This window comes from Rhinolophus hipposideros, assembly GCF_964194185.1.
Source record: "Rhinolophus hipposideros genome assembly, chromosome: 11".
NCBI lineage: Eukaryota > Metazoa > Chordata > Mammalia > Chiroptera > Rhinolophidae > Rhinolophus > Rhinolophus hipposideros.
In genome coordinates, this window is record NC_138057.1 from 8851010 (window position 1) to 9139367 (window position 288358).

Genomic DNA, 288358 nt, shown 5'->3' on the forward strand with positions numbered 1-288358 from the left:
TGCGCCCTCCACAACTAGATTGAAACTACTTGACTTGCAGCTGATGGATCCTGGAAAAACACATTAACAAAAAAAAAAGTAACACTGCAAATTCAAGTTTCCCCAACTGTAACCAAGGACTTGGCAGCTATCGCTCATTCAATCGTGTTTCTCCAAGACCGCGGATTGTATTTGGCGGTAAACTTTAAGTTTAACCCCTAATGTTTCTGGATTCTGAAAGAACCCAGGTAGGTGAGAACGTCAAGTCTAACATCTTGCTATCATCTATAAAAAGGAGAAAAGTGATAAATCGCAGAAAGGAGTGGGAGCGGTGTTTTATGGGAAATGTAGTCTTATATGGAACTGGCGGCCGCGCAGGACCCTGGGAACGGGTCTTCTGGCCTCTGTGGGCTCCTGTACAGCTCTAGTCCCGCCTCCCGGCTTCCGCCTGTCGTTGGTTATGCAGGGGGCACCTCTTGGACCCTGTTTTTCGCGCTGGCTGCGAGGATTTGTATCTAAAGTGAGAGCGACGGGGTGATGGGGAATCTGGACGACCTTGGGACAGGCATGAAGCGCCTGGGGGCTTGTGTCTGTGGAGGAGGGAACGGGAAATCCCGAGGATCCCCCAGGCGGGGTCTTCAGTGCAGAGCCCGCCGGGACCTGTTGGGGGGACCCGGCCCTTCGGGTTCCCGGGGCGCCGATGGGACTGAGCCCGGTCAGGAGCAGGTGCCCGGTGCGGGCCGGGGTGCGGGGACCTTGTGCGCGGCCCGCCATCCGCCGGACGGGAGAAAACCCGGGTTTAGCGGCAGGAGGGGAAAGCGCGTTTATAATGGGACCGTGAGAGCCAGACAGCGCGGGCGGTGAGTGTGCGTGAGAGACGCGCTCTGGGGCTGAGACGCCCGGGAAGAGTCCAGCTCTGTCACCTGTGGGCAGGGCCGACAGCAGGAACCTGCCTCAGAGTCCGGTTTCCCATCGGAAAACTGGCGTTCTGAGAGGTTCTCGCCTATGAAGCAAATGTCCAAGTCAGAAAATGACAAATTCAATTGTATTCAGAAGGCACTTCTTTCTATTCACTTGGGTGGCTTATGTAAACCTCACAACCACTTTATGAGGTCGGTATAACCATCCGATGGCTTTAGAAAAAAAAAAAAAAAGAAACCGAGGATCAGGTTCGTGGAGCGGTATGAGCAGGTGTGCTTTAAATCTCAGGATTCATCTAAATATCACATTTATCTGAAACCATCATTACACCCTTCATAGCACTTGACAGAGCGATCTGTCCCTAAATGTCCAGGGATAAAATAGAAAGTGAATGCGAATGGACTCAGCACTGACAAATGTATTCCAGAATTTCTGGTGTCTCATCAGAATCCTTAAGTCAGACAGAGAGAGGTTGGTAGCTCTTCCTGCACTGGCAGTTGTCTGTGGTTTAAGTCTGAAATTATATGCATTACAAGAGTGTCAGGTTTGTGGCCCTAAAGTGAATTTATTTCCCAGAGCTATGTCTGATTTTGGGAAACATTTATTTCAGAACAAAGCAGCTTTTGTAATGTAGGAATCAGGAGGGCTCCAGGAACAGGAAAGTTCCCTGGAAGAGAACAGCCCTGTTCTCACTCTCCTCACCAGAGCTTCAGAGCTGAGGCAAAAGAACGCAGGAAGCAACATGGCCTAAATTTGCAGGGTCAGAAGTTCTTGCCCCTCTGCTGAATTTGGAGATACTGCCACGTGCTGTAGCCACCACACTGGTGTGACAATGGAGGCTTTGAGAGAGGGTGAGCTGGTGTGGCCCAGGGGTATGTTTCCCAAGAAAGGCCACTTTGTGGGAGAGCTTGTGAGGGTGAGGTCTGGGGTAAGAGGCAGCCAGATTCCGGGTGGAAATTCTGTCCCCACTATTTCTCAGCGGCCCCCCTGCCTATTTTACTCACTCTTTACAGACACTGTGCTGCTCTCACACGTGCCCATGAGACATTATTGATTAATCCTGACCTCACAGAATCCCAAAAATGAGGACTCATGAAGGGTTTCTATAGTGATCTACTTCTGACTCTTTGAAAGCTTTAAAGAAATTGGACCACAGAGGTTCAGTGAGTTGTCAGGAGACACATAGTTTGTGACAGAGCCAGCAGGAAAACAAGTGCAATTCCGTTTCTCACAGGAAGTCACCAAAACTATCATGAAAATTGTGACCCAGTTAAAACTAAAATGAAAATTTCTTGCCTTGAAGCCCTCTGCATTACTTCTACTGGGCTTTCTGTGGATTTTCTCCTTGGAGATGTAAGCAGTGTTCATAGGAAAAGAGTTCAGGGATGCAGCCTGAGTATTTTATGTTAATTTCAATTAAAGAGCAATACCTTATCCTGTGTGTACTTTAACGTAATTGAGTTGTTTATGTTAATCATTCATAAAATTAACTAGGCTGTCATTTAACCATAGAAAATTTCAATCAATGAAAAGCTGTATGGTTTAGTCCACGTGACCACTTCCCATCTCATGTGGACACGTGGTACGGCCCTTGCACCGTCCCTCTTTGGCCTCCCAGCCGAACTTCCGCAGTTCTCTACACTCCCCAGAGCAGCAGAATGAATACATCTCAGGTGAGCATTTTGTTCATTTCCCACTTTGCATTGTGATGGCTTTAGGAGGCTCATAAGGGTCCATATATTCAGTTCAAAAGGAGAAATAGAAATACAGGGGGGAAGAAAAATATGCAGTTTCAGCATTAGCTCTGGTGTTTGATGTGCGATTTTGGTAGGTAACCTTTGATTCATATATTCCCTCTAATTGCCAGTTTGCTGAGATTTCAGTTTAGTTATGAATATACTATGATTTTATTAAGTACTTTTACTGTATCCATTAAAATACAGACGTAGCTTACTTTCTTTAATCTATAAATACTGTGAGTAGCAAAAGGAATTTTCTAATATTCATTGTCGATTTCCTGTATATACCCTACTTGCTGATGAGTTGGCTGGGATCTTTCTGCTTGTACTTATAAATAAGTATCTGTCTCACATTTAGGTGAGCCTACCATTTCCTTTTCCCGTGTTTCCATCTCATTTTGGTGTTACACTTATATTAGCCTCATGGAAAGAATGTGACTCTTTCATCTTTTTTTTCCCCTTTGTGTAATGTTTTCTTCCCCTGTATGTTATTTCATAAAAACTGCCTGTCTTACAGGGGATTGTTGTGTGAATACTTTGAGTACGAAATATGTTTTTATTTATTTATTTTTAAGATTTTTATTGGGGAAGGGAACAGGACTTCATTGGGGAACAGTGTGTACTTCCAGCACTTTTCCCAGTAAAGTTGTTGTCCTTTCGATCTTAGTTGTGGAGGGTGCAGCTGAGCTCCAGGTCTAGTTGCCAGTTGTTGATTGCAGGGGGCGCCTCCCACCATCCCTTGCAGGAGTGGAGGATGGAACTGGCAACCTTGTGGGTGAGAGCCTGCACTCCAATCAGCTGAGCCATCCGGGAGCTCCGCGGGCAGCTCAGCTCATGGTGCCCTGTTCAATCTTAGTTGCAGCGAATGGAGCCCACCATCCCTTGTGAGAGTCCAGGAATCGAACTGGCAGCCTTCCGCATTAGGAGCATGGAGCTCCAACCCCCTGAGCAACCAGGCCGGCCCCTCCAAATATATTTATTAAAGATCATTGTTCTCTCCTATGTTTTTCTCTAGCCATGTATCTTTCAAAGAGCAGAAGTGTTTAATCAATCAAGTTTTCAAATTTTTTAATCTGTTTCTTTTATTAGTTATGCTTTTTTGGTCATACGTAAAAAAATCTTCCTAAACCAAGGTCACAAAGATTTTCTCTCCTTTTTTGTAAGTTTTATAATTATACTCTGTGATCTTTTGCCTTAACTTTTATGATGCCAGGTATAGATCTAGATTACTTACCTTTGCTTATGCATGTTCAATATTTCAACATTACTTGAAAAGAATACCTTCTCCACTGAACTGATTTGGGACCTTTGTTGGAAATTATTTGATTTTATATTGTTTGTGTATCTGTTATTGAGTCAGTATTCTTTTCTGTTGATGTGTGTCAATCCTTTTGCTAATACTATACTGCCTTGATTACTGTTGCTTTAAAAGAAGTCTTGAAATCACTATTGTGCATCTTCCAACCTGGTTCTGTTTTCATTGTTGTATTGGATACAGTATATCCTTTACCTTTTCATAAGAGTTTTAGAATCGACCTTTCTATCTTTAAAACGTGCTCTGATTTTGTGCGTGATTGCAGTGACTCTATACGTCAATTTTAGACCTCCCTTTTATGTTCCAAAATCATGTAACCAGCACTGCAGTATTTAATTCCATCTCTTTATTGGTAGATATCTTGAGTACAACTGAAGAACATCCATCTCAACGTGACCCTCTGCCCATTCCCTTGCTTTTCTTCTAATCTCAGCTTATGGCTGAGTTAGAGAAACCAGTAGTTTTCTCTCCTGTGTGTCTTCTTTACTACTCACACAGAATATGTTACTTCCGACACTTCTGGTCACCAAATGTATGGGTTGTGTTTGCCCACCAAGGAGGTGTCTGCAACACCAGCCAGGCATCTTACAATTTAATTCATCTGACACCATCTCCCTGGAGATAACATGAGATCCCACAGGTAAAGGGCTCAGTTCTACAGCACTGCTCTCACCCTACTGCAGGTACCAACTGCAAGTCTCAGTTGTCACCTGCACTTCTGACCAATCAGCTATACATGTGAGGTTCCCCGGAACCCCTTCTTGGGATTGATTAATTTGCTAGAGCAGCTCACAAAACTCAGGAAAAGGCATTTACCGGTTTATTAAAGTACATGATATAGGATACAGGTGAACAGCCAGATGAAGAGATACATAGTATGAGCTCTGAGAGGGTCCTGAGCACAGCAGCTTCTGTTCCCATAGGGTTGGGCTGCATCCCTCTCCTGATACATGGCTGTTATACGTTCACCAACCTAGAGGCTCTCCATATGCGTACTTTTGGGACTTTTACATAGGATTCATCATATAGGCATGATCAATTATTAACTTTATTTTCAGCCTCTCCTCTCCAGAGAAGTGGGAGGCAGGGCTGAAAATTCTAAGTTTCTGATTATGGCTTGGTCTTTCTGGTGACCACTGCCCATCCTGGAGCCACCCACAGTCACCTCATTAAAACAAAAGATGCTCCAGGTGATCTTATCACCTGGGAATTTACAAGGGTTTTAGGAGCTGTGTGACACGAACCAGGAGCAGAGACCCATATATCGAGATGCTCCTCTGCTCAGGATGGGGTTACATCCTGATAAACCCTTGTAAGGTGAAAATACCATAAGTCAGAAATGGAGTTAGTACAGCTAACCTACCTAACTTCATAGCCTAGTCTCCCTGCGATGTTGCGACCTGCACAACACAAGCCGTGGGAAGGCGAGGGAGGCGGTGAGGGTTAAAGCATAAGAAAGACAGAGACAAATACAGTTAAATCACAGAGGACCAAGGGACTCGCAGCCTCAAGAGACTGGAGCCCCGAATCGGGTCACCGTGGGTATTTATTGATTTTTTACAATAGCAATCACATGATCAGGGGCAGGGTCTGCGAAACTCTTACACCACATGACAAACATTTTTCCAATTCCCATAATTGTCCCATAGCAACCGATGCACACCATCCCCAAGTGACCAAGGTGTGGTAAATACAATCCCTGGGGGAGCAAGTCTCACAAGGTGAAACTATCCCATGAGCCAAGCAGGAAGAGGGAGATCTTATCGCTCCAATGGGTCTTCACACTTGAGGGTGCAGGACAATAGTTGAGACATGCATCAGCAGCATCTCGGAAGGAATTAGAGGAGGGGCACAGCTACCTCCTAACTTTATTATATTAACTCATGGGGGTCCTAGGGGGGTTCCGTCTGGCTTAAGTCGTCCCTCCCTTGAGGAAACTTACTCGTCTTTGACTGCAGACCCTGCTTACAAGGACCAAACATGGAGACTTAGGATAGCATAAACTCAACCCCAATGAGGGACAATCCCGTAGGGTCGTCTTTCCCTAAGGAAAGACTGGAGGGGCCGGACGGCTAGGCTGCTGTGTGACTCCACCTCATGATGCTCGAAACACTTACATTAGCCTCCAGTTGGGCAAAATCATCTAACACAAAGCGGATTTTGTAATAAAGTGTTGAATATGTTATATAAATTAGGTGTATCACTCTCACAGCATCATAATGGTAAAAAATGTGTATGTCGAATCATTGGAAGTCAAGGCATGTGTATGTACTGTGTTTCCCTGAAAATAAGACCTAGCCAGACAATAAGCTCTAATGTGTCTTTTGGAGCAAAAATTAATATGAAACCTGGTTTTACATATGAGACCTGGTTTTATATTATAGTAAAATAAGTCCGGGTCTTATATTAATTTTTGCTGCAAAAGATGCATTAGAGCTGATTGTCCAGCTAGGTCTTATTTTCAGGGAAACAAGGTGTATTTTCCCTTACCTCAGAATGGCATTAGCATTTACCTCGTTGCTCATGCAGCTTCTCTAGGTACAGCTGTACAGAAATATAATGATCAAAATTTTGTTCCTTTGTCTTACAGGGATTCATTTCCCATTCTTCCCATTGATTTACCTTAATAAAAGTCATCACTTTCTTTTTAAAATTCAATTTATTGAAACTTTAAAAAACAAAAACAGTTCACCCATTTCTCCTACCCCTCATCATTCGCCTCTGGCAATCACCCATCTATTGTACGAGCTTAGGTGTTTTTTGTTTCTTTGTACTTGCCAGCAATATGAGGTTTGACAATTAAGTTCGTGAACTCATCCATTGCTGAATATCACTATGGTTACCTTTGAAATACTCTCCTTGGGAAGCTCTGCACTGATGCCAGGACCTAGTCCACCCTTCAAAGCAATTTTGGAACTCTTTTCTAGAATGGCGAGCAGAGCTGTTGTCATGTTACCCTTGATATCCTGAATGTCATCAAAATGTCTTTCTTTCAATATTTCCTTTGTCTTCCAGTAAAGAAAGATGTCACTGGAGGCCAGATCAGGTGAATTGGAAAAGTGTTCCAATACAGTTATTGGAGCTCAATACAGTGAGGCGCTAAAAATTCCCTCACAAACTGCCATGTGAGCTGGTGCATTGTCATAATGCAAGAGTCATGAATTGTTGGCGAAAAGTTCAGGTCATCTAACTTTATCACGCAGCCTTTTCAGTACTTCCAAGTAGTAAACTTGGTTAACCGTTTGTCCAGTTAGTACCAATTCATAATTAATCCCTCTGAATTCAAAAAAGGGTAGCAACATTGTTACAGCAATTCCCAACTGAATTGTCCGTCTTTGTCCTTCATTCAAGAGATAATCTGGTATTTGTCTGACTTATTCCACTTTGCATAATGCTGTCGAGGTCCTTAAATTGGTCTCCTCTATTTTCCCAAGTAAAACTTTCTTCACTCTTGCAGAGCATTGTGCCTGAAACACCAATCTGATGATGCGTACGACCTCCGGTGCTTACCTGTGTCTCTTTGTTGGTTCCCTGTTAGCCAAGCAGAGAACTCCCAACGGGTTGTAGGTACCGTAGAGAGTGCTCAGGACAGTCCACTAGGGCACAGGAAAAGATGACAGGATGCCTAGTTATAAAACTGTATCTAAAAAACATTCACTAAACTCATCAATAGTATATTAACTGACAGTCTGTGGTATATAATTTAGAAATAAATACAAATACATCCGGGCATGAGATTAATATTTGTTCCAATTATGTGAGTACACTCACACTGTAAGACAGTGATAGGCCATCATAGGCGTCCTTTATAAAATTTTCTTTTAAATTCTTAATAATTCGGATAGAAATTAGTTTGCAAAGGTATTTGCCATGTCACCTGTTTCTGAACCCTTGTGATTGACTAAGAAATGTTCTGTTACAGGCCTCAGTGTCCTTCAAGGACGTGACTGTGGAGTTCACCCAGGAGGAGTGGCAGCACCTGGGCCCTGCTCAGCGGGCCCTCTACAGAGATGTGATGCTGGAGATCTACAGCCACCTCGTCTCCGTAGGTGAGCAGACCTGACCACCTGATTCCCTCTGGAATGCAATTCTGTTTCCCTCTCTTTCTTAATATTGAAATTACTTTTATCAGGGTGTAATTAGCGTGAATTAAAAGTCAGCAGTGTTCAGTGTATAATTTGATTAGTTTTGGAAGTGTCTGTAGGTGATGCCAACCACCAAATTAATGATATAAAATATTTTTGTCAACCCAAAAAGTTTCCTTGTAGCGCTTTGCAGTCAGTTTTCCTCTCCCATCCCTCTCCCTGGTTCCTGTCAACCACTGATATACTTTCTGTTGCAATAGTTTTCCCTTCTAGAATTTTATGTACATCATGGAGTATTTACTCTTTTTTCTTGCTTCTTTTTCTTCGCTCTTTTAATTTTATTAAATTTACTGTGGTTACATTGCTTAATAAAATGATACGGGTTTCAAGTGTACAAGTGTATAATGCATCATTGGTTTATTGCATTGTGTGTTTACCACCCAAAGTAAAATCTTCTGTCACCACATATTTGACCTCCCCTTTACCCCTTTTTAACCCACCTTTCCTTCTGGTAACCATAGTGTGGTCTATCTGTCAGTTTTTGTTTGTTTGTCCTGTTCATTTTTGCTGTCACTTGTATATCCCGCATAAGACTGAAATCATATGGTTCTCGACTTTTTCATATAACTTACTTCGCTTAGCGTGATAATCTCAAGATTCATTCATGTTCACATATGGCAGTATTTCATCTTTTGTCATGGCTGAGTAATCCATTGTATATAGGTACTACCTCTTTTTTATCCAGTCTTCTACTGATGAACACTTTGGTTGTTTCCATGTCTTGGCCACTATGAATAATGCTGCAATGAACTTAAGGGTACATGTACCTTTACAGATGAGTGTTTTCAGATTTTTTGGGTAGATATTCAGAGGAGAGATTCCTGGGTCACATTGTAATTGTACTCTTAATTTTTTGAGGTACCTCCATACTGTTTTCCATAGTGGCTGTACCAGTTTATTTCCACCAGCAGTGTATGATCGTCCCCCCCCCCCACAACACAAACACAAGGTCTCCAACACTTTTTATCATTTGACTTATTGATAATAGCCATTCTCAGAGGTGTGAATTGTTATCTCATTGTGGTTTTCATTTGCATTTCCCTATTAGCTAGTGAAGTAGAGCTCAATTCATGCATTTGTTGGTCGTTTGTATGTCTTCTTGACAGGAGTGTCTGTTCTGGTCCTTTGCCTATATTTCTTTCAATTATTGGTTTTATTTGTTTGTCATTGAGTTATTTGAATTCTTTATATATTTTAGATATTGGCCCCTTATTAGAGATGTTATTTGTATATATCTTCTCCCATTTGGTTGATTGCCTCTGTTTTTTTGATGGTTTTCCTTTGCTCTGCAGAAGCTTTTTTGTTTGCTATAGTTAGATTCATTTATTTTTTCTTTTACTTCCCTTGCCTTTGAGTGAAATTCATAAAACCCTCTGTAAGCCCAAGTTCCGTAAGTATAGTACCCGTGTATTTTTCTATGTACTTTTTTGTTTCTGATGTTACATTTAGGTCTTTGATCCATTTTGAGTGAATCTTGGTATATGGCAACAAATAGCAATCTATTTTAATTCTTTTGCATGTGGCTTTCCAGTTCTCCCAGTACCATTTATTGAAAAAGCTTTCTTTACTTCTTTGTGTATTTTTGGCTCCTTTGTTGAAAATTATTTGCCCATATATATGTTTATTTCTAGACTGCCATTTCTGTTCCATTGGTTTGTGTATCTGTTTTTCTGCCAATACCAGGCTGTTTCAATTATTGTTTCTTTGTAATATAATTTGAAGTCGGGGTGTGATCTGTGTGGCTTTGTTCTTTTTTCTCAGAATCGCATTGGCTAATCAGTGTCTTTGGTGATTTCATACAAATCTGATGATTTTTTCGTTGTATTTTTTTAAAAAACGCCTTTGGGATTTTGGTGGAGATTACATTAAATTTGTATATTGCTCTGGGTAATACGGCCATTTTACTTCTGTTGATTTTTCCAATTCATGAACACAGAATTTCTTACCATTTTTTTGCTTCACTTAGCTTTTGAGATTCATGCATGCTTTTGTGTATCTCATCATTCTTTTTATTCCTAGGTAGTATTTCTTTCAATATGTATACCATAATTTGTCATCCTAATACCAGTTGTTAGACATGTAGGGTTATCCTTATTTATGCTGTTAGGAATAGAGCTGCAGTGTCCATTTAAGTACAAGTTTGGACATTTGTTTTCATTTCTCTTGTGTAAATATTCCAAAGGATGGTATTGTTGTTCTTATGGTCACTTTATAGGAACCTGCCCGATGTTTCCAAAGTGGCTGTGCCAGTGTACATGCCCGTTAGCAGTGTCTGATAGTTATGGTTGCTCTACATCATCACCAACATGTGGGATTGGAGGTCACTATGGTTTTTTGGTTTTATTTCTAATAAACAAACGTTGATTTCTCACAGTTGTGGAGGCTGGAAGTCCAGCATCATGACCCCAGAAGTCCATACTCCATGTCTGTTGGAGGCCCACTTCTGATTAATGGTGGGCCTCCCCACTATTAATTGTTAGAACTTTTTCATCTTCCCAATTGAAGCTACCCATTGCACCCTATCTCCCCATTTCTTCCTCCCCCTCTCTTAACTACTGTTCTTCTTTCTGTCTGTGAATTTGAGTACTCTAAGTACATATAAGTGGATTCATTCAGTATTTATTTCAAGTGCCTTATTTCACTTATCATAATGTCTTTAAGATTTCTATATCGAATAAGAGTGGTGAGAATAGACACTGTTTTCTCTGTCTTGTTCTCACTCTTAGAGGGAAAGATGAAGTCTTTCACTATTAAATATGATGTTAACCATATATATTTTAAAGATTTTTATAAAAATACAGCTATCGTACATTATATTAGTTTCAGGAGTCATGACAGTTATTGAACAATATCCACCTAACACTATACAGAGTTATCACCATGTTATTGATTATATTCCCTGTGCTACAGAAGTGCTCACCATGATCTGTCCAGCCACCATCTGACCCTGTGCCACGCTATCACAATATTATTGATCTTTTCCTCCCTTTAAAATTTTTCTATTAGAGTTGACATTCAATATTATTTTATATTAGTTTCAAGTATACCACATAGTGGTTAGACATTTATGTAATTTAGGAAGTAATCCCCCTGCCTAGTACTGCCTGGTACTACACATAGTTCTTACTGTATAATTTAATATAAATGCTATACTTTACATCCCCATGCCTATTTTGTAACTACTGGTTTGTATTTCTTTATCCCTTCCTCTTTTTTACCCTGCCCTTAATCCCCCTCCCATCTCTCACACACAGAGATCTAGTACCCATCTGACAACCATACTTAGTTATTACAATATTATTGTCTGTACTCTTTATCCTATATCCTACATCCCCATGACTACTGTGTAACAACCAATTTGTACTTGTTAATTCCTTCCCCTTTTCACCCACTCCCAACCCCTTCCATCTGGGAACCATTGACATGTTCTCTGTAGCTATGAGTTTCTTTCTGTTTCCTTTGTTTATTTTGATCTTTAGATTCCATTCATAAGTGAAATCCTGTGACACTTGTCTTTCACTGTCTGACATATAACACTCAGCACAGTACCCTCTAGGTCCATCCATGTTTTCGCAGATGGGAAGATTTCCTTCCTTTTTATAGCTAAATATTATTCCATTGTTTATGCTGTATTTCCCCCAAAATAAGACCTAACCGTAAAAGAAGCCCTAATGTGTCTTTTGGAGCAAAAATTAATATAACATCCTGTCTTATTTTCAGGGAAATACGGTATTAGATAGGGCTGCTGTGTCTCCTGTTTTTACCATGTTTCCCTCAAACTAAAACCTGGTTTAAAAAAAAAAAAAAAAAAAACCTGGTTTTATATTAATTTCTGCTCAAAAAGACTCATTAGGGCTTCTTTTCCGGTTAGGTCTTATTTTCGGGGAAACACGGTGTACCCGTTTTTCTTTATGCATTCATGCATTCAGAGACACCCAGCTGGCCTTCTTAGCTTGGCTTATGTAAATAATGCTGCAGTGAACATATGGAAGAGCGTGTCCCCTCGAAATAGCATTTGGGTTTATATGCATAAATGCAGAAGTGCGATTACTAGGTCCTTCTTTGTCTCCTGTTATAGTCTTTGTTTTAAAATCTATTTTGTGTGAGTATTGATACCCCAACTTTTTGTTTGTTTGTTTCCATTTCCATGAAATATCTTTTTCCATTTCTTTTAATCTATTTATGTCTTTCGATCTGAAGTGCATCTCTTTTAGGCAGCATATGTAGGGGTTTTTTTTCTTATCTATTCAACCCCCCCCCCAATTTTTTGATTGGAGCATTTAGTCCATTTACATAGAAAGTAATTCTTGATATGTATGTAGTTATTGCCATTTTACTATGCATGGTCGATTTTATTTTTTGTCTTAAAGTCCCTCTACGCTTCCGTGTAATACTGGTTTGGTGGTGATGAAATCCTTTTGCTTATTCTTGTCTGGGAAGCTCTTTATCTGTCCTTTGATTCTAAATGATATCTTCCCTAGTTAAGTAATCTTGGTTGTGGTTCCTTGATTTTCATCACTTTGAGTATTTTCTTCCAATCTGTTCTTGCCAGCGATGTTTCTGTGGAGAAATCAGCTGACAGTCTTATGGGGATTCCCTTGATGTAACTAACTGCTATTCTCTTGCTGCTTTTAAGATTCTCTCTCTGTCTTTAACTTGGCATTTTAATTATGATGTGTCTTGTAGTTAGCCTCTTTGGGTTCATCTTGTTTGGGACTCTCTGTGCTTCCTAATTTGCATATCTATTTTCTTCAGCAGGTTAGAGTAGTTTTTGTGATTATTTCTTCAAGTAGGTTTTCAATTCCTTTCTCTCTTCTCCTTCTGGTTCCCCTGTAATGTAAATGTTGCTTTGCTTGATGTTGTCCATGCGGACCCTTAAAGTCTCCTCAATTTTTTGGATTCTTTTTTCTTTTTGCTGTTCTAATTGAGAACAGAAAACTTATCTTCTACTTCACTGGCTCAATCCTCTGCTTTATCTAATCTGGTGATTCCCTTTAATGTAGTCTTCATTTCTCTTATTGTATTCTTTATTTTTGACTGGTTCTTTTTCATGTTTTGTGTTTCCAGCTTTATGTTTCTTATCTCATTGTGGAAGTTCTCCCTGAGGTCATGGAGCATTCTTATAAGCATTGTTTGGAACTCTGCGTCTGGTAGATTGGTAGTCTTTATTTTGTTCTTTTTCTGGAACTTTGTTCTGTTCCTGGAACTTTGTTCTGTTCTTTTATTTGGGACTTAGTTGTTTGTCTCCACATTTTGACTGCCTGTCTGTGTTTGTTTCTATGTACTAGGTAGGGATGCTATATCTCTGGGTCTTAGTAGAGTAGCCTTATGTAGTAGGTGTGCATTGGGGCTCAGTGCAGTTTTCTGGTCACTTGAGCCATGCACTCTGGGTGTGTCCCTAGTATGGGTTGTGTGTACACTCCTCTTATAGTGGAACCTTGATTGCTATTTGCACGTCAATAAGAGGGACTGACCCTTGGGCTCTTTGGTTTGAGGATTACAGTGGAGCAGTTGTGGTGCAGGGGCTGTCCCTACAGAATAGGATCTGCCTCAGCAGGGATCTGGTGTCTGCCTAATCTACTCCTTGGGTGTGTTGTTCTTCGAGGCATCTTGGTGATGCTTCAGCTCGTTTCAAAGCTGGCGACTGGGCATGCCACCCCAGGACCACCTTGGAGGAGACTCGCTATTGTCAAGTTCAGCCATAGCACATGCCACACCTGGGGCCACACCTGGCAGGAGTGATGAAGTTATCTGCAGATAGCTGCTGCCCGTACTGTGCTTGGAAATGCCTCGAGAGGCCAAGCTGCGAACCAAGGCCGGCTGCCTCTTGTGCCGGCGGCCTTCAGGCTCATCACCTAAAGGTACAGGATACGCTCAAGTCATACGCTGCTTGTCTAGGTTCTCCGAACCTTTGAGAGACCCTAGGAAAGTCTGCGCCACGAGCTAAGGCAGATGGTTTCTATGAAAAAGCCACTGGAAATGACTTGGATGTGTCTGAAGGTTGGGTGGGGCTGGTTCTCAAATCACGAGAGCATGGCGAACAAAGGGTAATAGCTAGCTTCATAGAGACTCAGATATGGTGGCAGCCTATATTTGCAAGCTGGGAAGGGGTGGGCTCAACAACGAAACAATGGCTTCTGCCAGTTCCTCCGTCCAGGAAAAAGCTGCCTCTCCAGCCCCCATCCCAGAACATACAACTGTCCCTGCCGCCTTCCGAGCTGCTGCCCCAGCATGGGAGCTCAGGGCCAGTGATTCTGTCTGTGAGTCCTAGAGGGCTCTTGAAGAGGAGCAGCTGGGACTCCAGTAACCCTCTACCTCAGCCAGTCACAGTTTTCTGGTTTTCACAACCAGAAATTATGGGGACTTTTCTCCCCGACACTGGAACCCTGGGATGGGATGTGACTGGGACCTCCAGGAGCCGAGATACTCCTCCCAATATTTAATGGTCACATGCGGGTGTGGGACCAGCCTGTTGTGCGTCTCTGCCCCTCCTACCAGCCTCTGTGTGTTCTTAGTTGTAGAGCTTCAGTTTAGTAAGATTTTAGGTGATTCTCAGTGATGCTTTTTTTCATAGTTTAGTTGTAATTTTGATGTGGTCACGAGGGAAGGCAAGCCCAGCCTATGCCTATTACTCCATCTTGACCAGAACCTATATGTTTTTTGTAAATGTTCTTTATCATGGTGAGGAATTTCAGAGGTCCTAGTTTTTTTAGATAATTTTATCGTGAATGGAGTTTATCGTCCTTCTTTCTGCTTATTTGGATTTCAGTTTGCTCTTCTTTTTTAATTTCGTGAGATAGAATCTCGGTGATTGACTTGAGAGTTTTCCCGTTTTTTTTTTTTTTTTAAGATTTTATTGGGGAAGGGGAACAGGACTTTATTGGGGAACAGTGTGTACTTTCAGGATTTTTTTCCCCCCCAAGTCAAGTTGTTGTCCTTTCAATCTTAGTTGTGGAGGGTACCGTTCAGCTTCAAGTTGTTGTCCTTTCAGTCTTAGTTGTGGAGGGTGCAGCTCAGCTCCAGGTCCAGTTAACGTTGATAGTTGCAGGGGGCGCAGCCCACCATCCCTTGTGGGAGTCGAACCGGCAACCTTGTGGTTGGGAGGACGCGCTCCAACCAACTGAGCCATCCGGGAGCTCAGCTGCAGCTCAGCTCAAGGTGCCGTGTTCAATCTTAGTTGCAGGGGGCAGAGCCCACTATCCCTTGCGGGACTCGAGGAGTTGAACAGGCAACCTTGTGGTTGAGAGCCCACCTGCCCATGTGGGAATCGAACTGGCAGCTTTCGGAGTTAGGAACACGGAACTCCAACCACCTGAGCCACCTGGCCTGCCCCCTATTTTCTAATATAAGGATTTAGTGGTATAAATTTTTATTTCAGCATTGTTTTAGAAGCCTCCTACATATTTTTATTTGATTTTATTCAGTGTATTTTTTTTCGTGAGACTTCCTCTTTGAAAGATTATTTAGAAATGTGTTGTTTAATTTCCAAATATTTGGAGATTTTTCTGTAACTTTCTGTAGATGATTTTTAGTTTGATTTTATTCTAGTCAGAGAACAGACTCTATTTCATTTCTATTAAACTTCCTTTTGTTTTTTTTTTAATGGCCCAGGATATTGCCTATTGGGGTATGTATTCTATATAGAGTTTTGAAAAGTATGTGTATTCTGCTGTTACTGTGTGGAGTTTTCTATAAATGTCTATGGCAGCATGTTGGTTGATGGTTTTATTAAGTTGTGTATCTCTGCTTTTTTTCTGTGTAGTTCTATCAGCTAGAAGGGGATGTTGAAGGGTCTGATTATAATTATGAATTTATCTATTTCTCTTTTTAGTTCTCTTAGTTTTTGCTTCATATGTTTAGAAGCTTTTTTGTTGTGATGTACATATTTCTTACTGATATGTCATTTTCGTGGAGTATTCCTTTAATCATTCTGTACTGTCCTTCTCTGTCTCTCTTAATATTCTTTTCTGTGCAGTCTCCTTTATCTGATACCGTGTTTCCCCGAAAATAAGACCTAGCCAGACATTCAGCTCTAATGCGTCTTTGGGAGCTAAAATTAAAATAAGACCTGGTCTTACTTTAATATAAGACTGGGTCTCATACAATACAATGTAATGTAATATGTATAATATAATACTGGGTCTTATATTAATTTTTACTCCAAAAGATGCATTAGAACTGATTGTCCGGGTAGGTTTTATTTCAGGGGAAACACAGTAGTAATATAAGACCCTCAGCTTTTTTTTTTTTTTAATGTTTACATGATATATCTTTTTTTGATCTATTTTAAACATCCCTACATTGTTACTTTTAAATGAGTTTCTTGTAGACAGTATATAGTCAGATTGTTTTTGCATTCATCTGACTGTGTTTTCAAAGTTGTCTTTAGATAACTTGCATTTGATGTAATTATTGATATGTTAGGGTTGCTGCTGCTGTTTATTATTTTCTTCTGTCTCTTTTTTTTTTCCTTCCTGTGGGTTCTTTGAAAATATTTGAGTTCCATTTTGATCTGCCTGTAGTGTTTTTGAGGTGTTTCTTGTATATAGTTCTTTATAGTGGTTTCCCTAGGAATTCCATTTTATATAAATCATCAGAGGATGCTAGTGTTCACATTTTATTAGTTTGAGTGAAGTGTACCTCCTTTCACCTTCCCTCATTTATAATACAGCTTGCTTAAATATTTTCTCTGTACATACTAAGAACTGTATCAGACAGTTATAATGTTGCTTCCACCATGAAAGTTTAGAAAACAGAAGGAATACCTATTGCATTGATAGTAGTCCTCTGTCACGTCCACAGCAACAAGAGTTGTGGGGAGTGAGGAGCATGGCGCAGGGTTAAGAAATACAGCAGCCAAGAATAGTGTGCAAACGGGGCCAAGGGGCTCCAGCCTCAAGCACTGAGCACCGAATAGGGCCACCACATAGCTTTTATTAGTTAGGTGAAGAAGTAAAGGAGATAAAGCTTGTCAATCTCAAGATCTGTGAATCCCATACATTATAATAGGAAACTGATTGAAACCAATCACCCTTGCCTGGAGGCAGCGGAAGTGTAAGTATCAGGATGTGTGTACCTCCCCAAGGGACAAAACCTTTATGCATATGAATAAATGGAAAGCACATCATTGAATCACTTCCCCTGCAGGTTGTGGGAAGGAATGCAGCCACAGAGGCAGAGACTCTCCTTAGCTGGTGGAAGGTGGGGGGCTGTGCCCACCTGTGTCCACCCCGCGAGTTCCCCAGATGGTCCCCAGCCACAGCTGTGTCTGGCTTGGGTGGCCCCGCCATGGGGCATCTTACCCGTCACTGACTAGCCAGCCATCTTTCTGGGGCCAAACAGGGAGACATAAGGTGTAAGCACAAAGGTAAAGCAAAGTCCCTGAAAGGATCTGTCTCAGACGCTCCTTTCTTTAGGGGCAAGTATGAGGAGACAGACAGGTAGGCTGTTGCATGGCAACAGTCCCCCCTCATCCATGGTTTTGCTTTCCATGGTTTCAGTTACCCAGGGTCAACCGAGGTTCTAAAATCATGCATACAAAAATTTGCAGAAATAAACAATTATAATAACAAGTTTTAACTTGTGTATTATTCTGAGTAGCATGATGAAATCTTGGCCTGTTCCACGTGGGACATAAGCCATCCTTTGTCCAGTGTCTCCATGCTGTCTATGCTACCGTTAGTCACTGAGTAGCCATCTCGGTTATGAGATCAACTGTCAGGGTATTAAATTTTTTTTGTTTGCAAGTAACCATTATTTGCAAGTAACCATTATTTCACTTCATAATAGCCCCAATGCCCAATCCTCGCAATTCAGATATGCCAAGAGAAGCTGTAAAGAACCTCCTTTAAATCAAAGGTAAACATTCTTGTCTTGAAGAAAAAGTCATATGCTGAAGTTGCTGTGATCTGCAATAAGAAAATCTCCTTTGTGATTGTGAAGGAGGAAAAAGTAATTTGTGCTAGTTTGCCTGGAGCAGGAGACCACATTCATATAACTTTAATTACAGTATATTGTTATAATTGTTCTATTTCATTGTTAGTTATTGTTGTTAATCTATTACTGTGCCTAATTTACAAATTAAACTTTATCATGGGTATGTATGTATAGGACGAAACATACTATGTACAGAGTTTGGTGCTGTCTGCAGTTCAGGCACCCACTGGGGGTTCCTGGAATGTATCTCCCACAGATAAGAGAGGACTGCTATGTCTACATTTTTATTTATCTCGTCTCTTGCTCTTTCTTTTTCTTGATAGTTTAAGATCCCTTAACATTTTCAATCTATAAAATAATTTTTGTAGCCATTCTTTTAGGGTAGTCCCGCTTGTGAAAAATTGTCTAAATTTTGCTTCACCTGAGAATGTCTTGATTTACACTTCATTCCTGAGGATATTTTCACTGCAAATCCAATTAGGGGTGAACAGTTTTTAGCACTTGAATATCGTGCCACTTTCATATACGCTCAGTGGTTTCTCGTGATATGTGACTGTTCCAGTTGTTCTTCCACTATAGTTAAGAATGCTGTTGTTTTGCTGCTTTCACAATTGTTTCCTTAGTTTTTAGATGTCTGACTATTTTGTTTCTTGGTATGAATTTATTTGGGCTTATTCCGTTTGAGGTTTCCATAGTAAATAGTCTGTCTACATTTTTGATGTCTATCTCTGACAGCTGACAAACCTCTCATGTCCTCTGCCCTCTCTGCTCCACACCTGGGCAAGATAATCATAAAGTCGGCCCCTTCCGTGCCTGGCATGAATGAGGCCGTTTAAACCACACAAATCCTGGCTTATTATAACTTGTTAGTTATACATAGCAACTCTCACTCTGGCTCCATTCTCTGATGCCACAATAAAATCCAGGACCACTTGCTCCTTCCTTCAAACTATTTTCAGACTGTGTTGCGTGCCTACCCGGCTGTCTCCCAATATGTGAATAATGAAGTTTTTCATATCCTCTGGATCACTAAGAAAACTCCTAAAACCTGGACATATAAAGAGAGAGTAAACAAAAAATCGAAACAGATGTCTCCAAAGAAAAACAGGGAAAAAATGGTGGACGGGGAGATAGTGTTGGTAGAGGCAGTGGCTACCACTTGCAGTGGCTGAGGAGGTAGCGCCTGCCTTCTGAAAACTGACAGGACACCAAGGGTACATTTTGTGCTTGAATCCAGGTCGGTGGGATGCGTGTGGACCTTCTCTTTAGCAGCCACTGGACGTGTTAGCCGTCCTGGCATGTCAGTTATGAAGCTCCATAAATCAAAAAGGCCAAGGTCTGATGATTGAAAAATACAAGCAGTCCCTGTGTGTTCCAGGTCTCCGTTCGTTTTCTCAGGGGATGTCACATCTGGCTCCCTGCTCCCCTGGTTGGCAGCTAGCCAATCTCAGCCGGAAGCCCTACTTCTGGAAAGGTGTGGCTCGGGACTCTGGTCATGGGGAGGGTGGCAAGGCTGCTAGGACCAGAGGAAACATCTCTAGGGCTGGGACGCCTCTCAGAAGACCCTGGAGTCAGTGTGGAGAGCAGGTGCAGGCCGGGAGGGACTTGGAGAAGCCTGTGGCTCTGTCAGCTGGCTAAAGAAACACTTGACCCGTGTTTCCAGACGGTGACGCTCAGTCTTTGGTAGTCAGAGTGTCAGAGGGGTGAAGGAGGAATTGTCCCTTCTTCCTCCCACAGTGCACAGGCAGCACTGTCCTGTGTAACCTACTGTTTGCTGTCAGGTTTCCCCGGATGGCGCTGAGCTGGGTGCATCTCAGCCCGAATTCCAAGGCCCTCTGGACGAGTCTGCCTGATGGTCCAGGCTTGTCTCCCGCAGCTGCTCCCTGTGAACATCCTAGCCAGGCACGGCCCTCTGTCTCCCATTCCCCCGCGTTTCAGACACTGGTAACGCTCTTTCCTTCATCCAGAGGTTGCCACCCCCATTTCACAGCCAGGTGCCTGGGGACTTTGTGGCCCCGGGACAGTTTTCCGCAGAGCTCATGTTCAGTGCTCAGAGTGTGGATTCCTTTGTTCGGGGATTTTTCCTAGCTCTCCACCCATTGTGTAGGGATTTTCCTCAGTGACCCACCATGACCCAGGAATTGTTCTACTTCTGAGATTTTCCCACAGTCCTCCCTTGACCAAGGTCTCCGGCTAGCAGTGCCCGGGCTCCACTGCACGATTGAGTCTGCTTAGCAGAGCTGGCAGAGCACAGGCAGGTGGGTTTGGGTGGAAATGGCTCCAGACTTTGGATGGACTCTGCCCTCCACCAGGTGCCCACTGCCTTGCTCTCTCCTTACGCTTGTCCTCCTGTACTTGGCTGATGGAGTTGAACGTTACTGCTCTTACTTGTATCCCAGTGAGGAGTGATGAGGAGCTGAGTGAAGGTCCCCAAACCACATATCTTATGGAAATGGGATTGTCTTCTGCCCTTTATGGTTTCTCATGAGTAATCTTTGAGGACCCTTTTCCTCTCCAATCTGGAAATAAAACTTCCTATCTGTGTGTGCTTTGGCGATTTTTCATTCTACATTTTTCTCGTAATTCCCCACCCCTGGATAGTATCCCCACTTGTGTCCACTAGTTTGTAACCATTCAGAGATTGAAGGGACTCTTTTGTAGATCTCCATCACTCTTTCTCACTGTAGCTATAAACGTGGAGGTTCATCAGAATTGAATGTTATTTGAGCTTGTGATTTAAGGTTTTAAGGAGATCTTTTTGTGCATCTGAAAATATTTTTGTTTTTCACCTTCCAAAGAAGGAGTCAAGTGAGTATCATTCCTGTGCCAGTCTTAAAACTGCACCTTCTTTCACATTTAGAATCATCAAAGCCCTTGCAGTGAACCCATTTCCTAAATTATTTTCCATTTACAGGGTATTGCTGTATAAAACCAGAAGTGATCTTGAAGTTGGAACAAGAAGATCTTTTGTTATTAGAGGACAAATTTCTAAATGGGAGTTATCCAGGTGAGTTTTGGAAAACAGGTAGAGAGTATCTCGTGAAAATTAAATCCAAAATGGAGTCAGTTAAACAAAGGGCACCTTTGGAAGTTTAGAAATGAGTGGATCCAAAAAAATGTGGGTATGGAAGGTATAACATAAGTGATACGAAGTAATTGTTTTCATTTTTTTCAATTAGGTAATACAGTATATATCATTTCTACCTCAGAAATCAATTCATATTTAACTAGTATAAAGTCAGGTATAGGGCTGGACTATAATATCAAGTAAAATTGAAGTTTAAGAGAAAATGGAGAGAAGTGATACATTAATTTGATCACCGGTTGGGTAGTTGGAAAAACTGTGTACTGTATAATTAATAAATAAATACGAATTATGGAAGATTTGTAAATGAGAAATGTAACTCCTCTAAATGTGCTTCTATAAATGCAAAAATGCAACCTTTCTCACTATTAGAGGAAAAACAGCATGATAATACAAAGAAAACAGACATATCACTGAAAAGGGTTTTTATTTAAAAAAATCAACATGTGAATATTAAGATGTAAATAGCATATAAAGTAAGAGACGTAACTGTCATATCAGTGTCATATCAATGGGTTAAAGTCACTTATTAATAGAAAATGGTATGAGATTATAAGAAAGAGATGTACCTGAAAATAATTTTGAATGTTTAAAATATGAAATGTGTAATATCCAGAGAATATACATAAAGTCATTCAGGCTGAATTTATGTAACTATTGCACAAGGTTTCGATTTAGATTAAGATTCGTACAGTAATAAAAGGACACTTTAAGAAAGCTAATGAAGATAATTAAAAAAGGAAATACAGAGGCTGCAGATACTTGTGTGCCAATTAGTTTATCATGAAAATTCATTAAAAACTGCAAGAGATACGAGGAGAAACAGCAAGCATTAGATATAATAGACCTATGTATACTCATCTGGTTTCATACAAAACATGATGGACAACAACTGAGATTCTAGAGCATGAGTTGGTAAATTATGTTCCTTGACCTAAATCCAGCTAGCTACTTGTTTTTGTAAATAATAGTTTTTTTTGGAACATAGTTATTTGTTTGTGTATTTGTAGTGGCTATTTTTGTGGTACAACAAAATGGCTGAATAGTTGTGCCTGAGATTATATGGCGTACAGTGACTGAAATATTCACCATCAGGTGCTGCGCATACAAAGTTTGATGACCCCTGCTCTAGATATTAAGCATATTTTTTTGATACGAGTGTAATACATATTGATAAGGGTTTTTTTAAGCTCTATACTCTGAACATATAGTGTAAACCTTCTCTGAAGTGTTAATAGAGTAACAAAACATAAATATATTTTGGGTTAGAAGCAAACTATTAAGTTTGCAATGGTAATTTAACATAATTTAATAACACTAGCAATTATAGACACTATGTGAGAAAAATACCCCATGTGTAAATTAAATATGCATATATATTTTTGAAAAATCTGTTACATGAAGGGGTACCTCAAAATTATTATTATAAAAGTATAAAATGTATGTATGAACCTGTGTCAAGAGGTCTGTAGGAACTCAACAAATTGCTGTATTAAACCTTACAGTTTATTATAGCAAAAAGATACAGATATAATCAGCAGAAGTAAAAGTCACAGAGGGTGGAATCCAAAACAGACTTCTTATTTTCTTCTCTCGATAGAGTTCTGTGGAAAGTGCTTAATTCTGCCAGCAGCGATGTATGGCAGCACAAATGAAGTATGGCAAGAAGAGAAATTTACCCGAGCTTTCGTGTACAAGTTTTTTACTGGGGGTCGGTCATGTAGGGCCTGAGCACCTAGGTGCTTGACCTCTTTACTCAGGGTGTAGCCCCTCCAGTTAGGCCCAAGGCCCCAACCATAAATCCCAGTGTGAGCCTGAACTGTCTGGTGTGGCCCCAGCCACCAGGTATGTAAACACACTCTTATCAGGCAGGACATTCCATGGGCTTACCAGTTATCCCGGAAGAGTTGGTCGGAGAACAATCATTTTGAAATATGCAGGATGAGAAAACCCCAAACCTGGTGAACTAAATCTTTCATGCATACATCTTTTGGGGAATGGGTATAGCATTGCTTAATGGAAAGTTTCAACAACAAGGAATTTTGAGAAGACTTAAGCAGAACAGAAGTTTTTTGTTTTTTTAAATATCACTTGAATAATTGGAAAGCTATAATGGTATAAATTAAGTAAAAGCCAAAACATGGTTCTTGGAATAAAAAGAATTAAATAAAATGCATAGAGTAGCTGTCCTATGTTGGAAAAAGGAAAGATTTTATAAGAAATCACAGAGCACAACGCACAGCTGTAGAAATACAGCTGCACAAATGTGGAAATTTTGAAAAACTTTGCGCAACACGAAATAAAACAAATAAAAGCATATATTAATATCATCTTCATAGAATGGAATACTACTTTAAAATTCTGAGTGCTCACCCATGTGGGTAAACATACTTGAAGAACAGGATGGCGTAGGATCTTTTCTAACATGCTAATGATATATTGTGAATCTGTTGTAACTGGTATGGAATACTACTGGCATGGGGTTAATTATAGACCTTTGAAACACAGTACAGAGCCCAGAAACAACTGCATGCTCTAATGACAACTGATTTATGAACAGGGTGATAGTGTAGAAAGCTGCAAAAGTCATTTATATGAAAACTGGCATTGTGCCCCAGTTTCCACCCTATGACAGAACTCAGTTTGGTGTGGATTTATACGAAAGGGATTTATGTGTATTTGTTTTGGTTTTCATGTTCTAACAGCTAGGAAGGGGCAGATAAATGAATTAGAGGTACTTGTTACATACATTCCTCATAAATGTGTTGTTTCTATGAAGAATTCAGATCTTGTCATCACTTTCTAACTATATGTCTTTTCACAACGCACTATTTATAGCAGCTCTCTTCTTCTCCAGCAGTCAGTCCATCTATACCTATCTTATATTTTTCCCCTAAGCACTCATCAGCTCTTCTTACTTCTGAACTCACATTTCAAAATCTCCACTTCTGTGTCCTATTTGAAAATTTCAGAGGCCTACTCCTCCCTCTCATACATCCTCTGCTTCCTGTGATGGTACTGATCATGATTCCCGAGCTGAGTCCCTCCTTGGATTTGATCCTCCTTTTGTCTGTGCTTCCCTGAGTGCTTGCTCACATGTCATTGGCCTGGGATAACGTTGTATCCCTAATACCTCAATCACAATAAGGAATAGGAATATGCATACAATGGATATTTGAGTGAATAAAGTTTGATTCCCAGTCTTTTTTTCCTCTGAATTTTTCTGTCTCTGAGCTCTGTCCTCTCTATCTGCTCTTCTTGTTCAGTAACTCCCTCCGTGCCTGTGTCATCCATCCCCATAATTCAACCCTTTTTATCTCATCCTGATGACCTCATCCCACCTTGAGGACAGCTATACTCAGTGTTAAATGGTGTCTTTAGTGTCAAAATGATAAAATGAAGACGAAATTTTTTCTCACAATTCAGAACTCCTTATTTTTCCACTTCTGGCATCGTTACTTTGTTCTACTCTCATAACACAAGCATGAAATCACTTGCAGTGCTGATTTCTCATCATGGTCATTCTCATACTGATCTTTCCACACTTTCTGACATTTTAGTTTTTCTTTGTACTCAGTCTTTTCATATTTTCACTGTCTTCATAACATTCCCCAAAACTAGAGTCTTGCTCTTTAATGCCTTGGTTATTGTTATTCCTAATTAGAGTTCATTTTACATAATGCATCAAATTCATCTTGTTCTCAATTCACAAAATAACGTATGGCTTGTAAGTGTAGGGTTTTATATATAACTTAATATATGAAATTTATTTTGTTATATTAGTGACTAGCCATTCTGAACCCCTGTTGCCTTATCAGATATGTTTATGTTGCCTACCTTGTTAGCAGACCTTATATGATCCAGTTTTCTAAGTGTCAGAAATCCTTGTGACATTCTTCCCTACCTCACACTCTCCATTATTGTATGCTTTTTGTATATAGGTCATTAAATTTATTAAATTTCTGATCATTCCTGGCCACAAGGGAAGGTCTCATTTTTTAAAATTTACTACACATTAAATTTACGCTAAGACTCCTACTAGTATTAAAGAATCATGGGATATACATTTTTTTTAAGACTTTTTTTTTTATGGGGGAAGGAATACAGGACTTTATTGGGGAACAGTGTGTACTTCCAGGTTTTTTTTCCAAGTCAAGTTGTTGTCCTTTCAATCTTAGTTGTGGAGGGTGCTGTTCAGCTTCAAGTTGTTGTCCTTTGAGTCCTTGTTGTGGAGGGCGCAGCTCAGCTCCAAGTCCAGTTGCCGTTGCTAGTTGCAGGGGGCGCAGCCCACCATCCTGTGTGGGAGTCCAACCGGCAAGCTTGTGGTTGAGAGGACGTGCTCCAACCAACTGAGCCATCCGGGAGCTCAGCGGCAGCTCAGCTCAAGGTGCCCTGTTCAATTTTAGTTGCAGGGGGCAGAGCCCACCATCCCTTGCTGGACTCGAGCAATAGAACAGGCAACCTTGTGGTTGAGAGCCCACTGTCCCATGTGGGAATCGAACCAGCAGCCTTCGGAGTTAGGAGCATGGAGCTCTAACTGCCTGAGCCACCTGGCCGGCGCCTATGGGATATATTTTAGCTTTCTTTAATTTCTCCTTTGTATAAATCTGCCAATCCACTTAATGGCTATTTTACAAGAAAATGAGACTCTGGGGACAGAGTCCCAGAGAGCAGTTTCCAGGCTCTCTGCGCCCCACGTGGGGAGGTGCTGGCTCAGGTAGTGAATGACCATCAACTGTGACTGGTTGGCCATCAGCTGTAACCAGTTAGCCAACTGGCTACTGATGTAACTGTCGGGCTGCCTTGATTGGTTGGTTGGTTGGCAGGCAGAGAAGTGAGTGGCGGACTCCGGATCCTGTGTTTACTGCTGCATGTGTCTAGCCCAGCCGCCAGAGATAATATAGTGGTATGACTCCATCTATGGCTCAGTGGGTGTTCCTTTTCAGCCTAGCCATATCCTGCATTCTTATGTGGGGAGCGAGACCGGAGGCCCCGCAGGCTGCCCCGCAGGACAGAGACTTTTCACATAGTCTATGCCAGATGAGATACAGTTCTTGAAAGAGCATTTTTCCCCTCCTGTAAATCCACTAAAAAGAATGGTGTCTGCCTAATCCGTTCTAACAGGTAATATAAATATTTTATAATTATATATGTATTAACTCCAAAGCCAGAGCAGACATATTTCATATTGATTCACTCTGAAATCACTATCCAATATGCTTATGCCCAAGTCAAGTTTCTGTCCCCCCATCAATTATATACAATTAACACATTAATTATTCAGATACATGTAATTAATTCTTGTTCTAATGGATCTTGTGTTGCCAACCAACCTCACGAAATTGTCTCCTTCCTGACTAAAAATATTCTGCAGGTACACCTTAATGACCTGAAAGTTTTCCAAATGATGTTAGCTCTAAATCATGTTTGTAAGTCTTTTCACTGAAATGTCAGCAGTTTGAAATAGTGCATCCTCTTTTTCTTGAGGGTTACAGATTGTCTTTTGTTGATGAGACGAACTCTAGCTCAGCTTATAGTAGAGCTTCCTGACAAGTATCAAGGTAGTAATTTCCTTTTTCCTCCTCTTTCTTCTAGCCCCCCCACTCCTCCCCCACTTCCCCTGCCCTGCACTCAGGTTCAAGCAGTTGTTTCTCAGTCTAGTTGTGTAAGACAAATGCTGGTATTATGAGCCATGTGCTGCCCCAGCTGAGGACGTCGGGCGCTGTCGTTGGTCGGCCGCTCACAGCAGCTCTCGCTGGCTGCCAGCCACTCAGGATGGCTGCGAACCACTCATGCTTTCTGCGGGACACTTACTCTGGCCAACGGACACTCATGGCAGCACACAGCAGCCCACGGCAGCTCCCGCCATCCTCCTGTTGCTCATCCGCCAGCTCCAGGGAGAGCTGTTGTTCATAATTTTAGCTGTAGAGGGCACAACTCACTGGACCTCGGTGTTAGGAGCATGGCGCTCCAACCACCTGAGCCTCCGGGCCAGCCCAATAATTTTGAAATAGGAAAAGTGTGCTGTGGGTTCATAATAAGAATAATGCAGTGACAAGAAAATGACTATTTCCTTGATAGGAAAAATATAATAAACCCACTTTTAAGGAACATTTTAGGAATAATATCTTTAAGGACATCAAATAAGCCTATTTTCAAAGAAGTCAGTGAATGTTACATTCGATTCATCAAAATGTATGAACAACGTTTTTTAAAGGGAAAGTGTTGACATAATAGTAATAGTTCTGAGTCATAGTTCACCAGTAATATACCCATTAGTATACAAGAACATCAAGTAAACAGATTCCATAAGTTTGGAGTAGGGCCTAGACAAATGTCATTTTATAAAACTCCATCAGTAAGTCTGTGTGTAACACATCCCCAGTTGAAAGGGACCTAAAAGGTACTAGAGGTGTAAATACAGAAGTAAGGTTTAGGCTTAGTAAACATTTAAGATAATAACTGAAATGATAATTGACAATACTATACTTTCGTTGCCAAAAATACTATACTTTCGTTGCATAGTACTGGTAGTACTATGCAAAGTACTACCAGTACTCTGAACAATACAGGAAAACTTGGTAGATGAGTTTAATGACCGTTTTGGTAAATATACTTTACATGTACAAACTTAATGTAATACAATGTGAACCTCTCGTTTGATTTTTCCGTCTTCCCATGGAATTCTTATGACAGTAATACATCAAACAAACCTGATGTAGCATGTTTATTACTTTTTATTTGAAATAAAATAGACTCCCAGTAATAGCAAAAATAACATAAAGATTTTGTGTCCCCTTTCACCACATTGCTCCAGGGGTGACGTCTTAGTAGCTGTTGTAAAGTATCAAAACCCAGAAATGAATATTGGCACATTACTGTCAATTAGGTGATTACTGACCTTCACTTTTTGCTATTCTTTTAACTTGCATTCATTCGCGTCTTTATGTGTGTTTGTACGTGAGTGCAAGTGTATAGCTCTATGTAGTTTTATCCCATGAGTAATTTTGTGTAAGTATGACCACAGTTAAGATACAGAAATGTTACATTAGCATAACAGAACTCTGCTTTTTTCTGTATTTATAATTCTGCATCGCCATACACCTACGTGTCATATATGTCTCCTTGACACCACTAATCTGCCCTTCATTACTATAGTTTTGTCATTTCAAGAAAGTTATATAAGTGGAATCCTACATAGCTTTTTGAGATTCACTTTGTTTTTTTTTTTAAATGAATGATAATACCAATAAGGTTTATCCAAATTGTTGCCAGTGATTAGTGACCCACTGAAGGATACTTGGGTTGTTTCTAATGTTTTCCTATTGTAAATAAAGCTGCTATGTATAGTTGTGTATAGGTTTTTGTGTGAACATAATACTCATTTCTTTGGGATAAAGAAAGGATTCAATTTTATGTTCATGTGGTATGTATCTGTTTAGTTTTATGAGAAATTGTCACTAATTTTCCTGACAGGCTATGCTATTTTTCATTTCTACCATCAGTGTATGAGAGATCTATTTTTTTTAACATCATCAGCATTTATTATCTCTATTTTTAGCAGTTTTAATTGCTGTGCAGATGTCTTATTGTGCTGTACTTTGTATTCCCTGATGGCTAATTATGTTGGATGACTTTTTATGGACTTATTTGCTACATGTATATCCTCCTTAGGGAAATATCTGTTCTGTCTTTTGCCCGTTTTATCTGTCAGTCTGTAGCCAGATTTTCATACTCTTAACAATGTCTTTCATTGTAGAAAGTCTTTCAATTTTTTTCCCAATTTTTTTATTTACTTCCAGGACTTTCTTTTTTTTAAAAGATTTTATTGGGGAAGGGGAACAGTGTGTATTTCCAGGCCTTTTTTTTTTTTTTCCCCAAGTCAAGTTGTTGTCCTTTTAATCTTAGTTGTGGAGGGCTCAGCTCCAGGTCCAGTTGCCATTGCTAGTTGCAGGGGGCACAGCCCACCAGTCCTTGCGGGAGTCAAATCGGCAACCTTGTGGTTGAGAGGACGCGCTCCAACCAACTGGGCCATTCGGGAGCTCAGCTCAATATACCATGTTCAATTTTAGTTGCAGGGGTCACTGCCCACCATCCCTTGCGGGAGTCGAGGAGTTGTGGTTGAGAGCCCACTGGCCCATGTGGGAATTGAACCGGCAGCTTTCGGAGTTAGGAGCATGGAGCTCTAACCGCCTGAGCCACCGGGCCGGCCCAACATTTTCAATTTTGATGGCATCCATTTTAATGCATTTCTAAAAATGGATGTTTTTTTCTTGTCTAAAAATTCCTTGTCTAGACCTATGTCTCCATATATTTTGCCTATTTTTCCTTTCAGATTTTGTAGTTTTATGCTTTACATCTCAAGCCATAGGTATAGGCCAACATTCATTATTTTGCCTGTGGTGGTCCAATTGTTGAGCAAAATTTCTTGTAAAGACTATTCTTGGATTGAATTGTTATAGCTATTGTGTCTTTTCCTTCTCACATAAAGTTGAGAACAAGCTTGGCTATAAATAGTCTTACAGATTTTGGTAGGACTTGCATTAAATCTATAGAATACTTTGGTAATTGATATCTTTCCTAGATTGAGTCTTCCAATTTATGACATAGTGCATTTCTCCATTTATTTAGAACTTCTTTGATTACTTTCATCAGTGTTTTGGGATTGTCAGCAATGCGGATCCTATAAGTGGAATTTTAGGTTTATGGTTAGGTAATGTTTTAATTTGAGTTGTAAATATTGAGGAAATCTAGAGAATGAGTATTGCAAATTGGAGGTACAGGGAAGTCAGAAAAGAATTTGTCTACCAGATAGTTTTTTGTTTTGTTTTGTTTTTAAGGTTTTTATTGGGGAAAGGGAACAGGACTTTATTGGGGAACAGTGTGTACTTCCATGATTTTTTCCAAGTCAAGTTGTTGTCCTTTCAATCTTTGTTGTGGAGAGTGCAGTTCAGCTCCAGGTCCAGTTGCCATTATTAGTTGCAGGGCACACAGCCCGCCATCCCTTGTGGGAGTGGAGGAGTAGAATTGGCAACCTTGTGATTGAGAAGACACGCTCCAACCAACTGAGCCATACAGGAGCTCAGCAACAGCTCAGCTCAAGGTGCCGTGTTCAATCTTAGTTGCAGGGGGTGCAGCCCACCATCCTTTGTGGGAGTTGAGTAGTCAAACCGGCAAACTTGTGGTTGAGAGCCCACGCTCGAACCTACTGAGCCATGTGGCACTGGCTCATATGTGAATCGAACTGGCAGTCTTTGGCGTTAGGAGCATGGAGCTCCAACCGCCTGAGCCACCGGGCCGGTCACCAGATAGTTTTTCTGAAAGGAACCATTGTAGAGGAAAATAGGCTGGACCAGACCATGGTAGAAAATACCGTGGGCCTGTAGATTTGTGGAATGATAATTTGAACACGTAAAGTAATACAGGTAATGTAAAACTGAAATTTCTAGAAGGATATCTCTTAATTCTTTCATCATTTTGGTGGTCAGGAGTGGGTAGTGGACTATGCATCATCTTAGCTGTTTAGCTAAGCGTAACGTGCCTGCATGGCATATGGGTAGCAACAGGGTAATAGTGAAATATACAAATATATATATATATATATGTATATGTATATACATATATATATATATATAATTTTTTTTTAATAATTTCACACAGGACTAAATAGCCTCTTGACACTTTTTTTTCAGATTTTTTTTTTATTTATTGGGGAAGGGGAACAGGACTTTATTGGGGAACAGTGTGTACTTCCAGGACTTTTTTTTCCAAGTTGTTGTCCTTTCAATCTTAGTTGTGGAGGGTGCCGTTCAGCTTCAAGTTGTTGTCCTTTCAGTCTTAGTTGTGGAGGGTGCAGCTCATCTCCAGGTCCAGTTGCCGTTGCTAGGTGCAGGGGTCGCAGCCCACCATCCCTTGCGGAAGTCGAACTGGCAACCTTGTGGTTGAGAGGACGTGTTCCAACCAAATGAGCCATCCTGGAGCTCAGCGGCAGCTCAGTTCAAGGTGCTGTGTTCAATCTTAGTTGCAAGGGGTGCTGCCCACCATCCCTTGCGGGACTCAAGGGATTGAACTGGCAACCTTGTGGTTGAGAGCCCACTGGCCCATGTGGGAATCGAACCGGCAGCCTTCGGATTTAGGAGCATGGAGTGCCTGAGCCACCGTGTCGGCCCCTAAATATTTTTTTAATGATAGGTAAACATAAGGGATATATTTAAAAATTATGGGAGTAGGTAGAAACGTGACCCTTAAGGTTCTCACAGTTGGTAGAAACCAGGTATATTGAAAAGTGTGTAGAAAGAGTTAAATATGGGACATAGTTGAAACTGGTTTTAAAAACATGAGTGACCATATTTAAAAGTGATAATTAAGATATTCTGGTCAAAAATTGTTTATTCTTGAACAACAGTAGTAAAAACCAAAGCACCATTACCAGACTAGAGCAATGCATCCCATCCCGGTAGAAAGATGGATTTTCCTCCTGTTACTTTTACACTTCCTCTTGGCGTTTGTGTTCCGAGGAATGATTGCCAGGAGAATCAGAGCTTGGGTTTTAGGATGATATCTTTAAATATGAGGAAATTTGTTCCATTGTAACTTATTTTGGTATTGATATGTTGAATGAAAAAAAGGAACCTCCAAGTGGAAGCATGTAGATTAATGAGTATCCTAACATTTTAATCTGCATTTGATAGTTTAAGAACCTAGATCCTGATAATCTCCTTAATCCAAACCCTTTCTCTGCTGGAACCCCAAAAACAATGACCGTAATTTTTTTATTTTTTTGGTTGTTGTTGAACTCATGACATTCTCTGATTTGTTTTGTCCACAGGACCAACTTTCTTAAAACCTTATGTTCCCAATTCATCGTTCCATTCCTTTACACCAAAGTTTGAAAATTGTATTTCAAAATGCCAATATACATACAATAGTCACCTCCAAGTTGTTTTCCATTTTTCCCCTTTCCCACAGCAAGCCTCCTACCTCTCCAGGAAAAAGAATATAGTTAATATGTACTTGAAATTACCACAGTGTTGAAAGACTTAGCAAGAAATCCAATTGTGAAATATATAGTACGGTAAATGTCTATACGGCTTTCTAAATTAAAAATATGCTAAATTTCATAAGGAATTTTTTAACTTTCTCATTTATAGAAGACTGCCAACTTGATCATTTAGAGAAGAGCCAGGAAAACCAAGTCAAGTATTTGTGTCAAATTTTATTCACCACCAACAGACCATTGACTACAGAGCAAGAGACAGTTTCAGGAAAACCATTTAATCTTGGCACGCTCATTGTTCCTTCAAGAAAAATACTCTCTACATGTGATAGTGTGCGGCCTACATACATGGATCTCTACACATTGGCTCCTCATAATGACTCAAAAAAGAAGACTGATGAATTTAATGCATCTCATTCCAATATTAGAAATGAGAGAACAAACATTGGAGAGAAATTTTTTGATTACAATCAAAATGTGCAAACTTTTAGTTGTGTGGAGGAATTTACTCTGGGGCAGTCTATTGAATGTAATGAACGTGGTAATGCTTTGCATGATAAGGCTGCCTTCATTACATGGAACAGTGCTTACAGAAAAGAGAGATCTTATTTTGAATTTGGAAGAAACCTATGTAATGAATTGGCCCTTGTTTCTCCAAGTATTAGCACAGAGACGAGTCACTGTGAATTTCATGAAGATAAATGTAATATAATTGGGGACAGTTTGCGGAGGGTTGCTCAACGTCACAGAACTGATACAAGAGAGAAAACTTTTAGTCAAAAAGCACAGTTCACAGACTATCAGAGAAGTCACACAGAAGTGCCACCCCTTGAGTGTGGGAAAAACTTCAACTCCAATTCAGTTATTAATGTACAACAGAGAACTAATACAATAGAGCTATCTTGTAATAATAAGACACATGAGGAAACGTTTAGTTCTGAGTCGGCCTTCGGTATAAAGCAGAGAACTCAGGGGACGGAACAACACTATGAGTGTAATGAATGTCAAAAGTCTTTCTGTATGAGGTCATCCCTCATTTTACATTACAGAAGTCACACAGGCGAGAAAATTTATGACTGCAACGAACGTGGAAAAGCTTTTTCCTGGAAAGAATCCCTAGTTGTACATCAGAAAACTCACACAGGAGAGAAACCATATCAATGTAACGAATGTGGTAAAACTTACGCCCGGAAGTCAAGACTTCGAAAACATCAGAGAACTCACACGGGGGAGAAACCCTATGAATGTACTGAATGTGGGAAAACTTTAACATACAACACAGACATTGCAGTACATCACAGAACTCACAGAGGTGAGAAACCCTATCAATGCAATGAATGTGGTAAAAGTTACACCAGGAAGTCAAGCCTTGGGAAACATCAGAGAACTCACACAGGTGAGAAACCGTATGAATGCACGAAATGTGGGAAAACTTTCATGCACAAAACAGTCCTTGTAGTACATCAGGTAACTCACACAGGGGAGAAACCATATCAATGTAATGAATGTGGGAAAAGTTATACCCACAAGTCAAGCCTTGGAAAACATCAGAGAACTCACACAGGTGAGAAACCCCATGAATGTAACGAATGTGGGAAAACATTCACACACAAAGCAGGACTTGCAGTACATCAGAGAACTCACACAGGAGAGAAACCCTATCAATGTAATGAATGTGGTAAAAGTTACACCAAGAAGTCAAGCCTTGGAGCACATCAGAGAATTCACATGGGAGAAACTGTATGAATGTAATGAGTGTAGAAAAGCTTTCATCATTCAGACAATGTCAGAAATGTCACACAGGAGAGAAACCCTGTAAATATAACGAATATGTAAAAACTCCTCTGGAAGTCGCATCTTTGAAAACATGAGAGCACTCACCAAAGGAGGGAAACCCTATGAAACGGAATGTGTGTATTTTCATGTCATACCTCAAAGGACAACAGAAAATTTATGCAGGGGAAAAACCTGTGGAAGTATGAATTGTGGGAAATATTTTCTTTGGAAATCAGCCGTCATGTCAGAGACTGCATACAGGGAGAAATGCTGCAAATGTAACTGATGCAGAAAAGGTTTTGTTTCCAACTAAACTCTCAAAATTGAACTTATGACACAATTCACACAGGGGAGTGTAGTGATTTATACACCTTCACAATGAGGCTCACATACAAAAACATCAGAAAACTCACAAAGGTGAAAAATTTTATGAAGGTGTCAATATGGGAAAATCTTAGAGTTGTCAGATGGAAAAAGCGAAGGGGAGGAAAAATAACTTTTTCTTGTACTCTGTTAGGTTCAATGGCTGGGATCCTGCAAATTGAAAACATTAACAGGAGAAAATGTTTTTTTTTTTTTTATGCATATGGAGAGCGTCAGAAAAATGAAATGAAAACTCCATGGAGCTGAACAGACCTGGAAGCTTATATGCAATTCAAACAAAAGGACAGTACATTTGCAAGCAAGTGTCCAGAGAAAGAAAAAAATGGTTGAGAGCTTATGCAGGTGCTAAGTTCTAGGAATGTAAATATTCGGGGAACCAATGGGAGAGGAGTGTTATTTCATTAAGATTTGTTTATGCAGATATTAGTTGGTATCATCTACGGGATACGAGTTGTCCCTTCTTGCTTATACCACAGAGGGGATGCAGAACACCTTTACGACGGGAGACTTGTGCCCTGACATTTGTCACGTGGAGGTGGAGTGAAAAGGTTTTCTGCCTACTGTTTTTCAGTTGCTTTCGCTGATAATAATCTTTTGGCATAATTTGGTGTGGCATATTTTGATTCCTTTGATCACACCAGGGAGAACTCACCTTATAACTATAGAAGTAGGGAAAATTTTCACTGGAAGTCAAACCGCAGAGAATATCAGAAAACTCACAGGGAATTTGACGTGATTGTATGAATGTGGAAGAACTTTCATCCAAACATCAAATCTTGCATTACCTAAGAGAACTCACACACATGCAAAACCCTGTAAATGTTATGGAAGTTGGAATTATTTCACCCAGAAGTCACACTTTGAGAACATCAGAGAACTCACAGGGGAGTCATCATAAAGATGATGAATGTAGTGGAAGTTACAAGTCAAGGTCAAGAAAAGGTTGCAGAAGTCAGAATAGGGACCACAATTTATTAAGCTGAAGAACATGGAGTTCCTCGGTAATCTCCTCCCTAGACATAAAAGAACTGTCTTAGTCCTTTCAGGCTAGTGGAACAAAATGCCATAGACTGGTTGGCTTAAATAACAAACATTGGTTTCCCACAGTTCTGGAAGGTGGCAGTCCCAAATCAAGGGGTTGGTAGATTTGGTGTCTGGTGAGGCTCCACTTTCTGGTTCTTAGACGGCTATTTTCTTGTGTGCTCGCATGGTGGAAGAGACAACTGCTCTCTTCGGAGCCTCTTTAATAAGGGCTCTGTCCTAATGACATCATCACCTTCAAAGCCCTCCACCTCCAAATCCCAGCATGTTGGGGATAAAATTTCAACAGATGAATTTGGGGAGATTGCAAACATTCAGTTATTAGCAAGTACTTATACTGGAAGGAAATCCTTGAAATATATATACACAGTGTTTCAGCCACTAAGGATAAGTTTACTCCTTTCTGGAGATCAGAGAATTCTCTGGGGGACAGCACATTGTGAAGGTAATGAATATAGGCACTCTTCTGCATGATCTCAACCATCAGCAAATTTCCCCTGTGGAGAAATACTGTGTAATGAAAATGTGTCAGGTTTCTGTCAAAGATTCAATCTCACAGAGTAGATAATTCACACAATGAAGAAAATGTGGAATGTGATAAATGTGTAATAACTTCAGGCAGAAGCCTCCCTTCTCAGTACAGGAGAAAATGCGTAGAGCTTGGAGACCTCATAGTATATCGACAAATGAAAGAAATCTTTTGAAGGTAATGGATTTGGGAAATACTGCCAGAAGGCAATCCACGATATAATATATATAGTCGCACAACAGCCTAGCCAACTGTCCCTCCATGTCTTTCCTTAAGGAAAGAAGAGTCTGAGATTGTGCCTTTCTGGGACTCTGTTCCATCCTTGTGTTTACACTTTATGTCCCTCTGTCTGATCCCCAAAAGATGGTTTGCAGCTAAAGACGGGTAAGATATCTCACGGGAGATACAACCTAAGCCAGGCGGAACCGAGTGGGGATCCCCAATAAGCTGCCTTAAACAAATATGGGAAAGGGCTTTGTCTCCCCTTCCTCCTGCATGGGAAAGTCTGTTGCCGGCTCTGACTTTCCCTAACAGCTGTCAGTTAGAAATATAGTGAGGAGAATGAATACCAGTTATCTCTAATATCTGAGAGGCTTGACTCTTGAGAAGATATTTACCTTAAGTAAGATATAATGGGACCTTGTACCTCGGCTGTTTATAGACTAAGATAAATTGGCTTGGGATATTTATGAGTCTCACAGACCGTGTCATAAAACACTGTTCCTCCTTTACATACTGGTCAATAAAAGCCTTCAGTCGGCTTTGTTCGGGGCTCCAGTCCTCTGAGACTGAGAGACCCCTGGCCTTCTGAGAGATTTAACAGCATTAAGTCTCTGTTTGTTTCTTTCTTAAAAACTTAACCCAAACCGCCCCTTCTCACCTCCTCACTGCCTGTGTTGCGCTGGACACGACAAATATATATAAATAATAAACCTAATAATAAAAGACCTGTCTCGTATACTACATGTTCACCAATAACCATTTCCTTTTATCATTAGGTCCATGACTAGTCTAAATTTCCCAGGCACTCTTTCATTCTAATGCAGTAATGTCATCAAATTTAAAGTAGTGGAATATGACTGTCAGTGGTAAAACAAGTCCCATGTAGAATTTTTCATCCGATAAATTCTCTGCTGTTCATTTTCCCTACAATGATGATGGAAGAATAGCACATGGAAGGAGTCAGGGTTCAAGAATTACTGTGTGGATGAGTTTCCTCCTCTAACAGTGTGACTTTTGCAAGGAAGAAAGAACTTGTTCTCTACTGAGCTGTTAAAAGCTTGGATCTGTCTTAAACTCACCTGTCTTAGACATCCCTTAGCTATCACAGACTATGACTATGACTGTGAGAAGTGATAAATGGGTATGTATCACAATAGTAACATGAAGGGATTCCTTGACAGTATTATGAATGTTCAGTAGCTGTTAACCATGGCTCTTCTGTGTTATGAATCATGTAAATAACATGATTTGTTAGATGTTTTCTTGTGATTATATTTAGGTTATGTACCTTTTCTAGCAATACAAAAGAAGTGTTGAGGATTTCTCCATACATCATACCAGGACACACATGCTGTTAATTGGTCCCATGCATAGCGATACTAAATTGGATTATTTGGTTAATGTGGTATCTTCCATGTGTCTTCACACAAAAGTCATTAAGTATCTCACAAGACACTCTCAGGCTATATACTTTGTATGTTGTAATCCTCAAGATTCACAAATTTTAGCATTCACTTCTGGTCATTTCCCAAATCAACTTTTACCATAATTGCAAACTCATGTTACGTTTCCCAGTATTCCTCCTGTCCTCATCATGGTATGAAACAGTTTTCCATTTTCCAGAATTTTTAATTTCTGTTTGCATGTACTCAGATTCTTGTTTAATACAGTAGGTTATAATTCTTAATTAGTGTTATCAGTTTATTTTGTTTTGATGGTCAAATCATCTGAGATAAAGCTGCTGTGCATTCAGATTGGCTCCTGTGTCCAATATTAATTTTTCGATACCTTTTTGCTTTTACCAAAGCATCCTTTTATTTGTGATTATGAGAATGTTTAATCTGCCATTGTTAAGGTTTTCATTATAGAGCAAATCCTTTATTCGTATTTTGGAAAATGTTAAGTGTTCCAAAATATTTAGAATATTATGCTCCCTTAAATAAAGATTTAACAATTCTGGTTGGAATAGCATTTCATTTCATCTCAGTCAGGTATCCACAAGGTAGAACTGACTTAACCAACTGGCTGAGATCCATTCCTGGGAAACCCAGAGGTAGAGTCCTAGTGACATAGAACCCAGGCCTTTCCCGTTTTACCTCTTTGCTGGCACGTGTCCAGAGGACGCTCCCCAACACCACTTCCTCCACTAGAGAATGTAATCTGAGCCCTAAACATGAATGTTCCTCTCTCCTGCCTGCCTTCTGGATCTGCACGGGAGACAATTAGGCCCTTTTATTATGAGCTTGATGCTTTGGTGGGCCTCTTTTTTTATAGGGTATTGATGAATTCTGGGTAGAGGTTTTGAGGAATTTGTTTGAGTCTTGATTGGGGGTAGTCTGTGGATCCTGTCGAGAGCAGTTGGAGATTTTGTCCAGAAGTGGGGTGCCCCAGGAGGCATCTACAGGGAACCCTGGTTGGTCAGTGTCTTTGAGGGACAGCCACATGGACACCTGAATAGTGGCAGTGACATGCCTGGCAGGGCATTCTAACAATGACACTGGGGTCTGTGGCCCAACACCGTGACTTGATGACAAATAGGAAACTGGGACGTGGTCACCATTGCTTCGCAGGATAAAACACATGCAAAGTACAGGAGCTCTTTAATCATTAAGCATAAGGAGAGTCAAGAAATAAACCTTGTACCCTGACTGGAGGTGTTGGGCAGTTCCTGTGAATTCCCTGTGGGAGTCTGTGAAAGCCCCTAGGAGACTGAGCAATATTCATCACAAAATGAGTTAAATCAGTTAATTTAACTTAAAAAAAGGGTGTGAAATTTTACCTGTCCCTTGGCTCAGGAACTTGTAAGCTTGCTGCTTTGACACACACACACATACAAACATACACACGTTTCTATGTATTATGCAACCTAAAGATAAGAGAGGAGCTGTGAGAAAATTGTCCAGTTGATTCCAACATTTCTTCTATCCCATCTCCTTGTCCCTCTTCCAATAAATATGGACACATGCATGGCCTTAAAGTTTTTATCGATGAATTATTGGGATAATTATTTGAATTGTGTGCAAAATCTATTTATAGACTATTAACCTAAAAGTAAAAGACCAAAGTGGGAGTCAACAAGCATTTATTTGAGATCCAAATGAATAGCTGTTAGTGAAGCACTGATTTAGGTAGAAACACGAGAGGGTTTCAATTAGGAGGAAAAGCAAGTTAGGAGGAAAAGCAAGGGGTATCAATGACAAAGGGAAGGGGAACAATTCCATGAATAGAAGGAAGGAATTTCCATATGTATTGAGAAGCCAACATTGTGATGCTAATTCTACAGCATATTTTTAATTTTCAGTCCATAATAATGCTAATTCTAAAGAATATTTTAAAATGTCAGCCAGTAGTCATCATATCTGCTTTCTTCATATGCTGAAATGATGCTTTAGGCCCAGTTGAAAGGTTCTTTTGCCCAGTTTTAACATTCCAAAGGTTTGAGGTGTCAGACGTGCAAGGAGCTTCCTCTGGGATTGCAACTCTGACTCCATTTTAAAGTGACTCCCTTCATGTTACTTTTTATACTTCTCCCCTTTGATTGACGTCTTTTCCTGAAACGCTTACTGATCGATCATAGGAAAGCAACACTGGTCACTTATTCAAAGCATCATTGTTCTCTCCTTGCCAGGAAGACCTCTTCCCAGTGTATCCTGTGCTACACAGAAGTGAACGCGGTTTTATTTTTCCTTGGGAGCCTTAGGCCACACCTGAGCAATTGGCCCAGAACACAGGAAGTCTTTACTCTTATGTTTCTTTAAGGGCAAATAATCTGTCTTTTCTTGAGGTTTTTCCTATGAAGTCTCAGAGGCCTCAGTGATTATCTCAAAACATTGCCCGACCATTGTCAGAGTGCTGTCTTTATAAGATTGAACTATACAAAACAAAGTTTTAGAGCAGGAAAAATTTATGTAATAAGAAAACAATAAGTCCAATTTGAAGAATAGACCTGATCTATGAGGCAATACCTGAGGGCAGTCAGTTGAAGGTACTAAAGAACCATGAAGTGTCAGTGCGTGCTGTATTTAATCTCTTGGCTTGTGCCCATATTTTATCTATTCGTGTCTCTTTCACCAGAGGTGTTTTATCGAAGTATAGGAGTGGGTCTACACTAGAGGAACCCCTACCTTGTTTAGCTAGATGATAAAGAGCAATTCTGCTGTCTAATATAAGTTATGCAAGGGGATTTATGCATTTTTCCTTGAGGGTAGTACGATGGTGTTAGCTCCAGCAATTCCCCTGTGGTTTTTGAGAAGTTTCTAATAATACATACAGTGCAATACCTTCCCAAGGAAAAAGTACTCTTCCACATCTCATACCATTGCTGGGCATTGATATGTGTGTCATCAGTTCCATGTTTTGCCCTGTAGTGTCAGTTTAAAGATGATGCCCCATGATGAGTTCTACCAGGGATGCCACAAAAAGGATACAAGGGGACACTTTGCTCAGCGTTGCTCAAGCAGTAGTTAACCGCAATCAGAAGTGGCATGACGTTGATGGAACCTCTTTGAGCACCTCTTGCAATTGCAGAACTCAAACACGAGTTGTATTCATCTTTTGTCAACGGTACATATTAAGCATTACAATTTTAATAGTTTTTTCCTTTCTTAAAATGTGTGTACCTTTTTTTGGTACCCTCTGTATTTCCATGCAGAAATTGAGGGGGAAAAGGAAAGGATAACATTTTAGTGAGTGTTTGACCTCTCGTTTGTGTGATAGGAAGGGACCAGAAAGTAAGTGATGAGTCAGAAAAAGAGCTAATGAGACCAAGTGTAGGAGCTAACAGGAATATTAACTGATGAGTCAGAAATATTAGCTGATGAGTCAGAAAAAGTTCATAAAAACGAGTCTTGGAGCTAGCAGAATAGGTTTAAAGATTAACCACTTAAGTTCTGATTTCTCATTAAACATTACCCTTGCGGACTGACCAACATTTGGACAATTTTTGGAGGAAACCAACTGTGACAATATTTTTCAGAAGGGGCCAGCCACAACTGTGAACAACTGCAAGATAACTGGCCTCTGCGTAGCATAAAAAAAAAAAGAATCAAAACCCCTACATTCCCTCACCTGGGGGCAGCCATCTCCTTTAGACACTGCCATGGGCATTCTCTCTCTACCCAACCTTCAATAAAATGTTCTTTGCTTTCCTGCTTTTCTGAGTCTTGTGAATCCTTTCACCTGCTGCAAACGACCAGGGGTTAATTCTACGCCAATACATTTTGGTGCCAAACCCAATAGTTGGACTCTACCCCTTTTCCCCCCACCTCCAGAGCCTCTGTCTGTTCCCCTCCCTTGAGGGTTGGAAATTGAAATTTCCCTGCCTGGTCTGTCTGGTGGAATCCCAAGTCCAACCTCTCTGATGGCTGGGGAATCCCATTGCCAGGCCTTGTGTGAGGCCACTTTCTATTTCTCGGGATCTCGACAAGTCTTGGCGACACTCAGTGGGTATGGGATGAATACATAAATTCCTCCAACGCGTTCACTACTGTATTAAGTTTTCCATGACAGAATAATCTGGTAGCAATCTACCACTAGGTCCCACCAGGCCCAAGACACCACAAGACCCACTCATCAGACATACACACAATTGAAAGGCACACAGACTCCCTTTCCTCTGGCCACTCTCTGTAGTTGTTTTTGCTTCCTCACTCCCCATTCTTGTTTTGCTTCTCTGGACCTTCATTGCCACCTCCATGGATCAACAACAGACCTCTGGTCGGTAGGTGATGTGCCTTGTGAAGACTGTGGTGTCCCAGGAATTCCACCAGCCAAGTCCACGACCCTCTACCCTAGGTGTTGCAGGGACGCTCTCACAACTAATGGTCATTTCTTTCTCCGGACTATGCAGTAAAAACTGATAATTCCATAACTCCTGAGTCAGACACTCCTTTGGAGGAACTTGGGGATGTCCCTAGTTCTCCTAGTCAGGCCATAATGAGACCACCATACCTAGCATCATGGGCGGCTCCTCCTCTGTCCCTCTTGTCTCCCCGCTTTGCTGTCTTCTCAAAAACTGGTATAAATTTGACCTCTTCTCTCAAAAAGAACAAAGAGCTTTTCTTTTGCAATACCGCCTGGCATCTATATAAACGAGACAATCAGGGGGTCTGGCCTATTAATGGCACTTAGACTATAATAGTCATGCAACTAGGTCTTTTCTGTAGGCGCCTTCACAAATGGTATCAGGCTCCATATGTCTAAGCCTTTATGGCCCTGAGCCAGTACCCAGACCTCCAGAAACAATGCCGCATGTGTCCTATGAAAATTCCTCATTCTCCACCTCCGGATATTTCAGACGATGCCTTTTTATCCCAGGTCCCTCCTCGAGCTCCTCGAAACTCACCTCCTACCCCTCCTACCTCTCCTTCCTTAAACCGCTCTACCCGCTCCACCTCTTGTCCAGCTCCCCCTCCCTATTCTGCCCCAGCTCCCAGTCCTGCAGGCACCACACATAGTGGAGCTCATTTTAACGCAGACTCCATGGCCCCCAGGAGGTCACAAACGGACAGGCCGGTACAATTTATGTTCATGGCCCCATTCCTATGGCACATCTAGTTCAGAGACAAAATTAGGGACCTATTCTGAAGACCCTTGTAAATTCATTAAAGAATTCCAGAGCCTAACCATAGCCTTTGATCTTACTTGGCAGGACATTATATCGTTTTAATCACCTGCTGCTCCTTAGAAAAAAGCTATATCTGGGCTCTATCCCTAAGATACGGAGACACAGAGGAGCTAGCTGCTGGGAATCTAGCATAACACAAGGTTGGACCCAAGGCTATTCCCAATCATAATCCCTATTCGAATTATCAAGCTGGCCAACAGGGCAGGATTAGAGCAGACCATATGGTCACCTGTCTTCTCGAGGGCATAAAAAATGCATTAAACCAGTTAAACCTGAGAAACTGAGGGAAATTATTCAAGGATTGGATGAAAACCTGGCCTTCTTTCAATCCTGCTTTGCTAACGCCCTCTGAAAATATACTAACCTAGATTCATCTAGCCGCGAGGGCTATTCTCGCCTTGCATTTTATTGGATAATCAGCTCTCTAGATAGACATCAGAAGGAAGCTTCAGAAATTAGAGCTGGGTCCACAGACTCTGCTCCCAGGTCTCTTAGGTACAGCCTTTCAGATCTTGAATAGGGATGAAGTGGAAAGGGAGCCTAGGGTATGGACGGACAAGAAAAAAGATCAGAGAAAGGCTCAATTAATGTCTGCTGCCCTTGCGAGCGCCCTGCCCTCACAGACTGAACCAGATTTGGGCCCATGAGGAGGGACCACACCGAAGACAGGCCCAAACACCTGCTACAACTGTCATCAGGAATGACACTGATGTCAGGCTGGGCCTCACCTAGCCAGGAGGGCCCCCTCAGGCCCTTGTCCACTTTGCAAAAAGGTAGGACACTGGAAGGACTGTACCCCCTCCCTTTGAGGAAGGAGGTGGTCTCAACTCCTAAAAGGCCAAAAGGGTGGCTCCTCCAACCAGCTGCCAATGTCTGTCATAAGGAACTATGAGCCAGACGACTGTCACCCCGACTGACGGGCCCCAGGACTCATCCTGGCTTCGCTGCTCAACATCACAGAGGCTGAGTCCAGGGTAACGCTTGCCATGGCAGATAAGAAGGTTATGTTCTTGATCCGGGAACCACATTCTCTGCTCTAATTCATGACCTCGGCCCTACACTTCCTTCCAGCCTCCTCCTAACAGGTATTGAAGGCGATGCCACCACAGGCAGACAGACCCTACCTTTACCTTGTTGCTTTGTGCCCCTTGCTTTAACACATAGCTTTCTAATTAGGCCCCACTGCCCCAAACCCTTTTAGGACGAGATATTATGCAGAAGCTACAAGCTCCCCTCCAAATCTCTCCTAACCCTGTTCTACTAGCTGCTCTGCAGCCTATTTTCCTTCTCAAGCATTTAACCCCGACCTCTGTAAGATCCTACCCTGGATCAAGAAAACAGGTCCACCCCATTGGCTGGGATCAGAAAACTCCCAGCTGAGCGTCTCATCTACGTGCAGTACAGATGACGCTGAGAGACCGTAGCTTTCTTCCCTGTTAGCCCAAAACCCAGTTAACAGGGAGGCTCTTCTCAGGACTCAGCCTATGATCAACAAGCTCCTCAGGCATGGGCTTTTAATTCCCTTCAATTCACCTCGCAATATGCTCATTTTACTGGTCAAAAGCCAGGTGGCCAAAACAGGCTAGTTTAAGATCTAAGGATTAAAAATGAGGCAGCAGGGTCCGGCGCGGTGGCTCAGGAGGTTGGAGCTCCGTACTCCTACTCGGAAGTCTGCCGTTTTGATTCCCACATGGGCCAGTGGGCTCTCAACCACAAGGTTGCAGGTTCAACTACTGGAGTCCCACGAGAAAGGATGGGCTCTGCCCCCTGAAACTAAGATTGAACACGGCACCTTGAGCTGAGCTGCCGCTGAGCTCCCGGATGACTCAGTTGGTTGGAGCGCGTCCTCTCAACCACAAGCTTGCCGGTTCGACTCGCACAAGGGATGGTGGGCTGCGCCCCCTGCAACTAGAAACGGCAACTGGACCTGGAGCTGAGCTGCGCCCTCCACAAGACTAAAAGGACAACAACTTGAAGCTGAACGGCACCCTCCACAACTAAGATTGAAGGACAACAGCTTGGAAAAAATCCGGGAAATACACACTGTTCCCCAATAAAGTCCTATTCCCCTTCCCCAATAAAATATTTTTAAAAAATGAGGCAGTAATTGCAACTCATCGTTTAGCCCCTAACCATTATACCTACTAGAACTAACCCCTCCAGAGACCGAATGGTTCACTGTACTGGATTTAACGGATGTCTTCTTTTGTATCCCACTAGATCCACAGTCTCAGGTTTTATTTGATTTCACCTTCATGGACCACCACTCTCAGGTCCACAGGCGACATATGTGGACTCTCCCACCACAGGGATTTCGAGACAGTCCTCACCCTGTTGGACAGGCTCTAAGTGGAGATGTTTGGGATCCTCCCTCCCCAGGGCTACTATCCTCCAATATGTTCATAACCTCTTTACTTGTAGCCTGGTGAAGGAAAGTTCAGATCGGGATAAAATAACAATTTTAAATTTTCTAACATAACGGGGATACCGAGTAGAGGCCACAAAGACTCAGATTTCCCAGCAGCAAGTCACTTACTCAGGATTTATTCTATCACCTGGGCAATGACAGACTAGCAATGAGAGGAAGGAATCCATCACCTCCCTGGAGCCCCCAACCACCAAGAGCCATTTTCTTAGGCATGGTTGGCTACTGCTGCATCTGGATTCCTCAGTTCAGGTCCTAGCAAAGCCTCTGTATGAGGCCCTTAAGGACCCGGAGCAAAAGCCCTTAGACTGGAATGCAGAGCTCGAGTGTACATTTTGTGCCCTTCACAGGCTCTAACTGAAGCCCCTGCCTTAGCTCTCCCAGATCTGCCCCAGCCCTTCTCACTCTGTATCTCTGAGAGGAAGGGAAGTGACCCAGGGCTCCTTGTGCAGAACCTAGTCTCAGATTCCAGGCCTCCTGCTTATCTCTCTAAGTCCTTAGACCCAGGTGCAAAAGGCTGATCCTTCCTCCTCAGAGCTCTTGCCGTTTAGCCACACTGTTAAAGCAGGCTCAGAAGTTCACCTTTAATCATCCACTAACTGTGTTTACGCCGCACCAGGCCATAGACATCCTTAACTGCAAGGCATCACACTGGCTGTCAAACAACAGGCTTGCCCAATACCAAACCTTGTATTTAGTCTCCCTGGACTTAACCATCAAGCCCTGCAATACCTTAAACCCCTCTGCCTTGTGCCAGATCCCTCTTCCCCGACCCAACACAAGAGCCTCAAAGTTCTGAACATTTCCCATGTGCTCTGGAGGATTTAGAAGATGCTCCCTTTTCAGACCCTTATGAAATCTGGTCTGAGTTGGGAGTTGCATGGTGTCCCAAGGACATACTGTTGTTTCTTCCACCAGCGTAATAGGGATGGTGGCTCACCCACCCATACTTCTCCTCAGAAGGACAAATTAATAGCATTAACCAGAGCCTTACTCCTAGGTAAAGACCTAAGAGTCATCATTTGTACCGACTCAAAGTACGTCCATCATGTCCTACGTGCTCATACCCCGTTTGGTAAGAGATGGGCTTTCTACCTCCCAGAATAGCCTCGTAAAGCACAAAGTAGAGACTTTACAGTAACTTGAGGCAGTCCAGGCACCTAGGAAAGTTGCTGTCATCCACTGTGAGGGCCACCAATCAGGGACAGATGAGACATCTCAGGAAAAAATCTTACTAACCCAATGGCTAAGTCGGTTGCTCTCAGTAGAGAGGGTATAATGTCAGAACAGGGCAGCTGGACACTCTTTTAAAGGCTCCTCAACCTAATTCCTTAGAGTTTCCTCACAGGCTCTGTTGTATTTTACCGATAAACCTACTTCCCAAACTGTGTATAGTCCTAAGGAAAAACAACAGGCAGCAGAGGGGCCGGGGGTAGTAGTACACGCTTAACCTACAGGGATGGTTTTCAGATCCCCAAGGAAAACTCCCCATTCCCCAAGCCTCTCAATGGACGCTTCTCTACAATTTACATCATTCTCCTCATCTAGGTGCTAAGGCCTTACCTGAGATTGTTCAGTGTCACTTCGTAGGGCACAATATCCTCTCCCACATTCAAAACATTTCTAAGATGTGCCCCATTTGCCTCAAGTCTAATCTAGAAGCACACCTTAGACCCGCTCCACTCTTAGAGCCGGTTCAAAGGAGACGACAGTACCCGGGGAGGATTGGCAAACAGACTTTCCTCATGTGCCTCCTTCAAACGATATCTATCATTACCTCACAGTTTTCGTTGATATCTTTTTGTGGTGGCTAGACGCCTTCCCTAGTGAGACTGAAAAGTCCTCAGAGGTCACCCAGTCCCTACTGCAGGAGATAATTCCTGTATTTGGCCTCCTTTGCTCTTTACAGAGTGATAACAGACTTTTTTTGTCTCTCAATTTACTCAGCAAGTCTGTGAAGCCCTTCAGATTACTTACCACCTACACTCACCCTGGGAGCCCCAGTCCAGGGTAAGGTGGAGAGAGCTACCCTGCTTGTCAAGAGACACCGCACTCAGCTCACCCAGGAGCTCCAGTCATCCTGGACCCAGCTTTTACCTCTAGCGCCCCTTACTCTCAGGATAAGTCCTTCCTTGGACAGTCACCTGAGCCTATTGGAACTTCTCTATGGGAGGCCTTTCTTATCAACAGACCTGCTGCCAGATCCTGAATTTAATGCTTTAGCCACATATGTCTCCTCTTTAGGCCAGGCCCTCAAAGAAATTCATTCTCATGCTAACACCCTTCTCCTAGCTCCGGAGTCTTCCATAATGTGATCTGAACATCCAAAAGTTAACCCAGGACACTGGGTCTTTCTTAAAATACTTCCCAACAGTATAAACTTCTTCCATCCCTCTGTCTGGGCCCATCACGTTCTCCTAACAAACTTACGGCGGTCAAACTCTTGAACAGCCTTCCTGGATACACCTGTATCTCGGATAAAGCTTGCTTCTGAGCCAGACTCCACCCAAGAAATGACAGCATCTGAAGGCACCGAGGACACCTATTCTTGTGAGCCAACAGAAGGACCTAAGCTTTTCTTTAAAAAGCAAGGAGATAAGCGATAATTAATCCTACTATTTTACGCCACCCGCTCTTCTGGCCTCTTATTCTCCGTCGGCTCCTTTCCATAGCTCTTAACCAGTGCATATGGGCTTGCTTCCCCCTGTTGTGTAAAACTATTTTTCTCAGTCTTAAGATAAACTTGTTCTGGCTTCTACTACTTCTGGCCCCTTAATAACTCCTCAAAGGTCACTAATACCAGGGGAAAATATTTTCAGTATGCCCCAAATAGCACTCCAGATCTTAAAATGGCCAATTCTACTACAACCCATAATCGTTGGATCATGTATATTTTCTCTTCCTCTGTGGCAACTTTTACTGGCTCATCCTCTGAAGTAGTAGTTTAATTTTCTGTACATGCGTATTTCCAGTTCCCTGGGGAAATTCATTATCTGCGGCGATTTGCGTATCACTGCTTGCCTGCCAGTTGGTCGGGAACATTCACTATTGGCTTTCTAGCGTGATATTCACTTAGCTGATGGAGGTAAGGGCCTCCCAGTCCCCGTAATGGTCGCTATGTTGGAAACACCCTGAGCCAAATGAGCGATCCGGCTCATTCCCCTTCTCGCTGGTTTGGTGATTGCAGCGGAGTTAAACTGAAACCGCCTGATACTGGTTGCAAAGCCGATCATGAGTTATCAGGGGAAACCACTGAAGGTTGAGGATGGCTAGCCACAGTCCTGTCACTTACAGGTCCGGATTATATTTACACTTCAAAGTAATTTGTGCACACTCAAGTTTCCCCAATTATAACCAATGTCTTTTTTGGTCAGCTCTTCCTTATTTAATGGGGATTTTTTTTCCAGGAACACACCTTGTATTGGTGGTAAACTTCAAGCTTAACCCCTAACGTTTTCGGTTTCTGATACAAACCCTGCAGAAGAGATGGTTATACCAACATTTTGACACCAAATTAAGAAGGTGAACCATTTCTAACTCAGGAAAAGGAGTGACAGCGGTGTTTTCTGGGAAATGTAGTCTCGTGTGGAATTGGCGGCCGCGCAGGGCCCTGGGAAGGGGTCTTCTGGCCTCTGTCGGCTCCTGTACAGCGCTAGTCCCGCCTCCCGGCTTCCGCACGGCCCTTGGTCACGCGGGCAGCGCCTGGTACAGCTGGTCTTCCGCGTGGGTTCGGGGGTTCGCAGGTAGAGCGCGGGGGTGGTGGGGAATCTGGGCACAGACCTGGAGACCAGCCTGAAGCGCGTGGGGCCTTGTGTCTGTGGAGGAGGGAACGGGAGGACCCGGGAACCCCCCAGGCGGGGTCTTCAGTGCAGAGCCCGCCGGGACCTGTTGGGGGGACCCGGCCCTTCGGGTTCCCGGGGCGCCGTTGGGACTGAGTCCGGTCAGGAGCAGGTGCCCGGTGCGGCCCGGGTGCGGGGACCTTGTGCGCGGCCCGCCAGCCGCCGGACGGGAGAAAACCCGGGTTTAGCGGCAGGAGGGGAAAGCGCGTTTATAATGGGCCCGTGAGAGCCAGACAGCGCGGGCGGTGAGTGTGCGTGAGAGACGCGCTCTGGGGCTGAGACGCCCGGGAAGAGTCCAGCTCTGTCACCATGAGGAAAACAACTGCAGTTCACTCTTTCACAGGGAAGTCAGCAAAAATATGTTATGGAAAGGACCATTTGAGAAAATATAATCCAGTTAAAACTGAAATGAAATATTCTTTCCTTCAGACCCTCTATACTCCTTTTACTGGGCTTTCGGAGGATTTTCTCCTTGGAGATGTAAACAGTGTTAATTGGAAAAAAGTTAAATGATGCAGCCTGAGTATTTTATTAATTATTAGTGAAAAAAATTTATTAAATATTAGTGAAAGAGCAGTGTCTTACCTTGTATGTACTTTAATGTAACTGAGTTGTTTATGTTGATCATTCAGGAAATCAACTACATTGTTTTTTATCCAGAGAGAAGTTGAGTCAATGAAAAGCTGTACGGTTTAGTCCACGTGTCCACTTCCCGTCTCAGGTGCACAGATGGTGCTAAGCCCCTGCACGGTCCTTCTTTGGCCTCCCAATCAAACCTCTCCAGTTCTCTACAGTCTCCCCAGAGCAGCAGAATGAACGCATCTCAGGTGAGCACTTTGTTCATTTTCCACTTTGCATTGTGATGGATTTATGAGGTTCATAAGTGTCCATATATTCAATGCAAAAGAGAAGTAGAAATAAAGCCAGTCTTGAGAGAAAATACAGTTTTAGCATTAGCTCTGACATTTGCAGTGGCTGTTGGTAGATAACCTTCGATTCGTATATTCCATGTAATTGCCGCTTTATTTAGATTTTAGTTTAGTCATGAATGTACTTTGAATTACATTAAATACTTTTCCTGTATCCATTAAAATAAAACTATAGCTTATTTCTTTTAAAGTACACAGATCGTGAGTTGCAAAATGAATTTTCTAATATTAATTCATGGTTGATTTCCTGTATACACCCTACTTGCCGATGAGTTGGTTGGGATATTTCTGCTTATACTTATAAATGAGTATCTGTATCACAGTTAAGTGAGCGTATCATTTCTTTTTCAAGTATTCCATCCAATTTTGGTGGTATGTTTATATTAGCCTCATTAAAAGAATGTGATTCTCATCCTTTTGTCTCTTTTGTGTAATGGTTTTCCCCCCTGTATTTTATTTCATGCAAATTGCATGTTGTTTGTAGGGAATTATTGTGTGAAGATTTTGAGTACCAAATACGTTTATTAAAGATCATAGATCTCGCCTATGTTTTTGTCTTACCATGTAGTTTTCAAAGAGCAGAAGTGTTTAATCAAGTTTCAAATATTTAGTCTTTTCCTTTTGTTAGTTATGCTTTTTTGGTCATATGTAAAAAAATCTTCCTAAGTCAAGGTCACAGTGATTTTTTTTGTCCTATTTTTATAAGTTTTATAATTACAGTTTGTGATCTTTAGCATTAACTTTTATGGTGCAAGGTATAGATCAAGATTATTTACTTTTGCTTATGCATGTTTGATATTCCAACAACATTTGCTGCAAAGAATATATATACCTTCTCCACGGAATTGCTTTGACACCTTTGGGGAATCATTTGATTTTATATTATTTGTGGTTCTGTTTCTCGAGTCATTATTCTCGTCTGTTGATGTGTGTCTGTCCTTTTGCTAATACTATACTTCCTTGATTACTGTTGCCTTCATATAAGTCTTGAAATTGGTATTGGGAATTTCCCAACCTTGTGCTTTTTCATAATTGTATTGGGTCGTGTAAATCCTTTACCTCTTCATGAAAGTTTTAGTGTATACCTTTGTATCTTCAAACTGTGCTCTAATTTTGTGTGTGGTTGTAGTGACTCTATACATCAATTTTAGACCTTCCTTTTATGTTCCAAAATCATGCAACCAACACCACAGTGTATAGTTCCATCTCTACGTTGGTAGATCTCTTAAGTGTAAATGAAGAATATCTGCCTCACTGTGACCCTCTGCCCATCCCCTTCCTGTAGTTCTTCTACCTCAGCTCATGGGTGATTTAGAGAAACCCTGGAGTCTTCCCTTCTGTTGTGTCCTTTGCTAGTCACACAGGATACATTACTTCTGACACTTCTGGTCACCAAGTGTGTGGGTTTTGTCCCCCCCCCCGAAGTAAGTGTCTGCAACACCAGCCAGACATCTTATAGTTTAGTTCATCAGACACCATCTGCCTGGAGATAGCATGAGGTCCCACAGGTAAAGGGCTCAGTTCTACAGCTCTGCTCCCACCTCACTGCACGTACCAACTGCATTTCCCAGTTGTAACCTGTGCTTCTGACCTTGGGTTTTACATCTGAGGTTCCCAGGACCCCCTCCTTGGGTTTGATTAATTTGCTAGAGCAGCTGACAGAACTGAGGGAAAGGCAATTATCAGTTTATTAAAGACATAGTATAGGATACATACCTATATGTATGAACAGCCAGATGAAGAGATACATAGGGGGAGTGACCTGAGCACAGCAGCGTCTGTCCCCATGGAATTGGGGTGCATGCCTCTCCTTATACATTACTGTTATGTTCACCAACCCAACGTAGAGGCTCTCTAGATATGTACTTTTGAGGTTTTTAGTGGATTACTCATCATATAGGCATGATCAATTCTTAACTTTATTTTGAGCCTCTCACTTCTCTCTATGGAAGTGGGAGGCAGGGCTGAAAAGTCCAAGCTTGCGATTATGGCCTGGTGTCTCTGGTGACCAGTGCCCATCCTGGAGGCCACCCACAGTCACCTCATTAAAACAAATGATGCTCCAGGTGCTCTTATCACTTAGGCACTTATAAGGGTGTTAGGATCCCTGTGGCAGGAACCAGGGGCAGAGACCCATATATGCAGATGATCATCTGCTTATTACGGGGTTACATCCTGATAAACCCACTGTATTTTGAAAGTACCGTAATTCAGAAATGGAGTTAGTACTAAAAAACCAAAGACAGTTTATCCATTTCTCTACCCCTCATCCTTCACCTCTGGCAATAACCAATCTGTTGTTGGTATGAACTTAGGTGTTTTTTTTGTTTCTTTGTAGTTTCCACTGATGCAAGGTCTGACAGTTAACGAACTCATTCTAGAAAAAGTGCTTCATACTTCATTGCTGAATACAGTAGTATCTCAGTTTTCAAACGTCACCGTAGACGAACATTTCGGTTTATGAATGCCGTAAATTTTATGGATCTATGGTATCATTAGCTAGTAAAATTGATGCTAAATTGCTGTTTTAGGGGTTGATTTAAAAAGTCTGGAATGGATTAATCCATCTTTTGTTTCTTTCTGTGGGCAAACCGTGCGGTGGTTTTCGATTGTTTCAGAACTCTCAAGGTCTTCTGGAACGAATTATGTTCGAAAACCCAGGTACCACTGTATCACTGCTTTTGAAGTACTCTCCTTCAGGAGCTATGCACCTATGCTAGCGCCTAGTCTACCCTCCAAAGCAATTTTGGAAATCTTTTTTGGAGTGGCTATCAGAGCTGTTTTCATACTACACTTGATGTCCTGAATATCATCAAAATGTCTTCCTTTCACTATTTCCTTTATGTTAGGTAAAGAAAGAAGTCCTTTGGGGTTCCACCAGGTGAGTTGGAGGGATTTCCAATACAATGATTTATTTACTGGATAAAAACTCCCTAACATTTAGTGCCCCGTGAGCTGGTGCATTGTTGTGATGGAAGAGCCATGAATTTTTGGAGGAAAGGTCAGATGATGGAATTGTTTTCACGCAGCCTTTTCAGCACTTCCAAAAAGTAAACTTGGTTAAGTGTTTGTCCAGGTGGTACAAATTCATAAGGCACAATCTCTCTGAATTCAAAAAAGGGTAGCAACATTGTTGTAACAATTCCCAAAATAATTGTCCACTCTTCTTTTCGAAAGATCATCTGGTATTTGTCTTTCTTATTTCACTTTGTATAACGCCCTCGAGCTCCTTAAATTGGTTTCCTCTATTTTCCTAAATAAAAATTTCTCCGCACTTGCGCAGCATTGTGTCTGATGGCCAAGTCACAAGATGCGTACGACCTCCAGGGCTTACCTGTATCGGTTTGTGTCTGTTGGTTTCCAGTCACCCCAGCGGAGAACTCCAAGAGGGTGTGTGTACCCTAGAGAGTGCTCAGGACAGTTCACTAGGGCACAGGAAAAGATGACAGGAAGCCTAGTTATAAAACTGTATCTAAAAGACAAGTCACTAAACTTTATCATTAGTATATTAACTGACAGTCTGTGGTATATAATTTAGAAATAAATATAAATCCATCCAGGCACGAGAATACTATTTGTTCTAATTATGTGAGCATCCTCGCAGTGCAACACAATGATAGGCCATCATAGGCGTCCTTTATAAAATTTTCTTCTAAATTCTTAACAATAATTCTGATAGAAATTAGTTTGCAAAGGTATTTGCCATGTCACCTGTTTCTGAACCCTTGTGATTGAGTAAGAAATATGCTGTTACAGGCCTCAGTGTCCTTCAAGGACGTGACTGTGGAGTTCACCCAGAAGGAGTGGCAGCTCCTGGGCCCTGCCCAGAGGGCCATCTACAGAGATGTGATGCTGGAGATCTACAGCCACCTCGTCTCCGTGGGTGAGCAGACCTGACCGCCTCACTTTCTCTGGAATGCAATTCTGTTTTCCTTCTCTCCTTCATATTGAAATTACTTATATTGGGGTGTAATTAACAGTAATTAAACGTCAGTAATGCTCAGTGTATAATTTGCTGAGTTTGAAAATGTTTATAGGTGAGTACTACCACCAAAATAATGATATAAAATACTTTTGTCACCCCAAAAACTTTCCTTGTAGACTCTTTGCGGTTACTTTTCTCTCCCCTCCTCGCCCTCTGTGAAGCACTGGTGTAGTTTCATCCCAATAGTTTTTCCTTTCTAGAATTTTATGTGCATCGTACATTATTTACACATTTTTCTTTCTTCTGTTAGTTGGCTCTTTCTTAAATTTTATTAAATTATTGACGTGACATTTTTTAATAAAGTGATATAAGTTTCAAGGGTACTGGTCTATGATGCATAATTGTATATTGGTTTGTGTGTTCACCACCCAAAGTCAAATCTTCTATCAGCAGATATTTGCCTCTTCATTGACACTTTTCCTTTTAGCCTTTCCCTCTGGTAAACATCATACTGTTATCTGTGAATGAGTTTTTGTCTGTTTGTCTTTGGTTATTGTTTTCAGTTTCTCTCCCATGTATGAGTGAAATCATATGGTTCTTGACTTTTTCCGTCTAACTTTTGTCGTGGCCAAGTAATCTGTTGCATGTAGGTACTAGGTCTTTATCCAATCAGCTATTGAAGGATGCTCTGTTTGTTTCAACGTCTTGACCACTGTGAATAATGCTGCAGTAAACATAAGGGTACATATATCTTTATGGATAAATGTTTTCAGATTTTTTTTGGGTAGACAGTGAGAAGAGAGATTGCTGAGTCACATGGTAATTGTATTCTTAATTTTTTGTGCGACCTCCATACTGTTTTCCATAGTGGCTGTTCCAATTTGCATTGCCACCAGCAGTGTATGAGGTTCCGTTTTGCCCCACAGCCTCTCCAACACTTTCGAAGACTTGTCTTGTTGATAATAGCCATTCACACAGGTGTGAGATGCTATCTCATTGCGGTTTTGATATGCATTTCCCTGTAGCTAGTAAAGTTGAGCATCTTTTCCATGTATCTGGTGGCCCTTTGTCTTCATGGAATGAGTGTCTGTTTCGGTTCTCTGCCCATTTGTTTTGGAGGGCGCAGTTCACAGTGACCCATGCGGGGATCGAACCAGCAACCTTGGTGTTATTAACACCGTCCCCTAACTAATTGAGCTAATTGGCCACACCATAATTGGATTGTTTGATTTTTGTCATTGTCGTTGAGTTATGTGAGTTCCTTATATATTTTGTATTTGGCCTCACTATGGTAGTCGTTGTTTGCAAATATCTCGTCTGATTCGGTTGGTTTCCTCTTTGTTTTAATGATGGTGTTTTTTGCTGTGCAAAAGCCTTTGAGTTTCACATAGCTTCATTCATTTATTTTTGCTTTTACTTCCCTTGCCTCTGAGATGAAACTTATAAAATCCTCTGTGAGACCAAGTTTCGTGAGTTTAATACCAATGGTTTGTTGCACGTATTTTATTTTTTAATGTCTTGTATTTAAGTCTGATCCATTTTGAGTGAGTTTCGGTGTACGGTGACAGATATTATAGCAATCTACTTTCCTTCTTTTGCATGTGGCTTTCCAATTTTCCCAGCACCATTTATCGAAGAGGCTTTCTTTGCTTAACGGTATGTTTTTGGCTCCTGTATTGAAAATTATTTGCCAGTATGTATGTGGGTTTATTTGTAGGCTCTCATTTCTGTTCCATTGGTCTGTGTGTCTGTTTTTCTGCCAATAACATGTGGTTTTGATTATTGTCTCTTTGTAGTATAATTTGAAGTCAGGAGATGTGACCCTGCAGCTTTGTCCTTTTATTTCAGGATTACGTGGCTAATCAGGATCTTTTGTGGTTCCATACAAATCTGATGATTTTTTTCTTCCTTTTCTTTGAAAAAATGCCATTGGGGTTTAAATGGAGATTGCATGAAGTCATCATATTGCCTTGGGTAATACGGCCATTTTAACGATGTTGATCTTCCAATCCATGGAAGAATTTCTCTCCAATTCTTTGTTTCACTTTTTGGCCATGCATGGAGGATTTTGTTTCTGGACGTCTATTAAAATGTTTAGCCCATTTTTGAAGACTGTTTCTTTTAAAGAGTTACATTGAATTGACAGAGTACTTTATATAATCTTTATACAAGACCATGATTAGAGAAATATTTTCTAAGTTTTCTGCCTATCTGTTGCTATTTCTTCTTAACAGTGTCTTGGAACAGCAGAATTTTTTGTTTTTTAAGATATCGTTTGTTTTTTTGATGTTTTTTTTATTGTTTGTTGTATTTCATGGGTTTTGTGTCTTTTTAAATATTTTTTTGCCTAATCCAAGGTCACTAAAATTTCCTCCCTTGTTTTCTTGAAGATGTGTTATAATTTTACATGTAGGACGTTGATTCACTGCCAGTGATTTTCTTTTATGTGCTGTGAAATAAGAGTTGTTGTTCTCTTTTCTACATCTGTGTCGAGTTATAGTCACACCATTTGCTGGAAGGATTATTAGTTTTCCATTGAGTTGGCTTTGGTTCTTTGTCGAAAACAAATTGACCACATGTCTGTAGTTCTGTACCTGGACTCTATTCTGTTTAATGGTTCTGTGAGTCTGAAACGCACCTTCTTGATTCTGTAACTGTCTGGAAACTTAACAAATAAGGAGGATTTAGTCCTCCAAATATGTTTCCATATTGAAAATTATTTTGATTATACATTCTTTGTCATTTCCATATAATTTTTAGAATTTGGAGTCAATTTCTTCAAGACTTTTGCTTGGAATTCTGGTTGATATAGTCTTGAGTCTTCAGAATGGTCCAGAAGGATTTACGTATTAATAACATGGATCTTCTGATACATTAAGTGATAGTGTATCTCTCCCTTTTATTTAGGTCTTTACCTTTTTAGTTTGCAATGAGTTGTAGCTCTGCGTATGTTTTACACATATTTTGTTAAATACGTTATATTAAGTTGATGATACTGTAAATGGCCTCTAATTTACAACTACAAATTCCAGTTGTTTTTTAGAAGTGTAGAGAAATCCAGTTGATTTATTTATATTCGTTGTTTTGTAACTATTATTCTTTTTGTAGCAGATCTTTTGGAGCTTCTCAAGGATGTTTTATATGAACAATTATATTATCTGAATAAAGATATGTTACTTCTTTATTTTTAAACTATACGCCTTTTTTCCCCCCTGTCACTGGCTAGGGTCTTCAATGTAACATTGAATACAAGTGGTGACAGAATATACTTATGTGTTGTTTCTAATCTTAGAGGTAAAGCATTCATTCTTCACCGTGACATAATTAACTGAATCAATTGTTAGTTTCTAAAACTGAACTTTATCAGTTTCAGGAAATTCTCTAACCTGTTGAAAGTTTTTTTTTTATTATTAAGATTTTGTTGGGGAAGGGGAACAGCAGTTTATTGGGGAACAGTGTGTATTTCCAGGACTTTTTTCCAAGTCGGTTGTTGTCCTTTCAATCTTAGTTGTGGTGGGTGCCGTTCAGCTTCAAGTTGTCCTTTCAGTCTTAGTTGTGGAGGGTGCAGCTAAGCTCCAGGGCCAGTTGCCAGTTGCTAGTTGCAGGGGGTGGAGCTCACCATCCCTTGTGGGAGTTGAGGAATTGAACTGGCAACTTTGTGGTTGAGAGCCCACTGGCCTATGTGGGAATCGAACTGGGAACCTTCGGAGTTAGGAGCATGGAGCTCTAACCGCAGGAGCCACCGGGCCAGCCACTAAAGGACATTTTTAGATGTAACGTCTCAAGACTTTTTGTCATGGTAATACTTATAAATTGAGTTCACTGATTTGTACTATTTTTACAAGAGATCGAATAGAACTGGTGGTGTTTCTTACTTAAATATGATGTGCACTATACGGTTTTTATAAGTTTTCTTTATCAAGAGGAGGAAATTCTCTGTCCTAGGTAAGTTAGAGAATTTTATCATGAATGGGCTTTAATTTACCTCTTTCTCTTTATTTGGGCTTCATTTTGTTCTTTTTCTAATTTTTTGAGATAGATGCTCGATTATTGACTTGAGAATTTTCCTGTTTTCTAATGTAAGCATTTAGTAGTATCAGTTTTTATCTCAGCACTGTTTTAGCTGCCTCCCACAAATTTTGATATGTCTTGTTTTCATTTCATTGTGTTCAGTGTATTTTTTTTAGTTTCTCTTGAGACTTCCTCTTTGAAAGACCTTAGAAATGTGTTGTTTAACTTCCAAATCTTTGGAGAGTTTTGTAAAACTTTCTGTAGCTGATTTTTACTTTGATTTCATGTGGTCATTTTTATTAAACTACTTTTTTGTTGTGGTTTTTTTAATGTCCCAGGATATTGGCTATCTTGGTACATGTTACGTAGAGTTTTGAAAAGTATGTGTATTATGCTGTTACTGCGTGGACTTTTCTATACATGTCTATTTGAGCATGTTGGTTGATGGTTTTGTTAAGTTGTGTATCTGCTTATTTTCTGTCTAGTTCTATCAGTAGCCGGAAGGGGATGTTGAAGGGTCTGATTATAATTATGGATTTATTGACTTCTCTTTTTAATTCTCTTGGTTTTTGCTTCATGTATCTTTAATCTCTGTTGTGGCTACATACATGTTTCATATTGACATGTCATTTTGGTGGATCGTTCCTTTAATCATTATATACTGTCCTTCTCCTTCTCTCTTAATATTCTTTTCTGGTCAGTTTCCTTTATCTGATAGAAATATAGACCCCCAGCCGCTTTTTTTTTAAATGTATGCACGGTATATCTTTTCATGGTGTGTTACGTTTAAACTTGCTTACATCATTACTTTGAAGTGAGTTTCTTGCAGCCAGTATATAGTCAGATTGTTTGTAAATCCATCTAATTGTGTTTTACAAGTTGTCTTTAGATCTTTTGCATTTGATGTAATTATAAATATGTTAGGGCTTAAGTCTACTGTTTATTATTTTCTTCTATTTCTTTTTTCCTTCCTGTGGGCTACTTCAGAATTTTACAGAATTCCATTTTGATCTGCCCAAAGTGGCTTTGAGGTTTTTGTATAGTTATTTTTAGTGCTTTCTCTACGAATTCCATTTTATATAACTTTTCACAGGCTGCTAGCATTCATATTTTATTAGTTTGAGTGAAGTGTACCTCCTTTTACCTTCCTTAATTTATAATGTAACTTTGTCAAACATTTTCTCTCCACATACTCATAATTATATTAGACAGTTATAATGCTGCTTCCACCATGAAAGAATTTAGAAAACGTAGAGAAGGAATACCTGTTGCATGTAGCGTAGTCCCCCCCATTCATGGTTTTGCTTTCCATGGTTTTAGTTACTTGCGGTCAACCGAGGTCTGCACAGTGTCAATGGAAAAATTCCAGAAACAAACAATAAGTTTTAACTTGTGCATTATTCTGAGGAAGTAGTGTGATGAAATCTTGGCTGTTCTGTGTGGGACATAAGTCATTCCTTTGTCCAGTGTCTCCACACAGTACGCTACTGTCACTTTGTAGCCGTCTCGGTTTTGAGTTCGACTGTTAGGGTGTTGCAGTGTTTGTGTTCGAATCATCCTTGTTTTACTTCATAATGGCCTAACGCGCAGGAGTAGTGGCTGACAATTCGGATATGCCAAAGAGAAGCCATAAAGTGGTACATTTAAGTGAAAAGGTAAACATTCTTGACTTCATAAGAAAAAGATAAAAATAACTCATGCTGAAATTTCTACGATGTACACAGTAAGAACAAATCTTCTATCTGTGATTTGCCTGCAGAGACAGACCACATTCACATAACTATTATTATAGTTTATTCTTACAATTGTTCTCTTTTATTATGTTATTGTTAGTATGTTTCTGTGCCTATTTTAAAAATTAAACTTTGTCATGCGTGTGTATGTATAGGAAGATCATACTATTTACAAGGTTTGGTGCTGTCTGCAGTTTCATGCACCCACTGGAGGTTCTTGAACCTATCTCCTACGGGTATGAGAGGACCTCTATACTTAATATTTTTTACTTGTTGTCTTGTTCACTCTTTTTCCCGATAGTTTAAGATCCCTAGACATTTAAAATCTATGAAATTATTTTTGTAGCTGTGCTTTTAGGGTAGTCCTGCTGGTGATCAATGTGTACGTTTTTCTTCATCTGAGAATGTCTTGATTGCACTTCATTCCTGATGGTATTTTCACTGCATTTTGAATTTTGGGTTAAGAGTTTTTAGCACTTGGATCATTGTGCCACTTTCGTATAGCCCTTGTGCTTTGTCATGAGATGGCACTGTTCCAATTGTTTTTCCCCTATATTTAAGGTTACTTTTGTTTTGCTGCTTTCACAGTTTTTTAAATTTTTCTTTAATTTTTCGATGTCTGACTGTTTTATGTCTGGGTGTGTCTTTATTGGGGCCAATTCTGTTTTGCATTTCCTTAGCAAATAGTTTGTGTGCATTTTTGATGTTTAGCTCTGATAGCTGGCAAGCCTCATGTCAGTTTCGCTGATCTTTTCAAAGAACCAACTGTGGTTACTTTGATTTTGTATTCTTTCTCTCATGAATTTCTAATCCAGTCTTCAGTGTTTGTTTCCTTTGCTTGCTTTAGGTTTAGTTTGTAGTTGTTTTTCCTTCGCATGAAGATGTAAGCGTTAGGTTGTGGATTTCAGATCTTCTTTCTTAATATACTTGACCTTGAACAACGTGAGTTTGAACTGCTCGGGTCCACTTATACACATATATTGTTTCTATAAATATACATTTGGCCCTGCACATCCCTGGGTTTTGCATTTACAGATTCAACCAAGTATAGATTGAAAACAGTATTTTGAGTCTGTGGTTCACAGTTCATGGATGCAGAGGGTAGACGGTATGCGTTGTTTTATGTTATTTTATATAAGGGACTTGAGCAGCTGTAGATGTTAGTGTCCAATGGATGGGATCATCCTGGAGCCAACCCCCCAAGTGTACGAGTTATAACTGAGTTTTCTAGGAGTCAGAATTTATATGTGGATTTTCACCTGCTCACGGGTCAACACCCCAACACCTGCATTGTTGAAGAGTCAACTATAAAGTTGTTTATAGCCATAAATTTCCTTTTAAAAACTGATTTTGCTTCATACTGCTACTTTGGTATGTTGTGCCTTCTCTTTCTGTCACCAGAAAGTATTTTCAATTTCCTTTGCAATTTCCTCTTCAATGCATTAGTTATTTAGGAGACTGGTGTTTAATTTTACATATTCGTGCATTGCCCAAATTTTTTTCCATTACTGGTTTCTGATTTCATTCTATTGGGCCAGTAAAGATACTTTGTATTATTTCTGTAGTTTTAAATTTATTGAAGTTTGTTTTGTGTCTAAAACCGTGGAGACTGTTTTATGTGCAGTTTAGAAGAATTTGACGTTTGCTCCTGTTATGTGAGGTGTGTTGTATATATATGTCTGTTAGGTTTAGTTGGCTGATACTTCTGTTCAAATCCTCTATTTTGTACCTAGCTGCTCTCTCCGTATTGAGTGTGACAGTGAAGTGTCCAACTATTACTGTTTAATAGTTTATGTTTCCTTTCACTTGCGACTTTTAACTTTATATATTTTGGGACTCAATTATTGGATGTGTATGTGTTTATAATTGTTACAATATCTTCATGATGGATTTACCCTTTTGCCATTATAAATATTAATGTCTTTTTATCTCTAATAACGTATTTTACAGTATATTTTCTTTCATATTACTATAGCTTTCATATGATAGCTGTTTGCATGGAATGTCTCTTGCTACCCTCTTATTTTCCACATCGTTGTATCATTGAATTTAATGTGTTTTTCCTTAGGCCACGTATAGTTGAATACAGTTGGAGCTTGTTTTTGTTCTTTTTTTTCCCTAATCAATCTGACAGTCTCTGCTTTTTGTCTGGATGGTTTAGTTTGCTCACATGTAATGGTATTTCTTATATGGTTGGATATTTCTACGCCATTTTGCATTTTGTTTTCTACATGTGTCATGTATTTTTCTCGTCTATTTCCCTATTCTTTTGTAGTACGTGAAGATTTTTTCATGTAACGTTTTAGTGTAATGATTTTATTCACAACATTTTTTGAGAGTCCATTTAATTAGTTATTCCTTTAGTGTTTACCATATACAGCTGCACTAACCAGATCTACATCAAGTTAACTTAATTTTAGAGATGTATAGACACGTTCCTCCTATGTTAGTTTCTTCTTCCTACGCCTACTTTTGTGTTATTGTTAGGGGTTATGTTTTGTTATATATGTTTTATGTTGTTAATTTTTGTTTCTCTTCATTTTTTATTGTGCATTTGTGTTATGATTTGGTATTATTTCCTTATTCTAGTATAGCTTGACTCCCTCCTACCTCTTTTATGGTTTTCTTGGAAAGATAAAAACACGTGTGTGTGTGTTAGAAACCCAACATTGGACACATGTACTCATTGTACACAATTACTTTTTAAATCAGTCAAGACAAGTTTCTTTATTGTATCTTGTCATGCGACTTTACTACCAGCAAACATCTCTCAATTTTTGTTTATCTGGATATATTTTCACTCGATGTTTACCTTAAAAGATCATTTTCCTGGATTCTTGGCTGATAGTCCTTTTCTTTGAGTAGTTAAGAGTATGTCATTACCCCACTACCTTGTGCCCTTTATGGTTGCTTATGAGGAATCCTACTGAGGATTCTTTGCCTCTCTATTCTGGAAACAGAAACTTCCCACTTCTGTGTTTCCCTAGGCGATTTTTCATTCTACTTTTTTATGGTAATTCCCCACCCCTAGGTAGTTTCCACACAAGTCACCACAAATTAGTATGCAATCAAATATTGAAAGGACCCTTCTGTAGATTTCCATAGCTCTTGCTCTCTGTCTCTCTCTCACTGTAGCTACTAAATATGAACCTTTATTAGAATTTAATGTTATTGAGGCTTGTGATTTAGGGGTTTAAGGAGATGTCCTTTGAGCAGCTGAAAATATTTCTGTCTTACACCTCCCCTTAGAAGTGGTCAAGTGAATATTGTTTCTGTGCCACTCTTAAAGCTGCATCTTCCTAAACATTTAGAATCATCAAAGTCCATGAAGTGACACCATCTTCTAAATTATTTCCCATTTACAGGGTATTGTTCTATAAAACCAGAAGTGATCTTCCAGTTGGAACAAGAAGACCCATTGTTAGTGGAGGACAAATTTCTAAATGGGAGTTATCCAGGTGAGTTTTAGAATACTGGTAGAAGGCATCCCTGGAAAACTAAATCCAAAATGGGATCAGTTCAACATTGGGCACCTTTGGAAGTTAAGATCCAAGTAGATTCAATAAAATGTGGGTATGGGTGATGTAAATTGAAAGGATACAGCGTTACCTATTTTTATCTTTTCCATTAGGCAACAGTGTATCATTTATACCTGAGAAATCAAAGAATGAGTTTTTATTTAACCAATAGAAAGTTAAATATAGAGGAAGATTATAATGCTAACTAAAATGGAATTTTAAAGCACGGCAAAAGAGAGAAGAGATACAAGGTCTTACAGTTAAGTTCACGAACTTGACACCATGTGCTTAAATTGGTAGCACTGTACAAACAGCTCACTAAGGTTTCATAATTTCGGTATATAAGTGCCTCACAACCGTATTTGTGTCGACGTGTGGTGGTGTCTTGCTGAGTGTCGTACATTGTTATTGTTGCATGTTTTTGTGCGCTGTTGCAAGAATGTGTGAGGGAGAATTAGAGCAATGAACAAACATTAAATTTCTTGTTAAAGTTGGCAAGAGGGGAAGTGAAATGAGAGACATGTTAGTCCAGGTTTATGGGGATAATACCAGGAAGAAAACAGCAGTGTACAAATGGATTCAATGCTTTTGTGAGAGGAGAGAACGCATTACTCATGAACAGAAGTCAGGTTGGCCAGACACAAGCAGAACTGATGAAAATATTGCAAAAATTTGTTGAATTGTGCGTCAAAATCGTTGGCTTACTGGGAGTAGCATATCAGACCAAGCAAACATTGATAGAGAAACAGTCAAGAAAATCTGAACTGAAAATCTTGGCATGAGCAAGGTGTGTGCAGAAATGGTGCTGAAGGAGTTCTTGCATCGCAACAGTGCACAAGCTGACACCGCACTGTCTCTGAGGGAGTTTTTAGCCAATAAACAAATAAAGGTATCAGAACGCCTTTCCTATTCACCTTATCTGTACACTGGTGACTTGTTTCTTTACCTGATGAAGGTGAAGGAAATATTGAAAGGAAGTCATTTTGTGACATTCAAGACATCAAGGATACTATGACAGCTTTGATGGCCATTCCAGAAAAAGAGTTCCAAAATTGCTTTGATGGGTAGACTAGGCTCTGGTGTCAGTGCATAGCTTCCGAAGGGGAGTACTTTGTAGGTCAGTAGTGATATTCAGCAATGAGGTATGTGGCAGTTTTTTAGGAGGTGTTCACGAACTTAATTGTCCGACCTTGCATATACACCACTTGGATTTCAAACAAGATACAGTGGACGACAACTAATTCTAGGTCAAGAGTTGGTAAGTTATGTTACTTGAGCTAAATGCAGCTAGCTATTTGTTGTTATAAATAACAAGTTTTTTGAATACATTGTTTGCGTATTGTTATGGCTGGTTTTGTGGTACAACAAAATGGCGGAATAGTTTGACTGATATGATGTGGCCTACAATGACTAAAACATTCACCATCGTGCCCTGTACATAAGTGTTGGTTGATCCCTGCTCTAGATATTAATAGCATATTTTATGACATGATAATATAAATTGATATGTGTTTTTTAAGCTCTGTACTCTGAAAATATAGTATAAGCTTTGTTTGAAGAGTCAGTGGATTAACACAGCATAATTGTATTGGGTTAGAAGAAAACATTAAGCCCCTAAAGCAACCTAATTTAGTAGAACTAGAAATTACAGACAGTATGAGAATAAAATACCCCATATTTAAATTAAAAATGCATAAAACTTTTGGAATATCTATTTGATCAAGGGATTATCAAAATTATAAAAGTATAAAATGTATTTGTGAACCTGTGTGTGGAGGGATCTGGTAACTCAGTAAAGGTGTTATATTAGAGTTTATTATAACAAAAGGTTACAGATAAAATTAGCAATGGGAAACGTCACACAGGGAAGAATCCAAGAGAGACTACATGCAAACTTATTTTCTTCTCCCGGTGTAGTTGTATAGAAAGTATTTAAGTCTCCCAGCAGTGATGTATGACAGCACACATGAAGTATTGTCACGCACAGAAATTTACCCGAGCTTTGGTGTCCAAGGTCGGTAATGTTGGGCCGGACCACCTGCATAATTGACCTCATTTATTCAGCATGTAGCCCGTCCGGGGAAGCTCAAGGCCCCAACCATAAATCCAGTGTTAGCTTGAAGTATTCATTTTGACCTAAGCCCCCGGCTATGTAAAGACACTATTATCAGGTAGGATGTTTAATGGGCTTACAAGTCATCACCCATGTCTTTGTCAGAGAGCAGTCGATTCTTTGGAATGTGCAGGTTGTGAAACACCAAACCTGCTGAGATTACCCTTTATTGTGCACAATTTTGGAGTATGGGTATAGCATCACTTAATGGAAAGTTCGAAGAACAAGGACTTTTGAGAAAACTTAAGCAAAACAGAAGTAGTTAATTTTGTTAAAATACATATATATATATAAACGGATTAATTGGAAATACAAAATAGTATAAATTAAATAAAAGCCGAAATATGGTTCTTGGAATGAAAAGAATAAATAAAATCCATGTAATAGTTATCCTGTGCTTGTAGTAGTGAGAACGCGTCATGTAAGAAGTTACAATGGAAATATACTTAGAAATACATCTGCATAAAATATGGAAATATTTGAAAATTTTTAAGCAATGTGAAATTTAATTAAATGGATGATATATCATGTTCTTAGATTGGGACAGTATAAAATTCTGAATTCTGACCCATGTTGTATAAACATACTTGAAGAATGAGATGGTGTTGGATTTTTCTAACAGGTACTAAAGATATATTGTAAATCTCTTGTAAGTAGCACGGAATGGTACTGGCATGGGATAATTACAGAGCTTTGAAACAGAGTAGAGTCCAGAAACAAATGCATGCTTTAATGACAACTGATTCGTGAACCGGATGACAGTGTAGAAAGCTGCAAAAGGCATTTATATGAAAAGAGGCATTGTGCCCCAGCTTTATACTCTACCACAAAACTCAATTTGCTGTGGGTTCGTACGGAAGGGATTTATGTGCATTTGTTTTGGTTTCCATGTTCTAAAAGCTGGGAAGGAACAGAGGAATGAGTGGGAGACACTTGCTATATACATTCCTCACAAATGTGTTGTTTCTATGAAGAATTCAGACCTTGTGATCATTTTCTGTATCTGTCCTTTCACGGCGCCCTATTTATAGCGGCTCTCTTTTCTCCAGCAGTCTGTCCATCTATGCCCTTGTTTCATTTTTTTCCTAAGCACTCATCAGCTCTTTTCACTTCTCAAATAATGTTTCAGAATCTCCACTTTTGTGTCCCATTTGAAAACTTCACAGGGCTATACTCCCTCCCATACATTGTCTGCTGCCTGTGATGGCACTAATCATGATTCCCGAGCTCACTCCCTCCTTGGATTTGATCCTACTTTTGTCTGTGCTTCCCTGAATGCTTATTCACATTTCGTTGTCGTGGTATAACTTTGTATCCTTAGTACCTCAATCACAATAAGGAATAGGAATAGGCATATAATGGATATTTGAGTGAATAAATGTTTCCTAGTCTCTTTCTCCTCCTAATTTGTCTCTGACCTCTGTCCTCTTTATGTGCTCTTCTTCTGTACAATAACTCCCACCATGCTTGTGACATCCATCCCTGTAATTCAGGCCTTGATATCTCATCCTGATGACCTCATTTAGGGCGGCTGAACCTCTTTGTTACGGTGTCTTTACTTCAAATATTACCAACTGAAGATGAAAATGGTCTCTCACAACGCAGACATCCTCATTTTCCACTTGCATAGTATTTTGTTGAATTTAAAACGTTTGATCCTAAGGTTTTCACAACTGGTAGATACCAGGTATGTTCAAAAAGTGTATGAAAAGCAGAGTTAAATTTGGGGAAGTGTTAAAACTGGTTTTACAACATGAGTGAGCATATTCAAAACGTAAAATTTAGGATTCCTGGTCAAAAAACATTTACTTTTGAACAACAGTAGTGAAATCTAAAGTACGAAATCCAGAATAGAGCAATGAATCCCATTGTGGTATAAAGGTACCTTTTCCTCCCGTCACTTTTACGCTTCTTGAGCATTTGTGTTCCTAAGAATGACACCCAGGAGAATCAGAGCTTGGGTTTTAGGATTATTTCTTTAAATATGAGGAAATTTGTTACATGATAAACTTATTTTGGATTTGATATGTAGAATGAGAAAGGGCAACGTCCAGATGGAACATGTGGACTGGTCAGTATCCTATCTTTTTAATCTGCATTTGGTAGTTTAAGAACCTGGATTTTGTGAAATACATTATGGGGCATATATCTATTTGACTTTTTACATTAAGAATGTTACATTTCATAAATAATGTTTTTAACTTTTTCATTTTCAGAAGACTGCCAACTTGATCTTTTTGAGAAGCGCCAGGAAAATCAAGACAAGTATTTATGTCAAGTTTCATTCACCACCAACAGAGCAGAGCAAGAGAAAATTTCAGGAAAACCACGTAATCTGGGCATAGAGATTGTTCCTTCAAGAAAAGTGATCTCTATATGTGACAGTGTAGGGCCTACATACTTGGATCTCTACCCGTTGGCTCTTCATAATGAGTCAGAAAAGAAGTATGATAACTGTAATGCATCTTATTCCTATACTAGAAATGAGAGAAGAGATACTGGAGAGAAATCTTTTCATTACTATCAAAATGTGCAAACTTCCAGTTATTTGCAGGAATTTTCTTTGGGGCAGTCTTTTGAATGTAATGAACATGGTATTGCTTTGCACGATAAACCTGTCTTCATTACACGGAATAGTGCATACGCAAAAGGGAAACGTTATTATAAATTTGGAAGAAAGCTATGTAATGAATCAGCCCTTGTTTCTCCCAGTATTCACACAGAGAAGAGTCCCTGTGAATTTCATGAAGATAAACATAATAAAATTGTGAACAGTTTCAGGAGAGTTGCTCAACTTCAGAGAACTGATAGAAGAGAGAAAACTTTTGGTCCAAAACCACAATTCAGCGAATATCAGAGAACTCACACTGGAGTGCAACCACTTGAGTGTGGGAAAAACTTCAACTACAATTCAGCCACTGATGTTCAAAAGAGGACTCACACGGTAGAGCTGCCTTGTGATAATAATACACAAAAGGAAACTTTCACTGCTCAGTCACCCATTGATACACAGCAGGCAACTCAAGTGATTGAAAAACAGTTTGAGTGTAATGAATGTCAAAAATCCTTTTCTAAGAGGTCAATCCTTATTTTACATCAAAGAAGTCACACAGGTGAAAAAATTCATGCATGTAATGAATGTGGGACAGCTTTCTCCCGGAAAGATACCCTAGTTGTACATCAGCGAACTCACAAAGGGGAGAAACCGTATAAATGTAATGAGCGTGGAAAAGCTGTCACCTCTTCTTCAGACCTCAGAAAACATCAGAGAACTCACACAGGGGGAAAAGGCTATCAATGTAATGAATGTGGGAAAACGTTCAGCCGGAATTCAGCTTTTCGAAAACATCAGAGAACTCACACAAGGGAGAAACCCTATCAATGTAATGAATGTGGGAAAAGTTTCAAGCACAAGATAAGTCTTGCAGAACATCATAGAACTCACTCAGGGGAGAAACCCTATGAATGCAATGAATGTGGTAAAATATTTACCTGGAAGTCAGGCCTTAGAAAACATCAGCAAAGTCACACAGGGGAGAATCCGTATAAATGTAATGAGTGTGGAAAAGCTGTCACCTGCTTGTCACGCCTCAGGGAACATCAAAGAACTCACACAGGGGAGAAACCCTATCAATGTAATGAATGTGGGAAAACTTTTAAGTACAGAACAGGTTTTGTAGCACATCAGAGAATTCACACAGGAGTGAAACCCTATAAATGTAATGAATGTGGTAAAACATTCACGCAGAAGTCAAATCTTCAAAGTCATCAGAAAAGTCACACAGGGGAGAAACCCTATCAATGTAATGAATGTGGGAAGTCTTTCTTCGGGAAATCTTATCTGAATGTACATCGGAGAACTCACACTGGGGAGAAGCGATATGAATGTACTGAATGTGGAAAAGCTTTTGCATACAAATCGCTGCTCACACAACATGGGAGAATTCACACAGGTGAGAAACCCTATGAATGCAAAGAATGTGAAAAAGCTTTCGTCTCCTTAGCACGTCTCAGAGAACATCAGAGAATTCACACAGGGGCAAAATCCTATCAATGTAATGAATGTGGTAAAACTTTCAAAAAGAAGTCAGATCTTGGAATACATCACAGAATTCACACGGGGGAGAAACCCTATCAATGTAACGAATGTGGTAAAACTTTCAGGCAGAAGTCAGGTCTTCGAATTCATCAACAAAATCACACAGGGGAGAAACCCTATCAATGTAATGAATGTGGTAAAAGTTTCAAAACCAAGTCAGATCTTGGAGTACATCACAGAATTCACACGGGGGAGAAACCCTATCAATGTAATGAATGTGGTAAAACTTTCAACCAGAAGTCACCTCTTCGAATACATCAGAGAACTCACTCGGGGGAGAAACCCTATCAATGTAATGAATGTCGTAAAACTTTCAAGCACAAGATAAGTCTTGCACTACATCATACAACTCACTCAGGGGAGAAACCCTATCAATGTAATGAATGTAGTAAAACTTTCAGCCGGAAGTCACATCTTAGTAGACATCAGAAGACTCACACAGGGGAGAAACCCTATCAATGTAATGAATGTGGAAAAGCTTTCATCTCCTTATCACGACTCAGAGAGCATCAGAGCACTCACGCAGAGGATAAACCCTATCGATGTAATGAATGTGGTAAAAGTTTTACTGTGAAGTCACACTTTGGAAAACATCAGCGAACTCACACAGGAGAGAAACCGTATAAATGTAATGAGTGTGGAAAAGGTTTCACCTGCATGTCATCCCTCAAAGAACATCAGAGAATTCACACAGGGGAAAAACCCTATCAATGTAATGAATGTGGTAAAAGTTTTACCCTGAAGTCATACCTTGGAAAACATCAGCGAACTCACACAGGAGAGAAACTGTATAAATGTAATGAGTGTGGAAAAGCTTTCACCTCGGCGACAAACCTCAGAAAACATAAGAGAACTCACACAGACGAAAAATCCTAGGAATGTACTGAATGTGGTCCCACTTTCAGACACAAAACAGACCTTGCAGTACATCAGAGAATACACACGGGATAAACCCTATCTATGTAATGAATGTGGTAAAACTTTCAACAAGAAGTCAGCTCTTGGAATAGATCAGCGAACTCACACAGGAGAAACCCTATTATATAGTGAATGTGGGAAAGCTTTGACATATATGACAGCCCTCAGAGAACATCAGAGAAGTCACACAGGGGAGAAACACTGTCAATGTAATGAATGTGGTAAAACTTTAAGCCAGAAGATAACTCTTGACAACGTAATAGGACTCACTCGGGAGAAACCCTATCAATGTAATGAATGGGGGAAAGCTTTGATCCATGTCAATCTCAGAGTACATCCGAGAACTCACACTGGGGAGAAACCCTATCAATGTAATGATTGTGGAACAACTTTCAGGCGGAGGCCAACACTTGGAAAACATCAGAGTACTCACAAGAGAGAAACCCTATGAATCTTGAAGAGTTTCATGTTCATGTCATATCTCAAAGGGCATGACATAATTCATGCAGGTAAAATACTCTGTGTATGAATTTTGGTAAATTTTTCCTTGGAAGTCACCATCATAATACATCAGAGCCTGCATGCATAGAAGAAATGCTACGAATGTAACGAATGTAGAAAAGCTGTTGTTTGCATGAATACACTTTCATCCTGTATATTCCTTGCTGTTCTTTCCGTTTATTGATGGGAGAGTAGCACATGGAAGGAGTCAGGGTTCAAGAATGACTGTGTGGAACTCTTTTCTTCTTTGAAAGTATGACTTTTGCTCATTTTTCATGTTTTGGTTGTTAAAGACATTTAAACATATTCCCTGACATTCTTTTAGGATCTTAGCATCTTTATCAGGGATGAAATACTGCAGTACAACCACCATAATATGCTAACAGGTTAGGAAAAACAATAGCCTAACTTACATGTGCGGGTCTATACTCTTAATGCCGAGAAGGGCACCTGAACTCTTGCATTCGTAAAATACAGAAGTTTGCATAACTATTAGCAAAACTTAGTTCTTACATTTCGTTTTCTTGAGTAAACAAAGACCTAATTAATCAATATAAAATGTAGAAATTTATTGATGATGCATATAACTTTGATTTTTAGGTAGAAAATTTTTTCAGAATATCAGTCTAACAAACTGTGTTATTTAGCAGCATCAGAAAACTTTATTTTTGTGCCAGTTTACTTTTGATTTATAAATTTTACTTAATCGCATTTAGCTAAACCGTTTAAAATTCTCTCAAGATTTTTTTCTCACAAACCTAAACTTCCTTACTTTGTCTCTTCTCACTCATTCATAAATAACCATGCTTAAGACAAACTACTTTCTTACACTTTCTCCAAAAGTGTATTCCCATGCCTTAAAACTTCCCTGAAGACTTTCATCATGTCTTTTCACATTAATTAGAATCCCAAACCTTCAGAGCTTTATACTGATAATTAAAGCAAGGAATTAGCATTTCCACTGGCAAATCCAGGAACATACTTTGCAATCTTCAAAAGCATAGGCTTTAGTAATGTACTAGACACATTCATTGACAGATATTAATCTGCCTTTTAGCTTTCCTGTGACAAGAAGCCAAAAATAGATGAACCCAGATCTATCTAATAAGCAACAGTTTATTTAGCATTTCATTATTTTGAAATACATAGAGATTCAATGATTTTTATAATTTAATTAGTTTTTTTCCCCCTTTCTTCTGTCTTCCCCGGCACTCTGGTTCAAGCTGTTGTTTGTCAGTCTAGTGTAGGACACAGATTCCTGGCCCATGCTGGTATTAGGAGCCTTGTGCTTCCCCCTGGCTGAGGCAGTCGGGTGTTAGTCATTAGTTGGCCTCTCACAACAGATCACAGTGGCACACAGCAGCTCACGCTTGCTGCGGGCCACTCTCACTGGCCACCGGCCGGTCATGGTGGCACACAGCAGCCTGCGGAAGCACACGGCAGCTCTCAGGCAGCTCACGCCAACCTCCGGCTGCTCACAAGCAGCCCAGCTCCAGGGAGAGCTGTTGTTCACAATCTTAGCTCTAGAAGGCACAGGTCTGTGGCCCATGTGGGAATTGAACACGTGACCTCCACGTTAGGGGCACGGCGATCCAACCACCTGAGCCACCAGGCTGACCCTTTATATTGTGTTTCTGCTTTTTTGTTTGTTTTTTCCCAGGATCAATCAGCCGAGTTAAGTATGGCATAGCGTTAAAACTAGTTTGAAGAAGATGAGTAAACATATTAAAAGGGTGGTACTTAGTATTTGGATGTCAAACGTTTACTTTTGAAACACCGTAATGAAAACCAAAGTACCAGAGCCAGAATGGAGCAATGAAAAAATACAGGTGGAAAGATGGCTTTTTCTCCAGTTACTTTTATACTTCCTCGTGGTCATTTGTGATCTGAAGAATGACAGCCAGGAGAATCGGAGCTTGGGTTTTAGGAGTATTTCTTTAAATATGAAGAAATTTGTTCCTTTATTTTGTATTGATATGTAGAATGAAAAAGGGGAACCTCCAAATGGGAGCATGTACACTTATGAACATCCTACCATTTTGATCTACTCTTTATGCTTTAAGAACCTAGATGCTGATAATCTTTTCCATCCAATCCCTTTCTCTGCTGGAACTCCTAAAATCCCTTAATAAATTTTTGTTGTTATTGAATTAATACTATTCTCTGACTTTATTTGTTTGCAAGACTCAAGTTTCTTGAAATCCTAATGTTCCCAATCCATCATTCCTATTTTTTAGCCCAAGTTTAAAAGTTGCATTTCAAAATGCCCAAGTACGTACGATATGCACCTCCAATTTCTTTTCCCCTTTTCTACTTACAGCAAGCCTCCTATATCCCAAGTAAATTGAGTATAATTAATATATACTTTGAATTAGTATAGTGTTGCAAGACATAGCAAGAAATGAAACTTAAAAATACAGTAGGGTATATGTGTGTAAGAGTTTTTGCATTAAATATGTGTTAAATTTCATAAGGGATTTTTAAAGTTTGACATTTATAGAAAACTGTCGACTTGATCTTTTACAGAAGAGCCACGAAAACCAAGTATTTATGTGCAGTTTTATTCACCACCAAGAGACCATAGACTAGGGAGCAAGAGAAAGTTTCAGGAAAACCATTTAATCTGGGCACAGACATTGTTCCTTCAAGAAAAACACTCTACATGTGACACTGTGTGGCCCATATGCTTTGGTTTCTACCCATTGGCTGTACATAATGACTCAAAAAAGGAGACTTATGAATTTAATGCCTCTCATTCCAATACTAGAAATGAGAGAAGAAACACTGGAGACAAGTCTTTAGAATACAATCACAATGTGCAATTTTTAATTATTAGTTGTTTGGATGAACTTACTTTGGGACAGTCTTGATTATGATGAACGTGGTAGTGCTTTGCATGATAACAGAAGAGTGCTCACACAAAAGAGATCTTATTATGAACTTTTAAGAAAACCATGTGATGAATCAGCGGTTGTTGTCTCTAAGTATTCACCCAGAGAAGACTCACTGAATTTCTTGAAGATAAATGTAATACAACTGAGAGCAATTTCAGTGGGGTTGCTGAACTTCAGAAAACTTACAGAAGAGCGAAAACGTGATCAAAAGACAGATTTCAGAGAACATTAGGGAACTTACACTGGAAGACAAATTCTTGAGTGTGAGAAAAACTTCAGCTGCAATTCAGGCATTAATGTGCAACAGAGAACTACACAAGAGAGCTATCTTGCGATAATAAGACATGTAACTATCAGTTCTCAGTCAGCCTACAGTATCCGAAAGAAAACTCACTGGAGGAAAAAACACTATGATTGGAATGCATGTCAAAAGTCCTTCTCTAGGAGGTCATTCCTCATTTTACCTCACAGAAGTCACACAGGTAAGAAAAAATTATGAATGTAGCACAGCTTTTTCCTGGACATTTTCCCTCGTACATCAGAAAATTCATGCAGGGGAGAAACCTGTCAATATAATCAATGTAGTAAAAGTTACTCCTTGAGGGCCGGCCCGGTGGCTCAGGCGGTTAAAGCTCCATGCTCCTAACTCCAAAGGCTGCCGGTTCGATTTCCACATGGGCCAGTCGGCTCTCAACCCCAAGATCGCCAGTTCAGTTCCTCGACTTCCACAAGGGATGGTGGGCAGCGCTTCCTGCAACTAAGATTGAACACGGCACCTTGAGCTGAGCTACCGCTGAGCTTCCAAATGGCTAAGTTGGTTCAGTTGGTTGGAATGCGTCCTTTCAACCACAAGGATTCCGATTCGACTCCCGCAATGCCCCTGCAAATAGGCTATGCCCCTGCAAATAGAAAACGGCAACTGGACCTGGAGCTGAGCTGCTCCCTCCACAACTAAGACTGAAAGGGCAACAACTTGAACCTAAAACGGTACCCTTCACAACAAAGATTGAAAGGACAACAACCTGACTTGGAAAAAGATCCTGGATAGACACACTATTCCCCAATAAAGTCCTGTTCCCCTTTTCCCAATAAAATCTTTTTTTAAAAAAAGTTGCTTTTTGAATTCAAGCCTTGCAGTACATCAGAGTACGCGCCCAAGGGAAAAACTCTATGAAAGTCATATGTTATATGGTAAAACTTCCACTGATAAGTCAAGCATTAGAGTACATCAAAGACCTCACAGAGGGCAGAAAGCTTATGTATGTAATGAGTGTGGAAAAGATTTCCCTTTAATATCACACCTCAGTCATCAGACAACTCACAGAGGAGAAAGTATGAATGTCGGAAAAGTTTTTTATAAATGGGTGTGGTAAAAGTTACATCGAGCAGTGAAGCCTTTCAGTATATCAGAGAACTTTTGCAGCAGAGAAAGCCTACGAATGTAATGAACGTGGGAAAGTTTTCACCTCTGTCTCCCGTCAGAGAACTAACACGGGACATACTCAGTGTACTGGAGGTGGGAAAACTTTCAGATGAGAAGCAGTCCTTGGAAAACATGAGAGAAGTCACACGGGAGAGTCCTATGACTCTAATGAATGTGTAAAAGCCTTCTCCATGTCACATGTCAGAAGATATCTGAGGACTCACACTGGGGAGAAACCCTACTATGGTAATGAATGTGGAAAGCTTTCACCTCCATTAAACACCTCAGAAGACAACCCACATAGGGGTGAAGCCCTACATATGTGCTGAATGTGGGAAAACTTGCAGCTGTAAATCAGGCCTTGCAAGTACATCAGAGAACTCACAGGAGATAAACCCTATCAATGTAATGAATGTCGAAACGCTCTCACTTCCATGTCACATGTGTCAGAGAGCATTGGAGAACCTACACGAGGGAGAAACGCTATCAATGTAATGAATGAGGGAAAACTTTCAATGACGAAGCAGTCCTTGGAAAACGAGAGAACCTACACTGTGAAGAAACCCTACAAATGTAATGAATGTGGAGAAGGTTTTACCTCTATGTCACACATCAGAGTACATTAGAGAACTCACAGAGGGGAGAAACTACAAATGTACTGAATGTAGAAAAGTTTTCACCTCCATGTAAAACCTCAGAGAACGTCAGAGAACTCACACAAGGAGAAACCATATGAATCTAATGAATGTGGAAAGGCTTTCACTTCCACATTACATGTCAGCCTCGCAGTGAATTTAGACGGGAGAAATCTTACAAAGGTACTTAATGTGGGGACTCTTTCGGCCATGAAGTAGTCTTTGTAAAACATCAGAGAACTTACACAGGTGAGAAGCAGTATGAATGTAACAATTGTAAACCTTACGTCGAGAAGTCAAGCGTTGGGTTCATGACAGAAATCACCAAAGGTAGAAGACCTACCAGTGTGATGAATGTGGCAAATCTTTTCAGGCAGAAGTCAAACCTTGGAAAACATCAGAGCACTCACCACAGAAGAGAAACCCTGTGAATCTGGAAGAGTTTCATTTTCACATCATACCTCACAGGACATCAGAGCATACACACGGGGGTAAACCCTGTGAATGTATGAAATTTGGGAAAATTTTTTTTTTTTGGAAATCAGTCCTCATAATAATACGTCAGAGACTGCATGCAGGGAAGAAATGCTAGCAATGTAACTAATGCAGAAAATCTTTATTTTGCAAATTTAAACATTGAATTTATGAGACAACTCACACAGGGGAGTGTAGTGATATACACAATTTCACCAATGACTCTCACTTATGAAAACATCAGAAAACTCACAAAGATGAAAAATCCTGTAAATTTGGTAATGTGGCAAAATGTTCAGAGTTTTCAGATATTAAAAGCCAAAGGGAGGAAAAATAACATTTTTTTGTATACTGTTAGGTTCTGTGACTGGAGCCCTGCAAATTGAAAGACATCAGTAACTGGTTTGTTTCATATGCATATGGACAGTCTCACATAAATGAAATGAAAACAAAAAAGAGGTGATCATATCTGGCGGCTTATATGCCATTTTAACAAAAGGGCAATACATTTGTAAAGAAGTGATCACAGGAATGTGGTTTAGAGTTTGTACAGATGGTATGTTGTGGAAAGGTAAGTAGACAAGGAAACCAATGGAAGATGAGTGGTATTTCATTAAGATTTGTTTATGCAGACATTAGTTGGTGCCGTCTCTAATAATAAGAATTGTCTCCTCTTGATTATACCCGAGAGAGAATGGGGAACACTTATGAAGGGAGATTTATACCCTGCCTTTCTGCAAATGGGGAGAGTTAAAAGGTTTTTCTATATCTATTGTTTTTCAGTTGCTTTCAGCTCAGAATAATCGTTTTGTTAAAGCGGCAGAATTTCAGGGTGGCATATTTTGATCTTATGGACTATACCCGGAAAAAGGCATATAAATGTGATAGAGGTAGGGAAAGTTTTCCCCAGAAGTCATACCTCAGAGAGCATCAGTAAACTCACAGTGAATTAAACCTGAATGTAATGAATATGGAAAAACTTTCATCCAGATATCAAATTCTGCATTACCGAAGAGAACTCACACAGATGAACAGCCCTATAAATCTTATCGATCTTGGATTGCTTTCAGCCATAAATCACACTTTTGAGAACATTAGCGACCTCGGGGAGATACCATAAAGATGAATGTATGGAAACTTATAAGTCAAGGTCAAGTAAAGAAGAACTTAAAGAGGCCAAAATTTATTAACGTAATGACAGTGGAAGTTCCTTAGGAAGCTCCTCCCTAAACATAAGAGAAGTGTCTTAGGCTATCATAACAAAAATACCATAGACTAGTTGTCTTAAGCAACAAACATTGATTTCTCCCATTTCTGGAAAGTGGAGCGTCCAAATGAAGGCTCAGGTACAGTTGGTGTCTGGTGAGGCGCGACTTCCTGGTTCGTACATGGCCATCTTCTAGTGTTGTGCTCACAAAGAGGAAGGGGAAAGGGAATTCATCGGGGCCTGTATAATAAGGGCACTGCCCTAACGACTTCATAACCTTCAAAGGTCTCCACATGCAAATCTCAGCAGCTTGGGATTAGATTTCAACAGATGAATTTGAGAGAATACAAACATTCACTCTGTGTCCTTCCAGAACTTACACTGGAAGGAAACCCTTGAAATGTATAGACAGTCTTTCAGCCACTAAGGGTAAGTTTCATCCTTAATGGATGTCAGAGAATTCTCTGGGGAAAGAAACATTGTGAAGGTAATGAATACAGGAAATATTCTGTATGAACTCAACCGTTAGCACTTTCACTGTGGAGAAATAATGACTGTAGTGAAAATGGGAAAGCTTTCTCATTGAATCTCAATGATTGAATCTCACAGAGTAGAGAATTCACACAATGAAGAAAATGTAGAATGTGATAAATGTGTCATAACATCAAGCAAAAGTCGTCCTTCTCAGTACAGGAGAAAATGCATAGAGTAGTAGAGACCGCATAGTATATCGACAGATAAACGACAGCTGATGAACGTAATTGATGGATTTGGGAAATTCTGCCAGAAGTCAATCCACAATAATATACCCCTATCCCATATATTGGTTCACCTATAACCATTTCCTTTTGTCCTTTGGCTCCCGAGTAGTCTAAATTTCCCAAGCACTCTTCTATCCTAAGGTGGTAATGTCAACCGATTTTCAGGTAGTGAAATATCACTGTCAATGCTAAAACAAGTCCCATGAAGACATTTTCATCCCATATATTGTCTGGTGTTCCTTTTACCTACAATGACGACGAGATCCCATGGAAGGAGTCAGGGTTCAAGAATTCCTGTGTGGACCAGTATCCTCCTCTGACAGTGTGACTTTTGCAAGGAAGAAAAAACTTGGTTTTAGATGACCTGTTACAGGTTTGGATCTATCTGTTACTGATCTGGCTTTGTTTCCTAATTCCATTTATAAACTTAAAAGGAAAAGAACAAAGTGAGAGGCAATGAGCCTTTATTTGATATCCAAACGAATAGCTATTTATGAAGCACTAATTTAGACAGAAACATAATAGGGTTGTGATTAGCAGGCAATTCGAGCGGTATTGATGAGAAAGGGAAGGGATACAATTCCATGAATAAAAGGCCGGAATTTCTATGTGTTCAGACAGACTAACTTAGTGATGCTAATTGTACAGAATATTTAAGAATTTCAACCAGTGGTCGTTATGTCTGCTTTTTTATTAGGGTGAAATGCTGCTTCATTCCCAGTGGAAAGGTTCTTTTGCCCAGTTTTAACATTCCAAACTTTTGAGGTGTAAGATGTGTAAGGTACTTCCTCTGGGATGGCAGCTCCGACTCCATTTTAAAAGGACTTTGTTTATGTTACGTTTTATATTTCTCCCCTTTGAGTGAGGTCTTTCCGTGAAATCCTCACTGATCAATCAAGGGAAAAGAACACTGATCACTTATTAAAAGGATCGTTGGTATGTCCTCACCAGGAAGACTCCTTCCCAGTATGTTCTGTCTTACGTAGAAGGGAATGTGGTTTTATTTTTTCTTAAGTGTCTTAAGCCACACTTGAGCAATTGTGGCGGAACACAAGAAGTGTTTACCATTATGTTTCTTTAAGGGCAAACGTCTATTGTTCCTTGAGGTTTTTCCTATGAAGTCTCAGAGGCCTTAGTGATCATCTCAAAACATTGAGCACTGTGGGGACAAAGCCCCCCAAAACAGTTTCCAGGCTCTCGGGCTCACATAGAAAGGTGCTGGCTTGGGTAGTAAATGGCCATCAACTGTGATCAGATGGCCAGCAGCTGTGGCTAGTTGGCCGTCAGCTGTAACCGTAAGCCATTGGCCACTAATATAACGGCTGTGGCTATGCTAGCAGAGAGAATGGGGGCTAGCAAGAAGATGATGGCTGACAATCGCGGACTGCTGTTAGGCAGATTATGTAGATCCTGATTCCTGTGTCTCCAGCCCAGCCGCAAGGGAGAATATATTGGTTTGACTCCCCTATCTATGGCTCCGTGGGTGTTCCTTTTTGGCCTTACCATGTCCTGCGTTCTTATGTGGGGAGCGGGACCAGAGACCCCGCCTGATACCCGGCACGACAAGCACCCATCGTTAGAGTGGTGTCTTTATAACACTGAGGTGTAGAAAAGAAAGTTTTAGAAAAGGAAAAAATCATCTACTAACGAGCAAAATGATAAGTCCAATTTAAAGAATACACCTGAACCATGAGGCAATACCTTAGGGCAGTCAGCTGAAGATGTTAAAGAACTGTGAGGTGTCAGTGGGTCTGTATTTTATCACTTGGCTCGTTCCCATATTTATCTAGTACCTGGTTTATTTCATCGGAGGTGTTCTATACAAGTATAACAGGAGCAAATCCTAACTTGTTTAGCCAGGTGGTGTGGATAAAAGAAACATCCAGCCTAAGAGAAAGCCTAGAAGAGTTTATTGGATGCAAACTGAAGACAATTGCCAGGAAGGAAAATTTCAACAAATTGAGAAAATGCTCTGCAAATAGCCTGTTTTTGGCTTATATTATATGTAGAATCAAAGCAGAAGGGTTATATGAAATGTGTTGTGTCATTGGAATTAACCCCTGGTCGTTCGCAGAAGGTGACAAGAATTAACAGTCTCATCCTGAAATGCGGAGAGTGAGGAAGTAACTATTCAAGAAAGGAAGCTGATGTGGGCTTTGCCTGGGCAGAGGACTGCACCTAACATTAGGTTAGCTTTTTCTTACGTAGGAAAGTGTAGGTCAATTTCCATATGGCAGGTGATACGAGTATAGACTGAGGTCATTTCCATTGGCATACGTTGGTTATATAACTAGTTTCTTTCTGCGCATGCTCTTACCCAGAATGCATACAGAAAAACCCACAGTGGGGCCCAGGCTTAATGTTCATTCCATTCTAATGGCACTATAATTAGGCTAGAGTACAACTAACGGGCAGGTTTTGGCAGTTTGTGCATGTGTCCGTTGTAATTTAGTAAGAAAGGTGCTGTTACGGGCCTCAGTGTCCTTCAAGGACGTGGCTGTGGAGTTCACCCAGGAGGAGTGGCAGCACCTGGGCCCTGCTCAGCGGGCCCTCTACAGAGATGTCATACTGGAGATCTACAGCCACCTCGTCTGCGTGGGTGAGCAGACCTGACCACCTGACTCCCTCCAGAATGCAATTCCGTTTCCCTCTCTGTTTCTTAACATTAAAATTACTTTTGTTGGGGTATAGTTAACAGAAATTAAGTCAGTAATGTTCATTGTATAATTTGATTAGTTTTGGAAGTGTCCCTATTTAATGCCCACCACCAAATTAATGATATGAAATATTTTTGTCACATCAAAAAGTTTCCTTGTAATGCTTTTCAGTCAGTTTTCTCTTCCCATCCTTTTACCTGGCTCCTGTCAACCAGTGATACACTTTCTCTTGCAATAGTTTTATCTTTCTAGAATTTTATGTACATCTTAGGGTATTTACTCTTTTTTTCTTGCGTCTTTTTCTTAGCTCTTCTAATTTATTAAATTGACTGTGCTTACATTGCTTTAAAAAATGATACAGGTTTCAATTGTACATGTCTATAATACATCCTTTGTACATTGATTTGTGTGTTCACCACCCAAAGTCAAATCTCCTCCTGTCACCATTTATTTGACCCCCGTTTATGCTTTTCTAACCCACCTTTCCCTCTGGTAACCACCATACTGTTGTTTATGAGCTTTTGTTTGTTTGTCTTGTTTGATTTTTGCTTTCAGTTTTATACACCATGTATGAGTGAAATCATTTGGTTCTCGACATTTTCTAACTTACTTTGCTTAGCATGAATTTTGGTGTATGGTGAAATATCACCATGTACTTTCATTCTTTTCACGTGGCTTTCCAGTTCTCCCAGCGCCATTTATTAAAGACGCTTTCTTTGCTCCTTTGTATGATGTTGTCGCCTTTGTTGAAAATTATTTGCCCACGTATGTGGGTTTATTTCTGGGCTCTCATTTCTGTTCCATTGGTCTGTGTGTCTGTTTTTCTGCCAATAACGTATTGTTTCGATTATCGTCTCTTTGTAGTATCATCTGAAGTCATTGGGTGTGATCCGTCTGGCTTTGTTTTTTTCCCTCAGGATTGCTTTGGCTAATCAGTCTCTTTGGTGGTTCCATACAACTCTGTTGATTTTTTTGTTGTAGTTCTTTAAAAAAATACCATTGAGATTTGGTGGAGATTGCATTAAATCCGTATATTGCTTTGGGTAATATGCCCATTGTATGTCTGTTGATTCTTCCAATTTATGAACAGAAAATTTCTTTCCATTTCTTTGTTTCATTTAGCTTTTGAGATTCATGTATGTTTTTGTGTATCTCACCATTCTTTTTATTCCTCAGTAGCATTTCTTTGAATGCGTATGCCACAATTTGTAATCCTTATACCACTTGATAGACACGTAGTGTTTCCCTTATTTGTGCTATTAGGAATAGAGCTGCGACGCCCATTTAAGTACCAGTTTTATTCAGACATTTGTTTTCATTTCTCTTGTGTAAATATTCCAAAGTATGATATTACTGTTCTTTGGTCACTTTATAGGAACCTGCCTAATGTTTCCAAAGTGTCTGTGCTGATTTGCATGCCCATTAGCAGTGTCTGATAGTTTTGGTTGCCCTATATTCTCACCAGCATGTGGGATTGGAGGTCACTATGCTTTTCTGTTTTTGTTTTTAATAAACAACAAATGTTGATTTCTCACAGTTGTGTAGGCTGGAAGTCTAGGATCATGGCCCCCGTAGACTCCATGTCTGCTGGAGACCCACTTCTGGGCTGCCAGGCTACCAGCTTCTCACTGTGTGCTGACAAGGTGGCTGTTACTTTGTTTTTTTAAGATTCGAGTGAATGTCTTGTAACTTACTGGTTTTAATTTGTATTTTCCTAATGACTAGTGAAGTTCAATATATTATATTTTCATGTACTTTTTGGCCATGCATATATTTGTTTGTTGAAGTCTGTTCCATTTTTTCAGATAATTTTTTTAAAGAGTTCCTTTGAATTGACAGTTCTTTATATAATCTAGATCCAAGACTATGATTTGATAAATATTTTGCTAAGTTTTCTGCCTATCTGTTGCTTGTTTTTTTTTCTTAACAGTGTCTTGGAAGAGCAGAAGTGTTTTAGTTTTTTTTTTTAATGTATCGTTGGCTTTTCTTTCATATTTCATGGTTTCTGTGTCTTTTTAAAGAAATTTTTGCCTAATCCAAGGTCACTAAAATTCCCTGCTGTGTTTTCTTGAAGAATTTTTGTGATTTTACGTGTAGGTTTCTGATTCACTGTCAGTGAATATTTTTATGTGCTGTGAAATAGGTGTTATGGTTCAATTTTCCATATGTGTCTAGTTATGTTGACAGAGTTTGCTGGAAGGATTAATATTTTTCCAGTGAACTGCCTTGGCTTCTTTGTCAAAAACAAATTGACCACATATCTGTAGTTCTATACTGGGACTCTATTCTGTTCAATCGTTGTTTATTATGTAACGCACCTTCTTTATTATGTATTTTTATGGAAATTTTTCAAGTAAGGATGATTTAGTTCTCCATAATATTTTTCGTTTGAAAATTGTTTTGATTGTTATGCATTCTTTGTCATTTCCAAGTAAGTTTTAGAATTTCTAGTCAATTTCTTTAAGACGTTTGCTTGCAATTCTGAGAATAGTCTTCACTCTTTAGAATGGCCTGAGAAGAGCTTATATCTTAATAATATTGAATCTTCTGATCCATTAAAGTGATAGTATATCTCTACCTTTTATTTAGGTCTTTACTTTTTTGTTGGCAATGATTTGTAGTTTTCAGTGTGTAAGTTTTACACATATTTTGCTAGGTGTATTTTATGAAATTGATGATGCTATAAATGGTATATAATTTACAAGTTCAATTTCCAATTGTTTGTTGCAAGTATATGGAAATCCAATAGATTTATTTACATTCATTGTGTTTTATAACTTTTTGATTCTTACTTATTCTAGCAGATCTTTTGGAGATTCCGAAAGATGTTTTATATGCCCAATTATATTACCCGTGAATAAAAGATGTGTTACTTCTTCACTTTTAAACTCTATGCCTTTCATTTCTTTTTGTTTTGTTACTGGCTGGGGCCACCAATATAACGTCGAATACAAGTGGTTAGGGAAGATATTCATGCCTTTTTTCTAAACATTGAGGGAAAGCATTCACAGTTCACCATGACATAATTAACTAAATTAATTGATTTTAAAGCTGCCCTTCATCCGTTTGAAGAAGTTGTCTAGTCTACTGAAAGGTTTTTTGTTTTTCTTCATTGATAATCATCATCATTGAATTTGTAAGGTGTTCTTTATTTATCGAGATAGTCCCATTGTTTTTTCTTTTTATTCAATTAGTTTTGTGAATTATGGTGATTTTTGAATGTTCAACCAACCTTGAATTCCTGGGGTGAACCCCAGTTGTTGATACTATATTATTGATTTGGTATTCCTGTATTTGGATCACTAACATTTTAAGAATTTTTACAGCTATATATTAAAAGGGTATTTGTAAATTAGCATCTCAAGGACTTGATATCATGGTAATACTTATAAAGTTAGTTCAACCCTTTCTAGTATTTACTAGATGACATTGCGTAGATTTTGGTATTATTTCTTCCTTAAATATTTAGTAGAATTTACCATTGAAGCATTATGCATTCATGTTGTCTTATCACTGAGGTATGCCTCCTCTACCACTGAATGTTCTGTCCCTGGAGTTTTCTTTCTGGGAAGGTTTACATTAAGAGTGAATAATTTTTATTGTTAGATATGATACAATTTGGGTTACTTATTCCTTTTTCTTTTTCATTTTGATAAAATATACATAACCTAAATTTACTATTGTACCTATTTTTATATAGAGTTCTGTAGCATTTAATATATCTAGTTCTTTAGTTTTTTTGGTTTATATACCACATATCAGTGAAATCATATGATTGTCTACTTTTTCTATCTGACTTATTTTGCTTAGCATTATAATCTCAGATCCATCCACGTTGTCACAAAAGGTCCTATTTCATGTTTTCTTACTGCCGAATAGTATTCCATTGTGTATATATACCGCAACTTCTTCATCCATTCGTCTATCGAAGGACATTTTGGTTGTTTCCTTGTCTTGGGCATCGTAAATAAAGCTACAACGAACATTGGAACACACTTGTCTTCATTTATAAATGTTATCTGATTTGGGGGTAAATACCAAGGAGAGGGATTGCTCGTTTATATGGTAATTCTATTCAGAATTATTTGACGAACCTCCACACTGCCTTCCATAGTGGCTGCACCAATCTGCATTCCCACGAACAGTATATGAGGGTTCCTTTTTCTCCACAGCCTCTCCAACACTTGTTACCATTGTCTTGATAGCCATTCTAACCGGGGTAAGGTGAAACCTCATTGTGGTTTTTATTTGCATTTCTCTGATGATTAGTGATGTTGAGCATTTTTTCATATGTCTATTTGCCATTTGTATGTCCTCTTTGGAGAAATGTCTCTTCAGGTCCTCTGTCCATTTTTCAATTGGGTTGGTTGTTTTCTTGTTGAGTTGTATGAGTTCCTTGTATATTTTGGATATTATGCTTTGTCGGAGGCACTGTTTGCAAAAATCTTCTCCCATTATGATGGTTACCTCTTTATTTTGTCGATGGTTTCTTTTGCTGTGCAGAAGCTTTTAACTTTGATGTAGTCCCATTCATTTATTTTAGCTTTTACTTCCCTTTCCTTTGGAGTCAAATTCATAAAATGCTTTTTGAACCCAAAGTCCATAAGTTTAGTACCTATGTTTTCTTTTATGCAGTTTATTGTTTCAGGTCTAATGCTTAAGTCTTTGATCCCTTTTGAATTAATTTTGGTTCAGGGTGACAGATAGCAGTCCAGTTTCATTTTTTTTTTTTTGCCTGTGGTTATCCAATTCTCCCAGCACCATTTATTGAAGAGGCTGTCTTTTCTCCACTGTATATTTTTTGCTCCATTGTCAAAAATTATCTGTCCATATTTATGTGGTTTTATTTCTGGGTTCCCAATTCTATTCCATTGGTCTGTGTGTCTGATTTTCTGCCAATACCATGCTGTTTTGATTATTGTTGCCCTGTAGTACAACCTAAAGTCAGAAAGTGTGATACCTCCAGTATTGTTCTTTTTTCTTAGGATTGCTTTGGCTATTCGGGGTCATTTGTGGTTCCAAACATATATGATGATTTTTTGTTCTATTTCTTTAAAAAATACCATTGGGATTTTGACGGCGATTGCATTAAATCTGTATATTGCTTTGAGTAATATGGTCGTTTTAACTATGTTGATCTTCCAATCCATGAGCACGGAATGTCTTTCCATTGCTTTGTGTCTTCTTCAATTTCTTTCAAAAATGTCTTATAGTTTTCAGTATACAAATCCTTCACATCCTTGGTTAGGTTTATTCCTAGGTATTTTATTCTTTTTGCTGCAATTGCAAAGGGACTTGTTTTTTGTATTTCTTTTTCTGAGATTTCATTGTTAGTATATAGGAATGCAATGGACTTTTGTACGTTGATTTTGTAGCCAGCAACTTTACTATGTTCGTTGATTGTTTCTAACAGCTTTTTGGTGGAGTCTTTAGGGTTTTCTATATATAGCATCATGTCATCTGCAAAGAGTGATAATTTAACTTCTTCATTCCCAATTTGGATGCCTTTTATTTCTTTGTCTTGCCTGATATCTCTGGCGAGGACTTCCAACACTATGTTGAAAAGCAGAGGTGATAGGGGACAGCCCTGTCGTGTTCCTGAACGTAGAGTAGAGCAAAGGGCTTCAGTTTTCCACCATTAATTATGAGATTAGCTGAGGGCTTGTCATATATGGCCTTTATTATGTTAAGGTATTTTCCTTCTATACCTATTTGATGAAGTGTTTTAATCATAAATGGATGTTGTATCTTGTCAAATGCTTTTCTGCATCAATTGATATAATCATGATTTTTGTCCTTTATTTTGTTTATGTGATGTATCACATTGATGGATTTGCAGATGTTGAACCATCCTTGTGCCCCGGGGATGAACCCCACTTGGTCATGATGAATAATCTTTTTAATGCATTGTTGTATTCGATTTGCTAAAATTTTGTTTAGGATTTTTGCATCAGTATTCATCAGAGATATAGATCTGTAGTTTTCTTTTTTTGTGTTGTCCTAACCAGGTTTTGTTATCAGGGTAATGTTGGCCTCATAAAATGAGTTAGAGAGTACTGACTCCTCTTCAATTTTTTTGGAAGAGTTTGAGCAAGATTGGTATTAGACCCTGTTTGAAGGTTTGGTAGAATTCATTAGTGAAGCCATCTGGTCCCGGATTTTTGGTTTTGGGAAGGTTTTGGATAACTGATTCAATTTATCTGCTGGTGATTGGTCTGTTTAGATTTTCCAGTTTTTCATGGTTCAGCCTAGGAAGGCTATATGTTTCTAAGAACTTGTCCATTTCTTCTAGGTTATTGAGTTTGGTGTCATATAGTCTTTCATAGTATTCTTGCATGGTCCTTTGTATTTCTGTGGTGTCCATGATAACTTGCCCTTTTTTATTTCTGATTTTGTTAATTAGTGTCTTCTCTCTTTTTATCTTAGTGAGTCTAGCCAAGGGTTTGTCGATTTTGTTAATCTTTTCAAAGAACCAGCTCTTTGTCACATTAATTTTTTCTATTGCCTTTTTGTTCTCTATTTCATTTAGTTCTGCTCTGGTTTTTGTTATTTCCTTTCTTCTGCTGACCTTGGATTTCACTTGTTCTTCTTTTTCTAGTTCTTTAAGGTGTAATGTGAGGTTATTTATTTCGGATTTTTCTTGTTTCTTGAGATAGGCCTGTAATGATATAAATTTCCCTCTTAAATCTGCTTTTGCTGCATCCCAAAAATTTTGGTAGGATGTATTTTCATTGTCATTTGTTTCTATGTATCTTTTGATTTCTCAACTAATTTCTTCTTTGACCTAGTTGTTCTTTAAAAGTATGTTTTTTAATCTCCAACTATTTGTGTACTTTCCCTGCTTTCTTTTTGCAGTTGATATCCAATTTCAAAGCCTTGTGATCAGAGAATACGCTTGGTATGATTTCAATCTTCTTCAATTTGCTGAGGCTGATTTTCTCTCCCAGTATATGGTCTATCCTTGAGAATGTTCCATGTACACTCGAAAAGAATGTATACTCTGATGTTTTAGGATGAAGTGCTCTATATATGTCAATTATGTCCATTTCATCTAATGTGTCATTTAGGGCTGCTATTTCGTTATATAGTTTCTGTTTGGATGATCTATCCATAGCTGTCAATGATGTATTTAAGTATCCTAGTACAATTGTGTTTTGGTCAATTTCTCCCTTTCGTTCTGTTAGTAATTGCTTGGTATATTTTGGTGCTCCCTGATTGGGGGCATAAATATCAATGACTGTTATGTCTTCTTGTTGTATAGTCCCCTTTACCATTATGAAATGTCCATCTTTGTCTCTTGTTATCTTTTTCACCCTGAAGTCTCTTTCATCTGATATCATTATGGCTACACCTGATTTTCTCTGTATACCATTTGCTTGGCGTGTCAGTTTCCACCCTTTCACGTTGAGTCTATGCTTGTCCTTGTAGCTAAGATGTGTCCCTTGGAGACAGTATATAGTTGGGTTTAGTTTTTTGATCCAATCTGCTACTCTGTGCCTTTTTATTGGTGACTTCAGTCCATTTACATTTAGGGTGATTACTGATACGTGAGGATTTCCTGTCATTCTATCTTTAGTTTTCTGGTAAAGCTGTGTCTCCATTGTTTCTTTGCCTTTTTGTTGTTGTCTATTATTTCTGTGTGGTGGTATTCTATGATGTTTCCCTTTGTTTCTTCTTTTATTACAGTATATATTTCAGTTCTGGTTTTTTTTTGAGTGGTTACCCTTAAGTTTATGTAAACGAAAGTTTCATATTTAGAGTATTCCATTTTCTTCAGCACGCTTACTTTCCCCATTTCCATATTCCGGTTCAGGCCTTTACTCTCCCCCTTTTTATGTTGCCACAAATTGTCCCTGTTGATGGTGGTCGAATAGCCTCCTTTAGTATTTCTTGTAGTGCATGTCGTGTATTAGAAAATTCCCTCAGCTTCTGTGTGTCTGAAAAGGTCTTTATTCCTCCTTCATATCTAAAGGATATCTTTGCTGCATATATTATTCTTGGCTCATAATTTCTCTCTTTCAATAGTTTGAATGTTTGGTTCTACTCCCTCCTGGCTTCTAGAGTTTCTGCTGAAAAATTTGATGATAATCTAATGGGCTTTCCTTTGTAGGTTACCGTCTTCTTTTCCCTGGCTGCCTGGAGGATTCTCTCTTTGGCGTTGATTTTAGACAGCTTCAATACAATGTGCCTTGGAGAAGGCCTGTTGGGATTGAGGTAATTAGGTGTTCTATTTGCTTCTTGGATTCCAGGATCCAGTTCTGTCCACAAGTTTGGGAAGTTCTCATCAACAATTTGTTTGAATATATTCTCTGTTCCCTTCTCTCTTTCTTCTCCTTCTGGTATGCCCATTATTCTTATATTGCTCTTTCTGATACACTCAGAAAGTTCTTGTAGATTTCTTTCATTTCTTGTGAGTCTCAAGTCTCTTCTTCCATCTGTGTAAATTCCAGGTTTCTATCTTCAATGTCACTGATTCTTTCCTCCATCTGGTCAACTCTATTACCTAAGCTGGTTATTTCATTCTTAATTTCTTCTATTGAGTTCTTAATCTCCAGAAATTCCATTGGGTTCTTTTTTAAAATTGCAATCTCTTTCGTAAAATGCTCATGGTGTTCTTTGATTGCGTTTCTGAGTTCATTAAATTGCCTTTCTGTGTTTTCTTGCATCTCGTCGAGTTTTTTCAGAACTGCAATCTTGAATTCTCTGTCATTTAAGTCACATATTTCCATATCTTTAAGTTCCTTTTCTGGAGACTTTTTTTCTGAGCTGTCTTGTTGCCTTGGTTATTCATGGCAATTACTGATTTATTATTTCTCTTCCTAGACATTTACAGGAGTGACTTCTTCAACAGGTTGATAGGAAGAGCTCTTTCTTTTGTTTTCCAGTACTTGTTTGTAGAATGTTTTATTTTCTCTCCGACTGCAGCCTTTTTTTCCTCTCTCACTCAGTAGTTCTATGTTTTCTCTGCAGTATTCCAGCTTCTCACACAATGGGGGGATTCCCTGGGAAATGGGCTTCTACTCTGTTAACAGTTCTCCTGGTTCAGGGCGTCACGTCCCTGGGGGTTGCAGAGAGCTTTTGAAGTTCCAAAGCTTTTCCTGCACCAGATTCAGAGCCCGTATGTTTCAGCAGTTCTGTTTACTCCTGCAGGGATCCGCCCAGATAGGTGGGGCCAGGGGCGGGTTGAGTTGTGAGAGGTGGTCCAGAGCAGTGGCAGCGACCACCACCACAGCTGGTTCTCCTTCCACAGCTCTCTCCCCTTTGCTGGAACTAGTTGGGGTGCGAATCTGTGTCTGCAGTCCACAGTTCTCAGAACAGCAAATATTCTGTTCTTTTGATCTGACACTGCTACTGTTCCGCTTCTAGCACCGGGTAGGAGGGGCCGGGCGAGCTCTGGGACGGTGGGGGGGGCAGCTAGTCTCAGTGCCTTAGGCTTCCGTTCTCTGCTCGGCAGTGAGTGCTTAAACCACCGTTTTCAGCCTTCTTCCCTCAGTCTTTTCTCTGAGGTCTCTGCCGTGAACGTTGGGTTCAGCCGTGTTATATGCTGCCCCTTCAGCCCTGTGGGCCATAAGTGGAGCCCTAGCAGCCCGAGTTCTGCAGCTGCATTAGTTCCGAACTTGGAGCAGCGAGCTTGGAGCCCTGAGCTAGGTCTGCATCCTCCGCCTGCGCTGCTCCGTCTCCGCACTTCTCCCTTCCCTCCTCCCCCCCCCCCGGGATTCTCCCACCTTTAGGTGAATTCAGTATTGGGCCTCTTCGTCTTGCCTGTCTGCTGTGCAGGGAGTCCTTTGTGGAGTTATTGTTGTTCAATTAGTTGTAATTTGCAGGGGAGATTTACAGAGGCTCACCCACGCCGCCATTTTGATGACTGGAAATCGATAGGGTTTGATTAGGAGGCAAAGCAAGTGGTACTGATGAGAAATGGAAGGGGAACAATTACATCAACTAAAAAAAAAGGAATTTCTCTATATTCGACAAACCAACACTGTGATTGTAATTCCAAAGGCGTATTTTTAATTTTCTCCCAGAATGATGGTAATTCTAAAGAAATTTTAGAATTCTAAAGAAATTCTAAAATTTCAGGCAGTAGTCATAATATCTGCTTTCCTGTTATGCTGAAATGTTGCTTTATGCCCAGTGCAAATGTTCTTTTGCCCAGTTTTAACATTCTAAAGGTTGAGAAGAAAGATGAGCAAGGTACTTCCTCTGGGATAGCAGCTCTGAGTCCACTTTACAGTAGCTCCTTTTATGTTTCTTTTTATATTTCTCCCCTTTCATTGAGGTCTTTCCTTGAAACCTTCACTGATCAATCATCGGAAAACAACACTGAACACGTATTAAAATCATCATTGGTCGCTCGTCGCAAGGATGATTTTTTCCCGGTATATTCTGTCCCACATAGAAGTGAAAGAGGGTTTATTTTTCCTTAGGAGCCTTAGGCCACACTTCAGCAATTACGTCAGAACACAGGAAGTCTTGACCATTATGTTTCTTTAAAGGCAAACATCTGTAGTTCCTTCAGGTTTTTCCTGTGAAGTCTCAGAGGCCTTAGTGATCATTTTAAAACATTGAGTGACCATTGTCAGAGTGGTGTCTATAACACTGAGCTGTGGAAAACAAAGTTTTATTACAGCAAAAATTCATATAGTAACAAGCAAAATGATAAGTCCAATTTGAAGAATAGACCTGATCCATGTGGCAATACCTGTGGGCAGTCAGTTGAAGATATTAAAGAACCATGAGATGTCAGTGGGCACTAAATTACTTGGCTTTGTGCCCGTATGTATTTTCATCTCTATATTCACCAGAGGTGTTTTATCCAAGTATAAGAGGAGGTATTAACACTACCTTTGTTTAGCTAGATGGTTAACAGCATTCTGCTGTCTGATATAAGCCACGCAAGGGAATTTATATGTGTTTCCTTGTTGGTTAGTAACTTGCTGGTACCTCCAGCAATTTCCCTAAGGTTTTCGATAAGTTCCTAATCATGTATTTAGTGCAATGGCTTCCCAAGGAAAAAGTATTCTTACACATCTCATACCATTGCTTGGCATTGATATGTGTGCCACCAGTTAGTTCCATATTTTGTCCGGCAAAGTCCATTTAAAGATGATGCCTTATGTTGAGTTCTACTGGGGGTGCCAAAAATATGTATACAAGTGCACACTTTTGTCAATGTTGCTCAAGCAGTAGTTCCCTGAAATCAAAGGTGTCAACGCTGATGGTAACCACTTTGAGCACCTCTTGTAATTGCAGAAGTCAAACGTGACTTGGATTCATCTTTTGTTATCGGTACATATTGAGTATTACAATTTTAATACAATTTTTTTCTTTCTTAAAGTGGGTATACATATTTTTTGGAACCCTCTGTATTCCACACAGAAATTAAGAGGGAAAAAGAAACAACATTTTATTGAGTGCTTTGCCTCTCATATTATCTGTGGGCTAGGAAGGAACTAAAAAGTAAGTGATGAGTCATAAAAAGAGCTAATGAGAAGTGTAGGAGCTAACAGGAATGTGCTTAAAGATTGACTGATGAGTCAGAAAAAGTGAGAATGAGTCTGGGAGCCACAATATGTTTAAAGATGAACTCCTTAAGCTCTCATTTCCTGGCTAACATTACTCTTGCGACTGACCAACACCTGGATAATTTTTGGAAGAAAGCAACTGTGACAATAGTTCTCCGAAGGGGCCATCCGCAACTGTAAGCAAATGCAAGATAACCAGCCCCTGTGCAAGCATAAGAAACATATAACATCCCTCTATTCCATCACCTGAGGGCCGTCATCTCCTTTAGACACTGCCATGGGCATTCTCTCTCTGCCCAACCTGCAATAAAACTTTCTTTGTTTTCCTACTTTTCTGAGTCTTGTGAATCCTTTCATCTTCTGCAAATGACCAGGGGATATTCTAGGCCAATGCATTTTGATGATGAACCCAGAAGTTGGACTCTACGTCCTTTTCCCCGCCTCCGGAGCCTCTCGCAAATCCCCTCCTCTGAGGGTTGGCAATGGACGTTTGCCCACCAGGGCTAGTCTCTGGTGGAATCATAAGTCCAACCTCTTTTATTTTGGGAATCCCTTCACCAGACCTGGTGTGACGCTCCTTTTCTATTTCTGAGGTAGGCAAGTCTCCTTGGCCACACTTAGTGGGTATGGGATGGACACCTAAATTCCTCCAGGGCGTTCACCACTTTGAGAAGTTTTCCGTGACAACAATCTGGTAGAGGTCCAGGACTGTATGACTAGTTCCCACCAGGGTCAAGACAAAGACCCACTCATTGGACATGCAAGTAAAGGCACACAGACTCCCTTTCCTCTAGCCACTCCCTGTAGATCTTTTCGGTGACTACCTCCCCATTCTTGTTTAGCTTCTGTGGTCCTTCATTGCCAACTCCGTGGGCCAACAGGCCTTTGGTGAGTAGGTGGTACTCCTGTGACAGCTGTGGGGCACCAGGAATTCCACCAGCCAGGTCCGCAACCCTCTCTCTACCTTAGGTGTGGCAGGGATGCCCTCACAACTAATGGTCATTTCTTTCTTTCTCTGTAGTATGCAGTAAAAAGTGTGGTAATTCCACAACTCCTAAGTCAGAGACTTCTTTGGAGAAACTTGGGGAACATCCCTCGATCTCCTCATACGATGAGACCACCTTGCCTAACACCATGGGCGGTTCCTCTTCTGTCCCTCCCCACCCCTTCCCCCCTTGGCTGTCTTCTCAAAAATTTGACCTCTCTCAAAAAGAGCAAAATACTTTTCTTTTGCAATGCCGTTTGGCCTCTACAAACTATATGATCAGTAGGTCAGGCCGACTAATGGCACTATGAACTATAATACCGTCATGCAACTAGATCTTTGTGTAGGCACATTCACAAGTGGTCTGAGGCTCCATATGTCCAAGCCTTTATGACCCTGAGCCAGAACCCAGACCTCCAGAAACAATGCCACATGTATCCTTGGAAATATCCTCATTCTCTCCCCTTGATGTTTCAAACTAAGACTTACCCTTTTTATCCCAGTTCTCTCCTAGACCTCAAAACCCACGTCCTACCTGTCCTACCGAACCTTCCTCAAACCCCTTTACCCCTTCCACCTCTTGTCCAGCTCCTCCTCCCTATTCTGCCCCAGCTCCCAGTCCTGCAGGCACCACACGTAGTGGAGCTCATTTTAAGGTGGACTCCATTTTGCCCCTCAGGAGGTCACAAAGAGGCCCGTACCATTTGGGTTCATGGCCCCATCCCAATGGCAGATCTAGTTCAGAGACAAAATTAGGGACCTATTCTGAAGACCCTTGTAAGTTCATTAAGGAATTCCAGGCCTAACCATAGCCTTTGATCTTACTTGGCAGGACATTACATTGGTTTAACCACCTGCTGCTCCTTAGGGGGGAAAAAAACTGTATTTGGGGTCTTTCCCAAAGATAAACAAGCTAGCTTCTTAGAATCTAGCATAATACAGAGTTGGGAACGAGGTTATTGCTAATCGTAATCCTGATTGGAAATATCAAGCTGGCCTATAGGGCAGGATTAGAGAAGACCATATGGTCACCTGTCTTAGCTAGGGCATTAAGAAAGGCATTATTAAAGCAGTTAACCATGAGAAAGTGACTGAAATTACTGAAGGACTGGATGAAAACTCAGTTATTTCAATCCAGCTTAGCTGCCGCCTTCCAAAAATATACTAACCTAGATCCATCTAGCCACAAGGGCTATTCTCACCTTGTATTTTATTGGACAATCAGCTCTCTAGACATCAGAAGGAAGCTTCAGAAATTAGAGCTGGGTCCACAGACTTCGCTCCCAGTCCTCTTAGGTACAGCCGTTCAGATCTTTAATAGGGGTGAAGTGGAAAGGGAGCCTAGGTTACAGAGGGACAGAAAAAAAGATCAGAGAAAGGCTCAATTAATGTCTCCTGCCCTTGCGAGTGCCCTGCCCTCATAGACTGAACCAGATTTGGGCCCACGAGATGGGACCGCACCGAAGACAGGCCCAAGCACCTGCTACAACTGTCATCAGGAATGACACTGAAGTCAGGCTGGGCCTCACCTAGCCAGGAGGGCCCCCTCAGGCCCTTGTCCACTTTGCAAAAACGTAGGACACTGGAAGGACTGTCCCCCCTCCCTTTGAGGAAGGAGGCTGTCTCGACTCCTAAAAGGCCAAAAGGGCCACTGTTCCAAACAGCTGTCAATGTCGGTCATTGTTGACTGTGAGCCAGACGACTGTCACCCCGACTGACGGGCCCCAGGACTCATCCTGGCTTCGCTGCTCAACATCACAGAGGCTGAGTCCAGGGTAACGCTTGCCATGGCAGATAAGAAGGTTATGTTCTTGATCCGGGAACCACATTCTCTGCTCTAATTCATGACCTCGGCCCTACACTTCCTTCCAGCCTCCTCCTAACAGGTATTGAAGGCGATCCCACCACAGGCAGACAGACCCTACCTTTACCTTGTTGCTTTGTGCCCCTTGCTTTAACACATAGCTTTCTAATTAGGCCCCACTGCCCCAAACCCTTTTAGGACGAGATATTATGCAGAAGCTACAAGCTCCCCTCCAAATCTCTCCTAACCCTGTTCTACTAGCTGCTCTGCAGCCTATTTTCCTTCTCAAGCATTTAACCCCGACCTCTGTAAGATCCTACCCTGGATCAAGAAAACAGGTCCACCCCATTGGCTGGGATCAGAAAACTCCCAGCTGAGCGTCTCATCTACGTGCAGTACAGATGACGCTGAGAGACCGTAGCTTTCTTCCCTGTTAGCCCAAAACCCAGTTAACAGGGAGGCTCTTCTCAGGACTCAGCCTATGATCAACAAGCTCCTCAGGCATGGGCTTTTAATTCCCTTCAATTCACCTCGCAATATGCTCATTTTACTGGTCAAAAGCCAGGTGGCCAAAACAGGCTAGTTTAAGATCTAAGGATTAAAAATGAGGCAGCAGGGTTCGGCGCGGTGGCTCAGGAGGTTGGAGCTCCGTACTCCTACTCGGAAGTCTGCCGTTTTGATTCCCACATGGGCCAGTGGGCTCTCAACCACAAGGTTGCAGGTTCAACTCCCGCAAGGGATGGTGGGCTGCGCCCCCTGCAACTAGCAACGGCAACTGGACCTGGAGGTGAGCTGCACCCTGCACAACTAAGACTGAAAGGACAACAACTTGAAGCTGAACAGCACCCTCCACAACTAAGATTGAAAGGACAACAACTTGGAAAAAATCCAGGAAATACACACTGTTCCCCAATAAAGTCCTGTTCCCCTTCCCCAATAAAATCTTTACAAAAAAACCCCACAAAAACCAGAAGTAATTGCAACTCATCGTTTAGCCCCTAACCATTATACCTACTAGAACTAACCCCTCCAGAGACCGAATGGTTCACTGTACTGGATTTAACGGATGTCTTCTTTTGTATCCCACTAGATCCACAGTCTCAGGTTTTATTTGATTTCACCTTCATGGACCACCACTCTCAGGTCCACAGGCGACATATGTGGACTCTCCCACCACAGGGATTTCGAGACAGTCCTCACCCTGTTGGACAGGCTCTAAGTGGAGATGTTTGGGATCCTCCCTCCCCAGGGCTACTATCCTCTAATATGTTCATAACCTCTTTACTTGTAGCCTGGTGAAGGAAAGTTCAGATCGGGATAAAATAACCAATTTAAATTTTCTAACATAACAGGGATACCGAGTAAAGGCCAGAAAGACTCAGATTTTCCAGCAGCAAGTAACTTACTCAGGATTTATTCTTTCACCTGGGCAATGACAGACTAGCAATGAGAGGAAGGAATCCATCACCTCCCTGGAGCCCCCAACCACCAAGAGCCATTTTCTTAGGCATGGTTGGCTACTGCCGCATCTGGATTCCTCAGTTCAGGTCCTAGCAAAGCCTCTGTATGAGGCCCTTAAGGACCCGGAGCAAGAGCCCTGACACTGGAATGCAGAGCTCGAGTGCACATTTTGTGCCCTTCACAGGCTCTAACTGAAGCCCCTGCCTTAGCTCTCCCAGATCTGCCCCAGCGCTTCTCACTCTGTATCTCTGAGAGGAAGGGAAGTGCCCCAGGGCGCCTTGTGCAGAACTAGGCTCAGATTCCAGGCCTCCTGCTTATCTCTCTAAGTCCTTAGACCCAGGTGCAAAAGGCTAATCCTTGTGCCTCAGAGTTGTGGCGGTTTAGCCTCACTATTAAAGCAGGCTCAGAAGCTCACCTTTAATCATCCACTAACTGTGTTTACGCCGCACCAGGCCATAGACATCCTTAACTGCAACGCATCACACTGGCTGTCAAACAACAGGCTGGCCCAATACCAAACCTTGTATTTAGTCTCCCTGGACTTAACCATCAAGCCCTGCAATACCTTAAACCCCTCTGCCTTGTGCCAGATCCCTCCTCCCCGACCCAACACAAGAGCCTCAAAGTTCTGAACATTTCCCATGTGCTCGGGAGGATTTAGAAGATGCTCCCTTTTCAGACCCTTATGAAATCTGGTCTGAGATGGGAGTTGGTGGTGTCCCAAGGACATGCCGTTGTTTCTTCCACCATCGTAATAGGGATGGGGGCTCACCCACCCATACTTCTCCACAGAAGGACAAATAAATAGCATTAACCAGAGACTTACTTCGAGGTAAAGACCTAAGAGTCATCATTTGTACCGACTCAAAGTACGTCCATCATGTCCTACGTGATCATACCCCATTTGGCAAGAGATGGGCTTTCTACCACCCAGAATAGCTCGTTAAGCACAAAGTAAAGATTTTACAGTAACTTGAGGCAGTCCAGTCCCTACTAATATTGCTCTCATCCACTATAAGGGCCACCAATCAGAGACAGATGAGACATCTCAGGAAAAAATCTTACTAACCCTATGACTAAGTTAGTTGCTCTTAGTAGAGAGGGTTATAATGTCAGAACAGGAGAGCCGGACACTCTTCTAGAGCCTCTTCAACCTAATTGCTTAGAGTTTCCTCCCAGGCTCTGTCCCTTTTTACCCGTAAACCTGATTCCCAACCTGTCTATACTCCTAAGGAAAAACAATAGGCAGAGGGGTTGGGGGTGTTTGTATACACCTATGCCTGCCGTGATATATAGTGGTTAGTACTCTGCGTTGTTTATATGCCTACCCCTCAGAGATGGTTTTCAGATCCCCAAGGAAAACTCCCTATTCCCCGATCCTCTCGATGGAAGCTTCTCTACACCTCAGATTGTTGAGTGCCACTTTGTAGGGCACAATATCCTGTCACACATCCAAAACATTTCTAAGACGTGCCCCATTTGCCTCAAGGTTAATCCAGAAACACACTTTAGGACCCCTCCGAACTTAGAGCAGGTTAAAAGCAGGTTGACACCTTTTGGTGGTGGCTAGAGGCCTTCCCTAGTGAGACTGAAAAGGTCTCAGAGGTTACCCAGTCCATACTGCAGGAGATAATTCCTGTATTTGACCTGCTTTGCTCCTTACTGAGCGATAATGGACCTATTTTTGTCTTCCAAATTACTCAGCAAGTCTGTGAAGCCCTTCAGATTACTTACCACCTACACTCTCCCTAGGAGCCCCAGTCCAGGGTAAGGTGGAGAGAGCTACCCTGCTTGTCAAGAGACACCTCACTCAGCTCACCCAGGAACTCCAGTCATCCTGGACCCAGCTTTTACCTCTAGCACCCCTTACTCTCAGGATAAATTCTTCCTTGGACAGTCACGTGAGCCTCTTGGAACTTCTCTATGGGAGGCCTTTCTTATCAACAGACCTGCTGCCAGATCCTGAATTTAATGCTTTAGCCACATATGTCTCCTCTTAGGCCAAGCCCTCAGAGAAATTCATTGTCATGTTAACACCCTTCTCCTAGCTCCGGAGTCTTCCATAATGTGATATGAACATCCAAAATTAACCCTGGACACTGGGTCTTTCTTAAAATACTTCCCAACAGTATAAATCTCTTCCATTCTTCTGGCTGGGCCCATCACGTTCTCCTAACAAACTTACCGCGGTCAAACTCCCTGGACACCCTTTCTGGACACACCTGTATCTCGGATAAAGCTTGCTTCTGACCCAGACTCCACCCAAGAAAAGACAGCATTGGAAGGCACCGAGGACACCTATTCTTGTGAGCCAACAGAAGGACTTAAGCTTCTCTTTAAAAAGCAAGCAGATAATCAATAATTAATCCTACTGTTTTACATGACTCGCTCTTCTGGCCTCTTATCCTTCATCGGCTCCTTTTCATAGCCCTTACCAGTGCATAAGGGCTTACTTCCCATTCCTGGCTAAAACTATTCTTCTCACTCTTAAGATAAACTTATTCTGGCTTCTACTACTTCTGGCCCCTTAATAACTCCTCAAAGGTCACTAATACCGGGGGAAAACATATTCACTATGCCCCAAATAGCACTCCCGATCTTGAAAAGGGCCAATTCTACCTCAACCCATCATCGTTGGATCATGTAGATTTTCTCCTCCCCAGGAGAGCTTATTCTGCATTAGCAACGGAATTGGTTCTGATGGAGGTGCCTCTCAGTTTGCATGTCACTCTGTCAACGGTCTCTTGACTCCAGCCAACCAGCTCTTACCCCAGGTACAACAGAGTTTCCCTGCTTCTGTCCAAAGTAGGGAAAAGCCTACCTGAAGACCCCTCTATACACAAACAGAATTAAGAGACTCTCCTCCTCTCTGTATTACTAGGAAGCCCTCTACATATTCTCATATCCCGGATAGTGAGAACCAAAATTACAGTATGACCTTCAGACTCCAATTCCTTTCTACATACTCCACATATCTAAAATGAGCCTTCAGGACCCCACCCCGATTTCCTAAACTTGGGACTTGTACAGTTACACCATTCACCACCTCAGGCTCTCAGTTCTGCAAGGGCAGACCCTAGGGTCCCTGCCCTCAAAGCTTCTGATTCCATCCTACAGACCACTCAGGACACTTGCAACCTTCTACCGCATACCTCACAAAATCGCAGGGGTTAATCATTGATCAGATCCCCCCTATATTATTCTGGGACCCGGATACATATAAGAGTAATATACCATACTTAGACCCCCTGAGGGCCACTCTATTAGCCTCCCAACATCATGCCATGGCCTCTGGGGCAACTTTTACTGGCTCATCCTCTGAAGTAGTAGTTTAATTTTCTGTACATGCGTATTTCCAGTTCCCTGGGGAAATTCATTATCTGCGGCGATTTGCGTATCACTGCTTGCCTGCCAGTTGGTTGGGAACATTCACTATTGGCTTTCTAGCGTGATATTCACTTAGCTGATGGAGGTAAGGGCCTCCCAGTCCCCGTAATGGTCGCTATGTTGGAAACACCCTGAGCCAAATGAGCGATCCGGCTCATTCCCCTTCTCGCTGGTTTGGTGATTGCAGCGGAGTTAAACTGAAACAGCCTGATACTGGTTGCAAAGCCGATCATGAGTTATCAGGGGAAACCACTGAAGGTTGAGGATGGCTAGCCACAGTCCTGTCACTTACAGGTCCGGATTAATTATATTTACACTTCAGAGGAATTTGTGCACATTCAAGTTTCCCCAATTATAACCAATGTCTTTTTTGGTCAGCTGTTGCTTATTTAATCGGGATTTTTTCGAGGATCACACCTTGTATTGACGCTAAACTTCAAGCTTAACCCCTAACGTTTTCGGTTTCTGATACAACCCTGCAGAACAGATGGTTATACCAACATTTTTACACCAAATTAAGAAGGGGAACCATTGCTAACTCAGGAATAGGAGTGAGAGCGGTGTTTTCTGGGAAATGTAGTCTCGTGTGGAACTGGCGGCCGCGCAGGGCCCTGGGAAGGGGTCTTCTGGCCTCTGTCGGCTCCTGTACAGCGCTAGTCCCGCCTCCCGACTTCCGCATGGCCCTTGGTCACGCGGGCAGCGCCTGGTACAGCTGGTCTTCCGCGTGGGCTCGGGGGTTCGCAGGTAGAGCGCGGGGGTGGTGGGGAATCAGGGCACAGACCTGGAGGCCAGCCTGAAGCGCGTGGGGGCCTTGTGTCTGTGGAGGAGGGAACGGGAGGACCCGGGAACCCCCCAGGCGGGGTCTTCAGTGCAGAGCCCGCCGGGACCTGTTGGGGGGACCCGGCCCTTCGGGTTCCCGGGGCGCCGATGGGACTGAGCCCGGTCAGGAGCAGGTGCCCGGTGCGGGCCGGGGTGCGGGGACCTTGTGCGCGGCCCGCCAGCCGCCGGACGGGAGAAAACCCGGGTTTAGCGGCAGGAGGGGAAAGCGCGTTTATAATGGGCCCGTGAGAGCCAGACAGCGCGGGCGGTGAGTGTGCGTGAGAGACGCGCTCTGGGGCTGAGACGCCCGGGAAGAGTCCAGCTCTGTCACCTGTGGGCAGGGCCGACAGAAGGAACCTGCGTCAGTCCGGTTTCTCATGGAAAAATAATTGCGTTTTGAGAGAGAAGTTCTCGCTTCTAAAGCAAATAGTCAACTGAGTAAATGGCAACGGCCATTATATTCGGGAGGTACTTAGGTCTTTCTCTTCGCTGGGTGCCTTTTGTAAACCTCACATCAATGCATGAGGTAGGCCTAACCATCCGCATTAGAATAAAAGAAAGCAACCGAGGCTGCGGCTGGTGGAGCGTATTGCTCAGCTCACAAGCTCGAATTAGGAGCAGATGTGCTTCAAATCTCAGGCTACATCTAACTGCCGCGCCTACCTAAAACCATCATCACACCTTTCACAGCACTTAGCAGAGTGACCTGCCCCTGCATACTTAGGGGTAAAACCGGAAGTGAACGTGAATGGACTCCCAGCGCTGTCAGTGCCTCCGGGATTTCTGGTGTCTCATCGGAATCCTTAGGTCAGACAGGGGCTCCTCGCTCCTCCTGCACTGGCAGGTTGTCTGTGTTTTTAGTCTGAAATCTTAGGCATTCCAAGAGGGTCAGGTTTGTGGCCCTAACGTGAATTTGTTTCCCAGAGCCAGGTCCCAGATTGTGGGAAGCACTTATTTTAGAACAAAGCAGCTCCTGTGATGTAGGAAGCGGGAGGGCTTCAGGAGCAGGAATGTTCCCTGGGAGAGAACAGCCCTGTTCTCACTCTCCTCACCGGAGCTTCAGAGCTGAGGCAAAAGAACACGGGAAACAACATGGCCTAAATGTGCATGGTCAGAAGTTCTTGATTCCTTTGGCCAGATTTGGAGATACTGTCATGTGCTGTGGCCACCACACTGGTGTGACAGTGGAGAATTTGGGTCAGCTTTGAGATAGGGGTGAGCTGGGGTGGTTCATGGGTGCGCTGCCCAGGGAAGGTCATTTTGTGGGAGACCTTGTGAGGGTGAGGTCTGGGGTAAGGGGCAGCCAGAGGCACGATGGAAATTCTGTCCCCAATGTTGCTCAGTGGCCCCCTGTATTTCACTCTTACCACACTGTGCTGCTCTCTCACGTGCCCATGTGACATTATTGACTTGTCCTGACCTCAGAGAATCCCAAAACGATGGTTGATGAGGGATTTCCATGGTGATCTACTTCTGACTCTTGAAAGCTTTAAAGAAATTGGACCAGAGAGTTTCAAGGGTCAGGCAGTTTGTGACAGAACCAGGAGGAAAACAACTATAGTTCACTCTCTCACAGGGAGGTCAACAAAAATATGTTATAAAAAGGGCCATTTGAGAAAATATAATCCAGTTAAAACTACAATAAAATATTGTTGCCTTCAAACCCTCTATACTCCTTTTACTGGGCTTTCTGAGGATTTTGTCCTTGGAGATGTAAGCAGTGGTAATTGGAAAAAACTTAAATGATGCAGCCTGAGTATTTTATGTAAATATTAGGGAAAGAGCAGTGCCTTATCCTGTATGTACTTTAATGTAACTGAGTTGTTTATGTTAATCGTTCAGGAAATCAAATACATTGTTTTTTATCCAGAGAGAAGTTGAGTCAATGAAAAGTTGTACGGTTTAGTCGACGTGTCCACTTCCCGTCTCATGTGCACAGATGGTGCTACCCCTGCACGTCCTTCCTTGGCCTCCCAGTCGAACCTCTCCAGTTCTCTACAGTCTCCCCAGAGCAGCAGAATGAACGCATCTCAGGTGAGCACTTTGTTCATTTTCCACTTTGCATTGTGATGGATTTATGAGGTTCATAAGTGTCCGTATATTCAATGCAAAAGAGAATTATAAATAAAGCCAGTCTTCAGAGAAAATACACAGTTTTAGCATTAGCTCTGATGTTTGCAGTGGCTCTTGGTAGATAACCTTTGATTCGTATATTCTATGTAATTGCCGCTTTGTTTAGATTTTAATTTAGTCATGAATTTACTTTGAATTATATGAAATACTTTTTGTGTATCCATTACAATATAGCTATAGCTTATTTCTTTTAAAGTATACAGATCGTGAGTAGCAAAATGAATTTTCTAATATTAATTCATGGCTGATTTCCTGTATACACCCTACTTGCTGATGAGTTGGTTGGGATATTTCTGCTTCTACTTATATATGAGTATCTGTATCACAGTTAAGTGAGCGTATCATTTCCTTTTCCCATGTTTCCATCCAATTTTGGTGTTATGCTTATATTAGTCTCATAAAAAGAATGTGACTCTCATCCTTTTGTCTCCTTTGTTGAATGTTTTTCTCCCAGTATTTTATTTCATGCAAATTGCATGTTGATTGCTTTGACACTTTTGTGGGGAATCATTTGATTTTATATTGTTTGTGGTTCTGTTTCTCGAGTCATTATTCTCTTCTGTTGATGTGTGTCTGTCCTTTTGCTAATACTATACTTCCTTGATTACTGTTGCCTTCATATAAGTCTTGAAATTGGTATTGTGAATTTCCCAAACTTGTGCTTTTTCATAATTGTATTGGATCGTGTAAATCCTTTACCTCTTCATGAAAGTTTTAGTGTATACCTTTGTATCTTCAAACTGTGCTCTAATTTTGTGTGTGGTTGTAGTGACTCTATACATCAATTTTAGACCTTCCTTTTATGTTCCAAAATCATGCAACCAACACCACAGTGTATAGTTCCATCTCTACGTTGGTAGATCTCTTAAGTGTAAATGAAGAATATCTGCCTCACTGTGACCCTCTGCCCATCCCCTTCCTGTAGTTCTTCTACCTCAGCTCATGGGTGATTTAGAGAAACCCAGCAGTTTTCCCTTCTGTATCTCCTTTGCTACTCACACAGGATACGTTACTTCTGACACTTCTGGTCACCAAGTGTGTGGGGTTTGTTCCCCCCCAAGTAAGTGTCTGCAACACCAGCCAGATGTCTTACAGTTTAATTCATCAGACACCATCTGCCTGGAGATAGCCTGAGATCCCACAGGTAAAGGGCTCAGTTCTACAGGACTGCTCCCACCTCACTGCACGTACCAACTGCATTTCCCAGTTGTAACCTGTGCTTCTGACCTTGGGTTTTACATCTGAGGTTCCCAGGACCCGCTCCGTGGGTTTGATTAATTTGCTAGAGCAGCTCACAGAACTGAGGGAAAGGCAATTATCGGTTTATTAAAGACACGGTATAGGATACATACCTATATGTATGAACAGCCAGATGAAGAGATACATAGGGGGAGTGTCCTGAGCACAGCAGCGTCTGTCCCCATGGAATTGGGGTGCATGCCTCTCCTTATACATTACTGTTATGTTCACCAACCCAACATAGAGGTTCTCCAAATATGTACTTTAGGGTTTTTATGGACTAGTCATCATTTGGCATGATCAATTCTTAACTTTATTTTGAGCCTCTCTCTTCTCCCTACGTAAATGGGAGGCAGGGCTGAAAAGTCCAAGCTTCCGATTATGGCCTAGTCTCTGTGGTGATTGTGCCCATCCTGGAGCCCACCCACAGTCACCTCATTAAAACAGACCATTCTCCAGGCGCTCTTATCACTTAGGCACTTACAAGGGTGTTAGGATCCCTGTGGCAGGAACCAGGGGCAGAGACCCATCTATGTAGATGATCATCTGCTTATTACGGGGTTACATCCTGATAAACCCACTGTAAGTTGAAAATACCCTAATTCAGAAATGGCGTTAGTACTAAAAAACCGAAAACAGTTCATCCATTTCTCTACCCCTCATGCTTTACTTCTGGTAATCACCAATCTGTTGTCAGTATGAACTTAGGTGTTTTTTTGTTTCTTTGTAGTTTCCACTGATGCAAGGTCTGACAGTTAACGAACTCATTCTAGAAAAAGTGCTTCATACTTCATTCCTGAATACAGTAGTATCTCAGTTTTCAAACGTCACCGTTGACGAACATTTCGGTTTATGAATGCTGTAAATTTTATGGATCTATGGTATCATTACCTAGTAAAATTGATGCTAAATTGCTGTTTTAGGGGTTGATTTAAAAAGTCTGGAATGGATTAATCCAGTTTTTATTACTTTCTGTGGGCAAACCGTGAGGCGGTTTTCGAACGTTTCAGAACTCTCAAGGTCTTCCGGAACGAATTATGTTCGAAAACCCAGGTACCACTGTATCACTGCCTTTGAAGTACTTCCCTTCAGGAGCTATGCACCTATGCCAGCACCTAGTCTACCCTTCAAAGCAATTTTGGAAATCTTTTTTGGAATGCCCATCAGAGCTGTTTTCATACTACACTTGATGTCCTGTGTGTCATCTAAATGTCTTCCTTTCACTATTTCCTTTATGTTAGGGTAAAGAAAGAAATCCTTGGGGGCCGGACCAGGTGAGTAGGAAGGGATTTCCTATACAATTATTTATTTAATGGCTAAAAACTCCCTCACACGCAGTTCCCTGTGAGTTGGTACATTGTTGTGATGCAAGAGCCATGAATTGTTGGAGGAAAGGTCAGATGATGGAATTGTTTTCACGCAGCCTTTTCAGCACTTCCAAATAGTAAACTTGGTTAAGTGTTTGTCCAGGTGGTACAAATTCATAAGGTACAATCTCTCTGAATTAAAAAAAGGGTAGCAACATTGTTGCAACAATTCCCTAAATAATTGTCCATCCTTCTTTTCGAAAGATGATCTGGTATTTGTCTTTCTTATTTTACTTTGCGTAACGCCCTCGAGGTTCTTTAATTGGTTTCCTCTATTTTCCTAAATAAAACTTTCTCCGCGCTTGTGCAGCATTGTGTCTGATGGCCAAGTCTCAAGTCTCATGATCCGTATGACCTCCAGGGCTTACCCGTAAAGGCTATATCTGGTCGTGTCTCGTTGGTCACTTGTTACCCCAGCAGAGAACTCCAAGAGGGTGTGTGTACCCTAGAGAGTGCTCAGGACAGTTCACTAGGGCACAGGAAAAGATGACAGGAAGCCTAGTTATAAAACTGTATCTAAAAGACAAGTCACTAAACTTTATCATTAGTATATTAACTGACAGTCTGTGGTATATAATTTAGAAATAAATACAAATACATCTGGGTACGAGAATATATTTGTTCCAATTATGTGAGCACCCTCAGAGTGTAAGACAATGATAGGCCATCATAGGCGTCCTTTATAAAATTTTCTTTTAAATTCTTAACAATAATTCTGATAGAAATTAGTTTGCAAAGGTATTTGCCATGTCACCTGTTTCTGAACCCTTGTGATTAGTAAGAAATTTGCTGTTACAGGCCTCAGTGTCCTTCAAGGATGTGACTGTAGAATTTACCCAGAAGGAGTGGCAGCACCTGGGCGCTGCTCAGCGGGCCCTCTACAGAGATGTCATGCTGGAGATCTACAGCCACCTCGTCTCCGTGGGTGAGCAGACCTGACCACCTAATTCTCTCTCTAATGCAATTCTGTTTTCCTTCTCTCCTTCATATTGAAATTACTTGTATTGGGGTGTAATTAACAGAAATTAAATGTCAGTAATGTTCAGTGTATAAAGTGCTGAGTTTGGAAATGTTTATAGGTGATTACTACCACCAAAATAATGATATAAAATACTTTTCTCACCCCAAAAACATCCCTTGTAGCTCTTTGCGGTTATTTTTCTCTCCCCTCCTCGCCCCCTGTGAAGCACTGGTGTATTTTCATCCCAATAGTTTTGCCTTTCTAGAATGTTATGTACATCGTACATTATTTACACATTTTTCTTTCTTCTTTTACTTGGCTCTTTCTTAAATTTTATTAAATTATTGATGTGACATTTTTAATAAAGTGATATAAGTTTCAAGGGTACTGGTCTATGATGCATAATTGTATATTGGTTTGTGTGTTCACCACCCAAAGTCAAATCTTCTATCAGCAGATATTTGCTTCTTCATTGACACTTTTCTTTCTAGCCTTTCCCTCTGGTAATCACCATACTGTTATCTGTGAATGAGTTTTTGTCTGTTTGTCTTTGGTTTTGTTTTCAGTTTCATAACCCACATATGAGTGAAATCATATGATTCTCGACTTTTTCCGTCTAACTTATGTCGTGGCCAAGTAATCTTTTGCATGTAGGTACTAGGTCTTTATCCAATCAGCTCTTGAAGGATCCTCTGTTTGTTTCAACGTCTTGACCACTGTGAATAATGCTGCAGTAAACATAAGGGTACATATATCTTTATGGGTAAATGTTTTCAGATTTTTTTGGGTAGACAGTGAGAAGAGAGATTGCTGAGTCACATGGTAATTCTATTCTTAATTTTTGTGCGACCTCCATACTGTTTCCCATAGTGGCTGTTCCTATTTGCATACCCACCAGGAGTGTATGAGAGTTCCTTTTTGCCCCACAGCCTCTCCAACACTTTCAAAGACTTGTCTTGTTGATAATAGCCATTCACACAGGTGTGAGATGCTATCTCATTGCGGTTTCGATTTGCATTTCCCTTTAGCTAGTAAAGTTGAGCATCTTTTCCATGTATCTGGTGGCCGTTTGTTTGTCTTCTTGGAATGAGTGTCTGTTTCGGTCCTCTGCCCATTTGTTTTGGAGGGCGCAGTTCACAGTGACCCATGCGGGGATCGAACCAGCAACCTTGGTGTTATTAACACCGTGCCCTAACTAATTGATCTAACCGGGCAGCCCATAATTGGATTGTTTGATTTTTGTCGTTGTCGTTGAGTTAGGTGAGTTCCTTATATATTTTGTATTTGGCCCCTCTATGATAGGCGTTGTTTGCAAATATCTTGTCTGATTTGGTTGGTTTCCTCTTTGTTTTATTGATGGTTTTTTTTTGCTGTGCAAAAGCTTTTGAGTTTGATACAGCCCCATTCATTTATTTTTGCTTTTACTTCCCTTGCCTCTGAGATGAAACTCATAAAATCCTCTGTGAGACCAGTTCCGTGAGTTTAATACCAATGATTTGTTCCATGTATTTTATTTTTTCATGTCTTGTATTTAGGTCTTTGATCCATTTTGAGTGAGTTTCGGTGTACGGTGACAGATATCGTAGTAATCTGCTTTCCTTCTTTTGCATGTGGCTTTCCAATTTTCCCAGCACCATTTATCGAAGAGACTTTCTTTGCTTAACGGTATGTTTTTGGCTCCTGTATTGAAAATTATTTGCCAGTATGTATGTGGGTTTATTTGTAGGCTCTCATTTCTGTTCCGTTGGTCTGTGTGTCTGTTTTTCTGCCAATAACATGTGGTTTTGATTATTGTCTCTTTGTAGTATAATTTGAAGTCAGGAGGTATGACCCTCCAGCTTTGTCCTTTTTTTTCAGGATTGTGTGGTTATTCAGGATCTTTTGTGGTTCCATACAAATCTGATGATTTTTTTCTTCCTTTTCTTTGAAAAAATGCCATTGGGGTTTTGATGGAGATTGCATGAAGTCATCATATTGCTTTGGGTAATATGGCCATTTTAACGATGTTGATCTTCCAATCCATGGAAGAATTTCTCTCCAATTCTTTATTTCACTTTTTGGCCATGCATGGAGGATTTTGTTTCTGGAAGTCTGTTCAAATATTTAGCCCATTTTTCAAGACTGTTTCTTTTAAAGACTTACATTGAATTGACAGAGTTCTTTATATAATCTTTACATAAGACCATGGTTAGAAAATATTTTGCTAAGTTTTCTGCATATCTGTTGATTTTTCTTCTTAACAGTGTCTTGGAGCAGCAGAATTTTTTGTTTTTTAAGATATCGTTTGTTTTTTTCATGTTTTTTTCATTGTTTGTTATATTTCATGGGTTTTGTGTCTTTTTGAATATTTTTTTACCTGATTCCAAGGTCACTAAAATTTCCTTCCTTGGTTTCTTGAAGATGTGTTATAATTTTACATATAGGACTTTGAGTCACTGCCAGTGATTTTCTTTTATGTGCTGTGAAATAAGAGTTGTGGTTCTCTTTTCTACATCTGTGTCGAGTTCTAGTCACACCATTTGCTGGAAGGTTTATTAGTTTTCCATTGAGTTGGCTTTGGTTCTTTGTCAAAAACAAATTGACCATATGTCTGTAGTTCTGTACCTGGACTCTATTCTGTTTAATGGTTCTATGAGTCTGAAACGCACCTTCTTGATTCTGTAACTGTCTGGAAAGTTAACAAATAAGGAGGATTTGGTCCTCCAAATATGTTTTCAATTTGATAATTATTTTGACTATACATTCTTTGTCATTTCCATATAATTTTTAGAATTTCAAGTCAATTTCTTCAAGACTTTTGCTTGGAATTCTGGTTGATATATTCTTGAGTCTTCAGAATGGTCCAGAAGGATTTATGTATTAATAATATGGATCTTCTGATACATTGAGTGATAGTGTATCTCTCCCTTTTATTTAGGTCTTTACCTTTTTTGTTTGCAATGAGTTGTAGCTCTGCGTATGTTTTACACATATTTTGTTAAATGTATTAAGTTGTATTAAGTTGATGGTAATGTAAACGGCCTCTAATTTACAACTACAAATTCCAGTTTGTCTGCTGTTTATCATTTTCTTCTACTTCTTTATTTTTTCTTCCTGTGGGCTACTTCAGAATTTTACAGAATTCCATTTTGATCTGCCCATAGTGTCTTTGAGGTTTTTGTGTAGTTCTTTTTAGTGCTTTCTCTACGAATTCCATATTATATAACTTACCACAGGCTGCTAGCTTTCATATTTTATGAGTTTGACTGAAGTGTACCTCCTTTTACCTTCCCTAATTTATAATGTAACTTTGTCAAACATTTTCTCTCCACATACTCATAACTATATCAGACAGTTATAATGATGCTTCCTCCATGAAAGAGTTTAGAAACGTAAGAGAAGGAATACCTGTTGCATATAGCGTAGTCCCCCCTCATCCATGGTTTTGCTTTCCATGGTTTTAGTTACTTGCGGTCAACCGAGGTCTGCACAGATCCAATGGAAAAATTCCAGAAACAAACTATAAGTTTTAACTTGTGCATTATTCTGAGTAAGTAGTGCGATGAAATAAATGTTGGCTGTTCTGTGTGGGACATAAATCATTCCTTTGTCCAGTGTATCCACACAGTACGCTACTGTCACTTTGTAGCCATCTCGGTTATGAGATCGACTGTCAGGGTGTTGCAGTGTTTGTGTTCGAGTCATCCTTGTTTTACTTCATAATGACCTAACGCGCAGGAGTAGTGGCTGACAATTCGGATATGCCAAGGACAAGCCGTAAAGTGCTTCGTTTAAGTGAAAAGGTAAACATTCTTGACCTCATAAGAAAAAAATAACTCATGCTGAAGTTGCTACGATGTATACAGTAAGAACAAATCTTCTATCTGTGATTTTGTCGAGGAGAAATTTGTGCTAGGTTGCCTGCAGAGAGAGACCACATTCACATAACTTTTATTATAGTTTATTCTTACAATTGTTCTCTTTTATTATGTTATTGTTAATATGTTTCTGTGCCTATTTTAAAAATTAAACTTTGTCATGCGTATGTATGTATAGGAAGATCATACTATTTACAGGGTTTGGTGCTGTCTGCAGTTTCAGGCACCCACTGGAGGTTCTTGAACCTATCTCCTATGGGTATGAGAGGACCTCTATACTTAATATTTTTTACTTGTTGTCTTGTTCACTTTTTTTCCTGATAGTTTAAGATCCCTAGACATTTAAATCTGTGAAAGAATTTTTGTAGCTATTCTTTTAGGTTAGTCTCGCTGGTAATAAATGTGTACATTTTTCTTCATCTGAGAATGTTTTGATTACACTTCATTCCTGATGGTATTTTCACTGCATTTTGAATTTTGGGTTAAGAGTTTTTAGCACTTGGATCATTGTGCCACTTTCCTATAGCCCTTGTGCTTTGTCATGAGATGGCACTGTTCCAATTGTTTTTCCCTATATTTAAGGTTACTTTTGCTTTGCTGCTTTCAAAATTTTTTTATTTTTCTTTAGTTTTTAGATGTGTGACTGTTTTATGTCTGGGTGTGTCTTTATTGGGGCTAATTTTGTTTGGAATTTCCTTAGCAAATAGTTTGTGTGCATTTTTGATGTCTAGCTATGATAGCTGGCAAGCCTCATGTCCTCCGTCCTGTCTCCACATCTGGGCGGGATAATCATGAAATCCGCCCCTTCCTAGCTTGGCTTAAATCAGTCCATTTAAACCATGCAAATCCTGGCTTATTATAACTTGTCAGTTATATTAAGTTGGTGCAAAAGTAATTGCAGTTTAAAAGGTTAACAATAATTGCAAAAACGGCAGTTACTTTGCACCAACGTAGTAAATAGCAACTCTCACTCTGGCTGCATCCTCTGACCGCAGTAAATCCAGGGCCACTAGTTCCTTCCTTCAAACTGTTTTCCTTCTGTCTTGGGTGCCTACCCTGCTTTCTCCTGATTGCCTCAATATGTGAGCAACAAACTTTTTTGTGTCCTGGTAAGCAGGTAATCACTACAAAACATCCCAATCTTGCATAGTTACAGAGGCAGGAAACAAAATGTTGGAAATGAAGTCTGCAAACTAACCCAGTTGGAAGTCCAAGATATACTAATATAAAAAAAAAAGTACCAACTTCCTTTTACGCCTCAAATACATATTGTTAATTAACATCTGCTGAGATATACAGATTGACAAATTGGCAAATATCCTGTCGTTAATCCATAGTGGAGATGAAATGACAGTTAACATGGGGATTCCTGTGACTTTTAACAGGATGCTTTCTGTAAGGGCAGGTGTATAGAGGACAAATAGTTATGCTTCACCAGAACCATTGGAATTATTGCCTTAACCAACCTCACTGTGTTCACACAGCACCCATTGTAGTGCATCATGGGCCTACTGCCCCAAGTAACGTAATGAAATTACATGTCTGACACTTACGCTTCATTAGCTTGATAAATGGAACTCAGTGAACCCACCCCTCAGTTATGCCATTGCACCCAGTCTTTGCACGCGAGATCTTAACCACATACAAGGCGTCGTTAAGACACTCCTTTGAAGTGCTTGATGTCATCGATGATAACCAAAGCACTTAATGTCACTTCTCAAAATACACAGCACTGGGTTCTTGAATAAAAATCTTTTACTTTCTTTACAATCTCATGCTGCAGTCCTCAGAGTGCCATATTAGCTCATGAATTCAAATCCAATTGAGGGGAACATGGCACCTCTCAGTCATCAAACATCAGATGTGAATTGTAATGAAGTCTGACTCCATTATTGATTTTTGACTTCTAACAGCCCTTTGAATTCTTTCTACATAAGATACTTTAATTTGTGAATCAATCTTCCCTCCTTTCCTTCTTTGCTTCCTTCCCCCCCTCCCTGCCTCCCTCCCTCCCTCCCTCCCTCCCTCCCTCCCTCCCTCCCTTCCTCCCTTCCTCCTTCCCTATCTGGATAACTTTTCTTTTTGTAGCATAATTGACCCAGCTAGAACCTCCAGTACAATAGTGAATAGAGTTGTTCAGAATGATCAGCCTGTCTTCTAATATTAGTGGGGAAGCTCCAGGTTCTGATCATGAACTGTGATGCTAGCTGTGGGGTTTTCTTAGATACTCGTTATCAGATGGAAGAAGTTCCATTCTGTTCCTAGTTTGTTCAGCACTTTTATCATGACAGAGTGTTGAGTTTTGTCATAATGCTTTTTCTGTCTATGAAGATGATCGTGTGGTTTGCAATCTATTGATACGGTGAATTACATTGCTGGATTTTTGGATGTTACACCCGCCTTGCATACTTGGGATAAGTCCCACTTGGTCATGGTGCATGATACATTGAATATGTGTCTAGATTCAGTTTGCTAGTATTTTGATGGGGAATTTTGCTTCTGTATTCATAAGAGGTATCGGTCTGTAGTTTTTTTGTGATGTCTTTATCTGGTTTTGGTGTCAAGGTAATGTTGGCCTCATTCAATGAGATAGGAAGTATTCCCTTTTCTGTCATTTGGAAGAGTTTGTAAAGAATTGGTATTATTGGTTCTTTATGTGTTTGGTAGAATTCAGCTGTAAATCATATGGGCATAGGCTTTTCTTTGCGGATAGTGTTTTGGGTACTGAGTCAGTCTCTTGTGATAATCCGTTCAGAGTTACTACTTCTTCTTGACTTAGTTTCTATAGTTTGTGTCTTTCCGGGAATTTGTCCCTTTTATTAAGTTGTTTAATATATTGCTATACATTTATTCCTAATATTCCTTTAAACTCATTTTTTATTTCTGTATAGTCAATAGCAATGTCATCTTCTTCATTTCTGATTTTAATAATTTGCATCTTCTCCCTTTATTCTCTGGTTAATCTAGGTAAAGATTTGTCAGTTTTGCTGATCTTTTCAAAGAACCAACTGTGGTTACTTTGATTTTGTATCCTTTCTTTCATGAATTTCTAATCCAGTCTTCAGTGTTTGTTTCCTTTGCTTGCTTTAGGTTTAGTTTGTAGTTGTTTTTCCTTTGCATGAAGATGTAAGCGTTAGGTTGTGGATTTCAGATCTTCTTTCTTAATATACTTGACCCGTGAACAACGTGAGTTTGAACTGCTCGGGTCCACTTATACACATATATTGTTTCTATAAATATACATTTGGCCCTGCACATCCCTGGGTTTTGCATTTACAGATTCAACCAAGTGTAGATTGAAAACAGTATTTTGAGTCTGTGGTTCGCAGTCCATGGATGCCGAGGGCAGACGGTATGCGTTGTTTCATGTTATTTTATATAAGGGACTTGAGCAGCTGTAGATGTTAGTGTCCATGGGATGGGATCATCCTGGAGCCAACCCTCCATGTGTACGAGTTATGACTGAGTTTTTCAGGAGTCAGAATTTATATGTGGATTTTCACCTGCTCACGGGTCGGCACCCCAACACCTGCATTGTTGAAGAGTCAACTATAGAGTTGTTTATAGCCATAAATTTCCCTTTAAAAACTGATTTTGCTTCATACTGCTAGTTTGGTATGTTGTGCCTTCTCTTTCTGTCACCAGAAAGTATTTTCAATTTCTTTTGCAATTTCCTCTTCAATGCATTAGTTATTTAGGATACTGGTGTTTAATTTTACATATTCGTGCATTGCTCAAATTTCTTTCCATTACTGATTTCTGATTTCATTCTATTGGGCCAGGAAAGATACTTTGTATTATTTCTGTAGTTTTAAATTTATTGAAGTTTGTTTTGTGCCTAAAACCATGGAGACTGTTTTATGTGCAGTTTAGAAGAATTTGAATTTTGCTCCTGTTATGTGAGGTGTGTTGTATATATATGTCTGTTAGGTTTAGTTGGCTGATACTTCTGTTCAAATCCTCTATTTTGTACCTAGCTGCTCTCTCCGTATTGAGCGTGACAGTGAAATGTCCATCTATTATGTTTCATAGTTTATGTTTCCTTTCACTTGCCACTTTTAACTTTATGTATTTTGGAGCTCAATTATTGGATGTGTATGTGTTTATAATTGTTACAATATCTTCATGATGGATTTTCCCTTTTGCCATTATAAATATTAATGTCTTTTTATCTCTAAGAACGTATTTTACAGTGTATTTTGTTTCATATTACTATAGCTTTCCTATGGTAGCTGTTTGCGTGGAATATCTCTTGCCACCTCTTATTTTCAACATCGTTGTATCATTGATTTAATGTGTTTTTCCTTAGACCGCATATAGTTGAATACAGTTGGAGGTTGTTTTTTCTCTTTTTTTTCCCTAATCAATCTGACAGTCTCTGCTTTTTGTCTGTATGGTTTAGTTTGCTCACATGTAATGGTATTTCTTATACGGTTGGATATTTGTACGCCATTTTGCATTTTGTTTTCTACATGTGTCTTGTATTTTTCTCGTCTATTTCTCTATTCTTTTGTAGTACGTGAAAATTTTTTCATGTAACATTTTATTGTAATGATTTTATTCACAACATTTTTTGAGAGTCCATTTAATTAGTTATTCCTTTAGTGTATACCATATACAGCTGCACTAACCAGATCTACATCAAGTTAACTTAATTTTAGAGATGTATAGACACGTTCCTCCTATGTTACTTTCTTCTTCCTACACCCTCTTTTGTGGTATTGTTAGGGGTTATGTTTTGTGATATATATTTTATGTTGTTAATTTTTGTTTCTCTTCATTTTTTATTGTGCATTTGTGTTATGATTCGGTATTATTTCCTTATTCTAGTATAGCTTGACTCCCTCCTACCTCTTTTATGGTTTTCTTGGAAAGATAAAAGCACGTGTGTGTGTGTTAGAAACCCAACATTGGACACGTGTACTCATTGTACACAATTACTTTTTAAATCAGTCAAGACAACTTTCTTTATTGTATCTTGTCATGCGAATTTACTAGCAGCAAACAACTCTCAATTTTTGTTCATCTGGAAATATTTTCACTCGATGTTTACCTTAAAAGATCATTTTCCTGGATTCTTGGCTGATAGTCCTTTCCTTTGAGTAGTTAAGAGTATATCATCACCCCACTACCTTGTGACCTTTATGGTTGCTGATGAGGAATCCTACTGAGGATTCTTTGCCTCTCTACTCTGGAAACAGAAACTTCCCACTTTTGTATGTGCCTTGGCGATTTTTCATTCTACTTTTTTATGGTAATTCCCCACCCCTAGGTAGTTTCCGCAGATGTGACCACAAATTAGTATCCAATCAAAGATTGAAAGGACCCTTCTGTAGATATCCATAGCTCTCTCTCTCTCTCTCTCTCTCACTGTAGCTACTAAATATGAACCTTTATTAGAATTTAATGTTATTGAGGCTTGTGATTTAGGGGTTTAAGGAGATGTCCTTTGAGCAGCTGAAAATATTTCTGTCTTACACCTCCCCTTAGAAGTGGTCAAGTGAATATTGTTTCTGTGCCACTCTTAAAGCTGCATCTTCCTAAGCATTTAGAATCATCAAAGCCCATAAAGTGAAACCATCTTCTAAATTATTTTCCGTTTACAGGGTATTGTTCTATAAAACCAGAAGTGATCTTCCAGTTGGAACAAGAAGACCCATTGTTAGTGGAGGACAAATTTCTAAATGGGAGTTATCCAGGTGAGTTTTAGAATACTGGTAGAAGGAATCCCTGGAAAACTAAATCCAAAATGGGATCAGTTCAACATTGGGCACCTTTGGAAGTTTAGATATGAGTAGATCCAATAAAATGTGGGTATGGAGGGTGTATATTTAAAGGATACAGCGTTACCTATTTTCATCTTTTGCATTAGGCAACACTGTATCATTTATACCTGAGAAATCAAAGAATGAGTTTTTATTTAACCAATAGAAGGTTAAATATAGAGGAAGATTATAATGCTAACTAAAATGGAATTTTAAAGCACGGCAAAAGAGAGAGAAGAGATACAAGGTCTTACAGTTAAGTTCACGAACTTGACACCATGTGCTTACATTGGTAGCACTGTACAAACAGCTCACTAAGGTTTCATAATTTCGGTATATCAGTGCCTCACAACCGTGTTTGTGTCGACGTGTGGTGGTGTCTTGCTGAGTGTCGTACATTGTTCTTGTTGCATGTTTTTGTGTGCTGTTGCAAGAATGTGTGAGGTAGAATTAGAGCAATGAACAAACATTAAATTTCTTGTTAAAGTTGGCAAGAGGGGAAGTGAAATGAGAGACATGTTAGTCCAGGTTAATGGGGGTAATACCAGGAGGAAAACAGCAGTGTACAAATGGATTCAACGTTTTTGTGAGAGGAGAGAACGCATTACTCATGAACAGAAGTCAGGTTGGCCAGTCACAAGCAGAACTGATGAAAATATTGCAAAAATTTGTTGAATTGTGCGTCAAAATTGTTGGCTTACTGGGAGTAGCATATCAGACCAAGCAAACATTGATAGAGAAACAGTCAAGAAAATCTGAACTGAAAATCTTGGCATGAGCTAGGTGTGTGCAGAAATGGTCCTGAAGGACCTCTTACATCGCAATAGTGCACAAGCTGACACCGCACTGTCTCTGAGGGAGTTTTTAGCCAATAAACAAATAAGGGTATCAGAACGCCTTTCCTACATTCACCTTATCTGTACACTGGTGACTTCTTTCTTTACCTGAAGATGAAGGAAATATTGAAAGGAAGACATTTTGATGACATTCAAGACATCAAGGGTACTATGACACCTTTGATGGCCATTCCAGAAAAAGAGTTCCAAAATTGCTTTGATGGGTAGACTAGGCTCTGGTGTCAGTGCATAGCTTCCGAAGGGGAGTACTTTGTAGGTCAGTAGTGATATTCAGCAATGAGGTATGTGGCAGTTTTTTAGGAGGTGTTCACGAACTTAATTGTCCGACCTTGCATATACACCACTTGGATTTCAAACAAGATACAGTGGACGACAACTAATTCTAGGTCAAGAGTTGGTAAGTTATGTTACTTGAGCTAAATGCAGCTAGCTATTTGTTGTTATAAATAACAAGTTTTTTGAATACATTGTTTGCGTATTGTTATGGCTGGTTTTGTGGTACAACAAAATGGCGGAATAGTTGTGACTGATATGATGTGGCCTACAATGACTAAAATAAATATTCACCATCGTGCCCTGTACATAAATGTTAGTTGATCCCTGCTCTAGATATTAATAGCATATTTTATGACATGATAATATAAATCGATATGTGTTTTTTAAGCTCTGTACTCTGAAAATATAGTATAAGTTTTCTCTGAAGAGTCAGTGGATTAACAAAGCATAATTGTATTGGGTTAGAAGAAAACATTAAGCTCGTAAAGCAACCTAATTTAATAGAACTAGAAATTACAGACAGTATGAGAATAAAATACCCCATATTTAAATTAAAAATGCATAAAACTTTTGGAATATCTATTTGATCAAGGGATTATCAAAATTATAAAAGTACAAAATGTATTTGTGAACCTGTGTGTGGAGGTCTCTGGTAACTCAGTAAAGGTGTTATATTAGAGTTTATTATAACAAAAGGTTACAGATAAAATTAGCAATGGGAAACGTCACCCAGGGCAGAATCCAAGAGAAACTGCATGCAAACTTATTTTCTTCTCCTGGTGGAGTTGTATGGAAAGTATTTAATTCTCCCAGCAGTGATGTATGACAGCACACATGAAGTATTGTCACGCACAGAAATTTACCCGAGCTTTGGTGTCCAAGGTCGGTCATGTTGGGCCGGACCACCTGCATAATTGACCTCATTTATTCAGCATGTAGCCCGTCCAGGGAAGCTCAAGGCCCCAACCATAAATCCAGTGTTAGCTTGAAGTATTCATTTTGACCTAAGCCCCCGGCTATGTAAAGACACTATTATCAGGTAGAATGTTCAATGGGCTTACAAGTCATCACCCATGACTTTGTCAGAGAGCAGTTGTTTCTTTGGAATGTGCAGGTTGTGAAACACCAAACCTGCTGAGATTACCCTTTAGTGTGCACAATTTTGGGGTATGGGTATAGCATCACTTAATGGAAACTTCAAAGAACAAGGAATTTTGAGAAAACTTAAGCAAAACAGAAGTAGTTAATTTTGTTAAAAAATATATGTATAAATGGATTAATTGGAAATACATAATAGTATAAATTAAATAAAAGCCGAAATATGGTTCTTGGAATGAAAAGAATAAATAAAATCCATGTAATAGTTATTCTGTGCTTGTAATAGTGAGAACGTATCATGTAAGAAGTTACAATGGAAATATACTTAGGAATACATCTGCACAAAATATGGAAATATTTGAAAATTTTTAAGCAACGTGAAATTGAATTAAATGGATGGTATATCATGTTCGTAGATTGGGACAGTATAAAATTCTGAATTTTGACCCATGTTGTATAAACATACTTGAAGAATGAGATGGTGTAGGATCTTTTCTAACAGGTACTAAAGATATATTGTAAATCTCTTGTAAGTAGCACAGAGTGGTACTGGCATGGGATAATTACAGAGCTTTGAAACAGAGTCGAGTCCAGTAACAAATGCATGCTCTAATGACAACTGATTCGTGAACCGGATGACAGTGTAGAAAGCTGCAAAAGGCATTTATATGAAAAGTGGCATTGTGCCCCAGCTTTATACCCTACCACAAAACTCAATTTGCTGTGGGTTCATACGGAAAGGATTTATGTGCATTTGTTTTGGTTTCCATGTTCTAAAAGCTGGGAAGGAACAGAGGAATGAGTGGGAGACACTTGCTATATACATTCCTCACAAATGTGTTGTTTCTATGAAGAATTCAGATCTTGTGATCACTTTCTAACTCTGTCCTTCAACGGCGCACTATTTACAGCGGCTCTCTTGTTCTCCAGCAGTCAGTCCATCTATGCCATTGTTTCTTTTTTTTCCTAAGCACTCATCAGCTCTTTTTACTTTTCAAATAATGTTTCAGAATCTCCACTTTTGTATCCCATTTGTAAACTTCACAGGCCTTTACTCCCTCCCATACATTGTCTGCTGCCTGTGATGGCACTAATCATGATTCCCGAGCTCACTCCCTCCTTGGATTTGATCCCACTTTTGTCTGTGCTTCCCTGAATGCTTATTCACATTTCATTGGCGTGGTATACCCTTGTATCCTTAGTACGTCAATCACAATAAGGAATAGGAATAGGCATATAATGGATATTTTAGTGAATAAATTTTGTTTCCTCGTCTCTTTCTCCTCCTAATTTGTCTCTGAGCTCTGTCTTCTCTGTCTGCTCTTCTGTACAGTAACTCCATCCATGCTTGTGACATCCATCCCTGTAATTCAGGCCTTCGTATCTCATCCTGATGACCTCGTTTAGGGCGGCTGTACCTCAGTGTTATGGTGTCTGTATTTCAAATATCACCAACTCAAGATGAAAATTTTTACTCACAACGCAGACATCCTTGTTTTCCACTTGCATAGTGTTTTGTTGAATTTGAAACATGTAATCCTAAGGTTCTCACAACTGGTAGATACCAGGTATGTTCAAAAATGTATGGAAAGCAGAGTTACATTTGGGGAAGTGTTAAAACTGCTTTTTATACCATGAGTGAGCATATTAAAAACGTAATACTTAGGATTGCTGGTCAAAAAACGTTTACTTTTTGAACAACAGTAGTGAAATCTAAAGTATAAAAGCCAGAATAGAGCAATGAATCCCATTCAGGTGGAAAGGTACCTTTTCCTCCCGTCACTTTTATGCTTCTTGGGCATTTGTGTTCTTAAGAATGACACCCAGGAGAATCAGAGCTTAGGTTTTTGGATTATTTCTTTAAATATGAGGAAATTTGTTACATTATAATCTTATTTTGGTTTTGATATGTAGAATGAGAAAGGGAAATGTCCAGATGAAACATATGGACTGATGAGTATCCTATCTATTTAATCTGCATTTGGTAGTTTAAGAACCTGGGTTTTGTGAAATACATAGTGGGGCATATATCAAGATGACTTTCTACATTACAAATGTTACATTTCATGAAGAATATTTTTAACTTTTTCATTTCCAGAAGACTGTCAACATGATCTCTTTGAGAAGAGCCAGGAAAACCAAGACAAGTATTTATGTCAAGTTTCATTCACCACCAACAGACCACTGACTGCATATCAAGAGAAAATGTCAGGAAAACCACGTAATCTGGGCACAGACATTGTTCCTTCAAGAAAAATGACCTCTATATGTGACAGTGTATGGGCTGCATACTTGGATCTCTACCCGTTGGCTATTAGTAATGAGTCAGAAAAGAAGATTGATAACTGTAATGCATCTCATTCCTATACTAGAAATGAGAGAAGAGATACTGTAGAGAAATCTTCTCATTACTATCAAAATGTGCAAACTTCCAGTTATATGCCGAAATTTTCTTTGGGGCAGTCTTTTGAATGTAATGAACATGGTATTGCTTTGCATGATAAACCTGTATTCATTACACGGAATAGTGCTTACGCAAAAGAGAGATCTTACTGTAAATTTGGAAGAAAGCTATGTAATGAATCAGCCCTTGTTTCTCCCAGTATTCACACAGAGAAGAGTCCCTGTGAATTTCATGAAGATAAATATAATAAAATTGTTAACAGATTCAGGAGGGTTGCTCAACTTCAGAAAACTGATAGAAGAGAGAAAACTTTTGGTCCAAAACCACAATTCAGCGAATATCAGAGAACTCACACTGGAGTGCAACCACTTGAGTGTGGGATAACTTTCAACTACAATTCAGCCACTAAGGTACAAAACAGGACTCATACGGTAGAGCTACCTTGTGATAATAATACACATAAGGAAACTTTCACTTCTCAGTCACCCATTGATATACAGCAGAGAACTCCAGTCAGTGAAAAACAGTTTGAGTGTAATGAATGTCAAAAATCCTTTTCTAAGAGGTCAATCCTTATTTTACATCGAAGAAGTCACACAGGTGAAAAAATTTATGCATGTAACGAATGTGGGACAGCTTTCTCCCAGAAATGTACCCTAGTTGTACATCAGCGAACTCACACAGGGGAGAAACCGTATAAATGTAATGAGTGTGGAAAAGCTGTCGCCTGCTCTTCACTCCTCAGAAAACATCAGAGAACTCACACAGGGGAAAAAGCCTATCAATGTAATGAATGTGGGAAAACTTTGAAGCGCAAAACAGGCCTTGTAGTACATCAGAGAATGCACACAGGGGAGAAACCCTATAAATGTAATGAATGTGGGAGAGCTTTCGCATCCTTATCACGACTCAGAGAACATCAGCGAATTCACAAAGGGTTGAAACCCTATCAATGTGCTGAATGTGGGAAGTCTTTCTTCAGTAAATCTAATCTGAATGCACATTGGAGAACTCACACTGGGGAGAAGCCCTATGAATGTGCTGAATGTGGAAAAGCTTTTGCATACAAAGAACAGGTTACACAACATCAGAGAACTCACACAGGAGAGAAACCCTATGAATGCAATGAATGTGAGAAAGCTTTCGTCTCCCTAAAAGGTCTCAGAAAACATCAGAGAACTCACACAGGGGAGAAACCCTATCAATGTAATGAATGTGGTAAAACTTTGAAGCACAAGATCAGTCTTGCACTACATCATAGAATTCACTCAGGGGAGAAACCCTATCAATGCAACGAATGTGGTAAAAGATATACCCAGAAGTCAAGCCTTGGAAAACATCAGCAAACTCACAAAGGTGAGAATGCGTATAAATGTAATGAGTGTGGAAAAGCTGTCACCTGCTTGTCAGTCCTCAGAGAACATGAGAGAACTCACACTGGGGAGAAACCCTATCAATGTAATGAATGTCATAAAGCTTTCAGCCAGAGGTCCGTTCTTCGAATACATGAGAGAACTCACACAGGAGAGAAACCCTATCAATGTAATGAATGTGGTAAAACTTTCAAGCACAAGATAAGTCTTGCACTACATCATAGAAGTCACTCAGGGGAGAAACCCTATCAGTGTAATGAATGTGGTAAAACTTTCATCCAGAAGTCAGATCTTCGCAAACATCAGAGAACCCACACCGGGGAGAAACCCTATCAATGTAATGAATGTGGTAAAACTTTCAGCCGGAGGTCAGTTCTTCGAATACATCAGAGAACTCACACAGGAGAGAAACCCTATCAATGTAATGAATGTGGTAAAACTTTTAAGCACAAGACAAGTCTTGAAATACACCATAGAACTCACTCAGGGGAGAAACCCTATCAATGTAATGAATGTAGTAAAACTTTTCGCTTGAAGTCACATATTGAAAGACATCGGCGTACTCACACAGGGGAGAAACCCTATCAATGTAGTGAATGTGGGATAGCTTTCTCCCGGAAATGTACCCTAATTGTACATCAGCGATCTCACACAGGGGGAAAAAAACCTATCAACGTAATGAATGTGGGAAAACTTTCAAGTAAAAACAGGACTTGTAGTACATTAGAGAATTCACACAGCGGAGAAATCCTGTCAATGTACTGAATGTGGGAAGTCTTTCTTCAGGAAATCTAATCTGAATGCACGTTGGAGAGCTCACACTGGGGAGAAGCCCTATGAATGTGCTGAATGTGGAAAAGCTCTTGCATACAAAGAAGAGGTTACACAATATCAGTGAACTCACACAGGAGAGAAACCCTATGAATGCAATGAATGTGAGAAAGCTTTCGTCTCCTTATCACGTCTCAGAAAACATCAGAAAACTCACAGGGGAGAAACCCTAGCAAGGTAATAAATGTTGTAAAACTTTCAGCCAGAAGTTAGCTCTTCAAATACGTTACAGACATCAGACAGGGGAGAAACCCTATCAATATAATGAATGTGGAAAGCTTTGAGATATATGACACCCCTCAGAGGACATCAGAGAAGTCAAATGGGAGAAACACTATCAATGTAATGAATGTGGTAAAACTTTCAGCCAGAAGATAAGTCTTGACAACATAATAGGACTCACTCAGGGGAGAGTAGCACATGGAAAGAGTCAGGGTTCAAGAATGACTGTATGGAACTGTTTCCTTCTCTGAAAGTACGACTTTTGCAAGGAAGAAAAATCTTGTTTTCTGCTGAGCTTTTATAGGTTTGGAAATGCTTGTTACTTTCCTGTCTTAGACATCCCGCAGCTATCACAAACTATGACTCTGTGAAGTGACAAATTGGTATGTATCAGAAGAGTCACATGGAGAAATCCCCTGACAGTATCCTGAATGATCAGTACCTATTAACGGTAGCTCTTCTGTATTGTTAATCATGTAAATGACATGATTTGTTTGATGTTTTCTTGTGGTTACATTTAGATCGTGTACCTTTTGTAGGAGTACAAAAGAAGTATTGAGATTATTCTCGGTACATCATAGCAGGACACACATACTTTTACTTGGTCCCACTAATGGTGACATGAAATTGGATTATTTGGTCAATGTGGTATCTTGGTATCTTCGATATTTCTTCACACAAAAAAGTCCTAAGTGTCTTGAGATACATTCAGGCGATACCTATGACTTTGTGTTCCTCAAGCTTTCACAAATTTTCGCATTTATTTCTGATCGTCACCCAAATCGATTTTTACCATAGTTGTAAAAGGGCTACTTTCCCCAGTATTCCTCCCAGTTATGTCCTCATCATGGTATGAAACAGTCTTCCTTTTTTCAGAATTCTATATTTATGTTTGTATAGACTCAAATTCTTGCTTCATGCAGTATGGTATAATCTTGAACGAGTGTTGTTAGTTTTGTTTTGTTTTGATGGTCAAATCATCTGAGATGAAACCAGTTTATGTTCATTCAGATTACCTCCTGTGTCCAATATTAATGTTTGTGATATCTTTTTGCTTTTACCAAACCATCCTTTTACTTGTTCTGATCATGAGAATGTTTAATCTGATTTTATAATTGTTTGCATTATAAAGCAAGTTCTTTATATTTTTGGGAAAACTGTTAATACTTTTCTAAAATATTTAGAATATTATACCTCCTTAAATGTATATTTAAAATTTCCGTTTGGAAATTTTATGAATACATTTCATCTCAGGTATCCACAAGGTAGGACTGACTTAACCAACTGACTGAGATTAATTCCTGGGAAACCCTGAGGCACAGTCCTAGTGGTATGGGACTCAGGTCTTTCTCTGTTTCCCTCTTTGCTGGCACATGTCCAGAGGATATTCCCCAAGAGCACTTCCTCCACAAGAGAATGTTATCTGAGCCTTAAACCTGAATGGTCCTGTCTCCTCCCTGCCTTATGGATCTGCACAAGAGATAATGAGGCCCTGAGCCTTAAAGTCTTTTTATTATGGCCTTGATGCCTTGGAGGGCCTCTTTATTTATAGGGTATTGATTGATTCTGGGGAGAGGTGTTGAGGAGTCTTTGAGTTTTAACGGTGGGTTGTCTTTGGATCCCACTGAGAGCAGTTGGAGATACTGCCCAGAAGGAGGTGCCCCGGGAGGCAGCTAGAGAGGCCCCTGGTTGGTAACAGTGTCTTTGAGGGAAAGCTGAATGGACACCTGCGTTTCGGCAGGGCTGTGCCTTGCAGTGTGTTCTAATGTAGTGCCACTGGGGTCTGTGTCCCAACACCGTGGGTTCATGTGAAATAGGAGACTGGGATGGGGCACCATTGCTCCTTAGGACAAAACACAAGCAAAGCACAAGGAACCCTGTAACTATCAAGCATGAGGACAGGAATGAACTAACCCTTGTACATCGACTGGAGGTGTTGGGAAGTCCTTGTGAATTCCATTTGGGAGTCTGTGAAAGCCCTTAGGAGACTGAGCAGTTTTCATCAGTGCAAATGACCTAAATCAGCTTATGACTTAAAAAGGGAATGAAATTCCATCCTGTCCCCTGGCTCAGAAATTCTGAAGCTTGCTGCTTTGACACACGTTTCTATACGTTATATAAACTAAAGGGAAGAGAGGAGTGGTGAGAAAATTGCCCAGTTGAATACAACATTTCTGCTTTCACCTCTTCTTGTGCATCTCCCAATAAAAACAAACACATGTAGGGCCTTAGACTTTTTGTTGATTAATGATTGGGATAATTCTTTGAATTTTTTATGAAATCTGTTTGTCTACTATTAACCTAAAAGTAAAAGACGAAAGTGAAAGTTAAGAAGCACTTATTTGAGATGCAAAAGAATAGCTATTTGTGAATCTCTGGTTTAGGTAGAAACATAGAAGGGTTTTGATTAGCAGGCAAGGCAAGGGGTATTGATGAGAAAGGGAAGGGGAACAATTCCATGAATACAAGGAAGGAATTTATGTGTAGAAAAGATAAAATAGTGATGCTCACGCTGAACACATTTTAAATTTTCCGCCCATAATGCTTCTAATTCTGAAGATTATTTAAAAATTTCCGCTGTAGTCATACTGTCTGCTTTCTTGTTATGCTCAAATGCTGCTTTAGGCCCAGTGCAAAGGTTCTTTTGCCCAGTTTTAACATTCCAAATGTCTGGGGAATAAAATGTGCAAGGTACTTCCTTTGGGATGGCAGCTCCCAGTCCATTTTAAAGTGGCTGTGTTTCTGTTACTTTTTATATTTCTCCCCTTTGAGGTCTTGCCTTGAAAGCCTCACTGATCAATCATGAGAAACACTGATCACATATTAAAAGCATTGTTGGTCTCTCTTCGCCAAGAAGACCTCTTCCCCTGTGTATTCTGTCACACCTAGAAGGGAACGTGGTTTTTATTTTTTCTTAGGAGCCTTAGACCATACTTGAGCAATTGCCGCAGAACACAGGATGTCTTTTCCATTATGTTTCTTTAAGAGCAAACATCTTCTGAAGTTTCTTGAGGTTTTTCCTATGAAGTCTCAGCGGCCTTAGTGATCACCTGAAAACATTGAGCGACCATCTTCAGAGTGGTGTCTTTATAACATTGAGCTATGCAAAATAAAGTTTTAGAGCAGCAAATATTCATGTAACAACAAGCAAAATAAGTCCAATTTCAAGAATAGACCTGAACCAGGAGGCAATACCTGAGGGCAGTCAGCTAAAGATACTAAAGAACTATGAGGTATCAGTGGGCGCTGTATTTAATCTCTTGACTGCGCCCATGTTTTATCTATTTCCTACTCTTTCACCAGAGATGTTTTATCCAAGTAAAACAGGAGTTATTATTAACACTAGAGCAACCCCTACCCTGTTTAGCTATATGGTGAAGAGCAATTCTGTTGTGTAATATAAATCGTGCAAGGGACTTTATAAGATTTTTTCCTTTTGGCTAGTAGTTGTGTTGTAGCTCAAGCAATTCCTCCAAAGGTTTTTGAGAAGTTCCTAATCGTGTTTTTATGTATTGCAATACACGGCAACGGGAAAAGTATTCTTCCAAATCTCATACCGTTGCTGTGCTTTGCCTACGTGTGCACCCAGGTCCACATTTTCACCTGCAAAGTCACTTTAATGATAGTATCCCCTGTTCAGTTCTATTTATAGGCAGAAATTAACGGGGAAAGAAAACCTTAACATTATAGTGAGTGCTTTGCCTCTCATTATTTGTCAGAATAGAAGGAAGTAAATAAAGTAAGGAGAGAAGGAAAAATCATGTTGATTATGCAGGACTGGCCCGGGTCTTGGGTTGAATCCAGAGGCCAACTGGGTCCAGGACTAGTGCTGCCTGCGCCGCGTAGCCGATAGACTGACGGAGGAGTTTGGTCATAGAATTAAGTCTTTTTTAATCATAGCACCAGTGGTCTGAGAAGACAGAGGAATAACACCTCTGCCTTAACCTTTTCACTCTGGCTGGGGTATTTAAGGGAATATCTGGGTGGTCTGCCAGAAGCTACGTGAAGGTTCCGGGGAGAGTTCGAGGAGCATTCCCTCTGGCAGTGTCATTCTCTGGTGGTGTCAAACCCAGGAACACCGATGGGAGTAGCCTGCAAAGAATGCTAGACCAGAGTGTGTGATCAATAAGCCTGTGGTATTTATCATAAGTTTCAGGGTAATTTTCTAAAACAGGGAAGTGGGTAGGAGTGGGGACATTTGGAGCTCAAGTGCTAGTGAGATGATCTATTGTTAAGCTATAGGTCAAGAATAGGTGAGGCTGGTGTCACGGACAGGGCTGTACTATGGGGGCGGAGGGAGGCAACCAGGCCGTGCTTCAATTATACCTCTTTTACTCATTTTATTTGTATAAAATTACTATGGTTGCAAGGGTGGGGGCATTGACTCTTCTCGGCTGCTTCCTGTTGTGAGTGGGCATCATCCCTGCCGATGGGCCCTAGAATTTCTTGCTAATTTATCATAGTGGGGAGAGCGCTGTTTATAGCATATCCAGCAGTCAGAGAGCTTATTGCACCTAGCTATTAGAACAATTTTATAACGATACTAGATTCTTATTTTCCCTAGAGGAGCCCGTGGCAGAGGACACCCAAAGACTTTTAATGGGTATCCCAGGGAGCGCACAAGTAGAGAGGCAATACTGAGCAACTCCAGTAGTTCTGTTTGAACAGTTGCTTAAGGTCTTCAGTTGGCTTAAAGGAACAGGAGTGACAGTCTTCCTTCTGGGGGTGTCTGTGGAGATTTAAATCACGTGGATACAACTTGTTACTCTCTGAAGTCCAATACCAGTTGGGCTGCTCGGGAAAGTGCAAAGGGTCCCTCCCATTTAGGAACTAACTGGTCTGTTAGAGAACCCTGCCACTCTAGGCTTCCAGTAGTACTCGTTGCCCTGGCTTTCTGGGGCGACGACTATATGCAGAGGAGTGGGATTTAGTAGATGCCATTCTCCTCAAATTCCAAAGTGCCGGCGGAACCTCTCCCCAGTTAACAACATAGGAAATAACAGAATTGAGGTGAAAATCCAAAGCAATGGGTAGCAATTAGAGCCAGGACTGAGAAATGTTTTGAGAAAACTTCCAGAGTTCATTTTAAGTGTCATTTGCTCGTTTTACATTTTGGCCAAGGTATAGGCCAGTGGTAAGGAACAAGCTTGAGTATGAGCCTAAATTTCATGCTTTGTTTATTTACACAAACAGGTTTCAGAAAAAAGAAGTCCAGAGTGAGCGGTCAAGACAATAAATGGCTCCCTTATCACTCAGGAAATTAACAGGCTTACCTGCCACATCAAGGGTCACCTGCAGTTCTCCCCTGTCATGAGAACAGCCTGTTTCTCCTGAGGGGCTCCATGACCCTCAGACCTCTCTCAGTCATAAGCATTTGTAGGGAAGGAGTTGGTCCCTGCTCCCTTCAGAACGGGACAGTCCATCCTCCAGTGTCCTTTTAGTTTGCATAGGGGCCATGGCTGTTTTGGAGGATTGGGACTTTCCTTACTCTAGTGATCGGGGGTTCCACATCCAACGCAGGCTCCTTTACCTGGTGTTCCTCTTCTGGTGCTGCCGGTATGTCCCTGGCCTTTGCTTCTCTACTAACAGCAGCCCCAAATCGCTTTGCTTTGGCCACATCTCCAGCCTCACTGTTCTTTTCTTTCCTCGTTTTTCGTGTCTCTGTTGTTAAAGACATTTAAACATATTCCCTGGCCTTCTTTTAGGATCTTCGCCTCTTTATCAGGGATGTAACAGTGTGGTAGAACCACCCTCACACGCTAACAGATTAGGGAAAACAATAGCCTAACTTAATTGCATAACTATTAGCAAAACTTACTTCTTAGGTTTAGTTTTCTTGAGTAACCATAGACCTAATTAATCAATATAAAACATAGAAATTTATTGATGATGCATATTTCTTTGATTTTTAGGCAGAAAACTTTTTCATAATATCAGTCTAACAAACTGTGTGTTATTTAGCAGCATCAGAAAACTTTAATTTTGTGCCAGTTTACTTTTGATGTATAAATTTTACTTACTTAATCGCATTTAGCTAAACCATATAAAATTCTCTGAACATTGTTTCTCACAAACCTACAACTTCCTTAGTTTGCCTCTTCTCACTTATTCATAAATAACCATCCCTAAGACAAACTGCTTTCTTACACTTCCTTCAAAAGTATATTCCATGCCTTATACCTTCCCTGAAGACTTTCATCATGTCTTTTCAAATTAATTGGAATCCATAACCTTCAGAGCTTTCTACTGACAATTAAAGCAAGCAATTAGCATTTCCACTGGCAAATTCAGGACCATATTTTGCAATCTTCAATAGCATGGGCTTTAGTAATAATATAATAGACATATTTATTGACAGATATTAATCTGCCTTTTAGCTTTCCTGAGACAAGAAGCCAAAGATAGATGAACCGAGAACTATCTAATTAGCAACAGTTTAGCATTGCATTATTTTGAAATACCTAGAGATTCAATAATGTTTATCATTTAACACAGCTTAGTAAAATTAAAATCTTAACGTTACCAACAGATGCTGAGATCTCATGTTCACGCATGCACACTACATAACTATTACTGAAAAGTTTTATCTATAACCTTATTTCAGTTAATGTATATATTTTTAAGATTTTTATTCTGGAAGAAGAACAGGACTTTATTGGGGAACAGTTCAGCTCCAGGTCCAGTTGCCATTGCTAATTGCAGGGGGCGCAGCCCACCATCCCTTGGCAACCTTGTGGTTGAGAGGACATTCTCCAACCAACTGAGCCATCTGGGAGCTCAGCGGCAGGTCACCTCAAGATGCTGTGTTCAGTCTTAGTGGCTTGGGGCACTGCCCACCGTCCCTGTGGGACTCGAGGAATCGAAATGGCAACCTTGTGATTGAGAGCCCGCCCTCCAGCAACCTGAGCCATCTGGGAGCTCAGGTCATGGTGCCGTGTTCAATCTTAGTTGCAGGGGGTAGAGCCCACCATCTCTTTCAGGACTCTAGGGGCTGAACAAGCAACCTTCTGGATGAGAGCCCGCTGGCCCATGTGGGAATCGAACTGACAACCTTCAGAGTTAGAAGCCCAGAGCTCTATCCACCTGAGCCACCGGGCTGGCCCTCAGTTAACATTTAATTGTTTTTTTCCCCCCTTTCTTCCATCTTCCCCGGCACTCTGGTTCAAGCCGTTGTTTGTCAGTCTAGTGTAGGACACAGATTCCTGGTCCATGCTGGTATTAGGAGCCTTGTGCTTCCCCCTGGCTGAGGCAGTCAGTCGTTAGTCGTTGGTTGGCCTCTCACAACATCACAGAGGCACACAGCAGCTCACGCTGGCTGCCGGGCACTCATGCTGGCCACTGGCCGCTCATGGCGGCATACAGCAGCCTGCGGCTACACATGGCAGCTCTCAGGCAACTCACGCCAACCTCCAGCTGCTCACAGCAGCCCAGCTCCAGGGAGAGCTGTTGTTCACAATCTTAGCTCTAGAGGGCACAGCTCTCTGGCCCATGTGTGAATTGAACCCACGACCTCCACGTTAGGAGCACGGTGATCCAACCGCCTGAGCCACTAGGCCGGCCCTTTATATTGTGTGTGTGCTTTTTTTGTTTGTTTTTTCCAGGATCAATCAGCTGAGCTAAGTATGGCAAAAAGTTAAAACTAATTTGAAGAACAGGAGTAAACATATTAAAATGGTGGTACTTAGTATTTGGAGGTCAAACGACATTTACTTTTGAAAAACCGTAATGAAAACCAAAGTACCAGAGCCATAATGGAGCAATGAAAAAATACAGGTGGAAAGATGGCTTTTTTTTCCAGTTTTACACTTCCTCTTGGTCATTTGTGATCTGAAGAATGACAGCCAGGAGACTCAGAGCTTGGGTTTTAGGAGTATTTCTTTAAATATGAAGAAATTTGTAGGATAGACCATATATTGGGACACAAAATCAGCCTCAGCAAATTTAAGAAGATTGAAATCATACCAAGCATATTCTCTGATCACAAAGCTTTGAAATTGGATATCAACTGCAAAAAGAAAGCAGGAAAAAACACAAATACATGGAGATTAAACAACATACTTTTAAAGAATGACTGGGTCAAAGAAGAAATTAGAGGAGAGCTCAAAAGATACATAGAAACAAATGACAATGAAAATACATCCTACCAAAATTTTTGGGATGCCGCGAAAGCAGTTTTAAGAGGGAAATTTATATCATTACTATCTCAAGAAACAAGAAAAATCCCAAATAAATAACCTCATGTTACACCTTAAAAAACTAGAAAAAGAAGAACAAGCGAAACCCAAGGCCAGCAGAAGAAAGGAAATAACAAAAATCAGAGCAGAACTAAATGAAATAGAGAACAGAAAGACAATAGAAAAAATTAATGCGACAAAGAGCTGGTTCTTTGAAAAGATTAACAAAATTGACAAACCCTTGGCTAGACTCACTAAGATAAAAAGAGACAACACTAATTAACAAAATCAGAAATGAAAAAGGGGAAGTTATCACGGACACCACAGAAATACAAAGGATTATCCAAGAATACTATGAAGGACTATATGCCACCAAATTTAATAACTTAGAAGAAATGGACAAGTTCTTAGAAACATATAGCCTTCCAAGGCTGAATCATGAAGAACTGGAAAATCTTAACAGGCCGATCACCAGTAACGAAATTGAATCAGTCATCAAAAACCTTTCCAAAATCAAAAGTCCTGGACCAGATGGCTTCACCAGTGAATTCTAGCAAACCTTCAAAGAGGATCTAATATCAATCCTGCTCAAGCTCTTCCAAAAAACTGAAGAAGAGTCAGTACTCCCTAACTCATTTTATGAGGCCAACATTACCCTGATACCAAAACCTGGTTAGGACAACACAAAAAAAGAAAACTACAGACCTATATCTCTGATAAATACAGATGCTAAAATCCTAAACAAAATTCTAGCAAATCGAATACAACAATGCATTAAAAAGATTATTCATCACGACCAAGTGGGGTTCATCCCCGGGGCACAAGGATGGTCAACATTCGCAAATCCATCAATGTGATACATCACATAAACAAAATAAAGGACAAAAATCATATGAATCTATCAATTCATGAGAAAGAGCATTTGATAAGATACAACACCCATTTATGATTAAAACACTTACTAAAATTGGTATAGAAGGAAAATACCTCAACATAATAAAGGCCATATACGACAAACCCTCAGCTAATCTCATAATTAATGGTGAAAAGCTGAAGCCCTTTGCTCTACTCTACGTTCAGGAACACGACAAGGTTGTCCCCTATCACCTCTGCTTTTCAACATAGTGTTGGAAGTCCTCGCCAGAGCTATCAGGCAAGAGAAAGAAATAAAAGGCATCCAAATTGGGAATGAAGTTAAATTGTCACTCTTTGCAGATGACATGATGCTATATATAGAGAACCCTAAAGACTCCACCAAAAAGCTATTAGAAACAATCAATGAATACAGTAAAGTTGCTGGCTACAAAATCAACGTACAAAAGTCCATTGCTTTCCTATATACCAACAATGAAATCTCATAAAAAGAGATAGAAAAAACAATTCCTTTTGCAATTGCAGCAAAAAGAATAAAATACCTAGGAATAAACTTAACCAAGGATGTGAATGATTTATATGCTGAAAACTATAAGACATTTTTGAAAGAAATTGAAGAAGACACAAAGAAATGGAAAGACATTCCGTGCTCATGGATTGGAAGAATCAACATAGTTAAAATGGCCATATTACCCAAAGCCGTATACAGATTTAATGCAATCCCCATTAAAATCCCAATGGCATTTTTTAAAGAAATAGAACAAAAAATCATCAGATTTGTTTGGAACCACAAAAGACCCTGAATAGCCAAAGCAATATTTAAAAAAAAGAACAATACTGGAGGTATCACACTCCCTGATTTTTGCTTGTACTACAGGGCTACAATAATCAAAACATCTTGGTATTGGCGGTAAAACAGACACATAGACCAATGGAATAGAATTGAGAACCCAGAAATAAAACCACATAAATATGGACAGATCATTTTTGACAAAGAAGCTAAAAACATACAATGGAGGAAAGACAGCCTCTTCAATAAATGGTGCTGGCAGAATTGGATAGCTACGTGCAAAAGAATGAAACTGGACTGCTATCTGTCACCATGTACCAAAATTAATTCAAAATGGATCAAAGACTTAAGCATAAGACCTGACACAATAAACTGCATTGAAGAAAACATAGGTACTAAACTTATGGACCTTGGGTTCAAAGAGCATTTTATGAATTTGACTCCAAAGGCAATGGAAGTAAAAACTAAAATAAACAAATGGGATTATATGAAACTGAAAAGCTTCTGCACAGCAAAAGAAACTATTGACAAAATAATGAGGCAACCAACTGAATGGAAGAAGATTTTTGCAAACAGTGCCTCTGATAAGGGTCTAATATCCAAAATATACAAGGAACTCATGAAACTCAACAACAACAAAAAACAAACAACCCAATTGAAAAATGGACAGAGGACCTGAAGAGACATTTCTCCAAAGAGGATATACAAATGGCAAATAGACATATGAAAAAATGCTCAACATCGCTAATCATCAGAGAAATGCAAATGAAAACCACAATGAGATATCACCTCACCCCAGTCAGAATGGCTTTCATCAATCAGACAAATAGTAACAAGTGTTGGAGAGGCTGTGGAGAAAAAGGAACCCTCATACACTGTTGGTGGGAATGCAGACTGGTGCAGCCGTTATGGAAAGCAGTGTGGAGGTTTCTCAAGAAATTACGAATAGAATTACCATATGACCCAGCAATCGCTCTCCTGGGTATCTACCAAAAAAATCTGAAAGCATTCCTCTGTAGAGACACGTGTACTCCAATGTTCATTGCAGCTTTGTTTACGGTGGCCAAGACATGGAAACAACCAAAATGTCCTTCAATAGACGAATGGATAAAGAAGTTGTGGTATATATACACAATGGAATACTATTCCGCATTAAGGAAAGATGATATAGGAGCATTTGTGACACCATGGATGGATCTTCAGAGTGTAATGCTAAGTGAAATAAGTCAGCAGACAAAGCAGAGAACCCTATGATTTCACTGATATGTGGTATATAAACCAAAAAGAACAAGACAAACAAATGAGAAAGAAAAACTCATAGACACAGACAATAATTTAGTGGTTACCAGAGGGTAAGGGGGTGGGGGCTGGGTGATGAGGGTAAAGGGGATCAAATATATGGTGATGGAAGGAGAACTGACTCTGGGTGGTGAACACACAATGGGATTTATGTATGATGTAATACAGAATTGTATACCTGAAATCTATGTAAATTTACTAACAATTGTCACCCCAATAAATTTAATAAAAAAAAAAAGAAATTTGTTCCTTTATTTTGTATTGATGTGTAGAATGAAAAAGGGGAACCTCCAAATGGGAGCATGTAGCTTATGAGTATCCTACCATTTTGATCTACTCTTTATCATTTAAGAACCTAGATGCTGATAATCTTTTCCATCCAATCTCTTTCTCTGCTGGAACCCATAAAATCCCTCAATAAATTTTTTTCGTTGTTATTGAATTAATACTATTCTCTGACTTTATTTGTTTCCAGGACTCAAGTTTCTTGAAACCTTAATGTTCCCAATCCATCATTCCTTTCCTTTATGCCCAAGTTTAAAAGTTGTATTTCAAAATGCCCAAGTACGTATGATATGCACCTCCAATTTCTTTTCCCCTTTTCTACTTACAGCAAGCCTCGTATATCCCAAGTAAAGTGAGTATAGTTAATATATGCTTTGAATTAGTACAGTGTTGTGAGAAATAGCAGGAAATGAAACTTAAAAATATAGTGGGGCATACATCTATAAGAGTTTTTGCATTAAATATGTGTTAAATTTCATAAGGGATTTTTAAATTTTCACATTTATAGAAAACTGCCGACTTGATCTTTTAGAGAAGAGCCACGAAAACCAAGTATTTATGTCCAGTTTTATTCACCACCAAGAGACCATAAACTAGGGAGTAAGAGAAAGTTTCAGGAAGACCATTTAATCTGGGCACAGACATTGTTCCTTGAAGAAAAACACTCTGCATGTGACACTGTGTGGCCCACATACATTGGTTTCTACCCATTGGCTCTACATAATGACTCAAAAAAGGAGACTTACGAATTTAATGCCTCTCATTCCAATACTAGAAATGAGAGAAACACTGGAGAGAAGTCTTTGGAATACAATCAAAATGTGCAGTTTTTCATTAATAGTTGTGTGGACGAACTTATTTTGGGACAGTCTTGATTATGACGAACGTGGTAGTGCTTTGCATGATAACAGAAGAGTGCTTACACAAAAGAGATCTCATTATGAACTTGGAAGAAAACCATGTGATGAATCAGCGGTTGTTTGTAAGTATTCACACGGAGACGACTGACTGTATTTCATGAAGATAAATGTAATACAACTGGGAGCAATTTCATGAGGGTTGCTGAACTTCAGAGAACTGACAGAAGAGAGAAAACGTGATCAAAAGGCAGATTTCAGAGAATATTAGGAAACACAGTGGAGGGCAAATTCTTGAGTATGGGAAAAACTTCAGCTGCAATTCAGGCATTAATGTGCAACAGAGACCTATACAATAGAGCTACCTTGCAGTAATGAGACATGTAACTAAACGTTCAGCTCTCAGTCAGCCTACAGTATCCAAAAGAAAACTCACTGGAGGAAAAAACACTATGATTGGAATGCATGTCAAAAGTCCTCTAGGAGGTCATCCTTCATTTTACCTCACAGAAGTCACAGAGGTAAGAAAAAATTATGAATGTAGCACAGCTTTTTCCTTGAAATTTTCCCTCGTTATACATCAGAAAGTTCATACAGGGGAGAAATCTATCAATATAATGAATATAGTAAAGTTACTCCTTGAGGGCCGGCCCGGTGGCTCAGGCGGTTAGAGCTCCATGCACCTAACTTCGAAGGCTTCCCTTTCGATTTCCACATGGGCCAATGGGCTCTCAATCCCAATGTTGCCAGTTCAATTCCTCGACTTCCACAAGGGATGGTGGGCAGCACCCCCTGCAAGTAAGATTGAACACTGGCACCTTGTGCTGAGCTGCTGCTGAGCTCCCAAATGGCTCAGTTGGTTGGAATGCGTCCTTTCAACCACAAGGATGCCGGTTTGACTCCCGCAAGGGATGGTGGGCTATGCCCCTGCAACTAGAAAACGGCAACTGGTCCTGGAGCTGAGCTGCTCCCTCCACAACTAATTCTGAATGGACAACAACTTGAAGCTAAAACCGTACCCTCCACAACTAAGATTGAAAGGACAACAACTTGACTTGGAAAAAAAAATCCTGGAAATACACCCTGTTTCCCAATAAAGTCCTGTTCACCTTCTCCCAATAAAATCTTTAAAAAAAAAAAGTTGCTTTTTGAATTCAAGCCTTGCAGTGCATCAGAGAATGTGCACAGGGGGAAAACGCTATGAAAGTCATGAATATGGTAAAACTTACACTGAGAAGTCAAGCATTAGAGTACATCAAAGAACTCACACAGGGCAGAAAGCTTATGAATGTAATGAGTGTGGAAAAGATTTCCCTTGCATGTCACACCTCAGACATCAGAAAACTCACAGAGGAGAAACTATGAATGTCGGAAAAGTTTTTTATAAATGGGTGTGGTAAAACTTACATAGAGAAGTGCAGCCTTTCACTATATCAGAGAACTTTCGCAGGGGATAAAGCCTACGAATGTAATGAACGTGGGAAAGTTTTTACCTCTATGTCTCACATCAGAGAACTCACATGGGACAAACTCTATCAGTGTACTGAAGGTAGTAAAACTTTCAGATGCAAAGCAGTCCTTGGAAAACTTGAGAGAAGTCACACGGGAGAATCCTATGACTCTAATGAATGTGTAAAAGCCTTCTCCATGTCACACGTCAGAAGACATCAGAGGACTCACACAGGGGAGAAACCCTACAAAGGTAATGAACGTGGAAAGCTTTCACCTCCATGTCACTTCTCAGAAAACATCAGAGAACCCACACAGGGGCGAGGCCCTAAAAATGTGCTGAATGTGGGAAAACTTTCAGCTGTAAATCAGGCCTTACAAGTACATCAGAGAACTCACAGGAGATAAACCCTATCAATGTAATGAATGTTGAAAAGCTCTCACTTGCATGTCACATGTCAGAGAGCATTGGAGAACCTACACCAGGGAGTAACGTTATGAATGTAATGAATGAGGGAAAACGTTCAACCACAAAGCAGTCCTTGGAAAACATGAGAGAACTTACACTGTGAAGAAACCCTACGAATGTAATGAATGTGGAGAAAGTTTCACCTCTATTTCACACATCAGAGTACATTGGAGAACTCACAGAGGGGAGAAACCCTACAAATGTACTGAATGTAGAAAAGCTTTCACCTCCATGTAACACCTTAGAAAACGTCAGAGAACTCACACGAGGAGAAACCCTTTCTGATTTAGAGAAAGCAGCTCCCTCTCTTCTCCGCCACCTGAAGTCACGTGGCTGGGCAGTGAATGAAGAAGAGGTCCAAGGCCCTGGCTTATCCGTCAAGTTTTTGGGTGTTGTGTGGTCGGCTAAGACAAAGGTTATACCCGAGGCGATTATTGATAAGATACAAGCCTTTCCCCGGCCGACCAAGGTCTTCCAACTGCAGACATATTTGGGTCTGCTAGGATATTGGCGGGTGTTTGTACCCCACATGGCACAAATGGCAAGGCTGTTGTACAACATGATTAAAAAGGGGGCCTCATGGGATTGGACAGAGGCTATAGAGCAAGGCTTCGTTGCCACGAAACGGGCAGTGCAGCAGGCACAGGCTCTGCAAGTAGTGGACCCTGGCCGCCCATTTGAACTTGATGTTCACATAACCCAAGAGGGGTACGGATGGGGCCTCTGGCAAAGTCAGGAGCGTCTCCAGTTGCCAGTGGGATTTTGGTCCCAATTATGGAAAGGAGCGGAGGTCCGCTACTCTCTGATAGAGAAACAGCTGGCCGTTGTGTACGCAGCCTTAGTGGCCACAGAAGCCATCACAGGAACAGCACGGGTAGTGGTTCGAACAACCTATTCTGTCAAGGGGTGGGTGCGTACGTGGACCCAGGGACCAAAAACGGGGGTGGCACAGACCACCACCCTCGCCAAGTGGGGTGCTTCCTTGGAGCAATGTAGTACCCTTAGCTCAAGCCCTTTGAGCACAGAGCTACAACAGGTCTTGGGGCCTGTGGAGCTTGTAGCCCAGGCTGAGCCAAGCGCTCTGCCTAGAGGGGAGGACTTGGAGCCCTCGACCTACAAAGTACCTGAGGATGCCTGGTTTACTGATGGTTCTAGCCGAGGGGCTGCAGCTGTTTGGACGGCTATTGGTGTGCAGCCCAAAACATACACCATTTGGTTTGATACTGGGCTGGGCCAGCGTAGCCAATGGGCTGAATTACGGGCTGTGTGGATGGTAATCAGCCATGAGCCTGCGCCCCTAGTTATTTGTACTGATAGCTGGGCGGTGTTTCAGGGCCTAACGTTGTGGCTCCCTACACAGAAACACCAAAACTGGTTGGTAGGACACCGTCCACTGTGGGGTCAAGCCATGTGGCAGGAACTCTGGGACCTAGGGCAGAGAAAGGAGGTGACCCTAATGCATGTCACAGGTCACTCCCCTCTAGTGTCCTCAGGTAATGATGAAGCAGATGCCCTAGCACGGGTCCGATGGTTAGAACGGGCTCCTGCCACTGATGTGGCCCATTGGCTGCACAGGAAATTGCAGGACGCTGGAAGCCGAAACATGTGGCAGGTGAGCAGACGCTGGGGTCTGCCTTTGAAATGGCAGGAGATAGCAGATGCCTGCTATGACTATGCCGTCTGTGCCCAGGACAGTCCCCAAAGGCGCAGGCTTCCCTGGGAGACACAGTAGATAACGCGAGGGAAGGTGCTCCTCACTCGCTGGATTACATTGGACCCCTGCCTAAGGCCCGCAATGAGATATACGCATTTACAGCAGTGGACACTGCTACGGGGTTGATGTTTGCTTGGCCGTGTCCGGCTGCGGGTCAGTGGCATACAGTCGTCGCTCTTACACGGCTGTGCGCCCTCTATGGGCGCCCCCAAGTCATTGAAAGTGACAGGGCTACCCATTTTACGGGGCAAGAAGTGCAGCGCTGCCAGGATGGACGGGCAATGGTTGTTTCAAGCTCCGTATAACCCACAAGCAGCTGGCATGATTGAACGTTATAATGGCCTTTTGAAGCAAGGTCTCTGGGTGTCAAAACACCCTCCCACGATGCATGACTGGGCCTTGCGTCTATGGGATGTCCTGAGAGTCCTGAATGAGAGACCACGGAAGGGAGGGCTCGCACCAGTAGAAGCTCTGCTACATCGAACGGCCGCTCCCATTCAATTACAGGTTACCACCAGTGAGATTCTGTTAAAGCCAGGCTACGGCAGAAATGGAAACATTTTGCTGCCAGCACCCACATGCTTGAAAGCAGGGGAACGGCAGCAATGGACTTGGCCCTGGCAGGTCAAAAGCCCCCACTGTCGATGGTTGGGCCTGATAGCCCCATGGGGGGGTGGTTTGACTCATGATTTGCAAGTGACGCCAGTGGTGGTGGCTGAGTGGCCACCGCAAGTGACTGTAGTATACGGAGGTCCCGATACCGGGATGATTTTGCAGGGAACCTATGTGCTCTCACTATGGCCTATTATGGGGTCCCCTGTACTGTTACATGTTGAAACTATGCAAGGAACCCCAAGCACTGCCATAAAGGTCTGGTACCACAAACCGGGAAAGGTGCCAGTGGCAGCGACCCTCCTTTCCCAGGACAAAAAGCTAGCATGTATCCTCCCAGATGGAAGGGATTTGCCATTATTGGTTCCTAAGACTACCGTTTCTTTTCGTCCATAGGTGTCAATAGTCTAATATGGCACAGGGACCCTTGCGGAAGACGCTTGTGTAGATTATGAGGCGAGAACTTGTAGGGGTGGAGTGTGGGGACAGAGCCCCAGAAAGCAGTTTCCAGGCTCTCAGCATGTGGAGAGGTGCTGGCTCAGATAGTGGATGGCCGTCAGCTGTGGCTGGTTGGCCATCAGCTGTAGCCATTAAGCCATTGGTCACTGATAATAACTGCCGCGACTATGGAGGGGAGCCGAGGAGAGTGAAGGAGGAGACTGAAGGAGAGTAAGGAGAGTCGAGGAGTGTTGGTCGGTTGGCAGCAAAGCAGACAGCAGGTTGCACGTCGTATAAACCCAGCCTCCAGTGAGACCATAGTGGTATGACTTCCCTACCTATGGCTCCGTGGGTGTTCCTTTTTGGCCTCACCATGTCCTGCGTACTTATGTGGGGAGCGGGAGCAGAGACCCCGCAGGCCGCCCCACCGGACACCCCACACGACAGTCAGTCTTCTGTAGTTGCTTCAGGCTGGATAGGGGCATAGAGAGGTCCCTACCCGTGAGACTGCCGGTCAGGGATGGTGGAATGACTGGGCACTGAAAATCCAGGCAGCCTCGTCTGTGGACTTGACTAAGTTAGCGGCTTTGGGCTGGAAGTTAAAGTTCTGATCCAGGGGCTGAAGGTGGTTACAGAGTCGCTCTCAGGGATGGGTTGGAAAACTTGCTCACGAGCCATCTGCTGTTTAATAGACTCGATTCTGGAAGAGAACGTGACAAGAAGGTTAAAAAGGCAAGGTCCAAATAGGTGTAGCCCAAGGATAATGAGAAGAGGAACCAGTAAAGATGAGAGAAGGTGCTCTATGTAAGATGCCAAAGAGTGAGAAGGTAATCCCAGCAGGATGTAAGTAAAGAGGAAAACTAGAGCTCTTAAGATAAAGGTAATAAAGAGCAGCTCCAGGAGTCTTGGGTTAGTAGTAGTTATCAGTACTGGGAGAGTGACTTGTCTGTTTGAAGAGGAGCTTAAGGTTTTCAGTTGGCTCACAGGAACAGAAGGAATAGTCTTTTTTTCTGGGAGAGAACAGTGGAGACTTAAATGAAAAAGGTTTGATTCTAAGGAAAGAGGATTCAGCCATTATCTTTCTGCAGCCTGACAGTAGTTGGCGTCCTTGGGAGAACTGTAAAGGGTCCCTTCCATTTAGGAGTTAACTGGGCTGTTAGAGACCCCTCCCCCTGTAGGCTTTTAACAGTACTTGATCCCAACTTTACAACTCTACCACTTTAGGGAGCTGTAATGTGTAGAGGAGCCAGCCTGGGGGAGGTGCCAGTCCCTGTATTTTGAGTGTCTGCTGGATTTTTTCCCAAGTTGATAATATAGGAAATAATAGAATTGAGGCCAGACTCCAAAGCAATGGGCAGCAATTAGACCCAGGGCTTAGAGGTCTCCTGACAAAATTCTCAGAGTCCTTTTAAAGTCTGATTTGTCCGTTTTACATTTCCTCTAGGGTATAGAACAAGGTAAGGAATGGGCTGAGTAAAATGAGCCTTAATCTAGGGGCCTTTTATCTTTACAACCGAGTAGGTTTTCGAGGAAATAAAAAGGTCCAGAGTGAGTGGTCAAGAGAGTAAATGGCTTCTATATTAATCAGGAAATTAACACGCTTACCTGCCACGTCAAGGGTCACCCGCAATTCCACCCCTGAGATGAGAACAGCTTGGGAGTCTCTGGAAACTTCAGGCTCAACAGTGATCACAGTCATTTCTGGTGAGGGAGTTGGTCCCCACTCCCTTCAGAGCAGGGGCAGTCTCTCTTGCAGCAGAGCCCTTTAGTTTGCACTGGGGGCACGGGCTGCTTTGGAGGATTAGGACACTCCTTACTTCTTAGATCACGTGACCCTGAGAGGTATTTGAGTTAGTTTTTATTATCTTAATTAAAATAAGCACTTAGTCTCTTATTTTGAAGCCAATCAAACATTACAAACTGGTAATACCATGCAGAGGCAACAACTTTACAATATATAAAACACAGTTAAGTGCAGATATGAAAGACATATATATAAACAGAACCACCAGTAATTGCAGAGGACCCAAGATCTTATACTTGTCCTTATAACTTCAAAGATGCTGTAACAAGGGGGAGGGGCCTGGCTGCCTGGCTTAAAAGTGCCTCTTGTTACTTCGGTTACCTCATCTTCAAGGGGAGGCTGCAGCAGCCCTTTGTTTACATTTCAGGTCATCTCCAAGATCCTGAAAGTTACTGCGAGTTAGAAAAACTTTTAAGACTTACTTTTGCCAAGTTTCTGAATATGGAGTTGGTGTACAAAACAATTTTAACTTCAAAGATAGTATACCAATTTAAAAGATCCATTGAGAGGCTACCTTTCCTTAGAGTTTAGAATGTATATGGGCCAATAAAACATCATTGGCTTCTAATTGTAAGTTGACCCGTTTGCTAATACAGGACCTAGAGGGCTCTCAGAAGGTATAGATACAGAGCTCCCCATCAGCTTGGTGTCTAAGACAAAAATAGAAAAGGAAAAGAAAAAGAGAAAAGACAGACCAGAGGCAAATAAAACAGTAAGTTACATAAACCAGAGTACTTACAGAACCAAATCCTCCTGAAATGAGGAGCTGGGGTTCAAAAACCCGGTCTCTGACCAGCCCAGTGCTGAAGATTTGTCCGAGACAAGAGGCCCAGATTGGCACAAAGCCCAGATGGCATACAAGCCCAGAATAGGTGCCTAAGAGAGGCTCCAATGACAGAAACAAGGGAGTAGAAGTTCCCAGCTTGCAGAATAGAGGGGCCATCTTCTATGGCTGCGGGGGCAGTGGTTTGTGATAGTTGGGCCAGGAAATCGAGGGCGTCCCTCGGAGTTTTTTCTAGTTCCTGAGGGGTCTCTATCTGGAGTTACAGAATTCGTGCACAGTAACGCATACGTCAGAGAATTTGAGACTGACCAGTAGCTATGACTGCGTCCTCCCAGCTGCTATGGCCATGGGTCATGGATTCGGGGTTGTGGACCCAGTCCATGGAATTGCCAGCACCCACGGACGTCCCCAGGCATATCCACCGACAGACTGACATTGGTGGTGCCTCAGGGGAGGATCAGATTTAAAGAAATAGTAAAGGAAACAAGGAGCGAGAAGAGTGGAGGGTTTTACACCCTTCTGTGAGAGGCTCCTGAGGGAGAGAGAAGGCAGAGTCATGCTCCTGGGTTTCAGCATCAAGTGTTGTGTCACTGGACTTAACCCCTGGTGGTTCACAAAAGGTGAAAAGAATTCACAGCCTGAAATGAGGAGAGCAAGGAAGTATGCTCTTACCCATAATGCATACAGAAAAACCAACAGGGGTAGAAGCCTTAATGTTCATTCCATTCTTTTTTTAAAAATTAATTTTATTTATTTATTTACTTTTTGGTTATTGGGGTGACAATTGTTAGTAAAATTACATAGATTTCAGGTGTACAATTCTGTATTACACAAATCCCATTGTGTGTTCACCACCCAGAGTCAGTTCTCCTTCCATCACCATATATTTGATCCCCCTTACCCTCATCTCCCTCCCCCCACCCCCCTTGCCCTCTGGTAACCACTAAAGTATTGTCTGTGTTTATGAGTTTTTGTTTCTCATTTGTTTGGAGTTACAGAATTGCAGAAACAGTGCAGGAATTGTTCTTTTGTTGTTTTTGGTTTATATAACACATATCAGTGAAATCATGTGGTTCTCTGCTTTTTCTGTGTGTCTTATTTCGCTTAGCATGATACTCTCAAGATCCATCCATGTTGTCACAAATGTTCCTATATCATCTTTCCTTAACGCCGAATAGTATTCCATTGTGTATATGTACCACAACTTCTTTATCCATTCATCTATCGAAGGACATTTTGGTTGTTTCCATGTCTTGGCCACCGTAAACAAAGCTGCAATGAACATTGGAGCACATGTGTCTTTATGTATAAATGTTTTCAAATTTTGGGGGTAGATACCCAGGAGAGGGATTGCTGGGTCATATGATAAGTCTATTCATAACTTTTTGAGGAACCTCCACACTGCCTTCCATAGCGGCTGCACCAGTCTGCATTCCCACCAACAGTGTATGAGAGTTCCTTTTTCTCCACAGCCTCTCCAACACTTGTTATTATTTGTCTTCTTGATGATAGCCATTCTGACTGGGGTGAGGTGATATCTCATTGTGGTTTTTATTTGCATTTCTTTGATGATTAGTGATGTTGAGCATTTTTTCATGTGTCTGTTTGCCATTTATATGTCCTCTTTGGAGAAATGTCTCTTCACCACCTGCCTTTTTTATGGTTTTTGGGAAATGTAAAAATACATCTGTGTGTGTTAACATTGCATGCATGTACTCATTATTTTCTACAGTTCCTTGAATCAAGAGAACTTTCTTTAGTGTGTCTTGTAAGTTGGGTCTACTAGCAATAAAACATCTGTCAATTTTAGTTCATCTGGTAATATTTTTATTTGGCCTTTAAGGTTGAAAAATCACTTCCCTGGATTCTTGGCCGAGAATCCTTTTCTTTGAGTAGTTAGATATATAACCCCACTGTCTTCTGTCCTTTATGGTTGCTGATGAGGAATCTTACTGAGGATTTTTTGCCTCTCCACTCTGGAAACACAAACTTCCTAGTTATGTTGGTGCTTTGGTGATTTTTCATTCTACTTTTTTCTGATAATTCCCTACCCATAGGTAGTTCCTTTATGTATGTCCACAAATTAGGGACCCTTTTGTAGATCTCCATGGCTCTCTTTCTCACTGTAGCTAATAAACGTGGACCTTTATTAGAATTTAATGTTATTTAGGTTTGTGATTTAGGGGTTTAAGGAGATCTCTTTGGAGCATCTGAAAAATAGGTTTGTTTTCCACCTCCCCAAAGAACGGGTCAAGTGAGTATCGTTTTTGTGCCAATTTTAAAGCTGCACCTTCCTTCACGTTCAGAATCATGAAAGCCCATGCAGTGAACCCATGTCCTAAATTATTTTCCTTTTACAGGGTATTGCTCGATAGAACCTGAAGTGATCTTCAAGTTGGAACAAGAAGACCGATTGATAGTAGAGGATAAATTTGTAAATGGGAGTTATCCAGGTGAGTTTTAGAATACTGGTAAAGGGTATCCCTTGAAAATTCAATCCAAAATGGGATCAGTTAAACAGTGGTCACCTGTGGAAGTTTAGAAATGAGTACATCCAATAAAATGTGGGTATGGAGGGTACAATGTTATTGTTTTCATTTTTTCTTCTTTTCAGTTAGGCAACACAGTATATCATTTACACCTGAGAAATCAAACAATCAACTTATGTTTAACCAGTATAAAGTCAAGTATAGAAGAACATTGTAATAGCAACTAAAATGGAAGTTTAACGCAAGGTAAAACAGAGAGAAGTAATATGCTAATTTGATCAGTGGTTGTGTAGTAAAAAATAGGTACTTCCCAATTAATAAATAATTAACAATTATGGAAGATTTATAAATGAGAAATGCGACTACTATAAATGTGCTAGTATATGAGCAAAAATACAACCTTTTTTATTACTAGAAGGAAAACACCATTATTAATACAAAGAGAACAGACCTATCACTGAAGAGGGTTTTTATTTAAAAAAAAAACAACATGTGACTATTAACATGTAAATAGTGTATCATAAAATAAGATAAATTTAATTGTCATATCAGTGTCAGTGGGTTAAAGTCACTTTAGAAAATGGTATGAGATTATAAGAAAGACATACCTAAAAATCATTTTGAATGTTTAAAATATGAGATGCTTAATATTCAGACAATATGCATAAAATCATTCAGGCTTAATTCATATAACTATTGGACAAGGTTTTGATTCACATTAAGATTCATTCAGTATTTAAAAGGACCCTTTAGTAAAGCTAAAGAAGATAATTTAAAAAGGAGATGCAGAGGCTGCAGATACCTGTGTGCCAATTAAATTATCATGAAAATGCATTAAAAACTGCAAGAGATACAAGGAGAAACCGCCAGCATTACACATACTAGACCTATATATACTACTCTGATTTCATGCAAGCTATGGTGGACAACAGGTGAGATTTTAGAACAGGAGTTGGTAAATTATGTTCCTTGAGCTAAATCCAGCTAGCTACATGTTTTTAAAATAACAGTATTTTTGGAACATAGTCATCTGTTTGCATATTAGTTATGGATGCTTTTGTGGTACAACAAAATGGCTGAATAGTTGTGAGTGAGATCACATGGCCTGCAATGACTAAAATATTCACCATCAGACACTGTGCATAAAAAATTTGTTGACCCCTGCTCTAGATATTAATAGCATATTTTATGACAGGCCAATGTATTGATATGTCTTTTTTCAGCTCTGTCCTCTGAAAATATAGTATAAACTTTCTCTGAAGTGTCAATGGCATGTAACACAACATAAATATATTTTGAGTTAAAAGAAAACTTCATTAAGTTTGCATAGTTATTGTAACATAATTCAATAAACCTAGAAATTATTGACAGTATGAGAAAAAATACCCCAACTGTAAATTAAAAATACATATTTAGTTTTGAAAAATGTATTTGATCAAAGGGTACATCAGAATTATAAAAGTATAAAATGTATTTATGAACCTGTGTCCGGAGGTCTGTAGGAACTCAGTAAAACTGCTATATGAAAGCCTAGAGTTTATTACAGCCACAGGGTATAAATAACATCAGCAAAGGTGAAAATCACAGAGGGCAGAATCCAGCAGAGACTCGATGAAAACTTCTTATTCTCCCAGTGGAGTTGTATGGCAAGTGTTTAATTCTGCCAGCAGCGATGTATGACAGCATACATGAAATATTGCCAAGCAGAGAAATTTACCTGCACTTTGGTGTCCAAGATTTTTATTGGATTCGGTCGTGTAGTGCCGTAGCACCTGTGTGACTGACCTTATTTACTCCGGGTGTAGCTTCTCCAGTGAGGCCCAAGGCCCCAACCATAAATCGCAGTGTGAGCCTGAACTGTCTGGTGTGGCCCCAGCCCCAGGTATGTAAAGACACTCTCATTGGGCAGGATGTTGCATGGGCTTACAATTTATCCCCCAAGAGTTGGTCAGAGGACAGTAATTTCTTTGTAATGTGCAGGATTCTTGTGGAATGTGCAAACGGACTGAGTTAAGCCTTCACTGCACACAACGTTTGGTGTATGGGTATAGAATTGCTTAATGGAAAGTTAGAAGAACAAAGAATTTTGAGAAGACTTAAGTAAATCAGAAGTTATTACTTTAAATAAATCAATATATGTAATTTGTATATATATACATATATATATAATTGTAAAGCTATAATGGAATAAATTAAATGCAGTACAAACCATCGTTCGTGGAATAAAAAGTTTTAAATAAAATGCATACAGTAGCTGTCCTATGCTGGAAAAGGAGAGAAAGCATTGTATAAGAATTTACAATGCAAGTATACTTAGAAATACAGCTGCACAAATATCGAAATTTTGAAAAACTGAGCAACGTGAAATAAAACTGAAGTAAATGAATATATCATGGTCATAGGTTAGAATACTACTTTAAAATTCTACTTCTCGTCCATGTGTATAAACATAATTGAAGAACAGGATGGTGTAGGATCTTTTCTAACAGGTACTAAAGATATATTGTAAATCTGTTGTAACTGGTACAGAATGGTACTGGTATAGGAATAATTGTAGACCTTTGAAACAAATTACAGAACCCAGAAAGAACTGTGCGCTACAATGACAACTGATTTATGAACAGGGTGACAGGGCAGAAAGCTGCAAAAGCCATTTATATGAAAATTGGCATCGTGCCCCAACTTTATACCCGACCACAAAACTGAGTTTGAGGTGGATTTATAGAGAAAGGATTTATGTGCATTTGTCTTGGGTTCCATGTTCTAACCGCTAGGAAGGGACAGAGTAATGAGTGGGAGGTACTTGCTACATACATTCCTCACAAATGTGTTGTTTCTATGAAGAATTCAGATCTTGTCATCACTTTCTATGTCCTTCAAGGACGCCCTATTTATAGCAGCTCTCTTCTTCTCCAGCAGTCAGTCCATCTGTGCCCTTATTTTATTTTCTTTTAAGGACTCATCAGCTGCTCTTACTTCTGACATTATATTTCAAAATCTCCACCTATGTGTCCTATTTGAAAATTTCAGAGCCCTACTCCTCCCTCCCACACGTTTTCTGCTTCCTGTGATCCTACTAATCATGATTCCCGAGCTCATACCCTCCTTGGATTTGATCCTACTGTTGTCTGTGCTTCCCTGAGTGCTTGCTCACGTGTCGTTGACCTGATATAATGTTGTATCCCCAGTACCTCAATCACAATAAGGAATAGGAATAGGCATACAGTGGGTATTTGTGAGTGAATAAAGTTTGATTCCCAGTGTCTTTCTCCTCCTAATTTGTCTGTCTCTGAGCTCTTCTTCCTGTACAGTAACTCCCTCTATGCCTGTGTCTTCCATTCCGGTAATTTCAGCCATTTTGCCTCATCCTGATGACCTCATCCCACCTGTAGGGCCGCTGTACCTCAGTGTTATGGTTATGGTGTCTTTATTCTCAAAATGACAAAATGAAGATGAAGTTTTTCTCTCACAACTCAGAAACTCTAATTTTTCCACTTCAGCACAGTTATTTTGTTCTACTCCCTACTCATAACACAAGCATGAAATCACTTGCAATGCTGATTGCTCGTCTCGGTCATCCTCATACTGATCTTTCCACACTTTCTGACATTTTAGTTTTTCTTTGTACTCAGTCTTTTCATGTCCTCACTGTCTAATAACTTTCCCCAAAACTAGAGTCTTGCTCTTTAATGCCTTCGTTATTTTTGTTATTAATTAGAGCTCATTTTTACATAATGCATCCAATTCTAGTTGTTCTGGACGCTTAATAAACGTAGGGTTTACATGTAACTTAGTGTATGAAATTTAAATTACTGTTATATTAGTGACTGTCCAATGTGAACTTCTGTTGCATCATCAGATGTATTTATGTTGCCTACTTTGTTGCCAGAGCTTATCTGATCCAGTCTCCTAAGTGTCACCAATCCGTGTGACATTCTTCCCTACATCACACTTTCCATCATTGTATGCTTCTTCTATATAGGTTCTTAAATTCATTAAATTTCTTAGTATGCCTGGCCACAGGGAAGGGCTCTTATATTTTTTGAATTACTACACATTAAGTTTTGGCTAAGATTCCTACTTCTGCTAAATAATCATGGGATATTTTAGCCTACTTTGTAAATCCTTTTTGTAAATCTCCCAAGTCTTTTTTGTAAATCTCCCAAACCTGGCTATTTCACATGAAAATGTGACTTTTCACATACTCTGTGGCAGATACCATACAGTTCTTCAAAGAGCACTTTTCACCTCCTGGAAATCCTCTAAAAAAATGGACTCTGCTTTATTCGTCTATATTCAGATCTGTAATACAAATAAATACTCTATAATTACATTGAGTATTACCTCCAAAGCCAGGTAGAGGAGAGGTATTTCATATTGATTCACTCTGAAAGCGCTATCCCAAATGCCAATACCTAAGGCAAGTTTCTGTCCACACATCAATTATGTATAATTAGCATGTAATTAATTATTCAGTTACATGTAATTAATTCTTGTTCTGCTGAATCTTGAGTTGCTAGTCTCATGAGATTGTCTGGTCCTTGACTAAAAATATTCTGACACTGCACCTTAATGACCTGAAAGTTTTCTAAATGATGTTAGCTCAAAAGCATGTTTGTAAGAATCTTTTCATTGAAGTGTGAGCAGTTAGTTAATAATAGTTAATACACCCTCTTTTCCTGAGGTTTACAGATTTTTCGTTTTTGATGATACCAACTCTGGCCCAGCTTATAGCAGAGCTTTCAGGCAAGCATCAGAGTTAAAAAAAAAAATCACATGTAGATGTCAGAATTATGATGGTTGTGGTTTGTAATTGTAAGTAATCATTTTCAAATAGGAAAAGTCTTCTGTAGGTTCATAATAAGAATAATGTAGTGGTAAGAAAATTATTGTTTCCTTGATAGGAAAAATATAATAACCCCACTTGTAAAGAAAAGTTTTAGGCATAATTTCTTTAAGGATATCAAATAAGCCTATTTTGAAAGAAGTCAGTGAGTGTTACATTGAATTCGTCAAAATGCATTAATATTTTTAGAGAAAGTTGTTGATATTATAATAAGAATCCTGAGTCATAGTTTACCAATAATATACCCATTAATATACAAGAACATCAAATAAACGGATTCCGTAAGTTTGGAGTAGAGTCTAGAGAAGTATCATTTAATAAAACTCCATCAGTTAAGTCTGTAATACATCCCCAGTTGAAAATGACTGATCTAAAAGATACTAGAGGTTTAAATACTGAAGTAGGGTTTAGGCTAAGTAAACATTTAAGATAATAATTGACAATACTATACTTGTAAATATTATGCAAAGTACTACCAGTACTCTGATAAATAAAGGAAAACTTGGTAGATGACTTTTATGACTGTTTTGGTAATATTCTTTACATGTACGAATTTAATGTAAGGACAAGTGAACATCTCTTCTGATTTTTTCATCTTCCTTTGGAATTCTTATAAAAGTAATACATCAAATACACCTTATTTAGCATTTCCTAAACTTTTTATTTGACATAAAATGGACTCACAGGAAGTAGCAAAAAAAACACGAAGATTTTATGTCCCCTTTCACCAAGTTTCTCCAATGGAGACATCTCAGTAGGTGCAGTAGAGTATCAAAATCCAGAAATTGGTATTGGTACATTACCGTTAATTAGGTTACTACTGATCTTTTTCTCTTTTTACTGTTCTTTTAACTTGCATTCCTTTGTGTCTTTGTGTGTGTGTGCATGCTCATGTAAGAGTATACCTCTATGCAGTTTTATCCCATAAACAGGTTTGTGTAAGTACCACCACAGTTAAGATACAGAACTACTACACTAGCATAACAGAACTCTGTGCTACTTTCTGTGTTTATACTTCTCTATCCTTATTCCCCTAGGGGTTGTTTGTATCCCTTGGCCACCTCTAATCTTCCCTTCATTTCTATAATTTTGTCATTTCAAGAAAGTTATATAAATGCAATCATATATCATATAACCTTTTAAGATTCACCTTTTTTTTTTTTTACCAGTCATGGTGCTGTTGAGGTTTATCCAAATTGTTGCCTGTGTCAGTGATTATTCACCCACTGAAGTGTACTTGGGTTGTTTCTGGTATTTTCCAATTGTAAATACAGCTGCGATATATATTTGTGTATATGTGTTTTTTTTTAACATAATTTTCATTTTGCTGGGATAAAGTATGTACATGTTTAGTTTTATTAGAAATTGCCACTAATTTTCCATAGAGGCTGTTTTATTTTACATTTCTACCATTAGTGTATGAGAGATCCATTTTCTTTTGCAGCATTATTAGCATTTTATTTTATTTTATCAGTTAATTTGTTATTATCTCTATAGTTTTTTTGTTGTTCTAATTTTGAGGCCGGTGCCTTGTTATGCTTCAGTTTGCATTTACGGATGGCTAATAATGTTGGATAACTTTTCACATACTTATATGCTATATATGTATCAATTTTACGTATACCTGTTCCGTCTTTTGCCTGTTTTATCTTCCAGACTGTAGCCACTCTTTTCATACTCCTAACCATGTCTTTCGTTGCACAAACATTTTCATCCAATTAAATGCATCTTAAAAAATGGATTGTTTTCTTTTTATGTCTAAAAACTCCTCACCAAGCCCTTGGTCTCCAAATTTTTCTCTTCTTTTTCCTTTCTAAAATTTAATACTTTTATGATTTATAAATCCATGATACATCCTGTATTAATATTTGTGCATAATGGTATAGGCCGAAATTCATTATTTTTCCTATGGTGGTCCAGTTGTTCAACACCATTTGTTGAAAAGACTGTTGGTTCATTGAATTGTTTTTCAACCTTTGTCAAAAATCGTTCGGCTGTGCTTGTGCTGGTCAGATTTTTGGTTCTCTTTTCTGTTTCATTGATCTATATTTTTATTTCTCTTGATTTCTATAGATACTTAATAAGTCCTAACATAAGGTAAACTTTATTTTTCTTTAACAAATTGTTATAGCTATTGTGGTGTCTCTGCCTTTTCCTATAAAGTTGAGAACAAGTTTGTCTATAAACAAACTTGCTGGGATTTCCGTAGGACTTGCCTTAAATCTATAGAATAACTCAGTAATTGATATCTTTACTAGATTGAGTCTTTCAGTTAATGACATAGCACATTTCTCTACTTATTTAGTTGTTCTTTGATTTCATTCATCAGTGTTTGTGATTTTCTTTATCAGATCCTGTTAGTTGCTTTTTAGGTTTACCCTTAGGAAATATTTTAAGTTTAGTTTGTAAATAATTTTGCTTAAAGGGTATCTAGAGTATGAGTATTGCAAAAGTGGAAGTACAGGGAAGTCAGGAAAGAATGTGAGTACCAGATTGTTTTTTCCAAATGAACCATTGGAGAGAGAGGAAAGTAGCCTGGATTATACTATGGTAGAAAATACCATGGACTTGTGCATTGGTGGAATGATATTAATAGTTTAAACGCATGAAGTATATACAGGTAATGTGAAACTTTATTTTCTAGAAAGATATCTCTTAAGTCTTTAATCTTTTTGGGGGCGGGGGGGTTGGGTGCTATGCATCATCTGAGGTGATTAGCAAAAGCCTGACATGCTTGCATGGAGTATGGTTCGGACTAGAATAATAGTCAGATGTATACAATATTTTTTTTATGATAGCTAAATATAAGCGATATTTCCAAAATATAATGGAGCAGTTTGAAACGTGATCCTTAAGGTTCTCACAGTCAGTAGCAATCAGATATGTTGAAAAGTGTATAGAAAACAGAGTTACATAAGGGAAAGCATTAAAACTGGTTTTAAGAACATGAGTGAGCATATTGAAAAGGTGATACTCAGGATTTTCTGGTCAATAAACATTTACTTTTAAACCACAGTAATAAAAACCAAAGTACCAGATCCAGAATACAGTAACGAATCCCATCCAGGTGGAAAGGTGTTATTCCTCCAGTCACTTTTACACTTCCTCTTGTGCATTTGTGTTCTGAAGAATGACAGCAGAATCAGAACTTGGGTTTTAGGACTGTGTCTTTAAACATGAGGAAATGTGTTCCATTATAAACATATTGTGGTATTGATATGTAGACTGAGAAAGCGGAACCACCGAATGGAAGCATATAGACTGATGAGTATCCTACCATTTTGATCTGCATTTGATAGTTTAAGAACCTAGATCCTGATAATCTCCTTAATCCAAACCCTTTCTCTGTTGGAACCCCTAAACCCTTAAGCATGATTTTTTTTATTTGTATTTTTGTTGATGTTGAATTCAAAACGTTCTCTGATTTTGTCCCCAGGACCCAACTTTCTTAAAACTATTATGTTCCCAATTCATCGTTTCATTCCTTTATGCCCAAGTTTGAAAATTATATTTTAAAATGCCAAAATACATACGATGTTCACCTCAAAGTATTTTTCCCTTTTTCTACTTAGGATAACAAGCCTCCTGCCTCCCAAGTAAAGTGAGTATAGTTAATATATACTTGGAAATACTACAGTGTTGGAAGACTTGATCAATAAATAAAAATGTTAAACATATAGTAGGGCATAGGTCTGTAAGACTTTTATATTAAAAATATGTTAAATTTCATAGGGAATTTTTTAACTTTCTCTTTTTTTAGAAGACTACCGACGTGATCTTTTAGAGAATAGCCAGGTAAACCAAGAGAAGTATTTATGTCAAGTTTTATTCACCACCAACAGACCAGTGACTACACAGCAAGAGAAAGTTTCAGGAAAACTGTTTAATCTGGGCACAGACATTTTTCCAAGAAAAATAATCTCTACATGTGACACAGTGTGGCCTGCATACTTTTGCCTCTACCCATTGGCTCCACATAATGACTCAAAAAAGAAGACTGATGAATTTAACGCATCTCATTCCAATACTAGAAATGAGAGAACAAACACTGGAGAGAAGTCTTCCCAAATTTTTATTAATAGTTGTGAGTACGAACTTACTTTGGGGCAGTCTTTTGATTATCACGAACGTGGTAGTACTTTGCATGATAAGACTGCCTCCATTACATGGAAGAGTTTTTACACAAAAGAGAGTGTTTTATCATAAATTTGGAAGAAACTTATGTGATGAATCAGTCCTTGTCGTCTCTCCAAGTATTCACACAGAGAAGAGTCAGAGTGGATTTCCTGAAGATCAATGTAATAAAAGTGAGTACAATTTCAGAATGGTTGCTAAACTTCAGAGAACTGATAGAAGAGAGAAAACGTTTGCTCAAAATGCTCATTTTGAAGAATATCAGAGAAATCACACAGGAGAGCCACCCCTTGAGTGTGGGAAAAACTTGAGCTACAATTTACCCATTAACATGCAACAGAGAACTCACACCATTGAGCTGTCTTGTGATCATAAGACACGTGAGCAAAGTTTCAGTTCTAAGGCAGCCTTCACTGTACAGCAGAGAATTCATGTGAGGAAAAAACACTCTTAGTGTAATGAATGTCAAAAATCTTTCTTTAGGAGGTCATCATTCATTTTACATCAAAGAAGTCACACAGATAAGAAAATTTGTGAATGTCATGAATATGGGACAGGTTTTCTCTGGAAATTATCCCTCATTGTACATCAGAGAACTCACACAGGGGAGAAACCCTATCAATGTAATGAATGTGGTAAAAGTTATGCCTGGAAGTCAAGCCTTGGAAAACATCACAGAACTCACTCAGGGGAGAAACCCTATAAATGTAATGAATGTGGGAAAACTTTCCTCTGGAAGCAAGTCCTGAATATACATTGGAGAACTCATACAGTAGAGAAGCACTATGAATGTGTTGAATGTGGGAGAACTTTCACGTGCAAAAAAGAGCTTGCACAACATCAGAAGACTCACACGGGGGAGAAACTCTATAAATGTAATGAATGTAGTAAAACTTTCAACAAGAAGTCAAATCTTGGAAAACATCAGAGAACTCACACAGGGGAGAAAGGCTATCAATGTAATGAATGTGGAAAAGCATTCACCTCCACGTCAAACCTCAGAGGACATCAGCACACTCACACGGGAGAAACCCTATCCATGTAATGAATGTGGTAAGACTTTCAGCCAGAAAACAAATCTTGGAAAACATCAGAGAACTCACACAGGGGAGAAACCATATCAATGTAATGAATGTGGGAAAGCTTTCACCTCCGTGTGATACCTCAAAGAACATTGGAGAAGTCACACAGGGGAGAAACCTTATCAATGTAATGAATGTGAGAAAGCTGTCACCTCCATGTCATACCACAGAGAACATCAGAGAACTCAAACGGGAGAAACCGTATCAATGTAATGAATGTGGAAAAACTTTCACCCAGAAGTCAAACCTTGGAAAACATCAGAGTACTCACCACAGCAGAGAAACCCTATGAATCTGGAAGAGTTTCGTTTTCACGTCATATCCCAAGGATATCAGAGTTCATACAGGGGGAAAATAATATGCATGTATGAAATGTGAGGAAATTTTTTTTGGAAGTCCGTCCTTATAATTTGTCAGGACTGCATTCTGGGAGGAAACGCTATGAATGTAACTAATGCAGAACAGCTTTCGTTTGCAATTTAACTCTCAAAATTCAACTTATGAGACAATTCATACAGGGGAGTGCAGCTATTTACACAATTTCAGCAATGAGACTCACCTGTGAAAACATCAAGAAACTCACAAAGGTGAAAAATCCTATAAAGATGGTAATGTGAAAAAATCTTAAGAGAGTTGTCAGATGTAAAAAGCCAAGGGGAGGAAAAATAACTTTTTCTTGTACTCCGTTAGGTTCCGTGGCTGGAGCCCTGCAAATTGACAGGCATTTACAGGAGAAAAAGATTTATTTCATATACATATGGAGAGCGTCACATAAATGAAATGAAAACTCCATTGAGGTGATAAGTCCTGTCAGCTTATATGACATTTTAACAGAAGGACAATACATTTGCAAAGAAGTGTCCACACAAGGGAAAAGTGTTTAGAACTTACACAGGTGGTAAGTTGTGGGAAGGTAAGTAGACGGGGAAACCAATGGAATATAAGTGTTATTTCATGAAGATTTGTTTATGCACATATTAGTTGGTGCCATCTCCAATGATACGAGTTGTCTGCTCTTGTTTATACAATAGACGGCATGGGGAACACATTTATAAAGGGAGATTTATGTCCTGCCTTTCGGCACTTGGGTGCAGGTTATGAAAAGATTTTTCTGTGTCTACTGTTTTTTAGTTGCCTTCAGCTGAAGATCATCCTTTTGCCAAAATGGCATAATTTGGGGTGGCATATTTTGATCAGCTTGTTCGCACCAGGGAGAAACCTTATCAATGTGATAGACGTAGAGAAGATTTCCACCAGAATTCAAACCTCAGAGAGCATCAGAAAACTCACAGGGAGTTAAACATGAATGTAATGATTGTGGAAAAACTTTCGTCCAGACATCAGATCTTGCATTACCTCACAGAACTCCCACACATGGAAAACTGTGTAAAAGGTTGTGGAACTTGAAATGCTTTCAGCCAGAAATCACAATTTGAGAACATCAGAGAAGTCACAGGGGAGAAAACCTAATGATGAAGACTTAGGGAAAATTACAAGTCAGGGTTAAGAAAATATTGCAGAACTCAGAGAAGGGGCCACAATTTATTAAGCTGATGAACATGGAAGTTCCTCAGGAAGCAACTCACTAAACAGAAGAGAACTGCGTTAGTCCATTCAGGCTATTATAACAAATAAACTGATTGGCTTAAATAAAAAACATTGGTTTCCCACAGTTCTGGAAAGTGGCAGTCCCAAATCAAGGTGTTGGTCGATTTGGTGTCTGGTGAGGATCTACTTCTTGGTTTGTAGATAGCCATTTTCTTGCGGTGTCTTAACATGTGCGAAGGAGCAAGGGAACTCTTTGGGTCCTTTTCATCACCTTCAAAGGCCTGCACCTCCAAACCCCAGCACCTTGGGGATAAGATTTCAACAGATGAATTTTGGGAGGACACAAACATTCAGTCTGTCGCAAGAACTTACTCTGGAAGGAAAACCTTGAAATCTATAGACAGTATTTTAGCCACTAGGGATAAGTTTAGTCCTTACTGGACATCAGAGAATTCTCTGGGGAAAGAAACATTGTGAAGGTAATGAATAAAGGAAATATTCTCTATGAACTCAACCATCAACGAACTTAACTATAGAGAATTACTGACTGTGTAATGAAAATATGAAAGCTTTCTGTCAAAGATTGAATCTCACAGAGTAGAGAATTCACACAATGAAAAAACTGTAGAATGTAATAAATATGTGATAACTTCAGGCAGAAGATTCCCTTCTCAGTACAGGAGAAAATTCATAGAGCAGTAGAGACCTCATAGTATATCGAGCAGATGAAAGATATCTTATGAAGTTAATGCGCTTGGGAAATCCTGCCAGAAGTCAATCCACAATATAATATATATAAATAAAAAACGTAATAAAACGAGACCCCTATCCCTCATACTACATGTTCACCGATAACCATTTTCTTTAGTTCTTAGGCCCAGGACTGGTCTACATTTCCCACGCACTCTTTCATCCTAATGCAGTAAAGAAAGTCACCAAATTTTAGGTAGTGAAATATGACTGTCAGTGGTAAAACAAGTCCCATGAAGACATGTCCATCCTATACATTCTCTGCTGTTCCTTCTCCTTCAGTGATGATGGAAGAGGAGCTCATGGAAGGAGTCAGGGTTCGAGAATTACTCCGTGGAACAGTTTTCTCCTCTGACAGTGTGACTTTTGCAAGGGAGAAAAAACTTGTTCTCTGCTGAGCTCTTACAGGTTTGGATCTGTCTGTTACCGACCTGTCTTAGACATCCCTCAGCTCTCACAGAGCTATGACTGTGACCTCTGCGAAAAGTGACAACTGGGTATGTATCAGAAGAGTGATGTGGAGGGAACCCCTGACAATACCCTGAATGATCAGTACCTCTAAACCAGAGATCTTCTCTATTGTTAATCATGTAAATACAAGGATTTGTTTCATGTTTTTTTAGGATTACATTTAGCTTGTGTACTTTCTGTAGCCATACAAAAGAGTTATTGAGGATTTCTCCATACATCATACCAGGATGCATACTGTTAATTGGTCCCATGAATAGCGATACTAAATTGGATCATTTGGTTAATGTGGAATCTTTCGTGTGTCTTTGGGAAAAAGTCATTAAGTATTTTTATGAGCTATATTCAGGCTATATACCTCACTATGTCGCTGTAATCCTTCATTTTCTCAAATGTTAGCATTTATTTCTGGTCATTGCCCAAATCAGTTTTTACCATAGTTGCAAAATCATGCTACTTTTCCCAGTATTCCTCCTGTCCGCATCATGGTATGAAACAGTTTTCCTTTTTCCAGAATTTTAAATTTATGTTTGTGTAGACTCAGATTTTTGTTTAAAGCAGTAGGTTATGATCCTGAAGTAGTGTTACTAGTTTTATTTTGTTTTGATGGTCAAATCATCTGAGATAAAACCAGCTGATGTTCATTCAGATTGGCTTCTGTGTCCAATATTAATTTTCTGATACCTTTTTCCTTTTATGAAACCATCTTTTTACTCGTTCTGATCATGAGATTGTTTAAACTGCCATTGTAATAGTTTCATTATGGAGCAAATCCTTTATTCATATTTTGTAAAATGTTAAGTGCCAAATTATTAGAATATTACACCACCTTAAATAAATATTTAAAACTATTGGTTGGAATAGCATTTCATTTTATCTCAGTCAGGTCCACAAGGTACAACCAACATAACCAACTAGCTGAGATATGTTCCTGGGAGATCCAGAGGCACAGTCCTAGTGATAAAGAGGCCTTTCCCTCTTTATCTCTTTATGGGTCCAGAGGACACACACTACCCAACACCACTTCCTCCACTAGAGAATGTTATCTGAGCCCTAAACATGAATGGTCCTTTCTCCTCCCTGCCAAATGGATCTGTACAGGAGATAATGAAGCCCTGAGCCTTATAATCTTTTATTATGGGCTTGATTCCTTGGAGTTCCTCTTTATTTATGGGTGTTCATGAATTCTGGGGAGAGGTTTTGAGGAATCTGTTTGAGTGTTGGCGGTGGGTAGTTTGTGGATCCTATCGAGAGCAGTTGGAGAATTGCCCAGAAGCAGGGTGTCCTGGGAGGCAGCTAGAGAGCCCCATGGTTGATAATAGTGTCTTCAAGGGAAAGTCGCCTGGACACCTGCGTTGTGGCAGGGCCGTGCCGGGCAGGGCATTCTAACATAGTGACACTGGGGTCTGCGTCCCAACAATGTGGTTTGATGAGATATGGGAAATGTGGACTTGGACTGCATTGCTTCTCAGGACAAAATACAAGCAAAGCACAAGGAGCTCTTTAATCGTAAAGAGTGAGGAGAGACAAGAACTAAGCCTTGTACCCTGACTGGAGTTGTTGGGCAGTCCCTGTGAATTCCCTGTGGGACTCTCAAAGTCCCTAGGTGACAGAGCAATTTTCATCAGTGAAAATGAGTTAATGAGTTTAAAACAGTATGAAATTCCATCCTGTTCCTTGGTTCAGAAATTCTGAAGGTTGCTGCTTTGACACACACACACGTTTCTATATATTATGTAAACTAAAGGGTATAGCGGTAAACCATGAGAAAATTGCTGTTTATTCCTCCACTATTTCTTCTCTGCCCTCCCCTTTTGGCTCTGCCAATAAAAACAGACACATGCAGGGCCTTAGAGTTTTTATTGATGAATTATTGGGATAATTATTTGAATTGTTTACAAATACATTTATAAACATTGAACCTAATAGTAAGTGACCAAAATGAAAGGCAACAGGCATTTATTTGAGATCCAAAAGAATAGCTATTTGTGAAGCACTGATTGAGGCAGAAACACGATAGGGTTTCAATTAGGAGACAAGGCAAGGGGTATTGATGAGAAAGGAAAGAGGAACAATTACATGAATAGAAGGAACAAATTTCTATATGTGCAGACAAGATAACTTAGTGATGCTATTTCTAAAGCATTTTTTTTATTTTCTGCCCATAGTGGTGCTAGTTCTAAAGAATATTTTAAAATTTCAACCCAGTAGTCATAATGCCTCTTTTCTTGTCATGCTGAAATGCTGCTTTAGGTCCAGTGTAAAGGTTCTTTTGCCCAGTTTTAACATTCCAAAGGTCTGAGGAGTAATATGAGCAAGGTACTTCCTCTGGGAGAGCAGCTCTGACTCCATTTTAATGTGGTTCCGTTTATATTACTTTTTGTATTTCTCCCCTTTTGTTGAGGTCATTCCTTGAAAACCGCACAATCAGTCATGGGAAAACAATTCTGATCACTTATTAAAAGCATTGTTGTTCTCTCATTGCCAGGAAGACTCCTTCCCAGTATGTTATGTCACACATAGAAGGGAAAGTGGTTTTCTTTTTCTTATGAGCCTTAGTCCACACTTGAGCAATTGCTCCAGAACACAGGAAGTCTTTACCATTGTTTCTTTAAGGAGAAACATCTTCTGTAGGTTCTTGAGGTTTTTCCCATGAAGTCTCAGGCCTTAGTGATCACTCAAAACACTGAGCACCCATTGTCAGAGTGTGTCTTTATAACATTGACCTATGTAAAACAAAGTTTTAGAAGAGCAAAAAATCCAGGCAGAAATGAAGGAGGAAAAGGAAACCATAACATTTTGAGTGCTTGGCCTTTCATATTATTTGAAGATAGGAAGGAACTAAAGTAAGGAAAGAAGGAAAAATGGTTTTGATTATAAAGGCCTTGTCTGGGTCTTGGGTAAGCTGTCTATACAAATGTCATCTGTTTCACTTCCTAGTAATTTAAAATTTCAAATCTTTGTTGATCAGTCCAGTTAGATGCAGTCCAGTTAGAGCTTTCTTTAAATGGGAAACATGAATCCAAGAGTCAATACCATTAAATTTGGCCACACACAAATTAGTTAAAAGTACCTGATACAGTCCTTTTCATCTTGGTTATAAAAGAAGTGTTTAAAGGTGTCTTTTTTTACTATTCATAATCATCCGTAAATTTTGGGGGTTAATTTCTCTGTCTTTTTTAATGAATTGGAGACCAAAGCAGATAAATCTAAGTACATTGGTTGACCTGGTAAAGCTCTTTGGAACCCTGTAAAAAAAAAGTACCAGGCTGATTTTTCCAAGGAAGCTTCTATAAGTCAACCTTTTTCCTTAAAGTTGTCTGGTTATATCTGGGAAAGCTAACATGACATTTCAGTCAAACACTGGGAATATTGTCAGTGTTTCCAATTGTTATAAGGAGAGCAGATTCTTATTGGACTTATGTAAATAGTTGCATGGTCATGGAAATAGGAATACTCACTAAAAATGTCTAAATTTTGGAGGGATCAGGTAGAGAGGAAAAGGTAAATGTTTCAACAAATGTTTCTGACAAAATTACGATTTATCAAATTACCGTAGGTCATAGGTAGCTTAGGAGAAAATTTTTTCTTCTATTTGGAAAAGTTAAAAAACTAGTATCTTCAAATAAAAAAATCATAATAAAAATTGTAATCATCCCCATCAATTCATTCAGCCCCATGTTATTAATCCTTGATCTGGATCTTTTTGTTAGCAGTTTTATGAATCCAGTTTTCCCACAGAGTTCTGCAAAATTTCACGAAGTTTAACACTGTTGTGAGAAAGTTTATAAAACTTTGTATTGCAGTATAAGTATTAGAGACCTCTCCTTGAATCTCTCTGAAGATGAGACATCTTTGCAGAAACACTTTTGTAAAAGTATCAGAGTAAAACAATAAGTGACAAAAGACTTAAAAATGACCATGGTTAAATGTTGTAAAGATTTTGTAGAGTATCTGATGGACACGTGTCCCATTTGGGAGACCACCTCAGGGAACATGCAGATGCTTGATCAATGTACTGTACACCTGAAGCTGAACAATAATGAATGCCAACTATAATTTATATATATAATGTGATATATATATATATAATATATATAATGTGATGGCTTGGTGCGATGTTGGAGAGATAAGGGATGGGGGTATGGGGGGAGGGGGGGTCCACAGTGTGAGGGATATAAATGATGAACGTCTAAGTATTACCTTGTCTTGTGCACCTGAAACTAATTTAAAAAATGACCATGGTTAAAGAATGGATGAGAGTTCATGTATACACACATATAAATGATGCAATTGACTTATCCATTAAAATCTTAGCCTGGCCACACATAAAATTCCTTTTTCAAGATCCCTTTTCCAGAAATCTTCTGCAACTTTCATAAACCTTATTAAGCTTTCATATACTTTTCAGCTATTGTCCTGTATTTCCCTTTTTATTTTAAAACAGTCGTTTTACTTTAGGACAAAATTACTTCCTTTGTTTTCCTTTATCAGCTCTCTCTCTCTCTCTCTCTCTCTCTCTCTCTCTCTCTCTCTCTCTCTCTCGTCCTTTATATCTTTCTTTATCCAGAAACCACATTCTATTTTCCTTCAGCAAAAGTGCATCTTTTAAAAAGTATCTTTTATTATTTTATTCCCTGAAAGAAAACAATATTGAAATTAGGCCAATTAATAACCCTACAATGGCTTCTAAGTGTTCATGTGAAAGGAAGAGTTGCACATCTGTCTCTTTAAATCAGAAATTACAAAGGCTTAAGCTTAGTAAGGAAGGCATGTCAAAAGCTGAGATAAGCCAAAAACTAGGCCTCTTGCACCAAACAGCCAAGTTATGAATGTAAAGGAAAAGTTATTTTTTATTTCTGCCTCAAAATTATTTTTTTAATTTTTTTAATTTATTGGGTGACATTTGTTAGTAAAATTACATAGATTTCAGGTGTACAATTATGTATTACATCATCTATAAATCCCATTGTGTGTTCACCACCCAGAATCAGTTCTCATTCCATCACCATATATTTGGTCGGAAAAGTTATTGAGGGAAGTTAAAAGTGCCACTCCAATGAACACGCAAATATTAAATTGAAATAGTCTTATTGGTGACATGGAGAAATTTTTAGTGGTCTGAATAGGAGGTCAAACCAGCCATGACATTCCCGTGAGCCACAATTTAACGCAGAGCAAGGTCTTAAATCTTCAATTCCATGAAGGCTGAAAGGTGAGGAAGAAAAGTCTGAAGCTGGCAGAGGTTGGTTCATGAGGTTTAAGGAAAGAAGTCATCTCCATAACGTCAAAGTGCTATATGAAATAACAAATGCTAATGGAAAAGCTGCAGCAGGTTATCCAAAAGATCTAGGTAAGATAATTAATGAAAGTGGCTACACTAAACCATAGGTTTTCAGTGTGGATGAAACAGTCTTCTTATATTGTAAGAAAATGCCATCTAGGACTTTCGTAGCTAGAGAAGAGAGGTCAATGCCTGAGTTAAAAGCTTTAAAGGACAGGCTGACTCTCCTTATTAGGTGCTAATACAGCTGGTGACTTTAAGATGAAACCAATGCTCATTTACCATTCTGAAAATCTTAGGGCCCTTAAAAATTATGCTACATCTACTCTGCCTGTGCTCTATAAATGGAACAAAGCCTGGATGACAGCACATCTGTTTATAACACGTGACACCTGCTCAGAAAAGATTCCTTTCAAAAAATTACTGCTCATTGACAATGCACTTGGTCACCCAAGCGCTCTGATGGAGATGTACAATGAGATTAATGTTTACATGCCTGCTAACACATCATCATTCAGCCCAGGGATTAAGGAGTGATGCTGATTTTCAAGTCTTGTTTAAGAAACATATTTCATAAGGTTATAGCTGCCATAAATAGTGATTCCTCTGAAGTATCTGGAGAAATTTAATTGAAGACATTCTAGAAAAGATTCACCATTCTAGGTGCCATTTAAGAACATTCATAATTCATGGGAATGGGTCCAATTATCAACATTAACAGGAGTTAGGAAGAAGTTGATTCCAACCTTGGATGACTTTGAGGGGTTTAAGACTTGAGTGGAGGCAGTAACTGCATATGTGGTGGAAATAGCAAGGTGACTAGAATTAGAAGTGGAGCCTGAAGATGTGACTGACATTTCTGCAATCTGATAATAAAACTTCAGCGGATTAGGAGTTGCTTCTTAAGGATGAGCAATAAGAATGATTTTTTACAATGGAAACTACTCCTAGTGAAGATACTGTGAAGATTGTTGAAATGACCACAAAGGATTTAGAATATTACATAACTTAGTATGTTATGTTAGCAGTAGCAGGGTTTGAGAGGATTGGTTTGTATTTTAAAATAAGTTCTAGTGTGGGTAAAATGCTATCAAGCTGCAATAGAATACAGAGAAATCATTCGTGAAAGAAGAGTCAGTAAATACAACAGAATTTGTCTTATTATAGGCAATTGCCACAGCCACACCAACCTTCAGTGACCACTACCTTTATTTTTAAATTTTTTGACACAATGCTATTGCACACTTGGTAGACTATAGTTTAGTGTAAACATAACTTTTATATACACTGGGAAACCCCAAATTTTGTGTGACTCACTTTGTCACGATTTGCTTTATTGCAGTGGTTTAGAACCAAACCCGCAATATCTGAGGTATGCCGGTACTAGTTTCAGATGTACAATATAATGATTTGATATAGGTGCATCTTGTAAAGTCACCCCAATAAGTCTAACATTCCTTACTACACATAGTTACAATGTTTTTCTTTTGGTGAGAATTTTTAAAATCTCTTAGCAACTTTCAAATATACGATACAGGATTATTAACTATAGACTATACAATTTTTACACTTATTTCTAAATTTTTATTTTTTGATCCCCTTCACCTGTTTCTTCCCGCCCCCCCACCACCTCTGGCAATTACCAATTTCTTCTCTGTATCTATGATCTTGGTATGTATGTATGTATGTATTTGTTCAGTTTTAGATTTCACATGTAAGAAAGATTATACAGTATTTCTCTTTCTATATCTAACTTGTTTCAGTTAGCATAATACCCTATAGGTCCATCAATGTCACAAATGGCAAGATTTCATTCTTTTTATTGGTGAATAATATTTCATTTTATATATATACCACAATTTCTTTATCCATTTGCCCATCAGTGGACACTTAGGTTATTTTCATATCTTTGCTACTGTAAATACACTGCAGTGATCATGGGGTTGCAGACATCTCTTTAAATTAGTGTTTTCAAATTCTTTGGGGAAAATGCCAAAAATGGAATTGGTGGATCATAGAGTAATTCTATTTTTCATTTTTTTGGTAGCCTCCATAGTGGCTGCATCAATTTACATTCCCACTGACAGTACACAAGGGTCCCCTTTTATCTGCATCCTTGCCAATACTTGCTATTTTTTTCTTTTTGGTAATAGCCTTTTTAACAGGAGTAAAGTGACATCACATTGTGCTTTTGATTTGCATTTCCCTGATGATTAGTGATGTTGATGATTTTTTTCACGTCCCTATTGGCCATTTGTGTGTTATTTTTGGAAATATGTCTATTCAGATATTTTGCCCTTGTTTAATCAATTTTTTTTGTTTTTTGTTTTGCTGTTGAGTGTGTTAGATCTTTATATATTGAAGATTTTAGTCCCTAATCAGATGTATGGTTTGCAAATATTTCCCCCCATTTAATAGGTTGCCTTTTCATTTTGTTGATGGTTTTCTTTGCTGTGCAGAGCCTTTTAGTTTGATGTAGTCCCATTTGTTTATTTTTGCTTTTGGTGTTAGATGAAAAAAATCATCGTCAAGACCTATGTCAAGGGACTGCCTATGTTTTCTTCCAGGAACTTTCTGGTTTCAGGTCTTTAGTTCAAATCTTTCATCCATTTTGAGTTCACTTTTGTTTATGGTGTAACATAGAGCTTGAATTAACTTATTTATTTATTTATTTATTTTCCTTTTTTTTGCATATAGCTGTCCAGTTCTTCCAACACCACTTAATAAGGAGATTATCCTTCCCTCAGTGTGTATTCTTGGCTCCTTTGTCATAAATTAATTGACCATATATGTATGAGTTATTTTGGGGATGTTTATTCTGTTTCATTGATCTATATGTTTATGTTTATTCCTATACAATACGTTTAAAATTACTAGAGTTTTATAATATAGTTTTAAGTCAGGGAGCATGATGCCTGCAGATTTTTCTGAAACAGGGAACTGGGTGGAACAGAGGACATTGGGAGCTCAAGGCATAGGGGGATGACCTACTTTTAAGCTATAGGTCAAGGCAAGGTGAGGCTTCTACTATGGGGGTGGAATGCCAACCAAGCCCTGCTTAAGGGTTAGCTGTCCATAACAGATGTCATCTGTTTTACTTCCTAATAATTTAAAATTTCAAGTCCTTTTTGGTCGAGCAGTCCAGCTAAATGCAACAGCTGTCTTTAAATGGGAAACATGAATACAAGTCATCTCCATTAAGCTTTACCACACACAGATTAGTTAAGTACCTGATTAGTTAAGAGTACAGTCTTTTTCATATTGTTTGTAAAGAGTCTTTTTCAAGGTGTCCTTTGCACTATACATAATCATCTGTAAATGTTGGTGGTTAAATTCTTTATGGTATATGAATTTTATCACAGTTTTTAAAAATGAAGCCTTAAAAAATACCTGAGATTTCTGTCAATGGAGAGTCACTGGTACCACTCTGGCCATCACCAAAAACAAGTGTTATAAAACTTGACGTAATAGGAGGCAACTGATTTCAGCCATTGTAAATTTCAGAGCAGTGATACTTGAGAAAGAGAAATACACATTTTAAACCTTCAGTGCCCTAGCTCTTTGCTTTGCAGGTATTTTCCTGATTTCCATAGAGTTGGAGCTTGAGGGGGAAGTGGTCTTGCTGAACTAATGACATAAGTGGAAATTTGTTGAAAAGATACTTAATACAAGGAAGCTCGTGTGTGTGTGTGTGTGTGTGTGTGTGTGTGTGTGTGTGTGGTATGGAGGAGAAGGGAATGGCAGAGGTCTGCTTCAGATTCAAAGCGATTCCTTGGCCGATAGCTGGGTTGAATGCATACAGGCCAAGCCTCCGTGATACCTACCATCGTTTGTGTGTGTTGTTGGACTGAGCTAAATTATGATATCAGATGTCATGCCCTGATGTAAGATGTAAGCAGTTTTGGTGAGGGCGAGCACTTCTTTATAAGGTGCCAAGGGGGTTATAGTTATACATTTATATTTGTAAAAACCTATGTTTCCGTGAAGAACTAGTAATATAGAAATATTTAAATATTGAAATTTACTTATTTTATGTGAGGGCTGTGGGTATGGCCCTATTATGTCCCAGGGCCTGCCTGGTTTCCCTAAGGAGGTGACTGAAGGTTCTCTGGCCCACTGGTCCGAACACCAGCTCAGGCATATTCTACCTCTCACTTTCCCTTTTTTCCGGACCTGTATTGTTGCAGTAAAATTGTTCAATGGTTTAGCAAGATTTATGTACTTTTTTTAAAGTAAGAATTCATGATTTTTAAAAAATTTTATTGGGTAATATTGAGGAAAAGTATGTTTCTCCAGGGCCCATCAGCTCCACGTTGTTGTCCTTCAATCTAGTTGTGGAGGGTGCAGTCCAGCTCCAAGTCCAGTTGCTGTTTTAAGTTTTTAAGTTGCAGAGGGGGGCAGCCCACCATCCCATGCAGGAATAGAACCAGCAACCCTGCTGCCGAGAGCCCACACTCTAACCAACTGGGCCTTCGGGCCGCCCCAACAACAGCTGTGTATTAATGTGTGAGAGATACTGCTTTGTCTTTTAGTGCTTCTCTAATCAATATTTCTGTCCCAAATATATTTTCAATGGCTCTTTTTGATTAAAACATAAAAAAAAAATGTCAAAGAGAGAAAACACGTTGACCAAACATTTTGAGATAAGAATCTGAATTTTGGCAAAGAAACGTGGTGTTTCGAAAACTGGCATTTATTCAAGTTCTCTTTAATGTCAGGAGTAAAGCTTTATGCTGTGTTCTCATAGATTGCACTAACTTCTGGAGGATTCCATTCTTTTTCTTCTTCCAGTGTGTAAGGTCCAATTTAAAAATCTATCAGTCATAAGAAATAATTGATGCTATAAATAATGCATATTTACCAAAAATATGCTTGTCATGCAGGGTGTCATGTGGGGTCTCTGGTCCTGCTCCCCACATGAGAACACAGGATATTATGAGGCCAAAAAGGAACACCAATGGGTCCATAGATAGGGGAGTCATACCACTATATTCTCGTTTGTGGCTGGGTTGGAACCAGCGAGAGAACAATGGTGCAGAGAACAGTGTACGGCGCTGGCCAGAATACCCAGAGGGGTAATGGAACATTTTATACCTGTAAAAGCTCAGGTTCGGGAGGCCCATGAGGAGCGACACCACAAATGGAAGGCGCAGTCTGCCTGGGAGACTCAAGCCTCCACATGGCACACCACCCTCCTGGCCATGGAAGGCGTCGACTTCCTTTTGGTGATCTGCTGCTGCTGTAGGCTCCGAGGATTGTGAACGTCTTACACCGAGGCCACCATCCACTCAGACACCTGAAGTGGCGAGCGAGATTCTGGACAGGTAGAAATGGCATCTGACTCTGGACAGGAGGACAGATGGCCCCCACACCGTGTGTGGTGCCCGTTGGCCACTGTTCTCAGGAGTTGGACCCCCGAGGAGGGGTGGGAGGACATGGATGGCTCTCCCGCCAGCGTAGAGCGGACCCTGCAGGTTCTAGCTGAGCAGTTGCCGGAGGAGGCGAAAGCTACAGCCGGCCGCGTGGGCTGGATGTTCCTGACGGCCTTGAGTCTCAACATGGAAGATACGCTTAATGAAATAGCTCAGGTGCCGGACCAGGTGTCCAGGTTGGAAGCGCTAGAAGCTCGGGTCTGCCTGTTAGAAGAGGGGCCCCATGGTGGAGACTCTGAGGCAGAGGAGGAGAAAGCGAGTAGAGACAATGTAGCTCCCAACCCCAAAGCCCGGCCAATCTTGAAGCAAAAGATAAAACGTGAGCAACCTTTGGGCCCCAGGGGCGTTGCTGCCGGCAACCCAGCTGAGACTGAGTTCACGACCTACACCCCTTACACTCCCACTGAGTTGCAGGAGCTGGGGAGGCGGTCCCGACAGCACCCTGGAGAGCCAGTCTCGGCTTGGCTACTGTTTATGGGATGAGGGGGCAGACAATGCTCTCTGCTCTCCAGGCAATGGAGATGGAAAAGCTAGCCTTTGTGACAGTGCATCCGTCCCTGTGACAAAGGTTACAGAACTGCCATAGATTGGCCCACGACCGGGGCAACGACTCTCTAATGGAGTGGCTCACTGCTGTGATACGCACAGTATGGGAACAGACTGGCGAGGTGCCAGACACTGTGAGTGCATGGCAGTCATATGCGGAACTTACTCAAATCATCTGTGAAATGGGTATGAGACATGCTATTTTCAACCCTAATATGCAGGGGCCGGATGATGAGTGTTTTACAACCAGCATGAGAGATCTGGTTTTGGATACTGCACCTGCGAGTGCTTTTGGATCCTTGGTTGCCATTCTTACGCCCTGTGTGGGGCGACGGATCCATGAAGTTACCATTGCCATGGCCAAGGAGATGTTGAAAGCTGGCGGCAAAGGAAGTTAAGACAGGAGGTCAGAGCAGTCAAGACCTGGAAGCCCAAATCAAAAGTAAAGGGGCGGGGTCGCGGGCCTCAGAGAGTAACACGCTTACAGATGTGTCGTGATCTCGAGGCAGCAGGGGTCGATCGGAAGAAAATAGACCGACAACCCATTGCACTCTTGTTGGAACTTTGGAAATACTTGCATCTGGAACAGCAATTCCGGCGAAGCCTAAAGGAAGAGTCCGAGAAAGCAAGACCCGTGTCCCTCAAGGACTTCTTGCGGCAGCTTGAGGCCGACTCCTTTCAGCTTGATTAGGGGTGGGGCCAAGGTACCCGATCAGAGGAGACAAGCGGGGACCGGAGGCCCCACATGGAACTGTCCATACATTGGTCCCCTTCTAATGTGCAGAGGGTTTTGGCCCTAGTTGACACTGGCACAGACTGCAGTCTTGTTTATGGGAACCCAGAACTGTTCCCCGGACCAGCAATCTGCATTGATGGCTATGGGGGAAATACTGTGACTGTAAGATCTGTTTCCTTACCACTGGGTATAGGAAGGCTTCCCCCTCGTACCTACAAGGTGTATGTCTCCCCCATTCTGGAATATATCCTATTAGTGGACTCAGTTTACAGGCATCGGTGGGAGAGTTCCATCTCAGGATCCGGGTGGTGAAAGCGGTGACACGTGGGCATGCTCACCATCCTCCTCAAGTGTTGCCACAGCCCTGGCGCGTGGTTACAGTGCGACAGTACCACCTGCCAGGAGGACAGGAGGAGATTGGTCGTACAATATTGGAATTGGAGAAGGCACATATTGTGAGGCCGACGCACAGTCCTTTTAACTCCCCAGTATGGCCTGTCAAGAAGCCAGTTGGGACCTGGCGAATGACTGTGGACTATAGGGAGTTAATAAGGTGATGCCACCTTTGCACGCTGCCGTGCCTTCAATACACGATTTGATGGATGGTCTGACTGTCTGCCTGGTGACATATCACTATGTAGTGGACTTGACCAATGCTTTTTTCTCCATTGACATTGCACCCGTGTGTCAAGAGCAGTTTGCTTTTACTTGGAACGGGCGGCAGTGAACTTTTCAAGTCCTTCCGCAAAAATACTTGCAGAGCCCCACTATCTGCCATGGGCTTGTAGCCCAGGATTTGGCACAGTGGGGTCACCCGTCCTCTGTGGCCTTGTTTCATTATGTTGATGATATTTTACTAACATCTGATTCTCTTTCAGATTTAGAGCAAGCAGCTCCCTCTCTTCTCTGCCACTGAAGTCACGTGGCTGGGCAGTGAATGAGGAAATGGTCCAAGGCCCTGGCTTATCCGTCAAGTTTTTGGGTGTTGTGTGGTCGGGTAAGACAAAGGTCATACCTGAGGCGATTATTGACAAAATACAGCCTTTTCCCGGCCGACCAAGGTCTCCCAGCAGCAGATGTATTTGGGTCTGCTGGGATATTGGCAGGTGTTTATACCCCATTTAGCACAAATGGCAAGGCCCTTATATAACATGATAAAAAAGGGGGCCTCATGGGATTGGACAGAGGCTATAGTGCAAGCCTTTGTTGCCATGAAACGGGTAGTGCAACAGGCACAGGCTCTGCAAGTAGTGGTCCCTGGTCGCCCATTTGAACTTAATGTTCACGTCCGGTTGGGGCCTCTGGCAATGGCAGGAGCATCTCCGGTTGCCAGTGGGATTTTGGTCCCAACTGTGGAAAGGAGCGGAAGTCCGCTACTCTCTAATAGAGAAACAGCTGGCTGCTGTGTACGCAACCCTAGTGGCCACAGAAGCCATCACAGGAACGGCACGGGTGTTGGTTCGAACAACCTATGCTGTCCAGGAGTGAGTCCGTACGTGGACTTAGGGACCCAAAATGTGGGTGGCACAGACTGTAGTCACACAACAGCCTAGCCAACTGTTCCTTCATGTCTTTCCTTAAGGAAAGAAGAGTCTGTGAGATTGTGCCTTTCTGGGACTCTCTTCCATCCTTGTGTTTACATCTTATGTCTCTCTGTCTGGTCCCCAAAAATGGTTTGCAGCCAAAGATGGGTAAGATATCTCATGGGAGATACAACCTAAGCCAGGCGGAACCGAGTGGGGACCCATAATGAGCTACCTTAAAAGAATACGGGAAGGGGCCTTGCCTCCCCTTCCCCCTGCCTGGGAAAGTCTGTTGCCGGCTCTGGCTTTTCCCTTGCACCTGTTTGTGAGAGAAGTCATAAGGACAACAAAGATCAGTTCTCTCCACTTATCTCTACAGAGCTGTTACAATATGAGAGACTTGTCCCTAAAAAGATACATACCTTAGGTAAGACATCGTGGGACCTTGTGCTTCGGCTCCAGTCGGCTTTATTCGGGGCTCCAGTCCTCTGAGACTGAGAGACCCCTGGCCTTCTGAGAGATTTAACAGCATTAAGTCTCTGTTTGTTTCTTTCTTAAAAACTTAACCCAAACTGCCTTTTCTCGCCTCCTCACTGCCCTTGTTGTGTGGGACGCGACAACAGACCACCATCCTCGCCAAGTGGGGTGCTTCCTTGGAGCAATGTAGTACCCTTAGTTCAACCCCTTTTAGCACAGAACTACGACAGATCTTGGGGCCTGTGGAGCTTGTAGCCCAGGCTGAGCCAAACGCTCTGCCCAAGGCGGAGGACTTGGAGCCCTCGCCCTACAAAGAAGGACATCCTCCAGTACCTGAGGATGCCTGGTTTACTGATGGTTCTAGCCGAGGAGCTGCAGCCGTTTGAATGGCTATTGGTGTGCAGCCCCAAAGAGATACCATTTGGTTTGATACTGGGATGGGCCAGAGTAGCCAGTGGGCTGAGCTACGAGCTGTGTAGATGATAATCAGTCACGAGCCCAGACCCCTAGTTATTTGTACTGACAGCTGGGCGGTGTTCCAAGGCCTAACGTTGTGGCTCCCCATGTGGAGACACCAAAACTTGTTGGTAGGATGCCGTCCACTGTGCGGTCAATCCATGTGGCAGGACCTCTGGGACCTAGGGCAGAGAAAGGTGGTGACCCTAGTGCATGTCACAGGTCACTCCCCCTTAGTGTCCCCAGGTAATGATGAAGCACATGCCCTAGCACAGGTTCGATGGTTATAACAGGCTCCTGCCACTGATGTGGCCCATTGGCTGCATAGGAAATTGCAGCACGCTGGAAGCTAAACCATGTGGCAGGTGAGCAAACGCTGGGGTCTGCCTTTGAAATGGCAGGAGTAGCAGATGCCTGCTATGATTGTGCCGTCTGTGCCCAGGGCAGCCCCCAAAGGCGGAGGCTCCCCTGGGAGACACATCAAATTACACGAGGGAGGGTTCCCCTCACTCGTTGGCAAATGGATTACATTGGACCCCTGCCTAAGGCCCGCAATACGATGTATGCGTTCATAGCAGTAGACACTGCTACAGGGTTGATGTTTGCTAGGCCGTGTCCGGCTGCAGATCAGCAGCATACAGTCGTCGCTCTTACATGGCTGTGTGCCCACTATGGGCGCCCCCAAGTCATTGAAAGTGACAGGGGTACCCATTTTACGGGGCAAGAAGTGCAGCACTGGGCTGCCAGGATGGATGTACAATGCTTGTTTCATACCCCATATAACCCACAAGCAGCTGGCATGATTGAACGCTACAACGGCCTTTTGAAGCAAGGTCTCCGGTGTCAAAACACCATCACACGATGTGTGACTGGGCCTCGCGTCCATGGGACGTCTTGAGAATCCTGAATGAGAGACCACAGAAAGGAGGGCCTGCACCAGTAGAAGCTGTGTTGCACCAGAGGGCCGGTCCCATTCAGTTAAAGGTTCCCACAAGTGAGATTCTGTTAAAGCTAGGCTACGGCAGAAATGGAAACATTTTGCTGCCAGCACTCACATGCTTGAAAGCACGGGAAAGGCAGCAATGGACTTGGCCCTGGTGGGTCAAAAGCCCCCACTGTCGATGGTTGGGCCTGATAGCCCCATGGGGGGCAGGTTTGACTCATGATTTGCAAGTGACGCCAGGGGTGGTGGCAGAGTGGCCACCACAAGTGACTGTAGTATACGGAGGTCCCGATACTGGGATGATTATGCGGGGCACCTATGTGCTCTCCCTATGGCCTATTATGGGGTCCCTGTTCTGTTACATGTTGCAACTACGAAGCGACCCAAAGCACTGCCGTAAAGGTCTGGTACCATAAACCGGGAAAGGTGCCAGTGGCAGCGACCCTCCTTTCCCAGGACAAAAAGCTAGCATGTATCCTCCCAGATGGAAGGGATTTGCCATTGTTGGTTCCTAAGGCTATTTCTTTCCATCTGTAGGTGCCTGTAGGTTAATATGGCACAAGGCCCCTCGCGGAAGATGCCTGTCACGTAGATTGTGAGGCGAGACCCCGTAGGGGTGGAGTGTGGGTACAGAGCCAGGAGTGCAGTTTCCAGGCTCTTAGCCTCACATGAAAAGGTGCTGGCTCAGGTAGTAAATGGCCATCAACTGTGATTGGGTGGCCATCAGCTGTGGCTAGTTGGCCGTCAGCTTTAACCAGTGAGCCATTGGCCACTAATATAACTGCCGTGGATACGCTAGTAGAAAATGGGGGCTAGCAAGAAGATGGTGGCTGAGCTAAAAAGTGCAGATTGCAGTTAGCATGGCAGATTGCAGTTAGCAAGTGAGGTTGGTTGGCACAGAGAAGTGGGTGGCAGGATGCAGATAGTGTGGCTCTTGCTTCCTGTGTCTCCAGCCTAGCCGCCAGTGAGAATATAGTGATATGACTCCCCTATGTATGGCTCCGTGGGTGTTCCTTTTTACCCACAACATGCCCTGCGTTCTTATGGGGGTAGCGGGACCAGAGACCCCCATGACACCCTGAATTACATGTTGCCGTGCTCCAATTTTAATTATTTTATTCCCACCTCACAGCCTTATTCCTAAGAGATATCTCTGTGAACTTCCAAATCTCATGGCAGCTGTGAATTTGAAAGGTATACTCATGGAGGTAGTATCCATATTCTCCTCCCTCCTTTTTCACTTTGTATTGTAAAATTTTCAAGCCACACAGAAAACCACATAATACGCATTTATCTACACCCATTTCCTGTATGTAAAAAAACTAATAATTTTGCCATATTTGCTTTGTCTGATTGATTTTCCTGAAAAATTTCTAAATAAATTTACAAAAATATCATCTTAGCCCGCAGCTAATCTCATAATTAATGGTGAAAAACTGAAGCCCTTTGCTCTACGTTCAGGAACATGACAGGGCTGTCCCCTATCACCTCTGCTTTTCAACATAGTGTTGGAAGTCCTTGCCAGAGCCATCAGGAAAGAGAAAGAAATAAAAGGCGTCCAAATTGGGAATGAAGAAGTTAAAATATCACTCTTTGCAGATGACATGATACTATATATAGAAAACCCTAAAGACTCCACCAAAAAGCTGTTAGAAACAATCAACGAATACAGTAAAGTTGCTGGCTACAAAATCAACGTACAAAAGTCCATTGCATTCCTATATACTAACAATGAAATCTCACAAAAAGAAATACAAAAAACAATTCCCTTTGCAATTGCAGCAAAAAGAATAAAATACCTAGGAATAAATTTAACCAAGGATGTGAAGGATTTATATGCTGAAAACTATAAGACATTTTTGAAAGAAATTGAAGATGACACAAAGAAATGGAAAGACATTCCGTGCTCATGGCTTGGAAGAATCAACATAGTTAAAATGGCCATATTACCCAAAGCAATATACAGATTTAATGCAATCCCCATTAAAATCCCAATGGCATTTTTAAAAGAAATAGAACAAAAAATCATCAGATTTGTTTGGAACCACAAAAGACCCCGAATAACCAAAGCCATCTTAAGAAAAAAGAACAGTGCTGGAGGTATCACACTGCCTGACTTTAGCTTGTACTACAGGGCTACAATAATCAAAACAGCATGGTATTGGCGGAAAAACAGACACATAGACCAATGGAATAGAATTGAGAACCCAGAAATAAAACCACATAAATATGGACAGATAATTTTTGACAAAGAAGCTAAAAACATACAATGGAGAAAAGACAGCCTCTTCAACAAATGGTGCTGGGAGAATTGGATAGCCATGTGCAAAAGAATGAAACTGGACTGTTATTTGTCACCATGTACCAACATTAATTCAAAATGGATCAAAGACTTAAGCATAAGACCTGACACAATAAACTGCATAGAAGAAAACGTAGGTACTAAACTTATGGACCTTGGGTTCAAAGAGCATTTTATGAATTTGACTCCAAAGGCAATGGAAGTAAAAGCTAAAATAAACAAATGGGACTATATGAAACTTAAAAGTTTCTGCACAGCAAAAGAAACCATCGACAAAATAAAGAGGCAACCGACTGAATGGGAGAAGATTTTTGCAAACAGTGCCTCCGATAAGGGTCTAATATCCAAAATATACAAGGAACTCATGAAACTCAACAACAAAAAAACAAACAACCCAGTTGAAAAATGGGCAGAGGACCTGAAGAGACATTTCTCTAAAGAGGACTTACAAATGGCAAATAGACATATGAAAAAATGCTCAACATCACTAATCATCAGAGAAATGCAAATAAAAACCACAATGAGATATCACCTCACCCCAGTCAGAATGGCTATCATCAACAAGACAAATAGCAACAAGTGTTGGAGAGGCTGTGGAGAAAAAGGAACCCTCATACACTGTTGGTGGGAATGCAGACTGGTGCAGCCGCTATGGAAGGCAGTGTGGCGGTTCCTCAAAAAATTACGAATAGAATTACCATATGACCCAGCAATCCCTCTCCTGGGTATCTACCCAAAGAATCTGAAATCATTTATACATAAAGACACGTGTGCTCCAATGTTCATTGCAGCTTTGTTTACGGTGGCCAAGACATGGAAACAACCAAAATGTCCTTCGATAGATGAATGGATGAAGAAGTTGTGGTATATATACACAATGGAATACTATTCAGCGTTAAGGAAAGATGATATAGGAACATTTGTGACAACATGGATGGATCTTGAGAATATAATGCTAAGCGAAATAAGTCAGACAGAAAAAGCAGAGAACCCTATGATTTCACTGATATGTGGTATATAAACCAAAAACAAGACAAACAAACGAGAAACAAAAACTCATAGACACAGACAATAATTTAGTGGTTACCAGAGGGTAAGGGGGGTGGGGGGAGGGAGATGAGGGTAAGGGGGATCAAATATATGGTGATGGAAGGAGAACTGACTCTGGGTGGTGAACACACAATGAGATTTATTGATGATCTAATACGGAATTGTTCACCTGAAATTATGTAATTTCATTAACAATTGTCAACCCAATAAATAAATTAAAAAATATATATCATCTTAATCGTAAATACTTTAATTATGAGAGCCTTTTTAAAACCAGTATGTTTTCGTCTGTTATTTCACTATTATTTTTACATTAAACAATAACCCTGTGCATATCCAGCTTTCCCCAATTGTAACCAATGCCTTTGGCAGGTGTTGCTTATTGAATTGGGTGCTTTTTTTTGTTCTGTTTTTTTCTTTTTCGGAAACGACGCTTTGTATGTGGCGGCAAACTTCAAATTTAACCCTTAACGTTTGGGCATCCTGAGATTACCTGGGGCAAGAGAGAAGGTCAAGGGCAACATCTTAACAGCCAGGTAAAGAAGCGGAAAGGTTGCTAAATCGCGAAAATAAGCGGCAGCGGTGTTGTATGGGAAATGTAGTCTTCTGTGGAACTGGCGGCCGCGCAGGACCCTGGGAAGGGTCTGCTGCGCTCCCCCCCCCCCCCCCCCCGCTCCCGTACACCCCTAGTCCCGCCTCCCTGCTTCTCCTTGGTCTTTGGTCGCTTGGAGAACAACACCTCGTGGACCTCGCCAAACCGCGGACGCGGAGGATTCGCATCTGAAGTGAGAGCGCGGGGTGGTGGGGAATCTGGGCACAGACCTGGAGACCAGCCTGAAGCGCGTGGGGCCTTGTGTCTGTGGAGGAGGGAACGGGAGGACCCGGGAACCCCCCAGGCGGGGTCTTCAGTGCAGAGCCCGCCGGGACCTGTTGGGGGGACCCGGCCCTTCGGGTTCCCGGGGCGCCGATGGGACTGAGTCCGGTCAGGAGCAGGTGCCCGGTGCGGGCCGGGGTGCGGGGACCTTGTGCGCGGCCCGCCAGCCGCCGGACGGGAGAAAACCCGGGATTAGCGGCAGGAGGGGAAAGCGCGTTTATAATGGGACCGTGAGAGCCAGACAGCGCGGGCGGTGAGTGTGCGTGAGAGACGCGCTCTGGGGCTGAGACGCCCGGGAAGAGTCCAGCTCTGTCACCTGTGGGCAGGGCCGACAGCAGGAACCTGCGTCAGTCCGGTTTCTCATGGAAAAATAATTGCGTTTTGAGAGGTTCTCGCCTATGAAGCAAATAGCCAACTGAGTAAATTACAACTGCCATTGTGTTCAGAAAACACTTAGGTTTTGCCTGTTCACTGGGTGGCTTATGTAAACCTCACATCCAGTATATGAGGTAGGCGTAACCATCCGCATTAAAATACAAGAAAACTATTGAGGCTCAGGTTGGTGGAGCGATATGCTCTGGTCACAACCTTGCGGTGAGGGAGCTCCGACTTAGGAGCAAGTGTGCTCTAAATGTCAGGATTCATCTAAATATCACACCTACCTAAAACCATCATTACATCCTTCACAGCACTTGACATCCACGAATCAAATTGGAAGTGAATGTGAACGTGAATGGACTCCCAGCACTGTCAGATGTATTTTGGAATTTCTGGTGTCTCAGAATCCTTAGGTCAGACAGAGGCTCCTAGCTTTTCCTGCACTGGCAGGTTGTCTGTGTTTTACGTCTGAAATTATAGGAGTTCCAAAAGTTTAAGATTTGTGACCCTAAAGAGAATTGTTTCCCAGAGCCAGGTCCCAGAGTTTGGGAAACATTTATTTAGAACAAAGCAGCTCCTGTGATGTAGGAATCGGGAGGGCTTCAGGAACAGGAATGTTCTCACTCTCCTCACCAGAGCTTCAGAGCTGAGCCAAAACAACACAGGAAGCAGCAGGGCCTAAATTTGCAGTTGGAAGTTTTTAACCCTCTGCCTGGATTTGGAGATACTGCCACGGTACTGTAGCCACCACACTGGTGTGACAGTGGAGGATTTGGGTCAGCTTTGAGTTGGGGGTGAGCTGGGGTGGCCCAGGAGTATACTGCCCAAGGAAGGTCATTTTGTGGGAGAGTTTGTGAGGATGAGGTCTGGGGTAAGTGGCAACCAGACACCAGGTGGAAATTGTTTTTCCGCTATTGCTCAATGTTCCCCTGCTCCTGTCTCTTCTCTCTTTACAACATTCTCCTGCTCTCACACGTGTCCATGTGACATTATTGACTTATCCTGACCTCACAGAATCCCAAAACGATGGATCCTGAAGAGTTTCCTCGGCTGTGTGCTTCTGACTCTTGAAAGCTTTAAAGAAATCGGACCAGAGAGGTTCAGTGACTTGCCAAGGAAAACGCAGTTTGTGACAGAGCCAGGAGGAAAACAAGTGCAGTTCAGTTTCTCACAGGAAGTCACCAAAACCATCTTATGAAAAGGACCTTTTAAGAAACTGTAGCCCAGTTAAAACTAAAATGAAACTTTCTTGCCTTCAAACCCTCCATACTCCTTTTACTGGACTTTCTGTAGGTTTTCTCCTTAGAGAAATAAGCATATATCACTTTATATCTCCTTAGAGATGTAAGCAGTGTAAATAGGAAAAGAGTTCACTGATGCAGCCTGAGTACTTTATGTTAATTTCAGTTAAAGAGCAATACCTTATCCTGTATGTCCTTTAATGTAACTAAGTTGTTTATGTGAATCATTCAGAAAATTAACTACATTGTTCTTTAACCAGAGAGAAGTTGAGTCAATGAAAAGCTGTGTGGTTTTGTCCATGTGACCATTTCCCGTCTCATGTGGACAGGTGGTGCCGCCCCTGCACGGTCCTTCCTTGGCCTCCCAGTTCTCTACAGTCTCCCCAGAGCAGCAGAATGAACACATCTCAGGTGAGCACTTTGTTCATTTCCCACTTTGCACTGTGTTGGATTTATGAGGCCCATAAGGGTAGTATATTCAATGCAAAAGGAGAACTAGAAATAAAACCAGTTGAGGGAAAATATACACAGTGTCAGCATTAGCTCTGGTGTTTGGGGTGGGGTCTTGGTAAGTAACCTTTGATTTGTATATTCCCTCTAATTGCCAGTTTGCAGAGATTTCACTTTAGTCATGACTGTACGTCAAATTGTATTAAGTACTTTTTCTGTATCCATTAAAATACAGACAGAACTTATTCCCTTTAATCTATAAATATTGTGAGTAGCTAAATGAAGTTTCTAATGTTAATTCATGGTTGATTTCCTGTATGCACCTTACTTGCTGATGAGTTGCTGGGATCTTTCTGCTTGCACTTATAAAGAAGTATCTGTATCACATTTAGGTGAGCTTATCATTTCCTTTTTCCGCGTTTCCGTCTAATTTTGGTGTTAGGCTGATATTTCTTTCATAAAAACAAGTGACTTTCATTCTTTTTTTTTTTTTCCTTCATGTAATTCTTTCGTGTAATTCCTTCATGTAATTTCCCTGTATTTTATTTCATAAAAGTTGTTCACAGGGGATTGTTGTGTGAATATTTTGAGTACCAAGTATGTTTATTCAAGATCATAGTTCTCCTATGTTTTTCTCTAACCATGTATCTTTCAAAGAGCAGAATTGTTCACTCAATCAAGATTTCAGATTTTTTTAGACTTTTATTAGTTATGCTTTTTTGGTCATATGTAAAACACTCTTCTAAACCAATGTTACAATGATTTTTCTGTCTTGTTATTGTAAGTTTTATAATTACAGACTATGATCTTTGGCGTTAACTTTTATGATGCAAGGTATAGATCAAGATTATTTACTTTTAGTTATGCATGTTTGGTAATACCAACAACATTTGTCGAAAAGAATATACCTTCTCCACTGAATTGCTTTGGCACCTTTGTTGGGAATCATTTGATGTTATGTTATTTGTGGTTCTGTTTTTCAAGTCAGTCTTCTGTTCTGTTGATATGTGTCAATCTTTTTGCTATTACTTCACTGGCCCGATTACGGTTGCTTTAAACTAAGTCTTGAAATCAGTATTGTGAATCTCTCAACCTTGTTCTGTTTTCATAATTGTATTGGATAGTGTAAATCCTTTACCTCTTCCTAAAAGTTTTAGAATCTACCTTTTTATATTCAAAATATGCTCTAATTTTGTGTGTGATTCCAATGACTCTATATGTCAATTTTAGAGCTTCCTTTTATGTTCCAAAATCATATAACCAACACTGCAGTGTATAATTCCATCTCCTTGTTGGTAGGTATCTTGAGTGCAAATGAAGAACATCTGTCTCAACATGAACCTCTACCCGTTCCCTTGCTTTTGTTTTACTAATCTCAGTATATGGCTGAGTTAGAGAAACCTAGTTGTCGTCCCTCCTGTATGTCTCCTTTGCTGCTCAGACAGAATATGTTACTTCTGACACTTCTGGTCACCAAATGTGTGGGTTCTGTTCTCCTACCAAGTAAGTGTGTGCAACACCAGTTGGCATTTTACAATTTAATTGATCTGATACTATGTACATGGAGATAGCATCAGATCCCACAGGGAAAGGGCTCAGTTATGCAGGACTGCTCCCACTCCACTGCAGGTACCAACTGCCAGTCCCAGTTGTCACCTGTGCTTGTGACCCATCAGCTATAAATGTGAGGTTCCCACAGCCCACTCCTTGGGTTTGATTAATTTGCTAGAGCAACTCACAGCACTCAGGGGAGTCATTTACTGGGTTATTGAAGGACACGGTATAGGATACAGGTGAACAGCCAGATAAAGAGATACATGAGGTGAGGTCTGGGCGGGTCCTGAGCACAGCAGCGTCTGTCCCCATAGTGTTGGGCTGCATCCCGCTCCTGATACACGGCTGTTATGTTCACCAACCCAGAGGCTCTCCAAATGCATACTTTTGGGATTTTTGGAGGAGTCATCGTGTAGTCATGATCACTTACTAACTTTATTTTCATCCTCTCTCTCCCCTCCAGAGAAGTGGGAGGCAGGGCTGAAAATTCCAAGCTTCCGATTATGGCTTGGTCTTTCTGGTGACCAGTGCCCATCCTGGAGCCCACCCACAGTCACCTCATTAAAGCAAATGATGCTCCTGGTGCTCTTATCACTTAGGAATTTACAAGGGTTTTAGGAGCTCTGTGCCGGGAACCAGGGGCGGAGACCCATATATCCATATGCTCCTCTGCTTAGGACGGGGTTACATCCTTATAAACCCTCTGTGAGGTGAAAATACCATAAGTCAGAAATGGAGTTAGTACCCCTAACCTACCGACCATCATAGCTTAGCCTAGTCTCCCTTTATCGTGCTCAGAACACTTAAATTGTTCTCCAGTTGGGCAAAAATCATCGGAAACACAGCCGATAGAGTAATAAAGTGTTGAATATCTCATGTAATTTGTTAGGTGTAATTTCACAGTATCATAAGGGTAAAAATTGTAAGTCGCATCATCGGAACTGGGGCATCTGTATACATATTTTCCCTTGTTTCACAGTGTCATCAGCATTTACCCAGCTGCTCATGTGGCTTCTCTAGGTACAGCTGTGAAGAAATATAATGATCAAAATTTTATTCCTTTCTCTTTAAGGGATCTATTTCCCATTCTTCCTCCCCATTGATTTACCTTAATAAACGTCATTTTTCTCTCTTTTTAATTTTCAAGTTATGTAAATTACAAAAACAAAAGAAACACAGTTCACCCATTTCTCCTACCCATCATCCTTCGCCTCTGTCAACCACTAATCTATTGTCACTATGACCTCACGTGTTTTTTGTTTCTTTGTACGCTCCACATCTACGAGGTCTGACAATTAAGTTTGCGAACTCAACCTAAAAAATGTGCTACATACGTCATTGTTGAATATTACTATGGTCCCCTTCGAAGTACTCTCCATCAGAAACTATGCACCAACACCAGTACCTAGTCCACCCTTCAAAGCAATTTTGGAAGTCTTTTTCTGGAATGGTCATCATCCCAGGCACCCTAATCAGAGGTGTCATCATGTTACCCTTGATGTCCTGAATGTCATCCAAATGTCTTCCTTTCAATATTTCCTTTATCATCCGGTAAAGAAAGAAGTTATTGGGGGCCAGATCAGGTGAGTAGGGAGGGTGTTCCAATACAGTTATTTGTTTACTGTCAAAAAACTCCCTCACAGACAGTGCTGTGTGAGCTGGTGCATTGTCGTGATGCAACAGCCATGAATTGTTGGCAAAGAGTTCAGGTCGTCTAACTTTTTTACGCAGCCTTTTCAGCACTTCCAAATAGTACACTTGGTTAACTGTTTGTCCAGTTGGTACAAATTCGTAATGAATAATCCCTCTGATATCAAATAAGGTTAGCGACATCGTTGCCAAAATTTGTGAACTTAATTGTCCGTCCTTCGTTCGAGAGATCATCTAGTATTTGACTTAATTTCACTTTGCATAATGTCCTCACGGTCCTTAAATTGGTGTCTTCTGTTTTGCTAAGTAAAACTTTCTCCCCTTTTGCACAGCATTGCGTCTAAAAGCCAAATCTGAGGGTGCGTACAACCTCCAGTGCTTACCTGTGTCTTTTTGTTGGTTCCCTGTTACCCCAGCAGAGAACTCGACGGGGGGGGGTGTGTACCCTAGGGAGTGCTCAGGACAGTCCACTAGGGCACAGGAAAAGATGACAGGACGTCTGGTTATAAAACTGGATCTAAAACACAAGTCACTAAGCTTTATCATTAGTATATTAACTGACAGTCTATAGTATATAATTTAGAAATAAATACAAATATATCAGGGCATGAGACTAATCTTTGTACCAATTATGTGAGTACCCTTACAGTGTAAGACAATGATACGCCATCATAGGGTTCTGTTATAAAAGTTGTTTTAAGTTTTCAACAGTAATTCTGATAAAAATTAGTTTGGTAAGGTATTTACCATGTCACCTGTTTCTGAACCCTTGTGATTGAGTAAGAAATATGCTGTTACAGGCCTCAGTGTCCTTCAAGGACGTGACTGTGGAGTTCACCCAGGAGGAGTGGCAGCACCTGGGCCCTGCTCACCGGACCCTCTACAGAGATGTCATGCTGGAGGTCTACAGCCACCTCGTCTCCGTGGGTGAGCAGTCCTGACCACCTGACTCCCTCTGGAATGCAATTCCGTTTTCCCTCTCTCCCTCTTAATATTGAAATTACTTTTATTGGGGTGTAATTAACAGAAATTAAAAGTCAGTAATGTTCATTGTATAATTTGAGTAGTTTTGGAAATGTCTATAGGAGATTACCACCACCAAAATGATTATATAAAATATTTTTGTCACCCCTAAAAGTTTTCTGGTAGCTTTTCGCAGTCATTTTTCTCCTTCAATCCCTTTCCCTGGTTCCTGTCAGCCACTGATGTACTTTCTGTTGCAATAGTTTTCCCTTCTAGAATTTTATGTACATAACAGAGTATTTACTTTTTTCTTGATTCTTTTTCTTACCTCTTTTAATTTTATTAAATTTACTGTGGTTATGTTGGTTAATAACATGATATAGGTTTCAAGTGTACACGTCTATAAGGCATCATTTGTATATTGCATTGTGTGTTCACCACCAAAGTCAAATCCCATCACCACATACTTGACTCCCCTTTACCCTTTTCTTTTCTTTTCTTTTTTAATTAAAGTGTATTGGGGTGACAAGTGTTAGTAAAGTTACATAAATTTCAGGTATATAATTCTGTATTACAGCATCTATAAATCACATTGTGTATTCACCAGCCAGAGTCAGTTCTCCTTCCATCACCACATATTTGATCCCCTTTACCCTCATCTACCACCCCGCTCCCCCCTGACTCTCTTATAACCACTAAACTATTGTCTGTTTCTATGAGGTTTTGTTTCTCATTTTCTTCTCTAGTTCTTTAGTTGTTTTTGGTTTATGTACCACATATCAGTGAAATCATATGGTTCCTTACGTTTTCTGACTTATTTTGCTTAGCATTATAATCTCAGATCCACCCACGTTGTCATAAAAGGTCCTATTTCATCTTTTCTTACTGCCGAATAGTATTCCATTGTGTATATATACCACAACTTCTTCATCCATTCATCCATCGAAGGACATTTTGGTTGTTTCCTTGTCTTGGGCACCGTAAATAAAGCTACAAAGAACATTGGAACACACTTGTCTTCATGTATAAATGTTATCAGATTTTGGGGTAAATACCAAGGAGAGGGATTGCTTGTTTATATGGTAATTCTATTCATAATTTTTTGACAAACCTCCACACTGCCTTCCATAGCGGCTGCACCAGTCTGCATTCCCACCAACAGTATATGTGGGTTCCTTTTTCTCCACAGCCTCTCCAACACTTGTTACTATTTGTCTTGATAGCCATTCTAACCGGGGTGAGATGAAACCTCATTGTGGTTTTTATTTACATTTGTCTGATGATTAGTGATGTTGAGCAGTTTTTCATATGTCTATTGGCAATTTGTATGTCCTCTTTACAGAAATGTCTCTTCAGGTCCTCTGTCCATTTTTCAATTGGGTTGTTTGTTTTCTTGTTGAGTTGTATGAGTTCCTTGTATATTTTGGATATTACGCTTTGTCGGAGGCACTGTTTGCAAAAATCTTCTCCCATTATGATCGTTACCTCTTTACTTTGTCGATGGTTTGTTTTGCTGTGCAGAAGCTTTTCAGTTTCATATAATCCCATTTGTTTATTTTAGTTTTTACTTCCATTGCCTTTGGAGTCAAATTCATAAACTGCTCTTTGAACCCAAGGTCTATAAGTTTAGTATCTATGTTTTCTTCAATGCAGTTTGTGTCAGGTCTTATACTTAAGTCTTTGATCCATTTTGAATTAATTTTGGTACATGGTGACAGATAGCAGTCCAGTTTCATTCTTTTGCACGTGGCTGTCCAATTCTGCCAGCACCATTTATTGAAGATGCTGTCTTTCCTCCATTGTATGTTTTTAGCTTCTTTGTCAAAAATGATCTGTCCATATTTATGTGGTTTTATTTCTGGGTTCTCAATTCTATTCCATTGGTCTATGTGTCTGTTTTTCTGCCAGTATCATGCTGTTTTGATTATTGTAGCCCTGTAGTACAAGCAAAAGTCAGGGAGTGATACCTCCAATATTGCTCTTTTTTTAAAATATTGCTTTGTCTATTTGGGTTTTTTTATGGTTCCAAACAAATCTGATGATTTTTTTGTTCTATTTCTATAAAAGAATGCCATTGGGATTTTGATGGGGATTGCATTTTATTTGTTTGGGTAATATGGCCATTTTAACTATGTTGATTCTTCTAATCCATGAGCACGGAATGTCTTTCCGTTTTTTTGTGTCTTCTTCAATTTCTTTCAAAAATGTCTTATAGTTTTCCTCATATAGGACCTTCACATCCTTGGTTAAGTTTATTCCTAGGTATTTTATTCTTTTTGCTGCAATTGCAAAGGGACTTGTTTTTTGTATTTCTTTTTCTGAGATTTCATTGTTAGTATATAGGAATGCAATGGACTTTTGTACGTTGATTTTGTAGCCAGCAACTTTACTGTATTCATTGATTATTTCTAATAGCTTTTTGGTGGAGTCTTTATGGTTTTCTATATATAGCATCATGTCATCTACAAAGAGTGACAGTTTACCTTTTTCATTCCCAATTTGGATGCCTTTTTTTTCTTTCTCTTGCCTGATTGCTCTGGCAAGGACTTCCAACACTATGTTGAAAAGCAGAGGTGATGCTATGGAGATTGTTAAAATGTCTTTTTGCACTGTGCGCCCAAAGTGTGGCTCTGTGTTACTGCTAGAACCATAAAAATTCAAAAAATTTAAGGTAAACATAGCTTTGGCTAATTGTACCTGCGGAGGATCCTTGTCTCCCCCTTTTTGTTTTTGTAATTTTTTTTTTTTAAGAGTACAATTAGCACGTTCTACAATGGCTTGTCATTGGGGATTATAAGGAATCCCACTAGTATGATTAATATTCCACTGTTCACAGAATTTTGTAAACTTATTACTAGTATAAGTAGGGCCATTATCTGTCTTAATGGCCTTAGGAAGTCCCATATAGAAAAGCAAATAAGCAAATGTCTACAAGAATGTCCAGCGGTCTCACCACTCTGAGCGGTGGCTGTGAGGAAACCCGAAAATGTATCAATTGTGACATGAACAAATGAGAATCGTCCAAATGAAGGAACATGGGTTGCATCCATTTGCCAAATAGCATTAGGAACTAAACCTCGGGGATTAACGCCTTCTGGGCGTTCTTGAGGAGCATTAAGAATCTGAGAAGTAGGGCAGGTTTGAATTATATGTTTAGCTTGTTTGTAGATGATAGAGAAAGGAGCCCGAAGGCCAGCAGCATTGGGATGGGTTAAAGAATGAAACTTGGTTGCCTCGGTAACTAACACATTAGAAACCAATGAATCTGCAAGAGCATTGCCACCTGTGAATGGTCCTGGTAAGGGAGTGTGAGCACAGATATGAGTAATATAAAATGGATGTTGTCGGTTTCTGACAACTTGTTGGAGTTGATTAAAAAGAACTGGAGGGACGGGTTTGGGTTATTAGACAAAAGTGCCGTCTCAATGTTCTGTACTGTATGCACAACATAAGCTGAATCAGAAACAATATTTAATGGTTCACTATGATCTTGTAAGGCAGTTAAAACTGCAACGAGCTCTGCTCTTTGTGCAGAGGTGCAATTAGTCTGAATGACTCGTTGATGTACCTCACTAACAATTACAGCGTTGCCATTACTAGATCCATCAGAAAAAATTGTTTTTTCTTTTGAAATTGGAACTGAACTTAATCTCTTAGGAAGAATACAGCTAGTTTTTAACAGAAATTGGAATAGTTTATTTTTTGGATAATTATTATCAATTACTCCAAAATATCCACAAATAGCAACTTGCCAAATTTTAGAATGAGTATTTAAATGTATGATTTGTTGTTTTTTAAATGGAACTACTATCTTACTAGCTTCGATTCCGTTTAAATGAAGAACTCTGGTGCGAGCTCGTGAAACAAGCTCTGAAAATTATTCTAAGTATGTTGGAAGGGACTTGACAAAATTATTAGGCAAAAACAACCACTCCACTAGGTCACTTTGTTGGACAATGACCGCTATAGGTGAATGAGAAGTGGGAAAAATTAAAATCTGTAAAGGCTGTAATGGATCTATGCGCTGAATCTGGGCTTCCTGAATTTTCTTTTCTACTAATTCTAACTCTTGACAGGCTTGAGGAGTCAAGAGTATGGATGCTGTCTAATTGAGAAGAACCCTGCAAGAGACCAAACAAATTACTGAGCGCATAGGTTGGGATTCCCAGAGTGGGACGCAGCCAATTAATTTCTCCCAACAACTTTTGCAAATCATTTAAGATGGAAATCTGATCTCTCCTAATTTGTACCTTTTGAGGTCTAATTGTCTGTCTATCCAGAATAGCTCCAAGATATTTTATAGGAGTTGTGGTTTGAATTTTATCAGGAGCAGTACAAAGTCCTGCCAATTCAAGTTGTTCTTGTAATAATTTAAAACAGTCAGCTAAAACTTCTGGAGAGGATGCGGCACAAAGAATATCATCCATATAATGAATGATATAACAGTTTTGAAATTTTTCTCTAACTGGAGAAACAACTCTAGTCACATAAAATTGACAAATTGTGGGACTATTTAGCATGCCCTGTGGAAGTACCTTCCACTGATATCTTTTAACTGGCTCTTTATTATTTAAAGAGGGTACTGAAAACGCAAATCTAGGGCAATCTATAGGATGCAAAGGAATTGAATAAAAACAATCTTGTAAATCTATAACTACTAATGGCCATTTTTTTGGAATCAAAGATGATTGAGGTGGACCAATTAAAGGCTCAATTAAAGAATTAACTACTCGCAAATCTGTGAGCATTCTCCATTTTCCTGATCTCTTTTTCATAACAAACACAGGGGAATTCCACGACTGGTGGAAGATTCTATATGATCTTGTTTTAATTGAATGTGTACCCACTCTGTTAACGCCTCTAATTTCTCTTTAGAAAGGGGCCACTGTTCAATCCTGTGAGGTTTATCACTAATCCATTTAAGAGCTAAAGGAGTTTTTAGCTCCGCAACAGCGGCCAGTAACAAAAACACTGTTGGTCTTGTGAATGAAATCCTAATCCTTCCTGTCCCACCTGTAATACAGGTTGGAGGGGCTGGGTAATGCCTTGATTAAATTTACCCAAACCTTGTCCTGACTGATATCCCATTTGTTTCATCATTTTTTGACTTTGTGGACTATATTGTCCAGGGGAATTATAATCTCAGCTCTCCATTGGGAAAGTAAATCTCTACCCCACAGACTGAAAGGAATATCAGCAATATAAGGTTGTAAAAATCCTTTTTGTCCTTCTGGCCCAAGGCAAGGGAGGATATGGGTGCTTTGAAGCAATTTTTTAACCTCACCTATTCCAACAACATTAATATTAGCTTGTTGGGCAGGCCAATTGGCTAGCCAGTCCTGGGAACAAATTATGGAGATATCAGCACCAGTATCCAAAAGTCCCAAGAATTTTCTATTCTGAAATTTAACATGGCACATTGGGTGAATATTAGAAATTTTTTCTGCTAGGAAAGTACCTGCAGAGCCGGTACTTCCAAATCCTCCAATTCTTTTTTGAGTCCCTCGCAAATTGGGTGGAATATAAGGAATTAAAAGAAGCTGAGCAACTCTCCCTTTTTTGCTGACCAAGGAACTGAGGAGGACATAACAATCTGGATTTCTCCTTTAAAATCTGGGTCTGTCATTCCAGTGTGGACTGTAACTCCTTTTGATGTTAAACTTGAATGACCAAGGAGAACTCCACTGTATTTTTAAGAATTGGTCCATGGGCCTATGCCTGTGGGCACTGTTAGGGTCCGGAGTCAACCCCTCCTCAAGTGAACAGAAGTCACACGATAATGCAAGTCACACAGCGAGGTTTATTTCCAGCTAGCTGGGGTCCGAGTATCTGCCCGACGCAGCGGGTTTCAACAAGGACCCCAAACACTTAAAACCCAGGGTTTATATAGCATCTTCAAGGCACACAGCAATTAACTACAGGACTTACACAGCTTTAAGGAGTATATGATAAACTGCAGGACTTACACAGCTTCAAAGAGTGTAAGATAAGCTACAGGGCCGCTTGCCTCCTCGCTGTCACTGCCCACATCTTGGAATTTACAGTCAGGTTGTGTTTACACTAGGTTGTGTTTCAAGCCAGGGGCCGTTAACTCTGACCTTAAGATAGCAGTTTTCAGGCTAACAGTCTCTTACAGGCACATGGAGAGGTGTTTCTCCTGGAAGGAATAAAATATCCTGAGCAGTACAAACATCAACTGCAGCATTCTTCAGTTGCAGAGGTTAATTGCTCAACTGATAACTTTGAGGAGGTGACACTGACTGATAATTCTGTGGCACCTCCGGGTTGACAAATATTCCTGGTTGAGGGACCGGCTGACTCACAAATGCCCCGGTTATTGTCTGGGCCTGGGGCTGGCCCTGCTTTCCATTTCCCTGAAGCGGAGTTCCATCTTTATGATATTTAGATCTACATGTTGATTTTTTTTTTGACAGCGTGGACACATCCCGGGCTGTCTAGCACCTTGGGGAGGAGCAGGCTGTTGTGGTTGAGAATTATTTTTATTTTTGACTTTACAATTCTTTTTAGTATGTCCTATCTTTCCACAAGTATGACAAGTGCCAGAAAATTTATCTTTCTTTTGAAAGGCACCGGTAATAGCATTAGCTAACAGTGCTGCTTTATGATCTTCTGTCCCTACTTCTTGGCATAAGTGTAAATAGCCTATGGCATCTGTTTTTCCTTTTTGAGCTCCAATAACTCTCTGACAATCTTTATTAGCATTTTTAAAGGCGATAATCTGTAAAATAACATCAGCGGCCACAGGATTGGTTATCTGTTTATTAATAGCTTCCTGTAGGTGCACCAAGAAATCAGCATAAGGTTCTTGAGGTCCTTGAAGGATCTTTTGAAAGGAGGAATGGGTTTTGCCCTCTACCTCAATCTTTTCCCATGCTGTCAGGCAAATTTGCTTTAATTGTCCAATAGCCAGTTCTTCCATATCTAGCTGATCACGAGTTGCAGCCCAAATTCTTTTTCCCAATAATTGATCAGCGGTAATATTTATATTACGAATCTGATTTTGTCTTTCTAAATTTTCTGCACCTTCAGTCCACCAGGTTTTAAACTGGAGGAATTGGGAAGAGCTGAGACACGTCTTTGCTAAAGCATTCCAATCAGCTGGGATCATTCTATTACCATCGGCAATGCCTTTAAGGAGGCCAGCGGTATAGGGAGAAGTAGTCCCAAACTGCAACACTGCCTATTTTAGTTCTTTGAGTAATTTGAAAGGAAACGGTTCATAGACTGCCTCATGAATCCCCTCAGGATGATCAGCATTAGGTGCTTCAACCTGCCTGAAAATTACAGGACAATTAAGAGTATCCATATCTCCCTTTAACTTAGCCTGATGTATGCCTTGTTCCATGGCTGACAATTTTAAACTGAATTGTTTGACTGTTATCTGAGGAGGTTCCTTTTTAAAAGGATTATTAAGACTAAAAGAAATTTTTGGAGGATTCCATATTTGGTCTCCGCAAGTCGGCGGTGGAGGCCAGTGAATTGGAGGAAGGGGAGGAAATTCCTCCTTGAAACACTCCTCTAAAGCAGCATAAAGATTTCTAGGAATAATTGTGGAAATTGACTCACATCTCTCGTCCTCATCTAATTCCTTTTTACCCTTTTGGGAGAATCTTTACTGCCTTCTCTATCTTCCTTTTCTTCTTCTGAATCTGTTTGGAGCACTTCCAAAACTGACTGGACCTGTTCAAACGTCTCCCAGATTGAACCGGGAAAGGATGTCCCATTGGCATATGAATCACAGAGATCCTGGCCAATCGCATCCCATTTTTCTAAATCTAATGTTCCTAGGTTAGGAAACCAGGAACAGTGAGTCTCAATGACTTTAAGAAGTTCTTCTAACCTTTTTTCTGAGGATTTATGTTTCCCCTTTTTAAGGAGCTGCTTAGCAGGCATATATAAGGTCTACACTTGCTTTCTGAATTACCCATGTTAGTTAAGGAGCAGGAAAGAAAAGGAAGGACTTTCACTCAATGTCCACTTTCAGATGCTCAGCCGGCCGTTCCCCTCGCGGGAACTTAGCACCCGTCTTGGCAAAGGCGCAACTGTATAAACCCCAGTCTGGGATGGGGAGTCCCCCAAGTCGACGTTATGCCTTATGACGTGGTGATGAGCCCACTCAAGTCCCATAGCCACAAAGACCGTGGGACTATAAGCATACACACACAGTCACACTATTTCACATGAAAGTGTTAGTAATTTAGTTCTCTATTGACTTCTCTGAATTACCTTGGTTTAATTCTCCAAGTCCAAAAACTACCTCCTTACCCCAGGTAGCTGTCGTGACTGATGCTCAGAGACCTTCAGCCGTATCTGCAGATCCTACGACTCAGTCGTTCTTCTCTCCTCGAGCCCCATGTTGGGCGCCAGGTGTTGCAACCTGCACAACACAAGCCGTGGGAAGATGAGGGAGGTGGCGAGGGTGAAACTATAATAAAGAGACAGAGACTCATATACAGTTAATCACAGAGGACCAAGGGACTCAAGAGACTGGAGCCCCGAATCGGGTCACTGACAGTATTTATTGATTACAAACAATGAACATCACATGATTAGAGGCAGTGTCTGTTAAACTCTTACACCATTAAAAAAAAAATGATTTCAATACCCAATTATTTGTCCCAAAGCAGCCGAAGCATATCGTCCCAAGATGACTAAGGTGCGGTGTGCACCACCCTGGGGGGGAGAGTCTCTTGCGGTGAAACTGTCCCATGAGCTGAGCAGAAAGAGGTTGATCTTATCGCTCTAATGGGCCTCTCTCACAATAAGGTGAGAGGGAGTAGCATTGGCAAGCGGCAGCTTCCCACAAGAACAAGAGGAAGGAGGGGCAAGGCTCCCTCCTATTATTTCTTATAACAGCTCATTGGGGTCTCAACGGGGTCCCGTCTGGCTTGAGTTGTCCCTCCTGCGAGGAATCTTACTCGTCGTTGACCGCAAACCCTTCTCTTGAAGACCAAATGGAGAGACTCAGGATATTATAAACTCAATCCCAGAGAGGCAAAGTCCCAAAAATTCTTCTTTTCTTAGGAAAAAGTTGGGGGTGACAAACGGCTAGGCTGCTGTGTGACCACAAGGGAGTACTGTCTCTTCATCAATATTTTAGAAGATTTTGAGCAAGACAGGTATTAGATCCTCTTCGAAGGTTTGGAAGAGTTCACTAATGAAGCCATCTGGTCCTGGACTTTTGCTTTTGGGAAGGTTTTGGATGACTGATTCAATTTCCTTACTGGTGATCGGTCTATTTAAGTTTTCCAGTTCTTCATGATTCAGCGTAGGAAGGCTCTATGTTTCTAAGAATTTGTCCATTTCTTCTAGGTTATTGAATTTGGTGGTATATAGTCCTCATTGTATTCTTGGATGATCCTTTATATTTCTGTGACATCTGTGATAACTTCCCCTCTTTCATTTCTGATTTTGTTTACTAGTGTCTTTTCTCTTTTTATCTTTGTGAGTCTAGCCAAGAGTTTGTCAATTTAGTTAATCTTTTCAAAGAACCAGCTCATTGTCACATTAATTTTTTCTATTGTCTTTTTGTTCTCTATTTCATTTAGTTCTGCTCTGATTTTTGTTATTTCCTTTCTTCTGCTGAGCTTGGGTTTCATTTGTCTTCTTTTTCTAGTTCTTTAAGCTCTAACATGAGGTTATTTATTTGAGATTTTTCTTGTTTCTTGAGATAGGCCTGTAATGATATAAATTTCCCTGTTAAGACTGCTTTCACTTCATCCCAGAAATTTTTGTGGGATTTATTTTCATTCTCATTTGTTTCTATGTTTCTTCTGATCTCTCCTCTTATTTCTTCTTTGACCCAGTCGTTCTTTAAAAGTATGTTGTTTAATCTCCATGTATTTGTTGTTTTTCCTGCTTTTTCTGCAGTTCATATCCAATTTCAAAGCCTTGTGATCAGAGAATAGACTTGATATGATTTCAATCTTCTTAAATTTGCTGAGGTTAGTTTTATGTCCCAATATATGGTCCATCCTTGAGAATGTTCCATGTACACTATAAAAAAATGTATAGTCTGATGTTCTAGGATGAAGTGTTCTATACGTATCAATTATGTCCATTTTATCTAATGTGTGTCATTTAGTGCTGCTATTTATTTATTTTCTATTTGGATGATCTATCCATAGCTGTCAATGACGTATTTGGGGCCCCTACTATAATTGTATTTTGGTCAGTTTCTCCCTTTAGTTCTGTTAGTAGTTGCTTGATATATTTTGATGCTCCCTGATTGGGGACATAAATATTGATGACTGTTATATCTTCTTATTGTATAGTCCCTTTTATCATTGTGAAATATCCATCTTTGTCTCTTGTACCTTTTTTAACCTGTAGTCTGTTTCATCTGATATCAGTATAGCTATACCTGATTTTCTCTGAATCCCTTTGCTTGGATTGTCAATTTCCACCCTTTCACTTTCAGTCTGTATTTGTCCTTGTGGTTGAGATGTGTCGTTTGGAGGCGGCATACAGTTAGGTTTAGTTTTTTGATCCATTCTGCTACCCCTTGCCTTTTTATTGATGAGTTCAGTCCATTTACATTTAGGATAATTATTGATATGTGATGATTTCATATCATTCTGTCTTTGGTTTTCTGGTAGGACGCTGTCTTCATTGTTTCTTTGCCTTTTTGTTGCTGTTATTTCAGTGTGGTGATATTCTATGATTTTCCCCTCTGGTTTTTTCTCATATATATATTATATATTTCAGTTCTGGATTTTTTTTGAGTGGATACCATTAAGTTTATGTAAAAGAAAGTTTTGTATTTGGAGTATTTCATTTTCTTCACCATGCTTGCTTTCTCCATTCCTGTATTCTTGTTCGGGCCTGTACTCTCTCCCCTTTTATGTTTTTGTTGTCACAAATTATCCCTAGTTATCCTGTGAGTTGGTTTCTGTGCTGCAGTAGCAAGTCGTCTTTTTCCTCTTTTTTTATAAAAGTGTTTTTTTTTTTCTTCTGTACCCTGTATGTTATGTTTAAGGGTGTAGTGTCCTATTTGCTTTACCGGTTTCTATTTCCTGCTTCAGTCTGTCTGTTTGTAATTCTTATCATGGTTTTGTACTCTTCTGCTTTTTTGTTTCAGGTCAAATAGCCTCTAGCATTTCTTTTAGTGCAGGTCGTATGTTAGAAAATTGCCTCAGCTTCTATACATATGAAAGGCCTTTATTCCTCCTTCATATCTAAAGCATATTTTTGCTGGATATGTTATACTTGGCTCATAATTTCTCTTTCAGTAGTTTGAATATTTTAGTCTGCTCCTTCCTGACTTGTAGAGTTTCTGCTGAAAAATTTGATGATAATCTAATGGGGTTTCCTTTGTAGGTTACCGTCTTCTTTTCCCTGGCTGCCTTGAGGAGTCTTTGTTGTTAATTTTTGATAGATTCAATACAATGTGCCTTAGAGAAGGCCTGGTGGGGTTGAGGTAATTAGGTGTTCTGTTTGCTTCTTGGATTTGAGGATCCAGTTCTTTCCACAAGTTTTGAAAATTCTCGTTGACTACTTGTTTGAGTGCACTCTCTGTTCCCTTCGCCCTTTCTTCTCCTTCTGGTATGCCAATTATTCTTGTAGAATTATTCAGTTCTTGTAGAATTGTTTCATTTCTTTTAACTCTCAACTCTCTCTCTTCTTCCATCTCTGTCATTTCCAAATTTCTATCTTCAATGTGACTGATTCTTTTCTTCATTTGGTCAGCTCTGTTACCTAAGCTGGTATTTCAATTTTCATTTCTTCTGTTTACTTCTTAATCTCCAGAAATTCTATTTGGTTCTTTTTTTAAATTTCAATCTCTTTGGTAAACTGTTCATTTTGTTTTTTGATTGTGTTTCTGAGTTCATTAAAATGCCTCTCAGTGTTTTCTTGTATCTCACTGAGTTTTTTAAGAACTGCAATCTTGAATTCTCTTGTCATTTAAGTCACATATTTCCATGTACTTAAGTTCATTTTCTGGAAACTTCATTTTCTTTCTGACCTGTTTTGTTACCTTGGTTATTCATGACAATTAATGAATTAATATTTCTCTTCCTACACATCTACAGGAGTAGGTTCTGCAGCAGGTTGATAGGAAGAGGTCTTTCTTTTGCTTTCCAGTAGCTGTTGTTGGAATGTTTTATTTTTCTCTCCGATTGCAGCCTTTTATTCTCTCTCATGCTGTTCTGGCTTCTTACACAATGGGGGGATTCTTTGGAAGGTGGGCGTCTACTCTGAGCAGGTCACCTTGGTCTCAGGGTACTGCCTCTCTTGGGGCATGTAGAGAGCTTCTGAAGTTTCAAAGCTCTTCCTGCGCAGCCGCTCTATTTACCCCTGCAGGGATCCACCCAGATAATTGGAGTCAGGGGCGGGTGGGTTGTGACAGGTGGTCCAGAGCAATGTCTGCTACCACCAGCAGAGTCCATCCTGCACCTAAGACTCTGTCTCCTTTGCCGAAACCAGTTGGTCCATGAGTCCATGACTGCAGGCTGCACTTCTCAAATCTGCAAATATTCTGTTCTTTTGATCTGACAGTGCTACCGTTCCATTTCTAGCACTGGGAAGGTGGGGGTGGGGCGAGCTCTGGGAGGATGGGAAGGAGTCAGCTAGTCTCCTTCCATTCTCTGATTGGCAGTGAGGGCTTAAACCGCTTTTTCACCCTTCTTCCCTGACTGTTTGCTCTGAGATCTCTGCTGTGAGGGTGGGGTTCAGCTGTGTTACACACTGATCCCTTAGACAGGACTGTGGGCCATAAGGGAAGCACTAGCAATCTTAATTCTTCCCTCTCCCGTGACTGTGGTACCTCCGGAGCTCGGAGTTCCAGTCTGCATATGTCCTGTGGCCTGTGCTCAGCCCACGTCTCCGACTTACCCCTTCCTATCTCTCCCACTAGCCCAATTTGCCCACCTTTAGATGCTTTCAATTGCACATCTCTTCGTTTTGCCTGTCTGCTGCTCAGTGAGTCCTTTGTGGAATTATAGTTGTTTAATTTGTTGTAAATTACTGGGGAGATTTCAGGAGGCTCACCTGACTTTATCTTCCGTAATCTCCTTTATCCAAACTCTTTCTCTGCTGGAACCTCTAAAAACCCTTACGCATGATTTTTTTTTTTTATGTTTGCTATTGAATTTATACCATTCTCTGATTTTTTTCAGTTCCCAGGACCCAACTTTCTTAAAACCTTTGGTTCCCAATTCATTGTTCTTTTCCTTTATGACCAAGTTTGTAAGTTATATTTTAAAATGCCAAAGTACACATGATATTCAACTCCAGTTTATTTTCCCTTTTTCCACTTACAGCAAGCTTCCTGCCACCCAAAGAAAGTGAGTATAGTTAACATATACTTGGAATTACTACAGTGTTCGAAGACTTAGCAAGAAATAAAGCTGTTAAATGTATAGTAGGGCAAATGTCTGTAAGACTTTTGGCATAAAAAATGTGTTAAATTTGATAAGCATTTTTTAAATTTCTCATGTTTAGAAGACTGGCGACTTGATCATTTAGAGAAGACCCAAGAAAACCAAGACAAACATTTATGTCAAGTTTTATTCACCACCAACCAACCATTGACTAATGAACAAGAGAAAGTTTCAGGAAAACTGTTTAATCTGGGCAGACACATTGTTCCTTCAAGAAAAATGTTATCTGCAGATGACACTATAGGGCCTACATACTTGGATTTCTACCAATTGGCTCCTCATAATTACTCAAGAAAGATGACTAATGAGTTTAATGCATCTCACTCCAATACTAGAAATGAGAGAAGAAATACTGGAGAGAAGTCTTTTGATTACAATCAAAATTTGCAAACTTTTAGTGGTGTGGAGGAACTTATTTTGGGGCAGTCTTTTGAATGTAACGAATGTGGTAATACTTTGCATGATAAGACTGCCTTCATTACATGGAACAGTGCTTACACAAAAGAAGCATCTTATTATAAATTTGGAAGGAAACTATGTGATAAATCTTCTCTTGTCTCTGTGAGTTTTCACACAGAGAAGAGTCACTGTGAATTTTATGAAGATAAATGTAATAAAATTGGGAACAATTTTGGGAGGATTGCTCAACTTCAGAGAACTGATACAAGAGAGAAAACTTTTGATCAAAAAGCACATTTCAGAAAATATCAGAGAAGTCACACAAGAATACAACCCCTTGAGTGTGGGAAAAACTTGAGCCACAATTCACCCATTAACATACAACAGAGAACTAACAAATTAGAGCTATCTTGCGATAATAAGACATGTAACGAAACTTTCGGTTCTCAGTCAGCCTTCAGTATACAGAGGACACCTCATGGGAGGGAACAACACTATGAGTATAATGAATGTCAAGAATCCTTCTCAAAGAGGTCATCCGTCATTTTGCATCGAAGAAGTCACATAGGTAAGAAAATTTATGAATGTAATGAATGTGGGACAGCTTTTTCCTGGAAATTATCCCTAGTTGTCCATCAGAGAACTCACACAGGAGAGAAACCCTATCAATGTAATGAATGTGGAAAACCTTTCAGGCAGAAGTCAAATCTTACAAATCATCAGAGAATTCACACAGGGGAGAAACCCTATCAATGTAATGAATGTGGTAAAACTTACACCGATAAGTCAAGCCTTGGAAAACATCAGAGAATTCACACAGGGGAAAAACCTTATGAATGTAACGAGTGTGGAAAAGCTTTCACCACCATGTCACACCTCAGACAGCATCAGAGAACTCACACAGGGGACAAACCCTATAAGTGTAATGAATGTGGAAGAGCTTTCACCTGCGTGTCACACCTGAGAAGACATCAGAGAACTCACATGGGAGAGAAACCCTACGAATGTAATGAATGTGGGAAAGCTTTCATCTCCTTATCACAGCTCAGAGAACATCAGAGAATTCACAAAGGGTTAAAACCTTATCAATGTAATGAATGTGGGAAGACGTTCCTCTGGAAGTCAGATTTGAATATGCATTGGAGAACTCACACTGGGGAGAAGCCCTATGAATGTGGGGAATGTGGGCGAGCATTTGTATACAAACAACAGCTTACACAACATCAGAAGGCTCACACTGGTGAGAAACACTATAAATGTAATGAATGTGGTAAAACTTTCATCCAGAAATCACATCTTGGAAAACATCAGAGAACTCACACAGGGGAGAAACCCTATCAATGTAATGAATGTGGGAAAGCTTTGGCTTCCATGTCAAACCTCAAAGGACACCAGAGAACTCACACAGGGGAGAAAACCTATCAATGTAACTTATGTGGGAAAGCTTTCACCTCCATGTCAAACCTGAAAGGACATCAGAGAACTCACACAGGGGAGAAACCATATCAATGTAATGAATGTGGTAAAAGTTACACCCAGAAGTCAAGCCTTGGAAAACATCAGAGAACTCACTCAGGGGAGAAACCCTATCAATGTAATGAATGTGGTAAAACTTACACCGATAAGTCAAGCCTTGGAGTACATCAGAGAATTCACACTGGGGAAAAACCCTATGAATGCACTGAATGCGGAAAAACTTTCAGCCAGAGATCATGCCTTAGAAATCATGAGAGAATTCACACAGGAGAGAAACCCTATGAATGTACTGAATGTGGAAAAACTTTCAGCCAGCGGTCGTGCCTTAAAAATCATGAGAGAATTCACACGGGGGAGAAACCCTATCAATGCAATGAATGTGGGAAAAGTTTCAGCCAGAAGTCACATCTTGGAAAACATCTGAGCATTCACCACAGGACAGAAACTCTATGAATCTGAAAGAGTTTATTTTCATGTCATACCTCAAAGGACATCAGAGAATTCATGAAGGTGAAAAACTCTGTGAATGTATAAAATGTGGGAAATTTTTTCTTTGGAAATCAGCCTTCGTGATACATCAGCGACAGGGAGAAATGCTACAAAGGAACTGATGCAAAAAAGGTTTTGTTTTCAACTTAACTCTCAAAATTGAACTTATGAAAGAATTCACACAGGTGAGTGTAGTGATTTATACACTCTCTACAATGAGTCTCACCTATGAAAACATCAGAAAACTCACAAAGGTGAAAAATCCTATAAAGATGGTAATGTAGGAAAATCTTCATAGAGTTGTTAGAGGTTAAAAGCCAAGGGGAGGAAAAGAATCTTTTTCTTATGCTCTATTATTCTTAGTATGGAATAACAGTTTGGAGAACTGCAGATTGAAAGATTGAAAGACATTAACAGGAGAAAATGGTTTATTTCATATGCTTTTGGAGATCCTCACATAAATGAAATGAAAACTCCAAAGACGTGATCAGACCTGGAGGCTTATATGCCATTTCAACAAAAGGACAAAACATTTGTGAAGAAGTGACCGAAGAATTAGGGTTTAGAGCTTCTATAGTTGTAAGTTTTGGAAAGGTCAATATACGAGGAAACCAATGGAAGATAAATGTTATTTCATTAAGATTTGTTTATGCAGATATTAGTTGGTGCCATCTACAATGACAGGAGTTGTGTACTCTTCCTTATACCAAAGAGGATGAGGAACACCTTTAAGAAGGAGGATTTATACCCTACTGTCACGTCCCGCACAACAAGGGCAGTGAGGGTGCGAGAAGGGGCGGTTTGGGTTAAGTTTTTAAGAAAGAAACAAACGGAGACTTAATGCAGTTCAATCTCTCAGATGGGCAGGGGTCTCTCAGTCTCAGAGGACTGGAGCCCAGAATAAGGCCGACTGAAGGTTTTTATTGATAGGTATACAAATACAAGAAAGTAACATTGTTTCTTACACGGTCTGTAAGACTCATACATCATAGCAGAAAAATGTTTATTCCAATCACCCTTTGTCTGTAAACAGCCGAAGCACAAGGTCCCATGATGTTTTACTTAAGGTATGTACCTTCTCAGGGTCAAGTCTCTCATATTGTAACAACTCCGTTGAGATAAGTGGAGAGAACTGATCTTTGTTGTCCTCATGACTTCTCTCACAAATAGGTGCAAGGGAAAAGCCAGAGCCGGCAACAGACTTTTCCAGGCAGCGGGTAGGGGAGGCAAGGCCCTTTCCCATACAAATCTAAGGCAGCTCACTGGGGGTCCCCACTCAGTTCCGCCTGGCTTAGGTTGTATCTCCCGTGAGATATCTTACCCGTCTTTGGCTGCAAACCATCTTTTGGGAACCAGACAGAGAGACATAAGGTGTAAACACAAGAATGGAACAGAGTCCCAGAAAGGCACAGTCTCACAGACTCTTCTTTCCTTAAGGAAAGACACGGGGGGACAGTTGGCTAGGCTATTGTGTGACTGACTGCACCCAACCTTTCGGCAGATGGGGAGAGACTGAAAAGGTTTTTCTGTGTACTGTTTTTCAGTTGCTTTCACTCAAAATACTTCTTTTGCCAAAGTGGCATAATTTGGCTTGCATGTTTTGATCTTATTGATCACATCAGGGCGTAAGCTCATAAATGTGATAGAAGTAAGGAAGGTTTCCACCAGAAGTCAAACCTCAGAGAACATCAGAAAACTCACAGAAAATTTGACATGATTGTAACCAATATGGAAAAACTTTCATCCAGACATCAAATCTTGCATTATATCAGAGAACTCACACAAATGAAACATCCCTGAAAATGTTACGGAACTTGGAATGCTTTCCGCCAGAAAGCATACTTTTAAGAACATCAGAGAACTCACAGGGGATAAAATGTAAAGATGAATGTAGGGAAAGTTACAAGTCGGTCAGAAGAGATTGCAGAACTTAAAGAAGAGGCTAAAATTTATTAAGCTGATGAACGTGGAAATTCCTCAGGAAGCTCCTCACCAAATATAAGAGAACTGTCTTAGGCTGTTATACAAAATACCATAGAGTGGTTAGCTTAAATAACAAACATTGATTTCTCACCTTTCTGGAAAGTGGAGAGTCCAAGAACAAGGCGCTGGCAGATTTTGTGTCTAGTGTGGATCCACTTCTTGGTGCGTATATGGCCATATTCTTGCAGTTTCCTCACATGGAGGAAGGGGCAAGGGAACTCTTCTGGGCCTCTTTAATAAAGACTCTGCCCTAATGACTTCATCACCTTCAAAGGCCTGTACCTCCAAATCCCAGCACCTTTGGGATTAGATTTCAACACATGAATTTGGGGAGGACATAACATTATTAGCAAGTACTTACACTGGAAGAAAACCCTCAAAGTGTATATATATAGACAGTCTTTCAACCGCTAGGGAAAGGTTTAGTCCTTTCGGGACATCAGACAATTCTCTGGGGAAAAAAACTTTGTGAAGATAATGAATATAAGAAATATTCTGTATGCATTCAACCGTCTGCAATCTTCCACTATGGATAAATACTGACTGTTTAATGAAAATGTGGAAGCTTTCTGTCAAAGATTGAATCTCACTGAATAGAGAATTCGCACAATGAAGAAAGTGTAGAATGTGATAAATGTGTGGCAACTTCAATCAAAAACCACCCTTCTCAGGACAGGAGAAAATGTGTAGCGCAATAGAGACCTCATAGGATATTAAGTAGATGAAAGAAATCTTACAAAGGTAATGGATTTGGGAAATCCTGCCAACTCAGTCCACAATATAATATATGTAAATAATAAATCTAATAAAAAAATATGACCCCTATGCCATATACTGCGTGGTCACCAATAACCATTTACTGTTGTCCTTAGGCCCATGACTAGTCTAAATTTCCAAATCACTCTTTCATCTTAATGTGGTAGTGTCACCAAATTTTAGGTAGTGGAATATGACTGTCAGTGGTAAAACGAGTTTTATGAAGACGTTTTCATTCTATATATTTCTCTGCTGTGCGTTTTCCCTACAACAATGGGGAAGAGTAGCACATGGAAGGAGTCAGGGTTCAAGAAATGTGTGGTACAGTTTCCTCTGACTGTGACTTTTGCAAGGAAGAAAAAACTTTTTCTCTGCTGAGCTGTAACAGTTTGTATCTGCCTGTGTTAGACATCCCTCAGCTATGAAAAGCTGTGATTGTGACCTCTGTGAAAAGTAACAAGTGGATATGTGTCAGAAGAGTCACGTGAAGGGAACCCCTGACAACATCCTAATCTTCTCTATTATTAATCATGTAAATAACAGGCTTTGTTTGAAGTTTCATTTGTTTGATGATTACATTTATATTGTGTACCTTTTGTAGCAATACAAAAGTAGTGTTGAGGATTTTTCAGTACATCATACCAGGATACACATACTGTTAACAGGTCTCATGAATAAGCAATACTAAATTGGATTATTTGGTTACTCTGGTATCTTCCATGTTTCTTCACAAAAAAGTCATTAAGTATCTTAAGATACATTCAGGCTATACTGTGTGTGTTATCATAATTCTCAAGCTTTTAACAATTTTAGCATTTATTTCTGGTCATTGCCCAAATCAACTTTTACCATATTTGCAAAATCATGCTACTTTTCCCATTTTGCCTCCTATCCTTATCGTGGTATGAAACAGTTCCTTTTTCCAGAATTTTTAATTAGTGTTTGTATAAATTGAGATTCTTTCTTCACGAATGTGTTCTACTCCTTAACTATTGTTATTAGTTTTGTTTTGATGGTCAAATCATGAGATAAAGCCAAGACATGTTCATTCAGATTGGCTCCTGTGTTCAATATTAATGTTTCTGATGCCTTTTTGCTTTACCAAACCACCTTTACCAAGCCTACTTGTTCTGATCATGGTAATATTTAATCTGCCATTGTAATGTTTTACATTATGAGCAAGTTCTTTATTCACATACTTTTTGTAACATGTTAAGTGTTTGCAGAAATATTTAGAATTTTATGTCCCCTTCAATAAAGATTTTAAAATTTTGCTTAGGGCTGAGATTCATTCCTGAGAAATCTAGATGCAGAGTCCTAGTGATGTGGGACCCAGGTCTTTCCTGCTTTCCCTCTTTGCTGGCACATGTCCAGAGGACGCTCCCCACACCACTTCATCCACTGGAGAATGTTATCTGAGCCCTAAACACGAATGGTCCCCTCTCCTCCCTGCCTTATGGATCTGTTCAGGAGATAATGAGGCCCTGAGCCTTATAATCTTTCATTATCGGCTTGATTCCTTGAAGATCCTCTTTATTTAGGGGGAATTGATTCATTCTGGGGAGAGGTTTGGAGGAATCTGTTTGAGTCTTATTGGGGGTTACTGTTTGGATCCTGTCGAGAGCAGTTGGAGATTTTGCCCAGAAGTGCCCCGTGAAGCAGCTAGAAAGACCCCGGTTGGTAAAAGTGTTTTGAGGGAAACCTGCACGGACACCTGCGTTGTGGCAGGGCTGTGCCGGGCTGGGCATTCTAACGTAGTGCCACTGGGGTCTGTGTCCCAACAATGTGGGTTGATTAAGAAATGGGAAACACGGACATGGGCACCATTTCTTCTCAGAACAAAACACAACCAAATCACAAGGAGCTCTTTTTAACCATAAAGCAGAAGTAGAGACAAGAACTAAGGCTTGTACACTGACTGGAGGTGTTGGGCAGTCCCTGTGAATTATATGTCAGAGTCTGTGAAAGCCTCTAGGAGACTGAGCAATTTTTATCAGTGAAAATGAGTTAAATCAATTAATGTGTTAAAAAGGGTGTGATACTCCATCCTGTCTTTTGGCTGAGAAATTCGGAAGCTTGCTGCTTTGACACACACACACACACACACACACACACACACACACAGCACATTTCTATATATTATATAAACCATAGGGGAGGGGGGAGCTGTGAGAAAATTGCCCAGTTGATTCGTCTCCAACATTTCTGCTCTCTCCTCCCCTTGTGCCTGTCCCAATAAAAAACAGACACATGCAGGGCCTTAGAGGTTTTGTTGATAAATTATTGGGATAATTCTTTGAATTGTTTACAAAATCCATTTATAAACTATTAACCTAAAAGTAGAAGACCAACGTGAGGGGCAACAAGCATTTATTTGATATCCAAACGAATGGCTATTGGTGAAGCACTGATTCAGGCAGAAACACTACAGGGTTTCAATTAGGAGGCATGGCCAGGGGCATTTATGAGAAAGGGAAGGGGAACAATTACGTGAATAGAAACAAGGAATTTCCATATGTGTTGACAAGGTAAAATTGTGATGCTAATTCTAAAACATTTTTAATTTTCAGCCCATACTGATGCTATTTCTAAAGAATATTTAAAATTCCAGCCACTAGTTATACTGTCTGCTTTCTGGTTATGCTGAAATGCTGCTTTAGGCCCATTTGAATGGTTCTTTTGCCCAGTTTTAACATTCCAAAGGTTTGTAGAGTAAGATGTGCAAGGAACTTCCTCTGGGATGGCAGCTCTGACTCCATTGTAAAGTGGCTGCATTTATATTACTTTTTGTGTTTCTCCCCTTGGATTGAGGTCTTTTCTTGAAAGCCTCACTGATCAATCGTGGGAAAGCAACACTTATCACTTATTAAAAGCATCGTTGCTCTCTTGCCGCCAAGAAGACTCATTCCCAGTATATTCTGTCCCACATAGAAGGGAGCATGATTTAGGAGCCTTAGGCCCCATTTGAGCAATTGCACCAGAACACAGGAAGTCGTTACTATTATGTTTCTTTAAGGACAAACATCTTCTGTTGTTCCTTGAGGTTTTTTTTATGAAGTCTCAGCGGCGTTAGTGATCATCTCAAAACGTTGAGCGACCATTGTCAGAGTGATGTCTTGATAACATTGACCTATGCAAAACAAAGTTTTAGAGCAGCAAATATTCATGTAATAAGCAAAATGATAAGTCCAGTTTGTAGAATAGACCTGAACCAGGAGTCAATACCTGAGGGCAGCCAGCTGAAGGTATTCAAGAACCATGGAGGTGTCAGTGTGCCCTGTATTTAATCACTTGGCTTGTGCCCATATTTTATCGAGTTCCATCTCTACTTCACCAGAGATGTTTTATCCAAGTATAAGAGGAGTTCCTAACACTAGAGCAACCTTTGCGCTGTTTAGCTGGATTGTCAAGAGCAATTCTGCTGTCTAATATAAGTTGTGCAAAGGAATTTATGGATTTTTCCTTATTGGCTAGTACTTTGGTGGTTGCAACAGCACTTCCCCTAAGGTTTTTGAGAAGTACCTAATCATGTATTTAGTGTAATACCTCCCCAAGAAACTGCAGCTCTAAAGACACAGGGAGATATAGAACACCGAGGAGTCCTTTGCTCATCACGCAGAACAGCGGGGAGACTTGTGGAGGAATTACCTGAAGGACAATATACTAAACACTCGAACCACCTGTGGAGCACATGCAGAGGAGAAGAACGAAGTGGTCCAAGTCAAATATAAAGGACACATACTACATAAGATAACCCAGCAAGAACTAAGAGCTCTAGGGTATCTGCCTAATACATCAAAGCAAACACAGAGAGTCAGTCAGAATGGGGAGACAAAGAAACATGTCCCAAACAAAAGAACAGAAGAAACCTCCACAACTGGAACCAAATGAAGCAGAGGTAACCAACCTGTCAGAGACAGACTTCAGAACACTGGTGATAAGAATGTTTAAAGAGCTTAGAGAAGACATAAAGAAGGATATAGAAATCATAAAGAACAACCAGTTAGAACTAAAAAAGGATGTAGAAATCTTAACGAACAACCAGCTAGAACTAAAGAACACAATTACCGAAATTAAGAACTCACTTGAAAGAATGACCAGCAGGTTAGATGAAGTACAGGATCGAATCAGCGACTTAGAATACAAGTTAGCAGAGATCACTCAAACTGAACAACAGAAAGAAAAAAGAATAAAAAAAAATGAAGATGGGTTAAGAGACCTCTGGGATAACATCAAGCTCAACAACATGCGCATCATAGGAATACCAGAAGGCGAAGAGAGGCAGCAAGGGATTGAGAACATATTTGAGGTAATAATGTCCGAAAACTTCCCTAACCTGATGAAGGAAACCAACATACAAGCCCAGGAAGTGCAGAGAGTTCCAACCAGGATAAACCCAAACAGGCCCACCCCAAGACACATTATAGTTAAAATGGCAAAGCTTAAAGACAAAGAGAGAATCTTAAAAGCAGCAAGAGAAAGGCAGAAGGTTACATACAAGGGAACTCCCATAAGACTATCAAATGACTTTTCTACAGAAACATTGAAGGCCAGGAGGGAGTGACAGGAGATACTCAAAGTGATGGAACACAAAGGCCTACAACCTAGATTGCTTTATCAAGGCTATCATTTAAAGTTGATGGAGAGATAAAGAGCTTCCCAGAAAAGGGCAAACTGAAAGAATTTATTACAACCAAGCCAGCATTGGCCAGCATTGGCCAGCAAGAAATACTAAAAGGACTTCTGTAAATAGAAGAAAGATGAAAACAATTTACTACAAATTTAAAAATGGCAATAACTATGTACCTATCAATAATCACTTTAAATGTAAATGGATTAAATGCTCCAATCAAGAGACATAGGGTGGCCGAGTGGATAAGGAAGCAAGACCCTTGTATATGCTGTATACAGGAGACTCATTTCAGATCAAAAGACACACACAGGCTGAAAGTGAAGGGTTGGAGTGACATATTTCATGCAAATGGAAGTGAAAAAAAAGCTGGAGTTGCAATATTTATATCTGACAAAATAGACTTTAAAATGAAGAATGTATTAAAAGACAAAGATGGGCACTATATAATAATAAAGGGATCAATCCGACAAGAGGACATAACCCTAGTAAACATCTATGCACCTAACATAGGAGCACCTAAATATATAAAACAGGTACTGATGGACATAAAGACAGAGATCAACAGCAACACTATCATAGTAGGGGACTTCAACACACCTCTGACAATAAGGGACAGGTCCTCCAGACAGAAAATCAATATGGAAGCAACAGCCTTAAATGATACTTTGGAGCATTTGGATTTAATTGATATTTTCAGAGCATTTCACCCCAATGCTGCAGAATACACGTTCTTCTCAAGTGCACATGGAACATTTTCCAAGATAGATCATATGTTAGGACACAAAACAAGCCTTGATAAATTTAAGAAAATTGAAATCATACCAATTGTCTTCTCTGACCACAGTGCTATGAAATTAGAAATGAACTACAGGAAAAAAAAAAAACAGGAAGACACACCAATTCATGGAGGCTGAATAACATGTTACTAAATAATGAATGGGTCAAGCAGCAGATCAAAGAAGAAATCAAAAGATATCTTGAGACAAATGACAATGAGAACACGACAACCCAAAATCTATGGGATGCTGCGAAAGCAGTCCTAAGAGGGAAGTTCATAGCACTGCAGGCCTACCTAAAGAAGCAAGAAACATCACTAATTGACAGTTTATCTTCACACTTAAAGGATCTGGAAAAAGAACAGCAAAATAAGCCCAAAGGGAGCACAAGGAAGGAGATAATAAGGATCAGAGCAGAAATAAATGAAATAGAAACCAGAAAAACAATACAAAAGATCAATAAATCCAAGAGTTGGTTCTTAGAGAAGATAAACAAAATTTACAAACCTTTAGCCAGACTCATTAAAAAAAGGAGAGAGAGGACCCAAATTAATAAAATCAGAAATGAAAGAGGAGAAGTGACAACAGACACCACAGAAATACAAAAAATTTTAAGAAATTACTATGAGCAACTATATGCCAACAAATTTGACAATCTGGAAGAAATGGACAATTTTCTAGAGGCACACAACCTTCCAAGGCTAACTCAAGAAGAAACAGAAAGCCTGAACAGTCTGATTACCACCAGGGAAATTGAATCAGTCATCAATAATCTCCCAACAAACAAAAGCCCTGGACCAGATGGCTTTACAGGTGAATTTTTCAAAACGTTCAAAAAAGAATTATCACCTATTCTCCTCAAGCTCTTCCAAAAAATCCAGAAGGAAGGAAGACTCCCAAACACTTTTTTACGAAGCCGCTACCACCCTGATCCCAAAAGCAGACAAAGACACCACAAAAAAAGAAAACTACAGGCCGATATCTCTAATGAACATAGATGCAAAAATTCTCAACAAAATATTAGCGAACAGAATTCAGCAATACATTAAAAAGATCATACACCATGATCAAGTGGGATTCATCCCTGGTATGCAGGGGTGGTTCAACATCCACAAATCAATTAATGTGATACACCACAGTAACAAAATGAAAAATAAAAATCACATGATCATATCAATAGATGCAGAAAAAGCATTTGATAAAATACAGCAACCTTTTATGATAAAAACCCTTAAGAAAGTGGGAATAGAGGGATCATATCTTAACATAATGAAGGCCATATATGACAAACCCACATCTAACATCATACTCAATGGGGAAATCTAAAACCATTCCCCCTAAGATCAGGAACAAGACAAGGTTGCCCACTTTCTCCACTTCTATTCAACATAGTGCTGGAAGTTCTAGCCACAGCAATCAGACAAGAGAAAGAAAAGGCATCCAAATTGGTAAGGAGGAAGTAAACTTATCACTATATGCAGATGATATGATACTATATATATAGAGAACGCTAAAGACTCCACCAAGAAACTATTAGAACTGATAGATGAATTTAGTAAAGTAGCAGGATATAAAATTAATATTCGGAAATCAGTTGCATTTGTATACACCAATGATAAAATATCAGAAGGAGAAATTAAAAAAACAATTCCATTTACAATTGCTCCAAAGACTATAAAATATCTGGGAATAAATCTAAACAAAGATGTAAAAGATTTGTACTCAGAAAATTATACGACACTGAAGAAAGAAATGAAAGAATACATAAATAGATGGAAACACATTCCATGTTCATGGATAGGAAGAATTAATATAGTTAAAATGTCCATACTGCCTAAGGCAATATACATATTCAACGCAATTCCTATAAAACTACCAACGACGTTTTTCACAGAAATAGAACATATAATCCTAAAATTTATATGGGAACATAAAAGACCCCAGATAGCCTCAGCAATCTTGAGAAATAAGAACAAAGTGGGAGGTATAACGATACCTGATTTCAAACTATACTACAAGGTTACAGTAATCAAAACAGCATGGTACTGGCATAAAAATAGACACATAGATCAATGGAACAGAATAGAGAGTCCAGAAGTAAATCCATGTCTATATGCCCATCTAATCTATGACAATGGAAGCAAGAATGTACGATGGGGTAAAGACAGTCTGTTCAATAAGTGCTGTTGGGAAACCTGGACAGACACATGCAAGAAAATGAAGCTGGACCACCTCCTTACACCATATAGAAAAATAAATTCAAAATGGCTTAAAGACAAATGTAAGATCTGAAACCATAAAATATCTAGAAGAAAATATAGGAAGAAACTTCATGGACATTACCTGGAGTAAGATTTTTCAGTGATATATCCCCTCACGCGAGGGAAGTAAGAGCAAAAATAAACATGTGGGATTACATCAAACTAAAAAGTTTTTTCACTGCAAAGGAAACCATCAATAAAACAAAAAGGGATCCTACTGAATGGGAAAAGATATTTGCCAATGATATATCTGATAAGGGATTAATATCACAAATCTATAAAAAACTTAACTCCAAAAGAACAAACAACCCAATTAAAAAATGGGTAGAGGAGTTGAGGAGACATTTTTCTAAAAAGGACATCCAGAAGGCAAGAAGACATAGGAAGAAATGCTCAACCTCAATAACCATCAGAGAAATGCAAATAAAAACCACAACGAGATACCACCTCACTCCAGTCAAAATGGCTATCATCAATAAATCAACAAACAACAAATGCTGGCGCAGATGTGGAGAAAAGGGAACGCTAGTGCACTGTTGATGGGATTGCAGATTAGTGCAGCCACTATGGAAAACAGTATGGAGGTATCTCAGGAATCTGAAAATGGAACTACCCTATGATCCAGTAATTCCACTCCTAGGCATCTACCCGGAGAAATCCAAAACTCCAATTCAAAAATCAGTATGCACTCCTATGTTTATTGCAGCACTTTACACAATAGCCAAGATATGGAAACAACCGAAATGCCCATCGGTAGATGACTGGATTAAGAAGCTGTGGTACATTTATACAATGGAGTATTACGCAGCCATAAAGAAGAAAGAAATCTTTTCATTTGCAACAACATGGATGGATCTAGAGAACATTATGTTAAGTGAAATAAGTCAGAAAGAGAAAGACAAGTACCATATCATCTCACTTATATGCGGAATCTAAAGAAAAGAATATGTGAATGAACTAATCAGAAACAGTTTTGGGGACAGAAAGAAAAAACCGAGAGTTGTTAGATGGGCGGGGGTGAAAGTTGTTAGATGGGATAAAGGGAAAGGTGAAGGTATTAGGAAGCAGCTGGTAACCACAAGATGGCCTCAGGGTTTTTTGAAAATTAATTTGGGGAACTTATTCAATAATGTTGTAAAGATTTTGTTGGGTATCCGATGGACATGCATTTTATTTGGGAGACCACCTCAGAGATACTGTGGATGCCTGATCATGGCATTGTACACCAGAAGCTAAACATTAATGAATGCCAACTATAATTTTATATATATAATGTGATGGCTCGGTGTGAGGTCGGAGGGATAGTGGATGGGGGGAGGAGGGTTCACAGTGTGAGGGATATAAATGATGAACGTCTAAGTATTACCTTGTCTTGTACACCTGAAACTAATAAAAAAAATAAAATAAAAATAAAATAAAATGCCGAAATATGTACGATAGTCACCTCCAAGTTCTTTCCCCTTTTTCACCTTACAGCAAGCATCTTGCCTCCCAAGGAAAAAGAATATAGTTTACATATACTTGGATTTACTACAATGTTGGCACAGTTAGCAAGAAATAAAAATGTGAAATATGTAGTAGGGCATATGTGTGTGGGACTTTTTATATTAAAAGTGTGTTAAATTTCATGAGGAATTTTTTAACTTTCTCTTTTTTAGAAGACTGCCAACTTGATCTTTTAGAAAGGGGCCAGGAAAACCAAGACAAGTATTTATGTGAAGTTTTATTTACTACCAACAGACCACTGACTACAGAGCAAGAGAAAGTTTTAAGAAAACCATTTGTCTAGGCACTGACATTGTTCCTTCAAGAAAAATACTCTCGACGTGTGTAATGATGAGCAGGGAAAAGAAAGAGGAAGGACACGCTAGAGAGGTATTAATTGATTTATTTAGCAATATTTAATTTATTTAGCAATATGCAATAGCAAAAGACAAAGGCAATTAATGAAATGTGTTAATGACAGAAAGTAAAGGCAGTTAAGACTAAACTATATACATTGATAACAATGTCATGTCAAAGGAGTATACATACAGGTTGAAGAGATCCCAACATGTGTTTACTATTGATAAAATATTACTTGGTCAAATACACAAATAACATCAATAAGGAGTATCTAAAAACAGTATCAAATTTTATAGGATAGCAACTATTAAAGTGGATGCTAAAATCTCACCAAACTGTGGGGAAACAATAGTGGAAAGGTCAGGAATCAAAACCTTCGCAGGTCCACAGCTGGAAAGCTGAGGTGTCTCCTGATGCTGCAAGCTGCATACAAGTTTCCAAAATGCTAACAGGTTCCCAAGAATGCTGTTGCTGTTGCTGTTGTTGTTATTGTTGCTGGAAGCTAAGGCATCTCCTGATGGTACAAGCTGCAAGCTGCATACAGGTTTCTAAAATGCTAACAAGTTCTTAAGAAGGCTAATCATGGGGAACAACACTGGGGAGGTTGGAAACCAGCCAGATCTTACTAGGTCAGTGGCTGGCAGTCAGGGCGTCTCCTGGTGTTGTAAGCTGCATGTTGCTTACAGTTTCCAAAATGTTAGAATGATGAAGGATCATCAGTGATAAATGATGAAATTAACAAATGCACTGCCAACTGAGGTCTGTCTTATATATTTTTTCAGATGTACCTTAGAGCCAAGCTCCTTGTTCCTGCCTCCCCCTCAGGGAATGGTCAGTTCTGGTCAGTTCTGGGAGGGTTCAGCAGTTACTGTGATAAGAATATTGCTTATCCGGCTGAAGGGCCAGTTTATTCGGACAAACGATACCTACTGTTCTCACCTGGGACCATGGGTCCAAGGTCTTCCAAAGCCTGGCAACATGCCTGTCACGTCATTCTGATATAACTTAGTTACTTTTCCACTTCATCTGCTGATGTGGGCCAAACAGACAGAAAGCAACATTATCCCATATCTCTCCTGCCAGGAATCAGATGAGGGAGAAATTCTCTTAACCCTAAGCTGACCATCACCCCACATGCAGTCTCTCATGTCAGGGAACAAAGGGACAAAAAGCTAATCAAAAGCTAACCAATTCCTCACATGTAGTCTCTTATGTAAGGCAACTCCACATGTGGGGGAACAAAGGAACTAAAACCTAACAGACAAAAGCTAAACATCACCTCACATGCAGTCTCTAACGTAAGGAAACCAAAAGCCAACCGAGAGTTAAACAGGAAGCCAACTTCCAACCTCAACTGAGGGAATAATCTCACAGGCAGTATTTCACATGAGGAAACCAAAAGCCAACCTTAATCTGACCAACCACCTCACATGGTGGAGTAACATTGCCCCACATGAGGGAAACAGACAGCCAAAAAAGCTAACATAAGCCAATGAAGGCGAATTTTCCTAACATCTTCCCTATGGCACGTTACATTGTGCGGCCTACATACTTTGGTCTTTACCCATTGACTCCTCATAATGACGAAAAAAGAAGACTGATGAGTTTAGTGCATCTCATTCCAATACTAGAAATGAGAGAACAAACACTGGAGGGAAGTCTTTTGATTCCAATCAAAATGTGCAAAATTTTAATTCTGCGAAGGAACTTACTTTGGGGCAGTCTTTTGAATGTAATGAACATAGTAATGCTTTGCTTGATAAGGATGCCTTCATTACACAGAACAGTGCTTATACAAAAGGAAGATTTTATTATGAATTTCGAAGAAACCTATGTGATGTATCAGCCTTTGTTATCTAAGTATTCACACACAGAGAAGAGTCACTGTGAATTTCATGAACATAAATGTAATAAAATTCGGAATCACTTCAGGAGGATTGCTCAACTTCAGAAAACTGATACAAGAAAGAAAATTTTTGGTCAAAATCTCAGTTCCGAGAATATTGGAGAACTCACACAGGACGGCAAACCCTTGAGTATGGGGAAAACTTCAGCTATAATTCAGCCATAAACATACAACACAGAATTCACACAATAGAGCTATTTTGTGACAATAAGACATGTGAGGAAAGTTTCACTTCTCCTTCAGCATTCGGTATACAGCAGAGAACTCACAGGAAGGAAAAACACTGTGAATGTAATGAATGTCAAAAATCCTTCTGTAGGAGGTCATCCCTCATTTTACATCAAAGAAGTCACACAGGTAAGAAAATTTATGAATAATCAATGTGGGACAGCTTTTTCCTAGCAATTATTCCTAGTTGTACCTCAGAGAACTCACACTGCAAACAAACCCTATCAATGTAATGAATGTGGTAAAAGTTATGCCCAGAAGTCAAGCCTGGGAAAACATCAGAGAGCTCACACAAGGGAGAAACCCTATGAATGTAGTTAATGTGGTAAAACCTACTCCGAGAATTCAAGCCTTGAAGTACATCAGAGTTCACACAGGGAGAAACTATATGAATGCACTGAGTGTGGGAAAGCTTTCACCTCCATGTCACACCTCAGAGTACATCAGAGATCTCACACAGTAGAGAAACTCTATGAATGTAATGAATGTCAGAGAGCTTTCATCTCCTTATCACACCTCAGAGAACATCAAAGAATTCACAAAGGGTTGGAACCCTATCAATGTAATGAATGTAGGAAGACTCCTCTGGAAGTCAGATCTGAATATACGCTGGAGAACACACACAGGGGAGAAGCCCTGTGAATGTGTTGAATGTGGGAGATTTTTCACGTACAAACAACAGCTTACACAACATCAGAAGACTCACTCAAGTTAGAAACTCTATAAATGTAATGAATATGGTAAAACTTTCAGCCAGAAGTCACATCTTGTAAAACATTGGAGGACCCACACAAGGGACAAACCCTATCAATGTGGAATGTGGAAAAGCTTTCATCTCCAGTCATACCTCAGAGAATATCAGAGAACACACAGGGGAGAAACTCTATCAATGTATTGAATGTGGAAAACTTTCAGGCAGAAGTCAAACTTTGGGAAACATCACAGTACTCACCATAGGAAAGAAACCCTATGAATCTGGAGAGTTTTACGTTCATGTCATATCTCAGGGGATATGAGAGAATTTACAGAGCGAAAAATCTGTATGAATATATGAAATTTTGCGAAATTTTTCTTTGGAAATCCATCCTCGTAACACATCAGACTGCATACAGGGTAGAAATGCTATGAAGATAACTAATGCAGAAAAGCTTTTGTTTGCATCTTAACTCAAAATTGAACTCATAAGACAAATCACACAGGGGAGTGATTTGCACACTTTCACCAATGACTCTCACCTATGAAGACATCAGAAAACTCACAAACATGAAAAATCTTATAAAGGTGGCAATGTGGGGAAATCATCAAGAATTGTCAGATGTAAAAAGCCATGGGCAGAAAAAAATGCATAAGGGGCAAAGGAACTATTTGGCTTCTCTTTCATAAGCGCTCTGCCCTAATGGCTTCATCACCTCAAAAGGCCTCCAACTCCAAATCCCAGCACCTTGGGGATAAGATTTCAACAGAAGAATTTTGGGAGGACACAGACATTTAGTCTAGTAAAAACTTATATTTGCAGGAAATGCTTGAAATGTATATAGACAGTCCTTCAGCCACTAAGGATAAGTTTAGTCCTTTTGGGACATCAGAGAATTCTCTGGGGAAAGAAACATTGTGAAAGTAATGAATATAGCAAATATTCTGTATGAACTCAACCATCAGCAAACTTCAACTGTGGAGAAATTCTGATTGTGTAATAAAAATGGGAAAGCTTTCTGTCAAAGACTGAATCTCACTGAGTAGAGAATTCACGTAATGAAGAAAATGTAGAATGTAATAAACGTGTGATAACTTCAGCCAAAAGCCATCCTTCTTAGTACAGGAGAAAATGCATAGAGCAATAGCGACTTCATAGTATATCGACCAGATGAAAGAAATCTTATGAAGATAATGGATTTGGGAAATCCTGTCAGAAGTCCATCCACAATTAATATATATAAATAATAAATCTAATGAATAGATCCCCATATCCCATATACTGCATGGTCACCAATAACCATTTACTGTTGTCCTTAGGCCCACGACTAGTCTAAATTTCCCAATCGCTCTTTCTTCTGAATGCAGTAATGTCATCAAATTCTATTTAGTGGAATGTGACTATCAGTGGTAAAACAAGTCCTATAAAGACATTTTCATCTTATATATTCTCTGCTGTTCCTTTTCCCTACAATGATGATGGAAAAGTAGCACATGAAAGGAGTCAGGGTTCAAGAATTACTGTGTGGAACACTTTCTTCCTGTTACTTTTTCTCCTGTGACTTTTGCAAGGAAGAAAAAACTTGTTCTCTGCTGAGCTGTTATAGGTTTGGAGCTACCTGTTACTGGCCTGTCTTAGACATCCCTCAGCTCTCACAAGCTATGACTGACCTCTGTGAAAAGTGACAAGTGGATATGTATCAGAAGAGTCACATGGAGGGAACTCCTGACAATATCCTGAATGATCAGTAGCTATAAACCAGAGCTCTTCTCTATTATTAATCATGTAAATAACAGGATTTGTCTCATGTTTTCTTATGATTACATGTAGCTTGTGAACCTTTTGTAGCGACACAAAGAAATATTGAGGATTTCTCGGTACATCATAATAGGACACACATACTGTTAAAAGGTCTGATGAACTGTGATATTAAATTGGATTATTTGGTTAATGTGTTACCTTCCCTGTTTGTTTGTTTGTTTGTTTTTAATTGGGGAATATTGGGAAACAGTGTGTTTTTCCAGAACCCATCAGCTCCATGTCAAGTCGTTTTCAATCTAGTTGTGTGGGGCGCAGTTCAGCTCCAAGTCAAGTCATTGGATTTCAGTCTAGTTGTGGAGGGCACAGCTCACTGGCCCATGTGGAACTCAAACCAGCGACCTTGTTGTTATGAGCACTGTGCTCTAACCACTGAGGCCACGGGCCACCCACCGGCTGCTCAGCTCCAAGCTCAAGCCATTGTTTCTCACTGGTGCATGTGGGAATTGAACCGGCAACCTTAGTATTATGAGCACTGTGCTCATAATACTAAGTGCTCATCCAGTGAACCAACCAGCCACCCCCTTCCATGTTTTTTTACAAAAAAGTCATTAAGTATCTTGAGTAGATACATTCAGATTATACCTATGTTGTTGTATTCCTCAAGCTTTCACAAATTTCAACATTTATTTCTTATCAATGCCCAAATCAATTTTTACCATAGTTACAATATCATGTTATTTTTCCCATTGTTACTCCTGTCCTCATCATGGTATGAAATAATTTTCCTTTTTCCAGAATTTTAAATTTATGTTTATGTAGACTCAGATTCTTTCTTCATTCAGTAGGTTATAATCCTTAACTAGCATTATTATTTTCATTTTGTTTTGATGGTCAAATCATCTGAGATAAAGCCAGCTGCTGTTCATTCAGATTGGCTCCTGGGTCCAATATTAATGTTACTGATATCTTTTTGCTATCATCAAACCATCCTTTTACTATTCTGATCATGATGATGTTTAATCTGCCCTTGTAACGGTTTGCACTACAGAGCAAGTTCTTAATTCATATTTTTAAGAAAATGTTAAGTCTTTGCTAAAATATTTAGAATATTACACCACCTTAAATAAAGATTTAAAATTTCTGGTTGGAATAGCATTTCACTTCATCTCAGTCAGGTATCCGCAAGGTAGAACTGACTTAACCAACTGGCTGAGATTCATTCCTGGGAAACCCAGAGGCAGAGTCCTAGTGATGTAGGACCCAGGCCTTTCCCGCTTCCCCTCTTTGCTGGCACATGTCCAGAGGACGCCCCCCACACCACTTCATCCACAAGAGAATGTAATCTAAGCCCTAAACATGAATGGCCCTCTCTCCTCCCAGCCCTATGGATCTGTGCAGGAGATTATGAGGCCTTGAGCCTTATAATCTTCATTATGAACTTGATGCCTTGGAGGCCCTTTTATTTTATAGGGTATTGATTAGTATGGGAAAGAGGTTTTGAGGAGTTTGTTTGAGTCTTGATGAGGGGTACTCTGTGGATCCTGTTGAGAGCAGTTGGAGATTTTGCCCAGAAGCAGGTGCCCTGGGAGGCAGTTAGGAAGCTCTCTGGTTGGTAACAGTGTCTTTGCGGGAAAGCCGCATGTGGACCCCTGCATTGTGGCAGGGCTGTGCCGGGCTGGGCATTCTAACGTAGTGACACTGGGGCCTGTATCCCAACACCCTGGGTTGATGAGAAATGGGAACTGATACGTGGGCACCATTATTTCTCAGGACAGAACACAACCAAAACAAGGAGCTCTTTCATCATAAAGCACAAGGAGAGGCAAGAACTAAGCCTTGTGTCCTGACTGGAGGTTTTGGGAAGTCCTTGTGAATTCAAATTGCAACTCTGTGAAAGCCCCTAGGAAGCTGAGCAATTTTCATCAGTGAAAATGAGTCAAATCAGCTAATGAGTTAAAATGGGTGTGAAATCCCATCCTATCCCTTGGCTCAGAAATTTGGAAGCCTGCTGCTTTACACACATACAACATGTTTACATATATTATATATAAAATATAGGGAAGAGAGGAGCCATGAGGAAAATTTCCCAGTTTATTTGTTTCCAACATTTCTGCTCTCCCATCCCCTTGTGCCTGTCCCAATAAAAAACAGACACATGCAGGGCCTTAGAGTTTTTTATTGATGAATTATTGGGATTATTTTTTGAATTGTTTACAAAATCCATTTATTAACTATTAACTTAAATGTAAAAGACCAAAGTGAGAGGCAATGAGCATTTATTTGATATCCAAATGAATAGCTATTTGTGAAGCACTGTTTCAGGCAGACATGTGATAGGGTTACGATTATGATGCAAGGCAAAGTTCATTGATGAGAAAGGGAAGGGGAAAAATTACATGAACAGAAGGAAGGAATTTCTATATATGCAAACAAGGTAACAGTGATGCTATTTCTAAAGCATGTTTTTCATTTTCAGCCCATAGTCTTGCTAATTTTAAAGAATATTTTAAAATGTCAGCCAATAGTCATAATATCTGCTTTCTGGTTATGCTGAAATGCTGCTTTAGGCCCAGTGCAAAGGTCCTTTTATTCAGTTTTAACATTCCAAACGTTTGAGGAGTAAGATGTGCAAGGTACTTCCTCTGGCATGGCAGCTCTGACTCCATTTTAAAGTGACTCCATTTATGTTACTTTTCATATTTCTCCTCCTTTATTGAGGTGTTTCCTTGAAAGCATGAAGTATCAATCATCGGAAAGCAACACTGATCACTTATTAAAAGCATTGTTGGTCTCTTGTCAGGAAGACTCCTTTCCAGTATGTTATGTCCCAGAAGGGAATGGGGTTTTATTTTTCTTTAGGAGCCTTATTCCACACTTGAGCAATTGCCCCAGAACACAGGAAGTCTTTACTATCATGTTTCTTTAAGGACAAACATCTTCTGTAGTTTCTTCAGGTTTTTCTTGTGAAGTCTCAGAGGACTTAATGATCATTTCAAAACATCGAGCGACCATTTTCAGAGTGGTGTCTTTATAACATTGAGCTGTGGAAAACAAAGTTTTAGAACAGCAAAAAATAATATATTAACAAGCAAAATGGTAAGTCCAGTTTGAAGAATAGACCTGAACCAGGAGGCAACACCTGAGGGCAGTCAGCTAAAGATATTAAAGAACCAGGAAGTGTCAGTGTGCCCTGTATTTAATCAGTTGGTTTGTGCCCATATTTTATCTACTTCCACTTCTATTTCACCGGAAGTGTTTTATCCAAGCATAACAGGAGGTATTAACACTAGAGCAAATCCTGTCTTGTTTAGCCAGATTGTGTCTACTAAAAAACATCCAGCCTAAGAGAAAGCCTGGAAGAGTTTATTGGAGCCAAACTCACTACAGTTGCTTGTGAAGAAAAATCTCAACACATTGAGAAAATGCTCTGCAAAACAGCAGTTTGCAGCTTATTTTATACATAGAATCAAAAGAGAAGGGTTGCGTGAAATCCATACATAGGTGGTAGATGAAGAGGGTGGGAGAAAGCGAAGGTTGAAATCTCTGGGCTTGGATTAAAGCAAATTGGAGAGACAGGTACTTGTTCTAATAGGTGGATACATGAGAGTTAATACTTCACTTTTTATAGCACATACAGATGGTAATCGGGAGAAGAGTAACACAGTGAGATTCTGTAGTTTCCTGGTCTGGGAAAGAAAAGGGATTACTCTGACATTCCAAGGGCATTTTATCTTAGATGCAAAAAGACAATAGATAGGCTCACTTAAGGTAAAGCTTCACCTTTGTCAAGGAAGATACAGACTAAAGATGTGACTTCCTGCCATGGCCCATCTTAGTTAGGAATTGTTCATGTCCATGCCATTCTTTGTGGTTATTTTCAGTCTCTTGAGATTGTCAGGTTTAACATGGGGCCCCTTTTCCGTCCACAGTGATCAATAGCCATTCTGTTCTCCAATATAAGTCACACAAGGGAATTTATAGATATTTCCTTGTTGGCTAGTACTTTGGTTGTAGCTCCAGCAATTCCTGTAAGATTTTTGATAAATTCCTAATCATGTATTTATTGCAATACCTGCCCAAGGAAAAAGTATTCTTCCAAATCTCATAAAATTGCTGAGCATGACTATGTATGTAACCAGTTCCATGTCTTTACCTGCCAAGTCAGTTTAAAGATGAAGCCCCCTGTTGAGTTATATTTCCAGGCAGAAATTAAGGGGGAAAATAAAGCAATAACATTATAGTGAGTGCTTGACCTCATATTATTTGTGAAATAGGAAGGAACTAAAGGAAGGAAAGAAGGAAAAATTGTCTTGATTTTATAGGCGTGGTCCGGGTCTTAGGTTAGGTGTCCATAACAGATGTCATCTCTTTTACTTCCTAGTAATTTAAAATTTCAAATCTTTGTTGTTGAGCATTCCAGTTAGATGCATGAGATTTCCTTAAATGGGAAACATGAATCCAAGAGTCAATACAATTACATTTGTCCACGCACAGATTAGTTAAGAGTACCTGATATGGTGCTTTTCATCTTGATTGGCAAAGGGTCTGTTTGAAGGTGACTTTTTCACTATACATTGTTTTCTGCAAATTTTGGTGGTTAATTTCTTTATGTTATGTATATTTTATCACAGTTTTTTAAAATGCAGCTTTAAAACATACCTGAGATCTCACCTCTGCCAACGGACAGTAACTGGTACCAGTGTGGCCATCTAGTGCTATAAAAATTGACATAATAGGAGGCAAAGGATTTAAGGCATTGAAAATTTCAGAGTAATGATACTTGAGAAATGCACACTTTTAGGCCCTCAGTCCCCTACCTCTTTGCTTTGAAGATATTTTTTTGATTTACACAGAGGTGGAACCCAAGTGAAGGTAGCAGTCTTACTAAAATTAAGAAGTAACTGGAAATTTGTGGGAAAAGATACTTAATACAAGATAGCTTGTGTGTGTGTGTGTGTGTGTGTGTGTGTGTGTGTGTGTGTGTGTATACAGAGCCCCAGAGAGCAGTTTCCAGGCTCTCGGCCTCACATAGAAAAATGCTGGCTCAGGTAGTAAATGGCCATCAACTGTGATTAGATAGCCATCAGCTGTGGCTAGTTGGCCGTCAGCTGTAACCAGTGAGCCATTGGGCACTAATATAACGGCCATGGCTACACTAGCAGAAAAATGGGGGCTAGCAAGAAGATGGTGGCTGGCAAGCGCGGATTAGTTAGCACGGTGGATTGCAGCTAGCGAGAAGAGTCGAAAAGAGTGGAGTATAGTCGAGGAGAGTTGGTCAGTTGGCAGCAAAGCGACAGCAGGTCGCACGACATGTAAACCCAGCCTCCAGTGAGACCATAGTGGTATGACTTCCCTACCTATGGCTCCGTGGGTGTTCCTTTTTGGCTTCACCATATCCTGCGTTCTTATGTGGGGAGCAGGAGCTGAGACCCCGCAAGACGCCGCGCACAGCGAGCAGGGTATGGCGCCGGCCAAAGCTCTCCGAGGGATGGTGGAGCAGTTTATATGTATAAAAGCTCAGTCTCCTAAACAGGATACGGTGCTGGCCAAAACCTACCGAAGCATGATGGAGCGGTTTGTGCATGTGAGAGCCCAGCTTCCGGAGGCCCATGAGGAGCAACACCGGGAATGGGAGGCGAGGTCTGCCTGGGAGACTCAAGCCTCCAGCTGGCACACCACCCTCTTGGCCATGGATGGCGTTGCCTTCATTTTGGTGATCTGTTGCGGCCTTAGGCTCTGGGGGTTGTGTACATATTCCACAGAGGACTCAACCCACTCAGATACCAGGCACGGTGACCAAGATTCCGACCAGGTAGGAATGGAGTCTGACTCTGGGCAGGAGGACGTGTGGCCCCCACACAGTGTGTGGTGTCCGGTGGCCACTGTTCTCAGGAGTTGGACCCCCAAGGAGGAGTGGGAGGGCACGGATGGCTCTCCGGCCAGCATGGAAAGGGCCCTGCAGGCTCTGGCTGAGTGGTTGCCCAAGGAGGCGAAGGCTACAGCCAGCCGCGTGGGCTGGATGTTCCTCACAGCCTTGAGTCTCAACAGGGAAAATGCGCCTAATAAAATAGCTCAGGTGCCGGACCAGATGTCCAGGTTGGAGGTGCTGGAAGCTCGGGTCCGCCTGTTAGAAGAGGGGCACCACAGTGGAGACTCTGAGGCAGCGGCAGAGAAAGCGAGTGGAGACAATGTAGCTCCCAACCCCCAAGACCAGCCAATCTTGAAGCAAAAGGTAAACCGTGAGCAACCTTTGGGCCCCAGGGGTGTTGTTGCTGGCAACCCAGCTGTGACTGAGTTCACAACCTACACCCCTTACACTCCCACTGAGTTGCAGGAGCTGGGGAGGCGGTACAGACAGAGCCCCGGAGAGCCAGTCTCGGCTTGGCTATTATGTTTATGGGATAAGGGAGCAGACAACATTCTCTGCTCCCCAGGCGAGATGGAAAAGCTAGCCTTTCTGACAGTGCATCCATCCCTGCGACAAAGGTTACAGAACTGCCATAGGTTGGCCCACGACCAGGGCAACCACTCTCTAATGAAGTGGCTCACTGCTGTGGTACGCACAGTATGGGGACAGGCTGGTGAGCTGCCAGACACTGTGAGTCAATGGCAGTCATATACGGAACTTACGCAAATTATCTGTGAAATGGGTAAGAGATATGCTATTTTCAACCTTAACATGCAGGGGCCAAATGATGAGCTTTTTACAGCCAGCATGAGAGATCTGGTTTTGGATACTGCACCTGCGAGTGCTTTTGGATCCTTGGTTGCTATTCTTACACCTTATGTAGGGCGATGGATCCATGAAGTTACAACTGCCATGGCCACCCTAGGGGATGTTGAAAGCTGGAGGCAAAGGAAGGTAAGACAGGAGGTCCGCGCAGTTGAGACCTGGAAGCCCAAACCAAAGGTAAAGGAGCGAGGTCGCGACATCAGAGAGTAACGCCACAGATGTGGCGTGATCTCTTGGCAACAGGGCTCAATCGGGAGAAAATAGACCAAAAACCCAATGCACTCCTGCTGGAACTTTGGAAACAGTTGCGTCCGGAACAACAATTCTGGAAAAGCCTAAAGGAGAAGTTTGGGAAAGCACGACCCCGTGTCCCTCCAGGACTTCATGCTGCTGCTTGAGGCCGACTCCTCTCAGCTTGATTAGGGGTTGGGCCAAGCTACCTGGTCAGAGGGGATGAGCAGGGACCAGAGGCCCCACATGGAACTATCCATACATTGGTCCCCTTCTAATGTGCAGAGGGTTTTGGCCCTAGTTGACACTGGTGCAGACTGCAGTCTTGTTTATGGGAACCCAGAACTGTTCCCTGGACCAGCAATCTGCATTGAGGGCTACGGGGGAAAGACTGCAACTGTGAAAGCCGTTTTCTTACCACTAGATATAGGAAAGCTTCCCCCTCATACCTACAAGGTTTATGTCTCCCCGTTCCGGAGTATATTCTAGGGGTGGATGTGCTACATGGCCTCAGCTTACAGACGTCGGTAGGAGAGTTCTGTCTCCGGATCCGGGTGGTGAAAGCGGTGACACGCGGGCATGCTCACCACCCTCCTCAAGTGTTGCCACAGCCCTGGCGCGTGGTTACAGTGCGACAGTACTGTACCGCCTACCAGGAGGGCAGGAGGAGATTGGTCGCACAATATTGGAATAGGAGAAGGCACATATTGTGAGGCCATCGCACAGTCCCTTTAACTCCCCAGTATGGCCTGTCAAGAAGCCAGATGGGACCTGGCGAATGACTGTGGACTATAGGGAGTTAATAAGGTGATGCCATCCTTGCACGCTGCAGTGCCTTCAATACATGATTTAATGGATCATCTGACTATCTGCCTGGTGACATATCATTATGTAGTGGACTTGGCCAATGCTTTTTTCTCCATTGACATTGCACCCGAGTGTCAAGAGCAGTTTGCTTTTACTTGGGATGGGCGGCAGTGGATTTTTCAAGTCCTTCCGTAAGGAGACTTGCACAGCCCCACTATCTGCCACGGGCTCGTGGCCCAGGATTTGGCACAGTGGGATGGCCCATCCTCTGTGGCCTTGTTTCATTATGCTGATGATATTCTATTAACATCAGATTCTCTTTCTGATTTAGAGCAAGCAGCTCCCTCTCTTCTCCGCCACCTGAAGTCACGCGGCTGGGCAGTGAATGAGGAAAAGGTACAAGGCCCTAGCTTATCCGTCAAGTTTTTAGGTGTTGTGTGGTCGGGTAAGACAAAGGTTATACCCGAGGCGATTATTGATAAGATACAAGCCTTTTTCCGGCCGACCAAGGTCTCCCAACTCCAGACATATTTGGGTCTGCTGGGATATTGGCAGGCGTTTGTACCCCATTTAGCACAAATGGCAAGGCCCTTGTACAATATGATAAAAAAGGGGGCCTCATGGGATTGGACAGAGGCTATAGAGCAAGCCTTCGTTGCCACGAAACGGGCAGTGCAGTAGGCACAGTCTCTGCAAGTAGTGGACCCTGGCCGCCCATTTGAACTTGATGTTCACGTAACCCAAGAGGGGTACGGATGGGGCCTCTGGCAACGGCAGGAGCATCTCCGGTTGCCGGTGGGATTTTGGTCCCAATTATGGAAAGGAACGGAGGTCCGTTACTCTCTGATAGAGAAACAGCTGGCCTCTGTGTATGCAGCCCTAGTGGCCACAGAAGCCATTACAGGAATGGCATGGGTGTTGGTTCGAACAACCTATCCTGTCCAGGGGTGGGTCTGTACGTGGACCCAGGGACCCAAAACGGGGGTGGCACAGACCACCCTCGCCAAGTGGGGTGCCTACTTGGAGCAACATAGCACCCTTAGCTCAAGCCCTTTGAGCACAGAGCTACAACAGGTCCTGGGGCCTGTGGAGCTTGTAGCCCAGGCTGAGCCAAGCGCTCTGCCTAGAGGGGAGGACTCGGAGCCCTCGCCCTATAAAGAAGAACATCCTCCAGTACCTGAGGATGCCTGGTTTACTGATGGTTCTAGCCAAGGGGCTGCAGCTGTTTGGACGGCTATTGGTGTGCAGCCCAAAACAGACACCATTTGGTTTGATACTGGGATGGGCCAGAGTAGCCAATGGGCTAAATTACGGGCTGTGTGGATGGTAATCAGCCGTGAGCCTGCGCCCCTAGTTATTTGTACTGACAGCTGGGCGGTCTTCCGGGGCCTAACGTTGTGGCTCCCTACATGGAAAAACCAAAACTAGTTGGTAGGACACCATCCACTGTGGGGTCAAGCCATGTGGCAGGACCTCTGGGACCTAGGGCAGAGAAAGGAGGTAACCCTAATGCATGTCACAGGTCACTCCCCCTTAGTGTCCCCAGGTAATGATGAAGCAGATGCCCTAGCACAGTTCCAATGGTTAGAACGGGCTCTTGCCACTCATGTGGCCCATTGGCTGCACAGGAAATTGCAGCACGCTGGAATCCGAACCATGTGGCAGGTGAGCAGACGCTGGGGTCTGCCTTTGAAATGGCAGGAGATAGCAGATGCCTGCTATTACTGTGCTGTCTGTGCCCAGGACAGTCCCCAAAGGCGGAGGCTTCCCTGGGAGGCACAGCAGATAACACGAGGGAGTGTGCTCTTCACTCGCTGGCAAGTGGACCCCTGTCTAAGACCCGCAATGCGATATATGCATTTACAGCAGTGGACACTGTAGTGGGGCTGATGTTTGCTTGGCCGTGTCTGGCTGCGGATCAGCGACATACAGTGGTCGCTCTTACACGGCTGTGTGCCCTTTGTGGGTGCCCCCAAGTCATGAAAGTGACAGGGTTACCCATTTTACGGGACAAGAAGTGCAGCGCTGGGCTGCCAGGATGGACGTGCAATGGTTGTTTCATGCTCCATATAACCCACAAGCAGCTGGCATGATTGAACGCTATAATGGCCTTTTGAAGCAAGGTCTCCAGGTGTCAAAACACCCTCCCACGATGCGTGACTGGGCCTTGCGTCCATGGGACGTCCTGAGCGTCCTGAATGAGAAACCACGGAAGGGAGGGCTGGCACCAGTAGAAGCTCTGCTACATCGAATGGCCGCTCCCATTCAATTACAAGTTACCACCAGTGAGATTCTGTTAAAGCCAGGCTATGGCAGAAATGGAAACATTTTGCTGCCAGCACCCACGTGCTTGAAAGCACGGGAAAGGCAACAATGAACGTGGCCCTGGTGGGTCAAAAGCCCCTACTGTCTTTGGTTGGGCCTGATAGCCCCCTGGGGGGCAGGTTTGACTCATGATTTGCAAGTGATGCCAGGGGTTGTGGCTGAGTGGCCACCGCAAGTGACTGTAGTATATGGAGGTCCCGATACCGGGATGATGTTGCAGGGAACCTATGTGCTCTCACTATGGCCTATTATGGGGTCCCCTGTTCTGTTACATGTTGAAACTACGCAAGGGACCCCAAGCACTGCCGTAAAGGTCTGGTACCACAAACCGGGAAAGGTGCCAGTGGCAGCCACCCTTCTTTTCCAGGACAAAAAGCTAGCATGTATCCTTCCAGATGGAAGGGATTTGCCATTGTTGGTTCCTAAGACTACCGTTTCTGTTCCGTAGGTGCCTGTAGGTTAATATGGCACAGGGACCTTGGCGTAAGACGCTTGTCGCGGAGATTATGAGGTGAGAACCTGTAGGGGTGGAGTGTGGGGACACAGCCCGAGAGAGCAGTTTCCAGGCTCTCGGCCTCATGTGGAGAGGTGCTGGCTCGGGTAGTAGATGGCCGTCAGCTGTGGCTGGTTGGCCGTCAGCCAAATGTAACCATTGAGCTATTGGCCACTGATATAACTGCCGCGGCTTCGGAGGAGAGTGAAGGGGGGTCAAGGAGAGTTGGTCGGTTGGCAGCAAAGCGGACAGCAGGTCGCACGTGGAGTAAACCCAGCCTCCAGTGAGACTATAGTGGTATGACTTCCTACCTATGACTCCGTGGGTGTTCCTTTTTGGCCTAGCCATATCCTGCGTTCTTATGTGGGGAGCGGGAGAAGAGACCCCGCAGGAGACCCCGCACGACAAATGGTTTAGCAACAGCTATATATTAATATGTGACAGGCACTTCTCTGTCTTTCAAGGCTTCTGTGATTATTGTTATTTTTGTCCTAATGACGTTTTGAATAGTTCTTTTAGGTAAAAGTTAAAAAATATGTCAAAGAGAGAAAAACTGAAAATATTTTGAGAATCAAATCTGAATTTTGGCAAGGAATCTTTAGCATTCTCATGTAGAAAACGGGCATTTATTCAAGTTATCTTTAATGTCAGGAGTAAAGCTTTATGCTGTGTTCTCATAGATTGAATTAATCTTGATGATTCTATTCTTTTTCTTCTCCCAGTGTGTAAGATCCAATATAAAAACATATCAGTCATAAGAAAAAATTGATGCTATAAAATATTTACCGAAAACATGTTCATTAGACGTAATATAGTAACAAGAGTTTCTACAATATTATGACCATAGACCTATTTGGTAATAGAACAAGATGGTCATATTGGGTTTAAATAGGATCATCTGTGGGATGTGAACCACTTGCACGATAACTGTTCTTATACTGGGTTGTGTATATTTTCCTGTATTACTTACGCAATTTTGAACGGTTATTTGCCTTTTTATCTTCCCTGACGTTAGCCATTCTGCTTATAGATGCTATCCTTTTATTAATATATATCAAAGATAAGCAAAATTGAACACAAACTGGGGAGAACACATTTTAATTGGTAATATACAACTGCAACAGGGAAAGGGGTCTTGGGTGAACTAAACTCCACTTCGATTTGTACAGAGGTGAGTGGGAATTTAAAAGGTAAAATGAGGAAAGGTAAAATGAGGAAAGTACTTCGGGCAGGTACTTTAAGGGGGCTTAATGTCATCCTAAGGATGAGTCCTTGAGGTGTTACAAACTGTATTTTGTTTAAATATTCCTACGCCAAAGTTGATAGTCCTATTAGAGAAGCAGGCTTAGAGAATCCTAGCTAGAGTTTGGTGAAGGAGACAAAAATCTTTTTGCTTTCGTATTGCTGTGCTCCATTTTTAATTATTTTATTCCCATGTCACAGCCTTATTTCTAAGAGCTATCTCACGGACCTTAAACTCCCATGGCAGCTTTCAATATAAATGTACGTTCACTCATGTAGGTAGTACCCATATTCTCCTCCCTCCTTTTTCACTCTGTATTGCAAAATTTTCAAGCATTGAGAAAACCATAGAATGTGCATTTATCTCCACCCATATCATGTATGTAAAATCTTACAATTTTGCCATGTTTTTTTTTGTCTAATTGATTTTCCTGAATATTTGTGAAATAAGTTTACAAACATATAATTTCAATCGTTAAATGCTTCATTATGCATGCCTTTATAAACCACTGTTTTCCTCTGTTATTTGAATATTATTTTTACACTTAAGGGGCACCCACTGCACATTCAAGTTTCCCCATTTGTAACCAATGTCTTTAACAGCTGTTGTTTATTCAATCGGGATTTTTTCCCACGACCAAGCATTGTATTGGGCGGTAAACTTCAAGTTTAACCCATAATGTTTGCGAATTGTGAGACAACTGTAGCAAGAGAAACGGTAAAGGCCAACATTTTACAACCATCTAAAAAAGTGGAAACGTTGCTAAATTGAGAAAGGAGCAGGAGCGGTGTTTTGTGGGAAATGTAGTCTTACATGGCTGGTCGCGAAGCAACCTGGGAACGGGTCTTCTGGCCTCTGTCGGCTTCTGTACAGCTCTAGTCCCGCCTCCCGGCTTCCGTTGGGTCCTTGGTCACGCGGAGAGCACCTCGTGGACCTCGTCTTCCGCGCGGGCTCCGAGGATTAGAATCTAAAGTGAGACCGCGGGGTGATGGGGAATCAGGGCACAGACCTGGAGACCAGCCTGAAGCGCGTGGGGCCTTGTGTCTGTGGAGGAGGGAACGGGAGGACCCGGGAACCCCCCAGGCGGGGTCTTCAGTGCAGAGCCCGCCGGGACCTGTTGGGGGGACCCGGCCCTTCGGGTTCCCGGGGCGCCGATGGGACTGAGCCCGGTCAGGAGCAGGTGCCCGGTGCGGGCCGGGGTGCGGGGGCCTTGTGCGCGGCCCGCCAGCCGCCGGACGGGAGAAAACCCGGGTTTAGCGGCAGGAGGGGAAAGCGCGTTTATAATGGGACCGTGAGAGCCAGACAGCGCGGGCGGTGAGTGTGCGTGAGAGACGCGCTCTGGGGCTGAGACGCCCGGGAAGAGTCCAGCTCTGTCACCTGTGGGCAGGGCCGACAGCAGGAACCTGCGTCAATCCGGTTTCTCATGGAAAAATAATTGCGTTTTGAGAGCGAAGTTCTCGCTTATAAAGCAAATAGTCAACTGAGTAAATGGCAACGGCCATTATATTCGGGAGGTACTTAGGTCTTTCTCTTCGCTGGGTGCCTTTTGTAAACCTCACATCAATGCATGAGGTAGGCCTAACCATCCGCATTAGAATAAAAGAAAGCAACCGAGGCTGCGGCTGGTGGAGCGTATTGCTCAGCTCACAAGCTCGAATTAGGAGCAGATGTGCTTCAAATCTCAGGCTACATCTAACTGCCGCGCCTACCTAAAACCATCATCACACCTTTCACAGCACTTAGCAGAGTGACCTGCCCCTGCATACTTAGGGGTAAAACCGGAAGTGAACGTGAATGGACTCCCAGCGCTGTCAGTGCCTCCGGGATTTCTGGTGTCTCATCGGAATCCTTAGGTCAGACAGGGGCTCCTCGCTCCTCCTGCACTGGCAGGTTGTCTGTGTTTTTAGTCTGAAATCTTAGGCATTCCAAGAGGGTCAGGTTTGTGGCCCTAACGTGAATGTGTTTCCCAGAGCCAGGTCCCAGATTGTGGGAAGCACTTATTTTAGAACAAAGCAGCTCCTGTGATGTAGGAAGCGGGAGGGCTTCAGGAGCAGGAATGTTCCCTGGGAGAGAACAGCCCTGTTCTCACTCTCCTCACCAGAGCTTCAGAGCTGAGGCAAAAGAACACGGGAAACAACATGGCCTAAATGTGCATGGTCAGAAGTTCTTGATTCCTTTGGCCAGATTTGGAGATATTGTCATGTGCTGTGGCCACCACACTGGTGTGACAGTGGAGAATTTGGGTCAGCTTTGAGAGAGGGGTGAGCTGGGGTGGTTCATGGGTGCGCTGCCCAGGGAAGGTCATTTTGTGGGAGACCTTGTGAGGGTGAGGTCTGGGGTAAGGGGCAACCAGAGGCACGATGGAAATTCTGTCCCCAATGTTGCTCAATGGCCTCCTGTATTTCACTCTTTACAACATTGGTGCTGCTCTCACACGTGCCCATGTGACATTATTGACTTGTCCTGACCTCAGAGAATCCCAAAACGATGGTTGATGAGGGATTTCCATGGTGATCTACTTCTGACTCTTGAAAGCTTTAAAGAAATTGGACCACAGAGGTTCAGTGACTTGCCAAGGAAAACGCAGTTTGTGACAGAGCCAGAAGAAAAACAAGTGCCGTTCAGTTTCTCACAGGAAGTCACCCAAATTACCTTACCGAAAGGACATTTTGAGAAGCTGTGACCCAGTTAATACAAATGAAAAATCTTTCCTTCAAGCCCTCCGTATTCCTTTACTGGGCTTACTGTGTATTTTCTCTTTGGAGATGTAAGCAATGTTAATAGGAAAAGAGTTCAGTGATGCAGCCTGAGTATTTCATGTTAATATTAGTGAAAAAGCAATGCCTTATCCTGTATGTACTTTAATGTAACTAAGTTGTTAATCATTCAGAAAATTAATTAGGCTGTCATTTAACCATCGTAAACTTCAGTCAATGAAAAGCTGTGTGGTTTAGTCCACGTGACCACTTCCCGTCTCCTGTGGACAGGTGGTGCCGCCCCTGCACGGTCCTTCCTTGGCCTCCCAGCCGAACCTCCCCAGTTCTCTACACTCTTCCCAGAGCAGCAGAATGAACACACCTCAGGTGAGCTCTTTGTTCATTTCCATTGTGATGGATTTATGAGTTTTATAAGGGCACATATATTCAATGCAAAAGGAGTAGTAGATGTATATAGTTGGGTTTTTTGTTTATTTTTTTAAGGAGGGCGCAGCTCACAGTGTACCACGCAGGGATTGAACTGGCATCCTTGGTGCTACCAGCACCACGCTCTATCTAACCAACTGAGCTAACCGGCCACCCCGGAGACGTAAAAATAAAGCCAGCCTTGAGGGAAAATATACAGTTTCAGCATTAGCTGTGATGTTTGTTGTGGGCTCTTGGTAAATAACCTTTGATACGTATATTCCCTCAAACTGCCTGTTTGCTGAGATTTCAGTTTAATCATGAATGTACTTTGAATTATTTTAAGTATTTTTTCTGTATCAGCTAAAATAAAGGCATAGCTTATTTCCTTTAATCTGTAAATATTGTGAGTAGTAAAATGATTTTTTTAATATTAATTCATCGGTGATTTACTGTTACACCCTACTTGCTGATGAGTTGGCTGGGATCTTTCTGCTTGTACTTATAATAAGTATTTTTATCACAGTAGGTGAGCCTATCATTTCTTTTTCCTGTGTTTCCATCCAATTGTGATGATATGCTTATATTTAGCCTCATCAAAAGAATGTAACACTTTCAACCTTTTTTTTTTTTTATTCCTTTGTGTAATGTTCTTTGCCCTGTATTTGATTTGATAAAGATTGCCTGTTGTTTGTGGGGGTTTGTTGTGTGAAGATTTTGAGTACCAAATTCGTGTATAAAAGATTATAGGTCTGTACTATATTTTTCTCTCACCACGTATCTTTCAAAGAGTAGAAGTGTTTAATCAATCAAGTTTTCAAAATTTTTAAACGTTCCTTTGATTAGTTATCCTTTTTTGGTCATATGTAAGAAATCTTCCTAAACCAAGGTCTTCAAGATTTTCTCTCCTGTGTTTGTAAGTTTTATAATTGCAGTCTTTTCAGTTAACTTTTTCAGTACTAGGTATATATCAGGATTATTTATTTTTGCTTGTGCGTGTTTAATATTCCAACAACATTTGTTGAAAACGTATACCTTCTCCACTGAATTACTTTAGCACCCTTGTGGGAATGATTTGATTTTATATTATTTGTGGTTCTGTTTCTTAAGTCACTATTCTCTTCTGTTGATGTGTGTCAATCCTTTTGCTAATACTATACTACTGTCTTGATTACTGTTGCTTTAAAATGAGTCTTGAAATCAGTATTATGAACCTCCCATCCTTGTTCTGTTTTCATAATTGTATTGGATGATGTAAATCCTTTCTCTCTTCCTAAAAGTTTTAGAATATACCTTTCTATGTTTAAAATATGCTGTGATTTTGTGTGTGATTGCAGTGGTTCTATACATCAATTTTAGACCTCCATTTAATATTCCAAAATCATGTAACCAGCACTGCAGTGTATAATTCCATCTCTGTGTTGATAGATACCTTGAGTGCAAATGGAGAACATTTGCCTCACTGACCTTTTGCCCATTCTCTAACTTTTGTTCTTCTAATCTTAGTGTATGGCTGAGTTAGAGAAAACCCTGTCATCTTCCCTCCTTTATGTCTCCTTTACTACTCACATGGAATATTTTACTTCTGACACTTCTGATCACCAAATGTGTGCGTTCTGTTCCCCCACCAAGTAAATTTCTGCAACAGCAGCCTTGCGTCTTATAATTTAATTCATCTGACACCATCTACCTGGAGGTAGCATGAGATCCCACAGGTAAAGGGCTCAGTTCTACAGGACTGCTCCCACCTCACTGCACGTACCAACTGCAAGTCCCAGTTGTCGCCTTTGCTTCTGACCTGTGGGCTATAGATCTGAGGTTCCCATGACCTCCTCCTTGGATTTGATTAATTTGCTAGAGCAGTTCACAGAACTCAGGGAAAGGTATATACCCGTTTATTAAAGGACATGATGAAGGATACAGGTGAACAGCCAGATGAAGAGATATATTGTGTGAGCTCCTGTACTCATAGAGTTTGGGTACAACCCTCTCCTGATACATGGCTGTTAGGTTCACCAACCTAGAAGCTTTCCAAATGCACACTCTTCGGGGTTTTTATGGAGGAATCATCATGTAGTCCTGATCACTTACTAACTTTATTTTCAGCCTCTCCTTTCTACCGAAATGGGAGGCAGTGCTGAAAATTGCAAACTTGCAATTATGACTTGATCTCTCTGGTGACCAGTGCTGATCCTGGAGCCCACCCAGGACCATCTCATGAAAACCAAAGATGCTCCAGGTTCTCTTATCACTTAGGAATCTACAAGGGTTTTAGGTGCTCTCTGCTTGTAACCAGGGGCAGAGACCGGTGTATCCAGATGCTCCTCTGCTTATGACATGGTTACATCCTGATAAACCCATTGTAACTGGAAAATACCATAAGTCAGAAATGGAGTTAGTACAGCTAACCTACCAACCAGCATAGCTTAGCCTAGTCTCCCTTCATCAGCTTAGAACACTTAAATTAGCCACCAGTTCAGCAAAATCCTCTAGCACAAAGCCGATTTTATAACGGAGTGTTGAATATCTCATGTAATTATTATGTGATTCACTTTCACAGCATAATCAAGGTAAAATGTAATTCTATCCATTGGAACTCAGGGCATCTGTATATATATTTTAGCTTTTTCTGAATGTCGTCAATCTTTAACCACTTGCTCATGCGGCTTCTCTGGGTACACCTGTACAAAACATAATGAAAATTTCGTTACTTCTTATAGAGATCAATTTCAAATTTTTCTTCCCCATTTATTTCTCTTAATAAACATCAGTTCTGTCTTTCTTTTAAATTGAACTTATTTAAGCAAGAACCAAACCAAAACAAAACAAAAAACAGTTCACCCATTTCTTTCACCCCTCATCTTTCGCCCCTGGCAACCACCAGTCTGTTGTCAGTATGAGCTTAGGGTTGTTTTTTCCTTTGTACTTTCCACATATATTAGAGAGCATATGATATTTGTCTCACTTTTTCCACTTTGCATAATGTTGTCGAGGTCCTTAAATTTATCTCTGTTTTCCTAAGTGAAATCAAAACCGCAAACTTTCTCCACTCTTACAAGGAGCATTGCGTCTGAAAACAAATCTGATGATGCCTATGATCTCCAGTGCTTACCTGAGTCTCTTTGTTGGTTCCCTGTTACCCCAGCAGAGAACTCCACGGGGGTGTGTGTACCCTAGAGAGTGCTCAGGACAGTCCACTAGGGCACAGGAAAAGATGACAGGACGCCTGGTTATACAACTGTATCTAAAACATAAGTCACTAAGCCTTATCATTACTATATTAACTGACAGTCTGTGGTATATAATTTAGAAATAAATACAAATACATCAGGGCATGAGATTAATATTTGTACCAATTATGTGAGTACCCTCACAGTGTAAGACAATGACAGGCCATAGTAGGCATCCATTATGAAATTTTATTTTAAAATTTGAATAGTAAATCTGATAGAAATTAGTTTGCAAAGGTATTTGCCATGTCAGCTGTTTCTGAACCCTTGTGACTGAGTAAGAAATATGCTGTTACAGGCCTCAGTGTCCTTCAAGGACGTGACTGTGGAGTTCACCCAGGAGGAGTGGCAGCACCTGGGCCCTGCTCAGAGGGCCCTCTACAGAGATGTCATGCTGGAGATCTACAGCCACCTCGTCTCCGTGGGTGAGCAGACCCGACCACCTCACTCCCTCTGGAATGCAATTCTGTTTTTCTTTTCCTCTCCTTAATATTCAAATAACTTTGTTGGGGTGTGTAATTAACAGAAAGTAAAGTCAGTAATTTTCAGTGTATAATTTGATGAATTTTTAAAATATCTAGGTGATCACCACCACCAAAATAATGACATAAAATACTTCTGTCACCGCAAAAATTTTCCTTAATAGCTGTTTGCCATCATTTTTCTCCTACCGTCCCTCACTGGCCACTATCATCCTATGATGTTTCTGTTATAATAGTTTTGCTTTTCTAGAATTGCATATACATCACACAGTGCTCACCCTTCTCCCTTGCTTATATTCCTTAGCTTTTTAAAAAATTGTATTCAATTTATTGAGTTGACATTGGTTAATGAAATTATATGTTTCAGTTTTACAAGTCTATAGTTGATCATTGGTACCGTATTTTGCCCTGTATAATGCGCAATTTTTTGCCCAAATTTGTGTGGGAAAAATAAAGATGCTTATTATATACGGGTAGTACTAATTCTGTATCTATATGACAGTTTTTAATTCTCTTTTTTTGCTTATGAGTTAAAAGCATAACTCTACAAATCAATAACGATATCCGTATGCAAAATAATACCGTGGAATACAATATTTGGTTTTGTTGCACTTAAGACGAACTTGCACCAATAATGAGTTCTTGGCGATGCACAAATGTCGTAAATTTGCTAGTGGTACATAAAATTTTGTATCTTGTATCTGTTCTTCTGTTTTGTAATTATTTGTTACATAAAATTTCTTGTACCATAATATATTAATAAATAAATGCTAAAATTCCTTTAAGAACAAACAAGGACATAAATGTAAACAAATAAATATTTGAATTAAATCAAAACAGGAATTTTTTTTTTCCCCCTAAAAGTTTGGATCAAAAATGTAGGTATATATTATACACGGCAAAATCTGGTATATTGCAGTGTTTTCACCACCCAAAGTGAAATCTCCTTTCATCACTTTATATTTGATTCCCCTTTACCCTTTTCTAGCCTATCTTTCCCTCCAGTAACCACTTTACTGTTGTTTATGACTATTTGTTTGTGTTGTTTGTTTTTTTTGCTTTCAGTTTTATCCCACATCTGAGTGAAATCATATGGGTCTTGATTTTTTCCATCTAACTTACTTCACTTAGCATGATAATCTCAAAATCCATCCATGTTGTCACAAATGGCAAAAAAGATTTCATATTTTGCCATTGCCAACTAATCCATTGTATATAGGTACTACCTCTTCTTTATCCAATCATCTATCGAAGGCCACTGGTTGTTTCTGTGTGTTGGCCATTGTGAATAATGGTGTAATGAACATAAAGGTACATATATCTTTACAGACAAATGTTTTCAGATTTTTGGGGTAGATACTCAGAAGAGAGATTGCTGGGTCACATGATAATTTTATTCTTAATTTTTTTTAGGTACCTCCATGCTGTTTTCCATACTGGCTATACCAGTTTACATTTTCACCAGCAGTGTATGAGGCTTCCTTCCCCCCCCACAACCTCTCCAACACTTATTACTTGTTGATAATAGCCATTCTCACAGGTGTGAGGTGGTATCATTGTGGTTTTGACTTGCATTTCCTAAAAGCTAGTGACCTTGAGCATATTTTTACGTATCTGTAGGCCCTTTGTGTGTTCAGAGTTTCTATTCAGATCTTCTGTCCATTTTTAATTGAATTGTTTGGTTTTTGTTGTTCAGTTATATGAGTTCTTTATATATTTTGGATATTGTCCCCTTATCCGACTTGTTGTGTACAAACATTATCTCCCATTCCCTTGGTTGTCTCTTTGTTTGGTTGATGGTTTCTTTTGTTGTTCAAAATCTTTTTAGTTTGATAAAGTCCCATTCATTTATTTTTGCTTTTACTTCGTTTGCTTTTGAGATAAAATTTAAAAAATCCTCTCCAACAGCAATGTTTTTTTCTGTGTCCTTTATTGTTTCAGGTCTTATGTTTATGTCTTTGATCCCTTTTGACTGAATATTGGTATATGGTGACAAACAATAATCTAGTTTCATTCTTTTACACATGGCTTTCCAATTTTCCCAGCACCATTTATTGAAGAAGCTCTCTTTCCTCCATTGTATGTTTTTGGCTCCTTTGTTGAAAATTATTTGCCAATATATATGTGGGTTTATTTGTGGGTTGTCATTTCTGTTCCATTGGTCTGTGTGTCTGTTTTTCTGCCCAACACCATGCTGTTTTGATAATTTCCTATTTGTAGAATAATTTGAAGTCAGGGAATGTGATCCCTCCACCTTGTTCTTTTTTCTCAGCTTTGCTTTGGTTAACCCCAGGGTCTTTAGTTGTTTCATGCAAATCTCATGATTTTTTTGGTTCTGTTTCTTTTTTTAAAAATGCCATTGGTATTTTGATGGAGATTGCATTAAATCTGTATATTTCTTTGGGTAATATGGCCATTTTAACTCTGTTGATTCTTCCAGTCCATGACCACAGAATTTCTTTCTATTTTTTGGTTTCACTTAGCTTTTCAGATTCATGCATGCTTTTGTGTATCTCACCATTCTTTTTATTCCTAGGTAGTATTTCTTTGCATGTGTATACCACAATTTGTCATCCATGTACCAGTTGATAGACACATAGGTTTTTACTTATTTGTGCTGTTAGGAATAGAGCTGCAGTATCCATTTAAGTACAAGTTTTGTTCAGACATTTGTTTTCATTACTCTTGTGTAAATATTCAGAGGTATGGTATTGTTGTTCTTATGGTCACTTTATAGGAACTTGCCCAGTGCTTCCAAAGTGGCTGTGCCGGTTTTCATGCCCATTAGCAGTGTCTGATAGTTATCATTGCTGTACATCCTCACCTACATGTGGGGTTGGAGGCCATTATGGTCTTTTATTTTTGTATTTAATAAACAACAAACATTTATTTCTCACAGTGTGGAGGCTGGAAGTCCAGGATCATGGCCCTAGTAGAATCGATGTCTGGTGGAGACCCACTTCTGGGTTGCAGTCTGCCAGCTTCTCACTGTGTGCTCACATGGTGGCCGTTACTTTGTTGTGTGTTGTTTTTAAGATTCTAGTGGGTATCTTTGTATCTTACTGGATTTTATTTGTATTTTTATGAAGACTAATAAAGTTGATTATCTTTTTTTTTAAGATTTTTTTTTTATTGAGGAAGGGGAACAGGACTTTATTGGAGTACAGTGTGTACTTCCAGGACTCTCTCCAAGTCAAGTTGTTGTCCCTTCAATCCCAGTTGTGGAGGGTGCCGTTCAGCTTCAAGTTGTTGTCCCTTCAGTCTGAGCTGTGGAGAGCACAGCTCAGCTCCAGGTGCAGTTGCCATTGCTAGTTGCAGGGGGCGCAGCCCACTATCTCTTGCGGGAGTCAAACCGGCAACCTTGTGGTTGAGAGGATGTGCTCCAACCAACTGAACCATCTGGGAGCTCAGCAGCAGCTCAGCTCAAGGTGCCATGTTCAATCTTAGTTTCAGGAGGCGCTGTTCACCATCCCTTGCGGGACTCAAGGAATTGAACTGCCAACCTGAGAGCCCGTGCTCCAACCAACTGAGCCATCTGGGAGGCAGCTCACCTCAAGGTGCCGTGTTCAATCTTAGTTGAAGGGGGCCGAGCCCACCATCTCTTGTGGGATTCGAGGAGTTGAACTGGCAACTTTGTGGTTGAGAGCCCACTGGCCCATGTGGGAATCAAAGCGGCAGCTTTTGGAGTTAGGTGCACGGAGCTCCAACTGCCTGAGCCACCGGGCCAGCCCCTGAAGTTGATCATCTTTTCAAGTACTTTTTGGCCATGCACATTTTGTTTCTTGAAGTCTGTTCAAAATTAGCCCCTTTTTTAAGGTAGTGTGTTTTTTTTAAATAGTTATATTGAGTTGAAAGATTTCTGTGTATAATCTCAATACAAGACTATTATGAGATAAATATTTTGCTAAGTTTTCTGCCTATCTGGTGCTTGTCTTATTTTCTTAACAGTGTCTCGTAAGAACACAATTTTTTCTTTTCTTAATTTATTGTTGGTTTTTCCTATATATTTCATAGTTTTTGTGTCTTTTAAAAGAAATTTTTGCCTAATCAAAGGTCACTAAAATTTTGGATGTAAGCCTGTGATTCACTGGCAGTGAATTTTTTTATATGCTGTGAAATAAGGGTTGTGTTTCACTTTTTCCTGTGAAACACAGGAAAAACTAGACACCTGTGTCTAGTTATATTGACACCATTTATTGGAAGGGTTATTATTTTTCCATTGAACTGCCTTGACATCTTTGTCAAAAACAAATTGACCATATATCAGTAGTTCTGTACTTGGATTCTATTCTGTTTAATGGTTCTGTGTGTCTGTAATGCATCTTTTTTATTATGTGGCTTTGTGGAAAGTTATCAAATAAAGAGGATTTAATTCTCCAAATATGTTTTTTATTGGAAAACTATTTTGATTATTGTGCATTCTTTGTCATTTCCATATAATTTTTAGAATTTCTAATCAATTTCTTTACGAATTTTGCTTGGAATTCTGGTTGAGATAGAATGATCTGGGAAGGATTTACATCTTGATAATATTGAATCTCTGATCCATTAAAGTGATAGTATTTCTCTGCCTTTTATTTTATATTTATTTATGTTTTATTATTATTGGGGAACAGTGTGTTTTTCCAGGACCCATTAGTTCCAAGTCAAGTTGTTGTTTCATTGTTGTTGTGTAGGTCACAGCTCACTGGCCAACGTGGGAATCAAACCGGCCACGTTGGTGTTATGAGCACTGCGCTCTAACCAACCGAGCCACCCGGCCGCTCCTAATTGTAGGATTCTAAAGCTGCCCTTTATCCATTTCAAAAAGTTCTCTAGTCTGCTGAAAGATTTTTTGTTTCTTTGTTTGTTTTTTATTGATAGTGATCATTGTTGAATTTGTCAGATGCTCTTTAAGTATTGAGATAGTCACATGGTGTTTCTTTTTTATTCAATTAATACTGTCAAGTACATTGAGTTTTGAATATTCAACTAAACTTGAATTCCTAGGGTGAACCCCAGTTGTTCATACTATGTTATATTTTTCATATTCCTGGATTTGGTTCACTAACATTTTAAGGATTTTTGCACCTCTATATTTCAATGCTATATGTAGATGTAATGTTTCAGTTAGTTCATATCATGGTAATACTTATACAGTGAGTTCAACTGTTTCCAGTATTTCCTAGAAGAGATTGAATAGAATTGATATTGTTTATTCCTTAAATATTTAGTAAAATTCACCACTGAAGCATTATGTAGTCAATTTCTCTACTACAGAGCTATACTCCGTCTACCACTGAAGTATTCTGAATCTAGACTTTTCTTTGTGGAAAGGATTTCATTAAGCGAGTTTTTTTTTTTTTTATTAGCTATAATAAAATTAGGGTTACTTCTTTTTTTTTCTTTTTTTTTTGTTGTGGTATAGTATATAATATAAATGTACCGTTACAACAATTTTAAGTACGTATAGAGTTTTGTAACGTTTAGTATACTCACAGTGTTGTGCAACGATCACAACCATTTCTCTCCAGAACTTTTTCATCTTCCCAACTGAGGATACCCTTTGCACACTCACTCCCCATATTGCCTCCCCCGAAGCTCTATTCACCACTGTTCTACTTTCTGTCTCTCTGAATTTAACTACTCTAGGTAAATATAGTGGATTCATTCACTATTTATTTTGCTGTGTCTGGTTTATTTCACTTAGCATAATGTCTTTAAGACTTCTATGTTAAATAACAGTGGTGAGGTTAGAGATTGTTATTTCTGCCTTGTTCTCACTCTTAGGGGGAAAGCGTGCAGTCTGTCACTATTAAATATGATGTTGACTATATGATTTTTATAAATGTACTTTATCAAGTTGAGAAAATTCTCTTTTCCTAGTTTTCTCATTGAATTATATCATGAATGGGATTTGGTTTCCTTCTTTCTGCTTATTTGGGCTTCATTTTGTTCTTTTTCTAATTTCTTGAGTTGGAATTTTGATTGACTTGAGAGTTTTCCTGCTTTCTAATGTAAGGATTTAGTGGTATAATTTTTCATCTCAGCACTGTTTTAGCTGTATGCCCCAAATTTTGATTTGTCAGTTTCATTTCATTTTGTTTACTGTATTTTTGTTATTTCCTTTGAGACTTCCTCCTTGATAGAGTATTTAGAAATGTGTTGTTTAATTTCTAAGTCTTTGGAGATTTTACTGTAACTTTCTGTAACTCGTTTTCAGTTTCATTTGGTTGTGGTCAAAGAATACCCTTTATTTCATTTCTATTAAACTTTTTTCTTTCTAATAGCCCAGGATGTTGGCTCTATTTATACGTGTTCTGTAGAGTTTTGAAAAGTATGTGTATTCTGCTCTTACTGGCTGGCATTTTCTATAAATGTCTATGAGAGCATGTTGGTTGATGGTTTTGTTAAGTAGTGTATCTGCTTATTTTCTGTCTAGTTCTATCAGTTGATATAGATGGGGTTTTTGAAGGGTCTGACTATAATTATGGATTTAATCTATTTCTCTTTAATTCTGTTAGTTTTTGCTTCATATGTTTAGAAGCTCTCTTGTTGTGATGTACAAGTTTCTTATTGACATGTCATTTTTGTGGATTGTTCCTTTAATCATTATGTACTGTCCTTCTCTGTCTCGCTTCATATTCTTTGCTGTGCAGTCTCCTTTATCTGACGGTAATATAGCCCCTTAACTTTTCTTAAATTTTATTTTAATGTTTGCATGGTATACCTTTTTCTAGTCCATTACTTTTAAACTTTCCTACATCATTCCTTTCAGGTGAGTTTCTTGTAGACAGCATATAATCAGTTTGTTTATAAATACATCTGACTGTCTTTTAATGTTGTCTTTAGGTCACTTGCATTTGATGGAATTATTGATATGTTAGGGTTAAGTCTGCTGTTTATTATATTTTTCTGTTTCCTTTTTTTTCTTTGCTGTGCGTTACTTTAAAATTTTTTAGAGTTCCATTTTGATCTGCCTATGGTGTTTTTCAAGTGTTCCTTTATATATTTTTGCATGCTTTCTCTAGGAATTCCATTTTACATAAATCATGGCAGGCTGCTAGTGTTCACATTTTATTAGTTTGAGTAAAGTATACCTCCTTTCACCATCCTTCATTTATAATGTAACTTTTTCAAATATTTTCTCCCCGCATACTAATAACTATATCAGTCTAAATGTTGCTTCTACCATAAACCAGTTTTGAAAACATAAGACAAGGAATACCTGTTGACTATACAGTAGTCACCCCCATATCCATGGTTTTGCTCTCCATGGTGTCACTTACCAAGGTCCGAAAAGATTAAATTGAAAATTCCTGAAATAAAGAATTCATTATTTTTAAATTGTGCATCATCCTCAATAGCATGATGAAATCTAGACTGTTTCACGTGGGACATAAGTCATTCTTTTGTCCAGTGTCTCCACACTGTATATGCTACCGTCAGTCACTTAGTAGCCATCTCGGTTCTGAGACCGACTGTCAGGGTGTTGCAGTGCTTCTGTTCAAGTAACTGTTATTTTACTTCATAATGACCCCTAAGCACGACAGTAGTAGTGCTGGCAATTCGGATATGTCACAGAGAATCTGTAAAGTGCTTCCTTTCAGTGGAAAGGTAAATGTACTTAATGAGAAAAAAAAATTTATGCTGAAGTTACTCTACAGTAAGATCTACAGTAAGAAAAAATCTTCTATCTGTGAAATTGTGGAGGAAGAAAAGGAAATTTGTGCTAGTTTGCTTGGAGAGACCACATTCTCATTACTTTAATTACAGTATATTGTTATAGTTCTATTTTATTATTAGATATTGTTGTTAATCTGTTTCTGTGCCTAATTTATAAATGAAACTATATCATGGGTATGTATGTATAGGAAGAACATAGTACATACAGAGTTTGGTACTGTCCGCAGTTTCAGGCATCCTCTGGGGGTTGCTTGAATGTATCTCCCACGGATAAGAGGGGACTATGATACCTATATTTTTTACCCCTTTTCTTGTGCTTTTTTTCCCCCTGATAGTTCAGGAACGTAAATATTTACAATCTATCTATTCAATTTTTGTATCCATTCTTGTAGTCTTGCTGGTGACAAATTGTCCAAATTTTGCTTCATCTGAGAATGTCTTGATTTACACTTTATTCCTGAGAATATTTTCACTACATATTGAATTTTGGGTAAACCGTTTCTTGCACTTGAATAATTGTGCCACTTTCTTACAGCCTTTATGGTTTCTTGTGAGATATCACTGTTGTTCCAATTGTTTCCCCCTATAGGTAAGGTTCCTTTGTTTTGCTGCTTTCACAAGTTTGTTTGTTTTTTTTTTTTCCCTTCGTTTTCAGATGTCTGACTCTTTTGTGTCTGGGTGTAGATTTATTTGTTCTTCTTTGTTGGTGTTTCCTCATTAAATAGTCTGTCTACATTTTTGATGTCTAGCTCTGACAGCTGATAAGCCTCACGTCCTCAGTCCTCTGTGCTCCACATCTGGGGAAGATAATCATAAAGTCTACTCCTTTCTTGCTTTGGCATCAATGAGGCCATTCAAACCTCACAATGTGGTCACACAGCACCCATTGTAGTGCATCATGGGCCTATTGACCCAAGAAAGGTAATGAAATTACATGTCTGACACTTACGCTTCATTAGCTTGACAAATAGAATTCAGTGAACCCACCCCTCAGTTATGCCATTGCACACAGTCTTTGCAGGTGAGATCTTAACCACATCCAACTTACTCAGGAGCACAGATAGAATTATTACATTGATGACATGCTCCTCTGAGGAGATGCATTTGACACAGTCCTTCAGGACATATAGATACTCAAAAAAGAGCTCACAAAAAGGAAGGGGCCATTGTTCCACCCTTAGTACAAAGCCCCACCACCTCAGTTAAATTCCTGGGAATTATTTGGTCAGTTGAGGGACTGCTCTATTCCTGATTCATAAAACAGCTCTTGGCACACTCTCCACGCCCTCAATGTTATAACTACCTTTAGTGGGGTATTTTTGTGTTTTTTGAGGTTCTGATGACAACATATTTCCTTTAAGAAATTTTATAATGTAGTCATAAATCATCCACTTTCAGTGGTGTTTCCTACGACCAAACATTCTAGAATCTGTCTAAACTGTAATGAAATAGGCACTCCTGTCTCTGAGAGACTCTCACTGTAGAGGCTTTAGCAACCTCTTCTCATGCCTGTTGGACTTTCTGGACAACCCATGCTTCCCATAAAATGCCCATGAGCTTCTGATGCAGGAAAGTGCCTCTGTTACCGTGTTACATGCCATCAGAGTAGCATTTGTGCACTGCACACTTCCTTTTCCTGGAAATAGATACTCAAATAGGTACTGAGTCTGTGACACTCAGTACCCAGCTGCACAGTGTGCCGTGTGTCCTAGAAGCAGTGTCCCTCAACCTCGGATGGCCAGTGAGACCTCCTGGCTGAAGCGGAAGTGGTATTTACAGGATAGATACACACATGACCTCTGGCTCATCCCACCTGCAGGAGGAACTGGCCTGGCCTGACCTCAGTCGTTGCTAGATGGCGCGGTGCTGGAGGAGGTCATCCTTATTCCAGACCCCTTGACACCCCCCAGGGAACTTCTTGAGATGAACTGAATGAACAGCAGAAGGAGTTCCTCAATTTTGCAGATGGCAGTGCCACTGTGTCACATAATGGAACTCCCTGGAAGGCTGTTTCTTTTCCTTCTTTCACTGGGAATTCTATGATAAAGATTGGACTCAAGGCAGTACAGTTGGCCAAAGTTCAAGCACTCATCTTGGCATTGGAGGATGCACACTGCCCTGTATCAGTCCCATCTGCACCATTTTAAAGACATTTGGGCCATTGCCAATGAACTGGCTGTCTGGTTCAACCAATGACAACCACAATTCCTTGTCCAGGTTAGCTGCCTTTGAGGGGAAAGAGCTCTGGACATCTTGCCTCACCGATACCCAAACGTATAAATCAAGGTTACACATGAGCCTGGCCATACTAAAGCCATGATACAGGTGTCATGAAGACACTCCTTTGAAATGCTAGATGTCATCAATGATGACCAAAGTACTTTGTGCAAGAGCCCAGTGCTGTGTATTTTGAAAAGTGACAAACAACTTTCACTTTCTTTACAACCTCAGGCTGCAGTCCTCACAGGGTGCCATATTAGCTCATGAGTTCTAATCCAATTAAGGGGAACATAGCACCTTTCACTCTTCAAATATAAGAGGTGAATAGTAATCGAGTCTGATTCGATTGTTGATGTCTGACGTCTACCATCCCTCCTTAGAATTCTTGCTATTTTCACGTGTGAATATTATTTTATTTCTTTGTTTCTAATCTTGATAACTTTTGTTTTTGTTGCCTAATTGACCCAGCTGGAACCTGTAGTACAATAGAGAATACAAGTGCTGAGAGTGAACGTCCTGTCTTCTAGTGGGGAATATTAGTGGGGAAGCTCCAGCATCTGGTCATGAACTGTGATGCTTCTGTGGGGTTTTCTTAGATACCCGTTATCAGGTTGAGGAAGTTCCATTCTGTTCCTAGTTTGTTGAGTGTTTTTATCATGAAAGAGTGTTGTTTTTTATCATAATGCTTTTTTTGTGTCTATGAGGATGATCGCGTGGTTCTTAAACTTCTGTTGATGTGGTGAATTACACTGATGGAGTTTTGGATGTTACCCAACCTTTCATAGTTGGGATAAATCCCAATTGGTCAAGCCGTATAATACAGTTAGTATGTTTCCAGATTCAGTTTGCTAGCATTTTGATGGGGATTTTTGCATCTGTATTCATAAAAGGTATTGGTCTTTAGTTCCTTGTGATGTGTTTATCCAGTTTTGGTATCCATGTAATCCTGGCCTTACTCAATGGGACAGGAAGTATTCTCTTTTCTATTATTTGGAAGAGTTTGTGAAGAATTGGTATTATTGTTTCTTTAAATGTTTGGTAGAATTTAACCATAAAGCCATGTGGGCACAGTCCTTTCTCTGTGGGTAGTGTTTTGGTTACTGATTCAGCCTCTTGTTCTAAATCTATTCAGACTTTCTATTTCTTCTTGAGTTAGTTTCTATGGTTTGTGTCTTTCCAGGAATTTGTCCCTTTTATCTGAGTTATATACTACCATACAGTTGTTCATAATATTCCTTTATAATCCTCTTTTATTTCTGTATCGTCAATAGTAATGTCATCTCTTTCATTTCTGATTTTAATAATTTGAGTCTTCTCTCTTTATTCTCTGGTTAAGCTAACTAAAGATTTGTCAGTTGATTTTCTATTCTTTGTTTCATGAATTTCTAACCAATATTTATTGTTTGTTTCCTGTGCTTGCTTTGGGTTTTGTTTGCTCTTGTTTTTCCTTTACATGAAGATGGAAGTGTTAGGTTGTTGATTTGAGATCTTCTTTCTTAATACACTTGACCCTTGAACAACATGAGTTTGAACTGCACAGGTCCACTGATGCATGGATTTTGTTTCAATAAATATACAGTCTGGCCTGCACATCCCTGGGTTTTGCATTTGCAGAGTCAACCAACTGTGGATTGAAAACTGTGTTTCCAATATCTGATTGTGAATCCATGGATGTGGAGGGCCAACTATATGCATTTTTTCATATTATATAAGGTCCTTGAGCAGCTGTGGATTTTAGTATCCGTGGCATAGAGTCATCCTGAAACCATCCCACACTCCACCCGCGGACACCTAGTGATGACCGTGTTTTTGGGGAGTCAAAAGTTATCTGTGGATTTTGAACTATGCGCTGGTTGGGGCCCCAAGCCCTGCATTGTCCAATGGTCAACTGTATATTTGGTCATATCTGTAAATTTTCCTCTAAACACTTGCTTCATCCCATAAGTTTTGGTATATTATGCCTTCACTTTTTGTCATTATAAAGTACATTCAGTTTCTGTTGTAATTTTCTCTTTGATCCATGAGTTACTGAGGATACTGGTATTCAATTTTTACATTGAATTACTGAAATTTCTTTCTATTCCTGATTTCATTCCTTTGGGGACAGAAAATACACGGTATTATTTCTATACTTTTAAATTTATTGTTTGTTTTGTGGTCTAATAAATGACATGTCGTGGAGACTGTTTTATGTACCTTTCCGTAAAATGTGAATTGTGCTCCTTTTGTGTAGAGTGTGCTGTATATATGTCTTTTAGGGTTAGTTGGCTCATAGTTCTGTTGAAATCCTCTATTTCGTACCTAGTAGTTAGTCTCTCCATTATTGTAAGTATGACAGTGTGTATCGATAAGTATTATCGATTGCTGTGCACAGACTTATTTTCAAGGCCTGATACGCAAGACACACCACCACAAGCCGGGATGAAGGGGTTAAAGAGTTTTATTACAAAGTGAAAGTAAGTAAGACAAGACAGAGATTAGAGGAATATATTATCATACCACTAACAAGCAAGGAGGCAATTCATCATACCACCAGGGCCCGGTCAATTAGAGTCGTAGAAACAGCAACAGCCTTTCATCAGCAGGGCAAAATCCAAATCGAGTAAAGTTATCAGCACGGGCAAAACATCATGTGCAGAAACAGCACCGGTAAAAAATCAACACGGGCAAAACATCATGCGCAGAAACAGCACCGGTAAAAAATCAACACGGGCAAAACATCATGCGCAGAAACAGCACCGGTAAAAAATCAACACGGGCAAAACATCATGCGCAGAAACAGCACCGGCCCTTCATCAGCACGAGCGAAACACCTTACAGCAGCCCAGGCGGCCGGGGAACAACTGTTGCTGTTGCTCCTCCGCCTTCTGGGGTTTTGAGGACTTCACTAACAACAGCAGCAAGGAGCAATAAGCATACGTGTTAACAACACAAGGAACTGGTTTCGGATCTGGCTAGGAGCCGGGACCAGTCCTTGGTAGGAGATTAGATGTATCAGAGCTCGGCCCACCTGTGGCAAGGCGAAGGCCAGACTCCACATCCTGTAAATATTTTCTTGGTCCTTGGGAGGGTAGCCAATCCTTCCAAGGCCAAGCACGTATCCCAGCCACTCTGAGAGTTTACATCCCCAAATGTTCCCAGGCAGACCTTCATATATTCTATTCCTTACACAGTGAAGTCTCCAACCATTATTTTTTGTCTATTTTTCCTTTTACTTCCTTTAAGTTCACGTATTTTTGGCTCAATTGTTGGTTGTGTATGTTTATTATTGTTATAATGTCTTCTTAATGGATTTACCCTTTTGTCTTTATAAATACGTCTTTTTATCGCTAATAACATTTTTTAACTTAAAAATGTATTTTGTTTGATATTAGTATAGCTTTCCTATGGTTTCTGTCTGCATGAAATGTCTTTTTCCACCCTTTTATTTTCAACATCTTTGTATCTTTGAATTTAATGTGTATTTCTTTAGAGAGCATGTAGTTGGATGTAGTTGAATCTTGATTTCTTTTTTTTAATCTTGTTTGAAAATCTCTGCTTTTTGTCTGGATTGTTTAGTTCTTTTACATTTAATGTTAATATTTATATACTTGCATATTTGTCTGCCATTTTGCATTTTGTTTTTTATATGTGTCATGTATTTTTCTGTTTCTCAACTACTGGTTTGTAGTATGTGAATATTTTGTGATGTAACATTTTAGTTTCTTTAATGATTTTTTTACAACATTTTTTAGAGTTTATTTCCTTAGTTGTTCCTTTAGAGTTTACCATATACACCTGCACTGACCAGAATCTATATCAAGTTCATCTTAACTTAATTTTAGAGATGTATCGACAGGTTACTCCTATGTATGTTGATTCTTCCTACCCGTCCCCCTGCACACCCCACCTCTGCTTGTGGTATTGTTATATGTTAATTTTTGGTAAGTTATATATGTTAATATATTATTAATTTTCGTTTGTCTTCATTTCTTACTGTGCATTTGAGTTACTATTTGTTCTTATTTCCTTAGTCTAGTATAGCTTGACTCCCACCTAACTTTTTTATGGTTTTATTGGGAAATGTAAAAATACACGTGTGTGTTAACATTACACACGTGTACTCGTTATTTTCTACAGTTTCTTTTTAAATCAGCCAAAAGAACTTTCTTTAGTGTATCTTGTCAGGTGGGTCTACTTGCAATAAACATCTATCAATTTTTGTTCATCTGGAAATATTTTTATTTGGCCTTTATCATTTCCTTGGATTCTTCCCTGATAGTTCTTTTCTTTGAGTAGTTAGAGTATATCACCCACTGCCTTCTGCCCTTTATGGTGTCTGAGGAGGAATCTTACTGAGGGTTTTTTGCCTCTCTACTTTGGAAACACAGACTTCCTAGTTATGTTTGTGCTTTGGTGATTTTTCATTGTACTTTTTTTTCTGGTAAATCTCTACCCCTAGGTTGTTTCTTTATATGTGTCCACAAATTAGGGACTCTTTTGTTGATCTCCATAACTCTCTTTCTCACTGTAGCTAATAAACATGGACCTTCATTAGAATTGGGTTTATAATTTAGAGGTTTAAGGAGATCTCTTTGGAGCATCTGAAAATATGTTTGTTTTTCACCTCCCCAAAGAAGGGGTCAAGTGAGTATCATTTTTGTGCCACTTTTAAAGCTGCACCTTACTTCACATTCAGAATCAACAAAGCCCATGCCATGAACCTATGTCCTAAATTGTTTTCCACTTACAGGTTATTGCTCAATAGAACCAGAAGTGATCTTCAAGTTGCAACAAGAAGACCGAGTGTTAGTAGAGGACACATTTCTAAATGGCAGTTATGCAGGTGAGTTTTAGAAGGTATCCCTTGAAAATTCAATCCAAAATAGGATCAGTTAAACAGTGAGCACCTTTGGAAGTTTAGAAATGAGTATATCCAATAAAATGTGGGTAATGGGCACCTTTGGAAGTTTAGAAATGAGTATATCCAATAAAATGTCTGTATGGAGGGTGTAACATAAGGGATATAATGTAATTGTTTTCATTTTTTCTTCTTTTCAATTAGGCAATACAGTATATCATTTATACCTGAGAAATCAAATAATCAACTTATATTTAACAGTATAAAGTCAAGTATAGAAGACCATTATAATAGCAACTAAAATGAAAGTTTAAAGCAAGAGAAAACAGAGAGAAGTAATACGCTAATTTGATCATTGGTAGTGTAGTTGGAAAAACTAGGTACTGCCTAATTAATAAATAATTAAGAATTATGGAAAATTTATAAATGAGAAATGTAACTACTATAAATGTGCTACTATACATGGCAAAAATACAACCTTTCTCATTAATAGGAGGAAAACACCATTATTAATATAAGGAGAACATACCTATCACTGAAGAGGTCTTTCATTTTTAAACAACGTGAATATTAACATGTAAATAGCATATCATAAAGATAGATGTGTCATGTCAGTGTCAATGGGTTAAAGTCACTTTAGAAAATGGTATGAGATTATAAGAAAAACATGTAAAATAATTTTGAATGTTTAAAATACGAAATGCTTAATATTCAGACAATATACATAAAATCATTCAGGCTTAATTCATACAACTATTGGACAAAGTTTTGATTCACATTAAGATTCATACAGTATTTCAAAGATTCCTTTAATAAAGCTAAAGAAGATAATTTAAAAAGGAGATGCAGAGGCTGCAGATACTTGTTTACCAATTAAATTATCATGAAAGTGGATTAAAAACTGCAAGAGATACAAAGAGAAACAGCCAGCATTAGATATAACGGACTTATGTATACTACTCTGATTTCATACAAGCTATAATGAACAACAACTGAGATTCTAGAACACGAGTTGGTAAATTACGTTCCTTGAGCTAAATTCAGTTAGCTACATGTTTTTGAAATAACAATTTTTTTAGTCATTTGTTTGCATATTAATTATGGCTGGTTTTGTGGTACAGCAAAATGGCTGAATAGTTTGAGATCGTATGTCCTGTAATGACTAAAATATTCACTATCAGACTCTGTGCATAAAAATTTGTTGACCCCTGCTCTAGATACTAATAGCATATTTTATGATAAGCCAATATATTGGTACGTGTGTTTTTCAGCTCTGTACTCTGAAAATATAAACTTTCTCTGAAGATTCAATTATGTAACAAAACATAAATATATTTTGAGTCAAAAGAAAACTTCAATAAATAAGTTTGCATAGTTAATGTAACATAATTCAGTAAACCTAGAAATTATATAAGAAAAAATACCCCACTTGAAAATTAAGAATACATACATAGTTTTGAAAAATGCATTTGATCAAAGGGTATATCAAAATTATAAAAGTATAAAATGTATTTAAGATCCTGTGTCCAGAGGTCTGTAGGAACACAGTAAAGCTGCTGTATTTAAAAGAAGCCTAGTTTATTATAGCCACAGGGTATAGATAAAAACAGCAAAGGTAAAAGTCTGGGTCGGCAGAATCCAACAGAGATTCAATGCAAACTTCTTGTTTTCTTCTGGAGTTGTGTGGAAAATGCTTAATTCTGCCAGCAGCGATGTATGACAGCATACATGAAGTATTCTCAAGCAGACATTTACCCAAGCTTTGGTGTCCAAGGTTCTTAATAGGGCTCAGTCATGTAGGGCCAGAATACCTGCGTGACTGACCTTATTTACTCTCGGTGTAGCCTCTCCAGCGAGGCCCAAGGCCCCAACCATAAATCCCAGTGTGAGTCTGAACTGTCTGGTGTGGCCCCACCCCCAAGTGTGTAAAGACACTGCCATCGGGCAGGATGTTGCATGGGCTTACAATTTATCCCCCAAGAGTTGGTCAGAGGACAGTAATTTCTTTGGAATGTGCAGGATTCTTGTGGAATGTGCAAACGGACTGAGTTAAGCCTTCACTGCACACGTTTGGTATATGGGTATAGAATTGCTTAATGGAAAGTTGGAAGAACAAAGAATTTTGAGAAGACTTAAGTAAATCAGAAGTTATTACTTTAAATAAATAAATATATGTAGTTCATATATATATATATATATATATATAAATGTATAGCTATAATGGAATAAATTAAATGCAGTACAAACCATGGTTCATGGAATAAAAAGTTTTAAATAAAATGCATACAGTAGCTGTCCTATGCTGGATAAAGGAGAGAAAGCATTGTATAAGAATTTACAATGCAAGTATACTTAGAAATACAGCTGCACAAATATGGAAATTTTGAAAAACTGAGCAATGGGAAATAAAACTGAAGTGAATGGCTATATCATGTTCATAGATTGGATACTACAAAATTCTACTTTTCACCCATGTGTATAAACATACTTGAAGAGTAGGATAGTGTGGGATCTTTCTAACTAGTACTAAAGATACATTGTAAATCTGTTGTAACTGGTACAGAATGGTACTGGCATAGGAATAATTGTAGACCTTTGAAACAGAGCACAGAGCCCAGAAACAACTGTGTGCTATAATGACAACTGACATATGAACAGGGTGACAATGCAGAAAGCTCCAAAGCCATGTATTTGAAAACTGGCATTGTGCCCCAGCTTTTTACCCTACCACAAAACTCAATTTGTGGTGGATTTATATGAAAGGGATTTATGCATATTTGCTTTGGTTTCCATGTTCTAACCGCTAGGAAGGGACAGAGTAATGAGTGGGAGGTGCTTGCTTCGTTCCTCATAAATGTGTTGTTTCTATGAAGAATTCAGATCTTGTCATCACTTTCTATGTCCTTCCAGAACACCCTATTTATAGCAGCTCTCTTCTTCTCCAGCAGTCAGTCCATCTATACCCATCTTTTATTTCCCCCCTAAGCACTCATCAGCTCCCCTTCTGAAATCATATTTAAAAATCTCCACTTATGTGTCCTATTTGAAAATTTCAGAGCCCTACTCCTCCCTCCCACACGTTTTCTGCTTCCTGTGATCCTACTAATCATGATTCCCGAGCTCAGACCCTCCTTGGATTTGATCCTACTGTTGTCTGTGCTTCTCTGAGTGCTTGCTCACATGTCGTTGGCCTGATATAATGTTGTATCCCTAGTTCCTCAATCACAATAAGGAATAGGAATAGGCATACAGTGGGTATTTGTGAGTGAATAAAGTTTGATTCCCAGTCTCTTTCTCCTCCTAATTTGTCTGTCTCTGAGCTCTTCTTCCTGTACAGTAACTCCTTCTTTGCCTGTGTCATCCATTCCTGTAATTTCAGCCATTTTGCCTCATCCTGATGACCTCATCCCACCTGTAGGGCCGCTGTACCTCAGTGTTATGGTTATGGTGTCTTTATTCTCAAAATGACAAAATGAAGATGAAGTTTTTCTCTCACAACTCAGAAACTCTAATATTTCCACTTTTTGCACAGATATTTTGTTCTACTACCTACTCTCATAACACAACCATGAAATCACTTGCAATGCTGATTGCTCATCTCGGTCATCTTCATACTGATCTTTCCACACTTTCTGACATTTTAGTTTTTCTTTGTACTCAGTCTTTTCATATTCTCACTGTCTAATAACATTCCCCAAAACTAGACGCTTGCTCTTTAATGCCTTCGTTATTTTTATTATTAATTAGAGCTCATTTTTACATAATGCATCCAATTCAAGTTGTTCTGGATTCACAAAATAACGTACGCTTTATAAATGTAGGGTTTACATGTAACTTAGTATATGAAATTTAAATTACTGTTATATTAGTGACTGTCCAGTGTGAACCGTATTGCCTCATCAGATGTATTTATGTTGCCTAACTTGTTGCCAGAGCTTATCTGATCCAGTCTCCTAAATGTCACCAATCCATGTGACATTCTTCCCTACATCACACTTTCCATCATTGTATGCTTTTTCTATTCTTAAATTCATTAAATTTCTTAGTATGCCTGGCCACAGGGAAGGGCTCTTACATTTTTTGAATTACTACACATTAAGTTTTGGCTAAGATTCCTACTTCTGCTAAGTAATCATGGGATATTTTAGCCTACTTTGTAAATCCTTTTTGTAAATCTCCCAAATCCTTTTTGTAAATCTCCCAAACCTGGCTATTTCACATGAAAATGTGACTTTTCACATACTCTGTGCCAGATATCATACAGTTCTTGAAAGAGCTCTTTTCCCCTCCTGGAAATCCACTAAAAAGAATCACTCTGCTTTATTCATCCATACTCACATCATTAATACAAATAAATACTGTATGCTTACATTGAGTATTACCTCCAAAGGTAGAGGAGCGGTATTTCATATTGATACACTCTGAAAGCACTATCCCAAATGCCAATGCCCAAGGCAAGTTGCTGTCCCCCATCAATTATTTATAATTAACATTTATATTTATAATTATTGAGTTACATATAATTCTTGTTCTGCTGTATTTTGGGTTGCCAGTCTGATGAAATTGTCTGCTCATTGACTGAAAAACTTCTGACACTGCACGTTAATGACCTGAAAGTTTTCTAAATGATGTTAGCTCAAAAGCATGCTTGTAAGAGTCTTTTCATTGAAGTGTCAGCAGTTTGAAACTGTTAGTACACCCTCTTTTCCTGAGGTTTTGAGATTTTCCTTTCTTGATGACACAAACTATGGCCCAGCTTATAGCAGAACTTTCAGGCAAGCATTAGAGTTAAAAAAAAAAAAGAAAATCATGTGTAGATGTCTGAATTATAATGGTTGTGGTTAGTCATTATATATAAGTAATCATTTTTAAGTAGGAAAAGTCTTTTGTGGGTTCATAATAAGAATAATGTAGTGACCGGAATATTATTGTTTCTTGATAGGAAAAATATAATAACCCCACTTGTAAAGAAAAATTTTAGGCATAATGTCTTTAAGGGCATCGAATAAGCCTGTTTTCAAAGAAGTCAGTGAATGTTACATTGGATTCATCAAAATGCATAAACAAAATTTTTTAGAGAAAGTTGTTGATATTACAATAAGAATCCTGAGTCATAGTTTACCTAAATAATATACCCATTAATATACAATAATATCAAGTAAACCGATTCCATAAGTTTGGAGTAGGGTCTAGAGAAGTGTCATTTTGTAAAACTCCATAATGATTGACCTAAAAGATACTAGAGGTTTAAATACGGAAGTAATGTTTTGGCTAAGTGAACATTTAAGATAATAATTGACAATACTATACTTGTAAATATTATGCAAAGTACTACCAGTACTCTGATAAATAAAGGCAAACTTGATAGATGAGTTAGTTTTATGACTGTTTTGGTAATATTCTTTACATGTACGAATTTAATGTAAGGCAAGGTGAACATCTCTTCTGATTTTTCCATCTTCCTTTGGAGTTCTTATAACAGTAATACATCAAACACATCTGATTTAGCGTTTCTTGAACTTTTTATTTGAAATAAAATAGACTCACAGGAAGTAGCAAAAATGAAGATTTTGTGTCCCCTTTCACCAAGTTTCTCCAATGGTGACATCTTAGTTGCTGTAGTAGACTGTCAAAACTCGGAAATTGGTATTGGTACATTACCGTTAATTAGGTTACTACTGACCTTTTTCATTTTTTACTGTTCTTTTAACTTGCATTCCTTTGTGTCTTTGTGTGTGTGTGCATGCTCATGTAAGTGTATATCTCTGTGCAGTTTTATCCCATAAGTAGGTTTGTGTAAGTACCACCACAGTTAAGATACAGAACTATTACATTAGCATAACAGAACTCTGCATTACTTTCTGTATTTATACCTCCCCACCCTCATCCCCCAAGGGGTTGTTTATGTGCCTTGGCCACCACTAATCTTCCCTTCATTTCTAAAATTTTGTCATTTCAAGAAAGTTATATAAATGGAATCGTATATCATATAACCTTTTCAGATTCACTTTTTTTTTTTTAATCAGAAATGGTACCATTGAGGTTTATCCAAATTGTTGCCTGTGTCAGTGATTATTGACCCACTGAAGGGTACTTGGGTTGTTTCTAGTATTTTCCAATTGTAAATATAGCCGCGATATATATTTGTGTATAGATTTTTTTGTGAACATAATTTTCATTTTGCTGGGATGAAGTACCGAAAGGATTTAATTCCATGTTCATGTGGTATGTACATGTTTAGTTTTATTAAAAATTGCCACTAATTTTCCAGAGAGGCTGTGTTCTTTTACGTTTCTACAATCAGTGTATGAGAGATCCTTTTTTTTTTTGCAGCATTATCAGCATTTCTTATTATCTCTTGTTTTTTTAGGTGTACTAATTTTCATACCGATGTCTTGTGCTTCATTTTGCGTTTCCTGATGGCTAATAATGTTGGATTACGTTTCACATACTTTTTTGCTATATGTATATCATGTTTACGGAAATACCTGTTCCGTCTTTTGCCCGTTTTATCTTCCAGATTTATTTTGCTCGTTTTATTTTGCCAGACTGTACCATACTTTTCATACTCCTAACAAGGTCTTTCGTTGCACAAACATTTTCAATCTTCATTGAAATCTTGATGTCCAATTAAATACATCTTAAAAAAATGGATTGTTTTCTTCTTAAAATTTCTCCTCACCAAGCCCTTGGTCTCCAAATTTCTCTCCTTTTTTTCCTTTCAAAAGTTTTATAGTTTTATGCTTTACTTGTAAATCCATGATACATCCTGCATTAATATTTGTACGTGATGAGTATAGGCCAGAATTCATTATTTTGCCTATGATAGTCCATTTGTTCAGTACCATTTGTTGAAAAGACTGTTGTTTCATTGAATTGCCTTTCAAGCTTTGTCAAAAATCAGTTGGCTATGTTTGTGCTGCTCAGATTTTTGGTTCTCTTTTCTGTTTCATTCATCTATATTTTTATTTCTCTGTCAATACTACACTCTGTTGATTTCTCTAGATACCTAATAAGTCTTAATATAAAGTAAACTTTAGTTTTCTTTAACAAATTGTTATAACTATTGTGGTGTCTCTGCCTTTTCCTGTAAAGTTGAGAAGAAGTTTGTCTATAAACAGTCTTGTTGGGATTTTCATAGGACTTGTCTTACATCTATAGAATAATTTCGGTAATTGATACCTTTACTAGATTGAGTCTCTCAGTTAGTGACATAGCACGTTTTTCTACTTATTTAGATGTTCTTTGGATTCATTCGTCAGTGTTCGGGATTTTCTTTACAGAGCTCCTGTTAGTCGCTTTATAGGTTTACCCTTAGGAAATATTTTAAGTTTAGTTTGTAAATAGTTTTCCTTGAAGGATATCTAGAGTATGAATATTGCCAAAGTGGAAGTTCAGGCAAGTCAGGAAAGAATGTTAGTACCAGATTGTTTTTTTTTTCAAATGAACATTTGGAGCAGAAAATAGCCTGGATTAGACTATGGTACAAAATACTGTGGACTTGTGCATTGGAATTATATTAATAGTTTGAACACATAAGGTATATACGGGTAATGTGAAACTTTTATTTTCGAGAAAGATATCTCATAAGTCTTGAATCTTTTTTGGCGTGGGTGGGTTGGGTGCCATGCATCATCTGAGGTGATTAGAAAAAGTGTGACATGCTTGCATGGAGTTCGGTTTGGAGGAGGATAATAGTCACATATACACGATATGTTTTTTATGATAACTATATATAAAGGATATTTCCAAAATTTATGAGAGCAGTTTGAAGTCATCACAATCAGTAGAAATAGATGTGTTGAAAAGTGTATAGAAAGCAGAGTTACGTATGGGACAACGTTAAAACAGCTTGAAAAGGTGATATTTCACCTTTGAAACTAGTGGGCATATTGAAAAGGTGATACTCAGGATTCTCTGCTCAATAAACATTACTTTTAAACAACAGTAATAAGAACCAAAGTACCAGAGCCAGAATACAGCAATGAATCCCATCCAGGTGAAAAGGTGGTTTTCCTCCAGTCACTTTTACAATTCTTCTTGTGCATTTGTGTTCCAAAGAATAACAGCAGAAACAGAACCTGTGTTTTAGGACTGTTTCTTTAAATATGAGGAAATGTGTTCCATTATAAACTTATTGTGGTATTGATATTTTTGTTGATGTTGAATTGGAAACGTTCTCTGATTTTGTCCCCAGGACCCAACTTTCTTTAAACTATTATGTTCCCAATACATCGTTTCATTCCTTTATGCCCAAGTTTGAAGATTATATTTTAAAATGCCAAAATACATATAATGTTCACCTTCAAGGTTTTTCCCCTTTTTCCACTTAGGATAGCAAGCCTCCTGCCTCCCAAGTAAAGTGAGTGTAGTCAATATAAAAAGACTTTATCAAGAAATAAAAATGTTACACATATAGTAAGGCATAGGTCTGTAAGACTTTTACATTAAAAATATGTTAAATTTCATAAGGAATTTTTTAACTTTCTCTTTTTAGAAGACTACCAGCGTGATCTTTTAGAGAACAACCAAATAAACCACGACAAGTATTTATGTCAAGTTTTATTCACCACCAACAGACCAGTGACTACCGAGCAAAAGACAGTTTTAGGAAAACTGTTTAATCTGGGCACAGACATTGTTCCTTCAAGAAAAATTCTCTCTACATGTAACACTGTCCGGCCTACATACTTTCGTCTCTACCCATTGGCTCCACATAATGACTCAAAAAACAAGAATGATGAATTTAATGCATCTCATTCTAATACAAGAAATGAGAGAACAAACACTGGAGAGAAGTCTTTGGAATACAATCAAAATGTGCACAGTTACATTAATAGTTCTGTGGACGAACTTACTTTGGGGCAGTCTTTTGATTATGATGAACGGGGTAGTGCTTTGCATGATAAGGCTTCCTCCATTACATGGAAGAGTGCTTACACAAAAGAGAGGTTTTTTTATAAATTTGGAACAAAACTATATGCTGAATCAGCCCTGGTTGTCTCTCCAAGTATTCATACAAAGAGTCAGTATGAATTTCATGAAGATCAATGTAATAAAACTGGGAATAATTTCAGAATGGTTGCTAAACTTCAGAGAACTGATAGAAGAGAGAAAACGTTTGCTCAAAAAGCTCATTTTAGAGAATATCAAAGAAATTACACAGGAGGGCAACCGCTTGAGTGTGGGAAAACCTTGAGCTACAACTCAGCCATTAACATGCAACAGAGAACTCACACAATTGAGCTATCTTGTGATCATAAAACACTTGAGGAAAGTTTCAGTCCCCAGTCGACCTTCATGATACAGAAAATTCATGGGAAGAAAAAACACTATGAGTGTAATGAATGTCAAAAATCTTTCTTTAGGAGGTCATCACTCATTTTACATCAAAGAAGTCACACAGGTAAGAAAATTTATGAATGTCATGAATGTGGGACAGCTTTTCCCTGGAAATTATCCCTCATTGTACATCAGAGAACTCACACAGGGGAGAAACCCTATCAATGTAATGAATGTGGTAAGAGTTATGCCTGGAAATCAAGCCTTGGAAAACATCACAGATCTCACACAGGGGAGAAACCCTATCAATGTAATGAATGCGGTAAAACCTACACTGAGAAGTCAAGCCTTGTTGTACATCAGAGAACTCACACAGGGGAGAAACCGTATAAATGTAGTGATTGTGGAAAAGCTTTCATCTCCATGTCACACCTCAGAGATCATCAGAGAACTCACACAGAGGAAAAACCATATGAATGTACTAAATGTGGGAAAACTTTCAGGCGCAGTGCAAGCCTTGGAGTACATCAGAGAACTCACACAGGGCAGAAACCCTATAAATGTAATGAATGTGGTAAAACTTTCCTTTGGAAGCAAGTCCTGAATATACATTGGAGAACTCATACAGGAGAGAAGCCCTATGAATGTGTTGAATGTGGGAGAGCTTTCACATGCAAAAAAGAACTTACACAACATCAGAAGACTCACACCGGTGAGAAACCCTATAAATGTAATGAATGTGGTAAAAGTTTCACCAAGAAGTCAAATCTTGGAAAACATCAGAGAACTCACACAGGGGAGAAACGCTATCAATGTAATGAATGTGGAAAAGCGTTGACCTCCATGTCAAACCTCAGAGGACATCAGAGAACTCACACAGGGGAGAAACCCTATCCATGTAATGAATGTGGTAAGACTTTCAGCCAGAAGACAAATCTTGGAAAACATCAGAGAACTCACACAGGGGAGAAACCGTATCCATGTAACGAGTGTGGGAAAGCTTTCACCTCCATGTCATACCTGAGAGAACATCAGAGAACTCACACAGGGGAGAAACCTTATCAATGTAATGAATGTGGTAAGACTTTCAGCCAGAAGACAAATCTTGGAAAACATCAGAGAACTCACACAGGGGAAAAACCTTATCAATGTAACGAATGTGGGAAAGCTTTCACCTCCATGTCGTACCACAGAGAACATCAGAGAACTCACACAGGGGATAAACCGTATCAATGTAATGAATGTGGAAAAACTTTCCGGCAGAGGTCAAACCTTAGAAAACATCAGAGAATTCACAGAGGTGAGAAACCCTATGAATGTAATGAATGTGGAAAAACTTTCAGCCAGAAGTCAAACCTTGGAAAACATCAGAGCACTCACCACAGCAAAGAAACCCTATGAATCTGGAACAGTTTCATTTTCATGTCATATCCAAAGGACATCAGAGAGTTCATATAGGGCGGAAATTGTATGAATGTATGAAATATGGGGAAATTTTTTTTGGAAGTCAGTCCTCATAATTTGTTAGGGCTGCATTCTGGGAAGAAACCTTATGATATAACTAATACAGGAAAGCTTTTGTTTGCAACTTAACTCTCAAAATCCAACTTACTATACAGTTCACACAGGGAAATGCAGTGATTTACACATTTTCAGCAGTGAAAACATCAGGAAACTCACAAAGGTGAAAAATACTATAAAGGTGGTAATATGGGAAAATCTTTAGACAGTTGTCAGATGTAAAAAACAAGGGGAGGAAAAATAATTTTTTGTGTGTACTCTGTTAGGTTCAGTGGCTGAAGCCCTGCAAATTGAAAAACATTAACAGGAGAAAAAGGTTTATTTCATATTCATATGGAGAGCATCACATAAGTGAAATGAAAACTCCATTAAGGTAATAAGTCCTGTCAGTTTACATGACATTTAATAGGAGGACAATACATTTGCAAAGAAGTGTCCACACAAGGGAAAGGTGTTTAGAGCTTACACAGGTGGTAAGTTGCGGGAAGGTAAATAGACGGGGAAATCAGTGGAATATAAGTGTTAATTTGATTAAGATTTGTTTATGCAGATATTAGTTGGTGCCATCTCCAATGATACGAGTTGTCTGCTCTTGTTTATACAATAGACGGCATGGGGAACACATTTATAAAGGGAGATTTATGTCCTGCCTTTCGGCACTTGGGTGCAGGTTATGAAAAGGTTTTTCTGTGTCTACTGTTTTTTAGTTGCTTTCAGCTGAAGATCATCCTTTTGACAAAGTGGTATAATTTGGGGTGGCATATTTTGATCCACTTGTTCACACCAGGGAGAAACCTTATAAATATGGTACATGTAGGGAAAATTTCCAACAGAATTCAAACCTCAGAGAGTATCAGAAAACTCACAGGGAATTAAACATGAATGTAACGATTGTGGGAAAACTTTCATCCAGACATCAAATCAGCTCACAGAGCTGACACACATGGAAAGCTGTATAAAGGTAATGGAACTTGAAATGTTTTCAACCAGAAATCACAATTTGTGAACATCAGAGAAGTCACAGGGGAGAAATCCTAAAGATGATGATGACTGTAAGAAAAATTACAAGTCAGGGTCAAGAAAAGATTGCAGAACTCAGAGAAGGGGCCATAATTTATTAAGCCGATAAACATGGAAGTTCCTCAGTAAACATAAACATTGACGCTATTGTAACAAATAAACTTGTTGACTTAAATAAAAAACGTTGGTTTCCCACAGTTCTGGAAAGTGGCAGTCCCAAATTAATGTGATGGTCGATTTGTTATCTGGTGAGGATCTACTTCCTTGTTCATAGGTAGCCATCTCCTTATGGTGTCTTCACGTGGGAAGGAGCAATGGAACTCTTCCAGGCCTTTTCATCACCTTCAGAGGCCTGCACCTCCAATTCCCAGCACCTTGGGATGAGATTTCAACAGATGAATTTGGGGAGGACACAAACATTCAGTCTGTCACAAGAACTTATTCTGGAAGAAAAACCCTCGAAGTGTATGTATATAGACAGTATTTCAGCCACTAGGGATAAGTTTAGTCCTTACTGGACATCAGAGAATTCTCTGGGGAAAGAAACATTGTGAAGGTAATGAATAAAGGAAATATTCTCTATGAACTCAACCATCAACAAACTTACACTGTGGAGAAATACTGACTGTGTAATGAAAAGCTTTCTGTCAAAGATTGAATCTCAATGAGTAGAGAATTCACAATAAAAAAACTGTAGAATGTAATAAATGTGTGATAACTTCAGGCAGAAGGCTCCCTTCTCAGTACAGGAGAAAATTCGTAGAGCAATAGAGACCTCATAGTATATCAAGCAGATGAAAGATATTTTATGAAGTTAATGCATTTGGGATATCCTGCCAGAAGTCAATCCACAATAAAATGAGACCCCTCTCCCGTATACTACATGTTCACCAATAATTTTCTTTAGTCCTTAGGCCCACGACTGGTCTAAATTTCCCAGGCACTCTTTCATCCTAATGTAGTAAAGTCACCAAATTTTAGATAGTGAAATACGACTGTCAGTGGTAAAACAAGTCCCATGAAGGCATTTTCATCTTACGTATTGTCTGCTGTTCCTTCTCCTGTAGTGACTGTGGAATAGTAGCACATGGAACAAGTCAGGGTTCAAAAATTACTGTGTGGAACAGTTTGCTCCTCTTGACAGTGTGACTTTTGCAAGGAAGAAAAAACTTCTTGTTCTCTGCTTACCTGTTAGAGGTTTTAATCTACCTGTTACTGACCTCTTTTAGATATATCTCCCTCTCACAAGCTATGACTGTGTCCTGTGAAAAGTGACAACTGGGTATGTATCAGAAGAGTGATGTGGAGGGAACCCCTGACAATACCCACCTCTAAACCAGAGATTTCTATTGTTAATCATGTAAACACAAGGATTTGTTTCATGTTTTCTTAGGATTACATTTAGCTTGTGTACCTTCTGTAGCCATACAAAAGAGTTATAAAAAAGGATTATAGCCATACAAAAGAGTTATAAAAAAAGGATTTCTCCATACATCATACCAGGATGCATACTGGTAATTGGTCCCATGAATAGCGATACTAAATTGGGTCATTTGGTTAATGTGGAATCTTCCAAGTGTCTTCAGGAAAAAGTCATTATCTTCACGAGATATATTCAGGCTATATACCTCAGTATGTAGCTGTAATCCTTCATTTTCCCAAATTTTAGCATTTATTTCTGGTCATTGCCCAAGTCACCTTTTACCATAGTTGCAAAATCATGCAACTTTTCCCAGTATTCTTCCTGTCCTCATGGTATGAAACAGTTTTCCTCTCTCCAGAATTTTAAATTTATATGTGTATACTCAGATTTTTGTTTAATGCAGTAGGTTATAATCCTTAACTAGTGTTGTTAGTTTTGTTTTGATGGTCAAATCATCTGAGATAAAGCCAGCTGATGTTCATTCAGATTGGCTTCTGTGTCCAATATTAATTTTTCTGATACCTTTTTCCTTTTATGAAACTATCTTTTTACTTGTTCTGATCATGAGAATGTTTAATATGCCATTGTGATAGTTTGTATTATAGAGCAAATCCTTTATTCATATTTTGCAAAAAAGTGTTTGCCAAAATACTTAAAGAGTATTATACCACCTTAAATAAATATTCAAAACTTCGGGTTGGAATAGCATTTCATTTTTCTCAGTCAGGTATCTACAAGATACAACCAACTTAACCAACTGGCTGAAATCTTCCTGAGAAACTCAGAGGAAGAGTCCTAGTGATGTGGGACCCTGGCCTTTCCCGCTTCCCGTCCTTGCTTGCACATGTCCAGTGGACACTCCTCAACACCACTTCCTCCATGAGAGAATGTTATCTGAGCCCTGAGCATGAGTGGTCCTCTCTCCTCCCTGCCTTATGGATCTGTACAGGAGATAATGAGACCCTGAGCTTTACAGTCTTTTAGTAAGGGCTTAATGCCTTTGAGATCTCTTTATTTATGAGGTTTTCATGAATTCTGGGGAGAAGTTTGGAGGAATCTGAGTCTTGGCTGTGGGTATTCTGTGGATCCTATTTGGAGCAGTTTGAGATTTTGCCCCAATGCAAGGTGTCCTGGGAGGCAGCTAGAGAGCCCCATGGTTGGTAATAGTGTCTTCAAGGGAAGTCTCCTGGGCACCTGCGTTGTGGCAGGGCCATGCCGGGCAGGGCCCCATTCTAACAGTGACACTGGGTTCTGTGTCAACACTGTGTTGATGAGATGGGAAACAAGGATGTGGGCTCCATTGCTTCTTAGGACAAAACACAAAGCACTTATGCTTTAATCACAAAGCAGAAGAGGAGGAAAGAAGTAAGCTTTGTACCCTGACTGGAGGTGTTGGGAAGTCCCTGTGAATTCCCTTTGCGAGTCTGAAAGCCCCTACAAGACTGAGCAATATTCATCAGTGAAAATGAGTTAAATCGGTTAATGAATTAAAAATAGTATGAAATTTCATCCTGTTCCTTGGCTCAGAAATTCTGAAGGTTGCTGCTTTGACACACACACGTTTCTTATATTATGTAAACTTAAGGCGATAGAGGAGCCATGAGAAAATTGCCCAGTTTATTCCTCTCCTATATTTCTTCTCTGCTGTCCTGTTTTGCCTCTGCCGATAAAAACAGACACATGCAGGGCCTTAGAGTTTTTTTGATGAATTACTGGGAAAATTCTTTGGTTTACAAATACATTTATAAACTATTAACAATATTAAGTGACCAAAATGAGAGGCAACAAGCATTTATTTGAGATCCAAAAGAATAGGTATTTGTGAAGCACTGATTGAGGCAGAAACACAATAGTGTTTCAATTAGGAGACAAGGCAAGGGGTATTGATGAAATAGAAGGGGAACAATTACATGAATGGAAGGAACAAATTTCTATATGTGCAGAAAAGCTAATGGTGCTATTTCTAAAGCATATTTTTATTTTCTGCCCATTGTGATGCTAGTTCTAAAGAATATTTTCAAATTTCAGCCCTATATTCATAATGCCTCTTGTTATGCTGAAATGCTGTTTTAGGCCCAGTGCAAAGGTTCTTTTGCCCAGTTTTAACATTCCAAAGGTGTGAGAAGTGTGAGCAAGGTACTTCCTCTGGGAAAGCAGCTCTGACTTTATTTTAATGTGGCTCCTTATATATTTCTCTTTTTTATATTTTATATTTCTCCCCTTTTGTTAAGATCATTCCTTGAAAGCCTCACTGATCAATCATGGGAAAGCAACACCGATCACATTAAAAGCATTGTTCTCTCGTTGCCAGGAAGACTCCTTCCCAGTATGTTATGTTCCACATAGAAGGGAAGGAGGTTTTATTTTTCTTAATGAGCCTTAGTCCACACTTGAGCAATTGCTCCAGAACACAGAAAGTCTACATTATGTTTCTTAAAGGGCAAACATCTGTAGTTTCTTCAGGTTTTTCCTGTGAAATCTCAGAGGCCTTAGTGATCATCTCAAAATGAGCAACCATTGTCAGAGTGTGCCTTTATAACTGACCTATGCAAAACAAAGTTTTAGAACAGCAAAAAATTGTAAGTCCAGTTTGAAGAATAGACCTGAACCAGGAGTCAATACCTGAGAGCGGTCAACTGAAGATATTAAAGAACCATGAAGTATCACTGGACACTTGAATCTCTTGGTGTGTGCCATATTTTATCCAGTTCCCTCTCTTTTTCCAGAGGTGTTTTATCCAAGTATAACAGGAAGTATTAACACCAGAGCAACACCTACTTTCTTTAGCCAGATGATCAAGAGCAATTCTGTTGTGTAATATAAGTCATGCAAGGGAATTTATAGATTTTTCCTTGTTGGCTAGTACTTTGGTGGTAGCTCCAGCAATTCCTTTAAGGTTTTTGAAAAGTTCCTAATCATGTATTTATTGCAATATATGCCAATGGAAACGTATTCTTCCTAATCTCATATCGTTGCTGGGCATTGACTGTATAACCTGTTCCACATTTTGATCTGCAATGTCGGTTTAAAGATAACGCCGCATATTGACTTATATTTCCAGTCAGAAATTAAGGAGGAAAAGGAAACCGAAACATGATAGTGAGTGCTTGGCCTCATCTTATTTGGAGATAGGAAGGAACTAATGTAAGGAAAGAAGGAAAAGTGGTCTTGATTATACACCCCTCCTCTGGTTCTTGGGTAAGCTGTCCATAACAAATGTCATCTGTTTTACTTCCTAGTAATTTAAAATGTCAAATTCTTGTTGATCAGTCCAGTTAGATGCAAGAGCTTTCTTTAAATGGGAAACATGAATCCAAGAGTCAATACCATTAAATTTGGTCACAACAAATTAGTTAAAAGTACCTGATACTGTCCTTTTCATCTTGGTTGTAAAGTGAGTGTTTAAAAGTGTCTTTTTCTACTATTCATAATCATCCTTAAACTTTGGTGGTTAATTTTTTTGTCTTTAGTGAATTGGATACCAAAGCAGATAAATCTAAGTACATTGGTTGACCTGGTAAAGCTCTTTGGAACCCTGTAAAAAAAAAAGTACCAGTCTGATTTTTCCAAGGAAGCTTCTATAAGTCAACCTTTTTCCTTAAAGTTGTCTGGTCATGTCTGAGAAAGCTGCCTGTCTTAAAGATAACATTTTAGACATACACTGGGAATATAGTCAGTGTTTCCAGTTATACTGTTAAAAGGAGAGCAGGTTCTTATTGAACTCACGTGAATAGTTGCATGGTCATGAAAATAGGAATACTAAGAATGTCTAAATTTTGGAGGTATCAGGTAGAGAGGAAAAGGTAAATGTTTCAGTACTGACAGTTACAATTTATCAAATTACTGTAGGTCATAGGTAGTTTAGAAGAGAATTTTTTCTTCTATTTGGAAAAGTTAAAAAACTAATATCTTAACAAATAAAAAGTCGTAATAAAAATTGTAATCATCCCCATCAGTTCATTCATTCCCATGTTATTAATTCTTGATCTGGATCTTTTTGTTAGCAGTTTTATGAATCCAGTTTTCCCACAGAATTCTGCAAATCTTCAAGTTTAACACTGTTTTCTGAAAGTTTATAAAATTTTGTATTATATTGTGTTAGAGACCTCTCCATGAATCACTCTGAAGAATGACACATCTTTGTGGAAACGCTTTTGTAAAAGTATCAGAGTAGAACAATAACTATAAGTGACAAAAGACTTAAAAATGACCATGGTTAAAGAATGGATGAGAGTTCATGTATACACACATATAAATGATGCAGTTGACTTATCCATTAAAATCTTAGTTTGGCCACACATAAAATTCTTTTCTCCAGATCCCTTTTCCAAAAATCTTCTGCAACTTTCATAAACCTTATTAAGCTTTCATATACTTTTCAGCTGTTGTCCTATATTTCCCTTTTTATTTTAAAACAATCGTTTTACTTTAGGATAAAATTACTTCCTTTTTTTCCTTTACCAACTCTCTCCCCCCCTCGTCCTTTATATCTTTCTTTATCCAAAAAACACATTCTATTTTCCTTCAACAAAAGTGCATCGTTTTAAAAGTATCTTTTATTATTTTATTCCCTGAAAGAAAACAATATTGAAATCAGGCCAATTAATAACCCTACAATGGCTTCTAAGTGTTCAAGTGAAAGGAAAAGTTGCACATCTGTCTCTTTAAATCAGAAATTACAAAGGCTTAAGCTTAGTGAGGAAGGCATGTCAAAAGCTGAGATAAGCCAAAAACTAGGCCTCTTGCACCAAACAGCCAAGTTATGAATGCAAAGGAAAAGTTTTTGAGGGAAAAGTGCCACTCCAATGAACACCAAATATTAAATTGAAATAGTCTTATTGGTGACATGGAGAAATTTTTAGTGGTCTGAATAGGAGGTCAAACCAGTCATGACATTCCCATAAACCAAAGCTTAACCCAGAGGAAGGTCTTAACTCTTCAATTCCATGAAGGCTGAAAGGTGAGGAAGAAAAGTCTGAAGCTGGCAGAGGTTGGTTCATGAGGTTTAAGGAAAGAAGTCGTCTCCATAACGTCAAAGTGCTATATAAAACAGCAAATGCTAATGGAAAAGCTGCAGCAGGTTATCCAGAAGATCTAGGTAAGATAATGAAACACTACACTACACTGCACTAAACACTACACTAAAACATAGGTTTTCAGTGTGGATGAAACAGTCTTATATTGTAAGAAAATGCCATGTAGGACTTTCATAGCTAGAAAAGAGGTCAATGCCTGCCTTAAAAGCTTCAAAGGACAGGCTGACTCTATTAGGGACTAATACAGCTGGTGACTTTAAGATGAAGCCAATGCTCATTTACCATTCTGAAAATCTTAGGGCCCTTAAGAATTATGCTACATCTACTCTGCCTGTGCTCTATAAATAGAACAAAGCCTGGATGACAGCACATTAATTTACAACACGTGACACCTGCTCAGAAGAGATTCTTTTCAAAAAATTACTGCTTATTGACAATGCACCTGGTCACCCAAGCGCTCTGATGGAGATGTACAATGAGATTAATGTTTACATGCCTGCTAACACATCATCAATTCAGCCCCGGGATTAAGGAGTGATGCTGATTTTCAAGTCTTGTTTAAGAAACATATTTCATAAGGTTATAGCTGCCATAAATAGTGATTCCTCTGAAGTATCTGGAGAAATTTAATTGAAGACATTCTAGAAAAGATTCACCATTCTAGGTGCCATTAAGAACATTCATAATTCATGGGAATGGGTCCAATTATCAACATTAACAGGAGTTAGGAAGAAGTTGATTCCACCTTGGATGACTTTGAGGGGTTTAAGAATTGAGTGGAGGCAGTAACTGCAAATGTGGTGGAAATAGCAAGACAACTAGAATTAGAAGTGGAGCCTGAAGATGTGACTGAATTGCTGCGATCTCATAATAAAACTTCAGCGCATTAGGAGTTGCTTCTTAAGGATGAGCAATAAGAACGTAATTTTTTGCAATGGAAACTACTCCTGGTGAAGATACTGTGAAGATTGTTGAAATGACCACAAAGGATTTAGAGTATTACATAACTTAGTTGGTAAAGCAGTAGCAGGGTTTGAGAGGATTGGTTTGTTTGTATTTTAAAATAAGTTCTAGTGTGGGTAAAATGCTATCAAGCAGCAATACAGAGAAATCATTCATGAAAGAAGAGTTAGTAAATACAGCAGATTTATTGTCTTATAAGAAATTGCTACAGCCACACCAACCTTCAGTGACGACTATATTTTTAAATTTTTTGACATAACGCTGTTGCACACTTAATAGACTATAGTTTAGTGTAAACATAATTTTTATATACACTGGGAAACCCCAAATTTTGTGTGACTCACTTTGTCACGATTTGCTTTATTGCAGTGGTTTAGAACCAAACCCGCAATATCTGAGGTATGCCGGTACTAGTTTCAGATGTACAATATAATGATTTGATATATGTGCATACTGTAAAGTCACCGCAATAAGTCTAACATTCCTTACTACACATAGTTACAATGTTTTTCTTTTGGTGAGAATTTTAAGGAACTCTTAGCAACTTTCAAATATACAATACAGGATTATTAACTATAGACTACACAATTTTTAACTTATTTCTAAATTTTTATTTTTTGATCCCCTTTACCCATTTCTTCCCCTCCCCCACCTCTGGCAATTACCAGTTTGTTCTCCGTATCTATGAACTTGGTGTGTATGTATGTATGTATGTATGTATTTGTTCAGTTTTAGATTTCACATGTAAGAAAGATTATACAGTATTTCTCTTTCTATATCTGACTTGTTTCAGTTAGCATAATACCCTGTAGGTCCATCAATGTCACAATTGGCAAGATTTCATTCTTTTTATTGGTGAACAATATTTCATTTTATACATATACCACAATTTCTTTATCCATTGATCCATCAATGGACACTTAGGTTATTTTCATATCTTTGCTACTGTAAATACACTGCAGTGATCATGGGGGTGCAGACATCTTTTCAAATTAGTGTTTTCAGATTCTTTGGGGAAAATGCCAAAAATGGAATTGCTGGATCATAAAGTAGTTCTATTTTTCATTTTTTTCACCAATAGTGCACAAGGGTTCCCTTTTATCTGCATCCTTACCAACACTTGTTATTTTTTTCTTTTTCATAATAGCCATTTTAACAGGAGTGAAGTGATATCACATTGTGCTTTTGATTTGCATTTCCCTGATGATTGATGATGTTGATCATTTTTTTTACGTACCTATTGGCCATTTGTATGTTATTTTTGGAAATATGTCTATTTGGGTTTTTTGCCCTTGTTTAATCAATCTTCTTGTTTTTTGTTTTGCTATTGAGTGTGTGAGATCTTTATATATTTAGGATTTTAGTCTGTAATCAGACGTATGAATTGCAAATATTTTCCCCGATTTAGTAGGTTGCCTTTTCATGTTGTTGATGGTTTTCTTTGCTGTGCAGACCTTTTTAGTTTGATGTAGTCCCACTTGTTTATTTTTGCTTTTGCTTTTGGTGTCAGATTAAAAACAATCATTGTCAAGATCTATGTGAAGGAGCTGCCTATGTTTTCTTCCAGGAACTTTATGGTTTTGAGTTCTTTGTTCAAGTCTTTAATCCATTTTGAATTCGCTTTTGTTTATGGTGTAACATAGTGGTTGAATTTCTTTCTTCCTTTCTTTTTTTTTTTGCATATGGCTGTCTAGTTCTCCCAACACCATTTATTGAAGAGACTATCCTTCCCTCATTGTGTATTCTTGGCTCCTTTGTCATAAATTAATTGACCATATATGCATGGAATATTGTTGGGAGGTCTATTCTGTTTCATTGATCTATATGTTTATTTTTATTCCTATACAATACTTTTAAAATTACTAAAGTTTTATAATAGTTTTAAGTCAGGGAGCATGATGCCTCCAGATTTTTCTTTTTCTTCAAGATTGCTTTGCCTATTCCAGTCTTTTGTAACTCCACACAAATTTAGGATTATTCTATTTCTGTTTTAAATTCCATTGGAATTTTGATAGGAATTGTACTGAATCTGTAAATCACTTTGCATAGTATGGACATTTTAATGATGTTAATTCTTCTATCCATGAGCACAGTATATGCTTCCATTTATTTGTTTCATCTTCAGTTTCTTCAATATTTTATAGTTTTCTGCTTTTTCTTTTTTCTTTTTCTTTTTCTTTTTTCTAAACATTCGATCGGGAAAGGGGAACAGGACTTCACTGGGGAACAGTGTGCATTTCCAGGATTTTTTCCAGGTCAAGTTGTTGTCCCTTCAATCGTAATCATAGAGGGCACAGCCCAGCTCCATGTCCAGCTGCGTCTGCCAGCCGCAGGGGGCGCAGCCCATGATCCCCTGTGGGAGTTGAACCGGCAACCTTGTGGTTGAGAGGACGCGCTCCAACCAACTGAGCCGTCCGGGAGCTCAGCGGCAGCCCAGCTCAAGGTGCCATGTTCAATCTTAGTTACAGGGGACGGAGCCCACCATCTCTTGCAGGAGTCGAGGAGTTGAACTGGCTAACGTGTGTGCCAGAGACCATTGGCCCATGTGGGACTCTAACCAGCAGCCCCCGACACCAGGAGCACAGAGCTCCAACCGCCTGAGCCACCGGGCCAGCCCTATAGTTTTCTTAGTACAGGTCTTTTACCTCCTGAGTTAAATTTATTCCTAGGTACATTGATTCTTCCAATCCATGAGCACAGAATATCTTCCCATCTATCTGTGTCTTCATTTTTCTTATTAATATCCTGTAGTTTTCAATATACAGATCTTTTATTAAATTGATTCCTAGATATTTTCTTCTTTTCAATGCAATTATAAATGAGGTTGTTTTCTTAATTTCTGATAGTTTGTTATTAATGTATAGAAACACAGCAGATTTTTGTGTACTGATTTTTTTCCTTAATTTTTTAAAATTAGTTTCAGGTGTACACAACAATGTAATAGACATTTAAACCCCTCATAAAGTGATAACCCACCCGCCAAGCTATTACCCCTCTGCTACCTTATATAGATGTTACGATACCATTGACTATCTTGCTTATGTTGTACTCCACATCCCATAAAATATACATATATGTACATATATACATATATGTATTTATACATATATGTATTTATAATATACATATATGTATTTTTTTATATTAGAGAATATTGGGGAACAGTGTGTTTCTCCAGGGCCCATAAGCTCCAAGTCATTTTCCTTCAATCTAGTTGTGGAGGGCGCAGCTCAGCTCCAAGTCCAATTGCCGTTTTCAATGTTTAGTTGCCAGGGGGTGCAGCCCACCATCCCATGTGGGTATTGAACTGGCAACCTTGTTGAGAGCTCATGCTCTAGCCAACTGAGCAATCTGGCCGCCCCTCTGGAAGCTCAGTGACAGCTCGTCTTCAATCTAGTTGTGGAGGGCGCAGCTCACTGGCCCATGTGGAAATCGAACCGGCAACCCTGTTGTTCAGAGCTCGTGCTCTAACCAACTGAGCCATGTGGCTGCCCCTATACTTATATATTTAGTTATAGTTGACATTCAATATTATTCTACTTCAGCTTCAGATGTATAGCGCATTGGTCAGGCATCTACACAGTCTATGAAGTGATCCCCCTGATAAGTCCAGTGCCCATCTGGCACCTTACATGATCTTTACAACATTGTTGATTATATTTTTCATATTGTATTAACTCCGAATTTGTATTTTTTAATACCTTCACTTTTTTCATTCTGCTCCCAACCCCATTCCTATCTATCACCCTGATAGATCTAGTACCTATCTGGCATCATACCCAGTTATTACAATATTATGGATTATACTCCTTATGCTATACTCTACATCCCCATCACTACTGTGTAACCATCAATTTGTACTTCTTAATCCCTTCCACTTTCAACCATCCTTAATCCCCCTCCCTTCATGGAAGCCCCTTCAAGATTCCTTGTAATCCTGGTTTGGTTGTGATGAACTCCTTCAGGTTTTCCTTGTCTGAGAAGCTGTTTATCTGTCCTTCAATTTTAAATGATAGCTTTGCTGGGTAGAGTAATTTTGGTTGCTTTTCATCACTTGGAATATTTCCTGCCAATCTCTTCTTGCTTGCAGAGTTTCAGCTGACAGTCTTATGGGGGCTCTCTTGTAGGTAACTAACTGCTTTTCTCTTGTGCTTTTAAGATTCTATGTTTGTCTTCAATCTTGGGCATTTTAATTATGATGTGTCTTGGTATTGACCTCTTTGGGTTCATCTTGTTTGGGACTCTGTGTTCTTCCTGAGCTTGTACGTCTATTTCCTTCACCAGATTAGGGAAGTTTTCTGTCACTATTTCTTCAAACAGATTTTCAATTCCTTTCTCTCTCTCTTCTGGTGCCCCTATAATGTGAATGTTGGCTTGCTTGAGATTGTCCTGTAGGCCCCTTAAACTCTCAATTTTTGGGATTCTTTTTTCTTTTTGCTGTTCTGGTTGGATGTTTCCTGCTACCTTATCTTCTACATCACTGGTTGGATCCTCTTCTGTTGATTTCCTGTAATGTATTCTTCATTTCTATTATTGTATCCTTTATTTCTGACTGGTTCTTTTTCATGTTTTCCATTCTCATTTTTATGCTTGGCTTCCTATCTCTCTGTTGGAAGTTCTCCCTGAGATCATTAAGCATCCTTATAACCAGTGTTTGGAGCTCTGCATCTGATAGATTGTTTATCTCTATTTCATTTAGTTCTTTTTCTGGAGCTTTGTTCTGTTCTTTTATTTGGGACATGTTTCTTTGTCACCCCACTTTGGCTCCTTCCCTGTGTTTGTTCCTATGTATCAGGTAGGGCTGCTATGCCTTCCAGTCTCAGTAGAGTGTGCTTATGTAGTAGGCATGCTGTGGGGTTCAGTGGCACAGTCTTTCTCAGTCATGCATCCAGGTGTGTCCTTTGTGTGGGTTGTGTGTGCCCTGCTCTTATAATTGAGCCTTGGTTGATAATTACACATTAACTGGAGGGACTGACCCTTGGGCTCACTGGTTGTGAGGACTGGCCTTAACTACAGTGGAAGAGTTGTTGTGCAGTGGCTTACCCTCAGCAGGACTCTGCTTTCTGCCCAATCCATCCCTTGTGTGTGTTGTTCTAGAAGGTGGCTGGGTAATGCTCCAGCTTGTGTGGAAGGTGGCCACTGGGGGCACCAGTCCCAGGACCACCTTGGAGCAAACGCACTGCAGGTCAAGATCAGCCACAGCCCTTGCCCCACCCAGGGCCACCCAGCAGCAGCCAAAAGGAAATCCACAGGTGGCTGCTGCCCGTGCTGTGCTTGGAAGCACCTTGAGAGGCCAAGCCACAAACCAAGCTAGTGCCACACTTAGGGCTGTTCAGCTAGAGATGAAACACTCAAGACAGATGCTTGACAGATGCTGCTTGTCTGGGTTCCAAGAACCTTTGAGAGAGCCTAGGAAAGTCTGCAGCATGTGCTAAGGCAGGTGGTTTGTATGAAAAAGCCACTGGAAGAAGTTTGGGTGTGTCTGTAAGTTTGGTGGGGCCAGGTCTCAAATTGCCAGGGTGTGGTGAACTAATGGCAGAGACTCAGAACTCAGAATTAATGGCACCCTCAGTTTCACTCAGTCACAATCTCTGCTGGTTTTCACAACCAGAAATTATGGGGACTTCTCTCTCCAGCACTGAAACCCTGGGCTGGGGTGGGACTGGGACCTCTCGCTCCTCTGTTGGGGGGGAACCCCACAGCTGAAATAATTTTAATGGTTACACACAGGCCTGGGACCAGCCTGTTCCGTATCTCTACCCGTCCTACCAGTCTGGAGGTGGTTCCTTCTGCATGTCCTTAGTTGAAGGGCTTCAGTTCAGCAAGATTTTAGGCAATTCTCAATAATGGTTGTTTTGTAGATTCGTTATAATTTTTATGTGGTTGTGAGAGAAGATAAGCACAGCATTTACCTACTGCACCATCTTGGTTCATGCTTCTTGTTTTTTTATCCTACAACTTTACTGAATTTGTTTATTAGTTCTGTTAAAAGAGACAACAGGTAAAAAATGGAGTCATTTATGCTAACCCCCACATGACAAACTGAGACTTAATACCTAACTGAATCATACTTTCAGCCACTCCCAGAAAAGAATCTTAAACCAGTCAATCTGGAATTACCTGGTCAGCACTAGTGAAGTAATCTGTTTTATAGTCCCATTTCCCCATGAAGGAAAGTGACCTTGCCACAACTAATCTGCTTTTTCCTGGTATGACTTCTTTGTTCTTTTCTCTTCCGAGTGTAAAAGTCTTCCATTTTGTACAACTCCTCCGAGCTCCTTTCTGCTTGCTAGATGGAATGCTACTCAATTCATGAACCATTGAATAGAGCCATTAAGATATTTAAAATTTACTCAGTTAAATTTTGTTTTTGACAATTCTAACAGCTTTTTTTATTGAATCTTTAGGGTTTTCTATGTATTTTATCATGTCGTCTGCAAATACCAACAGTTTTACTTCTTTCCAATTGTGGTTTCTTTTTATTTTTCTTGCTTAATTGCTCTGGCTAGGACTTTCCAATACTATGTTGAATAACAGTTGTGAGAGGGGGTATCTTTGTCTTTTTTCTGATCTTAGAAGTAAAGCTTTCAGTTTTTCACCATTGGGTATGATATTAGCAGTTGGCCTTTCTAATGTTGAAGTATATTCCCTACATACCCTCTTTATTAATAGTTTTAATCATAAATGGATGTTGATTTTTGTCACATGCTTTTTCTGTATCTATTGAGTTGATTATATGATATTGTCCTTCATTTTGTTGGTTATGTATCACATGGTCTGATTTGAGGATTGTTTAACTCTCTTTGCATTCCTGGAATAAGTCCCACCTGATCATGGTGTATAATCCTTTTAATTCATTGTTGAATTCAGTTTGCTAATATTTTCTTGAGAATTTTTGCATCTATGTTTATCAAGGATGTTGGCCTTTCATTTTCTTTTCCTGGTGTACTTGTCTCGTTTTGATATCAGGGGACTGCTGTCCTCATCAAATTAATTGGGAAGAGTTCCTTCCTCCTCTATTTTTTGTGAGAGTAGTGAGAAGTATTGGTATTAATTCTTTGAATGTTTGGTACAATTCATCAGTGAAACTTTCTGGTCCTGGACTTTTGTTTGTTGTGAGTTTTTTTGCCTATTATTGATTTAATCTCCTTACTAGTAATCATTCTTTTCAAATTTTCTATTTTATCATAATTCAGTCCTGGTAGAATGATATGATTCTAGGAATTTATCCATTTCTTCTGGGTTGTCCAATTAGTTAGTGTATAATTGTTTATAGCAGTCACATGATTCTTTGTATTTCTGTTGTATCAGCTTTAACATCTTTTTCATTTCTGATTTTGAGTTCTCTCTTCTTTTTCCGTTGATTAGTGTAGCTAACGGCTTGCCAATTTTGTTTATCTTGTCAATTTTATCACGTTTAGATTTATGTATCCACCACCACAATCAAGATACAGCATTTTTCCATCAGGTCAACATCTCTATAATTTTGTCATTTCATATAAATAGAAACATATGGTAAATAACTTTCAGACTGGTCTCTCAGCATAATTTCACTGAAATTCATCAGAGTCATGTATATGAGTAGTTCTTTTTTTATTGCTGCATAGTATTCAATAACACCCAATATGGATATACCAGTTTGTTTATACATTCATCCATTGACTTTTGAGTTTCCAGATTTTAGTAATAACAATTAAATCTGTTACAACAACAACCTGAACAAAGTATACAGATTTTTGTGTGAACATGATTTTGTTTCTCTAAGATAAAGCCCAGGAATAGGATTGCTTTATTGTACGGTAACTCTATGTTTAATTTTGGAAAAAGCTGCAAAAGTATTTTCCAAAGTAGCTGTACCTTTTTTCATTCCCATCATCAGCACATGAGAGGTCTAGTTCTGTATCCCCATTAGTGCTTGTTATTGTATTTTAAAGGTTAGCCATTTTAATAGGTACCTCATTTTTGTTTTAATTTGCAGTTCCATAATTTCAAATTGTTTTGAATATCTTTTCATTTGTCTATGTGCCATTATGTTCTGTTTCTGGATATTAATATATGGAGATGACTAAGTGACGACACAGAATGGTCAATGCCATTGAAAGAAAAATTTAATATTACCCACAGTTCCCCTAGCAATGAGAAGCAGAGCACACCACACAGGGACATAGGAGAAATACCAGGTTTAGTTAGGTGGCCAAAGACAGAATCAAGGGGAAAGTCAAGGCCAGAGCCTTTATTGTGGTTTCCATGGGAAAGGCAAGGCTAATCAGAGTAAACCGTTTAGCATTACTCAATTTGAATTATTCTGGTGATCTTTAAACTATAGGGGTGTTCCCAAATTGCCTGGTACCTAGTGCTGGGATTACTAAGGTTGAGGAATACTGTGTCCTGGGGCGTACTGGCCAGCTAGAGGAGGTATAGCTCTGGATTGTTTGCATATCAAAGACATGCTGTCAGCTGTCATTTGCTATCTCTAAGAATTAGCAATAGGAAGGGCAGTTTTACCCCAGCCTGAAAGGATTTTTTAAGATGTCAAAATACAGAGAAAATTAAAAATTATACAGTATACATTGGCATATTCTCATTGGTGAAGTTTCTGTTTATGCCTTTTGTCTATTTTGTAATTTGTTTTGTTGTTTAAAGGATTCTTTATATATTTGGGATACAAGTCCTCTGTTGGATATATGGTTTGCAAATATTTTCTCTGTAGTTTGTATTTTCATCTTCTTGCCATTGTCTTTCACAGAATGTTTTATTTTGTTTAAATTTTTTCTTCCTTTTGATCATGAGTATGTTATTTTGTTTCCTGAGATGAGATCTAAGAACTTTGCATAATTAGTTCTGGAAGAATATTTCCCATATTTTCTTCTAAAGTTTTATTCTTTTAAATCTATGATTCATTTTGAATTAAGTTTTGCATAAAGTTTGAGGGTAGATACGTATGTGTGTACAGCATATAGATACGTAATTGATTTTTTGTGTTGATCTCCTAACCTGCAACTTTGAATTCATTTATTAATTCTAGGAATTTTTTTCCCCTTGGGATTTTGTACATGCACAGATAATTATGTCACATGTAAATAGATAGTTTTTTTCTTTTCCAATTTGTTACCTTGCTTTGTTGTACTGGCTAGACTTCTATTATGTTGAGTTACAAAAGTGGACATCTTTGCTTTGGTCTTAATTTTAATTGAAGGCATTCACTCTTTGATGATTAAATACAATATTAGCTGTTTGTTTTCAATAGATGATCTTTATCAAGTTGGTGACATTTTCCTTTATTCCTAGTTCGGTGTTTTTAAAAATCATAAAATGTTACTGAATTTTGTCATGCTTTTTCTGCATTGATATGAGGATTTTGTTTTTCTTTTTAGCTTTTAATATGGTGAATTATATTAATGTACTTTTCAAATGTTGAATCTGCCTGGCATTCCTGGAATTAACTTCACTTTGTTGTGTATATTTGTTTTAATATATTGTTGGATTTGATTTGCTAACAGGTTATTGAGGATTTTTTAAATATAAATTCATGAGAGATATAAATCTTTAGGTGTTTTTCTATTTTTCTTATTACCGTTGTCCTGTTTTGGTATAAGTAAAACTGGCCTCATAAAATGAGTTGCAAAGTATTCCCTCCTATTCTGTTTTCTGTAATACTTTATGTAGAATTGGTGTTAAATATTGGTCAGTTTCATCTAAATTGTCAAATTGATGTGCAGAGTTGTTTGTGTTGTTCCCAAATTATTCCTTCAATATCTGTGGGAAGTGATACCATCTTTTTTATTCTTGAATTTGGTAACTTGTACTTTCACTATTTTTTGTTGATTTTCAAATGATCATCTTTAGGTTTCATGGATTTTCTCTATTTTTCTGTTCTCAATATCATAGAATCTTGCTATTATGTTCTTTGCTTCTGCTTGCTTTGGATTTTACAATTATTTTGTTTCCTGAGATGAGATCTTAGAATATTGAGATCTTTCTTCTTTTCTCCAACAAAATGTAAGCATTTGTTGGTATAAATTTCCCAGTCAGCACTGCTTTAGCCCCAAGGCATAAATCTTGAAAAAAAATTTTTTTGTTTTCATTCAGTTCAAATTACTTTTTCAATTCCCTTTATAACTTTCTCTTTCTCCCATGTAATATCCAGAGTTTGTTGTTTCATTTCCATGTGTTTGAAGATTTTTCTGTTATCTTTTCATTATCCATTTCTAGCTTAATTTTATTATAGTCAGAGGACATAATCTGTATATCAATTTTCAAAAATTTACAATTTGTTTTATATCATAGTATATTGTCTTGTTTCATTTGTTCTTGAAATGTGTACTCTGTTGCTGCTGGGGGTTCTATAAATGCAAATTATATTCATTTGGTTGAGGTGCTGTTTATTTCTTTTATATTCTTGCTGATTTCTAATTTAGTGGTTCTACCAATTGCTGAGAGAATGTTGAATTTGACAACTAATAGATTTGTCTATTTCTCCTGTATATTCTCCGTTTTGGTTTAATGTATGGTGATGTCCTGTTGTTTTATGCACATAGGATTGTGCTTTTCATGGATAGAACCTTTTATCATGTAATGCCACTTTCTACCTTGGAAAACATTCTTTGCTGTGAAGTCTACTTTTAGCATTAGGCTTCTTTCAGTTTACCATGTTTTGAGGTTCACCTGTTTTGTAGTATGTATCAATACTTTCCTTTTCATGGATGAATATTCTATTTTACAAATATACCACATTTTATTTATCCATTCATCTGTTGATGGACATTTGGATTGTTTACATCTTCTGGCTATTGTGAATAGTGCTGCTCTGACATTCATGTACAAGTTTTGTTGGAACTCTTTTTCAAATATTTTGTAGGTATATATTCATTCAGAATTGCCACAATCAGGCCAAGTAGTTTATGTATCAAAAGTAAGTCAGCTGATGGCTAAGTTAATTATATTCTGTGAGTTGGGCAGTTTATTCCTTAGAGCACTGGCAGATCACTAAAATAGCCAGGTGGCTAGGCAATCTAATATACTTGGAAACTGTCCAGTCTCCAAAAAGAAAACAAACATGTTTCTCCCCCATTACAGTGTGAAGCTTCCCTAGTAGAAACAGATTACGAGGTCTGACAAATAAGTGCATGAACTTACTGCACCGATGTTGCTAAACTGTTTTGAAAGCAGAGGGCTTATTTATTATGAATTTGTACCAACTGGACAGTTAACCAATTTACTATTTGGAAATGCTGAAAAGGCTGCATGAAAAAGTTAGACGACCTGAACTTCTCACCAACAGTTCATAGTTCTTGCATCATGCAATGCACCAGCTCACAAATCACTGTCTGTGATGGAGTTTTTAGCCAGTAATCAAAGAACTCTATTGGAATACCCACCCTACTCACCTGATCTGGTCCCCAATGACTTCTTTCTTTACCCAAAGATAAAGGAAATATTAAAAGGAAGACATTTTGATGACATTCAGGACATCAAGGATAATACACTAACAGCTCTGATGGCCATTCCAGAAAAAGTTCCAAAATTGCTCTGAAGGGTGGACTAGGTGCTGGCGTTAATGCATAGCTTCCCAAGGGGAGTACTTCAAAGGTGACCATATTGATATTCAGCAATGAGGTATGTAGCACTTTTTCTAGGATGAATTCGTGAACTTACTTGTCAGAACGCATCAGACCTTGAATATCTTCTGGTCTTCCAGGAGACCTATGATAGAAAAGGTATTATGTACCTGGCAAGGAAAGACAAATATAGAGGTAGGTCAGAACAGGTGTTATGCCCCTTCTTTAGAGGTCAGGTATCTCTTGTAGGAAATAGATTTCTTGAAACTCAGAAAATAAAAAACTTCTCCTTGAAGTTGGCAGGATGATGATTTGGAAGTAAAAATGGGAGTAACTACTAGTACAGTGGATTAAATGGATGATCCCAAAAACCAATTTCTTTTCCTTCCCATTTGGTTGGTATTGAATGTCTTATTTACTGTTGTCACACAGCAGCCTACCCATCTGTCCCCTTGTACCTACCCCTAAAGAAAGAAGAGTCTGTGAGACTGATCCTTTCAGGGACTTTTCTTCACCTTTGTGCTTACACCTTATGTCTCCGTTTGGCCCCAAAGAATGGCTGGTTAGTCAATGACGGGTAAGATTCCTCAAGGGAGGAACAACCTAAGACAGGCATAATCGCATAGGGGCTATCTGGAGAACTCATGGGCTTGATAGAGGTGGGCATAGATCCCCACCTACCCCCTGCTAAGGAGAGCTTCTGCCTCTGTGGCTACATTCCTTCCCACAACCTGCTTGGGAAGAGATTCAATGATGTGATAACATCAGTTCTCCATCTATTCATATCAGAAAGTTTCAGCATAAAGGTTTTGTCCCTTGGGGAGGTACATACAACAATTACTAAGACATCCTGGGACTCTTGGTTCTGGCCACTTGCAGGCAAGGGTGATTGGTTTGAATCAGTTTCCTGGCATGATGTATGAAATTCACAAACCGTGGAGAAAACAATGTTACTTCCTTGTGTGTACATCAATAAAAGCCACAAGGTGGCCCAATTTGGGGCTCTCTATTGGCCCCTATTACATAAATCTCTTGACTTCTGTTTCTTTCTTAACCCTTCGCTGTCCCTTCTCGTTCTCTCACTGCCTATATTGCACTGGATGTCAAAATTTACTATTATTGTTGTTTTGCAAAATTACTTGAATTGATGCTTACAAAAAAAGCCTGAGCTTTACAATGCTAATACAAGATAGATATGTAGACATAATTTTGAAATGGAAATACATGTTTATTGAAAATAGTTTTGTCTGACAAAGAACAGTACTGTACACATCTGAATATTAAGAACAAGATTCTTATAGCAAGTTTAGAAAATATCTGAAACAGAAGTCTTTGAGTGGGAACTTACAGCAATAATTTTCCTTAACTATTCATAATAAATGATGAATAATCTCAAAAGGGAATTTGCAGTATCAAAAGAACATGTTCGGTTTTCATTTTGATAATTCTATCTTCAAAGTAAGATAATTCTGTTTTTCAAACAGGCACAGTAAGAGCCCAAGAATCAATAGAAACACACCAAATTTCATCAAACGGTGTTGCCATGCAGCAGCCTACTGGTCTGTCCCCTTGTGCCTACCCTAAAAAGAAAGAAGAGTCTGTGAGACTAATCCTTTCAGGGACATTGCTTATGTCCCTGAAAGGATTTGAGTGTCCATTATGCACAGGAACTGTTTCATACACTTGTGACACATTAGGAAGCAAACAGGTAAAAATCCCTGCCTGCATGGAAGCTTCTTCAAGCTCCTGTCTATTAGGAGCTTGAAGACCCTAATAGACAGGTAGGTTCCTCCAGTGTCTCTAGATGAGGCACTCATCTGTTGGAATAAAAGTCCATGACCTGGAAAGGAGATCAACCAGGGGGGAGAAGGGAGTAGTTATGACTACAGCATAGACAAGGTCTCCAGTTGATAATGTATTGTGTGGTCAGGTGCCCTGTGGGTCTACCTCATCAAGAGGACAGCAGGTAAAGCCTGAGTGCCCAGTCACGGAACTTTGTCACCTGGCCTCCCAATGAATGACTCCGGCCACTTGGGTGAATTGGTTCCATCCTGGAAGGTAGATGATCCTGAACTTGACAGCAAATCGAATCATAACGCTCAACTATTATATGTAAAAGGGAATGTGTGGGAAATGATTTTAAATATCTTAAAAATCCAAGAAAAAAATTATGAGACTTTTTTTATATTCTCATAAAAGGAGTAAACACTAATCTCTTGATTATCAGGGAACATCACACTGACACTATCTTCTCTTATTGCAGATGCATCTTCTTGGCAAGGCGGCTGACAGCTATAGAGTATATAGAGTTCTGTGATGTTTCATTTCCAACATCCTAACAGGTATTTTCATTTTCTAAACTTTATTCAAATACCCTTCAGTGAAACATTGAGTGTCAGGACAAAAAAGACAGAGTATTTTGGATCATACAAGGTATGTGCCAGCCTTGTTCACAAAAGGAGCATCTGTTACTAATGTAACAGAATGTAGGGAACGAGTCATGAGCAGCCATATGCAGTATCTTCACAAATGACAAATTTAGCATATGAAGGTATTTAAAATCAGTAGGAAAGGGGGTGAATTAATCAAATGGTATACTGAGCATTAGCTATTAATCCAGAAAAAATATTACAGCTTCTACAATCAAATTACATCAAATGAAGCATTGAATAGAGACCTTTACTTTATATCCAATGTATGATGGTGGATGTTTTGCTGTGTCAATAAGACAATTGATCCAGGCAGCAATAGTAGCAGTCAGGGTAATGAAGACTTGATCAGTAAGGTGATTCCAGTCATTTCTGTCAGAGAATAAGTGTTTCTTACCATGGACATCTACTGTATTTGCCGGCGTATAAGACGACTGGGCATATAAGACGACCCCCTAACATTTCCACTCAAAATACAGAGTTTGTTATATACTCACCATATAAGACTACCCCCTCTTCCGCACACCTTCCACACACCAAATAACTTTCAGTTTAAAATTTGCATCATACTTCTTTCTTTTGGCTGGTGCCATGATAGGGATGATAGGGGTTTGACTGGTCGACATTTTCTATGCTGTACTGTACAATGGTGCAGTATTGTGGTTGGCTGTTGGCTGTATACAAAGCCTGATTTGATTGGTCCCTGCTCCCTGTTTGCCCGCCCTGTCACTATAGCAGTCTGGTCCACCCTTGCATCAGCATCTCCCTGGGACCTCACTAGTGCGTAAGTGCGAGCTCTTCAACATTCTAACAGGCACCATGATAGCGCAAAATCGTGAATCTTCAATGCATATGTAAAGAAATATACGGTAACCCGAATTTACCACACTCGCAAAATCGCACACAGCCGACCATACACCCAGTATGGTATCGCGATTCGCGATTTTGCGCTATCATACTGGGTGTATGCTCGGCTGTGTGCGATTTTGCGAGTGTGGTAAAATCGCATAACAGCAAAATCGCATAACAGCCGAGCATACACCCAGCAGCGCTGCTGATGCCTGAACGGTATGTGGAATGAAGTGGGCGGGCATCGGGAGGCCACTATGGCACGGGGCAAGCACTATGGGCAGTCTATCTGAAGTGTACCTGGCGTATAAGACGACCCTCCCCCACTTGGAGGCATATTTTTCGGGGCCAAAAAATCGTCTTATACACTGGCAAATACGGTAGTTAAACAACCCAGATTTTGTGCTCAGCAGCTATGATTTTCCCCAGTTTGCAGCACCAAAGAGGGGTGCTTTTGTCATTTTGTAGTGTTACAAGTGGCATGTCAAACAGGCACAGTAAGAGCCCAAGAATCAATAGAAACACACCAAATTTCATCAAACGGTGTTGCCATGCAGCAGCCTACTGGTCTGTCCCCTTGTGCCTACCCTAAAAAGAAAGGAGAGTCTGTGAGACTAATCCTTTCAGGGACATTGCTTCACCTTTCTGCTTACACCTTATGTCTTCCTGTTTGGCCCCAAAGGATGGCTCGTTAGCCAATGATGGATAAGATTCCCCACAGGGGGAACGACCTAAGCCAGGCACAGTCACATGGGGGCCATCTGGAGGACTCACGGGGTCGATAGAGGTGGGCAAAGCCCTCCCACCTTCCCCCGTCTAAGGAGAGCTTCTGCCTCTGTGGCTGCATTCCTTCCCACAACCTGCAGGGGAAGTGACTCAATGATGTGTTCTCCATCTATTTCTGCATAAAGGTTTTGTCCCTTGGGAGGCACGTATCACCATTACAAAGTCATCCTGGGGCTCTCAGATTTCGGCTGCCTGCGGGCAAAGGTGATTGGCTTAAATCAGCGTCCTAGTATGATGCATGAGATTCACAGATCTTGAGATTAACAAACTTTACTTACTCAGTTAACTAATAAAAGCTATGTGCTGGCCTGATTCAGGGCTCAACCCTTGAGGCTTGAGTCCCTTGGCCCCACTTGCCCACTCTACTCTTGGCTGCTGTCTTTCTTAACCCTGCACCGCCCTTCTCAGTCCCCACAGCTCTCGTCATGCAGGACACAACAAAAGGAAATGCTAGAGTATGGCTAGAGTTGAGAACACATCAATTTATGGGTCTGCTTAATGGCATTGAGGTTGAATACCATGTTTCCTAGAAAATAAGACCTAACCGGAAAATAAGCCCTAGCATGATTTTTCAGGATGCTCGTAATATAAAATAAGCCCTAATGTGTCTTTTGGACCAAAGATTAATATAAGACCCAGTCTTATTTTTGGGGAAATATAGTAGGGCTTATTTTATATTACAAGCATCCTGAAAAATCATGCTAGGGCTTATTTTCTGGTTAGGTCTTATTTTCGGGGAAACACGGTACTCACAGCATCTGAGTAATCCCAACTAGCCAAACCATCAATGAAACCAGGCCCAGTAAGAGCAACCTCTATGAATTTAGGGCCCTACTGAGCCAGCAGCTTTGCTTTAGGCAGCAAAATGGGGGATAACTTTCCTAAAGGATAGCTGCTACTATTTCATGTACGGCTAAGATACCGCAAGGACCAGGACAGCTGTATTCTTGACTATACCATGTGCATTTCACACATGAGGGCTTAAGTCTTTTCCATCTTGTTAGTTGGTTAAGTCTAAGATGACACACCTCCAAATCAAGTCAGAGGTGTGAGTCAGGTGTCTAGTGTAAAAGAGCTTGAGTAAGCTAAAAAGGGCTATACTTGGTAGCCTTGTCAGGGCATCAAGTCAAACCACCCTTCCTCTCCACTCCCAAGGGCGCCTCCTTTTGCCATAAATTCCAATCAACAAAATCAGTCACACACTCAAAGTCCAAAATAGTAATTAAGGGCTGTGGGACCTCAAAGTTATCTTCTTTACATGCAACTCTTCCTTACTGGGACAATTCTGTGACTTGGGAAGAGGGAGTATAGCATAAAACATTAACTTCTATACTTTCAGATGTAGAAGTAACCACAATACAGTTCACTGGTACAAAGAGCCTCCATTTATTCATAAGGTCACATCCATTTCTCTTCCCTATTGTAAACCCTGCCCTAACAACTAGTGCCCCGTACCTCCAACAACTAGTGCTAAATCTAGTGCCCCTTACCTCCATGGAAACTGATAAGATGTTAACTTGGGTATCTGTATCCCATAGAATCATAAAAGCTTGAGTCCTTCCCTTCCTTGAAGTCTCCCAGAATACTTGGGTCTCTGGTAAAGGCTCTGGATACCCTCTGGAGACAGGAAAACTTCTTTCCCTTTAAAGCAGCTGAGATTGGGGTACATGGAGGTAACATGAGGTGTGGAGGGAGAGTGGCTTCATGACATTAATCCACATTTATTTTACTTGCATGATGGCTTTTCACCATTCATCCAAAAATAACCCACAAAACCTAACTTTTTAGGTTCACACAAAGCCCTGTATCAGGTGGTACCACCTACTTCATTATATTGAAAGGATGTCTTTTGTAGGAATTCTCCGATGAGCTTTGAGGGACTCTTTCACATAGCAACCCTCTAATAAGGTTTGTACCCTGTGAATAATAAAAGCTTGGCTTATCCAGTAGTATTCTGACTCTCTAGCAGAGGGAAGGCTTTTATGTACAGAAATACACCCAAATATGTAAGAGCTCAACAGAATACAAGCTTAATTCTTGCTCAAAAATGTTCAAATAATAAAGATGTGGAAGAGAATTTTGTTTCACATATTTCAGGCACCCTGTGCTATGCCATGTTAAAGCATGGTGCCCAAGGTTGTCTGGAAAGTCATCTCCATTTTACCCTGACAGCAGCCTGGTAGTTAGGGAAGTCTTTTCTTAGAACTGGATGTGGCATACAATATGAGCATTCACATTCCACTAGCCAGTCACAAAGTCCCACTTAGATGAAAGGGAGACTGAGAAATTAGATTAGCTATATGCCTAGAGGAAAAATGAAATTCTTCCTAGCTAATGAACTACCAGCCTGTGTGATATGTGTGTTATCTGATAGGCATGACATCATTCAAAAGGGTTTTCCATAGTACTTTGAAAGAAACAGAAACCTGTACCCATTCTCTCATATACTCTCAAGGTTACCTTTTGGACAAAATTCTTCGTATATTCATATTTGTGTGGTTTCTCTCCTGTGTGAATTTTCTGATGTCAGTTAGTCTTTTAGCCAGAAGGATTTCCTTTAGTTGTTATATCAACAGGGTTTTCTCCCTCCCTGAATTCTCTGGCATATATTTAGGGTTGACTTCTTATACAATTTTCCATATTCATTACATTCATGAGATTTCTCCCCACTGTGAGTTCTCAGATGTATTCTGAGGTTTGATTTCTGGCCAAAAGTTTTCCCACATTTATTACACTGAAAGGGTTTCTCCCCTGTATGAATTCTGTGATGATCACTAAGTATTGCCTTCCGGACAAATTTTTTCCCACATTCATTACATTTAAATGGTTTCTCCCCAGTGTGAATTCTCTGATGCACTCTGAGGGTTGATGTCCTGGCGAAAGTTTTCTCACATTCATTACATTTAAATGGTTTCTCTCCTGTGTGCGTTTTCTGATGTTGAATGAGATGGTCTTTTCGCCAGAAGGATTTTTCACATTCATTACATTGATAAGCTTTCTCACCATTGTGAGTTCTCTGATGTATTCTGAGGTTTGACTTCTGGCCAAAAGTTTTCCCACATTCATTACATTGAAAGGATTTCTCCCCTGTGTGAATTCTATGATGAACTCTGAGAGTTGACTTTTGAACAAAAGTTTTCCCACATTCACTACATTTATAAGGCTTCTCTCCTGTATGAATTCTCTGATGTCCCCTGAGGGTTGATTTCTGGACAAATGTTTTCCCACATTCATTACATTTATAGGGTTTCTCTGCTGTGTGAATTCTCTGATGTGTATTGAGATGTGACTTCTGGGAAAAAGTTTTTCCACATTCATTACATTCAAATGGTTTCTCTCCCGTGTGGGTTCTCTGGTGTTGAATGAGATGTCCTTTTTGACAGAAGGATTTCCCACATTCATTACATTTGTAGGGTTTTACCTCAGAGTGAGTTCTCTGGTGTACTTTGCCGGCTGATGTCTGGTAGGATTTCCTATTTTCATGATAGTCAAATGCTTTATCCCCAGTTTGTGTTCTGTCATTACATACCAATGGATTCTCTTCTGTGACAGTTCTCTGAGGTTGAGTGAGACGTGAATACCTGTTGAAATTATTCCCTCTTGCATTACATTCATAGTGTTTCACAGCCATGTTAAATTTATTGTAT

The 288358-nt window shown here is 39.9% G+C and overlaps 6 protein-coding genes across 18 annotated transcripts in view; 5 read left to right on the forward strand and 1 right to left on the reverse strand.

The window, feature by feature from the left end:
• The first annotated feature begins 416 nt into the window (after positions 1–416).
• LOC308504541 (zinc finger protein 248-like) lies at positions 417–41178 on the forward strand. Of its 2 annotated transcripts, none has more exons than XM_081065365.1 (5): positions 417–499; positions 2413–2573; positions 7877–8003; positions 20950–21042; positions 32271–41178. In XM_081065365.1, the coding sequence occupies exons 2-5, from the start codon at positions 2559–2561 to the stop codon at positions 33860–33862; spliced, it is 1827 nt and encodes a 608-aa protein (XP_080921491.1). In that variant the 5' UTR covers positions 417–499; positions 2413–2558; the 3' UTR covers positions 33863–41178. The 2 variants fall into 2 exon arrangements, with proteins under 2 accessions (XP_080921491.1, XP_080921492.1); XM_081065366.1 differs by lacking the exon at positions 417–499 and adding an exon at positions 525–839.
• A 7625-nt stretch (positions 41179–48803) lies between these two features.
• LOC308505366 (uncharacterized protein) lies at positions 48804–74700 on the forward strand. Of its 3 annotated transcripts, XR_013994529.1 has the most exons (6): positions 48804–48861; positions 49618–49784; positions 53643–53769; positions 62921–63013; positions 67403–70712; positions 73231–74700. XR_013994529.1 is itself a non-coding variant. In XM_081067458.1 (5 exons), exons 2-5 carry the CDS (start codon positions 49770–49772, stop codon positions 70159–70161), a joined length of 2994 nt encoding a protein of 997 aa, XP_080923584.1. In that variant the 5' UTR covers positions 48804–48861; positions 49618–49769; the 3' UTR covers positions 70162–72858. The 3 variants fall into 3 exon arrangements, 2 of the variants coding, with proteins under 2 accessions (XP_080923584.1, XP_080923585.1); XM_081067458.1 differs by lacking the exon at positions 73231–74700 and having other exon boundaries at positions 67403–72858; XM_081067459.1 differs by lacking the exons at positions 62921–63013; positions 73231–74700 and having other exon boundaries at positions 67403–72858.
• A 25877-nt stretch (positions 74701–100577) lies between these two features.
• Positions 100578–145074, forward strand: LOC308504665 (uncharacterized protein). 4 transcript variants are annotated; one of them, XR_013994411.1, is made up of 7 exons: positions 100578–100661; positions 102607–102770; positions 105350–105382; positions 106274–106400; positions 115900–115992; positions 120388–123502; positions 145028–145074. XR_013994411.1 is itself a non-coding variant. In XM_081065838.1 (6 exons), exons 2-6 carry the CDS (start codon positions 102666–102668, stop codon positions 122829–122831), a joined length of 2802 nt encoding a protein of 933 aa, XP_080921964.1. In that variant the 5' UTR covers positions 100578–100661; positions 102607–102665; the 3' UTR covers positions 122832–134655. The 4 variants fall into 4 exon arrangements, 3 of the variants coding, with proteins under 3 accessions (XP_080921964.1, XP_080921966.1, XP_080921965.1); XM_081065838.1 differs by lacking the exon at positions 145028–145074 and having other exon boundaries at positions 120388–134655; XM_081065839.1 differs by lacking the exons at positions 100578–100661; positions 145028–145074 and adding an exon at positions 100868–101004 and having other exon boundaries at positions 120388–134655.
• On the forward strand, positions 136763–203401 carry LOC308504725 (uncharacterized protein; the record flags this gene model as incomplete). The annotated part of the gene is made up of 7 exons (XM_081065911.1): positions 136763–137099; positions 145028–145120; positions 146962–147038; positions 177424–177518; positions 179556–179637; positions 183681–183807; positions 197308–203401. 7 exons carry the CDS (start codon positions 136763–136765, stop codon positions 199572–199574), a joined length of 3078 nt encoding a protein of 1025 aa, XP_080922037.1. The 3' UTR covers positions 199575–203401.
• A 26076-nt stretch (positions 203402–229477) lies between these two features.
• On the forward strand, positions 229478–263778 carry LOC308505452 (uncharacterized protein). Of its 2 annotated transcripts, none has more exons than XM_081067687.1 (5): positions 229478–229599; positions 231273–231368; positions 234936–235062; positions 249737–249829; positions 258342–263778. In XM_081067687.1, exons 2-5 carry the CDS (start codon positions 231354–231356, stop codon positions 260525–260527), a joined length of 2421 nt encoding a protein of 806 aa, XP_080923813.1. In that variant the 5' UTR covers positions 229478–229599; positions 231273–231353; the 3' UTR covers positions 260528–263778. The 2 variants fall into 2 exon arrangements, with proteins under 2 accessions (XP_080923813.1, XP_080923812.1); XM_081067686.1 differs by lacking the exon at positions 229478–229599 and adding an exon at positions 229776–229857.
• A 22297-nt stretch (positions 263779–286075) lies between these two features.
• LOC308505453 (zinc finger protein 510-like) overlaps positions 286076–288358 on the reverse strand; it is a 21002-nt gene continuing 18719 nt past the window's right edge. For 4 of the 6 annotated variants that reach the window (XM_081067689.1, XM_081067692.1, XM_081067690.1 and 1 more), the window contains one exon: positions 286082–288358. This exon is cut by the window's right edge and continues 613 nt beyond it. In XM_081067689.1, the coding sequence (XP_080923815.1) occupies positions 287281–288358 (1078 nt within the window). In that variant the 3' untranslated portion in view covers positions 286082–287280. The other 2 variants (XM_081067688.1, XM_081067691.1) reach the window with 1 other exon arrangement.

Excerpts from the sequence above, each read along its gene's own strand:
- LOC308505452 (XM_081067686.1), top strand. Across the intron at positions 235,063-249,736 it reads CAGCCACCTCGTCTCCGTGG|GTTATTGCTCAATAGAACCA; the intron begins GTGAGCAGACCC and ends TTCCACTTACAG. Across the intron at positions 249,830-258,341 it reads TCTAAATGGCAGTTATGCAG|AAGACTACCAGCGTGATCTT; the intron begins GTGAGTTTTAGA and ends TTCTCTTTTTAG.
- LOC308505366 (XM_081067458.1), top strand. Across the intron at positions 53,770-62,920 it reads CAGCCACCTCGTCTCCGTGG|GGTATTGTTCTATAAAACCA; the intron begins GTGAGCAGACCT and ends TCCCATTTACAG. Across the intron at positions 63,014-67,402 it reads TCTAAATGGGAGTTATCCAG|AAGACTGCCAACTTGATCTT; the intron begins GTGAGTTTTAGA and ends TTTCATTTTCAG.
- LOC308504665 (XM_081065838.1), top strand. The coding sequence starts at position 102,666 with ATGTGCACAGATGGTGCTACCCCTGCACGTCCTTCCTTGGCCTCCCAG. Across the intron at positions 105,383-106,273 it reads ATCCTTGGGGGCCGGACCAG|GCCTCAGTGTCCTTCAAGGA; the intron begins GTGAGTAGGAAG and ends TTGCTGTTACAG. Across the intron at positions 115,993-120,387 it reads TCTAAATGGGAGTTATCCAG|AAGACTGTCAACATGATCTC; the intron begins GTGAGTTTTAGA and ends TTTCATTTCCAG.
- LOC308504541 (XM_081065365.1), top strand. Across the intron at positions 8,004-20,949 it reads CAGCCACCTCGTCTCCGTAG|GGTATTGCTGTATAAAACCA; the intron begins GTGAGCAGACCT and ends TTCCATTTACAG. Across the intron at positions 21,043-32,270 it reads TCTAAATGGGAGTTATCCAG|AAGACTGCCAACTTGATCAT; the intron begins GTGAGTTTTGGA and ends TCTCATTTATAG.